The sequence below is a fragment of the Fopius arisanus genome, unplaced genomic scaffold, assembly GCF_000806365.1.
Source record: "Fopius arisanus strain USDA-PBARC FA_bdor unplaced genomic scaffold, ASM80636v1 scaffold00001, whole genome shotgun sequence".
Lineage (NCBI taxonomy): Eukaryota > Metazoa > Arthropoda > Insecta > Hymenoptera > Braconidae > Fopius > Fopius arisanus.
In genome coordinates this window covers 1588194-1876551 of record NW_011887740.1, presented here as the reverse complement: position 1 = coordinate 1876551, position 288358 = coordinate 1588194, and the positions used below count along the sequence as shown (strand labels likewise).

At 39.9% G+C, this 288358-nt stretch overlaps 20 protein-coding genes and 1 long non-coding RNA gene across 39 annotated transcripts; 11 read left to right on the top strand and 10 right to left on the bottom strand.

Moving 5' to 3' along the window:
- The first annotated feature begins 23968 nt into the window (after positions 1 to 23968).
- Positions 23969 to 30412, top strand: slou (slouch). The gene is made up of 2 exons (XM_011302662.1): positions 23969 to 24881; positions 29551 to 30412. Exons 1-2 carry the CDS (start codon positions 23969 to 23971, stop codon positions 30384 to 30386), a joined length of 1749 nt encoding a protein of 582 aa, XP_011300964.1. The 3' UTR covers positions 30387 to 30412.
- Positions 30413 to 55836: 25424 nt separating this feature from the next.
- LOC105273146 (homeobox protein Hmx) lies at positions 55837 to 66285 on the top strand. Its single transcript, XM_011315408.1, has 3 exons — positions 55837 to 56879; positions 63777 to 64048; positions 65205 to 66285. The coding sequence occupies exons 1-3, from the start codon at positions 56338 to 56340 to the stop codon at positions 65993 to 65995; spliced, it is 1605 nt and encodes a 534-aa protein (XP_011313710.1). The 5' UTR covers positions 55837 to 56337; the 3' UTR covers positions 65996 to 66285.
- Positions 66286 to 77224: 10939 nt separating this feature from the next.
- On the bottom strand, positions 77225 to 78671 carry LOC105273138 (peroxiredoxin 1). Its single transcript, XM_011315395.1, has 3 exons — positions 78234 to 78671; positions 77927 to 78141; positions 77225 to 77739 (listed from the first exon to the last, which is right to left on the bottom strand). The coding sequence occupies exons 1-3, from the start codon at positions 78276 to 78278 to the stop codon at positions 77280 to 77282; spliced, it is 720 nt and encodes a 239-aa protein (XP_011313697.1). The 5' UTR covers positions 78279 to 78671; the 3' UTR covers positions 77225 to 77279.
- A 91-nt stretch (positions 78672 to 78762) lies between these two features.
- On the top strand, positions 78763 to 80618 carry LOC105273129 (nuclear speckle splicing regulatory protein 1). Its single transcript, XM_011315383.1, has 2 exons — positions 78763 to 78909; positions 79034 to 80618. The coding sequence occupies exons 1-2, from the start codon at positions 78890 to 78892 to the stop codon at positions 80193 to 80195; spliced, it is 1182 nt and encodes a 393-aa protein (XP_011313685.1). The 5' UTR covers positions 78763 to 78889; the 3' UTR covers positions 80196 to 80618.
- A 264-nt stretch (positions 80619 to 80882) lies between these two features.
- Positions 80883 to 90220, top strand: LOC105273111 (carboxypeptidase D-like). Its single transcript, XM_011315360.1, has 8 exons — positions 80883 to 81796; positions 82462 to 82706; positions 82795 to 82950; positions 83170 to 83345; positions 83446 to 83593; positions 83680 to 83777; positions 85196 to 85701; positions 85806 to 90220. The coding sequence occupies exons 1-8, from the start codon at positions 81347 to 81349 to the stop codon at positions 89019 to 89021; spliced, it is 4995 nt and encodes a 1664-aa protein (XP_011313662.1). The 5' UTR covers positions 80883 to 81346; the 3' UTR covers positions 89022 to 90220.
- A 257-nt stretch (positions 90221 to 90477) lies between these two features.
- Positions 90478 to 92549, bottom strand: LOC105273121 (rhomboid-related protein 2-like). The gene is made up of 4 exons (XM_011315371.1): positions 92102 to 92549; positions 91685 to 91873; positions 91185 to 91525; positions 90478 to 91007 (listed from the first exon to the last, which is right to left on the bottom strand). Exons 1-4 carry the CDS (start codon positions 92162 to 92164, stop codon positions 90494 to 90496), a joined length of 1107 nt encoding a protein of 368 aa, XP_011313673.1. The 5' UTR covers positions 92165 to 92549; the 3' UTR covers positions 90478 to 90493.
- Positions 92550 to 92923: 374 nt separating this feature from the next.
- On the bottom strand, positions 92924 to 98384 carry LOC105272889 (rhomboid-related protein 3). 4 transcript variants are annotated; one of them, XM_011315147.1, is made up of 5 exons: positions 98061 to 98384; positions 94821 to 94899; positions 94554 to 94742; positions 93955 to 94292; positions 92924 to 93847 (listed from the first exon to the last, which is right to left on the bottom strand). In XM_011315147.1, exons 1-5 carry the CDS (start codon positions 98108 to 98110, stop codon positions 93346 to 93348), a joined length of 1158 nt encoding a protein of 385 aa, XP_011313449.1. In that variant the 5' UTR covers positions 98111 to 98384; the 3' UTR covers positions 92924 to 93345. The 4 variants fall into 4 exon arrangements, with proteins under 4 accessions (XP_011313449.1, XP_011313612.1, XP_011313498.1 ...); XM_011315310.1 differs by lacking the exon at positions 98061 to 98384 and adding an exon at positions 95575 to 95648; XM_011315196.1 differs by lacking the exon at positions 98061 to 98384 and adding an exon at positions 95426 to 95622.
- Positions 96517 to 99751, top strand: LOC105273104 (Meckel syndrome, type 1). Its single transcript, XM_011315347.1, has 4 exons — positions 96517 to 96602; positions 97016 to 97706; positions 98928 to 99283; positions 99346 to 99751. The coding sequence occupies exons 1-4, from the start codon at positions 96523 to 96525 to the stop codon at positions 99749 to 99751; spliced, it is 1533 nt and encodes a 510-aa protein (XP_011313649.1). The 5' UTR covers positions 96517 to 96522.
- A 382-nt stretch (positions 99752 to 100133) lies between these two features.
- Smr (Smrter) lies at positions 100134 to 159534 on the bottom strand. 8 transcript variants are annotated; one of them, XM_011314712.1, is made up of 14 exons: positions 159061 to 159534; positions 148033 to 148161; positions 143684 to 144239; positions 137222 to 137477; positions 127056 to 127380; positions 124332 to 124730; positions 123351 to 123650; positions 122453 to 122872; positions 120755 to 121111; positions 119678 to 120129; positions 117925 to 118133; positions 107465 to 108408; positions 106088 to 106544; positions 100134 to 105825 (listed from the first exon to the last, which is right to left on the bottom strand). In XM_011314712.1, the coding sequence occupies exons 4-14, from the start codon at positions 137455 to 137457 to the stop codon at positions 102959 to 102961; spliced, it is 6966 nt and encodes a 2321-aa protein (XP_011313014.1). In that variant the 5' UTR covers positions 137458 to 137477; positions 143684 to 144239; positions 148033 to 148161; positions 159061 to 159534; the 3' UTR covers positions 100134 to 102958. The 8 variants fall into 8 exon arrangements, with proteins under 8 accessions (XP_011313014.1, XP_011313207.1, XP_011312947.1 ...); XM_011314905.1 differs by lacking the exons at positions 148033 to 148161; positions 159061 to 159534 and adding exons at positions 155919 to 156264; positions 157629 to 158538; XM_011314645.1 differs by lacking the exon at positions 148033 to 148161.
- Positions 159535 to 165162: 5628 nt separating this feature from the next.
- On the top strand, positions 165163 to 169824 carry LOC105272336 (uncharacterized). The gene is made up of 3 exons (XR_892747.1): positions 165163 to 166099; positions 166188 to 166804; positions 169256 to 169824. It is a non-coding gene; the product is annotated as an uncharacterized lncRNA (long non-coding RNA).
- On the bottom strand, positions 169676 to 171524 carry mRpL44 (mitochondrial ribosomal protein L44). The gene is made up of 5 exons (XM_011314543.1): positions 171297 to 171524; positions 170664 to 171030; positions 170478 to 170562; positions 170042 to 170345; positions 169676 to 169955 (listed from the first exon to the last, which is right to left on the bottom strand). Exons 1-5 carry the CDS (start codon positions 171364 to 171366, stop codon positions 169762 to 169764), a joined length of 1020 nt encoding a protein of 339 aa, XP_011312845.1. The 5' UTR covers positions 171367 to 171524; the 3' UTR covers positions 169676 to 169761.
- Positions 171525 to 171602: 78 nt separating this feature from the next.
- On the top strand, positions 171603 to 173419 carry LOC105272156 (E3 ubiquitin-protein ligase RNF149-like). Its single transcript, XM_011314141.1, has 3 exons — positions 171603 to 172100; positions 172175 to 172334; positions 172453 to 173419. Exons 1-3 carry the CDS (start codon positions 171931 to 171933, stop codon positions 172504 to 172506), a joined length of 384 nt encoding a protein of 127 aa, XP_011312443.1. The 5' UTR covers positions 171603 to 171930; the 3' UTR covers positions 172507 to 173419.
- A 97-nt stretch (positions 173420 to 173516) lies between these two features.
- On the top strand, positions 173517 to 177087 carry LOC105272222 (uncharacterized). Of its 2 annotated transcripts, none has more exons than XM_011314277.1 (4): positions 173517 to 174512; positions 175456 to 175590; positions 175916 to 176391; positions 176478 to 177087. In XM_011314277.1, exons 1-4 carry the CDS (start codon positions 174437 to 174439, stop codon positions 176946 to 176948), a joined length of 1158 nt encoding a protein of 385 aa, XP_011312579.1. In that variant the 5' UTR covers positions 173517 to 174436; the 3' UTR covers positions 176949 to 177087. The 2 variants fall into 2 exon arrangements, with proteins under 2 accessions (XP_011312579.1, XP_011312656.1); XM_011314354.1 differs by lacking the exon at positions 173517 to 174512 and adding an exon at positions 174532 to 174806.
- Positions 177088 to 177253: 166 nt separating this feature from the next.
- LOC105272045 (uncharacterized) lies at positions 177254 to 179313 on the bottom strand. Of its 2 annotated transcripts, none has more exons than XM_011314034.1 (4): positions 179024 to 179313; positions 178344 to 178458; positions 177918 to 178055; positions 177254 to 177840 (listed from the first exon to the last, which is right to left on the bottom strand). In XM_011314034.1, exons 1-4 carry the CDS (start codon positions 179034 to 179036, stop codon positions 177645 to 177647), a joined length of 462 nt encoding a protein of 153 aa, XP_011312336.1. In that variant the 5' UTR covers positions 179037 to 179313; the 3' UTR covers positions 177254 to 177644. The 2 variants fall into 2 exon arrangements, with proteins under 2 accessions (XP_011312336.1, XP_011312261.1); XM_011313959.1 differs by lacking the exon at positions 179024 to 179313 and adding an exon at positions 178556 to 178865.
- Positions 179314 to 179979: 666 nt separating this feature from the next.
- On the bottom strand, positions 179980 to 180899 carry LOC105271969 (general odorant-binding protein 72). The gene is made up of 5 exons (XM_011313846.1): positions 180789 to 180899; positions 180549 to 180713; positions 180288 to 180396; positions 180173 to 180231; positions 179980 to 180105 (listed from the first exon to the last, which is right to left on the bottom strand). The coding sequence occupies exons 1-5, from the start codon at positions 180837 to 180839 to the stop codon at positions 180082 to 180084; spliced, it is 408 nt and encodes a 135-aa protein (XP_011312148.1). The 5' UTR covers positions 180840 to 180899; the 3' UTR covers positions 179980 to 180081.
- A 372-nt stretch (positions 180900 to 181271) lies between these two features.
- Positions 181272 to 182788, bottom strand: LOC105271884 (uncharacterized). Its single transcript, XM_011313733.1, has 5 exons — positions 182525 to 182788; positions 182281 to 182454; positions 181761 to 181869; positions 181525 to 181663; positions 181272 to 181460 (listed from the first exon to the last, which is right to left on the bottom strand). The coding sequence occupies exons 1-4, from the start codon at positions 182570 to 182572 to the stop codon at positions 181536 to 181538; spliced, it is 459 nt and encodes a 152-aa protein (XP_011312035.1). The 5' UTR covers positions 182573 to 182788; the 3' UTR covers positions 181272 to 181460; positions 181525 to 181535.
- A 421-nt stretch (positions 182789 to 183209) lies between these two features.
- Positions 183210 to 184536, bottom strand: LOC105271810 (general odorant-binding protein 56d). The gene is made up of 5 exons (XM_011313609.1): positions 184423 to 184536; positions 184085 to 184252; positions 183904 to 184012; positions 183551 to 183609; positions 183210 to 183467 (listed from the first exon to the last, which is right to left on the bottom strand). The coding sequence occupies exons 1-5, from the start codon at positions 184468 to 184470 to the stop codon at positions 183453 to 183455; spliced, it is 399 nt and encodes a 132-aa protein (XP_011311911.1). The 5' UTR covers positions 184471 to 184536; the 3' UTR covers positions 183210 to 183452.
- Positions 184537 to 185771: 1235 nt separating this feature from the next.
- Positions 185772 to 186948, top strand: LOC105271732 (general odorant-binding protein 99a). The gene is made up of 5 exons (XM_011313486.1): positions 185772 to 186034; positions 186108 to 186189; positions 186459 to 186550; positions 186614 to 186722; positions 186798 to 186948. The coding sequence occupies exons 1-5, from the start codon at positions 185987 to 185989 to the stop codon at positions 186881 to 186883; spliced, it is 417 nt and encodes a 138-aa protein (XP_011311788.1). The 5' UTR covers positions 185772 to 185986; the 3' UTR covers positions 186884 to 186948.
- Positions 186949 to 187175: 227 nt separating this feature from the next.
- On the top strand, positions 187176 to 188480 carry LOC105271654 (uncharacterized). The gene is made up of 5 exons (XM_011313381.1): positions 187176 to 187292; positions 187447 to 187507; positions 187899 to 187990; positions 188058 to 188163; positions 188238 to 188480. Exons 1-5 carry the CDS (start codon positions 187245 to 187247, stop codon positions 188321 to 188323), a joined length of 393 nt encoding a protein of 130 aa, XP_011311683.1. The 5' UTR covers positions 187176 to 187244; the 3' UTR covers positions 188324 to 188480.
- Positions 188481 to 189675: 1195 nt separating this feature from the next.
- On the top strand, positions 189676 to 190617 carry LOC105271583 (general odorant-binding protein 56a). Its single transcript, XM_011313264.1, has 5 exons — positions 189676 to 189802; positions 189914 to 189995; positions 190062 to 190150; positions 190236 to 190341; positions 190432 to 190617. Exons 1-5 carry the CDS (start codon positions 189755 to 189757, stop codon positions 190506 to 190508), a joined length of 402 nt encoding a protein of 133 aa, XP_011311566.1. The 5' UTR covers positions 189676 to 189754; the 3' UTR covers positions 190509 to 190617.
- Positions 190618 to 190948: 331 nt separating this feature from the next.
- On the bottom strand, positions 190949 to 245188 carry LOC105271217 (potassium voltage-gated channel subfamily KQT member 1). 7 transcript variants are annotated; one of them, XM_011312981.1, is made up of 16 exons: positions 244766 to 245188; positions 238349 to 238730; positions 235387 to 235563; positions 232326 to 232503; positions 206223 to 206313; positions 204948 to 205074; positions 203664 to 203839; positions 203396 to 203536; positions 203064 to 203174; positions 202228 to 202434; positions 200653 to 200673; positions 198434 to 198648; positions 198116 to 198208; positions 197400 to 197556; positions 196472 to 196594; positions 190949 to 195849 (listed from the first exon to the last, which is right to left on the bottom strand). In XM_011312981.1, the coding sequence occupies exons 2-16, from the start codon at positions 238434 to 238436 to the stop codon at positions 195748 to 195750; spliced, it is 2007 nt and encodes a 668-aa protein (XP_011311283.1). In that variant the 5' UTR covers positions 238437 to 238730; positions 244766 to 245188; the 3' UTR covers positions 190949 to 195747. The 7 variants fall into 7 exon arrangements, with proteins under 7 accessions (XP_011311283.1, XP_011311359.1, XP_011311436.1 ...); XM_011313057.1 differs by lacking the exon at positions 244766 to 245188 and adding an exon at positions 242466 to 242543; XM_011313134.1 differs by lacking the exon at positions 200653 to 200673 and having other exon boundaries at positions 198434 to 198663.
- Between the last annotated feature and the right edge of the window lie 43170 nt (positions 245189 to 288358).

Here is a 288358-nt window from a genome sequence, read left to right as displayed (position 1 = left end):
CATGAATGATTCATGAATTCTAGACAAATTTATAGAATTTTTCGGAAATTTCTCATTAATTCGGGCATACAATTTTGTTAAGATTACGAAATTGATTTGCACAAGATGAAAAAATAGGCAATACACTCTAGAATTGATCCAAATCATTGGTTCAATTCCTCTTCAGTGGTAGTAATTACCCAAAAGTTTCGCGATACCCAGCGCTATCTGAAAAATTCACTGATGATGATTTCATTCATTCCTGGCCTCTCCTCCCCCCCCAGAAAACCCCCCCTCCCCGTAAAATGCGAACACAAAACTGCTGAGTCCCTCTGTAAACTCGATAAGAGGTTGAAATTACCGATGAACGAGACGAGTCATTATCACGGCAGTTCCTTTCTCAATCCTCCTCCAGTTTAAACCTCAGTAGCATCAACCCTCCGGGGCAATCAGCCGTACGCAAAGCGGACAACTTTGAAACGAACCTCCAAGCCCTCCTTGAATCAGCGATCGTCAGCCCTACCCCCAGCCCCTCCTCAGCTATTTCAGTACCGAAACCATCGGAAAAGCCTGTGGGTTGAGTTAATTGACTCTGGGGTAATTATTTTATTAAGTGAGAAGATGGCGGATGGAATTCTCAAGCGGAGTCCGAACCCCTCAAAAACGCACGAAAACCACTCGATGTTATAAACGAATAATAAAGTGCAGAGTTTTCACGACTGTCGACATTATACACCGCAAACGTTTTCCTACAAATTCACATGCCTTCACTTTACAAATGTGCAAATGTCTGCGTGTAAGTTTCACGGTAACTGGGTGGATGAGAGTGTGAAACACGCCAGCGCAATGAAACTCGCTCACCGTCGCCAAGGAGGAACATCTATTACCCCCCCCCTCACCCTCAGTACCAAGTGCGGGTACATAGAGGAAAAGCGTTGTGAGAGGGAGATGCTGAATGATAAGAGAGAGATAGAGTGATAGTTGAGGTAGTGTAGAGGGTGCGGTGCGGGTAAGAGTAGTCGAGCGGCAAATTGTCCGCCATCTTACCCACCTTATACCTTATAACCTTACACCATCATCCCGAAAAGCGTCCCCTCTTCTCTTAACTTTACGGTATTTTCTCCCACTTTAACTCCTCACCTCCCTCTGCCACGAGGATCCCCATCTCTTTTGGTGTTTTTCACTCGTTCATCACCGGAGGGACGTGGGGGACGTGGGGGACGTGGGGGACGGGGCTGTCGGGGGGACCAAGTCCCTCTTCTTAACGTCCCGCGTCATAACGCCAACCTTCAAAGCTTTAGATTACCTTGTCCCCCTTGATCAGTTTGTCTGCTACTTATGAGCCTCTGGGATGCTCATTTATTGATAGAAGGGGCCTTTCGCTCTTGGAAAAATCTCGAGTACCGGGTGTTGATTTCATTTGGTGTTGAGATTATTGGAGAGTCTTTCATGGGAATTTGTCACATTGTCAGATTTAAAGATGTTAGTTTATATCTATCTATCGTGCTAATGTCCATGTCAGTTTAATATGAATGATTTTTTTTCAGTATCCAGGAATTTGTAAAAGTGAAATAAACTCTTGATCCAGTCTTTTTCTTAAAAATAAATAAAGTCTTATTTGAGTCATATGGAGAATTTGGAAGAACATTATCATTCGTATATTCGTTAGTCTTAAAAAGAAACCCCAGCGCAGTGATCCCAATTTAAAATCACCACCCGTTAATCTCAATCCTAAAACAAAACACCAGAATAAACGAACAGACCAACAACTCGAGATTGGATAATAAAACCCCTCCCTCACTCCCACCCAATTCCCATTCATTGCCGCACTCGCAAATATCAAGACAAACTCACCAAACAAATCCTCCAATTTACCATTATCAGCAATACCATTATCGTCAACTCTCCAATCTTCATTCTCCATAAACCATAATTTGCATTCCCATGTACACTCAACTCAAAACAAAAAAGGTAAATCCGCCTTACCACCCCCAGATCCACCCTTATTTTCTCAGGCTCGCCGAGGGCGATTTCCAGCTCTGTTTGGTCCCCATCACTTGACGAGTTTCCAGAGGAAAAGGGATCGAAAAAAAAAAATATGGGGTTCACTAAGAAGAGAAAAAGAGTGATAGAAAAAAACCGAGGAAGCAGAAAAAAGAAACTTTTTGATAAACGAAGAGAGACTTCTCCTGGAAGTGGATGGTCGATGAGAAACGTTACCTCGGGGAAGCTATACACACCGAGATCATCCCTGACGGTGTAAAAAATAAAATAAAAAATCCCGCGATACGGCATTAGTCGTAAACTTTGCTGGAGTATAAAAATGGTTGGCGAGGGGAGTACAAGGGAATGAGTGAGGTAAAGATAAAGGGAACAAACCGAGAAGCGTCGACATTGTCGTATTTTTTCCACCCTCTCGTAGCGTATGAAGAAAGAAGGCCGGGATTTTATACCACCTTTCGGGGACAAGGAGATTTGTCCGGAGACGAAGGGGTAGATGCGTTGACGGCAACGGTTTAGACTCCATTCCATTCTTGCTCGTTTTCTCCCAATTTCTCTGGTGAGAGGGTGGTAGAGGGTGAATTACAGAGATGAAGTGGAGACGAGTGGATGAGCTAAAACGATATGGGGGGGTGAGAAAGGGAGGAAGAGAGGAAAGGAGATGAGGAGTCAGTGTACGAAAGGAGGGTGGCAAATAATAACAATAATCATATTTCCCGGCAACATGGCCGCTGCTAAAGGGCGGTAAAAGGATGAGTGGGTGGGTGGGGAGGGGAGTTGCGGCAGGCGTAAGTGGGTAGTTTTGGTGGGGCGATGGGACGATGGGATGATGGGGTGTGCAGGTGGAAGGAGGGTTATCATAATATTACAAACCGCTGTGGCAGCCTCCTATCTATATACACTCGGTGTATATATGTGCATGTAAGTTCTCACACTGGCAATTCGAAATATCATCGCGTCCGGGCAATTGTCGCTTTGGCTCTCTCATTCCCCTCTTGGCCCTCCGGAGGGTTCTGTCTCTCTTCAGGTTCGTTGGGGTATGGAGCCACTGTTCCGGGATGTACACCCGGCATATTGGACGTGTGTACTATCATATCTGGTGGGTAACCCCCTTCCAACGGATTCCGGGGGCTATGTGGCTTTTACACCACGCCCTCAACTCGTTTTCAGGATACTTCGCTTTACTACAGAGAGGGACAGCCTCCCTTGCCCATTTTTTTTTCCCCCTCGTTTTCCGAGGTTTTCCAGCTTGTCGGAGGTTTTTTTTAAGGTGCTGTCTTCTGCGAGGAATTCGGGACAAGGGGGTTGAGCTGTGGAAAAATAATTAGCGATGAGCTTTCAGGCGGATCGACGCCAATTCAACACACGCCGATGAGCGAAAATAAAATCCCAAGCTGGATGTTTTTGTTCTGTGTGTGCGGTTGGTCGAGGATAATTGACGGGGATTTTTCCAAAAGGTCGAGGTAGTTCGTGACATTTTTTGTGGGGAATTTTCGAGAAGATTACGGGCTTTGCCATTAGGTAACATTAATTGGGATCCTCGGGTTATTCAGGAGGAATTGTTTTTATTTTGGAGAATTTATTGTTAGGTCTCATTTTGGGGTAAGTCTGATATATATATATTTTTTTTTTGTGGAATGAGATGGAATATATTTGTGTAGTCAATTTATTCATGGGTGTGTCACTGTTGACGGGGAGAATCAGGTTTTAGTGAACGTTTAGTCAACATTCTTGGTGCAATGACGAATTAATTTTCATCTCGATATAACGTTTAGAAATAATTTACTCAGGACCTTTTTACTTGAGTAAACGATTTTATTTTTCCCCTCTACTTCTGGAAAAATGAGAGACAAGTGGTTGGAAGCGGTGGAAAAATAATTAGCAATAAATTTCGAGTTGAGTACACGCCGATGCCCGAGAATAAAAATAAAAGGTGGACGGTTATTCAGCAGTGGATATAAAAGCCCTATTATGGGACTGGATATGGTGAAAAAGTTTTTCTCTTTAGAATGCGGTCGGCAGGGTTAGGGTACACAGGAGGATGGTAGAAACGTGGATAATTGACGGGGATTTTTGCATGCCCAGGCTCATTTGTTATTTTTTATTAAAACGATGGATTTTTGTTGGGGACTTTGTTGCGCTTCGCCTGCCAGGACGGGGACAAAAGAGACGAGAGCTTTTGGCTCGCGCCGAGAGTGAGAAATGAGAAATATAATCTTTGGTGGTATGCTTGGAAAGGGGAGTTAAGAAGTTGCGGTTAATTTTCTCCAGATGTTTGACTCCTCGTTTCTAACGATCCTTATCTGCTGGGAGGCGTCTCTCCTCCGAGGATATTTAATTCTAGACTTGTAGAGTTATTTTCTCAGTTAAAAATTGAGAATATCATTTTTTCAGCAATTCAAATTTATTTAACTCAGCTACACTATTATGAGTTTGACGTCAATTATGGAGTATTATTTATAATATGTCAATCTCATCATCGAAAATACCGATGAATAATTGGGAATTATTCCAGAAATTATTCCTGCATGAATTTCATTCATGACACACCTAAATTAATAATCAACTTTTTTTTCAATTTTCTCGGTCCAGTAGTTATTCATAATTAATCATAGAAATATGGTTACCACTCTGAATAACACACAATAATGATGTTACAGTGATGAAAGGCTCAAAAAACATTGCCCAAGAGCTCCATAAAATATTTCGTAACAGCGACTGTTTCTAATCTCGATTAATCGATTTAAAATCGAATTCATAAGGTACATTTTCTCCTTACAATTCACCAGTCTGAATAAAAAATCACAATGCCGAAATGTCTCCGTAACAACGAGAACTCCGCCATTACCCCCCACCCCCTGGCCGAAACTCCTTCGGCGATGGGACCCGACGGAGAAGCGTTCCTCCACCTGTATGTACTAAAATCCCCAGAAAGCCCGTCGTCCAAATTCTCACCCCTCCAAGGTATTCCTTCAAAGAAAAAAAAAAAATATAGACAACTCCTCCCCCGTCCTGCGACCAACAGCACCAGTGGTGGTATAGATCGACAAAGACAGCATCAAAGACAGAGAGCAGAAGATAAAGGATGCTGGAGTGCCTGGAGTGACACCGCGAGCACATCGTTTGGTCCTGGGCACAAGAAGAGGGCGGATTGAGAGAAGTCCCCGACGAGTGGTAGTTGGGGTGTGAGGGTGTGAGGACCCTCGACCTCGAATCGAGCCCGCGGATGGGTACGGCAACCGAAAGGAAGCACTTAAAGAATTATCCAAACTCGCTGAAGGGATGGGCTCCTCGCTCTCACTCGGCACGTGCATTCATTCCCAGGCCAACACCTAATACCTACTAATACCATAGCCCGTGTATCTATCTACCCTTTTACCCAACCGACGTTACGTCCTTACGACCACGTACTGTGAAACATAGGGATCAACGATATATATCGAAGTGGTATAAGTCGATGGATAACGATCATCACCACCCCTGCTCTCCCTACCCCACCTACTCCCCCTGCTCCCATCACTGCTCCTTACTGTCCCTCAATGCCCCCTCCCACCCCATCATCCTGTTCACCCCTATTTCACGCTGATGTTGACCTCGTTCTCAATTGGTTTTACTAAATCTTTTCATCTAATTAATTGGATGAAATCGTACTTGCATTAGTTTTGTTAAATTGACATTAATTACCGAAAGGTTTGTCCATTTATTATGGAATTAAATCGGCTTGTTCTGTTTATGTAGCAAAATGACGTTCAATTCGTTTATTGGATAAAAGTCAATATTGAGGATAACGCGGTATTTGGTGATCGGTAATTCAATGAATCTTTCCACATGTTTAAGGCAATTACGTCGCAATTTTCATTATATTCAGGGGAACTCCAGCAATTACAAGGTTGTATTAACGGTATCATCATATTTAATGAGGCTTTCAGATGATAGGCTCACCTTTATACGAATTATACGAATGATGTCTTAGTAATTCATGGCTGACACGAGTGCGTAAACTGTAAATCATAATTAGGAGTATGTGAATTGTAACAACAATTCTAAATTGAGTTGTTTGGGTTATCGTGATTGTTCTCGAGGGCGACGAGGTTTTGTTCGCAGATGGTGGAGAGGCATTTGGGGGAGACGGTGATGAATTCGACGAGCGGAAAACAATTTGTGACTCGATCAAACTAATTAAGCGTTGGCTCGTTACGTACCGGCTGCATTAGGTAACTGATTAACGAATTTTCCGACGCGAATGAGGTGCGGTGGGAGTTGTGTCGAGTGACGGTTATAGTAGTGAACATGCGCCCCGGGTTAACCGTAATTTTGCAAATATTGTAGATGAACATAAATTAAATGAGGATTCGAGATTATTTTGGATTATCAGTTATGTATGTAATGATGCACTGGGCAAAAACATGGAATTTTCTGACCAGTTGATTTTTTTACAAAATCAAATTAAATTCCATTTTCGTTAATTACTACCCCGAAAATGACCTCTTGAATCCCGAAGAGATAGCCAAATTATTTGTCAGTTGATGAATGTAGGATGGATGAGGGTCGCGCCCGAGGTCGTTGCTGCATGATTACTTGACAGGAGGACTTGAGGAAGTGAGCATGACTGGAGACCAAATGTCTGAGTCCCCCATCGGAAAACATTAACGATTCTGGCAGACTGCGAGTCTCCTCCCTTTAACTTCTCGGAATGTTTTTTTTCAATTCGAGAGACGACTCGAATGATGAACCTCGTTATATCGGTGCGTCGCAAGCTGCCTCTCGAGGAACGACCACACGAGAAGATGAAGACGTGGTACATACACCCGAGTAATAATGATGCTATGAGTTGATGCTGGTCCAAAACATTCACGCACGTGTTACTCACGCATTCCCCGACAAATTGACTTCAGGCCTTTTGCATCTTTGTACTCACCCCTCACACTCTTTTACATCCTTTTTCCTCGAGAAAGTGATCTTCAGGGATGAACCCACCACGATCCCTTCATTATTAGTCACCCAGTCGCAGCTAGTTAACAGAGTTTGTTAAGTGAGAATTATTATTTAGCTTGTTTGGGACTCCCATTCACGCTTGTCTCATCTAACGCCTTGGTTTAATCCATCCCTCGAATTCCCTCTTCGTTAGTTGGTTGGCCAAGTTTGCAGAGAGAAATTTTATAAAAGGAAAATAAAAAGCCGGAGAAGGAACGCCAGCATATCGCAAGTGATGAAACTGAAAACCACTTGGAATTACACAATTATTATCTCGTTGAAAATACGGACGTTCATAATCTAGTGTGAATGAATGGATTGTAATTCGAATTAATCATTTGTGATAACTCAATTCATCAGCGGAGTGATGACCGATACAAATCGACCTGATTCTTGAGTATTTCAGAGATATCCTAGAAACTATGACACATGGCACGATTTTTGGAATAACTCTTTTTCTAGCGATTATCTAGTTTTGCAATAATGGTTATGACAAAAATTTTGCGGTCTTTCATATTTCGAGATTTTCATGACAACGGATAGAGTTCGGATCGACTTCAGCGGAAATCGACAATAAATGCTATTGGAATACACTAGATTCTGGTTTAAAAAATACTAGAATTAATTATTTCTTCCCCTGTGCATTATTAAATTTGCGATGTAGGTCGCAGGTTTATTCAATCCGGAATTCATTGAACTCTTTAACCCTGGAATAAAACAACACATTGGCGCCAAATTATTTAATTTTAATAAACTTCTGTTCCGTAAATTTTAAATTAAAAATGATCTAATTAAAGTCCAGCAGTTAGCAGATATTATTTTGCAGTGTTTTTTACAATTAAAAATATTTCAGTATTCCAATTTAAAATTAATTACTTGATTTATAGTCATTACGAGGGCATCGCTTGTTATTTTATTTTTGTTTTTACTTGGGGAAAAATGATATCCAGGGTGAGACAAAGTATAAACGGAAGATGCGCCCACCCGCTGGTGACTTTTATTTGTCCAGGACGTGTGAGGTGTCGAGGTCTTTACGATTTCCGACTTGAATTTGTTGGATATTCACTCGTGTGGAGATGACGGTGCGACATATTTGTGGAAGTGTAACTGTTCAGTGTGTGAGATTGAGTTGGAAATGTTATGAATTGCCTAGTAAATAATCCAGTGGCAAGCCTCTCACTCGTTGTATTCGTATATGCAAACACGAGAGCCTCTGAGGCTTCTTCGTGGCAATATCACATTAGCGTATGAAAACTTTGGAAGAAACCGACCCCAGGACCAAATTGGATAAAAAAATCCACCTACACAATTTTTTTTCCTATTGCTGTGACTCGCACTGTGCCAAAACAATATCACTAAACACTGCCCCACGTCCGGAGAAAAAAGTAGAAGAGACATCATTATAATAATTAATTAAATGTGCACTTAAGTAAGAATCACAGCACGTTAATTAAAAACTGCCATTATTTCACAAAATTTTCAGTCGATATGATGTAATTTTTACACGAAAGAACGGATATTTTTCGGTTGAAAATTCCTGAATTGATAGTAAGAAGCGAGAGAAATGAATAATATTAAAATTTTTTAATCCGTTTTGCCTCACAATCTGCTTTGCCCGAGTCTTCTTTATAGATATGTAAATGTGACGTGTAACAGAGAGGGATAAAATTTATGCGGCAAGAGTGGGATAACCTCTGCTTGTCTTGGATATCCCTTACGTTTATCAATTCCTCGTTAAATTATGTCTCACTTGCTCTTTTGCTTGCGATAAATGCTCTGAAGCAACATCGTAACTTCAGCACCCACCGACGTCAGACTTAATTGCCTCTCGTAAACTTATAATTAACGACCCGATGAGTATTATATTTTGCTTCATTAACGGTGACTGCGGCGGGTGGTTTCAATTCTTTAATGTAGCATGTGTTTGGGTTGAGTTTGGCACAACTCTGTTGGCTTTCTCGAGACATCAAAAGAATTTTAACATGTTTGCAATGAGATTTTTTCACGGTGCCAATATTATTTCCATTTAATTTTTCCTGCGTCACGATTGAATTTATCTCAACGGCGCTCTTCGGGAATTTCGATTCAAACGTGAATTACACTAAGAAAAAAATGTTCTTTAGTCAAGAATATTTACTAACCGCAAGAAAATATATTTGGCATTAGTAAGTCTTATGGGAGTATTTATACAGTGATCGCCAGATTTACTAGTGGGAAGAAAATATACTTGGCAAAAATAATTTTTTTTTTCAGTATAATCTCTCGTAGACTCATCGAAAAGGCCGAAATAAATCGCAGCAACAGTTCACTCGAACGACATCAATAAGAAATCATCAAAAGCTGCGAAATGGAATTTTCATTCAATGCTACGGATATTTCATCTGCATTACTCAAGGATCGACGTAAAAAATCCAGGAAATGGAAATTCTATCAGTTGATGGTGTCTATGCGATCATCTCCTTTGCATTTGCATTCCAGTAAAAAAAATGCGATAAAAGGCACTTGAGAAAGGGGAGCTTGGCCTTCATTCGTCCATAATCAGTGATTCCCACCCTGAAGAGGCTACAGAAGCCTTTTGGATTTCGGGTTAAATCGCTGTGATTATTCATGTCAGAGTGAGTCTCTTAACAGTTCGCTGTTAAAACATCTCTTTGTAGATGCAGAGACTCAACACTGAGGTGGAACGGGAGAGAACTCACTCGAGGAAAGAAAAGGTGTCTCTTATACACCTGGATATAAATAGGTATTCATAACGTAAAGTGCATCCTCCCCTCCACCCACCGAGTACAACAAGAAGAACAACGAAATTGCAGGAAACGCCTGTTAATCATGAGAATTCAACAACTTGTCCGTTTACTTTGGAGTCGCAGTGCACTTTTAATATCTACCTCCATAATTACGACAACCCCAGAACACTTAACCGAAGTGCACGCGCAATATTCTACAGACAATTTCCACAAATATGGTAAGTCTTTCTCCAAAGGCATTATGAGAAGAAATAAATTCATTCCACGATACACCCTGCGTCCATCAATTCGAATTACCCCAAAAATAAATTCTGAATCCACGAGCTGTTGAATTTCTCCACCACAAATGTACTGACACATCCATCTCGAATAGCATTGAGTTAACTAAACAAATTACCCCTGAATAATAAACGAAACATTGCCAACAGTCCGACCTCATACCCTCAACCACTCTCCATCATCTCCACCGCCATCAGCATCATCAGCATCCCCCTGTACCTCATAACCACCTCAACCCCGGTGATATCCCACGCGGCAAATCTAGAGAGTTGGCAGTCTCATCCCCAAGAACATATAAAGCAGAATCAAGTGAGTGCAACAAGATTGGTGTGAGTTTCACGATTGGACAGAGACTGGTATTCCAAGTGGATGACAAACAGAGTGAGACAGCGAGGAAAACCGCGGGGCAAAGCATATGAGGTAAAATTCCGAGTGATGCAGCAGAGGGGGTGGGAAATAGGGATTCCATTATTTAACCAAGGTAGTTTAGGCGAGTATTAGGGGTTTGAGTTTATGACACCCCTCGGTTGCCCGGATTGCCTATTAATACGATATGAGCTTGGCCGCACCTCTCTCCTGGCTCTTTCCACGAGGCAACGAGTGGAAAAAACCAACCGGGCTCCATCGTTCGTTGCCACCTCGTCGCTTTTCCGCAGCGTTTGAATTTTTTTACCACCCCCCGCACTTTCTTCTTTTTCCACTTTTTTTCCCACTCCCGCGTCGTATATAAAATACATATACCGACACAGTGGGTATCAGGGTGCTTGGTTATACCGGTTATATACAGATATATAAATGCACAGAGCCTTCCATGGAAACTGGACCGTCGAGGATCGTAGGTACAGAGTCGAATTAAACCGCGAGAACGTTCTACGTCGGTATCGTTACCCCCCTTCTCATCCCCTTCTATTTCACCCGACCTTCGTATTCATTCGTCCCTCCTCTCATCTACCTCTCAACGCCAGTTATGTACACCTATATACACAACTTGAGGGGGTATATCCCTCCTTGCCCCTCTTGAAACACACGAAAACCACACAGCCATCATCATCCCCACCGACTTTGCCCGGGGGAGATTCCCTTTGCCCACCATTCATTCTGTATAACTCCTATTTCTATCTCCCTTCCAGTTTGGCCAACGAGGAGAGTATTCCGTTGAGTCTACCACCGATCGTTTTCTAATTTGGCGAGCAAACACACTCCACCGTCGAAGGCACACTAGTCAACCCCACCTCACTACGGTGCTTTCTCCAAACGCTCCATGTAACAAACGGCTCTGACCGTTTCGCACTCGTACGATTTCTCGTATACATCTCCATGGACCACCACTCTATTCACCGTAGTCGAGTACATGTCTCTGTGAATTACCGAGACTAAATACCCATTTTTTTTACGCATTTGGCGGATCTTCCAACGGCATCGCAATCGCGACAACCAAATCATCGTGGTACATTCTTTTCTTCCAGAACTTTGGGTTTTCGAGTGCTCATGATATTTTTTTATAAACTCGCATATATTAATATGTCCAATATTTGTAATATTAAGAACTAGTAAAGAAAAAATGATTAACTTCAAAAAATATCCATAAAAGACATCGAGATGATCGACTCTCCCCTAATGCCCCGAAAATGATTTGTTATCTCAACAGAGCCAAGATAATTCCACTTATCTGCCCCCCTCCCTAATGCAATCAAATAAACTCCATTACCGGGTCCAACACATGTACAAATAAAGCCGCGAAAAAAAAAACAATTGGATGGAATAAAAAAGGTGAAAATCGAAATCATCGAAGCGGGGGTGAGTAACGTGTAGCAGCCCCAGTGGTTAAAATGGGCTTTTAGTGGGATGATCGGAAAGAGGCCTTGCGGGGGTATAAATGACAAGCGTGTAAACTCAGCCGTTAGTACATACAGACTGTGAAGAGGGTTCATTTTCTCTGAATGAGGTGACGTGCCCTACCCAGCCGCAGGTTTGTCTGTCCCATTTGTCCCGTTGTGAATATAAACGCACCACCACTATCATCCCCCTCCAACCCCCCGACAATCTAACAGTCTAACAACGCATATAACATTTGTAGTTGTACGTCTCTCTCGTGAAATCCAAACGAAATTGCTCAATGTTAAAGTTATATATATGCATGTACATGTGTATGTATGTATTCGCCCTAGTGCACGCGGCCAACAGAAGGCAGATCTCTCCCGGGAGACTCGACGCGCTTGTTTGCGCTGCTTATCATCAGTTTCCATTAATATTAAACCGCATTCAACGAACGTACCAACTATCCACACCGGGGCCAAACCCCTGTGGAATTGTTCCCCGCAGTCTCCTCCTGTCCCGTCTACCTCACCGCACTTTATAACCGTGTATTGTACCGGTAATGTGTGTATAAACCCGCATGAGGGCGCTCTAAACGTCGCACCACGTTATACACTCCATTTCATTGACTTCCTCCTTCATATGCCACTTTTTTTCCGGCCTCGTCCGGGTTTTCCCGATTTTCATGACCATTTTATGACTCCAACATCTTCAGAACCCCTCCGGTTCGATCAAGTCACTTTTCGTAAAAAATCACTATGTATCTTGAAAATTTATTAAAATTTCCAGTGTACAACTCAAGAACTGAAATTGTGTAAATTAAGAAAATTGGGAAAATCGACGAACGTCAACTTTTGATTAATCTGGAAAATTCTTTTTTTATGAATTTTTATGAATTTTGTTCTGAGTCTGAGAGAATAAATGTATTCATCTATGATTTATTAGTTTTTCCTCATAATTTTGATTCTACATTTCTGAAAAAGGATAATCCGTATATTAGAATAATGACGGGTATTCCCCCTGGAAAATGTGATATGGTTTAATTTAATTCTAATTGACAGGTTGTATTTAACTGCAGCGACCATGGATACCTCTTTATATACCCCGAGCTCAATTTTCACCCTTTGTTTAATCGCCGGTCCGGAGTCGACTACATTAATTTAATACCCTATGTACGCGTGCGCACAGAAGGCGCCACCGCAACCACTTTAACCAACTTGATAAAAACCAGGGGGGTGGCATCTTCGACGGGATTGACGGGCTTGTGTACGGTTAACCACCGATAATTTATTTCCTCCTACAGACTATTTATTCTCCTCCCTATTTCATCTCTTTTAATTCTCGATTTCCATTGGTTTTTTTGTTGACCGTTTCGAGTCCATGGAATACGCGGATCGATGGAGAAACGTATGGGCGATGATTAATGAGACAGTTTACGGATTGACATCGTTACGCGCGCCAATGGCAACACTGCTTTGCCACACGTAATATATTGTCAGCGATAATTACACGGTAATTACCTGGTCTATCCGTTGGATATGGAGTAATTGCATTAATCGGGTGTGCACCAACAGTGATTGCGTATCGATACACACACGCGTTTTGTCAAAATATTCACGCTTTAGGTGCAATTACCGCGTTGTACGCTACACGCATCACATTCTAATTGCTGAGTGGAAAAAATTGTTTTATTCGAACAATTAAATTCCTATTTTTCTCCACATCGATTGTTCGAGCGCAGAAAGCAACTTTTATATCAATCAAAAATATTGCTCTGGTTTTAAGACTAATTATCTGTATGTTTTTTTTATTTTTTTTAACACCGAGGATAATTAGCTCTGGAGAAAAATTATACTTGTGTTATTATACTTGTGATGTGAGATTTGGGGCGGGGAAGGGGAGATTCCAGGGGACGTCGTTCCGGTCCGTCGGCAGGGGTTGAAGGGTGGGCGGTAGCGGGTGACCGCTTTCGAGACTGAAAGACGATTGAATTGGAATCGAAACGGACTAATCCCGCAGCTCGACTCATGCCAATGATGCATCAGTAGATATCTAATGTTGATCCCACGTCGTTTGGTCATCTGTTCGACTTGAGTAAACGATTTGAGTACACAGTAAATTCATCGACGTTGACGGATTTCGGTGGATCACCGGTGATGTTATCAATATTTACGTTTTTCAGTGCTCCGGGCTCTGGCCTCCCTTCATAGGAGAAATATATATACACAACAATCCATCAATTACATCCCCATATATGTCTTCCCCAGAGAAAAAAAAAACTCCGAATTTTCAATATTTTTTTTTAATATTCAAAAATCTTGAGTTCATTCAATGTATATCCCGTGCGGAAAATATAATATGTATGTGAAATATATATTAATCGCCCGCACATATTCCGACCGAAAATTCCATTTATCTGATCTATGTCACATATAATTATTTTTAATTATTATTAACATATATATTTTTTCCGTAGGGAATGCGGGTAAGACGTAAAACAAAATATTAAAAAAAGTTTAATTTGATAGAATATTCATATATTCATTAATTACATTATTTATGCAGAGAAAAATATTCGATGAAAATTAATTAATTAAATTAATTTCCGTCGAGCTTTCTGTTTGCGATCTCATCGCGTTAATTTTAGTTCTCACATCCGTAATCGGCGAGCCAAGTTAAGCTGCATCATTTTTATTGAATATTTCTCTTCATGTGGAATTATATTTCAATTTTCAAAATCCAAACGTCAGTCAACAGATCATTTAAAAAAATAAAATGAAGTACTCTTCTTGAGATGCTGCAGGTGCATTTAAAAATCTAATACTGGATGCGGCGCATTAAAATCGTCAGCAATCCTTTCGATGATCCATGACATGCCGGTCTCCTCGAAATCACTCTCGATCCTCACATAGGTATTGTCTGTACCACACACACACACAATTCGTCTTACAGACTAGGCAGTGCCACGGACGGATGGGGTGACATCTCATTAGTGAGACAAATTGCTTCACCTCCACACCCCGATCCCCGCCATACACACCCTTACCTCTCCCGTATTCCCATAGCCGTTATATTGTCAGCGTAATGTACGACATGTGTGTATGCCGCACATATCCCATCATAATACGTGCATATCACTATGCGCCTTTTCGCTATCTATAGAAATATGCCCGAAGACAATTAAAACTCGTTCATAGGAGAAAATGATATATCACATGAGCATACTGCAAATTTAATGGGAATTTTCAATTTTCCTTTTTTCCAGGTTTGGGAAAACTTCTGTAACAATTTCTGGTAAAACCAATACTTAAATTTTTTTTCTAAACAAGTATTTTTGTGATTATTGCTATATCCATGGAATATTTTTTACAGGTTTTATTTCAATCTCCCATGAAAAATTAGTTCTGCAATTTTCATTGAAAATTATTGTCTGTGTAATATTTAATGCTGAGACGTTTACGATGGATTTTCCTGTAGGAATTTAGATTCAGTTTGACGTATGCAATTTTGTCGGTGTGGGAATAGCGAAAAGAGATGTCGAGCCGATGTCGTCGCGATTACATTCATCCCGCGTACTTTCTCGTTGACGATATTTTCCAGTCGTCGTCAATTGCCATATGCCACCTCTTTGTTCCACAACCCTGTCCCCCATCCACTTCTACATGACGTGGAAGCTAATATCGTCGTTGCACGTCGTTGGCCTCGCGGGCAAATGTATTAGAGGGTCTCGCATAGCTAAACTAATTGGTTAAATCTGTTGGGCCGCATAACTGGAAGGCTAATTGGGTGATTTCCTGACAAATTATATCCACCCCGACGACTACGCCGCCTACTCGCCTAGCGGGACCGTTTGTCACTTGACACTTTTGAGACACCGCAAACTGTATACCGCTTCATACTCCTTTTACACATTTTTTTTTTCGTAACAATTTGTTTTTTTAAAGGTCTTGCTGCTGCGTTTTCACATATGACACGTCGTGTCTGCAACACCCAGAGTGCAGAGTATTTGGGGCTTTCATCTCGTTAATTTCTTCATCTATTTTTGGCAGGGGGTGATGCCAAGGGGTTTCGGGATTTATTGGAATTAAAGAGCTCATTATCCTTTTTAGTTATTTTGGATGATTGATGGGACTCGAGGTTTTATTCGTTTTTTTTTGTCGCGTATGTTTGAGAACTTCAGCATTTATTTTTTCGATAATGGGTTAGTACGGAAGGTTCGGTGATTTTGTTTGAAATGAAGAGGTCGTTATTTTTTTTCAATTTTGAGATCAACGAGTTCACGTTTTTTATTTTCGTTTTGGGGGTTTCATTGTGAGCTTGTAAATACGGCTGACCATGCCGCTGAGATTAAAAAGGGTATCCTTTGTTTTTCTCACGTCAATGGATTAATTGTTTGTAATTCAAATTCGATTCGATGAAATTCGATTTTTTCCCATCGAATTCTCATGGGTTATCGATGTTTAATTCTACCAGCAGGAAGGAATTATTATAAATTAAAACTATTGAAGAATTGTCATTTTCATCTCTAGATTTTTCAAATTTCATTCCGTATTATTCGGAGTTTGAAAAATCCAGTAATCCCTCAGATAATTTAAAACATTAAAAAACCGAATTGCAAATTTACTGGACACTTTATTGACACGTTTTTAATTCGTAAAATCACTTACCACTATTTAAACTCAGTTATGTAAACAAAGTGTGCTGTAAAAGGGGGCAGAGAGATTGGCTCAGAGCATCAAAGTCAGTTGCAAAAGGAGAAGACTTTGTGAAGGAGAAAGTAACACAAGATAGAGAGAGATGAGAAGACTTGTGAGACAGCTCATACGGTCTCGTTAACGGATCCTCCAGCGACCTTTTGGTGGATTTCGAGACGCCGCAAAATCACAGTCATTTACGTATGAATTAGTAGATAGGGAAACGAGTCGAGCAATTACAGTCTTCCTCTCGGTTCATCCACTCTGGATTCTCTTCATCTGGGGTTGGGGATTCCGTCCTTTTTCTGTGGAAAACACACTCTCTATATAAATTCAGACATTCATATAAACCCCGGGAAACCCCTCTTTACTCATCGCTAAATTGAAGGAATAATTATATCCTCTATTTTTTTTTTTGGCTGAAGGCAAAAAATAAAATGATCATCAAAAATTCTAGTATTGCACTGTAATTACTATGTTTACTATGAATTTATTTACTCTAATTTTACCTCATTCTACGCATTCCGTTTTAACGTTCACAATGAATTACCTGGAAAAATTTATTTACTCTTGCCAACGGCTCGAGTGATGAATAACACTTCTCGTTGGCTACATTTAATGCATATTTAATTTATTTTGGATGTTTGCTATTTTCTGTAAATTATCGTGGTAATTCTCAATTGCCAATATTAATCATGCTGTTCCGTTTTTTTTTATTGTAGGAGATCTTGATATTTTTGTTTCAGAAATAAGGGTACCCAGAAATATTCCTGACTTCTATTCACTTTATAATGGACGTGATTGAGTGAAAATTTAATGATAATATATATATTTATAAATATATATTCACCCACGAATTTATTTTAAAAAATTCTTGATTTTAATCAACTTTAATGAGAAATTTTCAATTATTTATCAATATACTAGCCACTATTTATTCAGACCCATACATTTGTGTATTAATAAAAAAAATTCTGTTTTCCATGGAGCTGTCACACTGCAACCTGTGAATTGTCACCTGCCAAATTCCAAAAATCCTATTCAAAAGTACCAACGAACGGTTAAATCGTCTGACCGAATGATATAAAGTCCTGACTACCTAATCGTCCGTAATAATGAGGTAATGGTAGCAATTCAAATAGCTGTAATAATTCACGCATCATTAGTCGTCAAGTACAGACGGAGAATCGTGAAATTCCGAATGCCAAATATTGCCCAGTGAAAAAAATCCCATAAAGACATGGGGGAACTGCATCTCCCCCTGCCCACCTCATGGGTGCCATCATCTCGGGTGGATCGGATCGCAGTTAGGGATGAGGTAAAGTAGGGAATCTTTTAATTTGACGGGCCATAAAGCACGCCTGGAGTGTTATATCTGCTATCTCATTTCCATCGATTCATTCTCTCACTTTCCCCACGTCCAACTGCAGATGCGACAGTTGGTGCGTACATTGTATATGTGATATCGTCGTATAGTGTACCCCCATGGGAGGTCACGGCTGACACCATGGCGTGTCGTATCGCTGTAATAATAACGCGTAAGCGATACCCGCTCGTTCGGGATCAACATTCACGCACTGTAGCCCTTCCCTCGCCCTTCGTCTTCATGTATGAAGCAACATTACGCGTTATGTTGCGCTTGAGGGACCACAGGGGGGACTTGCCAGTGGGGGAGGCCGATCTTTTCGTGTAATCACCTCCTTGGGGTCCCATTCACTCGTTCACAGACGTTTATCCTCTTTTTAGAAATTAATCCAATCTTTTTTTACAGCAATTATCAAAAATCCGGCATTTCAAATTATCAATAATCCAACGATTTTTATTTACAGCCTATTGATTAATAGTGGTTTTCCAACCGAGCGAAATACGGACCTTAATCACGTGGTTATAATACCGTTTTCCGTTTCGGTGTAAGAGGAAAGATGAAAAATCTTTTCCGGAAATATATGACATGGATAGAAAAAAAATACAATTTCTAAATCCCTGACGTTTAATTTGAAGTAATTAAGTTTGATTGAGATGTTTTAAAAAAGTCGGACTGGTTTTTTCACCGGAGATTGAATGGACTTGAAATGGAAAAATATTGAAACACGTGTTGTTTTGGATATGAACTGGTTGCCGGGAGAAGTGTCGCTTCCACTTCCAAAATACACTTATAAATATCCTAACGCTACTAACTGGCCCTCTATTTCACTCTATCCGGCTGTCAGGCTTGTTGACAAACTCAATTTCCTCTAGTCACGCGTAATTTATATCGATTTTTCACCCAGCAATGGAAGACCAGCAAATTAACCCCGAAATTTCTTGTCGATAGGGCCATTTTTTCAAACTCAAGGGGAATTAGTTGTCACTCTGGAGAAGAATTATTCTTTCAGCGGCTTAACTCATTTCGTGTTCATCCAAGTTCTATTAACAACATCCATTGAAAATAAGTGGACCGGTTTTTTTTTATGCAATTAAAACGTCAGAATTAAATATTTTCATTGACAGTGAAAGGCAGGTATGACCTCCTCAGTGTACAGCAACAAATGGTCGGAACTTTCAATAGTCAGACCTCATGACGCCCTCGGATTGGGACTTAAACATGAAACCTACCGCAGTTGAGGCAACGAATTTACCGACTGTGTTACTTTCAAGATAAAAATTCTACTTAATTCCAATTATTTTTGAAAAATAATTTTTTTTTGTTTTTTTATATTAGGACTTTAAATGGTTGGAGTCCATTACATTCCACCCAGGACCTGAACTCGAAACCTGTCGTACGTCAGACAACGAGCTAGATCCATCGCCAATTGATTCGCCGAAAATTATGGAAGTGAAAATGGCTGGAGAATTTCTACCCATGGAGAGATGGAAGTCGCGTAATCGGAATAGTCGATTCGACGCGGGCGCGGTCCCCAGCCATCCCCTCGCCGCGCCCTCCTACACGGTGGCCACTTTTTTCCACCTATCTCCATTTCCCTCAGACCCCCACCCACCTTGATCCTCATCCTCGGTTTCTCTTCCATCCATATCGTTTCTCGTCGCGTGGATACGTGGGCGAACCACCGACGATACCGTATAATTATCGGATGGCAGGTAACTCGAGCGAGACAGCCGCTGCGCGTTTTAATTGGCCAATTATCGTACCCACGGAATAGGTGTACGCGTTCAGATAGCCATGAAACACCCGAGGGTGACCGTTGATATCATTGAGAGCTAGAGAGAGAGTGACATAACGCAATACTTCAGGTTAACAAATATCCTTTGGCCTTCTCCATCGGAAAACATAGATGGAGATGGAGTCAGGTGATGGAGAGGATGGGGAAGGATCGGGCTAGTTCAACCATGGGTTTTCTGATCCCATGGAATGGAGAAACTCGAGCGAGTGGAGAAACGGGCGCAAATTGGTCACGGCTGGTACACTCTCATCCCTCCTTTCACCCACCCCAATCACACCCACCCACCCTTTCCCCCTCTTATCCACTATTGTAATGCATTGGTCGACAACTATTAGGACCCCTCTTTCGGTCATGTGCCCTTCTATCTTACGTTCAAGTCGTTGAACCGTGAAGTACGGACAGGTTATGCTGGACTCAGGGTATAATCCCTCATTGCTGAATCTTTGTGTCCGCCGGGTTGGGGGTTCACCTGTTTTTGATGCTCGTTTGCTCGGATTTTCATTCTCGTAAGGCTATCCATGGATGTTTATCAATTTTTCTTTCAGATCTTTACCTCAAGGATTCCCTATAATTAATAAAGTTGTATTTTTCCCTTTGGAAATATTATAAATTCACGATAGAAGACCTCGCATATTTTCTTAGTTAATTTAATAATTCAATTTTTATCTATAATGTCCTGATTATTCATTATTGTGAAATGATTGAACTGAAATTCAGGCAGTAGAGGCTTTGGAATAATTAACAAACTATGGAATATTCAACCATTAGATTAACGCTAATTTGATGTGTTCTCCGATTTCACATCATCCCTAAATATTAATCAAAATTTGTTGGTCGGATCCCCAAACTCACCCCCTCTTCAAACATCCCATCCAATCTGCTTAAAAATTAATTGCAGGAGTTTAATTGAATTTCTTTAATTAGCGCCATTGATTGATATATTACCTAACGAAAAAAAAAAATAAATCTCGACAACGAGTAAATTATTTTTTCCACTCGTGCGTAATAAAAATTTTCATCAATATGGAATAAATAACACGATCGACCACATTCACTCGATTTTTTTTTTGTTGACTTTATATCGCTGATAATTGATGAATGATTGCCGCACAGTTGCGTGTTTGTTTGGGCCAACCGATACATAAAAAAACAGTGAACACAGTGGGGTGCACTCTGTTTCATTTTCAAACGAGATACGTTAAAAGTTTAATAAACCCGCGGTTATTTGGCTGTTCACGTCGACTAAACTCCAATTAAATGGTCTATCGATTAGATAATCCAACGGGTATACGCAAGGATAGAGATTCCAGGGGGGTGGTGGGTGGTGAGGGGGGGTGAACGGGGGGGTACATGAATCTATAGGATGGAAATGGAGTTAGCACGCGAGAGAGAGCACAACCGAGAAGTAGTTCATATAACAGATGGGGCACGGTGTATGCGCACGCGGGCACACGGCGTCGCTTAGAGTGTAATGAGGCGAAAAATAAATGCCCCCCGGTGGGGGAGGGGGAGGGGCCAGAGGGCTTATTGTCCAAAATTGGTACACGCGATTCACCTTTTGAGAATGAAAATTTAGGGCTGAATTATGACACGTGACGTAAATATTTTTGTTGCCAATTTAAATCCTTTGGGAGTTACCAAATCAAAATTATTATTATAATATTTTTAGTTTATTATATAAACTACCGTTTAGTGGATTATTAAAATTGAAATATTATTACTTAGTGAATAATTGAGAAATGCGAGATTGGAAATTTTTATGGAAAAATTTTATAATTATAATGGAAAATAAAAATTATATTTAGTTTATTCATTAGACTTGAAGCGCTGAAATTAACCGGAATAGTAATCAGGATTAACATTCATAGCGTTTTTTTTATTTCTACCAGGAAATAGTCATATTTAACCTTCTCCATAGTCAAATTAATGTAGCATTTGAAATTCCAAAGTTTAAACGTTTCAAAATTGGCGAACAAGAAGGCGCAAAGTGGGACACAATGAGTGAGAATAAATTGTGGAGTTAGTGTGAGAAGGATTTCCGTAGCTGTTGCCAACAGGGCTCCCCCTTTCTCTCCCAAGTTATTATATAATTACCTCATTAGTTTAAATCTCAGAGCGTTTAATACGGTGAATCACTCAAAATTCTAATATTCAAGCCAAACGTTAATTTGAACACCTGTACCTATCAATTTCTGGATAAAATATATCTACCCTGCGCTGCAAACTTTCCCAAAAATTGAAGATAAATCCCAAAGTAAAATCCACAACTCAAACAATTAAACGGCATCCCTTAATTGTAGTTAAACTCGTGCATTCATTCCCGTTCACTTGAGAGGATTTCTTTACAGTGTTGAAGAATTTCCGCGGAATTTCCACGACTTCCGACATACCAGCAAAAGTAATAATTAGGAACAATATAATAAGAATGAAAAAATTAATTTACCAGTCACATTTTTCATGATTTTTTCAATCAGAAAATCCGAAGTATTCAACAGTCAAAAGCTGTCGTTATTTCTGTTTAGATTTGAAGCAATTCAAGGATTTCAGTCTGTGTACCGAACAAATAGAAGCAAATGGATAACAAAAGCCGCCCTCTGATTCTGCCGAAAATGCGAAACCCCTTGCATCCCCCGAAAGCATCATAATCGAACCAAGATAATTGATATTAAACACTGTTTGATTTAATCCCACCGAGATAATGCCTCCCGCCTCCTGCCCTTCATCATCAACGAGCTGGTTGCCCGGCAATTACCTAAATGGTGAGGTAAACAATATCCACAGAGTTGAGAGTAAAATGTGCTGGTATCCGAGCCCCTCCTCACTTTGCCAAGCAATAGAGTAACCACGAGATTTTCGTCGTATATAGACATTCACAATGGAGCGCAACTTATCGGTAAAATCTCGTCTCCGTTAAATTTCGTGTACGTCACAAAATCGGTTGGGTTATTCCCATGGTAGTACACCAACTCAAAGGTGGGAGAACGATGGAGGGATGATAGGGTGGTGGTAACGGCACGTTGGCTAAATCAAAGACAAACCACTTTAGCCGAAGTCCAATCGCTGGTAACGTAAGAGAGAGAGAGAGAGAGTGACTCCGGTTGGTGGATGGAGGGTGATGATGATGAGAGGGACTGTGAAAGGGAATTTTGTGTACACACTCCAGTGTATCCCACACACGTCTCGAGAAAATCGGTGGGTGGTGGGTGGTGGTGGATAGGGCGGGGGAGTAGGTATGAGATGTTATGTATGTAGTGCGATTTTAAACCTCGCCCGGTTGTATTTGTACACATGGAGTAGCTCGTGTGCGTACAAACTCCACGAGGTTACTCCCTTTTTCCTCCACATCTTTCACATCTTCCACATCCTCCACTTCCTCCACTTCCTCCTCCTCCTCCCCCGCTTCATCACCGGAAGTGGAAGAGGTATTAAGCATTTCGTTGTGTTGTTGGGTAATAGGTTCGGAGGAAAACGTGTGTGCGAGGGAAGTGCGCGGGCGCACCTCTGTCTCGTCATCCCTTCGCATTTACCCGGTATTTTCCTCTCTCCCTTAACCGATGCAAACAGCTATTTCACGAGTGTGTTGGAGAGGTGGTTGCTTTGACTGTGTTGAAATGCTCTTTGCCGAGGGGATGGGTGGGAGGGTGAGACGAGGGGGCAAGTGGGAGTCAGCCATTGGTCGAACGTTTAACGTGCTTTTCCCTCGGTAACAGAGGCTCCGCCACAACTACCAACTCCGCCCACAATTCTCGAGATCCGACGAACCCTCTCCGTCGGCTTCTCCCTCCTCTGTTTGTTGGACAAACCCCATGCTCAAACGTATCGTAGATAGCCACGGGGAGAGTATCTCGGGTGTCTAATAATACTGACGTTTATATCTCGTATGGCTGTATCTTCGGTAGTATCATGCTAGTCTATACAATTCGAGGAATCGCGGTGTCTTGATGCAAAGACACAAATCAGTTGAGCTAAAGAGTGGATGAAATATACTCCAGTGGATTTTGTTTGTGATTTGGATTTGTTTATCAGTGTCATTGTCACATGTGACGGCAATAAGGAATCATTATTGGCAACTTTATTTACTTGCCGCTGGAGGAAACTGGAAGTATTTGTGTCCACGAATGTAACCAGTGGAGAGATAGTTGTGTGATTAGTGTATTGTTTTCGTAATTGTTTCGTCAGCATCGGTGATTGTGTTATTGGATCGGCCGGATGTGAGTCAAAACAGCAGCCAAAGATAACAAACAGTACCAAGTGTTATTCTTGGCGGCTGGAGGGTTGGGGAGAGAGGGGGGGAGGGTGGAGGGAAGTGGGGTAAGTGATGTGGAGGATGCAGGAGGGTAGGACACTGTCACCCCTCGCTGAAATAGGACCGGTAGCGTGTTTGGGTGAGGAAGTGAATCTGCGGGCGGTGGTGCCACATCAGGAGAGGAGACGTGTGTTGTTGCACGTGAGAACTGGTGAGACATTTGTGAGTTACGATAAACAACAAATGCGTTCGTCTGGTGTTGCTGCTGCCACACCGATTGACGAGACAATTGGTGTGATGGATGAGGATATCGAGGGGGTCAGGGATAAACACTGTGAGGAGAGTGTTTCGGTTAATGAGAGGAGTGAGGATGACGAGTCGGAGGACGATGAGGATGGTGATTTGGATAATGTTGAGGATGTGGTGAATCGTAATGGAAGTACGAGAATTGGAAGGGGTGAGAATGGGGATGATGAGGATGATCATGGTGAACAGAATGGCAACTATCCGGACGATGAGGAGATCGAGGTCGATGTCTGTCGTGAACCTGATAGTAATCCAAGCAGTCCGGTTGACCTCACTGCCTCCTCCAGGAGCTCAACCGATCAGTATCATCCTTTTGTCAGTCGCACTGTCAATGTTCATGCACTCGCGTGTTTACAGACTGCTGGGGGAATTCATGGTGATCTTGTTAATGGTGCTAGTGTTATTGGTAATTCAGCGACGGCCGGTGGGGGCTTCATGGGTGGACATGCAACTGGTTCCATGGCGCCGTCCATTTGCAATGTGGGGGGGCACTTGTCGAGGAGTAATAATGGGGGTAATTGTATCAGTAATACGTCCGGTGCTGTTACGGGGAGCAAGAGGGGGCTTGCATTTTCCGTTGAAAATATTCTCGATCCTAATAAGTTCACCGGCGGACGGGTTATTCATGATAGGATTCAGCACAGGAGAAGGAGGAGGAGAACTGGTAGTCTTCATGAAGGTAATTTTTACTCACTCCTGTTCATTATTTATTTATCATGTCTCAATAATTATCATCGCCCAGAAATCAAGTGACTTGACGGCGAGAATCCACTTTTCACAAAAATAATGTCAAGATAATGATTCAGCGACGTTTAATTTAATTTGTTTTTCAACGAGTCAATTTTTAGTGACTTATGGGTTGTCCTAATAAATTCACTGTGAACTCTTAATTAATCCGTAATGATGATACATATTGCCGGGATTTTTTTTTGTTAATGCTGTATGATTTATCATCGCTTAATTAGCGATAGAATCAGGCGAATGATTTTTTAATGACATCATCGAGAGCTCGCACATGCCTCTAACCGTTTATTCTCAATTAACTCGCTCTGAATGACCTCGTGTGATTCCACAAATGTCTCAATAGTTTTTGCAGTGGTCCGACGGTTGGGGAAATAACACTCAGGCCGTTTACTAATTATTTCACTCCAACCCGGGGCTCCACAACTGCGGTCGTCAGCGTCGTCATTCTTGTTACTAAGTTTAGAACTATGGTTTCAGAAAGAGAGCTCTCACATCCATTCGTTTGCCGGTTGTTTTTTTTTTTCTGTGGTTTTGCGGTGTGAGAAAGAGAACGAGCGCACAGTTATTCGTGTGGAATGAAATCCGTGAAAATATAGGGTCGAGAGGGGGGCAAGCACCCTAATATCAGTATCGTTTGTGGGTGAGGGAAGGGGATGGTGTGAGCATCATAAAAATACAATGAATCGATTCCCGAAGATTAACGACCCGTTCGTGAGATCGACTAGACGAGTTGAATAAAAAAAATGGGCGAAATAGAGGGCAGATACGCTCGTTTTACTGCCATTATTTAACACGCAGAATATAACCGTGAAATTCACCAATCCGGATATTTTTTTCATGCTGAATACCAACGCGAAATATGTCATGAAGAAATAAAAAATGGGTAGAAATTGGAGAACAGTCGGGTGAATATTTTTTAGTGCTTTTTTTACCGTACAGTCAATCAGTTGATGATTGAGTCATTAATTCCCATTCATTGATCGAGTAAAGGAGATTTTTATTGCGTATCAATGAAAATGATTATTATTGACCAATTACTTCCACTTTGATTCTGATCCACTGATAAATTAGACGACAATTTTTCGAATTGCGGAAAGGATTAATGAGGATTTTTTTTTTTGAATATTTAATTCCGTGTACTTGGAAGCATAATTTCAAGTTCATTGTCCGGAATAAGTGCTCAATCAATTCCGGAGAGTTACAATGTGATATTTGTGGTTCAAAAATACTTCAAAGAAATATTTAAATAATTTAGTCGGTATAATATTTCGTCGACGCGAGACAGAATGATGAGAGGGCCGGAGGACTCAACGCGGTGTGCGCGTGGCTAAACCTGAAGAGGAGAAATAATGGTGGTGGGGAATACCGAGGTCGGTGGAAAGGGGGTGAGATGGGGGTAAACTGTCGGAGCGTGACAAATTGCTCTGCTAATCTGCGTTAACCAGTCTTTGAGCTTCGGCATCATCATCGGCCCTATTCCGGTACGGGACATCGAGGAGTCACTCGAAATATACTCTTCAAATTTCAATCAAACCCTTTTCAAAATCACCCCTCCATTGCCTGAGACATTAATAACCCCCCAAAAACATGAATCTACATAAAATAATTTCATGTGAATGTATTTTCATGTTCTCCCTCCAACAGTATTAATATCCCCCTCCCCCGCCACCCACTTCCCCCCCAAATGTTTGCCACCAGTACCAAATAGCTGCACTAAGACAATATTTCTAATTAAATTAATAATTATCAAATGTAATATTTAAACCTAATCTTCTCTCCCGCAATTTGAATTGAATGAAAATGACAAGAAATTCCCAAATTAGGGGAATATGTATTTTCCCCCCACAGGAGATATAGAATTCCTTCCCCCGAAAATCCGGAAGATTGATTGGTCATTGCGGAGGATGAGAGCTGAAGATTACAAATCGATTTGATCATCAATCTTTTGTGTCTGGTCGATGTGTTGTCGCTCTCCTCATTAAAACTACATTCTGGGGTAGTGACGCCCGAACAAATCCATTTCCACTTATTTTCCCTTTTTTATCCGATCCACACACTTCTCGCTTGCTGCCAAAGTTATCCCTCTCCTGTCACCCCCATTTCCATCCCCCCCCGGGAGTTACGGCCGAGGGAATAATATCGTCGGTTGTTATGATAATCGCGCAGCATCGCGTCGCATCGCGCCAAGCCGCCCAGAAAATTGGCTCTTCTGCATCACAATGACACCCTCGCGCACACACTCTACGTTTCCTCCAGGTCTTTCTCTCTCAGTCAATCGACCCTCTCCACATCCCTTCCCAACCAGCTGAGACGGCCCTCTCTTCTGCACAAACGTCGATTGGACTCGGATTTGCCGAACGCGCGAAAACCGCCGTTTCGCTTTCCAGGGGGCGGACGAAAAGAACCGAGGAAGTGAGAGAGAGAAAAAAAAAAGAAGCTTTAACCAACGTTTTTCGCTTCAGCCCCTCCATCTTACACATATACTGAAGCAATAAAAATCTCTAATTACCGTCGACGACCCCAACCCGGGAAACCCGGGGGTTGAGCGCCTGGAATGGGGGGGAAAAAAGGTGAAGCGAGTCGATGAGAGGAAATCAATTATGTCTTCGGCTTTCTTGCTAATTTACCCGGCTAATTTTTTTGTTTGTGTGTTTCACCTCACCTTGTCGGGGACAATTCATTAGTGAGGCCAATTAAAATGATTTTATGAATTAGAAAAGAATTATTTGAAGGCGAGCACATCAAAGGAATGGATATTCCAGGTCAGGTTTTTTTGCCGTAATGATTAACCTCTATTTGGTGCTAGATTTTATTCGTATTTTTTTAATTAACGAAACCGGGGTCGAAACTTCCATGTCCTGAATATTTTTTGTATTAAAGTTAGTCAAGGCGGAAACCAAATTTTCATGCATCTCTTTATAAAATACCTAACCGTGGATTACGCAAATGACGAAGAATGTTGAACAGTAAAACAGTTAAAAAATCTCTACAGAAAAGTATTTCGAAAATACTTAAATAGAATTAATTATTGTTCTAATTGACACATTGGCCTGAAATATAACAGCATTCAATAAATGGTTTTCGTCGCGTCGCATTATGACCCTCAAATCACGTCTTGTGGCGTTTACGAGGAAGACAAATCGCTTCTGTGACACGAGCGAACGATTTGCGCGTGCAGAGAAAAATGGGATGGGATAGAAGGCGTTCTAGGGTCAGAGAGATAGTCCCGGGTGTGTCCTTAAATTTAGAGGACCCGTAAAAAGCTCATATCACGGCCAGTGCTCCACATCGAAGCTTTTCCTCGCGTGACTGCCATTCCAGACATCCAGAAAACTGAAGAGAATATTCCGTGAATTTTCCTTTCTCTTCCTCTCCAGGGACATTTTTGAGTGACAATGCTAACGATCCCTTTGGAAAAGTAGCACCAAAAACATATTTCATTCCTCTTTCATTTAATCGAAGAGCCTTTTAAACGATTACAACCATAAATTGTTTATATATCTCTATTTTATCTCTCCATTTAATCCCAAAAAGGAAGAAAACATCTCCCTCCACCCTCAAATATTCACAGGTTTCTCGGAAATCGCGTGAAATAGACCTTACCCAACACCCGTGAATTACGCGTACGAATTACGACAAAAGGCGCACCGACCGATACGAATCAATTACACCCCACTCCCCCACACAGTCAGCTTCATTTTTATTTTTTCTCACAACCGACTTTACTCCCTTATATTTATTCTATCCACCAGTGTGGGATACGTGAAAACCGATATACAGTATAACCCGCCCCGAGAGCCACTGATTCGCGAGGAGAAAAATCGTGGTAAAAAGAAGAATCCAGAGGAATTACGGAGAAGAGCGAGTGAGTTAGAATTACGTATATAGAATATCATGGGGTCCTGCAAGAACGATCGCGCGTTAACGAGATACAAATCCCATTACGGGGTAAACCTTCTCGATCCGTCGCCCCCTACGGACTCCCAGCCGTATCCCCTCACACTCCTCTTCAGGATGCACATGCCAGAGCCAGGGACTATGGGCCACGAGCCGCGCCAATTCGGATTTTCTCTCTGTCTCCCTTGCTATCGCACATTGAAACCCATGGTCCCATACCCAGTACATTCATCTCACTCTGTCTGTCGCACAATCCATCGTCCCGAATGTCGCTTTGGACTATCCACCACCCCACCAAACCCTGGCACGATTCAGAGCCAGGGAATATCTGTCCCCGGGACATCTGCGCGCTGATTGAATCTCCAATCTCCTCACTCTCATTGAGCCAAACGATTGGCCGAAAAACGAGTGAGTGAGAGAGAGAGAGGGAGACACCAGAATTAGAGAGTGAGTAGATTGGAGAGTGTGTGGACTGAGCAGTCGGTTGGTCGGCTAGCCGCCGGCTCTTCGTCCAGAACAACGCTCTACTTTTCGTCTATTTCGGTCAAACTCACTCCAGCGCAACTGCCCCCGTGCCACACCATTATTTTTCAGTCGGGATTTAAAAAAAAAATTGTCGTGGAACGCTTGCATGATGCAGCTTTGCAAGTTGAGGAGGAATGGATTAATTGATTTGGTTCTAACGTTTTTATCTATTGTGTTGACAGATAGTGACTCGAGAGGAGAATTCGCCAGTGGGAGTGGTCAGGAGGACGACGTGCAGGATCAGGTGGAGGATATGGAGGAAGAGGCGGATGAGGATGACGAGGATGATGACGATGTCGACATGCAAGTTGATCAGGGACGTGAGACACCGATCGCGGCTAGGGATACCACGTCGAATGGCTCGGCGAGTAGCAAAAAGCGTTCGTCATCGTCGACGTCCTCCAGCAATGGCCAGGGCCAATCCTGTGGGCAGAGCTCGCAGAATGGTGGAGGTGGCTCGGGAAATTCGGGGAACACTGGTGGCAAGCCGAGGAGAGCACGAACAGCATTTACCTATGAGCAGTTGGTAGCACTGGAGAACAAGTTCAAGACAACGAGGTACCTGTCAGTCTGCGAACGACTGAACCTAGCACTGTCCCTATCCCTGACGGAGACCCAAGTGAAGATATGGTTCCAGAATCGCAGGACCAAGTGGAAGAAGCAGAACCCTGGCTTGGATGTGAACAGTCCAACAGTGCCGACAACACCACCTCATCCCTCACCCTACGGACCAGCCTTCCTCTTCGCTACGCATCCTCACAGCCATCCACACGCTCATCACCCACATCAACATCCTCACAGTCACGTACATCATCCACCCCCACCGCCACCTCCACCTCCTGGGTATTATCATCATCCAGGGGCTTATCCACCCACTGGTCCAACTTTCTTTGGCCATCACCTGACAACACCTGTATCAGCACCCAACGCCGTTACCTCATCCACACCTACCTCCACAGGTCTCTCATTATCAGCACACGTCGCCCACGCACACGCACACGCACATCCGCACGCGTAGCGCCCTCCGTAGATCATAATAATGTAAAAAGTCGCTCAACAAGTTCACCAACGATGAGTTGAGTGCAACTGTTTGATTCACATGCGAAAGGTCTCGACTTCGTGACAACTGAAGTCTTCATCCACCTGGACAATTTCTCATAACTTCAGCGGGAGGTAAGCAAAAAATGTGTGCAAAAACACGAGGGGATGCATCTGTGCTGTGTGAGCTAATTCCAGGGCGTGCAAATGAAATTTGCGGGGAATTGTGCAATTCGAGAGGTCAAGTGGTTTCTGCATCATGGGAGATTGCCGTCAATCCTAGTCCCGTGGAGTTTGTCAAATTGACAAAAGACAGACATCTGGTACCTGGCTTTCTGCCCGTTACACCCGGCAATCCAGAGGCTGTTCCCTGTTTACTACCTGATTACTCACTCGAAATCAACGTCCGTGATCCCTCTGTGCAAGCACGAGAGGTTCCTCGGACCTTGTTTGGACGTTCAACATCGATCGCTCCATCGGACAGTGATTGGAAAGCCCGGAGAGCAATAATACTAAACGTCTGAGTGAATAGTTATGTGAAGGTTTCTTGTTTCGATTTTCACTTTTCTAATTTCACTGTCAATCGGAATAAATTGTCAAGGTTTATCAAATTATGTTGTGAAACGGTGGAATTTCAAGTGGGAAGAACAATGTGTGATAAGAGATATAAAAGTAGTTGAGATATTTGAGGATGAATGTTTTTAGGTAGTGATGACTAATCGTTTCATTACCTGGAAACTTGTAAAATAAATGCCAATACGTTATGCTTGTAAATATTTATGCAAAATCAGCGGAGTTGGTGATTTTTTTACCCAATCCTCATGTCCAAATGATTTTAATTAATCACTATTTATGATATTGTTTTTAGCCCGAGAGAACATGTTATCTCTTATTTGATAGACTCCTTCCTTTTTCCTCCCACTATTCCACTATTTTTTCAAAGAGGTACAGTTGAGAACAAATGAGCTATCCTAAACCGTCGCCCAGTAATTACTAGGCCGGATGGTAATGAATATTTTTCGCTTTGAGGTCACGCTCTACCCGACATCAGCACCCGAGGTTTTACACGCTTGGCTCACGACGTACAACGAAAACACAGTGTTCTCCGTGCCCAAAGCGTTCTCCGACAAATTGACGGAAAATCATCCGCAACTCACTTTGATGACCAAATTAGCTCACGTCCTCGCATGCATTAACTCCGCACTTACCACATACCTGTCACTCCCACGCTTCCACCAAAAACGCAATCCGATATTGTTAATTCTTTGATATGAAATTTTTCATCTGATACGCGGACAGAATTTTTTTACAAGTTATACCAAAATGACGGAGCGCTCGGAAAAAGTTTCGTACCAGACCCGTTACATTTTTCTTGGCGACCTTTGGCTCTGGCTGTAAAGAATTTCTTGTAGACTTCCTGGGACATCGATTGGTGTTGAATTAAAAGAAATTGAAAAGATACGTAATTTTGATTGAATATGTAGATAATATGTAGTAAATGTAGATTTCAGCTATAGTAATTTGCAACTGCCCTCCTCCCAAAAACGATACTTCCAGAAAGTCATACCTTTCCATTTGGCCGGTAACCAGATCCCCATCATCACACCCTCGTGTAAGACACCTCAGCGTTCCCCGAGGGTTTCCACAAATAAATGAGTGCCATTGAATCCGTCATGGATACCGCAAGATTAATCCACAACATGAAATTCGCAAAAACCGGGAGAAGCCCAGATGGGTAACTTCAGCCAGACAGTATCAAATCTCAAAACCTGATTACCCCGGAGCGTTGAAACAACCATCACTCAAATTCCCGTTACCCTCAACAAAGACACAGAAGTTGCGTCCAAGGAAAATCACCGAGTGACAAGCCCTCCCCCACTCAATCTCAAGTCCTTGCAACCCCGAAGGCAATCCGAGACCTTTTCTTCCTCTCCATTCTTTCTTTCCCTTAAAAAAACCCCTCAGATTCGCGCAATGATCCACCTTTTTACGTTCCTTCTGTTCTTTCCTCCCAAGAATCCCACCGTCAAGGAGATTAGCCCCTCTAACTTGGCCTCTGCTTTATCAGCTTCACCCCTCCCTCTGAAACCCCCCTCCAACCCTCATTTTTATATACACCAGCCAAACCGAGCGCGTTATCGGAGCAAGAGTCACGAGAAGTTGAATTGACAGAGGCTTGGAAGATAAAAAAAAAGAGACAATGGGAAGGTATAAAAGAAGAGGATCATGGAGTAGGTGGGCTGTGTCGGTTGGTCGCTGGACGATTCTCTCGAATTAATTCTTAGGGATGGATTTGAGAGGGGAACGGGGCGAATGTCGCCTAACCGGTAGGGGTGGTGTGAGTAGAACAAGTGGACCGTGAAATAACCAAGCTCGTGGTGCTCTCGCACACATCCCTTCTCTCTTACCGTGACTATTTCAGTGGCGTAACTTTCCCGCTACCATTCCTTCATTTTCTTCTTTTTAATTTTTAAATTTTTTCCCTTAACCCCTGCCAATTAAATCACTCTGATTCCTAATTTAAAAAATCGAGAAAGCCAACCACACAGAGAAAAATATTCGATAAAAATGAGGGAACTCAATTTGACTTGTCCATTGCAGAAGTGATTAAGAAAATTAAACTGGCAAAGTGGCATCTTCCAGCAATTCAAATTTCCTCTACGGTCTGCCAATGAACCAGCCAGACCTATAACAAAAATCGCGAAGAAGTCACGGGTCCCTGAATTCAATAACAATTCGATCTATCGCGACTCACTCATTCAATTCGTCCGGGAATCCCCGATTTAAGAACCTAGATTATGTTCCACACAGAGTGCGCCACTGTACCCAACCCACTTGAGCATGTAATGGCTCAATAGCTGTCGCACTCTTGTCCTTTTAGATCGACCCCCCCACAGCCTAAAAAACCCCCCCAAGAGGGGGATGAGAACGCCAAATACCCGAGAATGTAGCACACACGTACGTGACACCCACACGCATATTCACGTGGGACAGGCGCAAGCCTCGCACTGCACTTTAGCTTAAACCAAAGGATAAAGCCACCTCTTACTAAAAAGGAGCCGATAGACCCCGGGAGAATGAATCCCCGTTCAGTCTCCTAGACATCCCCCTCGTCCCCCGCCCACCTGATAAAAGGGACCTGTAGTTAAATCGGATATCGCAAATACATATAGACTACCAGAACAAAAGGACAATCGATCGATCGACTACCCCATAGTCCTCATCGTTATCTCAATTCCACCGCCTCTTCACTCCATCTTCGTTTCACTTGGAGCAACCCCCTTCCACCCCTAACTAATATCAGTCAACTCGATGAGACCACTCGATACGGCAAACTCGGCTAATCCCCGAAGAATACCACCATCACGTGGCCATTCACTTCCAATCGAGAAGATAACAGTTATAATATCAATATATAAAACAGCCTGTTTACGCTGTGTGGATATCCGATTCGATTATAATTGAGGGGTTGGTGTTTTGATTGGAGGGAGTAAAAAAAAAGGCCCACCCTAAGGTATTATTATCGACATACATACACGCACGTGTGGACACACCCGCGGGAAAGAATGAGAAAGGGTGGGGGTTTACGTAGCGCCGGGGAGCAGGAATTTGGTTCAACCTCAACAGTGCAAACAGTGGCATTGATTTCACTGCTTTCAACCCCCCCTCATCCCCCCCGGGCCCCACTCTCCTCATCGCCTGGACCAACTGGTTGGAGGTTCAATCGTTCAGGAGGAACGAGGGGCTCACTCCCACCCTCTCTTCATCCCTCTCGTTCGCTGCATATCCTTCTGTGCCCTCTTGTCTCCCTCTCACCAGTGGGACAGTGTTGCACACCACTTTACTATGAATTTCAGAGTTCTATACCTGCACAATATTTATGGACATGTACCTGCGCGCGCGTGTGTGACGGTTGTCAAGACCTGCGCGGTTTTGGTGGGGCTCGGGGGGGGCGATGGGGGGCAATGGCGGGTGGAGTTGGGAGGACTTGGGAGGGAGTTTCATGGGATGAATTTTGCTGTGTGGGTGACAACGACCACGACGACGTACCGCGAATCAGTGGTGGTCTCTAATAATAATGCTAATCGCCGTTGTGTAGAATCCCACACTAACTCTCTCTCTCTCTCTCTCTGTGAAATACTCTCCCACTATTCTCTGGACACTCTCGGTGCTCTCTCAACGGACGATTGGGTTAAAACCGGGATGATTGAATGAGAGTTTATGTACGTTCAACTAGACCCAATTACCGATTCCGATGTGAGGGTTTTATGGGGTTTTTTTTTATTGATTGGGAATCGAATGTCATGATTGAAGTAGTCATTTATTGTGGACGTTTGACATTTTTACGGGTTATTGGGGCAGTGCCAGGGGATTTCACCAGTTTCAGATTAATTTTTCTTTTCTTATGGTTAACAAAATATCGAATTTCAACTTCTTCCTGAATTATTCTCTGAGGGCACTACATAAATTCAAAATGTATGAAACAACTTGAAGTGATTGGGGGGTTTATCGACAACTCCGATAATCTCATTCCCATCCCAATGAACAATCTTAACTCGCCAGATGCCAATGTTGAAGAAGACCTCACAACCCCGGATGTTCATCGAAAAAGTGAGCAGTCATTCAGCTTCAAGATTGTTATACATATGAACGGTTATAACGAAAAACACAGAAGAAAATGGAAAAATTCGCCTTGGCAAACCACCCCAGGTTGGAGCTTTTGCGGAAGAGGCAAACTTTTTTCCAAGCGTGTACGAGAGGCAATGGAGGTAGCGAAGCGGACGTTTAATAAAAGATGCGCAGAGATAGCGCCATTACCCCGGCTTGCATTATTTACCAGGGCAAAAGCAACCTCTGGCCGAGGTAACGCCGCAGCGTTGGGTAGGCGTGTCATACCACCCACCCATTCCTATACATCTTCATGTACATCTACTATCTCTTACCCAGCGCAAAATTTTCCATCCTCATGATCTTCTCACTGTCCTTATTCCTCATTCCTTGCCTCCACCTCCACTACTATCATCGTATTTCCCATGTAAATCCGCGTCTTTCCGTGTTCTACTCGCGCCATCGCGTTGTCTGGGATGCGAATAATACCCAAGAAAATGCAAATTGACGACACTCCATGTTATGTACAAGGTATTCCATAGAATGTGACCAAAGTAAATACCCCCGGTACTATTGGAGGTAAGTAGTCGCTTTTTATGTACGTGTCGGCTATGGAATAGTGGAAAGAGAAACAATACTTTATTTAATCACTGCAAAATAAATGTCTTACATTTTCTCTCAGGGATAATCCCGTAATTCTAGGAACTCTCGGTTCTAATCATTTTCTTTTCCGGGAAAGTAAGCGAGGGTTTCACTTCGAGTTTTCATTTTACTGAGGTGTCGGTATTCTTTGGGTGGAAATACTCGTGGAAATAACTTGAGTTCTGAAACGTTTTCGGAATTCTCAGTGCTAAGACATACCTTGAAGTTCAATATTACTGGTTATATTATTGAGAAGTAATTGACTGAGTAATTAGTAGTAATCCTTTTCGAGAAAGCAAGTACTCCTAAGTTGATTGGAGAATCGAATAATACCATTGACTAATTGTTGATTTAATATCACAAAACAAAATAAAAATTTCCACCCACACCGCAGGGACCGATCGAGCATATTTCGAGAAAAAATTGATTTTTTTTTAATCCCATTTTTTCAGTAACCAACAGATAATCCCATATGTATTCAACCCCCAGATGATAATAGAATTCTTAGAAACTGAAAAATAATAATCGCGCAGTCGCGAAGAACGATAGTAAAAAAGTTTAAATAATTTTTTTTGAAAACCCCATCGTGGACGGCTGTAAACCATACGATAAGGAGTGACAATGAGAGATTTGATGTTTGCATTTGAGAATTTTGAATGGAGCGTTTAATTTCCTAGAGAAGGGTAGATAGTACTCAGCTCGCACTCAAGTTACGTAAAAGGGTGTTCCGCGATAGTCGAGGAGTGTAGGCGATTGTTACCTCTCTGATCCCCCGATGTCTCGAATTAATCGACCCTCGGTGGAAAAACAGGGTGGAAGGAAGTGCTCTGAGGAGGGATACAGACTGGAGAGAATTTCTCGGGACTCGTAGTCTATGAGCACCAGACCTCCTTAACGAGCGGCATCACTCCCGAGGTGGAAAACGCCGTTAATTACCCAACGGTGGTACTTCGTTATCTGGACCTTGCGATTGTGTTTCTTGTTTCGGAGAGACCTCCCTCTACTTTTCCAAATTGCCTTCTTGGGTTTCAGGTTGGGACTGATCGCTCACTATTAACGTGCAAGAAGGGCTTCCTCAGCTTTTGTTGACATTTTGTTGGTTTCTGGGGGATCCACGGAGTAAGGAGAAGATTCTCGAAATGGAAAAGTGGATCTCAGTTCTCGGGGAGGATTGAGAGAGTAGGGAGTGGTTGATCTCTCCATGTGGTGAAAAATGAGGTGGAGGGATTCAGGATTGACTTAAACTACTGAACGCCCACATTTCAGAGGAAATTCACGGATTTACAGTATTCACTCTTTTTTTTAAAACTGTATACTTATCATTTTAATCATTGTGTAAACAATCCCGAAATTTATCTGAATTAAATTTAATATGAAGAAATCGAATCACGAATGGGGATGTCATTATAAAATCCTAACAGAACTTTTTCACTTTTCCATCAAGCTGATCACTCAATTCGCGGTTTATTCATTCCAATTGTTTATAATTGATGGTTGAATAATTTTTATAAAATTGCGCTGATGTTATATTGTATCAATTTTACAGCATTTTACAGCTTCTTTATAAAATTGAATATGGAGACATCTATGATGGGTGAGACAGATTTCGGGGAACCCCGAGATTTTTCCTGCGCCTTAGGAGAGAATTCTGTTGTCACCCTTCGCCCTAACCGGCCCTTCTCTCCGGTCGGTAAGTCAAATTGCGCCAGATAACAAGATTATTGATTATATTATTAATACACTGCGTACCACACGTCGATGAGCTGCTTCTCTGTGAATTCTAATATACCCGAGCAATTTGAGTTCAGATATAGCTATCATCACACGCCGGTAAATACTGTGGACTCCCGTTAACTATCCGCACTCGGGAATATAGTGTCAAATGTAAATTCAGCTATGAGTAACTACTGAGACATCAATTATCATTCTCGTAAAACATTCGCAAATGCCTTTGAAAAATTTTTACGAAAGACCAGAAGAGAAAAATTAACATGCGTCCATTCTTTCTATGATTTATTTCTTCAGGAATTCCCCTCGGCTCTCCCTTATTGACAGGTACGCTCTTCAATTCAATGCTGACGGTTTTATACAGTTGTTAACAATCTCCCTTTTTCCGAATTTCTCGCAGTCGGCAACTTCTCTCCTCCTGAGGTTCATAATACCTGCAGGTAAATCCCTCATCCTACCTTATCACTTCATTCAAATTTACGCAATACGTTTACCTATACAATGAGTAATCCCATCAATTAATTATTGCGTAATTAATCCAATTGGGTCGATTACACATTTTTATTCGTGAATTTCTACACAGAAAAATCCACCAAAAACCAATGGCAGCAATTACTAACGTGACACAATTTCAGTTCTCCAAAACTGTCTTCCAATGTCGCGCAAAATTGTTAAAAAACGACCTATCATTTTTTAGTACCCTTGAAATCAGAATAATTCAGGTGAGTGCGGAATTCTTCCATTAAAAAATTCATATACTTCAATCCATGATATTTTTCCTCCCAAAATTGTCAGCTTACTCAACAATTGCGAAATTAAAATATTTTTCATACGCATAGAAGTATTGGTTCTCAACCATTCAATTATTATATAGTCTGCACTGTTAATATAACACGGAAACATATATCAGGATTGAATTGAAATGAATCTTTTAACTCGACGGAAAACGGCCAACTGTACTTTCCAGAGACATCACCCATAGAATGCACAGCGAACAAGGCAGATCTGCATCAGATTCCAATTCCACAGTGGCCCTTTGATTCAAATCGATCTTCACAGGAGCGAGGAAACATACAACAAAGCCTTTGAAGGAATCACGAGCCCACGAAGGGCCCACCCCACACAGAAAGCCAATACCCTCGAGCCTTTGCCGGACACCATATCGATTTCCCCTTTCAACTGGTCGAACGAGTTATCATCGACTCGTGAACCTTTTTAAAATATGAAAAATATTGGAGGTAAAGAAAGCGTGCCATTGATAACAGGAAAAAAACGGGCCATTCACAAAGGGATAACAGTATACTGATGGAAGTTCTTGATTGCTGTATTTTTTCCCTTTGCCTGGTGGACTCCTGGGGACTGGGAAATAAAGCCAATGGAGAAGACGAGGGGAATTGAAAAAAAAAAATCACACAAATAAGACAGCCAGAGCGTAATGAGCCGCGTCATCAACGCGAAATCGTTAATGAGAAACAACTGATACCATTTTGTGGTATTCCTCTAATGAGAGCGATCAGGAGAGCACTGATGACTCTTTATGCCACTCGGTTTTGTGTGCACTCTCTCTCTGTCCCTCTTGGGAACTGGTATTATAATGAATCGGAGCCACCGGTGGAATTGCCACGAGCGCATAAGCTCACTGTAAAGTGCAATATGCGTCCGTGTGCTTTTGCCAATCCAAACCGACTGGCATTGTAAATACATTCATATGCCAACAATTGCACCCTCGGCTTCAATCCCTGGAATCCTACTGATTACAACCGTTTCATATTTTATACCCATCATTTTACATTCAAGCCAGCCGAATATCGAATTTTCCCGGGTTATTTTTCGATGATTGAAGCTCGGCCACGAATTGAGTTCCATGATTTCCCGAATCATGACAATTTATCGCGCATTCATTCAGCCTTTTTCAGTATTTGAGGGCGGAATTGTTACGTGAATGCAATCGTTTTATTTGATCATCAATTGTAATTGATGGACGTGAAAAATATATTTTTGTCGCGAATGATATAGACAGAGAGGAGCCCTGAGGGAAATTCTGATAACAATTTCACTGGCATATTTTTAGTTTTGCTGTATGAATTTTTTCCCTTTGAATATTTATGAAACTGTACCGAACATTTTTTTCTCAAAATATTCTCCACCCCAATTACTGAGAGACGATTCTGATTACGTTTTAATTATCATCGTCATGTCGCTCTCGAGGATAATTATACTGAGTATGACCTTGGGTGAACTCCTTCGATAATTATTATTTTTAAAGAGTTTTATTCGAAAAAATTCAAAGATCTTTTCAATCTTACTAATTACAAACACAATCCACCTGAATCTATAATTAACGTCACAATTAAAAACTAATGGGACTGTCTTCATGCATTCGACGATTAAATACTTCCCTGGAGTAAGCAGACATTTGGCAAAGATAAATTTTTATCTCACCTCCACCCAGTGCAATCATAAAAAAAATCCACATGACATTTGATGTTGTTAATTTCATGTTTTCTCACTTAAAATTTCATCCCCCAACAGTGTGAAAAAAAAAAATCGCGTATTCGCATTCCCCCAATAAAATCCGTTACCCGCAATGCCGAGCTTCTCATATACACAAAGATGGTACAGTAGGCGGAAACTTGGCTAGCGGTTGGATCACGAAACTTTGTCTTCGCCCTCCCTCCTGGAAACCCTCTTATTCCACGACGTGAAACTTCGTATGACATTACGGTTATAGGATCCCCACACAGTCGTGGCTAGAATCAGCCGAGGAGTGGTTATAAGAGGCAAAGAAGAGGAAGAAGAATAAGAGAGGGTGTTTCCCAAGGAGAATAGTGGGTGGGGGATTGGGTGTCGGGGTGCTTTGGAAAATCCGCGACAGAGCCATCGACGGTAACCAACAGATTGGAGCTTGCCGCCTTAATGCGTAGCTGACAAGCCAAACAAATTTATAGGTCTCTTATCCGAAAGATACACGGGATTATCCCTCCCCCTTTCCTCCCCATCTCCACACCCCGCCTCCACATTTATTTCCTCCATCTACCTAAGGTTCTACGTCACATGGGACTACGTCTTTCCGAGGAATAACCTCATACCTTGAGCCGACTCCTCGCCAAGCTCACAGAAATCGTAAAAACTTTATGTAACTTTTCCAAGGAGATATTCCACATTAAGGTTCGCCAAAGGAGAACGAAAGAAAAAAGTGCCGAGAATACTCAGGGGATATAGAAACTCAGCTTGAGAATGACAATAGCATAATCGGATAACAAAAATGTATTACTCATATTTTTTTTTCAGAATTAAGAGAATCATCGAGAGAGAATTCAATAAAAATTACGCGGATGCCAAATGTCGATCGGCGAAGAAACCGAAGGTATTTATATTTTGACGCGAACTCTGCGTCATTTTTGGACAGTGAGAAAATAGAGATTACTATTGTTTTGGTGACAACAGGTTATCGAGAATGCAGCTCGATTTATCGTAATTTACGGCTGAAGTCTACAACGTGTCGGACAGCTCGTCGCACTGTGAGCCCTAGCCTTAAATCCAGGCTTCACCTTTTTCAACTACCTTCACCCTCATTCTACTCTGCTCTGTCCTGTCCCTCTTACTCTGCTACCCGACCCTAAACAAAAATTGCCCCCACGACTTGACAAGTAGTCTTACCGTAAATACCATGAATGTCTGCACCATTTTTCGCTCACCCTCTCGCCCACACCGCCATTTTTTTATCCCTCCGGTCACCACGTCCTTTCGAAATCTTTCGGAATTTTTCGGAATCTTATGTTATCATTTCTTTCGTATCTCTTCTTATTACGTGAATATACGTCAAATCGATGATTATTGACGAAAAAAATCGATTAAAAAAAAATTGATCATTGCGATAATCTTGGAAGGGGCGCAGAAAAGATCGATGATCCATCATTGCGCACCGTTTTCAGGGGGAAAAAAACTTCTTACATATGTTTATGTAGGTGTTAGAATATTTTTTGATGGCGTAAAAGCAGTCGAAAATCGGCGCGCGCACCTACTCTGCACAACCTTGATAGCCCATTTCCTCTGACTCCGGCGCATTCATCCCCCTCTCGCAAATTAACGTGGGCGATATTAGCCTCATGTCGCCAGAGAGTGCCCCCTGGATATGTGCACATGTGTGGTATTGTGTGAGGGGTTGGGTGTATGTGGGTGGTTGTGTTTTACGAAGGGATTGCACGGGATTTGTATTTGCCAGTGGATAGAGTCGTTCTCCAGTGCTAACCCCCCGAGAATAATTCTCGGCGCTCGAAATACTTTGACTAACCTCGATACAAAAACCCCTTGATAGCTGGTGGTACGACTGGGTAGTCTCTTTGACTGGTTTATACGGTTCTTCCTCAGGTTTATTCTTTTTTGCGGTGATGCACAGGTGTTGAGTTATCCAGCTGGAGGGGTTTTTTCGTTTGTCGGTGGCGCTTTGTCCTTTTACTTCGAGTTTTCTGGGGAATTAGATGCTGGAGTATTGTTTTACGGGTCTTTGAATGCTGACGGGATTCATTATACTGATTTTTGTGGTAATATTTTGGTACTTTCCCCGAGGTAATGACCCGCAGGACTCGCACCGAGCGGAATATTCAATGAAAATCACGAAACTCCAGATTGCTCACCGATTACGGAAGTGATAAAGAAAATTTATGGAACGATATCACCATTTTTCGTTATCAATGCACATAAAAATGGCGGATCACTGGTCTCGTTAAAAAAATATTGATGCGAATGATCATATATATGACACAATATTTTTGGCCGAGCCTATATCTCATGTGCACATATTTATATGATCGATATATACCGAATATCTGTGGGTAATATATATGTGCTCATTTATATTCAGCGTATATGATATACCAAATGACTGGCCGAAATATACGCCCATATAATTGATGTATATTTTGCACATAAACCGCTTTCCATACGAGTCCGGAAAAATTTCAACAGTAAATAATAGTAATAACTACGTAAAATTTTCGTTAATCACATTTCGCTTCGAAATTACAGACACCATACCTAATTTTTTATTATTCTCATAATTCTTGCTTTTGGATTTCGAAAAAAAAGAAAACAACTTCATGATTTACAATAAACAGGGGAATCACCCCTTTTTGAAGAGTGGGATTTCCCTAAAATTCAATTCAATCCTCATCAATTTTCCGAGTCGCTTTCGTATACCGATTCCAATTGAATATTTTCGTGCAATTGCCAATTTGGCATGATGACAGAATTGATGACAAAAATCATGTCGACGTGGAATAGGAAAAAGAGGAAAAGTTATGAGCAATATGGCATCGAGTCGGGTCCATCCTGGGGTAGGAAATTCCCAGTGGCTTTTGAGTGCAGTGGTGATTCTGAAGTTTCGCCAAGCGCAGCCACTCTCGTCTCCATCGGTGACTTTCTGGTGTATGGGTGTGGAAAACGAGAACGATCCACTGCATATAACCAAGTATATGCTCTTGTATGTGGTTAGATGTGTGGACCCAAGGCGCCTGAGTATCGCTGGGTAACGATTATCCGCACTCCGAGATTGCGGAACTACTGCGATCACCTCTCATCCTCCTTTTCCCGCTGCACAAAACTCCCTCTGCGATCCTATTCGGCGGCCATTTGCCGTCCCTAGTTCAATCTAACGTTGCTTTACAAAGTTTCAACGGGAAACGTGAATCGTCCCTGAAACTTCAACAAATGTTGGCGAAATAGTCAATTACGGGAGTTGGAAGAAATTATGTAGATATAAACTTCTGCAGAGATAAAATGAGGTTCCTCATTGAGGTTACGGTACTTTAAAGGATACCCGGCGAATTATAATTAACGAAGTAATTATTCTCCAGCAACGGCAGATAAGTCGGTAATTCCCCTCTTTATGCATTTGCGCAATTCAATTTCAATTAAGTAGAGTCGCTATATTTCGGGATTATTTTGAAAATTCAAAGGAATTCGGATTTTTCGTGTTTAATGATAATTAATTTTCCAACGTAAGCTTGAAATTTAAATAGACTAAAAATTCAGGTAAATTACCTTCGGAATTTTTAAATTAAAAAAAATTAAAATTTCCCCAAATCTCCCCTCAGTTGAGTAATTCGAGATTTCAATTCTAATTTTATTACAGTGTATATAAATCCTGTACTTCAATTTGAACTAAAAAATTCTTGAGAGATGTAGGCATCAGTGGTCACCCGTGGACCCCTGAGAAAGAAAAAAAAATCTCGAATCGATGATTCTCGTGAGCCAACGGAATATAGGCAAGAGCGGAGTAGAAAATCCAGAAATAATCTGAGCAACAAATCTCAACAAATCCACTCTCCTCAATCACGACCATGAAATAAGAAAAGATTCGTCCTTTGTAGAATCGACGGGGCGTTATATGGGCAATTCCCAAGTTTACCAACATGGCTACACACACCAGTGGTGAATATAATCGATGATAAATGCCGAAGGATATATCCAAGAGGCACTCGTTCCCGTTGGCTGGGCCCACTGGGAAACCACTTGCCTCCTGCTCTTATTAGGGTGCAACCATACATAACCCAGTATGGTCCATTTGGGGTGGCTGAGTGGATACCAACTACTCACCAAACTACCGAGCATCTCTCTCACTCCTTCGTCGCGATATTAAGGATACAACCTGATGGGACATGTGGAGTCAACCAAGCAGCACCACAAAAGTCGTCCAAACGCGAATCCATCTATCCATCCATCCCAATTCTCGAGACAATATCCCAACTGGGACTCCTTCTGCTGACTTTTAATGGAGGGTAGGGTGCATCGCACGTTTCAGTTTAACCAGTGATCAACGCCTACCCTCGAGCCCTATCCACACATTTTTACCCCCTCGTATCTCAATCGATCAATTTTCTTATCACCCTGGGTACATTATTATTGTAATACGCCAAAACATTGACGGTGGGGGGCTAATCCTGGGGGAGTCGGCCATTTCTTTTGACGGCAAATGGGTAAGTTATTCTTCATATCGTGTCCACGCGCTGATTTGCCAGTTGGGATTTATCGAAGTGATTGATCAAGTATTGAAGTTGTAGGAAGAGATATGGCTGCGAGTTGGGGATAGCATCAACCGGCGTTAATTATTTTCAGACTGAATCAATCAGATCAAGGTCTATAATTGGTCATTCCGGTTTATGGAGATGATTTTCTTATTGTTAATCGTATCCCGATTCAAATTCATCGCTTCACACATTAAAAATCAGTTTGCATTAAATTTTCTTTCGACAGTAATTAATTTCATCGACTGCGTACTCGTTCACCTGAAGCAAATTTTTCGCGGATTTATGAAGTTCATTTCGCTTGAAGCGTCATAATAATTGAGTATTTCAGTTCATTCGGTTTTATATAAATTATTCATGATCCCGAGTAATTTTCTACAATAACGAATATATCGTGTCTCATTAATTTAAATGATGGTAATTAGCATTTTTCAAGGGGATCGTAAAAAATATTGTCAAAGTATGTCCACAAAAACCAGTCGTATTCTAAGTGCATCATTTGATGAGATTTTTTAGCAATCAACCGAAAAGTGTTGGAATAAACCATGCATTGGAAAACGAAGTATCTCCGAAACTAACGGAGATCGTGAAATTATCATCATAAACTTTTTTATAGCTCTCAATCCGCTCTACAAAAAAGGATTGAACAAAAAATCAATTATTTTCCTTAGTTGAGGAGATATCTCCGAGAAACTCACCAATTCTCAAAATACTAAGAATAAACTAAGGAACAAGTACCCCACAGTGAAATAATAATTTTTCCTCGTAATAGGGCAAGTTAGTTGAAAGTGTCGAGACGCAAAAAAGGACAAATTTTGCAGTGAAGTATCTCTCCAATTACCCAGGTTGTATTCAACAAAAATACAGGAGTATCCGAGAGGGTAGAAAAGAAAAATAACTTGGGAGTTTGAGAGGTGAGACGTCGAGAGTTTTAGCTGGGAGCGAACTGGTCGTTTCACGGACAAGTAGCCGATGGAGTGGATGGATAACTTGGCCATTGTGATGAGCGATGGCCTCCAGCAAGAGCAAATGATTGTCGGTGGGAAACGGATACCGGGGGTGCCGACGGGGCTTTGTGTTGTTTAGAATAAAACCCAAGGGCTCATCGAGAGGCGCCCCCCGATGCCACTCCAATTCAGATCTTGTTTCTCTCTTCCTTCGGTACAGACGAGAGTGAACCATCAACTGCCCAATGGATTCTGAGGGCTCACTGCCCAACCCCTCTCTCCTCTCTTTCAGCAGCTATTATCAGTAATTACAAGTACCCTCGTCAGCCACGCGACCATTCTCCAGTATGTTATGGCCCTTTTACCGATGGATAAACATGTCTCTATCCCATCATTACATTTTACAACTTTATTTTTTCATAACCAATCCCTTAATGTCTCACGATTCAGACTTAACATAGTTTTATCGCCCCAAATATCAGCCTCCAGCATCAGTAGAATTTCCACCGATTTTTCTTGAAAAAACATTTTTTTATTTTGTGTAAAGAATTTTCGAGGAAATACAGAATTAGCTTCACTGTGTCCAGAATCATCTCAAACGTCGCTGTCCATTCATCCTCTTATCTCGTACGAATGGAGATTATGTAAAACGTTTTCATATTGTAGAACATACTCCACTTATTACGTAAGAAACTTGAAAGGGGATTCCTCCTGACATATCCGTAATTGTAGTCTTCGACGATGTGTAAACTGAGACGTTCCGGTTTCGTCGATTCGAGAAGTCGCACAAGTATTCCCCAGGTGTTTCCGTACAGTCCACTGTCCCCACAATTGAGGCAAAATTGTTTGTTTCAACTGCAGACAATATTCGTTAATTTGACGAACTCACCGAGATCAATTTAAAAATCATCTGCAACAGAAAAGAAAAACGTCAAATTTATTTCAAAAGCTCATCAATACCTCACTCTGAACTTTCAAACTTCTTTCCAACCAATTTTTCTAGTTTAAACAATTGATTAAAACAAAAAATTGGAATTACACTATTATCGAGCTACAGTTTTTTTTTCCAGTTCTATCACAACGCGTGCTGCAAAGATGCAAAATGAGGGAATAAATTCATGACCCCAGCCTCATTACAAAACATGACGTCGTCCATAACTCTGACAATATCATCGGGAAGACAGAAGAAAAGCCGTTGAAAATATCCAACTGAGAAATAATGGCAAAGAGAAAAGACACAACGCGAGGGAGGCGCGTGTCTGCAATCCCTTGGTTGGCCGCAATGTCGGGTAAGAATCGAAACCCGAGACTTTGAGTTACAGTCGATAAAGCTATTAGCATTTAGACGAGCTGTCGCCACTGTACACCAGCAAATGTAACTCACCCTCATGATTTTTTTCACCTTTCCTCTTTTCCACTTCCTCTCCACTCTGCTTATTCCACCCACTTCCCCCATCTGTCCACCTTCTGCCCCAGAGCTTCGTCACTGAAATGCATACCAATGTATCTCCATTCAACCAACAACGACACTGCGTTATCCCATCATATATACTCTTTGCCCTGTCGCCTCTCAACAGAAATGTGAAAACGCTCTCTATCCAACTCCAGACCCCATGCAAAAAGAAAACTAACAAGAAAAAAAAAGCCACGAGATAGCATCATTAACAATCAACGTGCATCTAATATAAATGGATGAATTCATTTTGAAAGTCGAGACACGAAAGTAATGCCGAAATAAAAACTATACAAATGCTCTGCAAAATTAAACTAAAGGACTGTTGAAGAAAATTAATACGTGACAAGAGATAACTACAGGGAGGAATCAAATGGATAATTCTGGCGAATACGAAAAATTGGCATATGCCATTGGCGGGGAGAATGAATTAATCAATGAACATCGTACTCGCAAAATTTTTCAACCAAACACCAGACAATTTTCATGCCAAACAACGACCAATATTTTCCACTCCCACCGACATTCAACGATACTCCAATAATCGAGCAATAAAAACCACATCATTGAGCACGACTAAAATTTCGGAAATTCCGCGCAATCCCTGCATTGCTTCCCCTAAATTAATCAATCAGTCCCGCATAATCGACTAATTCCCCCACCCAATTTTTCGCCTCACCCCGGCAATCCGCATAAACAAGCTAATTAATACCGGCTGTCACGGAGCCCCATAAATTAACCACCCAATTCCCCAGGGAAAATGCGCGAAGTTTTGTACCCCCTCCAAAAAAAAAAAATTCCCATCGAATTCAAATAAGTCCTCTCTCCGCCTCCCAAACAACTCTCAGCAGCTCTCGTCAACCTGGCGAGTTACCTCTCACACATGGTGCCTCCACCACCAGAGAAACCGTCGGAAGCCCATCTAGCTAACCAAAGAGAGGAGATACCTATTAAAGGCATCTCCTGCGAGCGCAACCGTTGCCAGGGCAACCCGTCGCTAAATTCCCTCTCCCTCCCACAGCCCATCAAACACGAATCCCTCCCTGCCGCCCCCAAAACGCACATGTACGATTACCCAGAGCCCTGGGATGGTAGAGCAACAGAGACAACTCTCCACCACCAATAGATTCCAAATACAGACGACAGTACAACAAGCCCAAAAGCGACTGTATCGCGTCATCTCACTCCAACCCCCCCCACACCCACACACCCACACAAATCCAGGGAGTAATATTCACCGTTAGTTTCACGCAGGATATATACAACCAGGCGAGAGAAATGCGGCAGAAGTGGAGTAAGGGAGCAAAATGAAACAACCCTCTATAATAGCTTGGGCGGCGCCTACATCCAGCCCTAATAGCCCTATCTCACCCCTCCCCACACTCGTCATCTCCCTTCAACTCTCCGCCCCTCCATCACCCCTCTCCACTCCACAATGCCCTTTCACTTCCTCTCATCTCGGAAAAACCGCGCTTGGCCTACCCCTTCGCCCCCTCCCTTGTCACCCCAACCCTATCCCAACTCCACCCCACCTCAACGGGTACCGCGGACGTTCAACACCAAAACTCGTTTCCACCGTGTTTTTTCCTCTCCCCACTCTATTTATATCTTTCTCCCTCTACCCTCCGTTACCTCCCTCACTCTCTGACATGCCTTGCCTTTTCTACCAACCCCTCAATCCCCCAACACCACCTTCCCCCTAACAACCCCATGGTGTAACCTCGGCGTTGAGCACCGTCTCCTCCTCTCCTCTCCTCTAACCCCTGAGTTCTCTTCCTCTTCCTCCTCTTCCTCCTCATCCACCATCAAGCCACCAGCAACGCCACTGCCGCGTCCGCTGTTTGTTTATTTGATGCCTTTTCACTCTCTATTAGTCTACCCGCGCTCCTACATTTTCTGATTAGCTCGATGTCGCACCCGGGGTACACAACCATATTGCCACTATTCCAACCATCACCCCCCGGTACACATTGGTTTTTTCTTTCTTTATTTTTTTTCCTCTTTTTTGGAATGAGGGAGTCGAGGAAGAATGCACGGGGGGATGAGATCGGGGCGGGGGGCTGGCGGTCTGAGGGGGGTTGCGGGGGAAAAGGTATATAACGCTTGATTTTTTCTTTGAAGCCAGGCGACACGATCGATCGGCTTCTGTCACCGATTCCAGCCAACGGCTCTTGAAAAAAAAATGGAAAGCCACTCTCGTCGCAGCGGCATTGTCCCGGCCACTCCTATGTGTATTCCCACCCCTTGGAATTTTATTCAACGTTATCTCATATACTTTGGGAGTCGGTGTATTCAACAATGCACTCGGTGAGCGCTTCCTGAAATCGAGTCGCAAGTTGCTTCATGCTTATTAGCCTTCTCCAGTTGAAATCGCTCGGTTACGTTTATTCAATGGGGGATGGTTTATTTTCGATTTTTTTTCCCGCGAGGGGTTTTCGTTGGTTGTTGGATAATGGGAGGGGGGTAATGCACAGTGAATTGTTGGATAATTATTTCCTCCCGGTTGAATTAGCTGAGGTGATATTATACCGGTTGGTGTTTTGGGGAATAGTTGGGCGGTTGTTGTTATGGTAATAGTTGAAGGGACTGAGGGCTTGAGAGAGCGCAGGTCGATTTGCCTCTGTCGATTATAATTAGATGATTACTGATTAGCATGGGAAATATTTTTATTGTTGCAGTGAATTAATCATTGGATTATAATTCATTATTATATCTTATTTTTCGTAGCCGTTATTTTTTTTCTCAAGGAACTCAAAATCTGCACATGCACATTCAGCCATTTTTCCTACACTCTCCGTCTGCCATTCCGTAACGGAGAGAGTGTTTGGGTATGTTTCCAGAAGAGGGGCAAATAAGAAAAGGAGTCGAGTGGGTTCAGAGTCTCCAAGAGCATCAGATTCGCTCGAGCATCAGTGGAATCTTCGTCCCCTCTTCCTTCCTCACTATTTTCACGTGCGGTTTCATTTCAGGTATGGAGAAAAAGGCGAACTACTTATGCTTCCTTTCTCATTTGCATATCTCTCATTTCCACCTTTTTTTGTATGCTTTTTTCGTTAAGGTCTCTCTTCCTCCTCGCTTGACGCTCACACCCCTATACACTTTCATTTCTCTAGTGAAAGAAATCCCTTTCTTTTTATTCAGTATGGGCTTTTTCTGCCACCTACACCCAAAGTAATGACTACGGGCGTGGACTCCATTTTCCACGACCATAACGGATACTCGTTCTCGTTATTCGCTCGGTTTCTTCAGGTACAAGCTCCAAAACGCAAATCCAGGGTTGATGGAGATGAAAAAGTTGAAAATAGTAGATATTTTTCTTCTTTCCAGAATGGAAATTAATGGAATTATCAAATTAATCACAACTATTTATTAATCAACTCTCAAAATTATTCTCAAAGGTGTTGCAATACAATAAAGCATGAAAAGAGATAATTTAATTCCCAACGAATCGATGATTGATCGACAACAACAAATTCACTGATTTATAAAAACTAACTATTCGCTTGTTTTGAAACGTACACTCGACAGGTTTCGAATTTCTGCAGTCGAAATTACGAAATATAGTCCAACGTTATATCTACAACAGTTTGCTCATTTTTTTACTCTTCCCTGAATTTCTGAATTTCCCAAATATTTAATAAAATGCTTTCACTCTACCGAACTGAAACTCAAATTAGAATCAATACGTTCTGACCAACGCAGACTTAAATCCTCGAACTCACGACAATATTTGACATTTTAATTACTCCCCGACAATTGTAATAATATTTTTTACCCCAGTATGCTTTCAACCACAGTAAACTACATAAACCTCTTACCTTAATTTTTTTATCATTTTAAATGTAAAAAAAATACAACAAGAGGGTCGTAACAGGCGGAGCTGCTTCCGTGATTGCAATAATGGGGTAAAATAAATTAAAGAGCCCTCGAGATTGAGAAGTTTTACGGGACAAGTGCTGGTTTACTTTAATTAACGAGAAATGAGAGCTCTTCATATTTAATGCTTTTTTTTCTCTCTCCCACTCCATTTTTATTTCGACGCTGGATAAGTCACCGTGAAAGAGATTTCCTCCAAGGTGCCGAGGAAAATGTCGAGGTTGGGGCAGATAAGTCAGGCACTGGGATAAAAAGGGGAATTAGAAAGGCAAAAAGAGGATGAGATATACTTTTATATTCTTTATTACCCGGTGGCTAACAGCAAGAGAGGATGAGAAACATTACGCGACAAATTCAGACAGAGACCCCCTTTTAATTCTCGCTTACTCTCAACGGCGCGTCGAGTAATTAGTCGCTCTCAGTACTGTAGCTTATATAATGTAAGGTACAGTGCCGAAGGACTGAAGCTATTTTCCACCTCTTTCTACCTCTTTTTAGCTTCTGTCTCGCTTGTTCTTTCCCTGTTTACGTGGTTTTCTCTTATCCTTACTCCCCTTTAACTTTACCCATCGTCCATTGTACCTTGGGAATCCCTCCTGGCTTCCCTGTCGTTAATCGTTTGTTGTCTAAACGTTCCAACGCAATCCCTAGTATATTCTCAGGGCTCACTATGCCTGCATTGTTCACCTTGTTTGCCATCCTCAACGTCACATTTTTACTCGCATTTTTTTTTTTCGCTTTCTTACTTTACCCAAGATTATGTTAGACACGGGAGTACACGTGTCATCCGTCATCGTTATCGATGGTAAATTGACGTTCGTGTGATGAATATTTTCCTTCAGGTGGTTTTTCATTCCTGGTGATAAAAAAGCGGTAAATCTTACAGCGGTTTCTTAGGTCATGATGCTCTAGGCTCATGGTCTGGTCGGGGCTTTGAAATATTTTTTTTTATCTCAAATTGTAGTAATAATTCCCCCGAGTTTTTCATCTAATGAAAATTCAATCGTCTTTGATGTTCATTGAGAAATCAATTATTATTCAAAATGCACAATAAAATTCTCAGGAATTTTCAAGATAAATGAGAAATTTAATAATTGTGTTTAATTAATATTCAACTTGAACTCATATTATTAAACATTCCGATGATTTAGCAACTGAAATCTTGAGGAATTGTTAATTGATTGAATTATTAATGAATTACAGATAGATTGTCCATCAATTTTGGGGTAAAACTAGTGCAATTCCCAGAAATTCCTGTGATATCACGTTTCCATTAAAAATTCAAAGAGAAAAACTCGCAATTCAGAACAAATCAATGTCTACTCCCAAATCTCATTAAACGTCGCTCCCCGAAAAATCCTGCTTTAGGTGCCAATAAATTTCAATCCCTCCCCAACAATACATTGATCCACTATTATTCTCAACAATGCTAAAATAAATATCATGACTCCTTCATCAGGGTCAAAATATTTACTAGAAAGTTATTCCCTCGTTTACTCCCAACTCCCCCATTTGTTCCAATAATTTTCCACGATCGATTGGTCTATGCGGCTAGAGCCTCCTGCACTCATCCATCCTCTCACGCTACCATGCAAATCCCCCAAAACCCGCGGCTTTCTCCTTGTTCCATCGACGATAAAGAAACAAGAAAAGCATTTCTATATTTTTTTATCCCGATCCCAGTTTCCCCCCACTGGCCGATTATTCCCAGTTGGCGTCCACTGGGCGGTATTTTTGAACTGAGAAAACTGAGAATGAAGAATCGTAAGATCACCCCATTGTTCTCCCCATTCACTGTTTACTGCCACACGTTTAAGAGTAACATAAAAAAAAAAGTAAATTGTACACTACCATCGAGAGTTGCGGCATAATGGGGGACCCCCTGTGGTAGCTTTACCTGCATCATCGACTAATCACATCGGATAATAGGTAACAATACTAGGTCCTGTGAAAAGTGAAGCATATACCCACCACTTACCTCTTGGATAGAGGTATAATCCTCTTAACGCACCGCGCGCCAAGCACAAAGTAAATCGCTCCCGTTTCTCATTTTTCTTTTCCCATTATTATGGAAAAGTAGAGGCACTCTCTCTTGGTTGTCCACTCGTCCGTGACCTTCACGATGGTCAAGTATTACGGCACACAGCGGTGCCAATAAACAGAAATATCGGTGAAAACCGATCGAGCATTCATTTCCCTCGAATGGTACTTGAAAATCTTTTAAGCGGTGGGGGAGAGTGCTAAATTGTGGAAAATCTCGAGGCAAATGTATTTTACTTGTGGATTTGTTGGCCTCACTCTTCAGACATTTTTTAAATCGAACGATGCTCTTGGAATAACCTCATTATAGTCAACCGAAGTGGAGTTTTTATATTCTCGTTCACGGGGGGCTTCCGCAGTTGCCTGGAAGTGCCTTCAGGCGTCCATGTTTTCTCGTTACCTTTTCACCCTTGATATTCACCCCCTTGATCTATTATCTCTCTTCATGGGCTCATGTGGTCCCTCAGTTTCTCTTCTTTCTCGTAACTGCACGTACATTTCGTTCATTCGGTGGGGTATCACTGAAAAAAACATATTCACAAGTTGAATTTAATCCACCCTCCGGGTTTTTCCGCGTGCCCCAAGAAACTTTTTCCTGCCATCGCACGCTTTTCCGATTTTTCCCTCGTTGACGACCACCGATTCAGTGGATGGTGGTATCATCGAACACCATAGAGCAAGTTATCTCGCTTTATTAAATTTATCAGTGGGAAGCACATTTAATTGAGAATTAAACGAATATTGATTAAATACTGAACCCTCTGCCGAGGGAGAGTAATTTATTAATAATTCGTCTGCGTGTGGCTGTTTCTCTCTGTAAATAACTTCAAGTGCAGATAAACTATAAGAGAGCTTTGAAAACCGCAGTAAAATCGGGCCGCGGTTGGTTGTTGAATTCCCACAGGGGCTATTAAGTCAGCCGCATGTGTAAGCATCTACTTAGAGAAACGAGAGAGGAAGAACCATCCCCCATTCCCCAATAGCCGTGGAAAGTGATGAGCGAGGGGGAGAGTAAAACGAGTTGATGTTGGTGTACCAGTAATGTGGCAATGCGCGCTTTTCTCGTGAGTGACTCGATATACCACTCTGGTGTAGTAAAGAGAGTCCTAGAGAGGATGAAAAACCAGAGGAGAGTGAGGAATTGAGAATGGAGAAGGAGAAGATTGGATGCGAGTGAGGATAGAGAGGATAAGTACGTTGAAACAGGTCGGGCGTAAGTACCCGGACGTTAGAAAATACGTGTATACTCACGAGGCATAGTGGCCTCGAGAGGAGAGTACGAAATGCTAGATTAGGTGGGTATATCGCGCGTTGGGATAAAAGACAGAGAGCCAAAGCAAGAAGATAGGATGATGATGAAGGTGGGGGAGGAAGGGGGTGAATTCCTAGAGTTGGTCTTGTACTGACTAGCAGTGACTAGTAGCAGTGCTGACTACGCGGCTAGGACTGACTAGCGTTGACTAAGGCTGACGTAGGGTGAGAGATAAGGAGAGAAAGGCCAGTGGGGAAAAAGAGAGACGACACAGACGAGGAAAGGAAGTAAAGAGAGAGAGTGAGAGAGGGGATAGAGAGGGGCAATAGTGGGGTGGTGGGCTATAAAGGCTAATTGGTTAAAAGCTCACCGCCGCTGCAGGCTTAAATCAAGATCTTGGAGTGTTATAATGGATAAGTAACACGGCGTGGCACGGGACGGGCCCGCGGCCTTCTCCCCTCCTTTTAATTCACCCCCTAACCTCCCTCTCTGCATCCCTAACTCTCACCTAGTGTTATATCTTTCGAGTTAAGGACCGGTGGCATCCCATTGGTCGACACTGTAAGCTACCCCTGAGCGCACCGACTCGGTACAGGCCATCGATCGCAACCACCACCCTATGAGAAATCGAGGGTGTCCCTCCCCTTCAATACCAAAGCTCCGCCCCACACCTAGTCAATCCTCCCCACCAACCCCAAACCTCACTTCACCAACACTCACAGCCATCTAATACACTCCATTCGAAAAACCAACTTCCAGGCACACTCATGCATACACCACTCGCAACAACAGTTACCCCCTCTGAATACTCCCGTGTCTATTTCGTTCTCATTCTTTTGCCTCTCCAGTTTTCGTCACGTATCTCACTCGGACCGTTATAAAACACCCCGTTTTAGATTCTCACAGTTATGTACGCGGTACCCTATCGCACTTGAAAAATAAACGAAACGAAAAAAAAAAAAGAAAAGAGGGAAAAAAAAAAAACGTTGTGCACATATTTAGACGACAGTGTTGGTGAACCAGTTGCGGATGATGTGGATGTTGTTGATGATGTGAATGTTGTGTGCTTGCACCCAACAGTCCTCAGACTAAAAAAAAAATATATATGCAGGGTGCTATCACTCACGTACCGAGGATGTACTCACTCTGATGGTGTATTTGTGCGTGCAACCTATGGCTACGTGTGACCTGCGGTTTTCTCCAGTGTTTGCCAGGCCCTTAGTTGCAGTTATCAGCCACTGATCGGTGGGTGTAAGATCAACGAGACTGTTGGGTGCACTTATACTTCACTGGGTGGTGATTGAGTGAATGAGGTATACTGAGGTGTCTTCAACTGTCACTCCTGGTGGAGCAGCAATGAGAGAGGGATTGTCTGGTTATGAGAGAGTTTGGAAAACCTCGTGGGGCTGATGCGCACAACGCCATCGGGATTTGTCGGTGATTGTGGATATTTTTGGGGGTAATGCCGCAGCCATCGATGATGTTTTATCAAAACTCGTGGTTGGATTGATTTTAGGGACTTAACTATCAATTATGAGATGAAATTGGCAATCAATTGATAATGGATACGGAGATATGATCATTAAGTGGGTAAGAAGCTATCTTGTGCGCACTGATAGCCAATAAGTACAAAGTGACACGAAATAGTGAAAACGGAATCGTTTACACGCTCACATCGTCATCGGGCCATTTGGTGTATGTGGAGTAGCTGGTGGTGGGGTTTTTCGTTGGTGAATCCACCAACGGTAGGAGCAAACAGGCGATATAGAGGGCTAAGAGCTGTGAGAGGGGTGGAGATAGAGCCACCAACGAGTGAAGTGTGGTGGGGATAGTGAGTATGTATCCGGCATAGGGGTTGGGCCAACCTCAAGTGTCTTGTCTCCTATCATCTTCTTGTTCCGAGTATCGTTTACGAATGAACCGCGATCGAGCGATCGGCCACTTCAATTGGCGACCCACCACCACCTTTGGCATCCTTATTTTTACAGTATCAAGCTGTTTACCTGGAAAGTCAGTTTTCCTTCATCGGGGGTTGAGTAGCAATAGTGAGGAGGTGACGATGAGACTGTTGGTTGATTGTTTGAGAGAGATGTGTTATTTCAGTACGTGTTTATCATAAAATTCTAGACAAATGTTGAGGTGTTGAGTGTGATTGGCAACAATTGGACATCCGTCAGAGGACAATTTACGATTTTTTGATTTTTTTTATTGTTTGTGTGTTAATAAAAGAAACGAAGATTGTTCGACGCGTGTTGTTCCCGACGGCGGGAGCCGGGAGGGTCGTGGAAGTGAAGGACAAGGAGATTGACCACCACCCGACGGAGGAGCGGGTGGTGATTAACGTCACTGAGGAGGAGGACATGTCGGCTGAGACTGATATAGAGGTGGTATCAGCTGAGGATATTGACGCATCTAGGAGTAGCTCAACACCAGCGGACATGTTGCTGCAGGAGAGAAATGGTAAAGGTGGATGTGGTATTGGCAGTCATCCCTTCAGCTTCGATGTTGGTAAAGCCGCGTTAAGACCCGTCTGCAATCCCCAGTATACGTCATTCAGTATATCGAGTATACTTGGTAGACCGGAATCACCGACAGCTGATGCCACTGCCGCTGTCTCGATAGAGCGACAGTCAGATGGTGACAGGGCATCACCACCACCAGCCACTACCTCTCAGAGGCTTGGCATGTCCCATAGTTCGTCGCCGTCGGAGAGTAGGATGATATCACCGACGTCGTTATTAATGCCCGGAGAACAGAGATCACCTATCAGTCGGGCCAACGAGGCTAGGGGTAATCCTGGTGCAATTCCTTGGGCAACGAGTGCTGCTAGTCCTCCAGCTGGCTTTCCACAGGCTGGAGATCCTGTTAATTCCTTGATGGGGCATCAAGCGTTGTTAGCTAGGTAAGACTTGTACTATTTAGTCTTTTAAGAAAGAGAAGGCTGAATTAATTCTCTGACTAATTCGTTGCCGATTCGCGGTCTTTCGCCATATTTCGCTGATTATTTCCACCTCCCCAAAATTTGACGACTTTGTCAACAACATACACCCCGTATCTCACAATTATTAAATAATTTTTCGGAGTCTTCAATATTACAGATATTTATTATACAGGCGATTTTTCGTAATTACTTAGTAATTGACCGGCACACCCGTCCCCCTTTGTCAGCCGATTCCTCAATAATTAGTACACCAGCGTGTTGACGAATCGATCACATTAATCATCATTGATAATTACCTATTTCCAAATCAGTCATTCCTGTTGAGAGGTCTTTCAACATCAAATTCGAAAACAGATGCCTCATTTAATTCAGACACATTCAAATAATTGATAAATGTTGCAAAAAAAAAAAATTGCAAATCCTAAATCTGGCACCTACAGCCATCCTAATTGAAAACTTCAAATCATAAATGACTCCCAAATTTTCCAAAATTCAAACCCAAGTTTTTACTGCACAATTGCACGTGTTTGTAATCCCAAAAACCCACAAATATTTCCAAACATGCCTAGCCAGCCAAAATTCCGGGATCCGTCGAAAAGGACTCGGAACAATACCCCGGGCCTTTTACCGCCCTCAAACAGGAATTTAACATCATTAGGTTTAACCCAGTAGACATTATCTCCCACGTGATCTCGTAGGTGGGCGCGTGTGCAAGATGTATCTTGATACATCTATCCAAACTTGTATGGACTGCATTAGTTACTCGATGAGGAGAAAAAAAAGGTTTAAGAGGGGGCGTGCAGGGATGGCGCGTGCGGTAAAGATTATATTATAGTGGAATGGACCAAGGGGAGAGCTGAGAGTACTGGTAATGGGCCTATTAGGCTGTCTCATTTAATAACAACCTTGGTCACCACCCTCTTCTTTTACTTAACGGGAGAAAATGGGTGATTGGGGATATTTATCCTGCGTGAGGACACAAGATGTCCTGGATGATGCCAGCCACAGGATGTCAGCGGGATAACGCCCCTGAAACGAGGGTTGCAGATGATTTTATCAGATTTGTCATTTCGTTCACCCCAGTGTGACACACCCCACGCTGATGGCTCGCCAAATTGCTTGTTTTCCACTCGTTTACCGTTTTATTAAGTTCCAACGGAGTTACTAATATTTATCATTTCAATCCTAATATCTGCAATGCAAATTGGTGATTGAAGAATTTGGAGGGCGAAAAAATTCAGGTGTCTCTCTCAATTTGAAAAAATCTATTCTCCTCGAAATAAATGAATTCTCAGACAATCAAGACTATATCCTAATCCAACTTTCTGATGCTCAACCCCCGAAACCCGAGTCCTGCAATTTTCTCCAATCACTTCCTCATGTTACAGTCTCCCCCAAAAATCATGGGATTATCTTTCAATGCCTCCCCGACGTCTTTGAAGAACTCGAGATTTTCTAAAAAATAGGGGATGAACTGAGTCGGTTACCGAGCGAGTACGAGGGGTTAAAAGAGAGAATCAATTAGGAGTGGACGTGCATAATGGATGGTAAACCGAGTGGGGGTTCATATGGTGTAGGTTAAGGAGCCATAGGATTCCCCCGAGGACTCAAACTACTACACCCTAGTGCTCAGCAACAATATTCCTTATGTGCAGGGCGTTCCCTAACTCATCCACAGCAAGATCTGTCCATTTGTTTCAGCGCAGCCCCTTACATCCTCTCCGCAAGGAAGGAAGTATGCAACTTCTTGGTCTGATTTATTATTAAATTTTCCGGTTGCTTCTCAAAGTTGATTTCATATACATCATCATCTACCCCGAGCAGCAACCTGATGGGAATAAGTGAGTTCAATCGTGTATTTTTCGGTCTCCGGAGTTATTCAACGGAAATATTGAGCATTTGAGTGGCCATCCAACGTGTAATTATTAATTTATTTTTATCTTTACTCCTTGAGCATTTTTTTCCGGGAGATTTGTGATTTTTTATGAGGGGATTTTCTCTGGAGATTTTTGTTTGGGGAATAACCCCTAGATCCTATTTTTCAATGATTTTAACTCGACTGAGTGGGATTTGAATTTATTGTCAAGTAGCGCAGCAATCACGAGAATATTTTCATCGAAATAATTCAATGATTGATGCAATTTCCAATCAGCGTTTTGTGGATGCTGATCGGGAGGTTGGAACGGGATGGATTATTGAACATCGATTCAGTGGAATCCATTATTGCCAGCGCATTCAGCCGCGGTGTATGTCACCGAGATCGGTGAAAGAGAGATTCACTCGCTAATCCTAGCGATAGAGATTCGCTTGCGTTAATTACAACCCAGCCCAAATGAATGATTCGTTAATTAGTGTTGGATTGAGTCGCGCAGCGGCTCATGAAAAGGAGAGAAACCGCAGAGAGGCCGCATGATAAAGCCCATTGTGGATGATCGTTCGGCCGATGAACTGAAATGTTTCGATGAGCCATGAGAGGAAGTATCGAAATAGAATTTCCAATGTCGCATTGAGAGTATTGAATCCGCGGTTAGGAATGAGCCTCACTATTCTGACTAGCTAATCCCGCTGACGATTGCTCAAAATTTTTAAAAAGTTTTGGATCTCATTCATCGGGACTGAATTAGCTTTCGCCAATAGTAAATTGCGATATTTCATTCTGATTCGAACTAGGGGAAGATAAATAGTATCAACTACCGAGTCAAGTACGCGTAATGGAGACAAACGCAGTAGAACGAGCTTCATAAAAATTCCAGAAGTCCCAGAAATTGTAAAGCGAGGATAAAGGAGTGAGTTATACGCCACTCAGCGCATTGTTTATAATTCAGAGGGTTTTGGATTGAAGCTCTATCGTCTAGTAAGTCCCGTTTCGCTCGGATATCTCCTTTTTCTGACCTCCTCCCATCCTCTAAAATGCAATGGAATACTAGCGTAATGGCTGGGTAGAACTCGCTGGTCTTTGTCGAAGTGCTTTCACGATTAAGGAAGAAATTACAAGAAAAAAGGAATGATAAAAAATCGAAAGCAGAGAGAAAACGCAAGAAAACGTTCGTTGAAGATCAAAGTGGCCCCCAACCAGCGGAAAAGAGCTCGACAAACGGCCGAGCTAATAATTGATCAAACCCTTCTCCTTGGACAACGTGAAATCATTGTTTATTGCAGTAGCAAATAATTTTCCCTCCCCTTCTCTCTTTCACTGGAAATTTTTCCTCCCTCTCATTTCGAGCAGAGATCAAAAGCTGGCTTGAAAGGAAAACCACTCAGGCAATATTACCGATGAGTCTTGAAAGCGCTGTGGGATCCCGGATGAAACGGGCCGTAATGGATGTAATTGGTCGGATCACAGAGATGTATCTCTCTCCTAAACGCCAAGCTTTCTCAAGTTGACTGCCACTCGCGTTAACAATGAAGACACTGTTGAAAATTATTCTGCACTTAAAACGTCAGACGACCAAATCATTCCATTACATCAATCACCTAAAAAGTTTATCCAACTAGGATGACGGCAAATGAAAAAACAAATTACAGCTGAGTGGATAAATTTAGAATCGCCTCTGTCGTAACCAACCCGGCCCAAGATTGCCAACTTCATTCGTCCGTGCAAGTACAACAAGAAAATCTACCTCCATCGCTCCGCCCTCGATTATGTACGCCAAACTTGTCTACATCTCTCCACCAACTCATCCCCTGCACCATCCATCTAGTTCGCTGATTCAACTACCCCTGCAAGTAAACACTTTTTGCCCCCCTCGGCTAAACTATCCTACATATTATTTAGTACTTGCGCTTCTTCTGGCATATCGGATTGCAGTCGTTAACAACCAGTGCTGTGATACGATGAGTAAACGAGCGCATCGGAGAGGAAGATTGTTGGCTTATGTATCACTTGTGCAGTTGGTTAACAATTAATGGGTGTAGAGTAACCGGAGTTTGATATTCCATCGTAGTTTTAAATTGCACTGCATCAGCCAAATCGGCGTGATTTTGCGGTTAGCGTCAAGAGTCAGAAGCACCACTCTGCATTATTCCAAGTGCATGCGGAATAACGCATGAGTGGAAATAAAAAAAAAAACCCATAGCAAGTAAGGATCGATTGAGCACTTTGGCCCTTGAAAAGCCCTAGAAGGGCTCTCCTCAGTGGCACGAAATCCCTGAAGAGCTCCATGTTTTAAACTCAGACACTTGAGCCACAACTCAAAATACCATTTCATCATATTTCAAGCATTTCCCAGAAGCAAGCTCTCAATACCCTCCCCAAATAATCACCTCGATTTTGTAACCTGATCAAGAGATACGCCTAATTGATCTCCCTGAGTGGATGAATTTACCCCGAGAGAAGGAAGATGAGAAAATCTGAAATCTTGTGACGTATGATGATCTGGGGATTGCGACAGAATCCGTCGAAACCCTCTTGACGAAAAGAAAAAGCCTTAGAAAGACGTCGAAGAAGGGAGAAGACGACAGGGTGTGGAATTAGGGCTGGCAAAGGAGCACACCAACAGAATAAGAAGTATATATACCTTCGTGTACCTGCTCTGGATCTCTTGGCTGCTTACAAACAGACGGTTGTCAGATTTCCTTTATCTCACCCGGGGCATCTGCACACAAGTATACAGAGCCATCTCACTTCAAACCAACCTATCCACCATCCTCTAAACCATCTCAGCCTACCCCTCAACCCCCTGGTATTTATCTCCCTCTCACTTATTTCACCGTCTCCATCCGTCCCAAGAATGAATCCTTAAAGCTCTTAATTTGTCTCCCCCCGGTGTTTGCTTGTCGTAATTCCTGATCGTTTCCATTCCACTCTGCGCCTCGAAGAAAGGAAAAAAAAAAACTGTCGTCTCCTTTTCTCCAGCGGCGTCAGAGCCCACCCTCGGTGAGAAGCCGATAATCATCGGACAAACAGCAGGGAAAACCGTGGGGCGACGAAATGAGATCAAATCACACTGAGCATTAGACGTATCCCCAGCAGGTAGCGGGACAAATGCATTTCTAAGGAGAATTCGTTACCGATCATTCTACAGTCTAAAACAGTGTACAACTGATTCACCGTTACACGAGCAGAGGTAGGGGAAAAAAAATGGGAAAATTTTTGTACGGCTTCGCGAAGCCTCAATACAACTCCATGCAAGCCTCGGAGATCCTATCCTACTTACCTAATACCCACATTTTCCTGGCAATCGTTGCGTCCAATCGTCGGATTTGCTGAGTTTAAAAAAATACACTATTTCCGATCTACGATACCGTACACCACTTAAAACCCCCGAAGCCTACTTTCCATAATTAGGACATTGTATCTTTCAAGAGGCCATTTTAAAACTATTTATTTATTCATTTATGTACATCAATTTTAATTACCGCTTAAACTGCTTTCATGGTATTCAGTCAGAGTCATAACAAGTGGAAGAAGTAAATGCAGTAGCTCTTGAAAATGTTGCAATAGTACAAAAGTTTAAAGTACACGAAGAAGAATCTGCGGAGAAATCTCCTTTGAAGTCTCGCTGAAAATCATCAAGCTTCTCCGTAATTCTGGGGTAATTTATAATGTAATCGAGTTTTTGAAGGGGTGAAGCATAAAAAAGTCGTAAGAGTACATCCGAGAAAAATTGTCGGACCACGTTCATCAGAAGTTCATTGTAAATCCATAAATGTTTCGTCAATCTTGAGAAATTTCCCATTAGCCCGGATTAATTTATCTATCAAGAGATGAATCGTGAATTTTTTCATCCATTTCATTCCGTAGGAAACACATTTTTCAATACGCCTTCATGTGAACATGATGAAAGCAGAATATAGACAGCAGTTGAATGGAGAACGAGATTGAGTGAAGACTTTATATTCCACTAAACATCTTGTTAAACTGATTGAACGAAAACTGTATGTCATCTTTTGGAAAAAATCTTGACAATCTTCATTCTTCTAGTTTGATTTTCCTTTAGCATTCTGAGATGCTTAAGGGATTGAATTTAATTATGAAAATTGTTCTCATCCACAATTTCGGGGCTACGGCGCTGAGTCGAATGATGAAATTTGCCGAGTTGACATCAATAATGACTCGTATTTTCGACTTGCAGTCTCTGGAGCGGATTTTGGAAAATTAGGGCAGGGCACCTCGAAAAAGGCCATTTAGCCAAACTAACAGTATGCTTTGCACATGGGTCAAACTTTGGTGAACCCAAGTTGATGGTAGAGTTTGGCCCGGGTGGATTGTTGGATGTTGGATGAAGTGGCCACAACGGTGATATAGAAGGTTGACGTATAAACACTGTGTTACCAAAGATAATAGCCTATGGTTGGGTCAATGGCGATACACGATAGCACGGAGCGTCCATGTTTGGCTTTTTGGATCGATCCCTGCTCTCTGGTTTATCACGAATGTCTATATACAATGTATGTACAATATCGATGTATGACCATACCTGGAGCGGAGAGGATTTCATCGTTTCACCTGAAATTGTACGCTAGTTTACCCTTCGTAAAACGGGATTTGGCGGGAGGATGGAGAGGGATGAGGCTCGAAACAACTATGGGTTATATGGACGTTGGAAAATATAACTGGATACTCTGTTAACGATTCGTTGCATGCTCTATTGAGTATTGACCAGACGTGGGTTGGATATTTAATCGAACACAACTCGATGCTTCATTACAAATTAACGGTTTATATATTCGAGTGTGTGTCGTTTTTGATGGTAGGACGATTGAGAATGAAAGGATTTTTGACGGATAATTTCATGCACATCATATCCTCTTTTCTGTCTGATGTATCATCAATGAGAGTGGGAGGATACGAGAGGATGGCTATCATATATTGATCGGTTAACTGAGTGAATTTGACATTTGACTTTTGATTTTTAGATTGGCCCAGTTGTATCCAATACCTGGTAGTTTCTTTTCATCGTCGGCCCAGCTGCAGTATCATCTTCAGCAGCAGTCGCATCATGGAAGGCTGCCGACGGTGGGATGTCAGTCGGAGGCTGCAAAGGCCGACGGCATTCGGGGGCTCCTGGGCAATGGAGGCTGGCCGTTTCCATGGACGCACAGCTTACAAAGCCTCGAGCATCACACCCAGAGTGATGTTGGGGCACTCAATCGTGGCAGTCCACCCACTGGATCCTATCTCAAACGAGGTTGGTAGACACCTAATCAGCATTCGCTTTCACAACATCAACCAGCATCACTCGTAATAACGTTTCATTTGGGGTACACCGAGTGATGAGCCACTGAACTAATCAATGTACGCCAATATTGTGGTTAACCCCGTATCCTCTAATGTCATTATCATCATCTGATTGTCATCGGTGAACAGAACCTGGTAATTAAGGGCTTGACGGGATGAGTAAAGCTGAGTTGTGTCAGTTGAATTATCGTGATATCTTCAGAATCATAATTGTTGAAGGCAATGATATTACACCCCCTAATAACATCTGGTGTCTCAACGGTGGATTTGAGTCATGGCACTCCTCCCACAAGTCATTCACAGATAAAGATCAAATTAATACCATCAAACGTTGCGTTGAAAGCCCCAAAGTCTGTCTCTTTATAAAACGTCTGGTGTAATTCGTGTGGCTCTCGGAGTCGAAAAACCGAGGAGTCTGTTGAAATGTGAATCTCGTGTTTTTGATGGAGTGAGAAATGAGTAAAGGGATATGCCAGCAAGTTCATGGGATTTCTCGAGTCAGACACTGGGTATTCTCGGTTTTCTATGGGTTATAGATATAGGAGGTAAAGAGGTTGGTTTCCTGGCAAACCACCAGTGTGGCTGGTACAGGGGTGTGATTAAAATTTTTAGGGGTCGCCATCCACCAACTCACTGTCCCTTGGGTTCTTTCTTTTTTTGGTGTGTCCGCGGTTAACGTGCGTGATACAAGCCAAAATGGTTAGAATGGGGTAGAATTTAGGAGGGACAGTGTTGTAAAAAGGGCCACTGTGGAACATAAATGGGTGGATGTAAGCGAGACGAATGATGAGGGACAGCATTATATGGGAGAGTTGAGGGGTATTCACAGATACAAGCGTGGAATAGTCGATGGTATGGCTTCATCGGGGGCTTCTGTCAACGACAAACCAACGTCGATCGCCTTACCCGATCGTTTTGCCCACTACCACTTTTACTGTTAATACTTGGCCTTACGATACCACACAATTTTCCCCCGATTTTCATCCTCTGTCAATACCTACTTTGATTGCGCACTTCTCCATTGAAAACGTGTATCAAAACAATATCGTATGGCTTCCGAATCCACAGGAAAATTGTTCTCATTCGGTAAAATGTTGTGTTGACAGAGGAATTGGAAGACGACAATCCGGCTGACGATCGTCTTCACAGCGGTGGCAGGAGTCCGTCAAGTGGTGACGAGGGTCACGACGATCTTGGGGACGTGGAGGATGGACCGGAGGGTGATGGTGATGGAGAATCACCGGGTGGTGGTCACTCGTCAACCGGTGGTAGCGGTAGTGGTAGTCAGAGCGTCCAGGTCAATGTCAATGACAACAACAATGTCAAGAGGAAAAAAAAGACAAGAACTGTATTCTCGAGATCTCAGGTATATCAGCTTGAGCACACATTCGAGTGTAAACGTTACTTGTCATCATCAGAGCGCGCCTCTTTGGCAGGACAATTGAGATTAACAGAGACCCAAGTGAAAATTTGGTTTCAAAATCGGCGGAACAAGTGGAAACGTCAATTGGCAGCTGAATTGGAAGCTGCCAATATGGCGCATGCGGCACAGCGGCTGGTACGCGTGCCCATTATATATCACGAGCCAAGTTCAACGAATTCTGGTAGCACCGGTGGTGGAATATCGATACAATCGACAACCTCAAGTAATCAATTACCAGTGGCAACTGCTGGCACTCATTCGGTTGGTGTTGCCGTCGGTGTTGGCACATCATGCGCACCCTGTACAACAGCACCACCCATATTCTACTCACCTCATCACTCTCATCATCATCACCATCATCATCCACCCCATGTGCAACCTCACTCCTTATTACCCCACCAAGTACATCCACAACCACCACCACCTCCACCACCACCACCCAATTCCGCCCAATCCGCTCAGTCATCCCAATAACCCTTTCCATCACTTTATCGTCCTGATGCACTGAGTCAGCGTGAGCTCGACGCACGATATTCGAGATTTCTCGCTGCCCCGTGAACTCCCACGATGGAGTCGATGATCGTGCCGATGATGAACAAAACAATTCCATTATGTCGCTAATTGTGTTAATAAAGATTAATATTGTAATTATAATATAAATATGATGATTTAAAGGAATGGAGGATTATTCGCGCGATATTCAACGCACCGCTTTTAAGGAGACAAGAGTAAATTGATGAAAAAGATAAGAAATAACGATTCGTACTCGCCCGATTGTCCTAATATTATTGATATTGACGAATAAAAGACGATGCTACGTGTCAATATACGCGAATGCAAGTAAATTTATTCATTTATCTTTATCCCGAATCCTCAATATATGGCAAATTCATGCGCAAAATTTCGAAAGTGAGAAAGACTAAAAGGATGAATCATCACCAGCCTTTCACTGAAAATTCTTTAACATATTTTTGCTCTTCATCTGGAAGTACATCAGGCATTACCATCACTGCACTTCTCTTTACCACATAAACCACGAGGGAGCATCTCATCCACAATAGAACAGAGGATCTCTGTGCACAACGCTAAGGCCATCCCAGGGTATTTGAAAATCCGTTGAGTAAGTAACACCGAGAGGACAAACATAAGTACATGCACTTCAATCATTGCTCTTCACTTCTCACACTGTGTCGCACGCCATCGCTTTTTCCCGTTCATACGTACATTTCTACCTCTTTTTCATCCTCAACCTCCTTCACCTCTCTTTTTATCCTGATCTAACGGCGAACGACACAGGCTCTTTCATCCGTCGATATTGTCTTTTTCACGTAGGCAATGCACCTCTTTTCCGTCACACCCACCCACATTTTCTATTTATCTTTTTCTCTCTCCTCTTCTTCCATATACTCCATATGTACCTCTTTCTGGCCGAATGGTGTCGCGTAACCTCTCAAAAAGCCGTCGGGAGTTGTCGGTCGACGGTGGAATCAGAATCACCTTTTTACTTTTTATATCTCTCCCTCTTTTTCCTCATGTACACAACTCAGTGTGCCTCGCTGAAAATTGCTCTTGAAGGGTTGATATTGTCACGGCTCTACCCACCCCATACTTAATCCAAGAACACTTTCCCTCCTCTGCATTTAGTTATTTCACTAAAATTGATGAAACGAGAAGAGCACGATTGCTTCACCCCTTTGCCCCGTCTCTGCATCTCTGCTCTTTCATCGTCTCGGCTTTTTTTCTCAGTCTCCTATTCTCAATCATTTCGTTTCAAAGTCCTTCCCATGTGTTGTGAAAAACCAATGATCTCATCCCCTTTCTCTTCAATTATCAATCCTCTCATGTTCAATTTGCCTTTAACTTTTCTTTCTATTTTTACCTGTCTTTCTTTTTCAAGCTAAACAATTATCCTACTCAATGTACAAACATTAAAAAATCAATCGTCAGACGATCCGAAATAAATTATAGATTAAAATCCTCGAGAACTCCTTGAATCCCGATTTTTTTCACTCAAATAGATAAAATACTGGGAACCACCTCAAAAACTACTCAAAACACGAATTTTCCATTTGAGTTCATCGGGACCAAAAATGATAGTGCGACTTCCCCATTGTCAAAAACTCTGCCATTTTTATCACAACGCGATTCCAAGCATCCAATAGTTTGAAATGCATCAACGATGACTCGAGCATCGATAAGATCGAGGAATCGTCTGAAAAGCACTTGGAATCACGAATTTTTCATTGGAGTGTAGTGTAGTGGAAAGAAAATAGCCGTATTGAGCGGTGTAATCGATGGCTTCTGGGAATTGGGAGTGGTGAAAAACTGAGAATGTGTGAGACGAAGTGAAATGGGGGGGTGGGGGGTGGGAGGGGGGTCTCAGGTATCGAGTTTGTCAACGGATCGAAAGTTTGCCTCAGCGCATTGTCGCCCTGGCAATCTGGAGTCGAATTGCGGGGCTCTCCTCTGTACTTCATTCTCATTCCCCCCCATTACCCCCCACCATCACCCTCATGTGCTCTGGTGTTTGCCGTGTGCTCGTCACCGCCCTCTTCCTAACGCATGTATCGTGCCCCGGAGTAATTTAACGCGTAAAGGGGATGACAATAGACTCGAGAGTGCGCCATGTGCCCCCGCGTTAAGGCTATCCCCAACCCCCCTACCTCTCCTACCCCCCTAACTCCCCGATCCTACTATCCCTTTTCACTGCACTCTGCTTTCCACTGGATGTATACACTACGGGTAATGATCGTGTTACTGGCGTGTTTGTCAAATCCCTGGGAGTAAAGAAAAATCACCTAATAACGTGACGCCTACAATTTTTGTGGATCAGCCCAACGTTTTTCAAGAGACTTTTGAGAAAAATGTCCTTTTCACGGGTTTTTATGGTGCTTGGGTGGGGCACGGAATTAATTCTCCATTTGGGGGAAATTCGAATGAATCGCTTCAGGATATCTCAGTGGAACTGCTCTACCAGTGAAAAAATCATGAAATTCAAGGATTAGGAATGGACACGGTGATGACGTCATGTATAGACATTCTGAGGTGGCCAGGACAAAAATTATACTTGAATTTTTTCATGTTATTCTCGTAATTCTCAATTTTCAAGTCCTTATGATACTTAAAATCCCTGGGATTGTGGGAAATTTAAACGATAATTCCCGAGGGTGTTCGATTTATTGAAGATTTAATCGTCATTCAAGCAATCGTTTTAAAATCATGAAAAACCCAAGGTTCTTGAAATTTCCAAAAAAATTCGACGTTCTTTATCTCATGTTATTTAAATATTTTAACAATGATGTAACGGATAATACAATAACAACTTTAATGCTTATATTACTGATCGATAATTATTTGATTAATTTTCACTTGACGATGAGCACTTCGACGACGAGTACATTTTATTTACTAAAGACATTTTATCGGTCGGAGGGAGTGAAATTAAATCACTATCACTCATCTAAACAAGCCCAAATATTGACAACAAGAAAACAACTAATTTACCCCCAACTTCGCCCCGAATTAATCGGTTAATTGACATTACCATGGTGGGTACTACACCCCGCCATCTGTACAGCCTGATTCTGATCCTAAAAGGCAATGTTAACTGAGGGTGAAGATCACCGCAGTCAGACAGATGACGCTGGAAGGGCTGATGTGCCCCATAACACTCTTTTCCATGTAATTTATCGCAACAGTCCATTATCGCTCTTCACAATCATTTTCGTCACTGATTAAAGCTGTCGTAAGCTCAAGGTGAGTCCGAGGGGTTCATTACGCCCCCCAGAAAAAAAAATTTCTCGCCCCTGCACTCGCCGCGGTGTCAAAATTAATTACGAGCTCCATTAGAGTAATTATTTAACGAGTAAGTGCCGATTTACTTATCTGGATGGGTTTTTAAAATTCGTCAGAGACATCGAACATCATCAAATATTTATTTTACACCCAGAATAAGCAGATGATCAACTGAAAAAAATATTGAATCTCTTATCACTATTCATCTTCAACACCAACGACTTCGACAACAAAAAAAAACTCCCCTCCATCATCACTCGACCATTTCCCAACCACCAATGACAATCCCCTCCCCCTCAAAATCCATATCCTTTCGAGTGGTTTCCCTCGATCGCCAACATCACGCACCAGATCCGAGTGACAACTTCAACGAAAATACACACACGTCTATAGCCATTTAATATCCCTCCATTGGATCCCGGGCGATTCACGATGTGTGGCACTCCCCGGGCTTTTTCGTACAAAAACCTATAAAGTGAAAAAGGGAAAATAAAAATGGAAAGGGGGAGGGAATAGATCACGAAGGGACCAAAGGGGCCGAAGGAGAGAAAGAGAACATGAAAAACGGGAATAAAAAAAAAAACGAGTCAATGGGTATAAGCACTAACTATGAAAAGGAGAAAGGGCGGGGGGTGGGTGCGGGGAATTCGCGAATCGTCGCTAGATTAAAAAGAGGCTCTCCCTTTTCACTTGCTCTTTTATACCGCGCCTCGAATCACTCCTCTATCCTGTGCTACATGCCACCCCCCACGCACCATGTGTACGAAAAAAAGAAAAAAAAATGCGTACATGTACAGGCGTATGGGTGGGCATGGTGAAAAGGGTGAACGTAAAGTTCTGCTATTTTTTTTCCCTGGCGATAACGCATACGGACATTGAATGTATACCAACATCATTCGATATTCCTCACGACCGTATGTTGAAAAAAGCAATTCGATACCCTATGGTGCTGAGTTGAGAATGAGTACGCTCTGCAAGTACTAAGCCTCCCCCTTAACGTACAGTGTAAAAAAAGGTATATTTCGTATTTTGTATACACACGTTGTTGGGGCGATGTACCCCGGTTGGTCGAGGTTCAGTTTAGGATATGGATGGAATGAAGATTCTATTCATAAGCGGATTTTCACGATTCGAAGTGGATGCTGCCGTTCCTTCTCGATTATTCTTGTAGTAGTTACGAGATTTTTTTTCCAACTCCAGAGCATTAGTTCGAGTACCTTGACAAGCGGTTTTTTTCTTCCTAGCGACCGTAATTGCCAGATCCTCAGGTTGGTTAATTTTGTAAGTGATTCTATGAAAATTTAGAATGGGATTAAGGAGAAGGGAAAAATAGTGATAAAGTAATGGAAAGATTAAAAAAATTGAAAAATCTTTATAAATTGAAAATAAGAAAAAAATTCTCCATAAAAAGCAAGGTAAATCCTAATAAGCAACTACCCCCTAGTATCTACAGATTTCTTACACAAAATCCCGTAAGTTCTTTCTTCCCCTAATTATCCATTCATTAACAGAAAAATTTCCACGATTCCCCTACAAACTCTCAATCCACCTGTAAAATTGAAATGTCACAACGAAATTGTACGAATAAAAAATGCGAGACCCCGAAGGAAATGGAAAACTAACATTTGAAGGAAATTCAATTACTAAATTAATTATCCCTCAGATGTTACCGCGAGAGTAGCATTAAAATTTCTGAACGTACGCAAAACCGTATCCCCCATGTTCCATTTTTTTTTCTCAAAAAAACGAGTGAAATAACTAAATGAATGGACCGAAGCGTGGAGCATGTGGCAAGAAGGGGTTCCTTTGAGCCCACCCATGCTCCATTCCTCCTGGATTAATTAATGAACCTCTCTCACTCCCATGCTCTATTGCAGAGCCATGCAGCAAAGGGATCACCGATATTGAACACGTTGCATAACGCTTGTTTCATTCTCCCCTCTCCCCTATCGTCTCCTTCACCCCTTGTACCCCACAATTGAGGGTTCATCACCGGAATTTCGGTCATTGAATGACGATTTATTCATTCCAACCGACGATATCACCGCCAATCCCACGCCCCACCGGCTTTAAAAAAAAGGCCAAAAAAGTAAATTGCATCATTGAAAACACCTTCATAAATCTCTATCAAAAAATCATAAAATGAAAAATAATAAAAAAATTGTCTATCTCATATCCCATCGAAATTGCTGCCTCTGCTTCTCGTTATTTTTCCCTTTTTTTAATGAAAATCCTGTTTTTATTTTAACCCAATCAGCGTTAAAAGAAACAGAGAGCCCACAGTGGAAAATCTCGTTCTGTGTTCCCTCCATGGTAATTTTTTTTTCCACCCCGAGAATTACAAAAACGTTGAGTGAGTGTGAGAGACGAAGATATAGAGAGGAAACGAGAGAGGCAGATGAAAATTCAGGGAGGAGACAGGAGAATACGGCCAGGGATTTTTTTTTTCCTATATATCTCACTGCCACTGGGAATTCGTCGAATCCAATCGACGCTTATCCATTGCTCGTTGGTGAAAGCCATGAATGTGCATAGAGGAGAAAAAATACTCGTCTAATGGCATACGAAACGAGAAAACGTAAACGCGTTCAACCGATCCCACACACACATACACAGGCTGATTCCCCCCTTTTCATATATGCATTCACTGAGCATTTTTTCTTCTACCAGAAGCTGTGCACAGAGTCCGGTATGTCCCGCTGGAGTGGAGAATCAGGGGGTACACCGCACTCTTCATTGACCCCATCATTTAGCGGATAATCGACTGAAAATAACCCCCAGAGACGAGAGCTGCCCCCTTTCTCTTGATGGTCTTCCACTTCTTGCTCATGGTTACAGCAAGAGTCGAATGGTAAATTCTCCACTGCATCTGTGCCCCCTTGTAATTCCCCGGAATTATTTTTTCCGATTAGAGAGTGAAGACTTATGTACACAATCAAAGGCGAACCAAGTGACAGCATGGGGTGATGAGGATGTTTCCGGTAAGAGGATTTTCTTTGGATCGCCACTTTTAATCAACTATTACATTCTTATTAACACTTTTTTGAGCAAGTGACGAAATCGCTGTTTTTATTATTTTTCAGTAATATTTATTGGTAGATTTATCTGCATTACGATAAAATCGGGAAATTTTTAATGTATCATGTTAATCGAACGCTATGCCACTTGTAAATTGATAAATTGCAGTTTATCTCATTATTGAACAATGGGCTCGCCAATGTAAAACCCGTGGGATAATGATGAAAATATCGGAAAATTGTGCAATTTTCATCAATTATTCTTCTGAACTTTCACTTTACTGAAAATCCAAATAAATTTGTCATTGTCTCATTATTCATTTTGCACAATCAGTTGAAGAATGGGAGGTATTATTAAAATATTAATCACTAACAATCAATTGCTGATATTCACCAGCCACAATGATCTTCATTATAAAAATGCAATTAATACAGCGATCAGATTCCCAAAATACTGAAAAATCGATTGTAAAATGGCGAGCTCCGAGAACCGGTGTAATTCATCTTCCAAATTAATCAAAATAAACGAGTGGCAAACCCAACCTACCACCGCCATTAAACCGCCATTATCACCCAAGAAATGTCCTTCGAAAATCGTTCCGCCGTTTCATCCAATAATGGAACTACCAGAACAAGAGAAAAAAAAAAACTTGATTAAAACAAAACGCAATTCACTCAAATAATTATTTCAACTCTATCCCACCACTACTTAGGGTAAATGTATGGGGGATAGAGTGTCGTGTTGGGAATCTCGTCTCATCTATCTCATGACCCGATGTAGTTGCCGCAGTTGTTTCCGCATTCGATCTAAGTGCCAGGAAAGAGCGGCTCGGTTAATTACACCCACTTCGCTCCTTCAAACCCCTTCCATCCCTGGGTTTGTTGAAAACTCCCTCTTTCCCTTGTTCAATCAACTGTTCGCCTCTCTGGCGATTGCGCGAGCGAGATGCGTGAGACGATAACGATCTGAAAAAGAAAAAAAAAAAAGAGATCCAACGAGAACAGTTCATCCACTCTATTTTTCTGAATACGACCAAAGGTAATTCCCGTGGCGAACGCTATCTGCTGGGACACGAATACGCTAAAGCGACCAATAAGGAGGTAATAGCAGTCACCCAGACGAATATAAACCCTGAAAGACATGAAAACGCGGTGTACGTGGGGGGAGGGGTGTGCAATTACGTATTTCGAGTGACAGATGCTCGCCCGCCAGTCGGAAGATTAAAACAAGTAATCAAAGCCAGGGTGGATAGTCACCCTGGGATGGATATGGATGGATGCACGACCACTACCCCATCACATTTCTCTCCTCTCGTTCCTCTCACTCACACCGTTTTATGTTTGAGGAGAACTCACTTGTGTCTCGTCGACTCATCTTGGCCCTCAGAAAAAAAAATTCTTTTGCAGGGCTACATCCGCTTCCACCCTCCGTCAGTTTCTACTCCCGTCGTTTTGCGAATACCATCAACTGTCCAGCCGCTTAAAAATCGGCTTTGAGTACCTGGAATTGTGACTTCCCAACGTTGGGGTGGAAATTGATACACTCTTGGAAAATTACACTTGAAATTACGAATAAAAAAATTGAAATTTTTCATGATTTTTCATTGACGAAAATTTTGGAAGTGCGGGCAATAATTTCCTTAAGATTTCAATCGGATGTTTCATTTTTGAGGATAAGCATGAAAAGTTGAACATTCATAGAGATTAAATTAAAACAGATGTTATTGCGAATTCAGATAATGTAATGGCTGAAATTTTAAAGAAATTTTAATATTCATTTTGGAAAATTCCATAATCCCTCTACATTTTTTAATTCTTATATTTAATAATTCATTCGATTAAAACCCTGGACTTAAGTTTGTAAATTAAGTTCCCGAATAAATATTTCAGAGTTAGTATTTTCAGCGTGATAACATCCCAAAACGTATATTCTTGATTATACCGTCGGCATTTTTTCAAACCGAGTGAAGAAGAGAAAATGGTCGCTGGTGGGTTGTTAAGGTGATAGCAATGTCGGCCAAGTTACCCCTGAAGATCAAATATTTTCTACCCAATGTCTCCTCTCCCCCTTCCACTGCTTCCTTACATCTTATACATTTCCCCGCCCCGCGCCGGTCTTTTTTCAAAACTTTTTATTTTTCTTGCTTCCACTTCGTGTCTTTCAAGCCAAGAGGAGCGTCACGGAGTTGCGAGCTTTCACATCAGCGTGATATACCGCGAAAACCCTACTTTTCTCAAATGGGAGGTGCGGACAGAAAGTACATTTTGAGACGGCTCCCACCGGCTTCGAGGAAAAGTATATATGCTTAAACAAAAAGAACTGAAAAAAAAAATGGATAAAAAGTGTAAGGAGAAGAAATGTTAGAGAAAGACAGGCTCGACCGTTCGCTGGGACCAGGTTATAACATGAATATATTTCTCATTCGGAAAATGAGAAAAGTTTGATACTCTTTCATGGAGAGCTAAGAATCCCCGTTTGATGTCACTTGGGAAATTCCACCCGTCATTTTTTTCAGCCTCAAAACTTTCCCAAAGAGGAAAATCCGACGTCGAAGAATTCACCACAGAATAAGTTTCTGCAGCTAATAACATTGTTGTCAATTGGAAAATTATCGTCATTACATGAATTATAATTCTTTATCGAAATGACTAATTACCTCATCAAACCACTTCACCTAGTGAAGATTATCACGACATAAATTTCCGAAAACGCAAAACAATAATTCAAACCCAAAAATTTATCTGTGAATCAAGTCATCCCCACTAAAATACACGCCGAAAGCTCGCCTCGAATAAATATTAACTGAAAGTCTATTACCCAAGAAAATCTTGGCTCAAAAATATCATAAAACCATGATGCCGAGGGCGGGGGGTGGCTTGAGAATATTATTAGTCCTGAGAGACTTTCATACTCGGGGACAGGATTGGATTTGGTAGGATATAAGAGAGGATGAGCCGTTTATCTCTGGCGTCGCTTTTCAGTTTTTCCCTCCCTCCCGCCACCTTCTTATATTCAATGCTCCTGTTTTCCCTCTCTCTCTCTCTTTCAACCCGCTTGAAAAAAACCCCACTCTCTTTACTGCCATCGCTCATCTCCGGTTACTTTATCCCTTCCTTTGGGGCGTTACCATCAGCGGTCCCCCAGCCTCCCTCTCTCACATCAGTCTTTCTCTTACCTTCTCCACGAAATAATAAGCTCCCTCGTTTTTACTTACCCCCCCATCGTCCTCCGGCCCATCTTGTTCAACCCCTTGGGGTCTGCTCATCTCCCTCTCACCACCCACTAAAATCCGCTTCTTTCCTCGCTTCCACAGACTCTACTCCACTCGCGCAAATTTATCACGAGACCTTTGAAGACGTGAGCCTCTTTCAACGTGATCTCTCTTTCCTACCTTATGTAGAGAACCACGAAAGAGGTAACTTTCCGACTTCTCTCGGAGGGGTGAGGGTTGTTCTCTGTCCTTTTCTTTTTTCCAACCATTTTCCGTATCAACGAGGTGTACTTCTCATTGATTTCAAGTAGCACTCTATTCATACAACCTCTCGAGTCTTAGCACCGAATTACTTTTCAAGCGGCTGCCATTCAATATCCTTGTGAAACCGATTAGAGATTAATCATACGACATTTTAATTATCTCCGAGAGTAATTATTTTTTTTTAACGAATCATATCTCAGTCAATTTGTTAACAACTGAGTAATTTCATGTCAATTAAAAATACAATATAATAAAATACTTCTGTGTCAGGAAAAAAATTGAATTTTCAGGCAATACGAAAACTAGGTTTCCGTTATTGTTGCGTGCATGGGGCTGTAGGGGAAATTCAGAGAATCGGACTGTATGCAACTGCTCTGATCACGCGCTAGCTGCGATCGTAAACTGAATTTTTGGTAATTCTTTAGTAGATTCGCACCAGCACGTTGGTCCCATTCTCCTGTATCGGAGATTTAATTTTTCGATTTTTAATTGGAACTATAGGACGGTTAAAATTTCAATCGATTTATTTAGAAATTTCTGGCATAAGTTTTGAGTGGTGTAATACGCGGCGGTCGGCCATGAATAACAATATTCACATCTTTAATTCTTCGCGACCGATAAAGGATCTTTTTTGTATGACTTCTGGCATAAAAAATAGAATACAGTGGGTTGGACACAAATTGAGAGAAGCGAGAGATAAAGGGAACAGTAAGGATAATCCAGAGCGGTCTTTTCAGTTGGTCCCTGATCCCAGCTATTGCTCTCCATCGCTACAAAGAATCAAATCAACCAGCACGAGATTGCTCTCTCTTCATCGTCATCATGTGTCTCTCTTCACTGTGGCAGGCCCTCATCCACTTCATTCAGTATCCGCGTGCCCTCGGTGCCCTTTGCGTCTGATTGAACCTCCACCATACCAGGCAAAATGGCTCAACCAATACAACACATTACGGGGGAGAAAAAAAAATTGTTGTGTTGGGATTTTTTCCCCCGAGGCACGTGCCCGCTCCTGCTACCATGTACAGATCACAGTTACGACTGCAAATTGACGATTCCACACGCTCCAGCACGCGTGCCGACTCGTGAGTTTAGGTGTTTCGTTAAGAAAATTGGAAACAAGAGTTCTCAACAATAGCCCTTATTTAATCGGGTTTGAGAGAACCTTATAATCTGTTGTTCTCTCAAGTGGTTTTGTGTTTTTAGTAATTCGTAATATTCTATTCACCGTGCCTTTTAGGACTTGAGACAATTATGGTTCATGCCTTTGTGTCAATCCAGTTCAGTGTTCAGATTTTTTTTTCAAATAAAGTTTTTATTGAGTTCCTAGATCCATAAAAGATTTACAAATGTCAGTGATAAGCGAAGGGAATTAATTCTAGTTAGTTGTACAATAAATCTACTCAATTTTTCGAAGATTAAATTTTCGAAATTTTATTGAATACCACAACTCGACCCCTCTCCCCTGCACACTTAGTTAACAGATTCGAAGTACTCTTTACTACCCTTAGGATTCGGCTTTATCGTTTTGGAATCTGGCTGCCAATTGGCTGGACACACCTCTCCATGTTTCTCGACAAACTGGAAGGCCTTAATGAGCCTCAAAGTCTCATCAACGCTCCTGCCCACTGGTAAATCATTAACACTGAGTTGACGTAAAACTCCTTCCTTGTCAATGATGAAGAGTCCTCGGAGGGCAACACCAGGTTCGTCCAAGAGGACTCCGTAGCTTGCAGCTATTTGTTTATTGAAGTCACTAAGCAGTGGGTACCCAAGATCACCACCCAATCCTCCTTGCTTCCTTGGGGTATTTATCCAGGCCAGATGACTGAAATGGGAGTCTGTGGAGACACCAATCACCTCAGCATTTAATCCCTTGAATTCTGACATTTTTTCACTGAAGGCAAGTAATTCAGTCGGACATACGAAAGTGCTGGAATAAAAATGCATTATTCCTACCAAATACTATTATTGGAATTTTATCATGATTGTTACTAATTAAGACCTAAATTAATTCATTTAGTTTTTTGGTGGGAATAGATATAGAAAAATATGGGAACTTAAATTTCAACAGTTATAACACCACCAAAAAAATGGAAAGGATGTAGAGGAGTACTTACAAGTCTAATGGATAGAAAAATAATACAACGTATTTTCCTCTGTAATCAGAGAGCTTGATATCCTTGAAATCACCATTGACAACAGCAGTACCAGCAAAATCAGGTGCAGGTTTCTGGATCTGAGGCCAACCTGCTAATAATCTGGAGCTAATCGAGAAGCTGCGAATATTTGACAAGGACACCAGAGACTTTGACTCTTTAATTGAGAGGGCCACCTATGAATGAATTATAATTATTAATCAATGATTTTGACAATATGACAATAATTGGGTTATCAATGCCCTTGGATATTTAATTCGGAACTCACCAGCTTCCTCACTTGTGGGCACAAATTTGTCAACAATCTCGACATTTTTTGTTATAAACACTGCTCAACAAAATTGATAAAACGAGATAATGACACTGATAGGTTCTAAGATTCTAATAACCTGCTCGAAATTTCGTTCCCTGCACTTTGCACTACTTATTAAATATTCAATTTATCCGTCGTCATATGAAATTACAATCTCGATCAGGTTATGTAATTCACACGAAAAACTATCTGCATTCGACAATTCTCCACAAATAAGGAATAGAATCCACACGTTCTTGATTGTTGTATTATTTTTTAAGAACAAGCGATTGTTAATTGTTGTATCATAGGCAGATGAGAGGAATGTATAGAGCCGGTTTTGCAAAACTCAACAAGCTTTAGTCCATTCCACACTATATTTTACTATCCACTGGAAAATTTTGCAATTGTGGCTGGAGCTTTAAAAACAAATGGATAATATGGAACTCCATCTCATCGGCCGTTGCTTTCTCATGATAAAACTGAAATCTGTTTTATCAAAGTGAAGTTGAAGGTAAATGTCAGCTGACATCAACAAAAAATAATTAAAAGTCAAGTTAATAGAATAATCTGTTAGATAACATCGATAATTGCAAATTTTGCATCATTAACTGAAGGATACCTTGAAAAAAATGAATAAAAATACAAAGCAGTAAGTACTCCACTTTATTCTACGATTGAAGTAATTTCGAGGTTATATTTACATTATTCTATGGATATGCAATTTTTTTAATTCAATTTCATTGAGTTTTCCGATGTTTTCGTTTCTACTTCAGATATGGTTTGACAATGCCGAAGAAGGCTGTCCTGTCAGCTCCAAAAGCTGGCAACATATTCGGCGATGATAATGACTCCGATGCAGATGATGGAGCAGATTGGGTGAAAAAAGCCCTGAAGGCTGAGGGAGAGAAGCACAGAATAAAAAAACAGACTCGTCTCAACATGGAAAAAGCTCTGAACGAGGATCCAACAATTTACCAGTATGACGAGGTATACGATGAGATAGAGAAGGTCAAGGAGCAGAGTAAGCCAGTTAAGAAAGAGCTGAAGCAACCCAAGTACATCCACAACCTACTGAAAGCAGCTGAGAGGAGGAAAATAGAGCAGGAGCACAGGATGGAGAGGATGGTGCAGAAAGAGCGAGAGGCTGAAGGTGAGAAATTCGCTGATAAGGAGAGCTTTGTCACATCTGCGTACAGAGAGAAGCTAGAACAATTCAAAAAAATTGAGGAGGAGGAAGAGCGGATGGACAGGCTGGAGGCGATTGCCGATGTTACAAAGCAGCCTGATATGTCAGGCTTCCATCGACATCTATTCGCCCAGACTTTTGATCCAAAATCAAATGAATCACATGAGGAAGGGAATTCGAAGAAACCGAAAGAAGCTAGTCCATTACAATCTCCAAATATCGATAGAGACGATGATTTATCGATTGATTCGTCTTCCGAAGGATCAGGCAGTGATGATCGAGAGGATGGTAAACACAGGAGAGGGGAAAAATCTAATGTGAACTTTAAGGGAAAAAACAAGAGGCAGTACAGGAAGAGAGTCATGGAAGAGTCTGAGTCAGAGTCTGAGGAAGATCATGGTGAGAAATCTGAGGACGAAGGGGCTAGGCAAATCGTTACTGATATTTCTGAGAAAATTGAAAAAAATGAAGAGTGTCAGTCACCCATCAAGAAACCTCGATTGTCAACTAAAGAAGAAAAAGAAGAAAAGAATGGATCGGTCACGAGTGTTGAAGTTAATGAAACGTTCAAGGCACCGGAGTTGAAATCTGGGAGATCAGACAAAGAGAAAAATTCGAAGGATGAAGCTGAGAAGGAAAAGCCAGAGGAGAAACCTTCCATCTGGGAGAAACGCACGGTAGGCCCCGTCTTTGAAGCAGCTCTCCAAAGATACCTTGCCCGGAAAGCTCTGAGATTATCTGGCGCATAAAAACATGATTCGTAATGAATGAGTGAAATAGACACGTTTCATTTATTAGTGACATTTTTAACTAGGGAATAATATAATAGAAATTATGGCTAGTTTATATGATTGAATTGTTTTAATCCGAAAAAGTTGTACGATATTAATTTGTAATAATGATAATACCATCAGGCTGACTTTTACCGATTATCACCGGCTCAATCCATCGTTGAGATAAGAAACAGCTAAACGTATCCACACTCTCCTTTAAATTATGTCAATATGTACCTCTAGTGCCTCGAAAGACTTGAAAAGATGTGTTTCCACTTTGTAAAAAAAACTGTCTATCATTCTTTTCATGGAAAGCCAATGGATAAGAATGAAGATAACGTCTATGTAAATTTATCTAAGATCAATATTTCATGAATAATTCAATATGTTGCCCCGTGAGAGGTGGGCTCAAGGTCATTTTTTTAGGTGGAAAAACCCCAAGAGCATCCTTTAATTCATTTGGTCTAAAAAAAATCCTGAATTCTATTCATTATTATTCTATATAAAAAATCATATAACACACTCGAACCCCATCTGACATCCAAATAGAAGCTATTATTACCCGGTTGGCACAAAAAACCGATGAAAGTGATTTATCAGTGAATGAGGTAGACCACAAGCAAAAGCCTGTAATTTCCCTCACGGTTATCAGTGATGAATGGAAGCTCAAATCAATATCACGTCACAGCGAGGTCATGGGTGGGCGTTTTACTTGTAAAAGAAGAGGGAGGGACAAGAGTATGAGGAAACTCAGATGAAAAAAAGGGCATAGGGGTGAGTGTTTATCGCGTGGGTGAAGGCTCCGATTGAGTTGAGAGGAAACCAGTGAGAAAACGAGAGAGAGAGCTAGAGGAAATAACACAGGACAGGTAATATGTTGAGGTTTGGTTGGGCTTTTCCCCTACCATATTGAAATCCTTGTAGACGTCATCACTGTTGTTAGTGTTGTGTCTTGTTCTGTGAATCTGTGATGATGTCCTCTGTTGGTTGTGGACAGTTGACATACGTGTGAGGGCCTCCAGAGGATTATTTCGTGGGATGCCCCTGTAGTGTTTATCGAGTACGTGAATTTTTTTGGGCTTTGCTGAATTCAAAGTCATTCATTTTGGTTGTGATCTCCAGCGAGGATGGCTGTATTGAGTTATATTCTCGTTGTGTGTGCAATTTTCAAAATCACCAGTGGATACAGTCTGCGTTCCACAGCGGAAATTGACGACGATTTTATTACTCCTAATTACACACATTATGAAGACCTCAAGAAACTTTTCAATAAATTGGAGCAGGACTATCCGAATCTCGCCAAGGTTCATTCCATTGGAAAATCTGTGAATCAACGGGATCTTCTTGTTCTGGAGATAACCAAAAATGTCAGGGAACCCAGGGAACTGGGAAAACCCATGGTCAAATATGTCGCTAATATGCATGGAGATGAGTCTGTTGGGAGACAACTCATGATATACTTGGCTCAGTATCTTCTAGCTCATTATCATAATGACGAACGAATCGGCAAACTCGTTAATACAACTGACATCTTTCTGATGCCCTCGTTGAACCCAGATGGCTTTGAAAATTCACAGGTATGAGGGTGTTAATTCTTCCTCTGCATGTCAATCGGAATTGTTAATTGGGGGAGATAATTACATTCGGTATTTATGTCAAGAGATTAATTTGTCAGAAGACGTGGGGCCAGCTGACTTTCATCATGATCTCGAGGAATATGTGGAACATATTGCAATTGATTCAATATTGTGTGTTTCTTTGGATTTGCATTAAATTTTTTTTAGAGAGAAGATCTTTTACATGGAGAAGCCCCGCAAAAGAATTTCACCATTTCCTTTAGGCTTAGAGATACCCAAGAAAATTGAATGTTCAAGATTGCCATGGACTCATTCAATACTATCACTTTTCTATTGCACTCTCTGCCGCAGACTCTCCCACTTGAATATTGAAAGTTGTCATAGATATTTTGAAATTCAGTAAAGGCTATAGGATTCTTATTGTTTTCACAGCCGCTCTAATATTTGGCTACAACGTAAATGTAAAGCAGAATTTTATGTCTCTCTTCAACACTCTCAATATTCTTTCATTTATCGACATTTGCAACGTTGTATACTTGTTATCGGGACACTTTTATGACTACTAAACAAAAAAATGCTATTTCTATGTACTGAATGGATTTAATTTTTATTTTTGAAATGGTGTTTGAATTTTCATTTTGGCATTTCATATGATTTTTCTGCAGGAAGGACTCTGCGAGTCGAAGAGCGATTACTCAGGACGGGAGAATGCCAATCATGTGGACCTGAATCGAGACTTTCCGGATCAATTCGATAGATCTGCCAGTGAGTATATCCGAGGTGGTAATATCGTCGCTGGCAGACAGAATGAGACCATTGCCATGATGACATGGATCAACACGATGCCATTCGTACTCTCTGGAAATTTTCACGGAGGAGCTGTCGTCGCGAGTTATCCTTATGATTCTGGGTAAATTTATTATTCTGTTCAAACAAAATTAATTCACATTGTCCCGAAGATATATGATTAATTTTGCATTTTTTATTGTTAAATTCAGTATTTTCCAGTCCTGCTGCATTGAGAGTAAATCTCCAGATGACAATCTCTTCAAATATCTAGCTCATATTTACGCCGATCATCATCCAGTCATGCACAACGGGGAATCTTGCCCTCCTGATCGATTCCCTGGAGGTGTAACGAACGGAGCCTACTGGTAAAGTCCTTAATCTATTAATTCGTTCCTCCAATTTCCCTCTAGCAACAACGAATTTCACAATCTTAAATAGGAAGTTATTGCAACGATAATAATTTTAGGATTATTTTTACGAAACTATCCAATAACAGATGCGAGAAAATTTCTCGACAGTCCTTTCCAAATTGAATTATTTTATGATGCTTGATCCTTAATACAAATTACTCTGACAATCACCAGGTATGAAGTTGTGGGTGGCATGCAAGACTACAATTATGCTCGATCAAATGCCCTCGAGATAACATTTGAGGTCAGTTGCTGCAAATATCCACCAGCGAACCTCATGCCCGAACATTGGAGATTGAATAAAGAGTCCCTGATTAAGTATCTAGAACAGGCTAACATCGGATTCAAAGGTACAATCAAACATATCGAATTCTTCACTACTCTTAAACCCCAAGAAATTAAATTCCAATGTATCCTACCCCTTTATCCCATGAATTTTATCTGACGTAGGAGTGGTTATGGACACTGAAGGAGAACCAATAGAAGGCGCCCAGGTTGGGGTATACGGGATAAATCGCAATGTAACAACAACAAATCGTGGAGAATACTGGCGACTACTTCTCCCAGGAAATTACGTGGTTTACGCCAGTGCATGGGGGTAATTAAAATTGCTAATCTCGTCCGGAAACTCGGGGATATCTACTTCTGAATAATTTTAATTATTTCGTTTTTGTGTCATTGCAGATACAAACGAAGTGAACCGATAAACATAACTGTAGAGGATGGCACACCAATAATAGTAAACTTCTCCCTGATGGCTTTGTCTTCCGAGGAGCAAGAAGGTAAAACCGGGCTGGATTATCCACCAGTGATACCAATAATCTCGAAACTGTCGCCACTCGAGAGAATGATTGCTTCCCTAAGAATTCGTGACTATGACTACTAGCCTCTCATAAAATACCTCGACACTATTCCTAATTTGCACAACTTCTACTAACAAACAAGATCACAAGTCTTTTTCACTGACTGACGAAAACTCACTTATTCTTTTTATTTACAATTTTCAATTTTTTTGTTTACAGCTCACAATCCCTAATCGGTTCAGTGCACCTCGTTATTGTATTAATCCAACATTCTCTCGACGAATGTTGCAATTTAAAAAAAATATGTTTGTCATGACAAACTAACTTGTCGATATTATTATTATTTCCCTGTTAATTCCACAATAATTCCAATTTAGAGTTTTAACGTATGACCGACTTACCGCCAAAATTGACCCCCTATTTTGTGGAAAAGCGCGTACACAAGGTATGGAATAAAAAAGGAAATTAATGAATGTTTAAATTATGTTAATAGAACTTGAGTGTTGAAGAATTAAGAGCAAATTCATGAGCAGATGAGCGAAAATTTGAAGATGAAATTGAAATGTCTATTGTATACGTCTAATTCAATTACAATCAACGCGGTTCAAGCCACATGCAACATATGCACCGCGATCCACGTAACTCTAGACTAATAATGACACTAATAACGATCATAAACATATCTCATTAGTAAGAGAATTATATTATATCGGTAAAATGATTAATAGCTCTTTTGTTCAAGAAAGAAATCTCATATTTTTGTGCTATTTTTAAGAATGAAGAAAATCGTCGTACATGCCACACGTGTAATTCTACATAATACTGAAAACATAATTAGTACTGGATCAGGAATTTGCGATAAGGATAATTAAATCGAATCCATGACAAAGTTCCCAGTGAGATGTTTTATTTTTCCGGTGCCTCCTTATCAATCTAAAATTATTTTATCCCAACTAAAATGCTGAGTGCGATGGGTGCCAACACTTGACGCTTAAAATTCCTTTATTTTCCAATAAAACAGCATATATTTTTCAAAAAATTTAACAATACGAATAAACAATGTGAAAGAAAAGTGAATGTAAACCACTAGCTATATGCATTTTACCACTCGTAATTTCATGTCCTTCGTGGAGTTAAATAAAATTGGATAATCAATTAAACGACAAATGTGTACAATGTATAAAGCGGTGTCAACAAAACAAAAGGAATAAAGTATTATATTTGCTGCGATTGAATATGCAACTTGTCTCACTTGAGCCACTTCCTCTTCCTCTCTTTATTTAACAAATAATTACACTTTTCCACGTTTCTATTATGATTTCGCCTAAACCCGTACCTTGTGTTGCGTTATTTCCCAAATTCACTGCTATTTATTTATTTTCTCCCTTTTATCACAGCCCAAATGTCCCAGAATGTGGAGGAGTACACGAGACCCCGCGATAAATACGGATTTTACGAAGATGTAAAGTTCGTACACCACAATTACACTGAGATGGTGAAATTCCTGAACCATCTCCATGGTAATTATCCCCAGATAACACGTCTGTACAGTGTTGGTCGTTCCGTCGAGAATCGAGAGCTGTATGTCCTTGAGATAACGATGAATCCTGGACAACACGATGTAAACAAGCCAGAGGTCAAGTACGTGGGGAATATGCATGGCAACGAGGTGGTTGGCCGCGAAGTTCTCCTCCTTCTCGCCAAGTACCTCTGTGAAAATTATGGCACTGATCCAAGGGCAACTCGTATCGTCAAAACAATTAGACTGCACGTGATGCCGAGCATGAATCCAGATGGTTATGAAATATCAAACGTGGGGAGCGTTGACAGTGTTGTTGGCAGAACCAATGCGCATCACGTGGACTTGAATCGCAATTTTCCAGATCAATACGGCACAGATGAGGTAAACATCAACGACATTAACTCATCACCCTTGACCATGACCCAAATTCTACTCCTCTGCATAACGATCTAATAACCATTCAATCAACACTAATTTGTTTTCAGCTGAATATACACCAGGAGCCAGAGACTAAAGCCATAATTAAATGGATGTCTGAACTTCCCTTCGTCCTCTCGGCTAATCTCCATGGAGGGGCACTGGTAGCTAATTACCCCTGGGACGATGGTCCAGCGCAGGAGGAGCCTCGAGAAAGTATGTCCCCGGATGATGCAGTCTTCCGGGCTCTTGCTCTGTCATATTCCATGGCACATCCCAGGATGCACCTCGGAAAACCCTGTCCCTCACCCTCAGGATTTCCTAGTGTCCTTGATAAACCTTTTCCAGACGGCATCACCAATGGAGCTGCGTGGTACCCCGTGACAGGTGGAATGCAGGATTACAATTACGTTCACGGTAATGCCTTCGAACTTACTCTGGAACTGGGTTGCACCAAGTTCCCTCGCGCTGAGGAACTTCCTCGGTACTGGCTGGAGAACCGAGAAGCCCTGATGACGTACGTAGAGATGGCTCGAAAGGGTGTCCATGGAGTCGTTCGCTCTTCCATCGGTGGACCTATCTCTAAGGCGAAGATTACGATAGAGGGTATCAATCATGTGATATACACTGCTAAGGACGGCGATTACTGGAGGTTGCTCACTCCAGGAAGTTATAATATCACCGCCAGTGCTTATGGGTATGAATCCTATACGCAGGAGGTGGTCATTAGATCTGAGAGAGAGTCCAGACAGGGAGAGGTCATCGTCGACTTCACCCTGATGAAGGATGACGACCAGCACTGGTCTTCAGCTTATGATTTCGCGATACTTAAAAACTTGAAGAAAGGCTACTTGAGCAATGGCGACTTGAATACTGCAATGGGTACTCTGGAATCGCAGAGGGCTGATAGCATCGTTGAGTTCGAGGCTGGGGAGTCGTTGAACAGTATGGCAGTGCATTCGTTGAAGATAACGAGGAACCTGGGGGCTCCAGAGGAGCGTAAAATCCATGTAGCTCTGGTGGGCGGTCTCTTCGCATCGCAGCCTGTTGGAAGGGAGATATTCCTCCGCTTGGCAAATCACCTGGTGAAGGGAGATCTCATTGGAGATCCTCCCATAGTTAAACTACTTGATAACGCCGTCTTCCACATTATTCCAGGGCTCGATAAGAAATTCGATCAAGTCACGGATAACTGCAATCCACAGGTCGCCAATGAAACTGCAGGGCTGTTGCTAGCTGGGGAGGATAAGGATCCTGTCACCAGTGCTTTCAGGCGAATGCTGGCCTCAGAAGAATATGATGCTGTTATCACTGTCATTGGGGGGAGCATTGGGGTTAGTTACACTGAGGATTATCTCAATGTCTACAAGACCCTGGCTGAGAATTACGATGCAGCCATGCATAAGAAGAGCTGCGATGCCGATAATAACTCAAGTGCTGTTGGAGACTATATCATGAAAAATTATAAAATTCCAGTCTTGGCTCTATCGTTATCCTGCTGCAAATATGCTGCCCCTGAATCACTTCCAGTAATCTGGAGAGATAATCTGGCACCCTTGAAGGAATTGCTCTTCGGGTTGACCACTGGAATTCGAGCTGAGATTCAAAATGACAAAGGAGAACCACTTCGAAATACTAAGGTTCACATTGGCACTGAGACATATTCAGTTACTAAAAACATGGCGTACTTCATCAGGGTTTTAATTCCGGGAAAATATTCCCTAGTATTCTCGTGTGATAATTACATCACGAAAACTGTCAATGTCGAGATAAAGAGCCATGAGATAACGGATATCAAGGTACACCTGGAGAGATTGAATGCCACCGGCTCTATCGAACCAATTTCGAAGGGATCTCTTGACAATTTTCACGAGGAGAATGAGTCGAATCGTTCCCTGGACGAATTGAATAAAAAATACCCGAAGATAACTGAATTGAAAACTGTTGGGACAACCACAAAAGGCACTAGAGTACTCGCGATACAACTAGCAGCCAGGAATTCCAAGCGTCAAGTCATCAGTCGTCCAACTATTGTCTACTCAGCAGGGGTTGGACGAGGGGCTCCAACGACTTCACAACTACTCATCTACTTTGCTGATTATCTCGTCAGGAATTATCAGAAAGACAAAAGTGTGACCGATTTTCTAGAAAACTTCAATATCCTCGTGGCACCCGATTTATTCCCCGATAATGACGGAGCCCTAACATGTTCCGCTTCTTCATCGAGCCTCAAATTCCCTATCGACAGTCCAATGACTCCAGATGCCAAAATGATAGCGGACTGGTTCCAGAAGACGAAGGCAGTAGTTGCGATAAACTTGAATAGCGGATCGAGGCACGTTGAGATTCCTTATGGATTTAATTCAAATAATCCTGGGCATTTTAGCACGAATGACGATGAGATCTTCAGTTATCTGGCATCGACGTACACCGAGAACCATCCCTCCATGATTCTGCCCAATCAGAAGTGCCAGGATGATGTTAATATCGGGAAATATGGAGTTACTCACAGCGGTGAAGCTCTCCCAGGAGGCAGAAGTGATTCCCTGATTGATTATGCTTACTTGAACACGAGTACTCTCATGCTCGATGTTTATGTCACTTGTTGCAATACCGATCATGTCATGGACGTGTGGGAGGCCAATAAGAATAGTCTCCTGGCGATTATGGGAGCTGTCGACAAAGGAGTGACTGGATATGTCCTGAACGAAGGAAGCGAGCCCATTGGGGCTCTCCTGTCGTACGACGATTCTGTCCACAGAGTGAGGAATATCCAGACTGGAGCCTTCTGGGTTTTACTGCCAGCTGGCAATCACGTTATTAAAGCTGAAGCTGATGGCTATATCTCGGATACCAAAATCCTCATAACTCCAGACATCAAGAGATTCTCGAATCTCGTGTTCAAGCTTAAGAGAGATGAGAATATTTTTGGAATGCCTAGACTAGTGTTCGTGATCATGTCTGGGGTCGTCTCCGTGGGGATCATATTATTGGGGATCTGCTGCTTCATGAGGTGCAAGGGCATTAGTCCTGAGGAGAAGAACAGCAGGAGGGCTTATGCTTTTAGTCTGTTGAAGGATGGAAACAGCTTTTTCGATGATGATGAGAAGGAAGTTGAGGTGTTTAAGAGACCTTTGAACAGAAGCATTGTCGTGGGTGAAGAATTGAATAATACTAGGCCGTATTTTGATGAGGATGATGAGTCTGAGGGGGAGGGCAGCGATTTGGAATTCGTCCGACCTGATACCGAGTGGCTAGAAAAAGTTCCAATTATTCAGAATTAAGGGAGTGAGGGAGATGTATTTATCAGTCCTTTCCGTCCCTTTCCTGCATATCTTTCAGTGGTGAGAAATGATGGGGTTTGCAAAGCAGGGGATTGGCAAAATATTAATATTATTTTCATAAGAATTCATTACTTCAATCGTTCCCAATAATTCAGATTTCATTTTTATTATTTCCATACTGAGTAATGAAAAAAATTATTTTTTTCGTGCTCAGTAATTAGATAATGATAAATTCTACTGATTTGATAATTCAGTTATAAGTATTCAGTAATCATAAGCGAGGAGGACTTAATTATTATTTCAAAGAATAGTAATAGATTGCAACATTTATATTATTTGATCAATGAATCATGAAAGAATTTAGAATGGTCATTATCTATTGGTGAATCACGATGATGAAATAGCGGAAGCGTGTGATTAATCATTAATCAAACAATCGAGAATGAACGTGATAAATATTCCTGGAAGTAATATCAGTGCCGATCTCTGCTAGTGATTATCTTTGAATTTGGTTGAGATGAAAATGCTTATCATGAAATGTTCGATATCTTTTTTTAATGCCTAAATATTTCGACGATCTTCATCTTGAAATGAAATTCAGTTATCAAAGGCTGAAATAATATCTTTTAAGTTAATTACAATTTAGTTCTACAAAGTACACAAAAAAATGGTCTTCAAGAAATTTTTTATTTTCCTAGAATTTCAAGATATTCCATAAAACCTATTTTTCACACGAAAATCGGTTATATATTTGCAATGGATGGGAATGGTGAATGTATCCACCGGTGAATCAGAGTCTTATTTGAATAATTCCCAAAAATTTTGAGCAATTCGAATGGATTTTATAATTTTATTGTTCTTACTCGTTCGTATTATGAATTGTTAGAGATCACGTGGGAGAAATTGTATTTTATATTCGTGTATATACTAGAGTTTTATACCTAACTGGTGGGGAATGAGTTCCAGTGTAAATGGATGCGATGATGAAACTTTATGAATTGTGAATAAATCCGCCTTTACATTGATGATTTGTACTTAAATGCTGAAAGTACTTCTTTTTACAAACGATATTTATCAGTGCAATTGTTTACTGCTCATGAATTTTTTAATTCTATTGTCAATATTCAACATTCCTACGACGAATTCATACGACGACTATTTTTAATAAATAAATAAAAGAAATCGAGGATTTTCCATTTTATGACGATTATTTTATCTTAACATTATAATATGAAATATATACCTTTTTTGTAATTGGCACACGCAAGTTAAGAATATAATGGCAGCGCAATTTTTATAATGCCTAGTCAATACAGATCATGATGAAATTCCAAATAATTTTAATTTTTGAAGTACAGAAAATTTTCGCGAGTTGCTGTACCTATTTTCTTCTCAGTTTAATTTATAATTTTGAAAAACTTAATGTAATTAGCCAGTAATTTGTACTAAACCGGTATAAATTGTAGAATAACTCAAGTAAATGGAACATTTATGCAAAAAATATTCCAGAGTATTCCAGCTACCATGAGAGCAGTATACGTCAATATACTGAGCCACCAAACGACTTTTTCCCACTTCTTCACTTTAAGATTACGAAGAACATTAATTCCAACTAATAATCCAGCAGCCGCGCCTGCTAAATGCGCATCGTACCCTACCCCATCTTGTTTATTTAGGACATAACGATTATAAAAATTCAGGCCAACATCCAGGATCGTTATAAAACCGAATACACACAACTGTAGCACAGCAAACTTCATTTGTTGCCAGTTCATGATAATAGTGGCAATGTGAGCTGTCATGAGTGCGTACACACCGCCAGATGCACCTGCAAGGAATAGTTTCGGATTTGCAACCGAGAACCCAATCGAGCCAGCCAACACTCCCGCAAGGTAGACCGTCAGCACACGCCACCACTTGTGGACCATCTCCAAGGGTATTCCCCATAAAATTTGAACAACCAAATTACTCACTAAATGGATTACTCTGAAACATATGAAAAGGGAGAATTCAATCCTCAATTCGGAATCGATCCGAAGATGCCGAAGAAGACAGTCTATGATTTCATGCCGGCTATGAATTCAATGTTTAAATATAAATATGCAATATAAATTTGCAATATAAAGATTATCTCCTTAATCATGGTAGAAACAATAAACTTACCCAGCATGAACAAACATATAAGTCACATATCTCCATGCCTCGTATCTTCTTTGAGGATTGTAAATTAAAAGCTGAGCTGCCGGTCCCTGAAACGATGATGGTTTCTTCGTCGGCGCCAATACGATGTCGTAAAGAAACAGGACAATTTCCATAATCGATATGATGAGCATACCTATTGCAGGTGGTCTACAATTGTACTCTTTTTCATACCGACCCTCAGAGGCAGCCACCGAAGTTCTTGGACTGTAAGGATCAGAGGGTATTGGTCTCTCGGGCACCAGTGTATAAACGTAACCACTTATGAGACGACCGAAAAACCCCTGCATATCCTTCCTCTGGATCTGTAGTTAATGTCACTTTTCTCACGGATTTTTCGGTATTTACAGATTATCACAAACTCGCTTTAACGAATTGCAAGTAATTTTTTTTCGAAAATAGGTTCGCACTGGAAAAAACTTGCCTACTACTGAAAACTGAAATTTTGAAACCGGTTATCTCACCATAGCTAAAAATTCTGGATACACCAAATATCCTGAGCGATCCGGGTCAGCCTTCTGCAGTATCATTTTCACCACTGAAGGTGGGATGTCGTTTTCGTAGCTGGACTCTTTGAGCATTTCCTTCAGCTCGTTATACGAGATTTTCCCGTCTCCATCGAGATCGTACTTGTCAAAAATCCCTTTCCAGTGCTATGAGGGATAAGATTCATCAACTATTCATTTGGTTTTCTGCGAGTTTCCTCCTTAAGTCACGGAAAAGTCACTTATACTACGCGCCATGGCCCCTGGAGGATTGGACTGTTCGAAAAGTTTAAGAAATTTATCCCCATTTACTACCGATTCTCCCCGAAAAATAATATACAATTAAATTTTGAGCCCACCGAAAATTAAAGTTCATGAAAGTTCATGAATACCTACCAAATGATCATCGAACTGCACGGAGATGTTCACGGACTCCTGTCTGTTCCGTTGACTCGCCATCCCGATGAGTTTCAATTGAATTGAAATCCAAGAAGAATCAGACTTGGAAAAATATTTCTACCAATAATTGCAAGATATTATCCTGCCGATATCATTTCATTTATTAACAAAAAATCTGAAGAGAGAAATTGAGACAGAAATAATGAATTTGGAGCAGCCGTTATTTGACATGTGTCAAAACTGTTCAACAGGTGAAGTCCGACTGGAATTTTTATCATAAGAGTTAATGCCGCGTTAAATTATATTCACATCAGTTCTACTTAACTGGAAACAAGGGCCTTCTCAGTCGAAATCACTGTAACATTTACAGATAACAGTAGATAGGAGACGAATTATTGTTCCCCATGTCAATAAACGGCCAGAACGTGCCTAGCCCATCACCACATACGGATGAACAAGTCTAATCGCTGGGCTTGAATATAAGATAATGATATTGCAATGAAATATATAAGAAAAACAATAAATTCGATGCAAACGTTTTTAATTCAACTTTGTATCATAAAAAACAATATATTTCCGTGATAAAATAAATACATAACTTACCTAATGAGAGCATTACTAATACAAAATGAATGGACAGAGGACATCGGGCAATAGGATGGCAGTAGAATTTCATTATGGACTTGTAATACAAATGAATAAAAAACTGGACGATACTACCAAAAAAGCCCAACTCTCTGTGCATAATTTCTATCAAATTAATACAATAACAATAATTGTACTCTTTCACGGTGAAAACACCACTCTCGATGTCTATTCAAGCCGTAAATACAGCGCACTAAATTGTAGTCTGAGAATAAATGCATATGCTCTTTCACATGTTGCGTACAAAAGTATATTTATCGAAAAAATAATTGACACTCTAGTCTACCTGATGCTCACAGTCCTTTGTTTTAAACATAATAATTCGTTTGAGTGAACTCGTGGTATGACTTCATGTCAAAATTTTCGTACTAAACTAGACTGAAATATAAAATACCTATATAGCACTCGGTTCATTGAATCGAGAATTTGTTCGTAGCTGCCAACAATGAAATACTGGGCGAAATAGGATTACTATCGTTTCATATAAATACAATATAGATATTAAAAAATTATTGTTTACTAAATTGAATGGCATTTTCACTCAGTTCCTTGATAAGCTCTTACTCTTTCATCACACACTCTTTTAAGGAGAGAAACTATTCCATTCCGAAGATATTCCAGAGAATGGCAGCAGTCATGAGAGCAGTGTACGTAAATATACTAGCCCACCAAACAGCCTTTTCCCACGTTTGTACTTCGAGATTACGGAGAACATTAATTCCAACTAATAATCCAGCAACAGCACCTGTCAAATGTGCCACATACCCTATTTGATCCTGTGTACCGAGTACGTAACGATTATAAACAGCCTGGCCGACGTCAACAGTCGTTATAACGACGAATACGCATAATTGAAGGACAGCAAACTCCATTTGATGCCAATTCATTACGATCGTTGCAACGTGGGCTGTTATGAGCGCGTAAACACCGCCAGATGCACCCGCGAGGTAGACGTTCGGATCTGATACTGATGTCCCCAGGGAACCCGCTACTACTCCAGCGAGATAAATAATTAGCACCCGCCACCATTTGTGCACCATCTCCAAAGGTATTCCCAGCATTATTTGGACTAACAAGTTCACCACTAAATGGAATACTCTGTAAAAAAAAATAAGTGTTATTGCCCTCACTTTTTCTCCTTTTGATATTGAATTGGTTGCTCTACTTTCGAACTCTAAAATAATAAAATAAAGTAATACTCTTACCCAACATGTACAAACATGTAAGTCAGATATCTCCATGCCTCGTATCTCTGATGTGGATTGTAAATAAATAATCCGGCAGCTGATCTTTCAATGAGTGATGCACCCTTCGGTGCTGTTACGATGTCGTAAACATACAAAATTATTTCGATAATTGATATGATGATCATAGCTACTGGAGGTGGCCTACAACTGTATTCCTCCTCGTATTGTCCATCGGGAAGGTCCGCTGACAGTCTTGCACTCAATTGAGTTGAGAGAATGGGTCTGCCTGGCACCATTTTGTGGACATACCGACTTATGTAGTGCCCAAATACACCCTGCATGTCTTTTCTATGGATCTGTAATTTGAATCAGCATTTCAGTAACAATGCAATGACTACTGTATGGGTTTCAATTATTCAGGAGATTTCTGCTTGTCTTGCAAATATCAGGAGAAAAATTGGAGCGGGGTTTGTGACAATCATAATCAGTACCTAAATCTACAGGGTAATTTCTCATTTCACGGATATCTAAAATAAGTAAATCGACAAAAAAATTCCCTCACTATTGATTATTAAAGTAATATATTATTATAACTATGAAACCTTGGCTTATCTCACCATAGCTATAAATTCTGGATACTCCAGATATCCTGATTCATCCAGATCAGCTTTGTGCATTATGAGTCTCACCACCCTAGGTGGTAGATCGTCAGTATAACTGGAGCCTCTGACCATAGCCTTCAGCTCATTATACGAGATCTTGCCGTCACCATCGAGATCGTACTTCTCGAAGATCCCCTTCCAGTGCTGTAAAAAACAAGATAACAATCAATAAAAATAGCCCAACAACCAAGAATCAATATTCAAAAATTCACAAACACTCACTGAATCATTGTACTGAAGGGGGATGGTGACATGTCCCTCCCTGTCCTGTCCACTGGCCATCCTGATGAGTTTGAAGCCCCTAAAATCCACAAAAAAGAAAAAAAAATTGTCAAAAGTCCCCACAACGGATGAAATCTGTCAACTCCCGCTTGGCTTGCACCGCCAGGAAAAAAATACCTCTGGGAACGTTCGCAGGGTATTAACCCGTAGCTGTGACCTTATTAATCCAAAAATATTCTCAACAAACGATCACAGAATCCCGAGAAATTGGTGAATGAATTATTTATCCTGAAAAAACCGCGAAATAGCGCATTCGAGGCAGCGGACGTGCGACAGGTGTCAAAACAGTCCAACAGGTGAGGCGCGACTGGAATCCCCGTTACTCATCAACAAAACCTCAATCCTTCTTTTTTATTCCGTCATCACTAACTCAGATAACAATAGATAAGCGAAGAAATAATATCCTCTTGCCGCAATGAGCTTAACTACCGCGAAAAACGAGAGAATGCAACTGTGTACCGTTATCATGTGCACCAAGGTTCAGGTTAAGGTTAGACGTGCATAACGATTCATTGTTATGGATGATAACAAAACCCTGGGAATACCTGTGTGAACTCGTGAAATTCCAGGAAATAAATGCAGGGTGAGATCACTTGATGATCGGGACGTGTGTCATTATAAATTAGTCGACAGCGATGGTAAAGGAAAAATTGTACACTTCCCCGTTGCTTCCAACAGACTCGGTGCAATTTACCTTTACTCTTGTGCGTCCTTGTTCAATTCATTTCTCACGTTCAGATGCAAAGAGGATTGACTAAAGTAGCGGCTTAGTTCTGGGGGTTTGAGTGACCCCAGAGGCATCGTAGTACTGCACCCCAAGAGAGGGAGGGCGCTACACTATTTTCTGCGTTATGAAATTGGTATTCACTAAAATTTAAAAATTTTATGGAGTCATTTAAATTTTTTGCCCCCATGTGATCGTTAGCCAAAGCCAATTAATCCTTTAAAAAAATGAGAACAACTCAGGAATTATACGAGATGGTTTTGGATTTTTTGGGCATTTCGCGAACGTAACTTTCATTATATTCATGAGGAGAAATTAGTTGAGGAATTCCGATTGCGGAAGCGATCCAAAGAGGGTAGGGCTTTTTTGTGTGGATGGAATTTACAAGTGATTGAGTGATCGGAGATGAATTTAATTTTTATCATTATAATTTATGGGGGGAATTAAATCGTTTTTTAGTGTGAAATTCTATTAACGCTCAACCTCTCAGCGACTTGATATTAACTTCGTTCTTTTTGCTAGTATCTAAAAATATATTTATTATTTTGAATTTATTTATTACCTTGAAAAATTATTTGAAGTAAAAAAAATAAGAACATGTTTCGAACAATAAAAATATTGGAAATCTCCATTTCTCAGATTTTATTTCAAGATTGTGCAATTATTCAGACGTAATAATTAACTTTCCGAGCTTAATTAATGACTTTAAGATGATCGTCTTTAAAATCCAATACAGAATTAAAAAAATTCATAGTATCGAATTATTATTCAAAGATTGTAATTTTCCAAAGATATTTCTTTCTCGCTCTGATGACATGCGCTTGACAGAAACGTGTTGCTAAGCAACGTTTCATATAAACACAACCGATCTGTCATTTTGACTTCTCTAGTGTTGTACAACAGTAAATAGCAACAATTATGCTGGTGAGAAATCCAGGAAGGCTGAAGATCGCGGGGAATTATCGAGTTAATCAACCGATAGAGAATTTCAAATTGAGGTAATTTTTCCTCATTCCTCGTTTTTCCGTTTCCTCGTCCGATCCGATTGCCACCAATATTAACTATCAAACAACAATCGCTGCGACTAAATGATAATATTAGAAATTCACCATCCGATTCCTCCTGATTCACGTCCTATTATTACCGCGAATAAAAATACTTGATAGACTTTTCCAGGAAGAGTGGGTGTGCTACAACCACAAATATTTAATTTTAAAATCCCCAAAACAGTGAGTTTACATTAATTAACTCCCCTGAGCCATGTGTTCTCACTGTACATTAGTCATCCTCCAGCATCAGTTTATTTTGATCCCCTTTTTTAAATAGAGAAAAAAAATCTTAAATTTCTCAATCTATAGTAGTTGAATTCAATCGGAAGAATTCTATTTCTTAAACTTCACTTTTTTTTAAGAGTGAGGATCGTGCAACAGAAGTCTCTTCTGGCTGAATTATTCGAGTCGGAAGCCGAGACTAGGGACTCGAATTTTTTGGAATCCGAGGGGAGAACGTTCTCCTGGCAGGAAAAAGTCCTGAGTCCCTTCGAAGTAAATCTGTACAAGGAGGAGAGGAACTGCATAATTGAAATTCACAAGAAGTATCGAGAGAAAATCCAGAAAGATGAGATCGAAAGCTCAAGATTGTTCTCCTACACAGAGGATGACTCCTATTTTCGACAGGCAACTCCAGTTACGAAGGAGGGATACAAATCTTATCTATCCTTGAAGAATGAGACTGCTCTTCCAGCGATAAGAAATCGAAAGCCATTCAGCGAGCGCTACAACAAGAAGATCATCGAGTCGACCCCTTCAACGAACACCATCAGGTCGAATCATTATCTGTACAGAGATAAAAGGACGATGTACATCATGGCAGACCTCACCTCCAAGGATGAAGCCCTTGGCTCCTCAGAGGACTCGGAAACTCTCTTATGCACGATAACTTACAACGAGGCTGGAAAAATTCTGACTATCGATCCTGACTTCAACGACGACGAGTGCTACAAAGCTCATGCCACTGGTATGAGCTATGACTTCTGGATCGAACATGCATCCGAAGGGCAGACCGAGGACGAGGTTCAGATGCAGAGAGAACTACTGCATCACGTGAGTAATCCAATAATCTTAATCGCGATAAGATAGGGTCGAGTACTGATAACTCAGCAATAACACGTAATTGTGGGTCACTATGAAGGAAATGGCGCAAGACCCGGTTTTCAGAACTTTGATTTTTTTACGAATTACTTTGATTAGGAATTAAAGCTTTAGAAAAATGCGGAATTTACCGAGAAAAATTCCCATCAAAACCGCTGCTAATAATTTCGATTTAAAATACGTCAATTATTCATATTTTGCGCTCATTATTGAGAGACAGTAATTATCACCATTTGCAGTGGATAAATGGCAGTAATGATAGTGGTAGTAGTAAGTCTACTCGGATAAATTTTATAGACAACTTACCCCACGTAAGAAATTTCTGAAATTTGTCGCATCATCTTCACGTGAAACATGACAGCAATTTGAATTCCTCACTGATCCTTTTTAATACCCTCAATTAATTAATCCACTGATTGACGGTTTTTTCATCACAATTTAAAACAGAGGATTATAAATATTATTTACGCTGCACACGAATAAATTTCCAAACTTTTCTTGGGAGCAAAATTGAAACGTGTGACTAGCACAAGAAGGAATGCCGCTGATAAACTTCCATTGCGCACATGTTAACTTGCGTATGAAGTACTTATTATTTCTACTTGTGGTGTACGCTCACTTCACAACTGCGGTCTGTAGGTAACTGAAATCAACTTTTCTTCCCACACAGAATTGAACACAACCAGAGATATGAGAAAGTTAAACGCGTGGCGCGCACGCCTATCACGAGCCGCTTTATTATAATTATCCCCTGTTGCATGATTTGTCGTGTACAGGAAAAACAATGCATAAATAACCCTGATAATGTTGTGCCTCCGTTATGCGCATTTGTTTTCGGTATTGATTGTATAATTACGCACGTGGGTATCATTGTCGTCGCGTTTGAAATATTTATGCGGAATTCAAGTGTCACCTTTTACATTTCCCCGACAATTGATTTTTACCAGCTTAAAATAATATTGGCAGATTAAAAATAAATGAATGAACTTTCATTGACCATTTTCCCTCCTTCAAATGACACGATTTTACTGGCGCAATAGTAATTTTAAAACTGGTACCTTCAAAACTTTAGAAGCAATTATATAGATCATGCGATATTTACAAAAGAAAAGAATTTTATCTCAAGGCTTGAGTGATATTAATCTGAGACATTTGATTTGAACTTATTGACAGGAATTCCACGAGAAATTACTATATAAAGAAGCTGAAATGTTCTCCGAAATGCACTTACCACCCCCTCACGTACTCCGAGTGTATCTGACGTTGGATATTACAAAAGCCAAAGGGTTTCCCTACGACGCCCTGTTCCTCACTTATTTGATTGATCTGCCCAAATATTGGAGCACAAATGACGGAGATAAATTATCAGGGAGAACCCAGAGGTGCAGAATGATGAACGGTAGTGCTAATTTTAGCTTTGTTGTCGAAATGACACTTGATTTCGATTTGAACTGCTTGGATGATGAAAATGTGAGGCCTGCATGGCCGCAGGTACTCATTGCTGCTGCATCACTCGATAAATGGACCAGGTAAATACTAAAACTAGTCTTTCATTTTGTCCCATACTAAATTTTCAATTTACCTGTTTCAGATACAGAATCGAAGGATATGCATCTCAACCCTTGCCTCCGTCTCCAGGCAAATTCACCTACGAATTGACGACCTGGCGCCCTGTGGCTGGTTTTATAAATACCCTGCGGCGTTTTTTCACCGGAGGAACAGCAGAATTGGAGGATCTCACCTACTCCGGAATTCCTCAAGGTGAAAACGGTCCGATCATCAATAAATCACAGTTAAAAGTCGTTCCAGGGGGATTCATCGATTTGCAGATGAATATCGTGCAGCAATGCCGTGATTTCTCTAAGAATCCTAGAATTTCAAGGGTTACCCTGGACAGATTATCAGCTGGGACGTTAATAAATAATGTTAATAATGTTCTTGAGCAGTTCAAAGCCGCCAGGGAACGAATGATTCGCGCAAGAGCCATGTGCTCGTGATCTCAGTGATTACCACAATTATCAAATGATTTTTGTATTTTTTTGTAAATAAAAAAAATGTCTTATAGAAAACGTGTAAATTCCAGTTACTCAACGAACGCTGTCATAACGGAGGTGATTTTATTTCAACAAAAATAACAATTTACATTGAATTGTTTTTTTTTATCGATAATAGTATTATCGTGTATGCTACACTTGTATTTTTTTTTATTTACTGTAGGCATGGTATGCGCTCGCTCGCTATTAGTTGTAATTTATTTTATCCATTCGTTTAATCAGTAGTGTAATTCATCCGTTATAATTATCGTTTCCCAGCTTCGTCATTTATTCATCATTCAATTTTGTCTATAATACAATTCAATTGATTTACTTTTTTCCATTATTTTCAAGTGAGGGGACGAGTGCCTCGGTATTATTTTATCTCAGTTTTATTCAATTAGTGTTTATTCATTTTCTTTATGTATAATACAGCCTTTGTTTTCCACGGTTTCATGATTGAGCATTGACTCAATCTTTCGTTCAGGCTTGATTTTTATCAGAATAGGTACATTTGTTTTACAATCACGTCTCTCTAGTCTAGGTTCTTGTTCTTAATTTGCAGCTTTTTTTCGTTTATCTCGTTTGGAGCAGTAGCAGTGATAGCATTTTCTTTTCTTGTCCTCTTATTATATGTTATCTGAGGTGATTGAAAGGACCACGATGACGGGAGATGGATATCTGGGCTTATTCATGCAGAGAAAAATTATTTCGTTTTTCAAAACTTGTCGGTTTTCTCTTACCGAATCGCTCAATCAATTTATGAAGTGGTGAAACTATGGAGTTATCGTTAAAGCTCTTTGAATCAGGGGAGAATAGATTAAATTTTTGAAGAATTACCTGTTGAGAATTAATTAAGGAAACCGTTTTCTAAAATACTTTTCTATTCACTGAATCGTCTAACAATAAGTAATGTGTGTTCATGCACGGCCCGTACGTCATCGGCTTATTGTTCAATTCAGCGATGTTTTCCAAGGCCTAATCTCCAGTGAAATTAACTGATTCTATTTTATCACTTCATGTGCATGAATTTTTTATGAACTCAAGTATTGAATTTGTTACTGAGTAATGAATATTTTCGAGAAGCACGGTTTATCCTTTTTCAGGCCAGATTACATCAATCAAAGAGGAAATTGTTAGAATAAGATGACCAAAGATCGAAGAAATAATAAATTGTTGAAAGATCATCAATCTCCATTCTGCCCCACCCCCACAAAATTTATTCCTGCCAGATTGAAGACAATACTTTTAACCGAACATTGAGAATGTTTTATCATTCAGGTTTCGGGGCTATTGAATTGTGGAGTCGTAAGCTCGTCAGTTCGTAAAAATGATTAAATACACGTATTGATAATTTTATCCATAATTAATAATGAGGGCGGGCAATTGTCAGGTGAAAAAACGTAAATATCGATACGCGCATTAAAAATTACTGAGTGAATTCGAGCAGGAAGAAGAATTGGTTTTCACGATACACATATTATTTATTCGAGGATAATACATCTTGAAAGGCACCGGTCTCCTTGTGTTCGAATTCGAAATGATCCAGCGATTGACACAATTCGTAATTACAAAAGGAAATAAGCTAAAGAGGTGAAAAAACGACAATTGGATTATTGAAAAAATGATCTTTACAATTTCCCTCGTTCTATCGTATCCCATTCGGATGATTTAAAGCCGATAATAACGACGACTTGAGGCGCATGTCTTCAGCAATTCAAGTTCACGTACAAATATAAAATTAGGCTGTATAAAAAAGTGAGTGCTTTCATAATCCATTTGTTAAACTAATGTGAGTACACATGAGCATAGAAAAAAATGTATATTTTATCATCTGAAAATAAAAGAGGAAAATCAGAAGTTTCTAATTAATTTAATGAGTCAAATAAAATCCACATCCATTCTTTCATTGATAATTCATATTATTATTATTAATCTTTTCATAATTGGTTGTATCTGCAATTTGTCGTTTTTCATTATTTATTTTCATCATGAAGAGAACGTAGTCTTGAGAGAAGTTCCCTAGTCAGTTCGTGAATTACTTTGTTATTTTTATTTGTTTTTTTAATTTCTACCTTCTATAATGCTACCTAAATTTTTTTCATTTTATATACTAAAAACTTCTAGTCACTTATCGTTATTAATATAATCTAGTAATCATATAATTACTTGCTCGTCTTAAAATGTAAATATTATGTACTATATACAACGCTTACATGTTACAAATTCATCAATCACTTTTACCCGACAAAAAAGGAAAAATAATTGAACAGGAAAGGGATGATTTTCTTTTCATAGACGTTAATTCACCATACGATAGTACGAGGTCTCTCTTTTTCTTTCTCTCTTTCTATCTCAGAAGCGTGTTGCAAACCGTTTTATTTTTCTCTTCCCACCGAAGTGTCTTTCAGATGGACTCGAAAACACGGTATTTATTTTAATATCTCACACCGGTACTCATCACAGACTCATTCTAAATAAAAACACACACACCTTTAACGTCGTACCATTCTTTCGTCGTCTTAACGATTATCCATTTATAATATATACAAAAGAAAAAATGATTACCATTCATTTTGCACAAAACACGAAAAATCAAATATATCATCATCAACCCCCACTGTTGATCAATAATTCATGAATTCAAGTTGTCCATCGGGCAATTGCAAATAAGCGTCGATGCCATGCACTAGAAAGCCGGCATTTTTGTTAATTTCATTAAATCTCTTTATCCACATCAATGTTCATCCTCCCATTGGACTTGTCCATCCTACAATCTTCCTCAATACAAAACAAAAAATATATAAGGAATGACTCTGATTTTTAATAATTCACGCACTTTATCATTCCCAACGAAATTTTCACAAAAAAAATGTTACAATTTCCATAAAATTCATAGTAAAAAAAAGTGCAGAGTCAACTGGAATGACGTCTCGAAACTGAGATAAAAACCATGTACAGGTTAAATTTCTAAAATCATAAATTTTTCTAAAGTTCGTTAGCATTGCAATTCACGCAAAAATGATGATAAAAAAGAGCGAGGCAGAATTGTCTTCATGAACAATTCCCTCCTTAATAAAGAGACACGTGAAAGATTAATAAAAAAAAATATTCCGAAGCAAGTCACTAGACAGCGAGACATCAGGGATGCGGATGACTCCAGGTGGTCGATCAATCCTCATCGGAGAGTGGTTCGTACTGAGCTGAGAGATGTGGTGCTGGCTCGAGCTGTTCAGATTTTGTTACAGTTGTTGAGCCCGAAGTGGGTGGAGGTGGTGCTGGAGGTGGTCCTGTGTGAACTCCCAGTGCACTGAATGGATAGAATGTTGTAGGTGCTGGTGGTGGTTGTTGAGTGGGTGGATTTGGACTCTCGTCGATGACCATCTCACCAGAGGGGCTCTCAGCAGGTTTGTCATCCTTATCAGCTGTTCCATTGCCACTGTTTCTCTCCCCACTGCCAGTTGTTTTGTCGTCCTCAGAGGTCCTCATAACCTCAACTATTTTATTCTTTACGTAATCTAAAGGGGACAAGTGAGGCTTGGGTGGTGTAGCTGATGTCGTTGTGGCTGTGGCGGACTCATAGAATCGTCTGGCATAATGATTCTGCGTTGCCTCTGGCGGCGAAACTGGTTCAACACTATGAAACTGTTTGGCAACTGATGTTGGTGGTTGTTGAGCCTGTTGAGGGACCTGAGACTGCTGTTGTCCCTGGGATACACGAATTATTTGACGCTCATCGCCAGGTTTGCCAGACTCTGCCTCGGGATCACGACGCTTCCATTGATCGTCTGCCAGGGGATAACCTGGGTACGAACGGTAAGACGCATGTGGTGGGCAAAAATCCTTCGTGACGATGTGCTCCACGTGTTCACCAAGAGTAATTGATTTTCCATCCCTTAGTGGTTCACTGGGTGGTCCACTATTACCACCAGAACTCTCAGCAGCTGGACTGTGGGCAACACCATTGGGCTCTGCTGGATTATCTCGATGGAATCCCTGGAATAACCTATCACCCGGTCTCGTAGGTTGATTATTAGCAGTAGGTGCTCCACTAGTGCTCTTAAAACTCTGGTTAATTTGATGAGTGATAATGGCATCGATCAAACTGGCAGCGGTGAGTGTTGAATTCTCCCCAGATTGTGAGTTCGAAGAAGCAGGACTAGGCCTCGACGAGGCTGACGTTTGCTGGGGAGGAGGTGGCGGAGGTGGCTGCTGAGGTCTCGATGACTGTGAGAACCCACTGCTGAGAAGTCTTCCCGACTCCCTATCAATATGTTGATGCTGCTGATCTCTAAAGATCTGTGCCATGTGCCTCCTCTCAGCCTCCATCCTCTGTCCCAGAATGTGCTGTTGCATCTGCTGTTGTTCCTGCATCCTCTGCTGTTGATGAAGATGCGCTATTTCTCTTTCTCTGTGAACCGCCATCCTGTGCTCCTGTTTTTCGCGCATATCCTTCTCCCTCTGATGCACAGCAAGCTGTTCTCTCTGATGTTGAATCTCCTTCTCTCTCTGCTGTGCCATCCTGTGTTCCTGATGCTCCTTCTCCCTCTGATGTGCAGCAATCTGTTCCCTCTGGTGTTGCATCTCCTGCTCTCTTAGCCTCTCCTCTTTCTCCCTCTGCTGCATCATGTGCTCATGCTGCAATTGCTTCTCCCTGTCTATCCTCTCTTGTTGCATATCCTTCTCCCTCTGATGATGCTGCACAGCCAATCTGTGCTCCAACAGTTGCAGCTCCTCCCTCTCCTTCTGCATTCTGTATTCCTTTTCCTGACGATGAAAATCCCTCTCCCTATCCAATTGCCGCTGATGACAAGCTGCCATTTCCATCGCCAACCTCTGTCTCCTCAAGTCTTGCTCTCGATAGGCCCGATTATTATCCACATACCTGTCAGCGAGCAATCGATCAGCCATCGTCTTACCAAGACCCTCGTGACTACTCCCTGAGGGTGGATGTCCATGTGGATGAGGTACAGGCAAACTGGGCTGCTGTACAGCAACGTCAACTAAACTTGAGAAAGCCTCGAGCCCCGCTGGTGGCGGATGATAATGAATCTGCTTCTGGGGATTGTGCCTATGGATAACACCCTGCCGTTGCTGGGTGTGAGATTGAGGTGGCGTAGGAGGTGGTGGAGTACTCGTGTAGTAGAGAGTACCTGGTGGTGGTTCGGTTTTACTGGAGCTCTCGTTGCTGGCTGTTGTGCCTTTTCGCTGGTGCATCTGCTGACTCGTTATGTAGTCATTCATGATGATCTGACGGGAGGAGAGCTGCTGCTCCATAGTATAACTCGGTGGTGGTCTCGCAGAGTAGGAATTGTAATTGCTGTGGGTGACAACAACTCCCTGGTTAGGGCTCTGGGGTGGGGCAATCGTTGTCGCTGGTGAATGTCTGATAGGACGATGGGAATCGTACAGTGAGCGTTTTTCAACGGTGAATGGATGAACTGGGGTTCCCTGGGTGATGGAGCCAGACTCTTTGGGGGCCGGAGTATTTGCCGATGCTGATGCTGTGCCTGGAGGTGTCATCTGACGAAGAAGCCCTTCGTATCTGGCACCGGAGACTGGAGTTCCATGGGTTATGGAACCACCTTTGTGGGGGGTACTCATGTTTGCCAGTTTTGGAGATAGCTTGGGGTGAGGTGAGGGCACTGTAACCTTGTTCATCTTGGGAGTAATTGGGGCCTGAGGGCGCGGGGATGAGGTGTATACGAGAGGGCTCTTCGCACCTCGACCTTGCTCATGAGCGTGTGGGTGATAGTAAGCACCTGGAGGAGGTTCCGGACGATACATCGTCATTTGTGGCGCCTTGTGAGGAGGTTGCAGGGTGTGATTGTACTCTTGGGGTTGGGGCTGAGATTGGAGAGGGAGTGACGGCTGTTGGCGGGGCTTCTTTATGCTGAGATCTAGGGTACCCTCGGTCTCTCGGAGGGCCTGCTGGACCTGCATCACCACCAGACCTTCCTTCGGCAGGAGATCCGCTGAAGGGGGCTGATTCGGTGCTGGAACTGGGGGCATTGGTGTTATTGTCGCCTGCATTTGACCTGGAGAACAAAAGAATTTTTCCATCGGGTTTCAGGAATACTCGTCATTATTTTTCGTTCACCTAATCTATCATTCTACCCAATCTAGGAATTCATAGTAGTCCGTTCTTGTGAATAATTTATTGAAATTGTTGTGAGAATTATTAAATTGAGAATTTTTTGAGTTGAAAAAATAATACCACAGGCCCGAAATAGAAATTTTAATATTTAATTGAAACTTTTAGTGTTTTTTTGTAATGAAAGTAGGGAATATATTGCTTACCAATTTGTTGAGGACTCGGGGCTGATCTGTGAGTATGATGAGGTACAGAAACGACTGACAGTGTTGCCAAATTCGAGTCCCTATTGGACATGGCAGTAGAGGGTAAACTCGACGATGGCTTATATTCACGAACAAATGTGATATCGTTTCTGTGATCTGTCTTTAGAATACTGGATATCGTGGGTGTTACTGAGCTCGTCGACGTACTGTTGGGATTCCGTTTGAGCTGCATCTCAATAACATCGAACATGAGATCCTTGACAGTGAGGGGATTGGCATTGCTCGTTGAGGGTGGTGAGTGTCCTGGTGGTGGTTGTTCGCGTTGCGTCGATTGTTGCAATTGTGAGGCCGTTTGTGATTGTAATATCGTACTTGTGCTTGTTGTTGTTGTTGTCGATGGTGCTGTTGAATTTGCATTTTCCACGTCTGCCCCACCCTGACCCTCGTCCGCCGTCTCCTGGAACAATTACCAATAGAAATATCTATCAAGGTAAGGCCGAAAATAAAAGTCAAACTTCGAAAAAGAAAAATTGTGAAATGTTCGCGAAAAAACCCGATTCCTAATGAGCATATCGATGAATTGTACAATTGATAATAACTTAGTGTGTTGTGTTTTAAAATTGGTAGATTAATAATATGAAAATTAGGTATTTATAGGTTTGATCATTCGTTATCAAAAATAAATAATCAATGTTGTGTTTGAGTGTTTCAAAATAAGCAGATGAATTATTCATAGCGTTCTAATGAATAAAAAATATTTTTTGAAGAGGATATGGGAATTCTAGAGGCCAACGGCCAGAATAGGCAGATTAAATGATGAGTAGTCAGTTTGGAAAATACTAGACAAGGGTGTAGGAGCCTCAATATTTGAGTAAAAAATTCATTTTCATCAAATTTTTCCAAGTTCTGCTACAAATAAAATCATCATGAATATTTCAATATTCTAGTTTTTTATCAATAAATGCATTCCAAGAAACAAATATTCACCCATTCGTAATCTATTATTTGTCTTCAGCGATTGTTCTTAAAAAGAAATTAGATTGCAACATTGTTGTGAAAAACTGACAAGTTGCTGCATAAATATGCTGGTCACGATATTTAAAAAGATAATTCGACTACTAATTTGACCAATCCAACCCCGAATGCTTTATTCCTTTATTGCTGGATATCCCGAAAATCAAGACGGACGATTTTTCATGAACCCAAAAATTCTACATCGGCTCCTGAATTTGAATAGAATTTTTTTTTTTGTCTAAGGCTGCATTTATCTGAGTTGACGAATTCAACTCGAGAGTTTAGAAAGCATAAAAATTCAATGAACCAATCCAAGAGGGACAGAGAGTGAGATATGAGATATGAGATATGAACGATACTTACCGTAGCAGAACTGTCATAATCCTCTCGATTATTGGTAGTGTGGCCACCAGCAGTGGTGGGTTGCTGTGGGCCAGAGGTTGCAGGCGTAGGTGGAACAAGTGAAATTCTGATATCCGCAGTATTTTCCTGTGGGAATGAACTGCTTTTGATAGTTCCAGTGGCGGTGGATGGTCCCATGGAACCAGGTGTGCTGCTCGATATTGTATTAGCAGGACTACCCGCACTAGCAGTATCACTCGAATCATGCACAGCCATTTCGTCACAGCTACTTGTACTACTACCGCTCTCCTCCTCGTCCGTCAAACACGGCCTCCTCTCCTCACCCAATGACTGATAGTACTCAGCCACCACTTGATCCAATCCCAATTTCTTACGATACGTCAGGTAATAATTCTTGCACTGGTGATTCGATTTGCCAGCTATTTGTTCGGATACTTTTGGCCAATTAGTGCCGTGCTCACGAAGGGCACGCCTGAATAGCTTCAGCTCGTCATCTGTCCATTGTCGTGCTATCGATTCAGATGCTTCATCAGTAGCATCAGCCCCACCAGACAGGTGAGGGGCCAAACGGCGAGATATTCGATTGAAACAGGCTGAACAGCATTTAGTGGCATTGTTTGGTATTTGAAATTCTTGAATAACGGGATCTCGTATCTCCGGGGGTAATTCCATCCATTTAGGTGGCAGTGCCCTGAGTCTTTTAACTCTCGTCTTGTTATTGGCATTATTGACATTTGGACAGCCCGGAAGTGGACAGGCAGTGTAACGACCACGCACAGCTTTGCACCTGCATGTGTTGCATACACGTGCACCAGGCTGTACCTGATCCTCCCTCAGACCATATTGGGACGCCTGACTGCGTGACAACGCACGCGACTGGCTGCCACCCTCTACCACATTTTGGCATATTGCACAAGCATGAGGACCCAGTTGTCTCCCACTCTCTAAAACACAATTAAAACACTGTTTAAACAACTCCATCCTTATATTCTCTCATAAATAGTATCTACTATTTCTTGGTGTTACTTTGTCTTATTTCTCGGAGTTCCTTGCCGTAGGGTTTATTCAAGTTTCAATCAATAATTAATCAGGTCTTAGTAGAGGTCACGAATCTTATCAGATAATACTATTTTCACCATCTTGTAACTTCATTAATAAGACATTCAAAGATTTCTAATTTTGGTTCAGATGATTATGAAGCCCTCAATATTCTGATACTCTCATTTTTTTTATTAACTCTTCTTTTCATAAATGAAAACTCAGTGGTTATAATACCCATGGAATGCCAAATGAAACAAAAATAATACAAATCCTCAGCAATGCCTACTGTAACAAAGTCGCAATTTAATAAAGTGCCATAGCCCCATATGCACAGGCATCATATACCTGTCGCACGTTGGCTTCTGCACTTTAAAATGCAATCGCTGTTCGCCGACCATCCCACCCATATGGATAAATATCCATTAAATTGTTTTCATTTCCTTTATAAAAATGATAGTTTTTTTCACATGTGCAGAAGAGTGCTCGACGTCACGCAATAGAGCTCTCCGTGCAGTGATAAAAATCAAATTGACATATGAAAAACGCGGGGGACTCTCTTAACTGCCGCGATGATCTTGAAACGCCTCGTGGATATGACACCAAACATTTTTTTTTCATCCATCAATGGAGATTGTCCATTTAAATATGTCCCATAATAATTTTTCAATACTACAAAATGTGAGTCCAGCCTCAATGGATTCAATGGATCCTCAATTTTTTTGGATATTTTGAAATAATTGTAAAATTTCGTTGCAGGAGTGATAATTACACTGACTTGATTTTTTAATTAATTTTAATAAATTTAAATTAACGAATTCGTTCGAAAATTTGTTCGATTCTAAACTAGCAGTGGAGAATTTTTTTAGAAGTAACGAATTGTACTGTTAGAATTTTCGGGCCCTAGGGTAAGCCCCGGTGCAAAAGCGTGATACCAGTGACAAATACCCGGTATTATCAAATTAAAAGAGATAACTCAGAATAATAAAATAAAAATAAAAAGAGTCGAGGGGTTGGGAATTTGTATAAAACGAGCGTAGAAACAGAATAATTATGGAGATACTCGTTGGCTAACTAATTAAGGGTAGCCAATTAAAAAGTTCGCTAACTGTACTGGTTTTTGTGCATGAACCTGAGGGAAAAATGAGTAGAGAGAGAATACGAAATATTCACTTTTCCACAGAATAATTTCGCCTCAATCGTTTAAGTCCCTTCTTGCAATCAGTAATTACCGTTGTAATTAAATTCCTCAAGTTTTTGAATTGCAAATTGCCTTCACAAAAGTCAAATACGTCAATGAAGAATGAAATAACGGCGCAGCTATAGTCTAAAATTTTTTTTTGTTCTTTCTAGTCGGGCAGATTGACGGTTGAATAATCGACATTTGTAAGTCGGTAGTTGTAATTGAATGACACGTATGGGGCCACGGGTGCATGGACCACAGTGGATAAGGGAAAAACGTGAAAATCCCATCGTGGGACAGTGAAATGAGTAAACGAGTGTGATACCAGGATCAAACAATAATTGACAGTTTGGTTCGACTCACCCCTGGGATCACGATATCCATTTACAATCAAAAAACATTTATTCTATCTGCATTTATCGATTTCCCGGAAATTGGCCAGTTTTAGAGAAAATAAATGTCATGAATATTAATGAGTTAACAAATGAGATTCGACGACTCATATCCGAATAATTCATTGATTCCCTAATTTTCAGGAAACCAGAACCAACAGTTCAGTTAATTTTGAAGCTGTTGCCGGAATATTATTCTCAATTTTGAAATTTTCCAATTAAAATTTAATGGTAAATTTCTAATGATTCACAACTTCACAAACGGAATGTTATCGAATCCTCGGTATTTCAAGCGATCTATCTATTGAAGAATTTTTATGTCATCAATTACGTATTGAAAAAAATTTTTGACTACTGAAATTCAGGTGTGATAATTCCTTGAGGAATTGCCGCGGGAATAAGCTAGTTTGATACCCTGAAACAGTCTCCTTGAGTTGAAAATCTCCAATATGCCGCCAACGATGAAACAAAGAAGGTTTTTTTGTAAAAAAATGAAGGTTGTTAAGGGCCTAAATGGATGAAGCGAAATGCACTGGGAGATTGTACTAATTAAGCTAGCACCGTTGAGTGCGCGTAGAGGTAAAAAGCAGGTCCTAAAAGAGGGAAATCGGAGGGGGAAATGATGGTAGAAAACCCACCACTGCTCTGAATGTTTTATAAAGTAGGAGTGGAGAATTTAACCAGCCTTTGAGTATACTGTATCGTCGAAACATCGACTTTACGCCAAGAGCCCTTCGTTAATTAATCAACAAAATTTGCCCCATCAGAGGGAAAAATTTAATGACTGAGTTTTTTTAAATTGTGCAAGCTCCACCACCAAATAAACGTGTTTTCTTATTTTTTTTTTCATTCAGCGCTACCAATCGTCCGTTATTTTCAATTCACGAATATGAATGATATCCAAACAAAATCCACCAGCATAACAAGACTCTGCAGAAAATTCAACAGAAGTGAAAATTTTCACTAATTACCAGTGGTAAAAGCGTGAGGATTAGTCGTTGGTAATTGGCGATTCCAGTTGGGTGGAGAGTTTGGCGAGTGGGACTCCACTCCCTCCGCCCATTTTCCAATAAAATATTCCCTTTGATTCTCTTGTATGATGTGAAACAAGTGGGGTTTCGCGAAACATAATGCAACAGCGGAGTCGCAAATAAGGCAATGCTGAGTTGTTAAGTGAATTGAGCGTTTGCCTGCGAGGGACTCCCCTCCATTTTTTTTTTGTATTTCTCTCGGAAAACAGTGGAACCGTAAATTTGATGTATGAGAATCGATCCCTTTTTTGGTATTTATATATTTATGAGATTTGCACTCCGTCAGCGCACGGGGAAAATGATTAAATGTAAATATGCGTTTTCAGGCTTTTTCGAGGTAATTTCAGTGAGACAGGGTAAATAAATGATTTTTCGCAATCTCTGATGTTGTAGATTTTAATTAAAGTGACGGATATGGGAACTGAAATGAAAAAATGGAAATGTGAAGTATTGATATTAATTGGTTATCATCACCGGATTAAAAATGATAAATCAAAGAGTATCACGATAAATAAATATGCGAAATTTCAAACATCGACTGAAAACCACGTTATGCCTGTCAATTAACGTTCTGGCACAATTAGTAATGGGTTTGAGTTAATAAAAGTTAACTCCCAACTCAATTTTGAATGAGCATCGCCCTGTAAATCCTCGGTCCATGTTCCACTCCAAAGGCAGAAATAATTGATTCATTCATAACGATGAATATTGAGATTGAAAATGAGTTTGGAGTGTCACAAGCCGTCCATGTGTAGGCGAGATTGGACATTGCATAGTTTGATGATCGTTGGACAATGCTCTAACGTTTGATTGCCTACGCTTTCCCATCATACACGTGTTCGGTTAATACTCAAATAACATCTGTCAATTAGCGAGGTAAATTCCCGCAACCGTTTATTTTTAATTAACATTAATTCAGTTGAGCTATTCGTTCCATCAATAGCAAAATCAAATCGATAAATTACCTATTTCGATCATTTCTGATAATCGAATCGAAATTACCTATTTGTTCTACATTTTTCAAATGCCAGACATCAATAAATTTTTTGGTAGTGTAGGGAGAGTACAATTGTGAATGTAGAGGACAATGCCACAATGCATGGTCAATATTCGGCAATTTCGACTATAAGTGCAATTTGAATCAGAAATTGTACTCATTCTATCGCACAGAAATTAATGATTTTATTTGATATTCAATTTTATCGAATGATTCTCCATCGAATGCCAATTAACTCCACAATCTTCGCCTTTACAACATAAATTTTCCAGAAATTCCACTTTTCAATTGAGACAATAAAAATAAAAAAAAATCCACTGTACCCAAATAAAACGACTTCAATTTCCCCAAACGCTAGCACCAGGATTTACCCTGGTTTATGACGTACCAACACGTGTATACCTGGTATTTACGCCCTGAAACACTGTAGACGAATCCAGAGGTACATGAAATGCACCCAGAACAGCAAAACGAGAGATAGAACGAGAGACTCGGCTTTTTGAGGGGTTGATATTCGTGGTGCTAGAGTGAGTCGAAGCATTGCAAGTTGGAGGGCTCACGAGGGAGACTGGTGTGGGCTCTAGCCCGGGCTTTAATTGGGATTAAGTAAATCAAGACGCTAATTAGCTCGTCCGTTTCCCAGTCTACACCTCCCCCTCACGCCAAAACCATCTCTCCTACACCGTCCACTGCTCCATTTAATCTTCCCACCAATTTGCCACGTTTCCTCTTCCCTCCCGAAATTCCCATATTTATCCCTACCAAATGCCCATGCTAAATACTGCACCAGAGTACACTATGAAGCTCCCCATGAGCCTCTCAAACAGACTAAAAATTCATTTCACCATTTCGCTAATTCTCTAACGAACCAACAAACCAACAAACCAACAAATCGACCGACCAACCAACCAACCAACATTAGACCAAATTCTAACTATTCCAATTCCCTCAGCCCCCAATAAATTACGCAGGAGCATGATTGAACGTAATTCATAAGGAGAAAAAATGATCTACAAAGAAAAAAAAACACCAAACAGAACATTTTCATCGAGGAAAATCTGATGGAAGGCCAGCACCACTCTCTCTTTGGTAATATCGTGAAAAGTGTTTGCTCAGCTTGTCTCAACGCTGGGGCATTAAACCGAGCGTTCTGTACCCCAGTGCTGGATAACCCCCGGGCACTTTATCCCTGTGTGTGCTCTCTCTCCAGAATCTCCTCTCTCCTCATCCCTCGATTGTTCCACCAGTTGTTATACCCCCCTGACTATGGAGAAACTATGAAACGAGTTAAAAAGAAGAAAAAAAATAAAGACATTTGTACGTGATGTTGTGAAGAAAGAGTCTTGGAGAGGTTTATTTGTAAATCTGTCCTGGCGCTCTGTAAATCCATTGATCAGAATTGTCCCTTTGTTTTGGAATGGGGGAATAACAATTGAGCGACTTGAGGCTGTCATTGGTAATAGCTATGGGCTATCTGGAAAGGGCGACAGTGTATTTATGCTGGTATTATTGGCGGGAGAGGAGAGGAAGGTGCATGTTTGAAGCACTGGATCGTCCCCAGGGAAATGTGCGTAATCGCTGGGTTCTATTCAGCTTCCTCACTGGCGTTTGTTTATTGGCTAATGCACAAGCGTATATAAACCCGAGGACAATTCGTGGAATACAAATACATATACTATGATAAATCACTCGTCTCTGACGACGCGGGTGTACCTGTCCGATTGGATGTCCCTCATTACCGTTTCTACACGCTAGATTGAATGTCTAAATACGAGGTCTTATGTGAGGGATTATTGATAATTCAATGGAGATGAATTTTATTATTCACTGAGGGAATTTTATGGAGGCGAGTGGAGATCGCTGAGTGGAAAAATATTGAGGATTCGAGTTGGTATAATGGAGGGGGACAAGGGGACGGAGAAAATGGGAAGAAGGTGAGAGAGAAATTGTGGGAAGAGGTATGTACGTATGAAGTGAAAATATTCTTATGTTTGCTGAGGAGTCGAGCTGGAAAGAGCAAGAAGGGGCATCGCTCAATTTCCCTTTCAAGTTGGAAAATTGGGTGGAGGTGCAAGGAGGGGTCTACACCAGGAAAAGTTGAAATCCTGGGAGGAGGAATGCTATAACTGGGTGTAACCGTCATAACGAGGAATAAAGAGGCAATGAGTTGAGCGAGAGTTGAATTATAAACGATATTATGCAAATACCATACGAAAGATGGGGAATGATGATGAGGGGTTTCGAGAGAACGTCAGGAAATGTTGAGTTAATTTGATGAAAAAATATGGGGAGGTGTAAGAGACGGCAGGACGGGAGAAGATGGATTTTTTAAGGTTTCTTCCTCCCTTTTCCTCAGCACTCAAGATTTTTTTTTTCTGTGCGTTTATGTTGGAGTTAATGGAGGGGTGTTTGTTCAGGTGAAATTCATTCGCTGGGGATTTTATTCGCTTACATGTGTCGATATTTTTTGGCATCCTATGGTTCTTTGGATTGCAAATTTCATTTTTTTTTGTTTTGGGAGTCAAATGCTCTTGGAAGGGAGGATCGAGGGAGAACCATATCACGTGACCATAGATCATAAGGATGAACAATGTTAAATATCTATCGCGTCGTCAAGTACGAGCAAGTCAGAGGGGCACGTGTCACACCAACGGGCCAATCTGCTATCATCGGGGGCGGAGTTCTCACCCGCAAAACCACCGCGCGGCTTTTGCGGCCAACTGGTGCGCAACGGTGGGGTTGAAAATTTTCTATATCGCGAATATCTACCCCCGTTGGTGCACCTCCAACTACCGGCGTTCAAATCACAAACGTCAAAGTATCGCGACACTCCTAAGCACATTCGCAAGTTCTAAAACCCTTTCTAAAATTCGATAGATCACCTTAATTTTCCAACAACAGAACGGAGAATTTTTCCTCCAACAAATTGGTTAGAACCCCTCAACGTGCAGTTCCACGAATGAAATTCTCCAGTAATGACTGGTGATAATGAACTTATTACCGAAAAACGAAGAAGAAGACAAACCAAGTGTGGGTGATAGTAGTGAATAGTCACCTGTAGTGAAGAAGAGATCGTGAAGACAGGAATAAAATAGTGTAAAATCTGTTTTGAATTAAAATCGCGAGGAAAATGTACAGTTTGTACAGAGCCTGGTTTGGGGAAGAGAGTTATCCTCGTTTGGAGAGTCTGTCACCTCCAGACACTGTGGTACGTGTGGGTAACGAGGGTGAACATCAATTTGTAGCGCACCGAGGTGTTCTGGCAGCTCACAGTGGTTACCTAAAAGCCCTCCTTGCTACGAGCGGAAGTTCATCCTCATCTGGAGAGGGTCCAGGAAGTGTGACATCAGTGTCAGTCTCCTCAGTCGGTAAATACCCGCAGGTTCAAGCCCCTCGAATGCCTGACGCCCCAGGTAAATACCCCCTTAACGATATCATAATTTTCAATCAGGTGGTGAGGCCTTTGCTCCCCTCCTCAATTACATGTACACCGGACGTCTTGAGGTTACCCTGGACAATATCTACAGCGTCCTGTTGGCCACCCACTTGCTGCACATGCCGGGTGCCCTTGAGCAGTGTCGAGCAGCCCTCCTGAGACTCCGTGGCCCTCCTCCACCTCCTCCACACTTATCCACATCAGCTCATTCTAGTACAACTGTCCTCAGACCAGTTCCCAATAGACTAGTTGGACCACCAATTTGCTGGCCTCAACCTACCCTCTACTCATCAACCGTCGGTCTCACTCATCTCCCTAATCTACAGTTAACACCTGGATTACCAGTTATACAGGCTCCCAGTGTCCTTCACGAACCAACGACTTCAGCTGCTGCCACCAGGTTTGTTGGATAATTTTTGTATTCATGTGAATACTAGTCAATGGGGATTTTCAGATGTTTAGATAATTTAACGAAGTATTCTTTGAAAAGATTGAATCGAAATAAATCAATAACAGTAAGAGGACGTATTTGATAACTAAAAATACAAATCAAACAGTAAATAAGAAGAAAGAGATACGTGAATTGCTCCCTAAAATGAAATCCGGTTTACTGCGTCACAATTAATTTTGAACTGCCCGGGGCAATTTTTTTTTTGAGTCGTGTATTCTAGAATTCATCAATCGATACATGACTCGACTTTATTTCTCCAGACGAAATTCACCGTCACCGCGAGCCACGACGTCTCCACCGAGAAGACATTCAAAGAGGTCCCATCCAAGATCAAAAAGTCCTCCATCAAAGAGAGAGAAGAAAGAACCGACGAAATCAGCAGAGAGCCACAAAGAAGAAACCGATAAAAATGAAAATGAACCATCAAAAACGATTCAGCAACTGCAAGAACCTGATGGAATGACCTCAGCCCTGATCGAGTCGCTTCACCAGAGGCCCAGTGGCCGAACCTCTCGATCGAGCGCAGAGCAAAGTTCAACGAGTGCCTCAGGGGTTGTCCTGGACATTGCCTGCTGCGATGGGCCCGTCAAGTTTCACCGGGTCCTAAATGAAAACTACACAACTCCAGGGGAGGATCCTCCTAGCTACCCCCCGCCACCTCCAACGCAACCAGAGAGGCCCGAATCAGCGAGTGAAAATGACGAGAACGGAAGACCTGACAGGAGTTCGGATTCGGTGGGTGAATCCAGTGGTCACGGCTGCTACACCTGTGAATACTGTCAGCACACCTTCAAGTCCCACTACTGCTACAAAAAGCACGCGAGAAGACACCTTCTACCCACTGACAACGACGCAAACACGAGGGCAGACGGTAAACGCAGGGAAGTGCGTCTTTTGGATCTCAATGTGCAGTATTATCCTTGCAAAATATGTGGCAGTAAATTTCCCAGTTATTACTTCGTTCACAAGCACAAAAAAATGTGTCACCCCAACGAATCGGAGCGGAACTCGGAGGGGGAGAATAGCCAGAGCATTCCGACAACGAGTAACACGGGGCAAGCGTGAATTACACAGTGCTTTAGTTGAATTTTTCAATCAAAAATCAAATTCCGATAGTGAACTATGTAACGGAGAGATGGACGTTTTGATTTTTACGGTTCAAGATTTAAACGAAAGAGAAGAGATTCTATTCTATTTGCACAAGAATAAAGGCTGTGCCTAAATGGACATCAACCATTTCCAGCATCATATCACCGCTTCGTTACTGAAGTGACTAAGTAACCGAAACTCGATAAATCTTCAATTAGAGCAAGGATGCGCTATTTCCGGCGAAAATATCATATATTTTCCCCGGAAGGTATTTATTCTGGTTTTGATTACAGCTCAGTATTGAACTGTGTTATTATTGAGTAAAAAAATGTTATAGTGCCAAAATATCTTGTCGTTAGTGAAGGACACCAATTATTACTTAGAATAATCAATAAAGTGAACCAGTGCGACAACGTACAATTTGTTAAATTGAATTGAATGGAGATTTGATTAACGTTTAATAATTTCCATTTACTCTACTGTTCCTCTATTGTATCAACATTTTGAAATCAATATCCTATGGCAAGTACTTTCTCGTTACTCGGCAATTATTGTTGATTGAATGTTGTGAAAATCCACAGAAAACACAAGCTATGTATTGCACATGCGGCCAGGCTTGCAATGAACGTATTCGTGGGATAACCTGATGATTTCAATTGTATCACGCGGGACAACCGATATTGACGTTTGCTTGTTCTGATAAATATTACACCGAATCCCAGGGAACGATTACGTGAAACGTGAAATATTTTTTTCTGGACGGTGGAAATTTCATTTCCACATTTGATATTTCAGCGATGGCAAGTGAATTGGAGTAATTGATGGAAGCAATGAATGACTTACCGATTGGGTCGAGCGTCTGAGCCTCTTCGTCACTCGTTTCCATGGGTGTTGCATGATTTTCCTTCTTTTTGTCCTTTGTTCTGCTAGTCGTGACATTCGACGCTGCTACAGCTGCTTGCTTCTTCTTCTCCTTCGGTTCTGATGTTTGCATCACTGTTTCGTTTGCACCCACAACACTCACGCATGAATTACCACCTGAACTTTCCGTTCTGTAATGAAATAAATATATTTTTTATCTAAAAGTTCAAATTTGGAGAAAAAAAACGCTTTGTTCAGTGAATAGAGCATTCGATTTGTTAACTCAAAAGTTCAAAAACTATTGGTAGAATATTTAACTCTTTTAATTGCTAAATTTGCAACAGTTTATCGGAAATTCAATGTGGCTGAATTCAATGGGATTGGATGAACCCGTTTGCGTGTGCGATTACTAATAGAATTGGGCCGAATAAAATTGCCCCAGCGGCATTAAATCTAGGAAATTAATTTTTTTTTTCAATATTTAATCCGTATAAATAAAGGTTTGAAATTGATGGAACTCTTGTGCTTGGAAATGAATTTGATTTCTCGTTGAAGTCGTTCTGTTTTTCGAATTTTTTGTCAGTGTTTTATAATCGTTTAAAATCAGAAATGAATTTTCGAAGCTCCAAGGTTTAAACAAACAATGCACCTATTTTCTCTTAATGCCATACAAAATGGAGAGATATTGAAATTTATTTATAGAAATTGTTTGAGTCAGCAAGATATTTGGCAATGATTCCCTTAAATTTATTCACAACACTGGGGTTCAAATATTGATAAATGAGTGAAATTAGAGTAACGACTGATGACAATGAGATTGTAGAACCTAAGGTTAATCAAGATGATGAACGACGAGTGGATAACTGAGCAAACACGAATTCCACCCTTCAGCAACTATCCATCGATTCCCATTACAATCATCCTGACGACCGATCATCTTAAATTCATATATTTTCCATCAATTTCTATGCGATCCACTTGAATCTCATCCACGTTCCTGGATTTAACTGCATCGATTGGAATACTAAAGTGATTTTTTCCCTCATTTCATTACAATGTACCCACGGGTTTGAGTAATGCAATCGTTAAATGGATAACCGAAATGAAAGAGGGAATATGTGTGTTCCTGGGGGTCTGTGACTGTGAAAACGATGAGGGGGAGAGACTGAAGGGAGATAGAGGAATTGAGCGGGTTGTTTGAACAATGATTATCTTCCGGTGGTTGGTCACGCGGTTCAACCAATCTCGACGCACTTTTGTGCCAATTAAAATGGAACCAGTCAATCGATGTATGATTTCTCAACTTCCATGAGGAAAATTGGATTGCTATACAGACATAATTCTATTAAGGATATTAATCGGCGGAATATATATTTTGAATATTACCAAATCCGTTCTCAAATATGATGATTGCAAATCAAGCTGGGACCGAGATTTCACGTAAACGCAAATCGTAATGCATTTACCGATGAATTAAACATTTGTAAGTGCAAAGTTTATGTGAAAATCGTTGAGACGTGCAATGATGATTAATCTAATTTTAATGTAATTCCCAGCTGATTTTTAACTGAATAAAATGCAAAATTATACTGCTGCCCTTTCGAAATTAAAAATGAATAGTCATGGTAAAAGCATTTCATCAGAGTTAATAAGGAAAATCTAATTTTTCGTCGTTTAAACCATCTGCTTTTAGTGGAGCTCTGATAAATTATCTGTAAAAAATAAATAAACTTACGATTTAGTGTCCTTCCCCGTGGTTGAGTCCCCACTGGGCTCCTCCTTGAGGTCCTTAACAACAGATTCCTTGGTATCATTCTTATTCTCTTTATTCTCCTTGTTAGCTTCTCTCGCCTCTTTGGCGCTCGACGTTGACGTTGTTAATACATTTGTTGTCGATGTCGTCGTACTCTGGACGGAGGCAGCGGTTGTCACTATTCCCGAATCACTCGCTGTACTACTACTACTTGTTGGTACCGATGTACTCGTTTGTGAGGAACTAGGTGTGCTGGATGTTGTTGTTGTTGTTGTCAGTGTATTCGTCGTAGTTGTTGTGGACGAGGTAGTTGTTGATGTTGAATTATTTTGGGGATTCTCTTGGGTCTTTTGTTGCTGCTCACGCTGCAGTCTCGTCGTTACACCTGTCGTTAATATATCTATCGGTCCGATGCTAGAATTACTATTATTTACCTGTAACAAAAAAAAGAAAATTGATTAAATCATTAAATTTCCACAAAAAATGAGAATGTATGACGTTTTCTAAGTTTTGTTTAGTATTTTATTTTGTTAGAGAGTGTCATCATGAAATTCATCGAATCGATCGAATTTCATCGATTACATAAATATTAATTGTTATTTGTTGACGTAGTGAGATATTACGAAATGTTCGTTTTGAACCAGTTTGATCGAATTATTTGCATAGCTGTGTATGCAGACATTGTTTTCCGGTATAATAGTATTCGCATTGGTCTGAATACATTCTGGGTTTATTTTACTGGTATTTGATGTGTTGGAGAATTGCTGTAATAACTGCTCCACTTTGAGTCTCCTATTGTTTTTTTATTTTTATTGTTTGATTTGCATATCATTATTTCGGCATGACGTCAGAGGCTTACAAAGGAATAGTTAGAATTTTTTTTAATGTTTTAATTCGTTGGAATATCTCAGAGCCAATGGAATAGACATACATCAAACAACCCTCTAGAATCTTTTGTCATTCAATCCGTAGTCTCACTCACGGACTGAGTGACAAGAATTTTTTAAAATAACTTGTTCTTATATTTCTAATAAACTGACAGATGAATAGATACATTACCTTATTGTTAGGATTGTTTCGAGAGCTACGCGTTCTTTGTCGTGACTTTCGCAACAATTGTTTATAATTTTCAGCTTTTTTAGTGAGGTAGTAATGATGCACGCAGTCAGGAACTGATTTGTGTTCTAAGTTTTGAGCTATGGCTCCAAAATTCTTGGGATGCTGTAGATATTTCTCTTTGAACAATTCATGCTCAACAGCACTCCAAACATTTATCAATTTTCTCTCGCTGTGAAGTGCCTCCAGCTCCTCAGGTTGTAGTAAACCATTTCTATTTTGAAATGCAATTCTCCTCAGCTTGGCATCGAGCAGCAAGGGTGGAATAACGGCATACGAGCGCATCTTCTTATCTTCCATCTGTAAAAATATCATTGAGCAAATTTATAACTCGAGAGATTATTCATTAATCAGGCTCTCTTTTATTTCTCTCGACCATTGCCTCATACACTAATCCTTCGATTGTCATTCTCTCATGATAGAACCATTTTTATTCCTTTTATAATAAAAAATGTGAAAGAAGAAAATAGCACGTTACTAACCTGACGAATGGCAATAGCTTTTTTTAACTCTGCCGATACTTCTTCCTGGGAAATCAGTTAAGGTAGCAAAAGAATCTTCCAGTGAAGCATTCGCAAAGTGGTATTACGGTAAGTGTTGAAATAAAACATAACTATTATGTGTAGAGAACCGACAAACGTGAAAAGAATACATTGTGTCAGCACTTATGAATTTTCTCACTCCTCATCTTCTAAATATTACAAGTAGTTGTGATAGATTTTTCATTCTTAATATGTGATCAATCACGAATTTCTTTTCAATTTTCTTGGTTTATCATTCCAGCTGAAGCTCTATCCCCACTCTGGCTTCATCCAGTGGAAATATAATCAATGCACTAAAACTCCCGAACATTCGCCAAAAAATATTGATTAAAAATATTAATGCAATGAACCAACACAGGTCTAAAATGTCGTGATCTCATTATTTTTAGTTTCTCTACAAACGTCACTCCACACACTTTAAATATGTTAATTTTCATGAGGGCAATCGCGATTTCAGTGTAAAGCATAAGCGAGGGGTGTTAATTGTAAATTGGACAATTATTAAAGCGACCTAGTTCTGTATTAAAAGCGTTTATGGATTAGGATTAAGGTAGAAGGATGAAAGGACAGTAAAGAGGATAAAAATACTCTGAAGAGTGTCATCGGCAGTCTAGTAACGTGCTTGTTTCTCTTCACTTTTCCAAAAACTCACTTAAAACCAATTGCGTTGACTCCAGTAACTCGATCGGCTCAATAATTTGAAAGCCTGAATTTTTAGTGTATCTTAGGAAATTTTTATATTCAATTTACGTCTTCCTTTCCCACCCATTTTCAATTTTTAAACCGAAAAGAAAAAGAATTCTAATTATTGTCAATATATTTGAATAATTTTACCATATTCTAGTCTTAACTACATAGCTTTCAAAATATTTCCATCAAGCAGCCGATCGAGCCACCTAAAACTCTGAAGCGCATCTTCTCGATTATTAATTTCATTGCAATTAAATGAATGTTTCAGAGATCCTTTCAGCCTGACTCAATAAACTCTTCTCAGGTCTTCTCAGGTTGTTCAAAAAATTTTCACCCCCATAGAAACAATTGTTATTGAAGAATAGTGAGTCCGAGAGACGTAAATTGATGATATTTCTAATAAGCATACCTCCTGTTCCTGAAGCCCATCCATAATCTCCTCAAGATCGGCTTCGCTCTTTATACGAGCACCAACCCTGTTGAATCGCTCCTTGTCCTCCCGTTGTTTCCTCAACTCGGGGAAGACCTTCTCGAAGAATTCCCGATTTTTCGTTTCCTTTGATTTTCTCTTCTGCGCTGACTCTAGCCTCTCAACTTTGCGATGCCACTCTTGAACGAGTATCGCATAAGTCTGAGATTGTTGTCGATGGAGTGAGGCACGTTCTGAATGTTCCCCACGTAATCTAGCAATAAGTCGTGTTCTCATGCACGTCTGATGCCTCGTTTTGTTCTCCTGATAGACATTTGTATCTGACGGTTGATTGTACAACGGCAGCTCTACCTTTTGTCCTAGCCTATCTAATAGCCGATGCGCCTCTTCCGCTTTTTTCTGTGGACCCAACGAAAAAAAAAAAACACCCATCAAATTCTTTGTGCCCTTCAATCTCGGCAGAGAAGCTTTTTTACCAAGGTGACAATTAATTTCACGGCCGAGTGAAGAACAGATTAACTTTTTTGTTACATTTTGCCCGAATATCCTGGAAATGAGTGGCGAAAATTACTCCTTCGAAGTAATATAATTAAGCTTCTTTGCCTTAGCTGTTACTAATTTTCCTCTCTCTCTCTACCCCAAGATTGTCTCTTATCACTTAATTTCCTTTCGCTTGGATACCTATGTAACTCCATTCCTTGAACGTCTTAATCAATTTAAGAGGAGACTATCAAGCGTTTTAAATATTTTTAATAATTATGAAAGTGTGAGAGTTCGTATATTTTTGCACTATGCAGCTTCTTCCAGCCATACCTCTTCACTAGTGATATTTAAAACTTATGGCAGTCTTCCCTTACAAGACAAGTCATGAACTTACTCTATTTTCAGCATAAATTTTCTGTGCCGGTGACTGGTGCTTTGGTTGCGATTGCTCCTCAACCGGTCGTTTCAATCCACTTGGCTCAAGGGGTTTATTCGCTGTTTCTTCCAAGGTCTTGAGCTTTTTCCTACGTGTCGTAATCTCACCCTCTCGTTTAGCAATTTCTCGATCAACTCTGCCAATTTGCTGAAGCAATTCATCCTTGGTAACACGAAATGCAGCATCCTCTTGAATCGTTGGCTCGGGTAGGGTAGGTGATATTGCCTCTGTCTGTGGTGTGTAGGCACCTGCTGTCGGCTGCACTTGGCAAGGAAGAATTTTTCATTAATCAGTTGGTTTTATCAACAACCGAGGGAGGATCGACTACCAGAAACTAGGCAGATGATAAAACAGAGATCTGAGGGAGTTCTGAAGGGTTGAAAATCAATAGACACAGGGTAGCCAGCGAGAGATTATGGGGCAAACTGTTCTACCGACTGCTGTGTTAGCTACCCCCGAATTCCACCCCCAAATTACCCTGAATCCGTAAAAAAAACTTTCTGGATTGGAAATGGTTACGGAATAAATTCCAAATTGTTATGAAATTTTCGAAGAATTAACTTCGAGTAAAATAAAGAAAAAAAAGTAGAGGAAAAATTTCCAGCCGAGAACAAAGCCAACATCATAAAGAAAATAGTGCAATGTGAAAAAAAAAATTAAACTCCTCAAAGAAGCTTTTGGAAAGGAGTTTCCAAAGGACTGAAATCCCCAGCTCATTTTGCTATTACAAATGGGAATTTCCCAGTATTCCTGAGTGTCACGGACACACTCTCCCCTTTAAGCTGGAGTAAGTAGATTTTTCATTGCTCGAAAAGCTCGAGGATAAAAGATGGAGGGAATATGAATAGATTTAGCTTTTCTTGGTAGACAAGTGAATGTTGTTTGCCATTGATGGATGGATAAATGAGATAGGAATATTGAATGTATGTTGATACCCACCCGTGTATCTATCCTGAGTGGTTGAGGCAGCTGTACACGATCCTGTTTAATGCACACATCAGCCGGGGAAATAGTCTGACAGGATGGTTGTTGCTGGGACTGACCAAGACGTATCTTCTTGAAGGGCGGTGCCTCCTGTAACGTTGCCATTTCCACTTGCCTACCATACTGGTCAACAGCAAGTATTGGCATTAGTACCCGTTGATTCCTATTACTCGTAACATGATAATCAGCGCTTGTTGGTGATGGCGATGGTGCTACTGATGCAGGTGGTAACAGGGATATTCGTGGACGGTCACCCCGGCTATTCGGAGGATATTCATTAGCGCTAACACCAACACCAACACCCACTTGAGTTACTGGACTACTGCTAACACTTATCGCCACCCTCTCCGATACCTGAATAAGATACAAATTCATTATTGATTTTATGCTCCGGAGTATTTAGTCGGGGGGTGGCTCGAGGGGTAGTTTAAAATTGTTCCACTGTATGTTGTTAGGCTTTATTGAATGTCGATACTTGCAGACACATGTCTCAGTCATTTGAATGGAGAAACTGTAAAGAGACGAAATAACGATCAAACCGTCATAATCGTTGGTGAGACTCAGAACACGCCCACGGCATTTTCGGGGGCTTTACCCCAACTCACTGCTCACAATCACGCAAATTCACCTGATATTTTCCCTTTATTTTTACTCCTTTTCTCGTCGTTATTTAAATTTTATTCAAGAATACACACTGTTCAACAATATTCTGAGAGTGAGGCAGAGTTGTTGCAATTATAAGTCAATGGGGTTATTTGATTTTATCTTTTCGGCGGAATTTGCATGTTGAATTCACGACTTTGTGTACCATTTTTTGATTCTAGAGTGTCGTTCTGGTAATGCATGAAATACTCCTCTATCAAACAAATTTTGCATTACCAAAGCATGAGCAAAATAAGGGGAATTTTATTAGTGCATTTGTTGTAATAATATTGAAATAGGAAATCCTCTATGATTTTTTCATCAACAATGAGATGGAGTAAAGCGTCATTATCCGAACAAAAACGTCCATTTATAATTTTCATCGTGGAGTCTCAGGTATTTTTTTAGAGAGTCCATTAACTCAACATAAAATGAAATGTGAATAGCCATAGGAGTAGACAAAACGGAGATGCGGAAAGGTAAAATTGAGCGTGTTCCAGATATAGGGGGTAAAAAATAGCAGTACAACGACTGGAGATTCCTCGGGGGTTGAAAGTTTGTGCGGGAGATGCTCTAACGAGCGCCACTGCGACGATGGAGTGTCATGAGGGATGGGAGGGAATTGAAGGGTGGAGAGGTAAAGTGAAGCGAACAACGTGAATGCACGATGGAAGAGACGTAAGGGGGTGAACCACACGGGGAAAGACAACTTTCACCCACCCACGCCAACGTCCTGCACGTTGTAAACGCCAGGTCTATTAGTAGTGTAGTCTTACCGCCCACTTTCGTAATGGGTCACAGTTTTACTCCGGCGCTTGCTCTGAATCTCAATTTCAAACCGGCCAATAAATTTATGAGTAAGAAAATTATGTTCAATTCTTTACTGATGATATCTTAAGTCTCTGTATCAATTATTTCTATGTGGGTATACCTCACATATTCATTCAACTCCCAATATTATTCATTAATTGAAAGTGACCGCTCTAAATTTTATATACCAATGATGAGAATTTATTGTTTTTTTTCCTTGTTCTTGTAATGCCTCGAAATAATGTGTGTTCTGATAGAATATTTTTAGCTGGAATATTTTGAAGCAATAATTTTTTCAGCTGTAATATTTTTTGTTGTGATTTTTTGAGGTACTATTTCGAATTGTGTTTTTTGATAGGTAAGCTAATTGAAGGGTGAATGGAATGGCAGTGCTCCCATGAGATTCCGAGTGAATGAATGGAATGAACGAGTTCCTGCAGTCGAGTGAATTTTCGAAAAATTACACTTCTGGGAGTCAGCAAATTCAATTAACGCAACTGGCATTAATTGATCTGATTCAGTCATTGGCGTCCAATACACAATAGCCATGGAAATTCAGTACATGCACGGTTGAATCTTTGAAGAATTTTTAGGTTGTTGTTAGGTAGTTGTGTTTCTGTCGGAGTGATTTTGCACGGTGAAGTCCATGAAGCTTTAATAAACGATCGTAAAAGTTTCAAATAAACGTTCACTTGCGGGAACCGTAAAAGGCATGCTGGTACTTTTAATTTTCTTGAAAGATCCGGGGTAGTGTTAACGTTTTATTTTGTTCCGCGGCTTTTCAATTTTTAAGGGTTTTATTATTATCTACAGGGCGAATATAACTGAAATCAACCGTTAGTTGATGGCAAAAAAAGCAATTTTGCGAAAAACCACGTTCACTGGGATTTTTGACCAGGGAAAGTGACTACTCCACGCGCAGTCAAGCGCTAGTTGATGGAAAAATTCGATTTAGGAGAAAAAGTACTTTCTCGAAATTCCTACATTTAACCCTTGGGGCTATGGCAAAAGTCTGTCAATAGCTGACTGATTAAAAGATCGATTGTAAAGAACATAAAAAGCTTCAGAAGAAACTAATGAAAAGACAAAATGAAAGAAGATATCTGTCAACTAGAATCTAGGTCAGCGTCATCAGCAGAAAGAATTTCACCGATAAATAACAATGCGCGGTACTTGGATGGATTGATTGATTGCTTGGAGGTATTGACTTGAGTGTGATATACGTACATTAGACGTGGCATTTCTGTATGGATCCCTGGTGTAAGCGGCAGCTGCACCTGGTGGCGGTGGTGTCTGATTGACGGGGGCGGATGGTGCTGGCGGTGGTTGATAAGAATGTACATATCTGAGACCACTTGGCACTGGTACTGTGACGTAATTACCACCGGCAGAGCCAGTAACACCAGCAGTTGATCCAGCTCCACTGTTACCTGGTGGTCCTACACCACTGGCTGATGGTGTACCAGTTCCACCCTGTACATAACTACTAACAGCTACAGTACGGGCTGGTATCGGACTGTTGCTTTTGATGTTTATGTAGTTCTGAGTTGGACTGAAATGATAAACAAATTCAATACCATTAAAATTTCCATTTCAATTAGGAAAAGTTTAAAATAATATTTACACTGTCTCTTTTCTGTCATTCCCCTCTACCATTGCCTTCCACAAATTCTTATTCATCAGCACGATCGTAATGACTCTATTATACTTCAAATCTTCATCCAACTCATCAATTTCCTCTCCTCTTAATTTCATGAGAATAAAATACTGCAGAAATATCCGATAATCCCCAGAGTGACGGAGAGTTAATTAACAAATTTCAGTGGTAGTTTTGCAGTGAAAATTAATTCGCGGAATTAAAAGAAATAATACTTGTGCCTCTCCCTGCATTCCCGTCTATTGTTCTGTAATTCTTTTTAATAAGTCTTTATCAATTAAAATGATAAGTAGAAATTATATTAACTTCCAAGCCTTCAGGTAATTAATTAAATTCCTCTGCTCTCAATTTTCTAGGAAATAAACAACTTCGGAAAATGTATTTACTAAATAACCGGAAGGCAAAGAGTTAATCGATAAATTTCATAAATACTCTATTGAAAATTTTCTGCACGACAAAAAAAACCAACTAATTAAATTCCTGTCAATCTCTCATTTAACGAAAACTGTAAAAAAAGGTCAATACCAGGCGAACAATATTCACGAATTTTCCTCTCAAAATCCTCCCCACAACGAAAAATTCACCCGCATTGGAAAATAAAAAATAATTCAACATGTACACATTCTCCCCATCAACAACCTAATGAGCGAAAAAATCACAAATACCCGCTCATCCCGGTCTTTTCACCGTAGAAATAATTTGCATGACCCACATACCGAATAGAACAAAAGCCTGAACATGAAAAGAGAAAAATAACATACGATTCCAGTGGGTGCCTGTGCCCTGGAACCAAACAAAAAATTCCGACCCGGGAAATGAGCATCAAAGAACTAGAAATGTAAATGTCTGGCTCCCCGGGTGCCGGTGGATTCCGGTGTCAACGATTCCACGATCCACTTCCTACCCGAAGCGAAAAATTCACGAAAAATTACGTGAAAGTTCCGTAATTCTGGAGCGGAATGCCGGATAATTACAGAACCACCCTCAACATTTACGTGCCTAGAGCGTAATACCGTTTTTTAAATTCCGCGACGAGGAAAACGCATCCAGACTAACTAAAGCAAATAATCCTAAAATAATACGAAAAACTTTAAATGAATCGGTGATAAAGAAATGGGCCAATTAACTCCAACTGAAAAAAAAAATGGGTGGAATTTTATAGAGCAACTGCCAGCGTCTAAGAGAAATAACCGATTATTTTGGAGCAGTTGAGCTGTTACTACTGAACATTTCTCTCCGTGCAGCAAATAATTTTTCACGTGGCCCGTGACCTTTATTGTCTATGAAGGTCGCGCCACACCCCGAATATTGTTCCGCGAAGGCGCACAACCGGTGTTTGTATATATACTTGCAGTATATACAACAAGCGGCACCTGCGTCTGGCCAGGCAAAGGTCAATGATCGTGATGAGCAGATGGAGGGGAGGTTGAGGCAGTAAAGTGACGTGATGAGAAAAACTCGAGAGGGGAAGGTGTACAGATCATGATTGAGGTTGGGGGTGAGAGGGAAAACGAATACGAGGAGAAAAAAAAGTCCGAGGAAAAAAGTAAAAAGTTAATCGCATAGCCTGGAAGAGTCCGATGACTTCTCCACGCATTCACATTGGGGAGTGACTCGGCAATTATCTCGGGAACAGATAATTTCATGATAATCAGCCTCAGCCAGTTGCGGATATATCGTGACGATGAAAGGGCGGCATTTTCATTTTCTCTTTTGATGATCGGTGTTGATTTCATCGAATAGCAATGAGATTTGAGAAAAAAATTCTTCCAGGTCCTCTGAAAAGGGATTATCCAAGAACTGTACGTTATGGCGATGGTTTGGCTCCCGCGGGTCAAATGTTGATTAACGTTCGAGTCACGCTCAACTGTACTGCCATCGATCGGCTTTTCTCCAGCAAAATTCAACCCTCCCAAGGGCCCACAGGCAACTTTGGAAAAACAAACATTGTGAAACAATTTCTCATCCTCATGCTCTCTCCTTCTCTGTTGCACAGTATAACACGCGCGCCGAGATGTCTCGCTGATGCGCAAATATATTCGGTTGACCCGACCCGATAAACTTTGCACCCAGTTCTCGCGCAAACGCCCAACACGTGAGAAGAATGTATGAAGGTATATATATACCCTGGAAATCGTCTCGTGTTGCCAAACGACTTTTTTGGTAAATTTCACAATGCCTCCCTCCTACCCTCGCCCTTATTTTCATCCATGAAAAATGTATTTCAATCGTCAAAATAATAATGAAGGAAAAAATGCCGGTTACCGTGGGGATTGGAAAAATATTCAAATTACTCTGCATATAGAGTACAATCCAATTCAAATAGCTTGAATTACGTATCCCTGGGAGATACCCGGGGGGCAAGAGTTTGACGATGGCAGCAGTTTTCATTTCACCCTTGTATATCTCCGGGTGGATGGGGAGACCATCATTGAAATCTGCAACAACAATCGAGTCTGGAGTTAACCGAGCACGCGACCAAGATAACGTTAAATTCGGTGGTGGAGTGGCGTAAGGATGAGCCCTTCTGTTTCGAAATGGCAATTCACCACTGAAATGCCTGAGACAGCCAACCCCAGAGGCTATCCCCGTACTTTATGGGGCAAAATGGTGATGCCGTGGAAATGCAGAACGTGCAAATAGAGAGATAGAGAAAGAGTAAGAGCAAGAGAGTAACCGACCGAGATGAGCCGAAAGTCTTAGGAGCGGTTTGGAAATTAGATCTGTGGAGTTGGTGCGGCGGCTGTGGTAGTGGTTTCTCTCCTTCGCGTGGGAAGTTGGTAAAAATAAAAATAAATGTAAAACGAAATAAGATAAAAAAATAAAAAATAAAAAGGGAGCCCGGAGGAACCGGGAATGACCCAGGCTGTAGTTTAGCGCGCTCCGCCAATCCGGCATAAAATGAGAATTGGGGAGTGGGAGATTAAATAGTAACAACAGACCGAGTGAGGATGCGCACCGGTTCTCAAATCCAATTGGTCGAGGGTTAACTTGAACGGCATAATGGCGGTGAGGTGGTGCGCGCGCACATGCTGTGGGCAAAGTAGCGCGAGTTTGAGGCACGTGGCTTGCCATAGGTTTTGAGATGCGCGAGATCGGAGTACGAGCTACAACCCAACTACAACTACCAGTCGTGTCAGTTGTGAGAGACCGGATCCCTCCACAGGGATTTTTTAATGCAGTGTTGCCGGATTGTATGGCAACGACGCTGGGAGGGGGTCCTCTCCAGTTCATGTAATGGCAAAAATCATTCTCCATGGGTGATGGATTTCAACAATGAAGAAGAGGAGGCCAACACTTTCCTTTCAGCTGACGATTGCTTTATTTTTTTTTTTTTCATATGAGGGAGGAAATGTTTTAGTGAGAAATTCGCGGAAAAAGGGAGATTTCTGGGTCAAAATCACTTTTGTCGCATGGAAATGGCCAGCTTTATGCACATAATTTTTTTGTTCGGTGAATAATGGTGGAAATTGGTTGAAAGGGACAGATGGAAATTTTCAGGGCAGAGTTTTTGTTAATTCAATGTGTGATTGATGGTTATTGAATTATGCAGAATTTTACAATTTGTCATTTTACCGAAAGAGAATCACTTAAATTTCCAGTGAAACCGGCAGTTGTTGGAGATTTCAACGGCGTACCACTTTTTAAAATTTATTTGGCAGGGATGCTTGGATTATGTCCTGCAGCTGAAACGCCTGGGCACTAATTTTTTTATGGAAATTTGACCCTGTTGAAAACAACCTATAGGTTGAGCCTTAATTTTCACGCAGTTCACGACTGAATGATAAGATTACGTTTTTTCATTTAAACATCCCAGATGAATAATGCAATTTTTATGATTTGTTTCAATTGGATTCTCAATGGATTTGCATGACTCCATGCACTGATGTATAAAACAGAGTTAATACGATGTATAGGCTTGAAGTGAAGCCCATTGAGGTCATTATCGACGTCCGGCATTTCAAGAGATTCGAAAATAGAAATTTACTGCGGTGGAGGAATCTATTTCTATTACTCAAGTTATCCACAATCAATAGAAGTCTGGAGCGTTCAGAAATTGAGTCGGAATGCCCTTAAAAAACTCTCAGTTCTTTATTATTTGCCGTATGTTTTTCGATCGAGAAGTTGTGAAATTGCCGGGACAAAGGAGTGGTACACGGACTTGGTTATATTCGCCTGAGTGAGAGTATGTCCGGTTTCACCGTTGGCAAGGAAAATAAAGTTTGTTATCGAAGGTAAACGAAGGATAGACATTTCCTTTTCACGTGTTATCACGGTAACTGAGGTACCAATTCGATTGTATTTCATATTTTCAATCAATTTTTATGTAGGCATAACCCAGTTCTATTTGTCTCCATCAACCAAAACTAACTTGACACAATCGATTAGAATGACAGTTTAAGCTCGGCACATTGTTAAACAAAAGGGTGATCGATATAACCTGAATATAACAGAACAGTAATTCTTATCAAAACCAATTCAAACCAGGCAAAACTGGACGAAATTCCATTATTGTAGAAAATTAAAAAAAAAAAAAGATTTCAAAGGAATCAAATCTTGAGTTCCAAATTCATTGACAATTCAATTTCCACAAACTGAAAGATTCCTTTCATTATTGCTCTTCCTCCACTGGAATCACGGGAATTTCCAAAAACTTTCTACCACTAATACTGTGCAAAGCAGATTGCCTTCAAAGAAGTATCTTTTTATCCGCGGAAACTCATCGTCAGCACCTGGCTGATTATCCAACCCGGAATAAGCCACAAACTGCCCCATCCAATCCCGCGCAACCCCCAGTCATTCGTCTAAACCCTAAAAAACCCCAGGATTTTCATGCAGATTTTGGCCTCGTGAAGGTTCTCCACCATTGACGCTCTAGCCCGCACCTGCCTTGACACGTTCGTTGAAAAAAAAAAGTGCCCACTGAAGTCGGAGAGGAAAAAAAATGAGGTAATGCGATATAGGCGTCGCGGCTCTCCCGCACCTGTCATCGGAGACGTAATCGATAATCGAACCTCGTCTTCAAACGTGCCAGAGTGAAGGAAGGGGAGGGCAAAAGTATGTAGAAGCGTTATCCGGGAAATTCCACGGGTGAGAGAAAGGTCGACGTACCCGATCACGAAAGCAACGGATGATGGATTAGTCGTGGCGTTGCTATCCAATTTCGCATTATTGCTCCGTTACGATTTCCCTCCACCCCCACCCATTCACGACCGCGTCTTTTCATTCTTATGCTCCAATTAACCCACAACACTCCATGAAAGTGAAGAAAAAAAAAACGAGACAATGAAGAAATTAAAAAGACCGAATGGATAAAAGAGAGATTGAAAAAACAATTGCCAGAGGACTGCTCGTTAAAACAAATTTTCGTCGATTTTCAAATGAGGCGGAGGAGATAAAGTGAGAGAGGATGAGAGACAGAGTGAGAGAAGTAAAAGGACGATTCAGTGAGCAATGTCGGGGTTTAACTTGTCGCTGGCTCTAGCCCGACGCCACGAGACCGCCTGCTTGTCGTCGATGACGTAACGGTCGCTGACCCCCTCCCACTTGGCTTGCAAAAGCCCTAGTTTCCCCACCCTCTTCCCCACAACCCCTTCCCTCTCGGCCCCTCATCACCCCCTCAACCATCCTCCTCCATTCGCCTCCATCCTCCTCCATCCTCCTCCACCCGCCTCCACCCCCTCGTGTCACCTCGCCGACCCTTAACTCACATACATGTGTTCATGGACGTTGTAACGAGACAGCGGAAGATGAGGCAATGAGAGAACGCACATGCGACACATGAAAAACAAAATATCACGAGAAAAAAAAAACGACAAAGAATGAAAAATACTCCTGATCAACTCAGATGTACTCCATTGATGCTTCCACATGTGAGAATGTAACTCATATTGGTAAGCAGAAATAATGACTCGTCGGGAGGTGTGACAATGATAGCAATTGCCGATGGACAGAGGGAGAGAGGGATCGATGATGTTGTGGGGGCTGTTACTTTGACGTTTGTGTGTGGCTCGTTGAGACGTGGCTGAGGCTGTGGCCACGACGAGGGCTGTTGCACGTCGAGAAGGGCCAATTGTAAATTACGAGTGCTCTTATGGAGAACTACTTCTTGTTTACACGTGTACATGCACGCCGCAGAGTAACCAACTAACTCCGACGGACTAACTGAAATTTCGCTCGACTCTTTTTCCCGAAATACTCAAAATTGGTGGTTCAAGGGTGGGAGGGGTAGAGGCATGTGAACAAGGTTCATTCCATTCGCGATATGATCTGTGTTTAGCACATGGCCCTAATATAATGAGGGAAGAAAGCTATTTGGAATATGTCGAAAATGTTTCAGCATCCAACAACAACGAGGAAAATATGAATTAATTGGGTGCAAACAACGGACTCCTCGGAGATGTCTCCGTGTCGCGTCTCATTAATATGACTCACGGCAGGAGGAAAATTATCTCATTTGGGCGTAATGATTGGTATTGAACTTTGCATTTGCACGGGAGGGCTCGCATCCAGCTGTGCGCCAATAAAGTTGATTCAACGAAGGATTGGGATTAAAATAGTCAATGGAACTGAGAGAAAGGTGAAATGGACGAAACGAATGATTGAGGAGAGTGAAAAGTATCGGAAAGTACTCGGAGTCGAGGGATTTTCGGGTTTGTTCGTTGAATTGATTGAAAGCAGTTGTAGTTCAACTCGGGGAAACCGTTATTCCGGTCCCATTGAATTTTCGGCGATTGTTACAACAATATAAACTATAATAAACTTTACAGACGAAATTTGGAAGGGAAACTCGTTGATGAGTTCTGTCAACGTTCGAATAGCAATGATTAATTTAACGATGAACTTACTCCATGATTTGAATACAGGTGTTTAAACCACAATGCGATGACTACGGTTGGCTCTCGCGGAGATAATTCCATGCCAATTGAAATGCTAAGGTAAATCCAATCAGCAATACATGAAAACGCACTTGGAGATCCTTCGGCGGCGCACAGTAATTGGTTCCATTGGGAGGCAATTGAGATGATATATTTTTTTTCACAGCGAATTGAGAGAAGCGGAATGGGATAAACTCACACTAATGAATTTGGCCACGCGATAGACTAGAAAAACATGCGCACTGACGTTTGAGGTTAGAATCGACAGGTAGCAGTAGTCTTAGAGTATTCTTATGGCGGTTCAATGCGCATGCGCGAATATAAGGAAAAAATCAAGAGATAAAAGGGAGAAAGAGGGAAGAAATGATCTCTTATACTTGTTGAGAAACGCGATTCGAAAGACACGCTGATTGCCCACAAGCCTCAGGGCTTTCCAACACAAATTTACTAGTCCTTTTTTCTCTTCACTTTATTTTTATTTACTGTTTCCTCTGTGAAGAGGTTTCCTCTAACACGAGAGAATTTTATTTGGCCAGACGAGAAGACCGCGATTATGATTCGACGCGAATTCAAGGTAAACAATGATTCCCTGGGAGCACAGGAGATTTTTCGATAAATAGAGGTGAGACTGAATTTCTCACTGAGGTGTAAATAGTTGGTGCTAAAATCCTTGATAATGTCAATAATCAACAAATAGAAAATTCCAGGGGGTCTGGTGCCCTTGAGAGAGTTCTCTGACCAAGGAATTCATCTGTCCATTTAAATTCATGTTAATCAGCGGAGGATGTCCTGTGTTATCGACGATTGATAAAGACGTTGGAACAAATCGACGACTGCAAATTAATGGAAGATGACCTTGGGTTCCAAAGGAATCTGTACTCGAGGTCTGGGAATTCGATTTTCGACGGATGAGTGTTGGAGAATATGAATTGAAATTTCAATTAAAAATATATTTCAATTTCGAACAACTAGTGACCATGAATATTGATCTATCTCAATTAGCTCTACAGTACTTGAAAAAAACTGGGCACATTGCTTGGATTTTATAAAAAATTGGAGTAGTGAAATTTAATTCCCAAGTGTAGATAATATCTTATTCGATTCCTTTCACCTGTCGCCTCCATCTTTTCATTCAGAAGTTCAATCAATAAGTAATCGACAATCGTCGAGCGTCGAAGATAATCAAGCTACTTTTTTGTTCTATAGAAAAAAAGCTCTCCAGATTACAGATAAAGTGGTAAAAATTCCATTGGAATTTACGTAATTGATGATTCATTGTGCCAACGACGTGGCAACACCGTTGGTGGATCGATAATAGCAATGATCATGATAAAAAAGTCTACATGAACCCAGAGGAGAGGGCGATTGCCACGATGACCCCTGACAATTCAGCCCATGAATTCAGGTAGGCCATGATCCAGACTATCAGTCGAGTGAGGGAAGAGGAGAGATTGAGAATCATGATAAGATGGAAAAAATAAAATTTAAAAAAAAAACGGAAAAAGGGAGGCGTCTCGTGTTTCGCTTCGTGCCCAGAAATTCACACACACGAGTATTATTTTGCCATTGGTGTGATGTACACAGATGGCGTGCGCGAGGAACCGCGAATATTTCGCAACCGGTGGCCGTTACAAAGTTGGTCTGTTTTTCCCCACCTCTTGAAATACGAAATCAGTGGAAGTGGGATACACATATGCCCATGGCCGTGACCACCATGGCACAATTTCTGATGGCACACGGTCATCGACTTTTTCAGTATTTTTATGAGAATCGATATAAAAAACTTGAGAACTTTCAACTTCGTTAAAACGTCGTTATTTCGGATTTCGCGGTTACAACCTCTTAGGGGCTTTTCTTCTTATGATTGAGAATCTAAAAATAGTTCGACGGTGTATTACCCTTTTTTAATCAATTTTACCGTCTCAGTTAATTTTTTATTAACTTTTGATTGATGTGACACAAGATAATGCAAAATTTCTGCGTTTTTTTTTACTTTTTGTGGCTAACGGAGTTCCATAACTGTAAAATCCTTTTTCCGTCTCATTTTCATGATATTCCAACAATTTGGTGGACAATTTTAATTACAGTTGAAATTTCCCCGTGTATGTTAATATTAATGAAATTCCGTTTCTCTAGAATTGAAGAGAATCCTTTGTTCCTCGGGAGGAAATCATAAATCCTAATTTATTTTCAAGATTTGCAAGATACTAACAACAACCTTAACATTCAGGCATTAGGCATAAACCGTTCGTTGTAATGGGCAATAAAGGCATTTACGGAAATGAGGGATTGTTCAAAAGATGTCCAATTACAAGTTTATCTCGAGGCAAAAAATAATTCAAGGGAATTTTTGGTTTTAATCTCTCAAGTGACAAGTGAATTTCCTCCCGAGGCAAGGATAATGGGAGACTTGGACGAATGTAATTAGGAGGATTGATGCTCCGAGGGTAATTTTCACACACATTCCATTGTGAATTCACAGAGAATAATAAATCCCGAAAAACTTCACAAAGAAAAATCTGTCAAGAGAATTGCTCTGGGTCTCCTCAAGTGTTGGGCTAAATTGTACTGAATGTAAGTGAAAAAAAAATTCTTCACATCACAGTGATTTCATGAGTGTGACGCAATGGCATTTGCTACTCGCAGGAAATCCTAACGAGGCAACGGGAAACCCGCGGGGCAATTACGTCGCGGAAGTGAAATTGAAGATATAATTGAAGACATGACGAAGTTCTTATTGAATTGAGCCGCGAATGATGATTTTGCTTATTTTCAGCGGCAGTTGGTAGTTGGTAATTCATGGAGGATGCGATAATGCTTTCTTGGGGGTTGAAAGTAAGAATTATTATCGGACTTACCGGTGCAGCTGTACGGGTGTGGATCTCGCTGGTAGATGCTGATTGTGCGAGGGCGGTGGCGGTTGGGCCTGATGTGTTTGGGGCTGAACGCGGGCGGGGGTGGACGCACCGCCAACTAGGGAGTGTCCGTGCCCCCCGTGGGGGTGGGGGTGGTGATGATGGTGAAGATCTCCCCCCACCGGACCCCCCACCCCCAGTCCACTCACTACCTGGACTTGCTTGCCCACTGTCTCCATCACCCTTGGAGCATTATGTACTGAAACAATTAAAAAAACAATTCACAATTAAATAACAATTAAACAAACAATAATGGTTTTAATATCCAAAAATATGTATGAACTTTTGATTACTACTGAAATTTGACGAAAACCCGTCATTCGAAGTCAACAATATGATGAGTTCATCACTGGAATCGTATATCAGTTAATTCAGTTATATCAGAATATTTCGTGAAATGGAGAAAAAAAATGCAAATACGGATTAAATTTTATATAAAAATTACGCGAAGCTGTGCTTTCTCCATTTCATGAATTTTTAATTAATGATAAATTCACGTGCACGTGGAATCCTTTTCAAATACTTAAACCAAATTTACGAAAATGTCAACGGACTTTTTCACTTTGAATAATTTTTGTAACCACCAGGTCAACTCCAGCTACACTCCCCCATCCACAAATTCCCCCTGCAGTATTCCCAACATTTTGCAAACGAAGATTGATTTAATAAGCCCATAACGAGTGGCGATATAAACCAAGCTATTCAGTCCTGAGGCACGTTTTTCATATTACAACTGCTAATAAACAGCATCTAGACCAGATTGTTTCATTTTTTTTTCTTTTTTCCATGTGGCTGAGCATCACGTGAAACACTCTTAGAGTGGCGTGCAGTCACTAACTCTTAGATCTAAAGGATGATTGGCCAATGTAGGTTAATGATACGAGCGTTAGATGTTGCACACTAGGGATCCATCGTGGATGACTGTTATTATTATTACATACGATCATAACCAACAGCTGAGAGTGTTCTCGCTCCAATCATTTTCACCAGCACCACGAGATTTATAGATAAAAAATAACCACAAATTTTCCCATCCTTCCATCCCCAGACATCCGAGTGAATCAGAATAAATAAATGAAACCATGGAAAAATGAGTAATAGTAACAGGAAAATTCTTATCACCTGAAGGACGCCTGAGATAAGTTCGTTGTGACTTACATCGGGAAGTGATAAGCCATGTGATTATGACTGTACATTGACTTCCAACAAATACCAAATCCAATATTAATATCTCTTGAATGTTTATTTATAAATCTTACATACTACTTCGGTATTTTTATGCATCGTTTTTCAATGAGTGTTGTGATACAATGATTGCAATATCCTATCGAGTACGAGAAACGAAAGCCAAATGCGTAGCAATGAGCATTGCAGTGGGGAAATACATCGTTACACAAAATGGAAGTTCGATATCTGAATATGCCCTGGGGACAGAACAGCAAATCGAAAATATTTCGTGCGTGGGCGATGATTTACGTGCATGACACGCATTCATTTTTAATCCATTTTTGCATGCACGATTGGTACTTTTATCCTTTCATTCCAGGCGGTAGATATCGGAGTGATATTTTTCATTGATCATTTAATATCTGATCAGTCGATTCGCCGCTATTTGTATTTTTTAGGAAAATATTCTGCCATTCAAACTTGAATTGAAAATTTATTCAATCCGTAATGACTCAAATTTATTTCAACCCGTGGACGGAGCTCTTTCTTATATTTTATTGAATAAAATAGTATTTCCCGTTTAGTGGAAGATAACGGTTTTATTTATTGGAATGTCCTTCTAATTCGTCTTTGCCGTTTCCTGTCACGTTTTGTGTCGTCAACCTTGATATTCTCGTTCGACCGGTTAACGACAAATACTCGAATATTCTTGCATAGATTTCAGGTGTTTGGAAATAACGCGGAGTTGCAAGAAATTTGTGTGGTGTCTTCATTTGTAAACAAAAAAAATTGTGATGATTGCGGACTCTTAGGGCAAACGGATAAATAGAATATAGAGAGAATAATCGCAATAATCGATTAGTGTAGGTCTACTATGCACTAAATGACGGAGTCAATTTACCGGTGAAATTTATTTTATAGTGAGGGTTTCTCATTTTCGAGGTTATCTAAAGACACCAGGAGAACTCGATCGTGCTGAATAATTTGTCGTTACCCTAGACCAATGCAAGGTGCACATAAGACTCTATGGTCTATACCTTATGCACTACTATTTGAGTCTCCAGAGGAGAATGGTGGAGAAAAAAATTTAATAGAAATGGAAATTATTCCTGAGTGCTGAGCTAGATATTGGAGTGGATCAATGCGACAGATAATTGGGTCAGGAACATTGCAGAAGAAAGAGAAAAGGAAAATCGAGGGGTGGAGAAAAACCCTATCAAATACCGGGTCTGAAAAAAAAATTGAAATTTCACGGACAGTTGACTAGTAAATTTCAGGAGTGTGCTTATGAGCAGCCGGGGGATGAGAGTTCCCCAAATTATATGAATTTTTAATAAAGCCATGAATATTTAATACGAAATTACGCAGAATTTTTAATTAATCCCCGCCGATTGCGTGCTACACGGAGAGAAATTCTTTCGAAAAATTCTAGTGCTGACACGGAAAAAGGGGCTAGAGAAAAATTCCAGTGGCGGTTATTTTACTGGGTAACACGCGAGTTTTTGTGATCTAATAATGATAAATTATGATAAATTATGATGAATTTGGATCATGGTTGATCATCTATTGATGGGAAAAATATATTTTTTAGAGTGGTTCATTGATTCAGAGTAGGAGGGCAACTGAGGAAAGTCCACCCTTAAATCCACCAGCGAACACTGTGGGAGGGCTGGTTAAAGCTGAACTACTAACGGAGTTCCTGCCCCATTGATTCGTATTCTCGCATACCACAGATCGAATATTAGGGATTATCGGGTGTTTCAAATTGGCATTATTGTGTAGACGTTATCCGAAATATGTGTGTTAATCTATTCTCGATGATTCGACTTCAGCCCAGGGAAATGGGAGGGGCAACCGATCGATTCTTCTCGCGACATTTTTTATTGACGTGGAGGAAAATAGAATGACGATAGGTATTTTTTATTTCAGACGGTAACGGCCAAGAAATAAGTCTCAGGTGAATGAGAGATGGATTGTGACGTCATACTGCAATAGCTATTTGTAATTTGCCCGGTGCCATAGAATGCATTTCCTACGTGGAATAATGGAGAGATTGTTTTATGATTGGCTTTAGGTCTTTCACAACTTATCGTTTGTTTTGATAAAAAATTGAATGTAATACCTCGGTTTTTGTAACAATGTGCTTTGGAAAGTGATGGGGGCATCTGTTGGTGAACGTTTCACTGTCCCTCACAGAGAATTTGCTGATAAGCCAATTCCATCGATTTATAATTTGACAAAATAAACTAGTTTTTTCAATCAATAATATTCACTCGGGTGAATGATATTATTGACGAAGAAGTTTTTAATTTATGAAATATTATGGCCAAGTCAATACGAACGTGACGAATGTCGGAGAAATTTGAATGAATGTTGCAGATAATTTTAAGAATTAAATAGTAAGATTTAATAATTGAAATGCAATGCGGTAGCGCAATATCAATGACAAATTTATTGATTGAAACTCTTAAAGTCCGATAGCATGACTCGTATCGAAATGTAAACACTACAAGGAGATCCCCGGATTGAATCAAAGAAGACAATATTGACGATTCATTGAAAGTCCGAATAAAGTCAAGGGATTTTTATTTCAAGAATACAATATTTTTCATTCGAGGATATCTCCCTGAAATCCTTGACTCAAGAACATTTCCCTCTTGAATCCTTCCAGACTATTTACTATCGTCTCGATAAGTAGTAGAGTATTATGTCACAAGCCCCACAAAAATATCATTCAACGAATGACTTTGTAATCGTCTCCTGCGGTTCGGATTACAATGATATGACTCAAAAAATAATCTCATTACCACAGGATTCACAATATTCACAACTGACAACCGAAAAATAAACCTCCTAAACTAACCCTCCGTTTTATCGAGAAAAAGTCGAAAAAAAAAAAATTCTCCACTTGAAAATTGAAACAAAAATAAAAGGGAGATGACAGAATCTGCGTTCTCACATAACATTTCCTCCTCTCGTTAGCTGACTCAAAAGTCACATTACCCCCATAAAGAAAAAAAAATCACCAAGAGAAAATCATCGTGACTAGTAACACGAGTTCTCCCCATCGACGTTGCATTAAAATATCGCAACGTCAAGAAGAACCGGATTTTCAAGGATAAGAAACACTCAAGTCGAAGCCCAATGCATCATAAATATCTTGACAATTTCCGTGTCTCTTCCCTCGGAAACTATCCGACAACTGGGTATTTTCGAAAGCCCCATGAATTATCATGGTAACCGAGAATGCAGAAAGATGCCCACAAGGAATATATTCATACCCCAGCTATATTCGACAGAGAGTGGAATACCGACACCGGGATTATCTCGTCAGCGATAAATTTCAGTTTGAAACGCCATCATCATCCTCCTCAATCACCTCTGTGCCCTCCCTCTTCACCCCTTCCCCACCCCCTCAGCCACCCCCGTGTTTTCCACTCCACGATTTCTCCCTTCGCGACCTCAATTCTCGAAAAGAACTGTAAGAAAAAAAATCACTCCACCCATTATTAGCAGTGAGAGAAGACCCGGAAGTACCGAAGAGAGAAAAAAAAAAATCAACAGAAAAATGGCGTGAGTTATTGTGGAGGCGATTATATATAACCATAACACCGTTGCTGCAGTTTGCGTATACAAAAGTTCACAACCCCCTCCCTCTCGACCCCTTAGTATATATATACTCCACAGCTATCGATCTCCACATGGGGTGAAACATTCGAGCTATACATTTACACCGAAGAAGACAGACAACAACACGCCGGAGAGACGTAGCTGTCTGAAGGTATTGGAAAAGGTGAGAGACGTTGACGCGGTACAAAGAGATGTGCAGGAAAAATACTGAATAAGGGATGAAAAAAGGGAATAGCACGGAGAGAAGATGCAAAAAGGGTAAAAATCAACAGCCCCTTTCCGCATTGGAAGCGCAGAAAATCGTTTGCACACTTTGCCGTTTTGCGTTCGTTAATATATATTTTTTTTCAAGCTATTGTGTCCCTCTTGGACTGACAACACTTCTCAGACGTAATGGGGAAGAGGCAATGGGTATCGATGAGAGCCGGTAATTGAGACGAAAATATTGAGGATAAAAAAGTTTAATTGCACCGGGATCACATTAATTCGAGAGAGGATAATGGAGGAGTTGAGGGTTGATTGCTGGAGATGAAAAGGGGTTGAAGAGGGGTTGAAGAAGAGACCCTCGTACTAGTCTACTGAACTTTAGTGTCAGGGAGACACCAAATATATTACGTCATCCTGAGTTTTCATTCTCTACTTGCACCGCACCGTTACATCATCCGGGAAGATCCTCGACCTCGGTTTATCCTACAGCGAAAGGAAGTCCCCCATAAATATGCTAATTACCGAGTCCATTCATTTATATCGATAATTCGGTTTAAATCGTCAGGCTGCCTCTTCCACCATAACAATCTTAATTGAAATCTTGGAAAAACAAATTGCAACCCTGGACTCGCTTTTTGCGAGTGAGACATTCAAGTTTTTTTTTTCCTGCGCAAAACTCTGAGGTGATGGGAGACTGATTCTCGGTGGATGCTTCTTGGGTTTCCTTTGCACTTGTTTTTATGAATTTAATGACCCTTGTTTTTGTCATTGGTATTTTTAACGTGGGTGATGTGGGATGGATGATTCATTCGTAATAATCGAATACCTACATCAATTACACTAATACATGAGTGTGTGACGTGAGAGCACATTGTGAACTGAGTTGACTAAGTCACGATTTGTATGAGTCATATTCGAGGATTAAAAGAATACGAGAATAGTTGGACGAGGAGGAAATGAACAAAAAAAAGTGGAAAATTTCGAGGAATGAGAAATCCGTGCGTAACTTAGTGAAGATTACATTGAAATTGACGTTTTTAAATCATTAATTTAAAAAATTTAATGATTAAAATTTTTTAAATCATTGCTTTCGATTAATTCAATAAAAAAAATACGAATTTCATTGATTTTTAGATAGAATATTCCATATTTCAATGTCAAGATTTCCACAAATTTCAGAGTAGTTTCCCTCGTGGGAATGGAAAATATCCACGGGGGTGAAGGTGATAAAAATGTCTGGGACTGAGGCGCGAGTATGTAGGCCAGAGTTATATATTTATATATTTTTCGAGGGGCAGCTATTTTTCATGGACGTAAATTCGTCAAGGGTGGTCCATTTGTTTCAAAATACGACACCCCTTGATAAGTGAAAATTAATATTCTCCCAAATGGTCAACTCACCGGTAATGACGTCATCCGCTGCAGGAAGAACACGAATTTCCCGCGTTAAATCCTCCCAAGTCACGAGGATTCACAGACACAAATAAATACGCACACTGACGCACCTTGTAAAGTCACGCGTTTGCACACGCGTCCGTGCATCCGCACGAATTTTCTCGTGATTACTTTCAGTTGAGTAATGAACCACCTTATGTCACAAATAAATCCAGTTCAAGATAAATTAGAGTTGAGAACACTTTGATATATACACCAGGGGAGTAACAAGAGGGAGGAAGTTGCACTTTTCTCGAGCACGAAAATTCACTTATTTATCATCCCTCCGTGTTATCTCTCTACACTTGACACTTTTCCTCAACTTCCTATGCATTCACGCTGTATATATTTATCATCTATCCTTATAACTCTCGGATCGCCATTTGCCCGTGATTTTTTTACAATTACACTCCTCTCACTTGGATATTTTTTTACACACGCGCACCAATAAACTCAGGCATGATCCGCTGTCGTTTTTCTCCCACGTTCGTGATGCTCTACCACTCCTCGTTCCTCAGGGTCTCTGTAAAGAAAATAGATAAATTGAAAGTTTCGTTAATAATGTCAGAGGTGGAGATGATAATGGGGGAATCGACCGCACCTATATGACCAAAATTTCTTTGTTGAATTTAATGTTAGAATTCTTCGAATACAATTTCGGTTCAACGCAATTTTGCCGATAAATCATTCGACATTCAATATTCGAGGAGCAAATCACGGGACAGGTGAAATATTGGTTCAATTATTTTATGACAATTTAGTGCACTATATCATGATATCGATAACGATATAAGTCACATAATTAAATTTTTGGTTTTTTCAATCCTTTATGTGAGGTATTTTTTTTATAGAGAGTGAGAAAGAGGAGGTAAAATGGAGGGGAATGATGAGAGTGAGGGAAAGGGGGTGGCGGTGGGCGAAGAGGGAAGGTCAGTGGCTCGGCCATAGCCGTCCTCTACTCAACTTCAAACACCCAGGGATATTCCTAAACTATACCAACATACTTTCCCCACTCGATCTTATAGACCACTAATTGCCACTACGTGACTCCAACATTACACCGTTTTATTTAATACACAGTTGCGGATACATACACCAGAGTAAAACGCGTGTCTGCAGAAATGATTTTCCCTCAACTGCGCCGATTTACATCAGAGAAGTTATTTTTAAGAATGAGAAATAAAAGGCATGGAAAATTTGAAAAAAAAGACTTTTTTTTCGATTGTCATGTCTTCAGGTGGTATGTCGCCAGGTGGTTTGTAAAAGAACTCTTTTTCGTATTAGTTCGTCTTTTCGCCTTTTTGTTACGCTCATGTGTGCCTGCCAGGGAATACGTAATTATCTGCGCGCAGATGCGAGTTGAACCGCGGTCGCAGGGACAAAGGCGAAATAACGGGTACAAGGTGTGAAAGCATGTGAACGTGATTTTTTTTCGCCCATCCTCTGGTTATTTATCGAGTGGTGAGAATTACCGAGTTAATTGAGAAAAATCATGGAGTAAAATAATACGTGACCCAGAGAGAGGTGATGTGTTTCTCACCGATGACGTTGACACACGTGATTTTAGAAACGCAATTTCAACTTTTCGTTTTACCTATTTTTATTTCATTAGCAATCTTTCACTTGTCGCCACTCGCTCTTTCAAACAGAGATCTCATTACCTTCTTACGACTCATTTTTCACCTCGTATTTCCTCACTCTCGATCATCCCCGTGACTCTCGGAAAAACTTTCATCTCGTTATTATTATTCCCTTTAATAAAACTTATTACTTTTTTCTCATCGCCCCCTCTTGAAACTCCTTGACCCCGTCCCTCGAACTCGATAAATTCATTCTTTCTCCCAACTCGGTAGAGTCACTTCTTATCATCAAGAAGAGTAGCGCACCAGGATACTCGTTGAACTTTATAATCCCAAGGAACATTAACGAATCGAAAAGAAAATCAAAAACTCCGCGGTAACTCGGCCCTCTAAAAAGCCCGCGAATTCAAACGACATAGAAACTTTCCAAAGCCAAAGAAATAAAAATCCACCTTCATTTTCATCCATTCACCCGCAAAAAAGGAGAAAAAAAAAATAGTTGTAGCCACCGACGAGGCGGAGAGAGATACATAGAGAGTAAAAAAAGAAAGGAAGCGGCGAGAGAAAGTGAAAAGATGAGAGGAAATTGGTGCAAGCATATGGCTTCTCATCATGAGTTTTGGCACTGCCAGCAGCATGACCTCGCCATTGCCAGACACGCAGCTCAGATAAAAAACTAAATAATCTTTCCTCCCATAAAAATACTTCCTCCCACTGGGCGACAGCGATTATCGCCATAAAAAAAAAATTCGCAAAAATACTTGAGAGAATTTGCAAATGCATCCGCAGTTTTCATTCAAAGCAATTCATTCTTTTCTCCTCTTTATTTTCTTCAAGATCCCCGAGAATAAGGAGAAAGGGCAAGACAAACGTACTAAGTAAACGAGAGAGAGAGAGCGAGAGGGGAAAAATTTCTTTTCGCACATTGAGTATTATGATGGGGCTATTCAGTCTTATTTTCTGCATTGCATATATATCTATCCATAGTGGAGCGACCTACTATCCTTCTGGGCAACTTTGCACACTTTTTTTTTATTTGTTTCATCCGTTCTCTCTCTCTCACTCACACCCCACACATGGACACACGTTGGTTGGCATTCACACGTACATTAAACGCTCCCGAGCGCAATGTCTTTAAACGGTTGTGTGTGAAGTTACATTGAGGGATCTCAACTCGCTATCGACAGAGCCGGAGTGCACCATTGGAATATTAAAGTTAGAATTTTCAACAATTCTTCAATGGTGAAATTTTCGGTTTCTTAAATATTTTGAAAATTTATGAAAATATTGAAAATTTGAGCGATCATTTCCCTGCCCTTCCAATCTACTGCAATTTATGAAATTTTTAACCTGGACGCAGATGGTTACCAACTAATTAATCCATTCATTAATTTCTACATTCAATCGCGCGGCACGCAAACAATTAAAATCCACCCAGTATAATTTTTTCATTGGGATGTTATTTTCACTTAAAAAGAGGAGATAAAAAAGAGACAAAAAGGGGACAATCAGAATTGGAGAACGGAGAACTCGCCTCATCCACCTCTTCCGCGGTCTTCGAGGGCAATTCTCTTGTTACTCCACCCAACTGTTTTTTCATTCATTGTTATCATCCTCTCTTCATTCCGGGGCGATTAACGAAGAAAGGGCTCACGATTCGGGGAGCTCAGAGGCACTGAGGAAATGGGCCGACGTGAAATGAAAATAAACAAAGAGACGGTGGTATTTGCGCATGTGTGCGTTGGGTACTAGGTGTCTCCCACCCAAATCGCCACCCACTTTTTGTTGACTCGGACTGACGCTTTGGTTTTCTTTGCTCCTTCTGCTCCACCCGCAATGAGGTTTGCCCAGTCGTGCGCAATTAAAGTTTTTTGTTTCAAAAGAGGTAAAAAAAATGGCGAAGTAATAAAATGTCAGTGAGTGACATATGTGATAGTTTTCCCGTTTGAGTAATTCCAGGGAATTGAAATGATGGGGTTTTTGCCGGTAATGGCTTCCCGAATCGTCGCAGTGTGCGGTCCATATGGCTGACGCTTTGTAAACAATGATTTTATTAAAAAAAAATTTTTTTTCCTTTGGCTCTTGCTGGCGAATTGAGGGGGAGGGAATGAGTACCACTGCGCGTCCAGTTAGGCGATCTGTACGAAAAGTAGAGCGCTGGGATGAAGTGACGCGTACGTTTCACGACTAATTAGAAGCGCTAGGATTGACGCTAATGAGTGAAAAAAAAAAAGAGTTTGGAGGCTGAGTTATCTGAGTCACGTATGCATGGGGTGTTCTGTTGTTGCGCGGGTCAATGTGCTCGGAATTTTTATTGGAGCTATTGGGTATTGGGAATTTTTTGTTTGAATGGGGGTGATCATTAAGATGGTAACGGTAGGCCCTGGGTATTGCGGCTTTATCTCTGGAATAGCGAATTCTGATGGTCGGAAGCGTGGGTAAATACGTAGGTGAACTCCCACGAGCGGGAGGAGGTAGTTGGATACGTCCGTCCAACAACGCGGATACGTATCTCCATGGATTGTTGCGAAACTCACTGGTATATGAACACAAACACCAGCTGCGCCCCCTATCCCCCTGTCGCAGTTTGTCGTTTTTGTTTCGCAATAATGTTAATGCTAGGAAAATACACCCAGCTGGGAGGCCAGCCTGGGTTTTCCACGGGACGTTGTTGACGATTGTTTCTTAATGATTGTTGGAAAAATGGGCTTAGCCTGGATTTTAATGAGAACTCACTTGACGAGAAATTTGTGGACAATGATCAATTGTGTAAACTGGAAAAATCCACTGGAGCCTTGCAAATTCCATTTTCAGCCAAGATTTTGGGCAACTCGCGAAATTTTCTATCCGACTCTTCAGGCATATCTGGAATTACATGAATATTCAAGAAGATTAAGCGAGCGAGTTTGATTTATAAATGGAATGTCAAAATGCACAATGAATTACGAAACTGCAAAAGCGGTGGGATGTGCCTGACACCAAAGACAGCCATTTTGTGTTGGTTGTTGGCACGAAAGAGGAGGACATAAAAATGCGAAAGGAAAAAATCTTGGTGAACGAAGACGGCACAAAGACGCGAGTCGAATAATTTGGTCTCCTCGTTTCCGGTGGATGGAGTGGCAGAAAGAACGGGAAGACTGGGCTTTTGATGGCCGAATGAGACGTGTCTATTGACACGACACGTTGCGGCAAAACGGCCTAAAACCCTTGTCACGATCACCTCCATATCGAGCCAATAGTTGGGCCTCGGTGACAAAATTGTTTGGCACCCAAGGCCTCGGGGAGATATTGAAAAATGCGAAGCTATTGCATCAGAACTTATCATCAATATTGATAGTATTTTATCTTGATATTTCTGGACGAGTGAGTTCCCAGTATGATGATCGTTTGAAGTTTTACGAGCGTTGGTGATGTGTGCCTTGGAGATTCTTACGGGTTTTGCCCACGGGCGAGGCCACGGGTTATCGATTCGCCAACGGCGATGCCACCACCGGAAAGCCGGAAGCGTCTGAATCTGGCCGACATTATACGTCGGCCTTATTGCCACGTCGCACACATTCCAACGGGTTGGATATTTATGACGTTACTGCCTCATTTTGACTATCGTTTGTCTAACTACTGTGGACATTGTCAAATAAACTGCCCTCGTCGAAAAAAAGTGCAGATAGACAATTACGTTACATATTCGATTTTTGACTGAACATGTACATGCACTCACGTACATTCAGCATACATCTGATGTATTGCATTTTTGGTTGAAATATATGTGCATATGATTGATAGTTATTGTAGAAGCCAGAAAGAGTCAGGTCCACGAATTTTTAACAATTTTCCACAGAAATTTCACTGTCAATTTCTCATTTTCATTCCGTCTCGACCGGTCGGAGGGAAGTAAATGAGATGCAAATTGTTAGAATTAAGGCCTCCAGCTCCCACTGATGTATGAGTGAAAATTAATCACCGAAATTTAAATTTCTGCTGTTAAAAAACAGGGTTATTCTTCCCCTTAGATAATATTCGATGAATTCATATCCAAAATACACTGGAAAAAAAAATGAATTGATTTTTCCCAGATTCCTGCTTGCATGGCAACTGTTAATTCCGTTCGCAGGAGTAAATATCCCGGCAAATTTGGAATTTTCGTCTGACCTAGATTAATGTATTTATAAGAATGAAATGGGTGCGGAAAACTCGGTCAATTTTCGCGAGAGTCAGAGAGAGGTGAAACTGAATGGTTCCATCGAAGTGGTGGTTTGAGTGTGTCAAACTGGTCGATATCTGCGACGGGACGTGGAAAATCGCGGGAGTCTGCGAGTCTTGGAAGTCAACTCCTCTGCCAAAGGTGGTTGTGAGACCGGTTGTTGTTGTCCCCGAAGAGGGGAAGGATGAGAGACTGGTCGAGGAGGCACGTGAAGTAACCGAGTCGGTTTTCGTGCCCTCCTTACTCCTTTATTTCTCTTCACCTCGGTTTATTCTTTGCGTCTCCTTCTTCCCCGTGATGCCATCTTATTTTCCTTCCACGTTTCATCCAACCACGACGCGAACACAAGATGGCGGTCTAGAGGGGAATAAAGGGGATTTTATAAGGAAAGAAACCGATGGCCAGCGGCCAACGTCGAGACCCAGCGATTTTCCACGTTTCGAATCGAGTCCGCTGCTTCCCTCGAATTCTACCCACGATATATCGTCGAGCACGATCGATCCGGCTGGCGCGCCCTGCGGCCTTTTGTCCTTCTGTTCTATTTTCCCTTTTTCTCTCTTCATTTCACTGGGCTTCTACCTTTCTTTTTCCTCTTTATTCGTCCTCCAAGGCTTTTTAACCTTCCTAGGACCATCGCCATCACGAGAACCCGGACAAACACCCGAGCCGATATTGCGGAAAATGAGGGTAAATATTTTTCATCTGGCTTTCCAATATATCAATTTGTCTATGAAAATACAGAATATTTTCCAAAGATTAGATATATTTGATTGCGAGAGGGAGTGGAACCGAGTGGAACTGAAGATATTATACATGTTCCAGGGAATTCGATACCAAATGCAATAGGAAGAAGCGAATTTTCAACGTGATACGTTCATTCCCAACATCTTCACGTATTCGATATAAAATAGCACTCCAATTTTCCAAAACTGCAATTTCATAAAATGGAAATCCTCGTGGTGATCATCAATGATGCACGCGTAGGAATTCCCTCGAGAATTTTACATCGGGGGAATCCCCAGAGAATTCAAACATTTTCCTCACCAATCCGCCGGAAAAATCTTTTAGGCATGAAAAACCGGAAGAAAAATGAAAGGATGGAAATTTTAGCCTGAACTTTTCGCGATAACGAAGGAAATATAAACCCTCGAGAGAAAATTGAAGATCTTTTAATGAAACAAATTCCAATCACATATTACGTCTGTGAGAAATACATGCCCAGAGGAACCAATGATCAATTCCCGATTGACCATTGGAGAATTCAACGAGTAAAATTGAATTTATGATGTCTCCCCCTTACGTTTCATCTGATTCCTCTTTTTTTCATCGGAGTGAAGCAAAAATAAATGCGAAGGAGAAACATGAAAACTTAAAGTCGTTAAATCGAACTCCAGTTGAGATAAGTGTAAGAAAAAGAATAAATTCAAAATACGCAGAAATATAGTGATTCATAATTGAGGTATCATAAACAGACATATATCACGATTTCGAAGATTATAAGAAATTAGCTCATTAAATTTTTTTCCTCTGAGATTTGACCAATACAACAATATAAATTATTCACCGTAAAAGTATCAATTAAATTTTGAATTTTATCAATGTTTGGTGAATACCTCTGAATTTAAGAAAGATAATAAAATTTATCTGATGATTCTGCCTGTAACCGACAATTGGCTCTAAAAAAATAGTTCCTAATAAAAAATTTCTATCTCTGTGAAATTCTGAGATATTGCCCAAAACTGGTGAATGATTAAAAAGAACTTGACCCGATTTATGGTTTCGCGAGCGCATTTCGGATTTGAGTCTTGAAAATCATTTAAATAACTTTAAAGCATCGAAACTGCAGCCATTGGGGCTTTTGCCTGCATCTCAAGTGTGCCACTTCAGAGATACGACTTCAACTTTTACAATTTCAATTCCTGTGATTACGATGCTTCAGAAGCTGTTACCGGTTTTTGTAGATGAATGGATGTTTGCAGTATTCGGTCACTAGGGTAAGTGTGAAAAAATTATTCAAGTTAAAACGGGTGAGGCTGAAGTGTTGGTATGATATCATCGAGTGAAGAGAAGTTTAAACTTTTCGCGTAGCAACCGACGCGAATCCGGGGCGAATTTTCGTATGCGCCGTTTTTTTCTTTTTCGTAGGATTTTTCTTTTTGTAACCACGATACGTCTCCGGGATTAACTTTTCTCGTAAATTATTTCAGGGAGTGCTCCACTTTTGCGCAGAATAGAGAAAAAAACCGTTATGAAGAAGTAGAAGGGGGTGGTAAAAAAAAAGTCAATATTCCAGCGGCAACCGATAATAACTGGGGATAATCTCAGGAGATGGAAATACTCCATGAAGATTGAATTTTGACGTCTGATTCAGGCCGGATGCTATCAAGACGCCATTGGGTGATAAAGAATTATAGAGAAACGAATTGCGTGATGTATTCGGAGTGACAAGGAGATTCACCCAATTTTTCAATTAACCTGCCACAGAATAACAACTTTATGTCGGTTGATATGAGCTTCCTGTGGTATTACTCCAAGAATTTTTGTTCAAGTGCACGTGCATGAACACCAATTTACATTTCTTCTATTGAAAATTGAATTTCAGTCGGTTACATTTTCAGAACGCAACGGAATAATGGATTACAAAGGGAATTGAATTTCGAGAGATGAAATTTCCAGCTCGCGGAAATTGTTGGAATGATAATAAAATGGATATCTCTACTGGAGAAGTTTGATATTAATTTCAGGGAAAATGAAATGGGGAAAATAACGAATCTGAGAGGAATAACTCTGGAGATATTTGTGGCCCAATTTTTAGGCCCTAACGAACAAGAGATTTTCGTGACAAAAGAGCTTAGCCAAAAATTGAAAATTCTTACAGTCAGTATCGGCGTTTCAACAAACATTCACTCCAAATAGGTTTCAGAGTCTAAATAGAAAATAGAGAGTATTCCAGTTCTGGGGAATGAAGTTTTCTGTTAAATTCAACGCGAATTGCCACTTGAGAAAATTGAAATAGCTTTCTCATAACTTCTAGGAAAAAACTCTCAAAATAGTAATACAGATGGACGTGGAATTATCGTCGCGAGGTAGATGAGGCCAAACTATTACAAAAATTTTCAGGAAGTGATAACCGGAAATTTCATTAAAAAATCTTCAAGACCGATGACGCAGAGACTTAAATGAAAACATACGCAAGTGGAACACTCAATTGAGTGGATTTTAAAGGATGTAGTGAAGTGTGGAATCATTCCTGGAGCTTCTATATGGAAATAGAAAGTATCCCGTCAGTTTCAAAATTAATAACATTCCCATTATTATTGAAATATTATCCACAAAGATTGAATAACTCATGATACTTGACGTGCATCCTATGAAATTCAATATAAAATTTGATTCACAACTACCGAAGTTTCCCCAGTTTTCGTTCACTGCCGCGGATAAAATTTCCCATTTTCCAATACAATATATGAGGCGAAGTTGAATTCTCTGGAACAAAAGCCCTTCACAGTAATTACGAACAATGTACCACCAGAAATGCTTCGAAAATTTTTCCGAAAAATGCTAACTATTTCATTCGAGTATAACAAAGCTCACCTAAAAATAAAACCCATCGAAAAATTCGAAAAATTTTATAAACATCCGAGCCATTCAAATTCCGTGAAAACAGTGGGGTATTACTCAGCAGCCGGTTTTACACGAGTTCACATGATCAAGTGCAAATACGTGTGGCCCACCCAACAGAATAGACAAGACAATTTTGGATAGCGAACACGAGAACAAGTGAGACAGAAGATAAAGTGAACCGTACATCATACCAGTAATGCCAGTAGGTATTTGGTACCTCATGTATTCAGTAAGTACGAACCCAGAGGAGACGTTTATCCTGGTGACCCACGTGCCAACGAATTTTTCGCCCCAAAAGTCTCCCCACAAAATGGCTGACGAAATAGCTTTCAAAATTTAACACTGAAAATTATCCAACAAAAAGAAGAAAAACCTATTCGTACCTGAAGAATTAATTCGTGATATACGGTAGTAAAAAAATAAAACGCATGGTATGGGAAAAAAAGTGATGTACGGCTTCGCATCGTAGCGTCGGCATCGGGGGTGAAATAAAAAAAATGTTCCCTCAGACTCCACCAGCACACATTCACATTTTATGTTCATGAAGGGCTGGTGAAAGTGCACACTTATTCCCTGGAATTACACTGCATGTATCGTGCAACGTGTTTACCAGGAGAATACAGTATGTACATGAAGAAGAAGAAGAAGAAAAAAGATGTAAAGAGAAGGGGACAGAGTCGAATGAGAACCCACATATATGCTGTGGGGTACGGGTGAAAGAGAGGGAGAAATGGAGAGAAAAGGGGAGATAAAGGGAGAGAAAGGGAGAGCCCCCCAACAAAGCCCTGTGCTCGCTTTCACGTTTGAGGCACATGGCAACGTATATCCACGGATGCGCGCAAAAATTTTTCGGCACGTCCATTACTCTAGCCGTTGGTGAGTGCCAAGGTACTACTCTCCACCTCTCCATCCCCTTTTCCTTTCTGCCCACTCCTTTCAGTATGAGTTTGCATGTATTTTTGATCGTCTCGTGGCCTGGATGCAGCTCCAAGCCAAAGGGGTAGGAGTGCACAATGTGAAATGTTTTCAAGATGACACTTATGACTATGAAGAGGGAACTGAAAATCATTTTTAGACGTCAATCATTTTCCCCTGGCTTCACTCTTCCCATTCTCCTCTGAATTCGGGACAAAAGTTGACGGAATCGATGGAAGAATACATTCAGAGAACGACACTTTCGCAAATTTCAAATTTTATCGTAGAGATCCGCCATTATCGAAAGAAAAAAATTTTTCTTAAATAAATTCAACGACGCCTTCTTTTTTTCAGTTCTAAAATAAATGAGATTTATCAAAGTAATTTTCTTTTGAAAATTTACTATTAAAAAAAATTCTGTTGATTCGGAGCGACATGATACGGGGATGAGTTTTGTAAATTTGTCTGAGCGAGCGCCATTTCTAGATTCCCTATGGAATATTCCCAGATTTGTAAAGACAATCCGAAGAGTTAGAACTGTAACTTTGTGAGTTGGAGTGAATTGATTCAGGAAATTCTCTCTGCTGAATCAATTGAGAATTAAAGCAGCTTCAGACACTTTCAAGGATTACAACACGTATTTTCAACACTAGCCGAGCCTGAATAAATCCGGAATATTTTTGCGATGACAATTGCAAAAGTGAAGAGGGAACTAAAAATCATTCCTAGACATTAATCATTTTCCTCATTTCCTCAAACTCTTGGACGAGAGCTGAAGTGAATTGATGGACAGATAAATCAAGAGAAGAGTTTGCAGAGAATTGCCGATCTAAATGTGGTGACGAGGTTTTTGTAAAACTTCTTAAAGAACCTGACATAAAAAGGTCTACCATGAGGACGAGAGGAGCAGCTTTACTAACTCTGATAATGGCAAATAGTTTTAATAGGAGTTTAAACTATTGATACGGCACGATAGGAGAATGTCGTCTAATCGAACGCCATTTTGATATCAAACGCAGTTACGCCATATTTACAATAGTCTTTCCTCTGGCTTGCTGATAAATATTATATTTTTTTCACCCACTCGTTTCACACACTCCCGATCAAAGTACTCTCCTGATAACCGACACTAATGATGATTGTTTTATGCGCACATATTTCCAGCGAAAATTTATCTGAATTTTCAATTTTTCTCAATGATTACAGTTTCAAGGAACGAGTACTAAAGAATGTTGAATTCAATCTCTGGGAGATAGTTCGTTAAGTCAATTGATGAATTTGATTTTCAAATCGTTCCACGAGTCTGCCCAGACAATTTAAATTCCAAAGCATTTTTTTTTCTCAATTTTCCATTTCACTAATGAATTTCACGAGACGAGTCTTCGGTGACGTGGCATCGTTGCTTTCAAATTAAATTCATAAATAAAATATTTCACAAAAGAACGAGAAGTTGCTTTTCAATTGCGAGATGAGTATTCTCAAAATATATTCAACAAACACGGCAACGATGATAATGATTGCTAAGCACTGAGAAGGTCGGAAAAAAATTCCAGTAAACGTTGAATTGTAAATTGCGCCATTATTTAATGTGAATTCAATGGTTTTTTTAGGCATGTCTGTTGCACTCAATGCGACACTCTAACGAACACATAGAAACACATTGACTGGTAATATTCGAAAGTAACTTGGTTTAATTGACACTGGTGACAGACAATCGATGTCACTGAAATGAGAAAATTCCATAGAAAAATGTTAACCGCAGGAAAACCAGCCCACCGCGATTCAGAAAATCACCTCCCATGAATGTAAAAATAGCGCAAACACGTCTGTGGAAATCAACAGTGGAGGATGGAGATATAAAAAAATGAATTTTTATTCTAACCCGTATTCCCAAGGCACTGCTGCTGAATTGCATCACCTTTCTAACGCTTCCACGTCATCGTGCAAAGGCCTGTAGCACGTTAAATATATCACTAATGCTTTCAATCACTCCAAGAGCCCAGACTAACCACTGAATCCCCATGAATTCCATTTCTTAATCCACTATTTCATGACTCATCCACAAAAACCTCGGATTTCGCTCAACCGTCGGCGAAACCACGTCATCAAGAATTCGCTAATCGCAAATGTTCGAACTCACCATGAAGAAAAAAAAAACCCCTCCCACGTCATTACGATTGCATTTTTCCTCCGGCAATTCACCGAGAGACGAATAAAAACTCTATCCACTGAACAAAGCAAAAAGAAACGATCCGAATTACTTGCGTTTCACGTCGAAAATCCGCGCACTGATATAACATTCATAATCACCACAAAAATTCCCTAAATACTCTCCACGTGCATTCCCATCACTTCTGTGACACTTCCCAACAAACCATCCCACAAAGCTGAGACAAAAATCACTGATGAACAAATAAATTCTCGTCCCATATTATCGACAATCCAATGATAATAACATCATTTATCCACCACTATTTTCCCCAAGACTTTTTTCAACTGATTGTGTCACGAGAGGCCCATACTAGCAGAACATAAATTGCGCGACAACTAATTGAAGTGCATAAATGAATGAAATCAATAAAAATAATACAGTGGGCATGTGGAGCGATACGACGCATCTATTGCAACGATCGAGTCATGGATTCTGAAAAAAACCTATCCCCGGATGGACTCCTCCATCTAGCCCCATAAAACCAAAACTCATCACTTTGACTTTCAAATTCAGCCAACTCGAAAAATACCACGTACACCAACGCATTGGTAACGCACCCAGAGTCTACAAAAGCCTCTGCGAATATCAATTCAAATGCAACACTGCATCGTCGCACCCGCGTCACGCTCCACCGAGGACGCAACATTTCGATGCATTATCACCATCCCCAACGTGAGACGCACACCCACACTCCCACAATTATTCCAAAAAACTGTTGAAAAAATCCCTAAAACCTGCGAGGCGAGCCCCATCAATTCCATCCTCAGCCAAAAAATTCCCGGCGTCGCTTTAAATCGACCCACAAAAAATCCTCCAAAAAGCCCTCAAATCCCCTAGCACTACCCTCACAACACAAACCCCTAATTTCGCAAAAAGCATCCGTAAGATTTCCACAACATAAAACTCCTAGACTCGTATCATCATCACTCGGATTACGAGAAAATTATCTCTCACATTATGCATCGTTGCACGTCTCCAGATAAAACATTCACAGACATATTCCATCACGGACAATATCACACTCGTTAGGCCTCGCATCACGCCCCCCCTCCCCCCCAGGCCCAACAAACTTCCCTAGAAAATGAATAAAAAATAAATAAAAAATAACGAGACAAAACTCCACCTCACATTACGTTTGCTTCGACAAAAAAGAATATGCGCCACGAACCCAAGCCACCGTTGGCGTATTTTTAACCAAGAGCAGATTTAGATGCAACTTTAATACGTACAACTCGCGCCTATTAATGCCCCGTCGGCTGCAGGGTGACCCCAAGTTCAAATAAAAGTCCCACAAATAAGAGTTAAACCCGAAAAAGTGGATTGCCTCCCCGAAAAAGGCCCAAAACTCAGCAATATAATCGCTATTTTCACTCAACTCACTGTTTCACTCGTCCCTCCACTGTTCCACACCAACTAATTCTCCTCTATCTTGCCAGCACGAAGATTCAACCTCGTATCATCACAACCATCAAAACCAAACTCAAACACACTGAAAATTCAGTTCACTGAGATACGAAACAGGGACGCAAAGGTGAACACCATCGAAACGTTTTGAAATTCAACGTCACATGAAAAAATCCACTCCCCAAAATTCACCGGAGTGCACTGAGAAATATTCAAACTAAAGAATACTCCACTCTGTTTTTGTTTCTAACCCCCTTTTCCCCACAGTGCGGGTGTCGGGGTGTAAAAACATGGGGCGTTACACAGAGAAAACGTAACCATTTTGCCTCATCTCGATCCACACTCGACAAACACCATTCTCTCACTCAGTCGGTAAACACGTACACCATTCCGTGGCACACAAAAACATTAAACCGAACTCCGATACATCATAATAAAGAATGATTAAAATAACTGGAATAAATGGTGATGTAGAGTAATAGTGAACCTGAGAAATCCAGTAGAACGTCGAATGATTCGTTGAAAATGTCCCGAAAATGTCCAATAACCGATTACTTTATAGCTATTGTTTAAACAAAAAGGAATACGTTGTTGCCCAAGCGTTCTCGCCGGGTCAACGTGCACTACTGGAGACAGAAACACCGTTTTCTGTTGGAAGAGAGCTAGCTCGCGCACAAGGAGACGGCGTAGTCGCCGCGTTCCACAATATAAAAGAAATTTTCCAATTTAAATTGTCATAGCCACTGTTACCCATTCATTCGCTCCTTCTCGTGTTTACAAACACACAAGAGAGTCCAGACCACTGATTTTTATATTTTTAATCACTCAAATTTATTAAACATACTGTTGATAGCACTGTTCAGACGTTGCATCGTCATTCACTCCGATTTTATTCTTTCTTCTATCAATTTCGCCCTTCCCGTCCCGACACACACGCACCGACTAACGAAAACAAAACACGATCGTGACAATCACAATATTTACACGAATATCGAACTATGAATTCCAAAAAGGAAAGGAGATTGACGTAGAATAAGCGGCAGGTGTGGAGTTTCATGCCATGAAGCCCATGTTCGTCACCAGAGAATAATTAAAAATAGATAATTGTAGACGTAATGAACGGGGAAGCTCTGAGAATTATCAGACACGAAATAAATTCGGAATAGGATACCTCTGGGATTTGAGAGTCAGAATCATGTGTGCAATGACTTTGCATGTGTTAGTGGTGGAACTGAAATGATACATCCATCACTCCTAAACTCTGGCCTAATGGTAGAAGAACAAATAATTCTCGGAAGGCACGTCGAAAAGCCCTACACACTCGCCCGACACATCGGCAATTCCCCCCAAAAATTCACACATTAAATAAAAAAAAAGAATGACGCGGCCAGGGCGTTGGAATCCTTACCACGTTATCTCTCCCGTCGGTTACACTCCGTATTCCACATGCCTCGAAAACTCCTTAACCCAACACCCCAACAATCACGTTCCCATAAAACTAAATAAATTCCAATAACATATCGAACGAGGATAAAGTGGAAGGCATTAAACGATCACCGGGGCATTCAGCACAGATATACAACACGTTGAATTGGACATTGTAACACAAAAAAACCACACACGCTGTACACGAAATAATAGCCTCGACTCCAAGTGCTCGTGAGAGCTGTACTCCCGTTTAATATATACTTTTTATAATAATCTAGTCACTAGTTAGATTTATATTATTCTTTAAAAAGTGTCCGTACGTGTATTTCTAGTTGATGGTGGCCGAATTGGGTGCGTAAACGGTCCCGTGGCGTTTTCAGGGCCGCCAGGTTAACGTCACGGAGGGAGAACACACACCGACACAACCATAGATCGAAACACGGTGGACGGACGGACGTAAGGACGGACGGTTGGCCGGGCGCAGAGCGAGGCGCGGTACAACAGAGACGAAAGAGGGGAAAACGGAGGGGGGAGCCCACAGTTCAGCTTGCGGCGGTAGGGGGGGTTCGTACTAGGAGCGCGAATGGAAGGTACCAGAAGGGAAGGGGGATTTAGGATGGAACGACGCCGGGTAGGGGGGGATGTACCGCTATAGCGAACGAGCACGAGAAAGAGGCATATCGCCATGGAGGGCGGGCGAAAACGTTCGAGTTGGCGAGAAGGGGAGTTGCGGCAGGACAGGGATGCATCACCCTGGGGCCCGCAATGGCGCTATTATTTGAGTATTTTACCATTTTACCATTTCATCTTTTCATTTTTTCATCATTTTTGTGTTTTTGTCATTTAATATTTTACCATCTTATTGCTCTCCACTCATTTATGGTATTAATTTAGTTATTTGGATCATGATCATAAAAGTTGGTCGGATGGATTTTGATGATTATTTAAAATTTAAATAATCTGGGCATTTTTCGATGATCTCGGAGGATTTTTATGGGATAATTTTGGGAGGAATCGAGGATTCGGATTGATTCATGTTTTGGAGGACGTTTCAGGGCTTTGTACTTGGAATCCACAGCGGTACATGGCGAAAAGGGGAACGAGAGAAGAGTATGTGCACCTGTTTTGAATTCCCGATGAAAGGATTTTTTTGTTCTCTTCCTTCTGGTTGAGTGTTTTGATGACGATTTTCAAAGCCCCGGTGCATCCGATGAACGGCGAAGGGAATTTGTCCTGGGTCTTCGGTTTTAGACAGGTATTCCACGTTTTTCTTGTTTTTCCATTCTGAGAATTACACGTAGCCAGGTTTTAAACAGGTACGAACGGGGACGAAGATTGTTTTTTTTTTTCACGGAATACCACTCGACAGAGGATGCATATGCATGCCAATTTTAAGGGAGATTGAACACTAACACGTAGTACTGAAAATTTCGTAGTTCTAGTTGGATTCAGTGGAATTTAAAGGGGATTGATAGGTGGATTGAGTTTTGGAAGCACTTTCTATTTGTTGAGGTCGAATTGATCTAATGGGTTGTGACTGGATATATTCGCCGCGATGAAAATTTATCGATGCAACACTGGTGAAATCATAAGGCAACACACACGCGTTGTTTTACGAAGGAGAGAAGTTTTGCACGAGAACGGGTCGCAAGGAACGTTATAGCCAAGTACGTACGGCCCGAGCCGTTTGGAGCGAACGAACGCCCGTACTGTATGTGGCTCTCCCCGACTTAAAGGGGATGGATCACTCCAGGGATACTTCATGTCCAACCTCTTTCCCAGAAATTCCACATTGTCGCTTGTAAAATTTTAAAATCCAACGCAACTCAGGCATTGCGCTTTATAGCTTCTCCCTCTAGCCACAAGCAATTTTACTCTGGGACCACTCAAAAGAATTTTTTTACAACAATTATTATGGCTTTCAGCATATGCATTGAGTCACCAATCGAAAGGCTTTATCAAAGGCAATCGACATCAAACATGACCGTTTCCTTTGGATTCTCAAGACTTGCATTTTTATCCCTCTTTCATTGATCCATGAATTTTTCGTAATACTCCGTACACTCAACTTGGACGCGTACGAACTGTTTATTAGATTTATGCTCGGCTACAGGCCATTTTGCGGGTCCAAGCAAAAATAACCCGTCACGACCTCGAAATTCGAGTGTGTTTCTCTGCGTCTAGAGCATCCGGATCCCTTGGTTGTGAAAATTTTTCGATTAAGTGGATTTTATCGTTTTTTATTTATAATACAAAATGCTTTATTAATAGCTCGACGCAGACATGTGCTAGCCGAGTTATTCATCGTAATTTCCGAGACACTCTTATCTCGCGACGTGACAGTCCTGTGCCAAAATGAAAGAGAAAAAATAGTAGTGGCCAGAGGGGAAAGCCATTTTAACTCAGACCAATGAAGCAAAACGAAGCCCCCGACTTCACGCGATTTTCTTTATCCCCATTCGTCTATCATTTTCATGTTTTTTCTCTCTACTTCATTTCTTTTTTCTTCATTCAAGAATGGAATTTTTTTTGCCACGTACTCTCGCAATACGAGAGTACGCGTAGAACGCCAATGGATACCCGGATATAACTTCATCGATCCAACTGCTCGTGTCTGCTGGATATAAAGTCGCGGGATCGTGGCCACACATACACATCCCCCCAAACACATACAACTCTCCTCTTCTCTACCCCAGTAACCATCCTCCATCCTCCTCCATTCGCTCTATATCTATCCATCCCCATTCCATCATCAACTTTCAGCGAAAGTTTTCAAACTCAGTCGAAAACCTCCATACCACCATTCATTGGATGATTTCAAAATTCCTGAAAAATTCCACTCCCCAATAACTCCATTCTTATCATCCTGAATTAACCGAGTTAACAATGCATAGCAACTGGAAAAAGCGGCTCGCCAGGGAAACTCGGATGGATGTTGAAATTTCATCGAAAAAGCAAACTTTCAAAAATGGGGAAATCGTTGTATGGAGTCGCTGGTGAGTTGAGGCTTTTTGTTATAAAAGTTGTGGATTAAAAACATTTCAAGTAGCCATGGATGGAGTGTGTACGGTCCTGGAGCAGTCGGGGTCTTGTACAGCGGAGCTGGTGGTGCGGGGTGTGCAGTGGGGTGAAGAGAGGTGAAACGGGCTGATCCCAGTTCGCGATCGCGGTTTTCACGAGTGCGAGGAAGAGGCTGCGAGGGAACATGCCCTCCGAGGGAGCGAGAGGGATTACGTACGCCTTGGCAGTTTGTATGTACGCGAGGGGTGCATGAGGGGAGGAATGGGGTGGGAGGGAGACAGCGAAAAGTGACGCGAGTAGTTGTGAGGAGAGGCCCCGGGGGGTGGTTGAGGTGGAGGGATCGGAGGTGAGGGAGGATGGAGAGGATGGTGAGGAAGAAGGGGTGAGAAGGGTGAGGAGGAAGAAGTTGGATTGTGTTGGATTGTGTTGGTACGTGGGGGTGGGAGGGGTGAGGGGTGGTGCGAGAGAAGTCCAAGAGAGAGAGAGGAAGCGACGCGCGCAAGCAACGTGGAGAGGCTGTGACTTGGCAACCCTGGGGCTCTCCACGGAAAATTGACAACCCTGTCGAGAGACTCGAAACTACCGTCGGCGATGCTGGCTGGCTGATGCTTGGCTGCGGGTTGCCTGTGCTAGCTTCATGGACGCCAGGCAATCGACCAACACAGAAAACATACAGCGCCGCAGTGAACGGCCAAATGGAGGAGGAAAGAATCCCGTTTCTGACGGTGGGACAGGGACAATTCCATGGTTTTACCCACTGACAGAGAGAGACAGCTCCGCGAATGGGGCCGGGGGGCAGTGGGCAGGGGGTTTCTCGGTGGAGATGGAATGAGAGAACGCGAACCGCGAAGATGTACGGTGAAGAAGTATAGGTACGCGAGCCCGAGTTCTTCATCGACCCAGTTGAATTTTTGAGGATACAGTTTAGGGAAAAACGGGATTTGAGAGATTTCGCCTCGAGATCTCGCTGATCTCACAGGTCTCGCTGTTCTCGCAGGTCTCGAAGCATCTGAACGGAGTTATGACGATTATGTGTAAAATGGATAATTTTTTTTTTAGCATTGTTTTGTTGGGTGGAAATCGGGGTGGGGGATGAAAAGTGCTGTCACACGAGTTTGAAGGACATGGGAGTGTGATGATAATTACTGCTACGCACGGCTATTGTATTACGATCATTCTCAGGTTCGCGGCAGCCTCCTTCAATTTTATAGCTTGGTTTTTTTTTTCGGCATCGTTTTCCTCAGTGTGCCGATGTAGGCAGAGATCGAGATTAGGCCGTGTTGGCACTTTTGGAGGTGTCTGATGGGGGGCGTAGTAACAGCTACAGTACTCCCAGTTGAATAGTCGATAAACTCCGGGGACCGATGCATTATATCTGGTAACTGAGGAAAATAACGACGCCTCCAGAGAGAACCCCGAATTCCGCTCTCTATGCTAAATTCTGATACATTTCGCTAAAAAAACAATCCGAAAATCCAGACTCCAACGTGAAAAAATGCATTGAATCCGTCGAGCAAATATACAAAAGCCCCTATATATTTTTGGGATGCGAGTGGTTGCGCAGTTGGAATAACAATAAAATGGAATGATGTATTCGAGTAAAAAAGAGCTGAAAATTCTCTCTAAATAATTCAAAAGAATTCGAGACGTCCCACAATATTGAGTTTTAAGTCAAACTCAGAAAAGAGTTGTGTATTCAAAAACTGCGGAAGTTACAGAGTCGAATTCCAAAGTTCGTTCTGGCAATTTAATAACATATGAATTTCGTATTGAATAAATTAGCTATTTCCAAAATACTCATTTGCTTTTCCATAATTTTTGGAGCGTCGCCATCATTATTGATAATGGAAATATAGATGGGGGGAATCAAATAACCGAATTATAGTGAATTAATTACATCCTAAATATGTAACAAGGCTATTGAATCACTCAACTCATTTATCAATCAAGATGTGAGGAAATCAACTATTGATTATTGATTATTGAAGCGAGTAATTCATCCAATAAAAGTAGCCGTTATATTTTCATTTATTTATCCACCTCCAAATTGAGATTAATAATTACCTCATTAGTTTACGCCATTCAACGGAAATGAGCAAGAAGTCGATTATTTCTTACCATTTTTTATTAAAAAAAAATATTAGAAATCGATCCCCAGTCATTAAATTACAAGTAAATAGTAATTTTCATTGAATTCTCGTGAACTGGAATTTTTCTACATATCCTACAACCATAACTTAACGGTAATATCATTCCGTGGATATAAAACAAAAATAAAAAAAAGTATATGGATTACCCTATAATACTCTACTGTGAAATGGAGATTAACAAGCTGCTATTGATTGGGTAATACCATGAAGCATGAAAATCATACGATTATTACAACTCTGAAAAATCTAACCGAAAAGAAATTGAATTTTTAGGGGAAAAAATTTCTTAGTGGAAAATATCTATTCCTGCTGGGAGCGAAATAACGAATAAGCCAAATGCCCAAACATCTAAATCGAGAGCATTAGCACATTGAGCATAAAAATAAATTCAATAATCAATATAACAAGCGCACGTTGCACATCGTTGATATAATTACCACGGCCCTCGTAGTGCTAGGCTGTCATTATTATTATGATTTATTCGTTTGGGAAATTGGCGTTGCTCTTTAGACGCAGTGACGAGAGCAGAGAGGATTTCCACGGAGAAGAGGATAATGCAGAAATAGCGTGCCAGAGGAGGCCGCACCTTAGAAAAGCGATGATCCGCTGCATCAACTTCATAAATGCATCAGAAAGGTGGTCTGAGAATAAAAGGGCGTGTCCTTCCTTTTATCTAGGAAACAAGGAAGAACTGGAATTAATTGGCAACTCCATTATTGGCAACTGGTTTTCAGTGCACGCCACCAGCATTCATTAGTCACTGAAGAAACCAACATTTTTTTTTTTGCAGGTCAGAGGAGAGGGCTCCTGACAAAACAGCTGTCTATACCCACATACTTTCCCTCAATTCATTGACGGCATTTGTTTCTCTTTCGTCCGACATATTCGCTATAAATTTTATCTTGGCCGGGCGTCCTTGACAGAGCAAACAGAGCCAAATGCTTGTGCGCCGACACAACCCCCACTATCACTACTCTATTTTCTTGAACCTGAAGGGTTCGTATTTTTTGTGCACCTACGCATCCCCTCGACCGGAAACTACCACTTCAATGCGAATTATTGACCACTTTTTCAGGACATTTCTCACTCATTCTTTTCTACTTTTTATCATCACTCTGTACTACATACATACACAAGTTAATTCGCGTATATTTAAATGTGGTATATGGTTTTAGGGGCGTCCTCTGACTTAGTCTGTACTTCTCGTCGTGGGAGAAGAGTAATTAAACGTGCTGGAGCAGAGAGAACTTCCCAGAACAGAGATAGCGAGACTTTTGTTTTTTTTTGCAGAGAGAGTAAACGAGAGAGACCGAGGAGATGGGGTTTTAGGATGGACAAAGCGATGATGATGCTTTCTTCAGAGGAACATGGTCAAGTCTCTGGAAGGATTCTCCTGTGTATTGAGAGATGCTGACGCTGAGGGATTAGCTGCAATTCAATTGGCAACTCCACTTTTTTTATTCTTTGTATTTTTCTGCAGTTGAGGGAATACACCGGCGAACAGTACAATTACAGTCACTTGCGTGGGCAGAGGTGGATCTAATTGGAAAAATTGTGTTCGAGGAAAAATGGAAATAATATATACAGGGGATATCCATTCAATTGACAGATGCAGATATGTACGTCTCATTCATTCCAGTGATGCGTCTCTCTCACTCTGGCATCATTAATATCGATTCGCGTCTCGTGGAATCAAAAATAGCGTTTCTATCTATCACCGAGGAGGGAAGACCAATCTCGCACTCCAATTGGTCAGCACCATTGTGCTTGGCCGATCGACCTGTGACCCCTTGTACGCGAGTTCCACTAAAAATGGAATTGAAGTGAAAAATTTGCAACAAAAAATTGGTACGGTATTTCAGTTGGTATTACGATCCGGTATATGCCAATTCCTTGGAGATTCGATGTATGATATAAGATTTGTGACTGTTGGTAGAAAACGCAGGGCAATTGTAATGCACTGGAGTTGGTGTAAATTGAAGGTGATGCTGGACTACACCACGAACTTGAAAGTCAAACAGAGTTATACAATCGTTATCTGTCAGACGCATGGTAATTTCATATTTAATTCGTTATCACACGAATTTACGTGATTTAATACTCAGTGATTCATGGAATACGGAAAATAAATTCAATGAATTCCCAATGAGTTTTCTCATTATAAATTTGTCAATTGGAGAACGAAGAGTGATAGGGATATAAATGTAATGAGCGGTGAGTAGCGTTCGCCATTTTGTCGCCGCTGAGGTCAACTGCGAAATGGATGCTGCGGACGATCCGCAAAAGTTTGACGTGGAATTCCTCGGTGCAATTTGACTTTAACGTTGACCCTGCTTCGGATATATACGACTCCAGTCACTGGGTAAGACGTAGAAGTGCCCTTGCCAGTCTCGGGTGCTTCCCTATCTGCTTCCACGTCCTATCCTAACTGCGCACTACAGAACTTCAGACTCAAGGGCGAGGGAAAGAGAAAGAGAGAACCAGAGAGAGTGCACCAGTGATAAAGGCAAGGAGATTAAGGGAGAGAGAGATTGAAAGAGAAAAGTGAAGAAGGTAAATGCATATTTTTCGTCTTGGTATTTCGTGCAAAACCAGAGGGTAAAGTGGACGGTAATACGGGAACTGAGAAAACGGATTGCAACTTCTGTTATCTATCGTACTTGTGGTGAAAGAGAAAAAAAATTTGTCCTTCCGGGCAGAATTCTCAACGAAGACCAAGCTTGGATCGGTACTTTTTATTACCCCATCCTATAACAAAACACCTGCACGCTGTAAGGAAAAATGGGACATAAAACATTTCCATTTTTCTCCATGAATGTTATTTTTATTTGTTCCTCCCCCCTTCTTCGATTCTCGTATAAATTTTTTCACCACGAGATCAAACTGCTACCATCCAGCGTGTCAACAATACTCATATTCTTTTTTCCTGTAATCTCCCTGAAATTATAACCGTCATAATATTCGTTTATAGGAATGTTGAAAAACGAGTTTGTTCGTTGATATATTATCGGAGACACTAACTTCCTATCCTACGTACTCGTGTATTTACAGCTGTATGAGTGCGTCATGTATCTCTGGTGGTTTTTCACATGCATTTACTTCGTACGCATCTTCAATTCGTGGTCTTCAACGTGACTGAAGCACATTCAGCGTTTGTACTTATGTTTTATGTTTTGTCTGGGGTAGTCGTTAAAATAAAAGGAATTGTGGATATTAAGATGTCGGGTTTATGAACAATTACGATGGAGAAATGAAGTTGAAAGGATGGAAGAGAATTCATGGGATTGAGGGGCAATTCTGGAGCATCTTCCTCGTAGGGATGAATTCTGTCGTGACTTAGCACTGTCCGAGCCTCTCATTTAAACTCCAACACATTAAATAATTAATTCAAATCTCCTCACCGGTCGTATAATAATCTTCTAAATTGGCACCTTAAACTGGACCCAATTATTTACGGGATCGAATTATTCAGAGATTAAGATGTCGGGTTTATGAACAATTAAGATGAAGAAATGTAGTTGAGAGAATGAGAGAGTATTCACCGGACTTGAGGGGCATTTCTGGAGCATTTCTGGAGCATTTCCGAAGGATATTGCTCGTAGGGATGAATTTGGTAGTTACTCGGCACTGTCCGAGCTTCTTCATCGTTGATCTCATGGACAACAACCAGAACTCCACCAAGAGTTGGAACAACAATAGCGCTGATTACTGGACGGTGAAAGGGTGTGGCAGCGCCATTGAGTCGTTACATGCAGGAACTGAGGAGAGAAGAGAGATGTATAGGAGAAGCCAGAGGGTGGAGGTGGAAAAGAGGGATTGATATCCGACGAGTTTGAAAGACGAAGACGAGAGGATGCCAGGAGGTGGGGAGGATGGGGAGGTTGGGGAGGTTGAGGAGGTTGGGGAGGTTGGGGAGACGGGAGGCTGGGGAGGTGGGTGGAGAGAAGAGAAGAGGAAGAGGGAAAATGAGAGGAGTGAGGCTGGATGGTGGGGAGGGTTTTGCACCCATGGGCGAGACGCCAGAGGGGTGGACAAGGATGAACTCAACCTTAAAGGTGATAGATTCAGCCGTAAATAATCAATATATCTATGGCTTGATTTGCGCTGCTTTCTATATCCTTCGAATTGAATGGATTGAATTGGCATCTGCATCGGTGGCTCCAATTTTCACGCATTGGAAATTGGGAAACTGTTGGAAATTCTAGGTGAATTTCTGTTCTCAATTGCAGGGATGTTTCGAGTGCTGAAAGGCTGAGGTTTTTTGAATGGAAATGCAGCAGAAGATTCACACGAAATGATTCAGCATGAATGCTTTGTTAACCTTGGGCATTCGTGTGGGTGAACTTGTATGGGATAAAGAGAGGAGAGTATTTTGGGGAGAAATGGATAAAAAAAAGGATGAGGTAATAGCTTGGTTGGGCATATGCTGATTATTTTTTATGGGAGTATTGTGAGGATAGAAGAGATATCTGGCTAATCAGTTTGTTGTGGGAGAATCGGTGGATTGTGAAATTTTTAAAACAGTACGAGAGTTGGTAATTCTTGAGGATCGAAAGAGTGAAGCTGATGCTCTATGAGCCCACGTGATGATAAGCTTAGAGACGTCTCAGATAAGCAACGATATACCTGGAATGAGACTGAAGGGGGACTAACTCACCAGAGGTTGTTTTTATCTCGAGTCGTGAGGATTATAAAGAGAGAATAATAAGAGATAGAATGAAGACGATGACTAATGCGGCTATTCAACTGTAATTTAACTCCGATTTTAATGTTGATGGGAGTGTTCGCGTGATAAGAGCTGTGATGCATTGTCATTTTGTGATCCATAGTAAATATTTGTATCTGACGATTGTCGGTTGTAGTCAAATCATTGGGTGTAATAACCCAGACGATGTACACTTGGGGAAAAAACAATAACAAAAATAGGGAGATGGAGGAGCAGTTCGATTTCGTCGGGGTGATGGATACGAGTGGTATATTACCTTTAAGCATTTTTTTTTGCAGGTTTTATGTTCGGAGGGAGAGGGCAGTGAGAGGATGAATAGAAAGAGGCACTTGGGGCCGGATATGGGGTTTTGGAGTTAAATGGTGTGCGGTGTTGAGGTTTGAAGTTTTCTTCTGACGGCCCTGCCGCCTAAAGTCACAAGGACTGCAGTGAATGAAGTTGAAGTGGAAAGAGACGGTTCACTGGGTGAATTCCACGGGGCGATTGGCGCGACGTCTTCAGGGAAGAGGAAAGGTAAAGCCGATTAGAGTGACACCGGAACCCGGTGGTGGAGATGACGGAAGTGTGTGACAGCGGGAGTTTTTGAATAAATTCGGAGAAATGAAAATGTCGGAGATTGTTTCGGAAAATATTCCAGGGCGTGTTTATTTGTTTTACACGTCAAATGATGAAAATAGTGGAGGAAAATAATCAGAATATTACCTTGATAAGGGAAGATGCAACTAATATATTTTTTTCAATGATTTACATTGTCTCCACTCCATCGTCAATTCAATACGACGTATTAATTTCTATGTATGAGTTTGTGAACATTCTCTGTGCACCATTTGTGGAGTGGTAAATTATTCATTTGTTGGGTGGATGGATCGACAGTAAGATTGAATTGCATTGGTTTTCTCGACTGAGATAGATCGAACATATCGTTGAGGGCATTTAATGCTGCTATTTTTACTGCCCCCTCGACATTATCCTCGGTGCCTGCAACGAACCGATATTGTTTTTATACGGTGAAAAATAATATTAAACTTTGCTATTTTCACATGGAATGCTGAATGGAAAATTACCTGCCGCTAAAAATTCCTTTTTCGAATATAATCCAACTTGGTAAACGGGTAATACAGAATTTACCCCACTCTGGGCAATTAGCCGAGGCTCTGCGGGTTCTCCTCCATCTCTCGTTAAAATTCCGTTTAAAATTTTAAGAGGCTCCTCTGGATGCCACAGTTCAGTGAGATCTCGTTCGGCCAGTGTGGCAATTAAAAAATCCCGAATGAATTTACCAGTGTGAATTTCATCTACACTTTGCGCTAGAGCACTGACCAGAGCTAGAAATGTGTTGGCTAGAGTCTCAGATGATGGTGGATATTCCTAATGAAAAAATTAATAATTCATGAATGCAAAAGTCTTTGTGACTCTATTAATTCTATTTATTTCGATCCACTATTTCCGAATGGAAGGAATTTTTATGCTCTTTATGGTCTCCATTAAAATTATATTCACCTCGCTCAGAATTAAGTCTTTAGTGCCAATCAGAGATGCACTGTTAGCTAGCATTTCCTCTGATAGTAGGTGATCATGGAGAGCTCTGAAAGAATTCCAGCAGTTAACAATACAGTTAGTCCTCTGAATCGTTCAAAGCCAATCGGCGAGATATAATTGGTTAATTATTTTTAAGTTTCTGCTCACAGTATACATTCCTCTGGAGCTTTTGGTAACGCCAAACTCAGGTAAATTTCCACAATTTTGGATGTGAGATTTCTTCCAGTCTCGATTAACTCCTTATTATCCTCGATAGTGAAGCTCATATCATCGATCCCTACCTTCTTCCTCTCCATTTCCTCTTTGATAACATAGGATCTGTGTGTCAGAGCTCGTGTAAGGATATCTATATCAAAGTTCTCTTTGAGCCTTTGATTGAATGCCCATATCTCAGCTTCTCTGTTCCACTCGAGAAATGCACGTCTAGCTTCCACTGGCTGTGGTGTTTGTTTCCTTTTACGACGAGTTATTTCCTTTAAGACAGGAGAAACCCATCTTTTTATGCCTCTCCTGCCTGTTCCACGCAAACCGTCAAATAATCAAAATTAATCAATTCCGCTGTCAGGTGAATCTTAGTATCGGATAATTACACCGATTATACTGTGACTATAATTTTTTAATTCTGTCTCCGTAATTATCACGTCGAAATCAAAATTCCTATCGTTTATCGTAAGAATATACATTATCTGTTAAAACTGTCGACTAAGCCGAGAGAAATAAATAGAGAACAATATCTAAAGTAGTATGCAGTACGGAGTAATTAACTGTAATATTTCTTACCCACAGAATTGATTGAATTCACTGAATGTATGTAGATAACAGTACGAGAGCTTGACCTCAAAACATTCATTCTATTTTTTCCACTTGTCAACAGATTGATCAATAGCTAATTCGAGAAATCAAATTTCGGTGTTTCGCACTGAATGAAAATTAATTATATTAGACTGTAAAGAGTGAGGTTAAGTGTTGACCTAAAGGCAGGCATGGAATATGCGTTTGCAGCTGAAAATTTTCACGTGCGCGACAACAAAATTTCTGCCATTTCTCCTATTGGCTGCGATTATCCCTACTTCTAGGAGAATAATTTGTCAATGCCAATGGTTGCGGGACATTGCTATTTATTGTGTTTTTTTTTATCTCTCTCGCAGAAGGTACGTCTGCGACGAAAATAAAAGGAAAAAAGTTATATATCGAGACGTTGTAATAATAACGATTCTGTATGTTTGGGATTTCCTCGATTCGGTCGATCGTTTCAAACGCCATTGCGAAAAGTAGCTCATATCTACGCTACATCAGAGGTTACATTTTGTTTCAAGAAGTCAATGGTAAGACGACACGTGCAACTGTGATTGAAAGCAAATAAAATTTGTGGAACTTTGGTGGTGAAGAGAAGAACATTTTTAACTCCTTGAAGATGACCCATCCGGGCATGGCTTTTGTCCTGGTTGTTGGGGTTGGTTTAGCAACAATATTGTATTACATGTTTGCTGATTCTGATAATTCACATAATTCACAAAATTCTCATCGTGCTGATGGTGGTATACCCCCGGAGCCTCCTAACAACTCCTGGAAGCCTGATGACAGGTGATTCCTGAGATAAATATAAATACATTTTTATTTTCGCCCGGTGCGCAATTATTTTTTTGGGTTTTTTTTAGATCGAGATATAGGAGGAAGGCGTCTAGTACTACCAGTGAATTATCTAGCTGCACCATTTGTCTGAATGATATTACCCGGCGAGAGATTGTTCATATTAATCCATGCAGGCATTATTTTCATGCGTATTGCATCCGGGAGTGGAGAGATCAGAGCGAACAGGTAATGGATATCAAGTTGAGATACAATATTTTCTGAGAAAACCGATAATAAACTGATTAAGGGATGTTGCAAGCGCAGCGAAATTAGGAGTAAATGATGGTGTATTTTGTGTTCACAGGAAAGCCACAATTTATGTCCAAACTGTCGGAAAAAAATTGAATCTCTAGATTGAATTCAACGGGATAACAATGCTATCAATATCTTTTTTTACATAAGGAATAAAACCCGTATGATTAGGTCGAGCACATTTTTTAAATGTTTTCCATTGACGTTGCAATTATTTTTGAATTGTCACCCCGTCAGGGAGATTCACTCGCGCGTTAATAATCCGATCGGTTTGTACCTTAGGATTTTATTTTAATTGGAAGAAAAAACTTGTCTTCACGAGGGAATCCCAATGGCAAGAATTGATCAAATCGAAAGCAATTGTTCTTCCCTTATTATTTCATCGTGTATCCCTGTGGGATATGATTGTTGGAAGTTTAAACGTTTGGCTCCGTAGAATTAATCTTTTTTAGAACACATGAAAGAGCGTTGCATAATTAAAAAACGAGAAAAATAATTCAAGTATTTCTCAATCGTACAAAGTTATTGTCGATAATGCGAGGGAAACGTCATGATCATCATATCATTCATCGAATCCAAATTCAATGTTTACTCTCCATTGACTCAATGGTCGATGAGTTACTCACTCTCATTAAGTAGTAGCTTATGCTTCGAAATAAATCAAGAAACATTGAACGGCATTTCATAGTGAAATGACGAAATTTGCGTAATTATGACAAGTGAGAAAGAATTAACCAAGAGACTGATGTGTTTTGTGACAAAAAAATTACTGAATGATAACAAACAATCACGCCGATATAACTTTGTCACATTTAGTGGTTTTGATTTTTCAAACTAGAGAGTAAAATATTTTGCTTGTTAGCCACGAATGTTGATCGAGCATCGAAGACGACCACAGAGACTGTACTTTTTACTATTCAAGCGAAAAAAAAAGAATGGTCGTGTTGTTAGATATTTATGTTGTCAAGAACAAAAATTATTAAACTGCTCATTGAAATCACTCTCGAAGTGGAAAAAAATGAATATACCGCGGTGATATAGCGTCGACAATTTCTGCCCCGATTTTTAATTCCAAAAATCGTGTTCATTGAAAACTAAATATTTCAGGTGGAACGATAAAGAATAAAGCAAATAAAAATCAATTCTAATTACTGTAGTTATACAGATTGTGATTTGTCAAGTAAACAGTATCAGAATCATCCTAAAATATATATTCTATGTGACCTCCAGTTTCTAATATAAAGTCTATAAAGGAACAAGAAAAAACTTTTAAATAAAAATTCAACTAAATAATCATTGATTAAAGCTGTTACAAAAAATGTTTGGGTGGTAAAAAATCGAAAAATAAAATGAATACCAATCTCGAAGGAATCAAGCACTGATTATTACCTCAATCAATATTCCCTGGGCCTCACCAAGTGCTTCGTACATCGGAAGTCTCGTAACACTGGCGACTCCAGGTAGCCATTTAGCGCTAAATATCTTTGGCAATCACCGGTCCTATTACGGTCCTGTTACGTTTTCACTATTTCTCCCACGAGTGCCTACATTGAGACATTAGAATATCCTCCAGTTCTTTCGCATGTACGTGCCACATTCTGCAAAAAAAAAGCTACATACTCGACTTGAAGAACTCGTTCATGTTGACATCAACACATACACAACAATCTAGTATGCCTAGTGGGGGGTTTTATTTTTTTTTCACGTACACGTGCGATTCCTCTTGCATCGTGTTTGTATCATACACGACCCTAATGCGCGTTCTGCCGGTGAACGGCGTGTGGGAATGTTTGGATACATACGGTCAGTCACTCGTAGACGTTTCACCCAGAGGATCACTTGGCTCATTGTTCATGTGCTCCTTGGACCGGAGGAACCAACTCAGCCTCTCGCCCCTCGCGGTGCCACATTTTTTTCAAATCCCTCCAATCATTCTAATCCACCAGAATAGTGAACTGAAAATGTGTCCTCACCATGTCAGATTATTGTGAATTATTTGAATTTGTGTAAAACGAGCAAAATGCATCTACGGAAATATGATACGTCTGCTGGTGATGATTCTGTTGATGATTCTGGTGATTGCACAGAGGGTGACCAGCGATGGAAGCAGGGGTAAGAATAATTGCCTCAATTCCCTTAGATCGTATCTATTAATTATAATTCGGCAGTTTGCATGTCAATGCGGAACTTCAGTACCCTTCGGGCAGTGTAACAAGCATCTGACAGCACCGGAATTATCCGGGTCATTGGGTTATCCGAGAAATCGATTTTTTTTTTCGCCAAGATATTTTTTTAAACGTGAGAGAGAGAGAGGACTTAATCCGCCAACTCGTCCTCTTTCACGGCACTGGTCTAATGAAACCTGTACAATTGTTAACAGTCAACTGTGGATCGAATAATTCTCAAGTGCGCCACTTAAGTCTTGTCCTATGCTCTCTCAGAATGTCTTGCCACGGTCAATATCATCGAATACTGTATCGATGAACTCATTTCATTCAGCCGGAAGCTCATCATTTACCGATTTCTTCAATACGTAATGGGGTTACAGTGTAGAAGAGAAAGATTAAACTGTGCGTGGATAATTGCCGGCAGAATTGGTTGAAGCTGACGTTGACAAGGTCACAAAGTATAAGAATCAATCGATGTAATTGGGAAAAGTACCAGCCACATAATCATTTCAATTCCGCAATTAGAGAAAAATGTAACAAATGGTCGGAAGTAAAGATGTAGATGCAGTCCGGCACTTTCATTCCTTTTATAAACTCCTAGTCTTATTATTTACGTAATGCCCGTAATTGAAGTGAGGTAGAAAGTATAGTGGCAATGAATCGCGTGCTCATGAGATACGATGATTCTTTATCTTTTCTCAGTAAATCTTGCAAATCTTGTATTTCGGTGAATGTACGAAAGTAAATCGCATGTACAAAGGCGCCAATTCACTTGGAAGATACATCAGACGAGGGAATTATCCACGGTGCATGCAGACACCTGTCTTCCTGCTTCTACTCCCCATCAATCATGATGAATACATATTGGCTTTTTGATTGTCCTGCAGTGAGAGGGCTTGTAAAATCATGGGCACCATTAGTCTGGCTAGCACCTGGGGAAAGATTCATGCCCCTTGGAGTTCCCGAGTTCCTCGAGCACGTGCAGGCCGGTGACAATTACCTCCGCACGCGTACTGATGTTGGTGAGCAATTTTCATTCTTCCTTCCTTCTTATATTTCACCTTTCCAACTTTCATTCGATGAAGACACGCACTCCAGGCTCGTTTATGATGGATATGATGGATATCCTCATGTCATTTATTAATTCAAACGATCTGATAAAAAAAAAGTTATTTGAAAATAACTACATTCCTCCGAGTAATTTGAAATGTTCAATCATGATTTCACTGAGATTTTGAAAATCATTGTGCAAACTGTCATATTTTCACCTAGGAGGTAGTAGTTCTCTCCTTCATGTCAAGGGAAACTTATTCAACGTGTAAATAAAGTTCTGAAATTTAAAATCAGCGACATTGCTGAGGAATGAATCGTCGTTTCTGTATGGCAAGCAGCCCGCTGGCAAGGTTCCAATCTACGCACTAGTGAAGAATTGTGGCGAAACAGACGCATCATCCAACTCCATCGAGCGAACAAAACGAAGACGAGAGATCTTGTCGGCAGAGCTCTATCAATCACTGCAGACCAATGAGTTGCCATCGAGCATTAAGAAAACCATCAGTAAAATGACAACAGCAATGCCAGAGCCGAATAATGACGATGGAAAACTCATTAATGATGATAGCAGATTGAGGAAGAAGCGAGTGCACTTTCACGTGACCTATTGGATGTTTTATCCTTTCAGCGAGGGAAAGGCCGTTTGCGTTCTGGATCTTGGATTTTTAGGTACGTGGCCTATTCCAACAGTAGGAGGAGTCTGCCTGGGCAGACTCAAGGAGTATGGCAGTCACGTGGGTGATTGGGAACACATGAGTCTCTACTTCAAGGTAATAATCATCTTGTGATTTTCACTCTTTGAGGTACGATTTTCACGATTGATCTTATGATGATTGATGTTCCTGGGGTAAAAAAGGGAGATGATCATCCAGTCGCTATGTACGTGTCAGCTCATGATGCTGGTGCATTTTACCGGTACGACCTGAGGACTGGAACTTTCGTTTACGAGAGCCAAGAGACGCGCAAGGGGATTTTCCAAAAGCCCATCTTCCCAGAGCACGTCTTCACCTCCGCTGGATCTCATCCCGTGTTGTTCAGCGCTAAGGGCTCCCATGGGCTGTGGACAGCACCGGGAAAACATAAATTCGTCAGATTACCGAGATTGTACGACGAGAGTGGCTTCGGGATTGCTTGGCCCACGTGGAAGAAGCTGGAGATGCTCCCCGATGACGAGGTGGGTGGCACTCCTGCCTGGATGAGCTTCAGGGGAAAGTGGGGCAATCCTAGGAGCAATTGCCACCCTCTCGTTAGGCTTGGGTTCAATATTTGTGCGTTTGTCGATGGACCCACTGGTATACCTACCAAAAAAGGACGATTCCAGTGTTGACGAGAATTCTGGAGAATTTTTGGAATTCTCTTGGGAACTTTAACTCCTGTATTGTTGACTCGTTTTATTATCCTTTATTATTTGTTATGGTTAGTCATGTTTTTTTAGTGATGAGTAATAAATTAGAGGATATATTTTGTTGCTGAAAGATTTCTTTTATTGTTTATTCTATTATGGAGTGGTTTTATTTTTTTTTATTTTTTATTTTTTTTATCTGAATCTTTGTGATGAATATTGAGTAATTAATTCGAGGGTAAAATTTCGTTGCTAAAGGAGGTGGGACGATGATAATGATAAAGGTCGTCTCTCGATCACTTTTTTATTCATATTTCTTTATTTTTTGTTATAAATAGTGATTTTCTGGCGATGGTAAGTCGAGCAGGGTGTATTGTGTTATTATAAAAGGAAATATTTAATGGGATGAGGAAAAAATGTTAGATTACGATTTTTGTCAATTATAAAATTGATGATGATGATGAGGATGTTGTATGGTCACATCGCCGGAAGTAATCGAGACTTATATCTAGGATGCGATTATATCGTGAAAGTGTTCCACTCACTGAATGCATCCGAATGAAGTCTCTACGATAAGGGAAAATGCATTTGTATGAAGGCCTCTGCACTCTCTTTCTACTCGGTTCATAGCCACAGCCTGTTTTCAATTGAATCACTTTTGATGAGTTTAAACGTTAAAATTCAGTCGGATAGATCGTCGTCGTCGTCTGCCTCAATGGCAATACTCCGAACGCCGTTCTTGAGAACTGGCGTTCCTTTATCTTTTCCCAAAACTCTTGCTTTCAGAGTGACAGTCAATGGTGCTCCAGATTCACAGCATTTCACTCGAACAGCTTCTTTGAGGAACTCTTGATAGGCCAGCAATTCCACCTTCAATCTGAATAAATAGAATTCTATTAAGGACGTCGCTTTACTCAAGAAATTGTCAATTTCGTTCCAATGAAATGCCATTACTTTAGGTCATCTTTTTCCACAGTGAAATCAATAATTTTACAGTTTGGATTTCCAGTGTCCTCTATAACTGCCGCTGGCTTTGTCTTATTTTCATTATGAATACACGTGTTCCAAGGTATTGAAAATTCCATATGATATCTGAAAATCAAGAAAAATTACAGTAAAAATTACAGTAAAAAAAGAAATGAATTGCAGTGAGGAATGCCTTACGAGAAATACATTATCCTGAATTTCAATTAGGAAAAGGGCAATTTTTTTTGTACCGAATCTGTAGTGATATCCAACTCGAATTGTGAAATCGGTTCAGTCTCAAAAACACATACCCCTCAGAGATATTTATTTCTAGTAATTTCCTACGTGGATCTATCCCTATTAACGAACCCAACTGCTCGGGTCCATTATATTTTTATTGGTTTATCATCTCACCTGTGATGGAGTTGAAGAAATCCCAGATGAGCGTCTAAAAATCCATGACGCTGTGGCTGTATCATAATATTGTTGAAAGTGAGGCCACTGCCACCGCTGAAATGCACGTGGTGCTCTGAAAGATGAAAATTTCGCCTCGAGTAATGCCATATAATTGAGTTTTAAATAAACCGCTGGATTGTTGCGTTGTCCGAAGCCCTTGATGAGCGCACCATTATAATCATTTGAATAGGCAACACGTGGACTCCTCATTACATCTAACTATTCTCAGGTGTATGTCTACTCTATTGATCGTGCCATGTGAATTAGACAGTCATGCCCTCAATGAAGCCCCTAATTGCAATAACGAATTCCCGGAAACATCACTCAACTTAATCTTAAACATGGTTTAGGCAATCTGAATGCCGTAGGCTCGAAATTAGCGTGCGTTGTGCTGTGAATTAAATGAAGTTTCTAAAAAGCTCAACTTCCGGAATACGCAAGTACTGGAACCAAGTACTTTCCCCCTCTTCATATTGGATCAGATTGTTGGGTGGGTGTTGATGGTTGGACGGTATGACAAACAGTTGGATAATTATACTCGGATGGTATACTAGTGGCATGACACTTATCTTATCAAAATTGCTTCGGAGAGCAATTACCTATGAGTAATAATGAATTCATGACTGAAGTGGACTTACCTTTATCCCCCATTTTTTAGTGCTGTGGTCTCACGAGCTTTTCTTGTATCATTTTTCCACTTGTGTTACTTGGGAAAACGAGGATTGCGTGCTATGAGCGTAGTTCTGATCGTTGGGCTTTATTACTGAGTACTGTTACCCTGGTCTTACAGGATGCTGTTCTAGCTGTTGAAAAGTTGGAGTCGTGCTAGTTCGGTGTGTCAGTGGCGCATGGCGCTACTCGCACAGTTGCCGATGTCGATAATGAAGAAGTTCCTTAAAATTACTTGTTCAAAAATTATATGAAGATGTACGGCCCTTGGAAAGCCACTTTTTTTTATTAAAATATTTTAATCCAATATTTATGAGAACAATAATTTTATCGACATGATTTTCAAAAAGTGTAAAAGTTGATCTCATGAGAAAATTATACATTCTCCCGATTTATTTTTCGGTAGTTAGAATTTTTTATACCTCATGGGTCCCTATTTTTGTTTGATCAGAGAAATGTTCATATAAATGAATATTTAATATGGTTTTTTTCATCCTTGAACAGTACTTGAAGTAACGAAATTATTTATCCGAATTTAATTTGAATAATCGTATTAAATGCGACTTGTCGCCTGCGTCATTCATTAAATAAAAAATTCTGTAACAGATTTAGTCGTCAGGTAACTTGACCAGAAAAAAAAATCGCTGAAGATAATCCGATTCAGAACCGGAAAGTGGGCAGCCTCGAAGAATGTTCTGGTCGAATGCGTTTGCGTTATTAAAGAGGCGTTCAAATGGATTTATCGGCACGACTAGTGTTACTGCATAATTAAAGCATTCTAATAAACATTGCCCATATTACGTCTCGAGCACATTGTCTATTCTCTTTTTCTCTTCATCAAGTGTTCCCAATGGCTATTGACGCTAATAAAATTAGATAGCTCGAGTGATAACGAGAATGAAATGTAGGGTAGCAAACAAACTGGTCAGAATTTATGCGTAACTTTATATTCCCTGAAATTATAACAAAATAAATTTGCAAACTAAAAATCTACCGACACCGAATTGTCCTTCAGTTATTTTTGTCTTCATCCGAAGAGAAGATCCGGGATCTGAAAAGATGAAAGGACATTTATTGACTTGTCAACTGCTGATCAGAGATTCCATTTAGTTACTTACTTTATTCTCGTGCATGCAAGCAAATAATAATTGAGCTGTTTTGCATTTATCGGGGTCTCCTGAAATTTACATGGTCATTTTACAGGCTGTTGTTGGTTTTCCAGTATTAACTTACTTCTAGTACTGCAAGTGTTGAAAGCATGTGTCAATGGTTGTGCGAAATCCGCATCCTGGGGAATTAAACTCATCGCCACTGGGACGTTTAATGAACCATCTTCTGTTAACTATAATTAATAATAATATTAAATTTCTCCGAATTGAGAGAAAAAAAAATTTATATAAGTCGCAAACCCCAGGTATTCTATAATTAATGACGTACGTTCTTTTTTTAAAATGAATACATTGGTAAAAAATATTAGAGCAGACAATTATTCACCAGGTTGTGTCCTTCAAGAAGACAAGAAACAAAGCAGTTGAAATTTGGATCGTCGACGATTTCCCTATCCACCACACGTTCGAGTATTTCATCTCTAACGTTGTGCCTATTTCTACATTTTTCCAGTGTTCTTTGGAATCGCACGAGGTCTGCACCCGTGAAGGCCTAGGCCAAGAGTTTAATATAAAAAGTGACAAGAGGGTGAAAGGGTACATAAATTTTCTGATAATTTTAACTTACAGCAGATGCGAACCCCACATGAAGGACTAGCAACGCGACGAGAAGTTTCATCGTCTATGTTTACGACCAAAAACTAACTTTTCTTGTTGTTAGATTCTCCTTATATATCCGACAGGTTTTTCCTATACATATTATCCACCTGTTGGTCAGAAAGTTGATTGGAGAAGAATTCGCAATTACAGGGATCATTTTCTTTCAAACTATTTGCTATTTATCTTCGTGTATAAACGCGTACGATAATCGAGCCTATAATTCCAGAACTGAGCTGTGTTTTATATACACTGATAAAAGTTAATTCGTATAGGATAATTTCCGGAATATTTCGACTCCATTGGATATGCATAACAACATGTAGCTGTTAAAATAATTATTTCCAGGATCAAAATTCTTCGTAGTATAATCCCCCTTGGGGGAGTGAAAATTAATGAAAATTTATTGATAAGTTAAATGTATGGAAATATAATCAATAAACAAGTCAGGCAATTAGGTTTGTAGTATAAGCGAGAGTTCTCTCAATAGTTTATTGAAAATTATAACAGTATCATGGGTAAAGTCAAAAATGCGCTTCTTATGTTGCTGCAGTAGTCGATTCTTTCGATACACAATCATCTGCAGTTAGATACTATATGGTCTGATGCTAGGCGATGGTCTTCTCATTGTTATCAGTGCATCCTGCAAGGAGATTACCAGTGGTCGTAAAAAGTTGTAAGCAGATTACTTGAATACAGGTACTCACTATTTTTGCCTTCAAGCGCCCGTTACAGTAAATAGAATACTCAAAATGCAATCGTTTCTGTTCGGACAATCAATCTTCTGCTTCAAACAGTCGAGTAAACGCTTTGTAGATTTGCAGTCGTCAACCCCTTCGGCATTTCCTGAATTCGTCAATATATTGATGAAGTGCCACAGAGGTATTCGAATAATACTAGATCAATAAAGGCGTATTAAAATTATCGGATCAATCATACTAACGATCTTTTGTGCAGGAAATCACTGCCGATTTGAGGTGACTATCAGCAGAAGACACTTTGGAAATCCTTTCAGCTACTTCCTTCTGAGTAAAGACTTCGCTTTTTGTTAGCTACGCAATTAATTAAAATTATGAAATAAGTTCCAATAAAAAAAATTGTTTTAAATGACATTCCGGAAATTCTGAGGAACCTTTTCTTCAGTGATATCTAATCCTACATTCCTCTCGAAATTGACTATGACAATTGACTTATTGCTGAATGTGACCTTTTGAGTGTCGCTGAATGCGACAATTGATGAAATAATTTACAATAAAAAATTGTCATCTTTTATTGTGTTATAGATATGTGGGATTTTTCACGTATAAATATCTCCATGGAGCTATCACGGAAGATCTTAAAGGGTTAATATTTTATTTCACGTGGAACGATTGAATTAATATTATTATCGCACTTGCGCTCTGGTCTGTAATGCATATAATGACAGTACATAGTATATCCATAAAAATTCTCAGTGCACTTACATTTTCTCGTAATTCTTTGAAGCACGACTCGAGACAATTCGATCGCCCTTCGAGGGGTTTATGATCACTTTTTTTCGCTTCCAATTGATGCGCAGTTGCGTTGTAATTCTGTACGCAATTAATTAAGGTCTCCAGTATGTCGATATTGTCTTTCGGTAACTCAGTGGGCTGAGCCTGAAAAATCAAAGTGACAGGGGAGTATTCAGTGAGTTGAAAAAAATATTGAATAATTTGCGGTACTCACGAAGGCAGTTAGGAGGCCGAGTCCAATGGTGAAGGCCTGAAGATACATAATTGTTTAACTTATGATGATTGTCTGTTGATGATGTATTGGAAGAAAATTTTAACTGACTCCACTTCAATTGCAGACGGGATAAATAGAATCACCGGAGATGATTCTTGCGTTCCAGGAAGTGTTCCCACTTGTAATTTGACGAGAGATGCGTTGTGATGAGCTGGACGGTATGAGAGAAGTGACCCTGTGGAATATTTGTACTGACACTTTGCAGAGAAACGCATCCCCACATGATGTGGGCGTATGGAAATTGGTAATTGTCGTTTGACCATGTCAGTCAATGTTCAATTCAAACCGGTGAAGTGAAAAATTATCTCGTCTCTACAGCAGTTATATTTTCTTCTCTACTCCACTTCCCTACTATCATCAATAATCCATCAAAATTTTTCATCTAATTGCGCAGCATCTATTGCATTAAGAAGAAAAATAATAACTAGAATGAACTCATAATCCATCCAAATATTCAAATATTGTCATCCTTCGGAATTTTTTTATTTAAGAATATCAATCTCTTTTATTTTATCACGTGGGCCTGTTTCAGAATGAAATTGAATGTCATCACAATTTCAATTATTACAATTGCTCTGAAGAATTTCTGCATTTGAAGACAGTGTTACATCGATAGAGACCAGTGGAAGATAGAATAATTACTATATTATTTCAATTAACAATTATTCAAAGAATAAAATGAATTACAACACTTTGGAAAATGAATCCAAGTGCTCAGAAGGAGCTCTTTTAAAACTGACTTTTCAGGGTATTCATATTTTGAAAAATGATTTAACTGGAGAAAATTGAGTAGATTTTATAATACGATGATGCATTATGTCCAAGCCTTCAAAGAGATTCCATAAGTTGTCGTTTTTGTTTACATCCCTTAGTCTTCAAATACCTGGAGAGAAGCAAGTCGAATAATTAGAAATAATTTTTCAAGACAAGTATTTAGTAAACTTTTCTGATTATTAATATTCATACACGATTCTTGTGCATGCACATTCCAATGGCATGGGCTGTCTCACACTCATTGGCTCCTTCTAGAATTTGCAACCACATTTCAATTATTAAGACACTCAATTGGCAATTTCACAGAAAAAATTGAATAGATTCTGAATTTTTCTGCTGAAATATTTTTGAATATTCTTGTAATACGCCTTTTTCACTCTGATTTTGGCATGCAAAATGAAACGCCATTTTGTCGGCTAGAATTTTAAAAATAAAAAATCTCAGCAAAGAAATTGAAATGGGAATTCGAAATCTTGTGTTCTCAGTCTTCGTTTGAAATTTAAATGAGTTTCTCATTGAATTTTTGAAAAAAAAATAATACAAACTCTCAGCATGACATGTTTCAATAAATTCCACAATCCTGTCATGATTTGGCATGTCACTCGGAACGAGTGACTTCGCAGCCTCTACATCCACGGAACCGTCTTCAGCCATCTAGTAAAAATTCGAAGTTGTTTATAATATTCAAATTCGACGTCACGAATTGATTTAATTTCAATAACTCACTACTCCAATCTGTTTCAAGAGGCAAGCACCAAAACATTTGACTTTGTCATCGGCATTTTCCATTCCGGTCTCATGGAGAGATTTCAAAACATCTGGATCTAGACCAGTTATCTCGATACATTTTGCAGTTCCTGCGCGTATCTCCTCCGGAATTTCCTTTCCCCAGGCCTATTAATATTTATCCATTTACGAATTTAATCGAATTTAAAAATTCGATTGATCGATTTTTTGTGTGTTTTAGTGGAAATAATTTTTTCGTATTTTCGGGACACAGTAATGGATTATTGTGGGCAGTTATTTAATAATTATACGGGTTAATTATTGTAAAAATTACTTACTGCAGCTGCTAGAGCGCAGAGTACCAAGACGACGATTGAAGTGTTCATGTTTACTTTTGGAATTGCAAAATGTGTAACGAGAAATCGCAAAATCCGGATGTTTATATACCTAACCGGAGTAATTTTGTCTCAGTTCTTCCTTTTTTTGCGATATGAAACAATTAGAAGGAGGGGAACATATAATTTTAGGTTTAAGTGTAATTGGGCAATGATTCTCACAATCTAACAGCCAGCTGAATCACAGGTATTCTTGTAGGTAATTGCTTCCTTCCTCCAAACATTTATTTACAATATATTACGAATACGGGGGAGTCCACGAGGGGCGAGGTTTATGACAATGCAGTTGATGGAGTTATAGCCAGAATGACCTTCAATAGTATTGAAGAAGAAACCCATTGTCAGTGATGTGAAACTTTTTACAATTCGACATTCATTCTTACTCATATAAAATTTACATTTACATTGCGAATCTCCTTATTTTTGGACAGGATCTATTATATTTATTATACTATTATGATTACGGATGATAATGAACATGAAATTCCCGATGCGTAATGGTTCCGCAGAAACAGCTAAATTACCCTCATTGTTCTATTTTTTTTTTGCAACTTACCGAAGCGAATGACCGGTCAATCTGACCTTGGAGTGGGCATTTATTCGCGCGAATACGGAAGACTTTCGAAAATCAAACTAATGGTCCATACATACATGCATTTAATAATTAGTTTCATTATTTGCAGAGGTGGGAGGGATTTTCTGCTCCAGAGTACTGGAGTAAGCGCCTTCATGGCATAAATTAATAGGTTTTTTTGCTCGCTCTTACGTAGCTTGGACAATCGCTTAATTGATCTTTCCGTGGCCAATAGATAATCGTGGAAAACTCATCAAGGATTCAAATTAAAGTCTGCACTTCACATTATTCATGGAAGTGCGAATGCGTTTAAGACTGGATGCATATTATGTAATAAATTTTTCTGAATATACGGAGTTGAATTGTTTATTTTCTTGTTTACATCTTTTCCAGTCATATTCGCCGCACATTTTTAATCCTCATTTTTTCAAGGCGATTCGAGGAAAGGGAAAAGCCTAGAATAGTCAAAATGAGGAATACTGTGCGTCAGTCATTCTCAATAAATTAACTAATCGATTGATTAGTAAAAACTGTTTTTGATAAATTATTTTATTTACATGATTTGTATGGAGTGTATTATCCACAAAGACTTCTTAAAAACTCTTTTTAAAAATTAAAAATATTAAATATTTATGAATGTTTAAGCGCTATTCAGTTGAAGTTGTATTAATTGATTACGTCAATCAATTGCGTCATATGGCGATGAGTCGGTTTACAAACGATGAAGGATGGCCATCAAACTGGTTTTTGGGTTTTTATTTTTGTAGACGAAATCTTGTTTTCATGTTTGCTGTGATTGGATTGGATCTGATCATGGAGCAAAAGTCATGACTACTATATCATGCGTTTCGGAGTATAAATAGGTGAAAAACTTTTGAGAGACTAGTAGCTGCTCGTGTCAATTGCCTCTGGTAAGCATCTAAAAGTCTGAAAATGAGGATCTGTATCGTTTTACTGAGTGTTTGCATCGCAACATCTTTTGTAAGTCTTAATCACATCATCAATATTGTAATTCGCATCAAGAGTTTATAATTATCGTTTTTTTTAAATTAAGGGCCTTCCTTCTGCGCAAGTGGTGGAGAACAAAGGCCCAGCTTACCAGACGGTTTGTTTTGCTGAAACCGGAGTTAACCCAGGTAAAATTGTTTAAACAGAATAATAACTTTGACATCTACAATTCAAAAATTCAGTTTCATGGCAAAATGGCAAAAAGGGGATATGTTGATATAGTTCAGCGAGTTTTTTACAATTATTTCCAAATCTAAAAAAGATTATGAAAATGTCGTTAAGATCTTTATTATAGAGTTAGTTAAAAGCCACAAGAGATGTTATTTCAAAAATTTCGCTGTCTCGTTTTGCTTCGGAGATATTTTCGTGATTAGTCAGTCCAACTTGAATATTCCAGAGTTGGTGAAAAAGGCTTACGAGAGAAATGAATGGGAGAATGACAATAATCTGCACTGCTATGCCCTGTGCTTAATGAACAAATGGGGATGGGTAAGTCTGCGTCATTTTTAATTCGTAGAGACCTATTGTGAATTGAAATATTCCTTTCATTAGGTGGACGCGGCCCAGGGCATTTGGATTCCCGATGCAATTCGTGCATCAATTAATAAGGCATTTCCCAATGGCAATGCAGATGCAGTTCTAGCCAAGTGTCACAGCGGATGTAAGTAGAATGCACTAGTACATTTCATCTTTCATTTATAGGATATTTATTCGGTAATTTTTCCGTCTGTTTCAGCTCCATTGGCCACTTGCGATAACGCATATTTAATAGCCAAATGTTGGAATGATCTCAGAATTGCCAACGCTGCAGCTAAAGTATAGATTTAAATACATCGAAAGTCAAACTGTTACCTCTTTCTAATAAACACATGTAATAACGGCCATCATTGTTTCTCGTCGAAATTATTGAAAAATCCTTTACATCATTCTCTTCAGCATTGTTTTCCTCTTGGTGTTATGCGATGCTATCATATCTGCTTAATTATAGGATCATCTTATGGAGATGAAGTGTCTTATTATCACAAGGAAGGAATGAAAATTAGAATGCTTTTTTTATTCCTTTCGTATGCTCTCCTATAAGATGGCATCCAGGGGTATATATTGATGAGAAATTTAATTAAGCCTAGTAACTCCCTGGCAATAATTTCAATCAGTTCCCCTGAGTTTTCCGTAAGATTGAAAAATGAAGACCATTATTATTCTATGGACGATCTGCATTGTTGCAGTTTTCGTAAGTGTAAAATAGATCAGCACAGGATAAAAAAAAAATCGTGGTTTTGTCGTTCAAAATTTTTCTTTTTCTCGATTTTAGCGTGGAAAATTTTCATTGATTTTTGGGAACTTGGTGAATTTTATTATTGATGTATCGTCGTTTTTTATTGTAGGGCATTACACTTGATAAAGAACTAAAGAACGCCTGCATGAAGGAAGAGGATGCGAATCTCGGTAAGATGATGTGAATGCGACGAGTTGCTTCCACACGAAGATACATTGTAGACTTTGTTAACTGCGTTTGTTTATAGTGAGGAATACTAATAATAAACTTTAGATAATGCCTCTGCTCTCATTTGCTAATCACCCGTGTCGCTTCTGACTCATTAGCGCACTGAATAAAAGGAAAATTATATTTTTCAAAATTACAATTGTAGCAGTGATTTTACGCGATTGTTAAGTTCAGTGAGTAGTTTGCATTAGTACATGTCATCTGAAAAAAGTAAATTAATGGTGCATTTCTACAAACACTAATCACTCATTCATCCGAAAGCAGATATAATTACCGACTTGTTGATTAATGCCAGTAAAGATAATTGTCTCGATTTTTATTTGAATAATACAGATGCAATTGAAAAGGCTTACCACCAAAACGAATGGGATGACGACAGTAAGCTTCGTTGTTTCAGTGTCTGTATGATGAGGAAATGGAAATTAGTACGTATTGAATGACAAACAAGATTAGAATGAAAGATATTCATGCGATGTGTTGATTTTTTGATAGATTGATGAGCGCGATGGTAGCTGGATCCCGAATGCGATACGAGAATACATTACTAAAACATATCCTTCTGCCAATGTGGATCAAGTTATGACTAAATGCCCACTGAGTATGTGTAATTCATTTTATTTTCTTTAAAATCTGAGACTTGAGTCGTCTCGCTATCTATCATGATGTTTTCAGGGTTCGACGCTACTTGCACCACCTCATATCTTCTGCAGAAATGCTGGGGTGATCTCAAACTATCGGATGCTGCTGTGGTAGCATAAATTGGAATCTTATCATATCGATGAACACTGGCTCTCTCCGTGCCTAGAAAACCCCATTAGACGGCCTCGCTCGATTAATATTATGTAATTTTATATCATATTCTTTTATAATTCAGTAAACCCATGATAGAAAGTACAAAGTACTACTTTACTTCAATTGACTTCACTTTCTTCAATTATTTCGATACCACAACATTCCACAGACATATCAATCATTGAAATACACTACTTCATGGGAATCATAGGATACGAGTGAATACCCTCAGTCTTCCCACAAAAAGAGTCATGATGAATGTAAACGAATGGAAAACGACCCAAATAATTTCATACTCAGTCAAGATTCGGCAAAAAATTCGGCTGAAATAATGATAAATGATTCTGAATAAATTTCCGTGAGAGCAGGAGTAATTGTTTTTCCCCGTGGATATGATTCCGCCAAATGCCCAGGTACACAGCCATGGAATAAATTTACGATGTACATTTTTATTTCAAAACAAGGACAACAATGCATAGTAACAATGTTTAAACCGCGCCTACCGCTGCTCACTTGAGTTGGATTCACTTCGCGATTCACTGCCCCGCTGATGAATAATGAATAAACAGGGATAACACAGCTGCGATAATGAATAAACAGGGTAATATGAATAATGGGTGGATTTTTTGAAATTCAATTGCTCGGTTGAGCAAGTGACATTGAAAAGATTATCTTGACTCAGCCTAGGCTATGCTTCGAGATATTTCAATTGATTTGCCGTGGATAATATGAATAGACAATGCCAAATGATTCATAGGACATTTGAATGATGCTAGTCAACATTAAAACACATTTGCATTACAACAAATAAGTTGGATAAGTCATCAGCATTTTATTCAATCGATGGTTGATTCGGGTTAGCGTTATGGAAAGGGTTATCGATTTTTTAAATTATCTGCTGATAAATGAGTGAAATAATCTCATAGTTATGCAAACACATTTTAAAGCTTCAGTGCTGGCAAACTTCACCGAAAATGTGCTCTAAACTTATTTGATTGTAATTATTAACTGAACGGGGATTCCCTGAAAATGTATCGAGTGAAAAAAAAGGGTCAATGGATTTTTGACAGGAGCCAATAATTTCTCATTGTTCGAATTAGTGAAGATGATAAAGATTATGAATTTCGGATGTCTTATTATTCCTCATTAATTGTTCTGTCTTTGCTTCTCCGGAAAAAATAAAAATGTTTGCTAATCAGACATTGCACGACCCCACTGTGTTGGCATCTTTGACACGACCTTCATAAAATAAGAAGTCATCATGTTGTGCAGAGAGAAGGAGATCAGTACAGCAAGCATATATAAAGACTGAGTACTCTGAAGACAATAATCAGTAATCAGTACGCACTCGTTACATATTCCATTGTCCGGAAGCTACATCAATCCTAAAATTCAAAATGAAGGTCTTTTTGGTTCTGTTCTCAGTCTGCCTGGCTGCTGTTATGGTAAATCATTATTGTTAATTTTCAGAGTGACAAGCTTTGTGATCGTATGAGCTAATGAGCACTGATTTACATAAGATTGTGTAATTAATAATTTCGTAATGATTTTTAAAGGCCCAACAGATATCTGATATTCAGAAGGAGACTCTCAGGGAGAACAGAGATGCCTGTATTACAGAGACAGGCGCTGATAGGGGTAAGACCCCAGGATGGAATATCATCCGTTAATGATTAATAATAATGATTATCTTGGTAATTGCAGCTGAGGTGGACAATGCCTACAAGAACGAATGGGTTGACAATGAGAAGCTCCGCTGTTTCGCTTTATGTCTGCTGAAAAAGTGGAAGATGGTCTGTAATTTTATTGATAGATATTTTATAATTATTTGGATTTGGAAGGGGCTGCTGTTTTACTTGGCTCATTAATTGACTGCAGATGGACGATCAAGGCAAATTAGATGAGACTATGGCCCGCGAGAGGATGGGTAAAGTGATGCCGCCTGCCAAAGTAGACGAACTTATGACGAAGTGCAAGGATCTGAGTGAGTTATTGTGAAAGCTATTGTCATATTAATGTGATGGGGCTTGCTTTACATTATGTATACTATTATTATTTTCTTCTGTGATTACAGAGGGCTCCAATCCTTGTGAGACTGGATACATGATGATGAAGTGCTACACTGGTAATATCGCTCCTGCTGCTGTCTAAATTTCAAATGATTTTTTTATTACAGTACAAACAACTATGGTGTAATTGTACTTTCTCAGTGATCGGTGGACCGATTTGTCAATAAATTATCGAGATATCTTTGAGCAATTATACGTTTTTATTATTTAAATCCTCGGTTTGTGGAAGTATATTATTCATGAGATGATCAATAGGGGTTCAGGCTTACAAGTTTTTAAATATTTCGATTTTCTTTATTATATATTTTTCCCAATTCAATGGTTTCATTATTTTCCATTGAATATTCATCAACCGTGCACAGCAGAAAGACGAGGCAGTTTTCGCTATTACTCACCGTTTTTGTGTAATTATTACCAAAGAGGATTGACTAAAGTAGAGGCTCAGTTCTGCCGACAGTCAGCCGACTCGGTAACTGCCTCAGTAGCAGTCCCACTGTCAGAGGGACCAGTCGGTGGGGTAAATGTTATTTTCTGCGTTACGAAATCGGTATTCACTGAAATTTTAAAATTTTAATGACTCCATGAAATGTCTGTCTGAACTGTCGGCTTGATAATGTATCGACAACTTGCCCGAATTTTCCTGTGCGATGTACCAGCAAATGCTAATGCAGGTGGAAAATATTATGGACCATATTAATTAATGACGGAAAAATTATTCCATTGATTGAATGCAATCTAACGAATATGATTACTTTAGTAAAAGATAATGCTGAAAAAAGAACTAGTAATTTAGAAATCGTGCAAGACTCACACACTTATGAAGAATAATAAAAAAATATCTCGAGATATTTGATATGATTTATTCAACTGTAGATAGCTGTTTATTGTTATTAATAATAATCGTGTTTCGTTATGTATAACAGGGAACGATGTTCACAAATGTACAACGTCATCAGGCGTAAATTACTCGGTATGTATAATTCATTAAAATAATAGTAGCATTTTTTATATTAATTATCACCTATATTTATAAATTATTTATACAATTGGTCCATCCACGGTACTTACATCGATATCTAAACATGATTCTTATCTATCGTGAAACTCTCACCTTTAATTTTAATTTCTGTCGTGGAAACCTAAATTTCTTTCTCCATACGGATGGACCACTCATTTTCATTTATCTGCGTGTTTATTATCTTATGATTTTTGAAATAATTATTCTCACCGTCGTTAAATCTAAGAGTATCGTAGACCCTTCAGAGCGCGCTATCACGTTTACAATATTTGGAAGGACACTTGCAAAATATATTTGCTTTCGGAAAATTGTTAATATCATTATTGGACAAGTTTCACGTGATACACTATATTTATTATCAATAAGTGACCTTTACCTTCGATTTATCGAATAATGAAAATTGATAAAATTCATAATTAGTTAACAATGGAGACTAAAATTGGCATCTATTCTCTACACTCATCAGTTCGTAAAGAATAACTCTGTGAAATTCCAAGCCCAATGGGTTGAATCAAAGTTTGAACGAACAATTGATTCGTTTAAATATCAGAGCTCTTCCTCATGACGAAATAAATTTTTAAAATGAATGATTTTCCCCTTAAATTGGTTACAATTTATGAAATTATTAACGCGCCTTATGAGCGGCTCAACAGTTCAGTTGATATACTACTAGGTGGATAGTAATATAGGCAACTACGGTGATATGATTGATTTTTTCATCGCATTCTATTATCGATTCTTTCAGTGCACTGAACATGCCCGATTGCTTCAGCTTTGAGAGTTTCGTGGGCAAAGACTGCATGCTCTTCGCACTTTGACATTCTGCTCTTCTTTCCACTCTCCGATATCCATCAGTCTCACAGCTGTCGTTGCAATTTACATATTATCACTAAAGATTGTCATCGTTGCGACACGTACGAGATTTGACATTTTATTCGTTACAGAGTGGAGTATTACAATGTTGACTTTAACATTCTCGTTAATCTCGGTTCCTAAATAAATGGGATTCTCTCGAAGCCAGAGCAGTCGTAGATGCACAACTAGCATCACTCGGCGATGCACACCGTATTATTTATTGTTACTGATTTTTGAATACAGTCTAGATATTGTGAGATGAATGAAGGAATCATTTCGGTGTTTGGAATTAATTTGGTCAGATAGAATTTTAGAAAATTCCCAAGGTTAATGAGTTGTTCCACTGTGGAAAAAGGTCATTTATTTGGTCACGGGTATTGTACGAATATTTCGGAAAAAACAGATTTGTCATCACGTATACAGTTAACTTCGATGTCTCATCCACAACAGTATTTCTCGAAAAAATTTTCCCCTCGAACTGCATTCCCTCAAAGACCGATAAATAGGCTCGATTATATTGACTTCATCCAATGTATAATTTAATTAAAATTTTGAAGATATAACGTTGGTCCAAATTATCGAATTTACAGTTTTTCAATTTAAAGACATTGTATTATCAAACTTTTAAAGATTTGAGTGTCGAAGGACTAGTGATATATTATAATTTGGGGACCGATCAACAGTAACAAGAAAAATAGGTACACAAGAAGCAGCGATAAAATACTCTGATTCTATTGATAATAGAAAATCATGTACAATGGTAACAGTTCTTCATCAAATTGCTTCATGAAATATAGATATTTATGATTTTTGGTACTTAATATTGGTAATAATATTTGTGCCCGAGTTGAGAACCAAATTCGAAGGACTATCAATTCATCAGTTTGATCAATTCACATTTCGTACCCTCATGCTTATTTTCAAGAGGAAATATACACTAAGCACCTAGTTAAAATGTGATAGATATATCACTGCATCAACTCGGAATGTGATCACTTGATTTATCAATCATTATTAGAAACGATTGGACTAAAACTTACGGATGAAACTTACGGATAACAGCCACGTTTTGCGTAGAAAAAGCTTAAGTAGTTTTCCGAAGCAGCTTGGATAATAAAAAATGAGTAATGCATCTTTTTATGCAACAGGCGAGTGAGTGCATTGACTTTTTTTCCGATCAAAGTTGTTATACTCATTTCAATATGTCCAAGCATTTTCAGGTTCGCATGTAATTTACCCGCTTTGTTCCATTCCCTGCGCGACAATTACATAGTTGTGTTCAGTTCAAATTATTCTGGTAATTCTCTTCTCAACAATGCAGAAATATATGGGGATATGAATAAGAGAGGCAAACACGTGGTTGAGTAAAACCTATTCACATTTTTGATAACTAGGTTGCGTAATATCACATTCTAAGCTGCGAATAGCTGATTTTTATTCTTTTCACTGCGAATTCTACGTTTACTCGAGTTGACTTATGAATTTATTTATATGCCATTGTTGTTTCACTACTCGGTATTATCGTATAATTTCTCATCTCTACGAATATAGATTTAACTTGTTCACTTGAATACAATCGAATTACGCAAATATCTAATTGTGTGATTATATTTTTCGATTCGTACGTCGTAATTCCGTGGTTTTTCATAATTTTCATAATAAAAATTGTAGTTTACGCGTAATTCTAGAGATTTTTTCGGCCGATTCACGAACACTACTTGCCACTCGTAGATTAGTTTTAACGAACGAGATGTACTTAATTCCTGGGGTGCAAATTTACAATAGTGAAAATTAGATGAGACGAGTTGTCAACTATGTCAGTCTACCTACTGATTATCCAAATTTTATTCCGAGAAATTTCAAGTACAATTAAAAATTCCGTATCAATAATCCTCCACTGACGAATGTCTGCATATTATCAATGAACTTTACAACTCTACTAGTCTTACGCAAATTGAAAAATTGACTAATCAACATAAGCGAGTTAGTATAAAAAAATTCTGAACATTCAAATTGTGAAGCCTCTTAAATTATGAAATATTCCCCTTACAATATAAAACCGACAATTACCTAGAATCAGTAATTACTGTTGTAATCGGTGCTGCGCAAATTCACAAGCAGAAGTTGTGAGAAATTGTCAAAAAACCATTACTTATTATTATTATCAAGATAATTGCAACTCTCAGCGATTTATTTATTGTAACTCGTTCAATGTCTATCTAATTGAAATATCTCATAGTGAAGTAGATTCAGTGAGAGGCACCATAGAATGTGCAAAATATGCACTTGTAGACTCGAAGCAGTTTCATTTATTTCACACAGTACGATTCCTGTTCCCACAATTGACAAAAAAAAAACAAATTTACACGCTCCCGCCAGTATCTTTACCATGTGCTCACTCAATCGTTCGCCCATCCATGCGGAACATGCACCAAAATGAATTTGCATTGATGCATTATACGATAGCGTTATCCATATTATGGAGCATGCACAGCTATCAAATCCACTCTTTTGTCCATTCAATCGAGAAACGTACTAATTTCACTGAATGACTTCGATAATTCATTTTCCGAAGCACTTGTAAATCCTCTCATACTCATTGATAATAACTTTTCCACAGTTTTCATTCATTTTGGACCCTACAAACTGCAATTTTACCGTCTACTGATTACTGTACCGTTGAAAATACCGTCGATAGCCTCTTTCTACGAAGCTCATTCTACCATTATCATTAATTCACCGATACCTTCTTATCCAATTAATGTATTTACAAGGTCTATCCAAGTTGTTTTCAATTAAAATTATTAACTAGATGTACATGAGCTGGGAGAATCCCAGGAGAGATAGGGATGTCGCGTTTGTTCCTCACAAAAGGCTACAGATTCTCTGGATTCCGTTGAATCGACGTTTCCCGATAGTATTACAGGGTGAATTGAAAAAATTTATTGGTAAAATATTTCCTCTATAACTCCCACTCTCTGCTGTGCGATAGGGTCATATAATTCGAATTGTATTGATTCATTGATATCGAGTGAAAGCTGAATGATCAAGCTAAAGTGGAACCAGTCCATCGTATTTTTCATGGAGAAAATCGGCGTGGCTTGTACGTGAATTATTCTCCCCTACTTGGTTATTTGTTGTAGCATCTTGTTGTGTGCGTATCAGCCATTCCATGGAAATAAAATTAATTTGTCCTCACGTTTAAAAAATCAGATGAATTCATCAACGATTTTACAGTTAACGCATTTATCGGAATTTCGCGCTGGCGTTGAGAGTTTTATGACATTTTTGTTAATTACACCACAAAATTCGAACATACCGATGTATTTGGGTTGCTGGAGGGCTCTTAATGAGCTCTGCTGAGCATTTCTGGTACAACTGTGGTTATCGTTAATCGAGGCTGAGTACGATGACATATTGCATGCACTAATTCATTGGGGGCGATCTGTTACACATCGTCCTCGATGCTTCTCAGTGGTATTTGCTGCTTCTGGGCTACTGCGTTCAATACGTACACTAGTTGATCGAGTTTTTTATCCATTACGGAGAGCTACACATAAAAAGTTAGAACTAGTCGTTTGTGATTTTATGTCTCTCGTCGAAGAAAATTTCAGTGTTTTTATTGTTCATGTCTGAGGCTCACTAACTTTGAGACGACATCAGTGATTTCAGTTAATGTATTAACTTCACGATGGCCTCATTCGCCCAGATTTTATGCCCGCAAAGTGGCGTAAATTAATTACTTTTGTTTAGAAATTTCTTTCATTCACTCCATTAAAAATTCGTGGCGTTATGCGCCGAAATTCTCAATAATTTCATTTGGTTGAGAAATTATTTAATTTCATTGCAACTGCGCGTACACGTGGTCTCATTATTTTTAATGGATTCCTTCTTTAAATGTGGTTTTTCAGTTATTTTCGGATCGTGTGGGTGTTCTGCTTTGCTTATAGAAAATGTAAGAGTTTAAATGAGATGTGACTAGGGTATGAAAAAGGTGAATGGTAAAATGGGGGAAGAAATGAATGGGAGATGATGCGATGGACGGGAAAAAAGGGGACATGTACCAGTGGAAAATGAGGTACAGCTTTTCGCGGAGAGACAAGAAATGGGAGAGTGCTAAATGAGATGAGATGGAGAGGAAAAATTTATCATGATCAGATGGAGTCTCTTACCTGCTGTTCGACTCGATACAGACGAGCACCAATCGTCATGGGTTTTATGTTGCCAGCCCGGTCAATTCCTGCTAGGTAGCTTCCCGGCTTACCAAGGGTTTGATCCAATCTCCTCTGCAGCTCCTGCAAAATAACAGAGCCAATATTAGGATCGAGACAGTTTCCTTCCTTTCCCTTTTTTTTTTCACGGAGACAGATATACCACAGTCGCCTCTTCACTTCTTCTTCTTTTGTATCTCTATTTATACCCCTTTTTCAGTCTTTGTTCCACCCGCAACGCCCACAACATGATGTGTCAATTGAAATGAAAGGGAGAAACAAAGAAACGCGGAGAATTGTTAGGAATAGAAGTTTCAATTGACGAATTGCTGTGAATTGAATGGCAGAATGTTTTTGTCCAGTGAATGCCTCTATGACGTTGGGGAACCAAATGTCAAGTGTTGCGCAACGGTTTGTCAAATATCATCTGTAATTCCTCCAAGTCCTTTGAAAATGCCGGCATGACGGGCTTGTTCTTTTTCAATTATATACTCACTATTAAAGTTCAAATGACAAGGATCTCTCTTTTTTTTTCTTTCAAGTTCTGCAATCTATCAACTCTTCTTCACCCAAATATGATTTTTTTTAAATAAAAAATATACTGATTCCACGTCGGAGTACTTCCCAATTAATGTTTAAACCGTAGAAATTTTATAATCCAATTAACTGAGCCCGACGGTCTCTTATAAAACATTCGTGTTGGTCTAATCCATGTGGTTTAAAGCTCCGGGTCGCGCCGTTGAATGCCCATCAGCGGTGGAGCGGAAAGGTAAATAAATGATAAAGAAAACGAAAAATACCGAGCAACTCGTTTACCTCGGAAATTGCGATTTATTTCAGGGTGTTTAAACATAATTAATTCAGTTCATTAAGAAGGCGCACGGCTTACCTTAATTCTAACCATCATATTTAAGTGGCCCTGGCTATATTGCTCGATTACATCTCGCACGTCGTAGGGTTTTCTCGCTTGCTGAAATTTCCGCCTAGCGACAAAATATTTTATCTTTCTGATAGCCCTTATCGCATTCCTGTGTGCCTCTGTCAGCCTGCAATACAAGAGAAAAGTAACGTATTAGATGTATTCACTGCGACCGGTGAACAGAATGACGTTATATTTCTTTTTATCACGAGACAAAGTTTCCCCCCGTATTGCCACAATACGTCAAGATGAGGGGATGAAAAATATGAAGAAAAAAAAAACCGACGTCTGGCGTTCTTCGCACTTCTATTCAATCTCCACAGACTGAAGAATTGTCTATTCTGTTCTTGACAGCGGCCGAGGGTCAAAGGATCTTTTTGTATAGCTCGAAAACTGACCAACCATTCGGTAAAAAGACGAGCACAAGTGGGAAATATTGAGAGGCGTCAGGACAGGAGAGTCGAAAAGAAAAGGCCTCTTAATACGCTTGAGTGAATTCCTCGTGAATAGTTTTTGAAACACGGGAAATCTAGGGCAGTGTACATGAAATGACTTTGTGAAAATGCATGCGGGGGTATTCCAGCGATAAATAGGGACCAATTCTCTCGGAAAACAACACAACTGTCTAACACCAATAATTCCGGATTTCGTTAATTGCCAATTTTTTTTTTTTGGTTGATACTCACGTCGTAACTCGTTGTGGCTCATCAATGTCGATGTCAATTTCGTCGCTCGCCGCCTCTGTCACAGAGCTCGTCTGTGATGTGAATAAACTACCCCTGAAAATAGCAATACCTCCCCAATTTTATTGACATGAAATTTATTGGGCGAAATTATTAGCGATTGAGAGAAAATTTAATGTTTTTGGAAGAAAACAAAATATTTTTATTCATTGTATTCATTTTATTCATTTTATTCATTGTCATTGTTATCAATTATATGAATATGAATTATTGTTATACATAATGATTGTTCATAATAACTCAGTGTAGATGGGTACTCACCGGTTATCTCGTCTGACTCGATTGGGTGTGCCTGATTTAGGCTCCTCCATGTAAAAAACAACATCTCCCTCATTATCAATCCTACTGTCAGTCTGTGGTGCTGTGGTGGCACCTGATAGAGTGACTGGTGGTTGTGATGGTGCTGGCTGTTGGTTCTGCATCTCCATTCGATTTCTCGATTTCCGCCTCTTCAGGACACTCGCCTTTTTAGCCACCTGGATCATCAGAGACTGAACCCCCGGTGCCCTCCCATTACAACACGTCGAACACAACATGCACTAATACTACTGTCCCATTTGTTTATCTCCATTTTCTCGACGGAGAAGGAATTTAACGGTTTCCTGGTATTGGTGGCTAAGCGTGATGCTGACACTTCATCCAATCTCGTTCACATTTGTTCCCCACGAGGAATAAAATATGCCCTTCGGCAGTTTGCAATGAAATATCCCAATCGAGTGATGAATTTGTTTGAATTTTTAGCAAGTCAAATGGTTTTGCTTTTCGCGGGGAGAATTTTCAGAGAAACTCTTGGCTAAATATTTCTACTCTTTGGTTAAATTCACTCACGCGAATGTTGAAAACAATTTGCATCCGTGGGTCAGTGCATCGAGAATTCCACAGAATGCCAGAGATTTCCATTGCAATCTCTCGAATGCCAATATTTTTTTTGCACCACACTACGAAGCATCTAAAATGGCTTGCAAAAAGCAACGAATTCCCGGACGTTTTTTAAAATCCCTTGGCTATTCAAGTATGTGAAATCGACAATTCTGGCGCTGTCCATCTTCACAAGTGAATACGGATCGTGGTGATAAGGCATGCGCATGCAGCAATTACAAGAAGCGGATAATTGAAACATGAGTGAACGCTGAGGGTACTCGAGCACTGTGATAGGTATTGAATATCACAGTTCGGATATAATGAGTAAACATGAGTTTGTGGTTTTCTCGGAAGTATTTGACAAGCCATACAGCTGTACTTGACGCTGTAATTAACTAGATACTTCTAATAGTAAAGGTATTGGCGATCGATAGTATTTCGATAATCGAATCCCACACAGACTGTCTGTTGTCGGTGGATTGTCCCAACGAATGCCCAATTACTTTTGGTAGTACAGAAATTGATCATGTTGGTGATGAGTTTTCATGATTGAATTGGGTTGATTAAGGGAGACCGGGACAAAATGACATTACAGGGACAGCGAGCTCTAAATGAGACAGCTATAAAATTCGAGGTTTCACGCAAACAATAATAATAATATAATAACCAAAAAAGTTGAATAAAAAATGTGCCTTTGAATTGTTTTACAATAATTGGATGGTGAATTTTGATTTTTTATTTTTTGATTTTTTGAGAGAAATTCATTTTTCGTTTTTATTTTGCCCGGAATTCATTTTCTTACCGGTCGGAATAATCGATGGTTTACATCTTGCAGCTCAGAAGTAGTAAAACGGAGTAACCAAAAAATACGCGAAAAAAAGATATTGAGGTGAGGTGCGACTATAATGCAATTCTACTGTACTGAATTCACTTATCTCATTGGCAATCAGAAAAAGGAAAGGAGTCTCATTTAGTTGTACTGTTTATTTTGTCCCATAGTGCCATTTTGCAATGGCCTCTCTTATCTATGCCTCCCGTTTTCTATCAATTACTTCAAAGCCAGGCACGACGTATTTTAATGCGATTCACTGCTCTGATGATATGCGGGTGAGGCTGTATTGCGAGGAAGTTTCAAAGTGACGTTTTATCGTGGTCTGCATTGATTCAATTGTACAATTGGTCTCATTTACGCGGAAAGAGTGATTTTCAGAAATCGATAGCAAATTAATTGATTTTTTCATTGAAAAATATTTGTTTTTTCCAGATTTCCTCTAAATTGTGCTGAAATATTTTGAAATATTCCCAAAAGTTTCTATATTGGATTTTGTTTTGTGAAATTATTCTTTTGGATAACAGGAGAATTAAGTGAAATAATTTTACTTCATGTCCAGTTACTGAGAAATTTTGAAGTGTCCTATAATTTTGTAAGGAAATGCAGAGGGCTAATATTAAAGTGTAAGATTTTGAGTCAGAGGATTATGAGTAAATTTGCAAAAAACGCGTCTCAGCAATGTGGTAATATTAAGTAAATAATGATATTCAGAGATATAATAAAAATGAAATAAAACATGCATAAATATTTTGAATAAATTTAAATAAATCCAAAACCATTTACATACCATCTTCTTTACACAAATCAACTGAAATACAGTAGGGTTCATTGTATAAATACTGTTCTACCACAAAGTAAACGTACTTAACAAATTTATGATGATAATGGAGGGAACGATAACCGTTAAATGATACTGACAAAAAATAAATGTTGGTTGCTATTTCTAAAACTGGAGTTTGAAAAATAAATAGTGATCAAACTAGGGGAGTTATGCTGGAGCGGTTGACGTCTGCTGTGGGTTTTAAGCCCCAGCATTGCGAATTCCTATTCAACTCAGATGTCTATTTGCGGATGAGAGGAATAATAGAAGAGGATGGAATTATGGGAAATCATTTTAGGAGGCTTAAATAATTCACTGTGGTCTATGCGTTATCCGGACCCACACAATTTTCGCGGAAAACGAATTTCGAGATTTTACTGATGAAAAATTGTAATTTTTATGTAGTAAAAGGGATAAATCCAATGAGGGATTCCGTCGTGATTGACATTTAAGCAGTTCAAGAAGTTATTGCATAACTGAGACCGGAAAGGTCATTGAGAAAAATATCATATGTTGTTGAAGTTTTCATGTATGAAAAATGATCAGTTAATTTTAATATTCTATATTATTCGAGGTATTTCTCAATATTCTTCTTTAGTCATCACGAAAATTTCATCAAATCCGATATGTTTCGTATATAAATAATTCTCATCAGCAAATCGGAACAAATGAATATGAAATATGCGCATATTGATACATATTAATATAAAAACAACCAATGCTCCAGACACTCATTCAGAGCCTCGAGCCAGAGTAACACAAATCAATAATCCCTGTGGGATTCAAACTAGCAAACTCGAAAACCACATCGATACCCATCGAGAACGAAACGATTCAATGAGTGCATCAGCTGCCAAATTACTAACAAAGCACACGAGAGTTTACTAAAAAAGAAAAACAAACGCGGAATTTACCGACGAAAATGATTTTTCGCATCGCACATGGAAAAACCTCGTAATTGAATTTCCAATAATTTCGATTTCATAGAAAAAGGAAGAGAAAAAAATAGTGAAAATAGTGGGCACTATTCTCGATCTTTCACCCTTTTTTCCCGAATAGAATATTAGTGCTCGGCCACTGTGGACGAATCTGTACTGACGTGAATTTTTTTTTCATGGTTATTGGGTATTTACCCTGACTATGTCCCTAACGATTGTTCTCCGCACGAAATGTAACTCGAACGTTCGCCAATTGCTGTTTGTTCCTTTTTTAAAACTCGTTCAATTTCGAAGGAAAGACCAGAGGCAAGAGCGGATAGAAATTGATATTGGTCACAGATGTTCCAATATCGATAAACGAAGTGAAAATTTTCAATTTTTATCAAGTTTGAATAAACCACTGTCGAGGAAGTACACACCTCCATCAAACTCTAATGATCTCGTTCCGTCAGAATGAACGTTGAATTTACGCCTTTTTAAAACAATTTTACCCTTATCATAATTTCATCGTTCAGAATAACATTGGAAGCAACTAAGTACATTGACAGTCAACAACTAACGTCTACATTGACGAGCGTCATCGACGCAGCGTATTGTGGCTCACCTTTCCAAGTGGAGTGGATGGTTGACCTGGTGGTGCTGGGTCCTTTATGTAAATATTCCATGTAGCAACGCTGTTGATGGCCTTGTCCGCCGCATAACATCGCCAAAGACATTGGATCAACATTGCCGCTGCTGGTATCTGGCGGTTGAAGTGTTTCTGACGTTGTTTTTGTTGGACTTTGAGGGCAAAACCAGAGCCAAGGATGCCCTGCGGTATGTTTTCAGGTTGGTAAGAATAATTGGGTGGAACATTTTTTTATAAGCGTAATGGGCAAAGATGAAAGATATATATTTTACTATTACAAATCATTCATCCCCCGAGATTTTCCAATGAGATCAAAGAACACCCCCCATTTGAGGAAACATTGCAGATTTTACTTTCTTTATTACTCTGTAATGTTACCGCACTGATTTCAGGTTTGAAACTCGAAATCAACGGTTGACAATGGTTGATGGACTGATTTTAAGTTTCAAACATGAAATAAGCGCGGTAATATCGAAACCCAAACTTGACGAAAATTTTCCTACGTCATGTCTTGGGATGATTAGTTTGATTGAGTTAATGGGGACGTCGCTTCCAATCGTTGAAGCATCTGCTTTCATTGCTTCTACATTTACCTATGTTTACCCCTATCATACAGTTCTCAAAAGTTTTCATCCTTCTGATATACTCAGCAACAACTTTCCCCGGCATTTCAAATTTTAGGCCAGATACACAGGCGTTAGAACTATCTTAGACGCTTGGGCAAGTGGTGGGAAGTTTCAGACAGGTATGATGTATGAGTGGAATCAGGTATATTGAACACGAGTGTATGGATCGGTGTCATGAAAACTTACCGCTGGAAGTGCGAAGAATGATATGGCGAATACACTGAAACAGGAGGCAACGATTTTTCCCATCCATGTTTGAGGTACTGTGTCGCCATACCCTATGGTTGTTACTGTTATCTGAAACATTTTCAGATCATCCGATCAGATCATTCGATCCGATTTTTTTCAATAATCAAAGTTTCTTTGAATTTTAATTATTAAATTGGATTTTTCCCCTTTCAATAATTATTATGTATAATTAATATGTAACTAGTTTTCTGAAGGATCGTGAATGTCCAAGGGTGCATAAATGGGTAAGACTGATATATTAATTGTTTTCATGAAATCGAGTCACTCACCACACCCCACCACAACGCATCGGCATAACTGGAGAAATCGGTTTTGCCATCAGGTCCAACAGCATCTTTCTCAGCAAGATATACAAAGTAACTGCTGAAAATGAGACCGAGGAAGCCGATATAGAGAGTTGTTATCAATTCCTGCAACACAAACAGCAATTGAGAAAAAAATGCGCTACAAATTTTGAGGAGATAAATCTAAAAATGGTCATCCCATTTATTCAATTCTGGTTCTATTTTTCAATATCGTTATCTACTTATCGCTTACCTGTCGATGAATAAAAACAACAGATCCGAGCAGTCGCCAAGTGCCACCCTGACGATCGACATGGAGCATCCGCAGAATTTGTAGAAATCGAATACCACGAATTGCCGACGTGGCAAATACTTGTCCATTGCTCCCCACTGACAGCACCACCATGGATGCAACGACTACGATTAAATCTGAAATGATAATGTTTCATTGGATGTGACGAATATTGAAACCCAATCGTAACTAGTTTCAATTCCATAGATATTCGAGCGGATATGATTTGCATAGAGTCAGATGTTGCCACAGGGGAGGGATCTTTTCTTCACTCTATCCAAAATGTACTTCAACTGGAATGAGAAAGTTGTGAAACTTGAAATCTCGGTAAAGAGCAGTGAGATAACTTTTGGTTGTCGTCGTGCTGAGGTTTCCCTTCATTTTCACGGGCTCCAACTGCTCCCCAGAGATGAACAGAATCACGGTATTTTCCCTTGGCTAGCACTTTGTTCTATATCGAGAGACTCGGTGCGAATTTACAATGGATTAAGGAGTTCCGACGATATAATTTTTTGAAAGAAGCCTCGCCCATATGTTTCCATTATGTGAATATTTTATATTTATACGAAAAATTTCCACGGTTGTCTAAATATTATATCATCATCAATTATCAATTTTCACCCCCAGGTCCATTCAACAATGAAAATTATTCCCCGCGATTCCTGTTCTGCGTTCATAATCCGCTGAAAATTCAATTGAATGCAATGTGGAAATTATTTCAATGGAATTACCACAATAGATTCGGCAGGAATAATTTAATTTAATCTTCAATTTTTTTTTTGAATTTTCAATTCAACTTAATTTTTGTTTCAGTTTTTTTATTCAGGAGTTGTGGAGGGTGTAATCTTTCGAAAAAAGCCTCACACGTAATGCTTCATTATTATATTGTATAAGTGCATGGTATAAATAAATTCTCGAAATATTGTTACAGGGAAAAAAAAAATCTCGAGGTAATTTTCAAATTTCATACGATCCATGTGAATATTTGATATTTAATTGAGAAATTTCTGCGGTAGATACTAAATACCATATCGTCATCAATTATCAATGGAATTTCATTTTCTGAGCCATCCGAGACTATTTGAAATTATTCCAGCAATATCTGTTCTGGGTTGATAATCCGAGGAGAATTTAATTGGATGTAATGCAGAAATTATGACAATGAAGTTATTGCAATTGATATTGAATTTATCTGAAATTTACGGACGATACAATTATTGAGAAATATTGATACTATATAAATACCTATAATACAAATTGGTTTGCGTATGAATCTGAGACGACCGCAGCATCCCATGTACTTCGACCTGCAGCCGGCGCTCCATAATCTCACCAAGTACTCGAATCCAAAAAAAAATACCAAACATATTTCCTGGAAAATAGAAGGATTAAGAACAATTTAATGTCCGATCCATCGATTGATCCAATCAATTATGAAAGCATTAGACCCTAAATATTAAATGAGGTTTTATTTTTAAGATGTAAAGGTCGGAGTGGTACGTCAGAACGACGGAAAAATGGAAAATTCCCCGCGACGTCTCAACTTTTCACAAGACTGACGTAAACCCCAGACACCGGGTAGACCAATACCACGAAATATCTCATTACGCCACCGATATATAATTTTTTTCCTAGTTCTCTAATTTCCTCCGATTGCCATTCTTCCGTTTCTCTCTGCCTTTTTTGTGCCCTCATATCCCGAATGGACTCCACGTTAATGTTTTCTCTCGGTGGTGAGTTGGGATCGATCGACGAATCAAATCTCCACTGAACACAAATCGCAGTGGAAAAAAAAATGAAACGATGAGACTCCGGGGGCCATTCGGCTATCTCCCTTGTTCTCGTGCCATTCTCTTCTACAACTGCAGAACTGGCAGTATTACCCTTCAAGAAAAATCTCTCCTTTACTTTTTGCTTTTACCATTGGATTCACGTGATTAGGTCGTCCGACGCCATCGGGGAATAACCGACGAGGGATTTGCCGAGTGGCCATCAGGCCGGTCTTATGTTTTTCATTTTATCTCAAGCGTTATAATGACAAGAGTAGAAAGATTACTTTCTTAATCTTCTCAAACAGAGAAGAATTTATCCAAACTATTAATTTTTCACTGTTAACACTCCACTTTGTGAGGAAAATGCATAATTATTTTGTTCTAGTTCATTAGATGGATTAAATGAGTGCAAATACTGCTCCGAATACAAGCGTACAATGTACCAATCAATCAATCACGTCTAAATAACCTATAATTACTCAGTAAATAATAATCAACTGTTAGCACCTGCCCATCGTAACGCGTGAACTCCATCTCTGATCCATTGATAATTATCAATTAATCGAGAATCAACGGGGGCGTATGACTGATGGTTCGTTACTCTAGTTACGATTGTAAGGGGAATTATTTGCGTAATTCACTGCATTTTTATGAATTTATTCGTATGAATTTTTACGTACAGCGAAGTACATTCAATAAAATAATACATTCGATAGTAGTGGGAAAAGTGAATTGTTTATTTACTTACCATCCAAAACAATGTTTCATTTGCAAAATTACTGTATTGTTCTATCGTCGATAAAACGCTAAATATGAGGCACACCAATACCACCATGAACCTGTGAACAATGAACAAAGGATTATATAAACAAACGAAACAAATTAATTGATTCAGTTAATATTAATTTATCATATGCGATATCCCTGTGGTACTGGAAGAGGTTACATTTATGTCAATCATTTATATCAATCAATTAATTACCTCGAAGGTAATTAATCATTTCAGTCTATTATCATGGCATCGCTGAATACGAATCGTCGGAATACAGATAAAAAATGTCAGTACTGGAAATGATGAGGTCGTTGGTAATAACAATTTTTATTCGCACTGTCACTAATATGATAAACCAATTTTCAGAGAAACAGTGTCACTTCATCATCACTGTCTGGAAAAACTCAGCTAATTCGGGTCGACTGTTGCTGACAACCTCAAGAGGATGGAGTTGTATTGAATGTGACCATTGAGTTATCGATTCCATCACCGGAAAGGTTAAAAATTGAAGAACTTTTGAGACTCGATAACTCATTTCTTTGGGGTTTTTTGTGGTGCAATTGAAACCATGAGAACAATTAAAATTAAATAAGAAGAAACGATAATTGCACTGACAGTTCATCAGTAATTTTCAAGAAAGATATTCCAATTCCATTTAGGATTCAAAATGGACGTGAAATAGATACAAAATTGCGACCACGACTGGAAATATATGTCATCGGTTGCTGACAGCCTCGAGGGGACAAAACTAGATCAAATGTGAGAGTCAGATAATCGATTCAATCATCAAATTGTGATGCTTATCCCTGAAGGAGTACTTGAAACCTCTCTCTCATCCGCATCTAATCCTCTCGTTCGTTCAATATTTTGTCTCTGCAGATGGAAGTCTTAGGAATACCCCAGAGAACGGAATCGACTTGTGATGTCAGAATGTCCCAAAAGAATTTCGCATTACTCACATATCCGCACTATTTGTCGCTGTCACTACTCCACCCCTCAACAGTATGACATATATAGGGAAAGTTATCGTTAACGTGAGGGGTAATTTATAGCTATATACCACAAAGCCATCGAACCGTGATTGGTTGACCGATGTATATAGAGAATTCACTGTCTGACCATTGCCTACACGTACTACTGGTATTGAAGTAAAATTCGTTCACTCACAAAATATATGTTATTTTGATTTCCTCGCGTCGTAGAGTGAATAAATATTCCATTGGTTTTATATTGATTGTATAAAAATTTGTTTAATACAGTTTTAAAATTTCCTATGAGCGGAAAATTTCACGAGAAATTTCAACCAGAAAAACTTGAAATTTTTAAGAATTCTTTATTGAGTTTTAATTCAATTGAATTTTTGAAATATTCTAGAAATTCTTTATTTTCTTAAACAACAATTTGCTTGAATTTTCGATTTATTGAAAATTGAATTGTTTTTAAATTAAATTTTTACGATGATTTATTTCGATTTTCAAGATAAACAAAAAATTTCGAGACTGTTTTTTTTCGGTGCTATTGAGTGTGTCTGAAAGCTGCAATTCTCTTATCCTGTAGAGTTGAAATGAGAGGGTGAGGAAAAGCGTAGGAAAAGGGTATATACGTCCTGCACTACAAAGCTATACAGATTACATTTCAATCACGTGGTGATTCGAGAGAGAAAATCCGCTTTCGGGATGTTATTTATTGAGACAGCCTGCTTTTCCTTTTACGGGGCGAAAGTATGGCCCGGCGCTAACGAAGGTACAGGCACAATTATAAAGCCTTGCGGATAGCGTGTCGAGGTACCATAATTCGAGTCTCTCCAGTGTAACCAAAGTACGAGGATTAACCACGGAAGGGTCACCTTCACCGACCTGCTGTCACGATAACTGTCTTCTCAATTTTTTTCCCTTCAAGAAGTACCAGCCGGCCCTTCCTGCTTCTTTATACACTCTGAATTTGTTTTCGTGTGCACGCTTTTGTGTACGAAATGTTGGGGGCACGCTAGATGTCTTTGGATATTTTGGATAAATTCTCCGAGAGGAAGAAGTTCACTGAAGTTAAAAAACATTTCAATTTTATAGACAATTTGGGTTATGATAATTGAAAGCATAGTAATATATTTGATGAAACATTTTAATTGAATCCACGTTGTTCCATTATCCATGGAATTTGTCAGGAAACGTGAAATCTCAATAGAATGATTATTATTATAAAATTTCAAAATTTCCCAGAAGGGGATTATAAACTTAAATGATGAATCTTCAAGAGTGCAGAAGTTTCCACCAGTTCTTACCCGAGTAATCACCTCCCGCCGAATACCAGTTCTTTTGAAAAATGTTATTTTATTTAGCCTTGGATTTTTAGAAGCTTTTATCAGAAATTCAATTTGTGAATTTTGTTAAGTGTATGATGTTCTTACGGCCGGATCGCGTGGCAAAGGGCTCCATCCAGATGATCCAATTATCTTATGAAGAATTCAATTAAACTGATAAACTCGGTTGCTGAGCACAACGAATTCTCCGTAGGAAAGCTCGATGAATAAAACCATCGAGAGATGGAAGTTAGCCGAACACTTCACTCTGATCCCCTGGTGTACAGATATTTGCAGTATTCATTCGTCTAATATTTTAGTCTCTATATCCCATCTGTTTGCCATGGGCGATGGGTTTTCCAGTAGGGTACAGAAAAATCTACACCGCGAAAATCCTCTCGACATTCGACTTGGGTTCTCCTGTTTACCAAGTCGACATTTCGCTGGCCTCTAATCTTCTCTAATTTCCTCGGGTTTAGTATTTGATGGCAATACAAATCCTGGACCTGAATCCGACCGTTGCATACCAATGAATTCGCACGCGGTTCGAAATTGAGGTAGAAATATCGTGGATAGAGTTGTTGACGCCATATATATACCACGGACCAATCTCATTGACACATCCCCGCCATTTATTATTAATTGAACATGAAATTAATTGGTATATTCGCTGTTCCCGCTGAATGACGCATTTTTGATTTTGCCGAAAACGGAAAGTCATCACAGAAAATTTTTTTCAATTAATGAAACATTCTGGAAACAACTGATAATTTTATCACGAATACGAAAAAAAATGTTATCAATTTCTCACGGTAAATTAAATGGACTTGTCTCGTCGTTTTCAATTATTCACGACTCTCCAAAATTTCTCTGACATTTGGGAAAGCTCCACCATGACTTTTTCGTTATTAATGCTAACACACCGGTGCAGGCCTTGAAGTTCAGATAAATTCAGGATAATTTAAAAGGTTATAAAATACTCACCAGGAGTCAGAGATAGCGCACACGTGATTTCGGGTTGAGAGAATATACTTGGGTTTTTCTGGAGGCCGAGGAGATCGCGCTGGATTGATAAATGCAATACGTGATTTTTCAGTGGTGTACAATACATAAAACCACCCGAAGATGTTCCAACTGCCACAGCTTTTATTACCCAATGAGGGCACGTTTGATGGTTAAAACACCCCATTGTTTACTCGGATGGGGATGGATTACACGGGACTTATACGATCGTCAGGTGAAAATTTACTGGCGGATTAAATGCGGTGGATTTGACGGCCTAAGTGAATACATTAAACAGTATAAACGTAAGTGAAGAATTCCGGGGGTAGATACAATTCTTCATCGGACGAAACAATGGATTGTTTAAATCTTGTAGCCCACAGGTAGTAGAATGGGGAACCTGAACCTGAAAGATTCGCGAAACAATAAATTGAGGTGAGGTCTGACTATAATTAGAACTATTCCACTGGATTTGGGTTTGAAATTTAGTTTCAATCGAAAATTCAGAGAAATTATTACAATGAATTGCTTGAAATTAATTAATCCGTAAATGAAAAATTCCACCGAAATTTACTCGGAAATTTGCCGTTATTTAATTATTTTAAAAAGTTTTACGCGTGAAACTTTTGAGGTAAATGAGGGAATCAAGGCCAAGCAAATGCAGTTTTATAAAATTAATGATTAGAGTCAAATAAAGAACATTTTCATTACAATTTCGAGTGTATCTGCTGAGTGTGCTGAAAACTCGCGAATTGACATCAAAAGGCGCGCTTTGAGATGTCGCAGGGCAAATAACAGATATTCTCGGCGTGCTTCGCTGTATATTTACTAGTATTTAGTTTTGTCAAAGGAAAAGTCAAATTAAATAGGATGGGTAGGGCATCTTCTAGGTTTTAATGTCTCCATTGAAGAAACATGAGTGGGTTTTATGATTTTGATGTTTGTGGGTAAGTTTGTACCTCCGATGGTGCTGAGTTGATACGTTCCGGGGAATAAACAGCAACCATCGGGTTTTCAAGGAAATTTCCAACATAAAGTGTTATGATTTTACAATGGCCTCGTTATGGACGACAAGAACGATGAATGTTAAGAGTGCGGGTTTCTCTGGAGGGAACTCAAGTATGTTATGATGTTCATTATAGCAGGATGAGGGCTGGAATTATTTGGATTTTCCGGAAAACCCTTTATCAGTCATGACAGGCAGAACTTTGTGTTGCATATTGCATTTTATCAAAAATAATTCACGTTGCGGATTATATTCCGGGGAGAAATTTTTAATGAACCGAAGCCTTCTTGTCGTCATTGTTACAATGCACCTTTTAAGGTTTCTGTTTGAAAATTTTATTGAATAAAACATCAAATATAAAGAGGCACGCTTACGAAAAAAATGCTGCGCAGTTCAGCTTTATCTGCAGTTGACAAAATTTGTTTTGTGCTTTTTACGGGTTTTAGTAATTACTCGTAATATACAGAGGAGAGTATGCTGAGTCAGTGGGAGATCAAACAAACAATAGCCTCACAGGCAAATATTAGCCAATTGCGGAAACTAGTGATTCTGGTACAGAGAGCCATTGGCCACTGTCGGTTTGTGTTTGTTTTCACTCCATCATACAAAGAATTAGATCCTTCGGGGGACTTGTTCGAATGTATGTGCTGATTGATTTTGTGGTTGGTGAGAAAATTTACCCTCCGGTATTTCGTGTGGAATTTAAACGTACTGCGCATGCCTTCAAAATTCAATATTCATTGAAAAAACCTCGGCCGTTTTAATTGAGGCTTCTAAATTGAAACTGCTGTGAAAGAGAATTTACTATCCCGAAGATAAATATTTTTTAGGAATAGTTGCTAGGGGACACAAGGACTGAATGAGACTCGGTCTGTCACAGGATTTCCGCCAGAATGTTTCATAAGTTGACAGAAATTATCGAGAACTTTCCAAGTAAAATCGTGGGAATTTCCCGTGCTAAAGTAAAGTGGAAAAAATTTATGGAAATTACTAATTAAGAGATACACTTGAAATATCGGATGTACTCCACGTAAGAATAATTTTTTGATAAATAACTCATTGAAGTGAGTACAATTAATCAGTGCGTGAGGTAGATTAATCGATGTTATATGGAATGCACATAATGATTGGAATAGTGACATGAACACAAACGTCGATATCTATCTCTTGGCAGCAGGCTTCCCTAGTGAGGATTCACCACATCACAAGGGGATTCATGAAATTCGACAGGTGTACAAAGACGCAAGATCTATCCCTAGGTACCGCCGCAATCTGTTATGGTACAATTTTCGGCCTCCGATGCACCTTGCAAAATCACCTGATCTGAATAATCATAAATAATTGATGATTCGAATTGATTTCTAGAGTGGTTTTTTCATCGATCATTGTCACAATCCGTAACTCGTGATAAATTGAATTTTCTCTGTGGACTTTCGATGACGTAGGAAAATTAATTATGGGGTCACAAGTGGCATGTTGGCGGTTCAGTAATGGTTCGATGAAAACAGAGTTGTGTTTGGCTCCCCTGGGGCTACATCATTGTTAATGCATAAATGCAAACGGGTTTAAGCCCAATAAGTTTAAAATTCATTACACTCGCCTCGCTGATTTGGTACAAATACAATTGCAAACTTGGAGTTTTCGGAATGTTTAGATGAATATGACAGCGGATATCGCAGTATATTATGGTATATTGACACACCACAATTGGAATTTGTTTTCCTCTAAATTCTTATGTTTCTTCTTGATTCATAAGTAATCGTCTGATTTACTAGGATTTTCAATGAATGCTTTCATATTCAGTGCCGAATGTTATCGAATTTTTTTATTTTGAGTAAATGATTTTTATAGGTTTTCCAATTTTTCAGCTCTGCTGAAGGGTTAATGAATTTTGTAATGAGACTTTCGCAGAAAATTAATAAAAACTCTGGACAATTCATGAGTTTATTTTTAAACGGGGTAAAAACCCTCGGGCATATTCATCGCAATTCAAATATGATAAAATATTTTTTTTTCTCCATTCAATTAAGTTTCCCTTTTCGATCTATCTAATACACTGAGATTGCAAGATTCAATTTCATAAAGTTTAACAATAAATTTTCCATAATTTCCTGAAAACAGGAACGCATAGAATAAATTTCATGATTTCAGAGGAAAAAAATCAGTTTTTTCAATGCGAAAAAACACGAGGATACTTTTATTCGAATAACAAAAAAATCTTCTCGAATTACAAAAAATGTTGACTGAAGTAATCGAAGATTGAGGAAATGACTGCTATAATAATGTAACTTGAGAATAAATTTTTGAGCCGCAGAAAAATACTTACACACTGCAATGATAAACGAAGCACAGCCACCCCCCAGGATGTTCAAGAAAAACATAGAGTCTCTCCTGAAAAGTCTTTCCTTTCTTGTGATGAAACACATATTTAGCTTTAAATGCCTGATCAATGGGCAAATAGATGGGATAATAGGGGTCTGGTACGCCAGTCTGTACGGGAATTGCCGGCTCCTCCTCCACCTCATCATCATTAACATCATCATCAATAATGTCACTCTGACTCTTCTTTCTCCTATGTTTTCTCTTCATGGGTGTTGGTACTCTCTTATGATGCGCCTCGCCAAATCTTGGGGATCGAAAACGTCGTAGAAACGTGAACTTAGTCGGTGTTTCAGCCACAGTGCCGTTATCAGTGTCTTCGGTCTCACTTCCTGGTGTTTTCAACGTCAAATCCTCAGATTCACCGCCAACAAGTTCATCCTCACTCCCTTGAAGTGCAGCATAAGCTGCAGCAGCACTGTACCGCTTTTCCGATAGCCTTGAACATTGGTCCTTACCCCTTGGAAGACTTTCGTTGTACGCGTGACCTAAATACCCAATTAACCATCTAAATTGCTTTCTTTCCACCCCCTCTTCATCCCACCACAATAATTCTTCGTGTAATTACATTCGCTTGGATGAATGATGATTTAATGCTATGATTCGCCAATCTTGGCGAATCAACACAAATCATCTCCTTCGACAGGACTACCTTTCATTAAAATTATTATTCCTTGTATTTCTTGCCCCATGGCAATATTGTATTTCCGATTAATTCCAGATTTAATCTCACACATCAAAATCCCTAACATACCGTTTATGATAAACGGTAATAAAAATCATAAACGGTATCAGAAACATCTTTTCTTTCTTCTTTCATAGAGTCGTTCCGTATCATCATAAAATAAAAATGATAAAAATTATGTCAGCAATAAACTGAAAAAATTCTAGTTCACTAGATTTTTATTCCGTGTAGTCATTAAAATAAACTGCGAGGGGACGAAATAATTTGTGAAAATCCCATAAAGTTGGCGGAAATTACCTAATGCTGAACGGAGATTTCTCCTTCAATATTTTTAAATAGATAATTAGTCGTGCTAGTTGCAATGAATATATTTTTTTGGTATGACGTAAATTTTATTGAGACTGTAACATTTGTGCATTACGTGGATAGTAAACTGAAGGAAGATGAATTTAATGGTAGTCGGAGATGCAGTGTCTTTCAGATCAGGATGCAGGTGGAGAAAATTACTGAGAGCAGTCGTAATTTTTGTTGGAAAGTCTCGGGAAATTCGTGATAAAAAAGTGCTCTTCCTTCAACGATACTTCGCTTTACGAGGGCATTTAGAGGAATTTTACGTGCATTTCCATGTAATTTTAATCGCATTGTTGCCTCCGTGGATATTCTCTGTATTTGCCTTATACCTCCTTTCCTTCAAGTTCTGACCCAATTTGAACAATTAATCATCATTCAATTGCCCTGTCTACCCGAATGACTAACGAAATGACTTTGTAACTCCGGATAAATGAAAAATCAGAAAATTAACGACTACTTTACCATTATCAATTTATCATCGAGGCTTTATAGTATCGTTTCCTCAGGAATTTTATTCTCGTTCTCCTATTTCACACCATCTCATAATTTACCAAATCATCCGATTTTTTACTGCGAGCCTTCTCCTAGATTATAAAACCGATATCGAACGATTTAACTATTCGTATCCCCCGAGGAACGTGTGGATTTCACGGAGTACCTTTCGTGCCTTGAGAATTCCATATGCCGGAATGATAAAGAAATAAAAATTTTTCATCTAAATAATAGATCAGCACATGCTACCTCCAAGCATTGGATTGGCGCTCATGAGAATTATAAATATGAAGGGCCATTGAATTCTATGAATGCGACTACGAAATCGGGGGAAATTTATAAATGTATTCATGTGCGTCATAATTGCCATTCGATCTAGTCGCAATGGTAAAAAAAAATGTTGTGTAAAGTAGCATAACATGGTATACAGTTGAAATATGGTTTGACAGGTGTTGAGGAGAATTCGGCTGTTCTTGGTTGGAGTCGATGGTGGAAATTAATGTAATCACGATAGCAACGGTAATAACTTGTTGAGAAAACTTGATTCTGTACAGGGTATTGTGAAGTTTAGGGTCACTGTTGAAACTTGGGTAAGCTCGGCTAAGATTGGCTAAGACGTTATCTCAAATGTGGTGTCTTTGAGATGAAGCCTCCCCTAGCGATTGCCAGAACTGTAGCTCAACTCTTTGGGAAAGTTTCCACCGGATCTTCCCATGGTAACAGCTAACAGTGATGTCTTATTGTCCTCCATGAAGTTAGATTTCAACATATAACGAATCGCCCACTACGACATTTGGGAAAGACTCGTGAAATCTCGTTGACAATGACCTCAGCTATTCTCGGAGAAATTTTCCTGACTTTTCTCCGTTGGCTCGTGCATTTTTTAGGGACGCTCAGAGACACTGCGGATTAAAATGTCGAGGATTTTCTTGGAAGAGTGAAGATTTTTTTTTTTTACTAATGGTTCAACGGGAAATACTTCACGGACACGAGTATTGAAAATACATCGGGGAACTTCAAAGAGGTACGACGAGGTGAATATTTCGAGAGGATGGAAGGTCCTTCGAGGGTTGTAGAGCAAAATTTCATGTTTTCATAGGAAATCAATGGTTGGTCAGCCGGAAAGGCCCAATTTTCAGCGAAATTCAATCTAAATTTCGAAAAATTTACACCAGCACTGGGGAAGACTTCATCGCAAAAGGTCAAAGTACGTAGAAATCATTTCAGAATGATATTCTTAGTGGAGGAAATATTGTCCTTGATCCAGAGAGAAACATTTTCGCAATATATGCTGATCCTGCGATAAGTTTGGAATTCGGTGTTCCCCATCATGGATGCGGAATTTGGAGATAATATCGAGCGACTCATGCCAAGGCACATACAATCTGCATAAAATGTCGGAAGGACCGGAATCGATTTCACTGTATTTGACGCTCACAGGAGTATGTATGGGATTTTGAATTTGGAATAATGGAAATTGTCACGCTATTGTTTGAATATCAATATCAAATATTACGATGTATTGAAAAAGAATATGGATCCCATCACTGTGGGAAATAGAGCATGACTCAGAGGATTAAAAAGTGCATGGAAAAAAATGGATTTCATATTGGAGAAAAAGATTCTGCTTTTGAAAATGAAAGTCCCGCGATTTACGTGGAAATTTTTTTGGGTGAATAATTATTTTAGATTACTAACAGATTAAACCCTGACTGAGAGGACGCGAAGTTACTATGAACATCGACAGGAAATAAATGAATGGAAATTGTTGTCGTCTGACGGTGATTTCGGTAATTGCCGGATCACGAGAGAAAGAAAATTGCCAGGAGGATGAGCGGTGGGGCAAGTGTCGTTCAAGTTTTCTAATTGCGAAGAAACTTGGGGTAACTACGAAAACGAGATGGACTTGTGCCACGAGGTTAAACCATTCCGTAAATATTTAAAACGACAAGTACCAGTCGGTTTGATGCATATGATGAGACTTATGCACATTCAATAGCAACTCCAGACGAGGGAAAATTCTCTGATGAGAATTATTCTCACACCTTCCATGAATTATACTTGGAATTTTCAGCAACGTACCCTGTCAAATATTCAATATTTTGAATATTGCAGGGATTTAATCTTGTATCGTGGGGAGATGCATTTAGGATCATAAGGTTTTTTTTACACGTCGTTTTTGCCGTCCGCATTTGTTCTTTCAAAACATCTATTTTGTAAGTACTCGAAGGGGAGAGGGTATACAATGGAAGCTTTCAAATGCAACTTGTGCCGCATGATGTGCACTTGAAACTCCGTAGCTTTATATTTGTTGCAAGTTACATGGAAAAGAAGTTCGAGCGGTAGAGAATGAGGTGGAAAAAGTGATGAGTGTTACGGGGTGCAGTAGTTTGAGTGGTGTTCGGGATTATGAACCTGCGAGTAATATTCTCAAAGTAAAACAAAATATTTCACCGTAAAAAGGATTTTTTTTTTTGGGAAGAAAAATAAGAAAGATCCGCGAATCATACTCTTCAGCATTGTGAATCATCCTGTTTGTTGACAAGGGTAATGCGACACACGGTTAATCACTTCAAAAATAATTACCTCGTTAAATTTCAAGCCCCATTAATAAAAGAACTATCTTCTCGCCATGGACCAGTGGCATCTCACGTTCGTAATAACGCGCACACTTTATATCATGTGCTCATTGAATTATTATCCGTAATGCTGAGAACAAAGACGTGCCTTCTGGCGTGGAATTCATGTGGGTAACCACGTGTCAACGGTACATTTACCTTTGATCATAGTGCGATCTCTATCCCATCCTCGTTTAAATATGTCGGAAATGCTGAATTATGGGTGTTAAACGGTAGGAGATATTCAATAAAAATTTCGGAACCCATAATTTGGCTACGCGGAGTCAAAAATTCACACGTGACACTTTCGTGTGATTCAGCAAAAATTCCGAACCGAATCCGAATTTTGACGAGAACGTCCCGTAATTTTTCTGTATTCACGGTCACAGAACCGTGAGGATATTTTTCGTAATTTTAACTGAATATTTTTCGGGTGTAAGTAGTACGAGTCAGCCTGAGTAGATCCCTCGTTCAGTGGACATCCAATGTGATCTAAAGTTTTCCCCTCGGAGAGTTTTCACGATTACACATTAGCCACAACGATCGACAATTGAAACACGGTATGCAGGCTTAATTGAGCTACATATAGTTTAGTCGTCTGTGAGGGTCATACTTGGGGGCTGAAAGAACAATGCGAAACTCCTCACTCTAATTAATGAATGAATTCAATTTTTTAGCATGCTCTCCTTCACCTTTTTCCCCCACGTAACAAAGGAGTGAGTAGGTTTTTTCTCGTGAAACATCAACAAAAGTTTCAGCCCTCTGATTAACTCCGACCTATTCCTAGTTTCAACATGGCTGCCGTCCCAAAGTGAAGGAAAAAATGCCAGTTTGAATATTTGATCTAGACCACTGATAGATTCAATCTACCACCCAAATTTCCACCCTTCCTCCATAATACTCAATTAAAATTGAAAAAAATGCAGTTGATGAAAAAATGTAAAAAAATCGATAATCACAATGAGTCTCATAATAATCCCTGTAAAAAAAAACTGATGAAAAAATGTACTGCAAAAAAAAAATGATGAAGCGACGGGATGAAATCCTGGTCGTACGTTTCGTAATTTTTTTTTGTTGGAAAACAATTTTAATGTTGTTCATGATTTCTAATGTCTTATTGAATTAATTCCCTCAGTTCAAGGTTACAATTTTGTGCAGGAGAAGCCCCTGACCACAAATGACAGGATTCGTTACACCCATCCATAAAAAAAAAAGTCGAATGTAATTACACGCTGAATTGATCGATTCATCGATCGCAGATAGGCTTGGTTTATACCTGGTTGATTGATGCATCTTTTATGTGTTTGATGTGCCTGACAATTGACGTGATGCTCCGGTGGACTGTGTGGATAATGGGAATGTTGAAATTGTGTCTGTTGTTGGTTAATCGGTGCCTTAAGTACGCTCAAAACTAAATCCTCACGTGACGGTACTATTCTCGTCAGCTGTCGGCTCTGCCTGAACAGTGTTTCTTGTTCACCCCGGTTCATCCTGAATCGTGAACGGCGATGTAAATAAAAACCGGGATAACGTTCACGTCTCCCACCACCCGGTCCACTCCCTAGCATAACAGCCTGCAACATAACGATTTCGGCTGTCCCGTTTGCATTGTTACACCGAAATTACTACAACGGTGAACAATCGGGATAAACATGACCCGGGTCATGGTTCTAATCCTTGGCAACGGAGGTACGATGATTGTCCCTCAAAAGATTACTCAGCGTTTATTCAACGCTAATTACCACCAGGTGCTCGTAACAATTACGATAATGAATTTTCAAATTCCTCGAGAAATTTATTCGGCCATCTGAGCTAGGTCGGAGCGATTGATCAACATTGCGAAAGAGAATCCCTCATGGGGAATGCAAAATGACAGCTGGAGAATATTCATTGGCAGTTGTGAGTTAAACATTTGAGCGGAGATAACAATCATCCAAAATTATCCCTTCATCAGAACTCACCCACCAGCAGCTCATCACAATTTTACATTTAATTTTCACGAATGACGACACGTACCGCGCTGTATTTCGTTGATGATTTAACAATTTGTTGATTTAGGACTGATGTCAATTAAGTTATGGATACTCCTACTTCCTAATTATGCAGAGAGCACCCTCCCTATTCAATTCACCCGATCCTTGTTAACTATTTATTTCACCGTCTATCTGGAACACGAGACTATCCGAATATGCAATTTACCATTGACCCATCAAATCACATTGATGTAAACTTGAAACACCGTCAGCACAATTTTACTCTGTCATCACTTCACTTTTGTAACTTCAGTCTCATCACTCATACGTATTTCCACTTGGTAACTAAAATCACAACCGATAGTATCCACTTTGTAGACAATCGTTGATGTGAAAGACAGTCCAATTCTCACCTGAGAACTTTCTTGAATAGCTCGGACCCGACAATGAACCGGGCATGTATCATTCTAGTTATTGGCATTCTCAGTGCGTACGGATTTTTCAAGTACACGTAATCACCACTGGATAACATCCACTCAACCACTCTATTCACCCACTCAACTCTTTTCTCCCTAATTTCACCTCATTAATCAGCGACTCCATCGGCGGATAAGCGGATAAAAACTTTTGCTCCTAATGCCACTAACTTTACAATTATCTATTCACAGAACTATCAAGTTTGCCGTTGTTTATTACCCCCTTCAATTACTCCACTCTGTTAAAGGGGTTGCATTACGTAAACCTCGTTGTCTTTGTTCGCGGTTTTTCCCACTCGCCGGCTATTTATGAAGTCCTATTGGAATTTAATGTTCTTAAAGTACCCCAAGGTAATTACATTAGCCAACAGTAGGCCTCCGATATATCCGGATTCACCGTGTTATTATGGATTTTTGTCGAGTCTTTCATGTTCTTTAAAGTGACGATCCGAGTGTTTATCATCTGCTTTGACTTTAGTGTCAACGAACTGAATATCTCGCTCTTGATAATATTATCGACAGAATAATGGAGTGGATTCAATCGATTGTGAAAATATTTGAATCACAGAAATTGATGAGCGTCTCGAATCATCTTGCGTCATGCTTATCACAAATATTTTTCACTCCATCTCCTGGAAACGGTGCACTGATGTCAGGGTAATTGAAGCCAGCGGAGGGAATCGGTGTCACCCCTGCACTCGGAGAGGTTTAAGTGCAAAGGTGAAATCCACATACGGGATGCCTCTATCCGGGTTACTCAGTGCTTCATGAACTCCAATATATTAACTGGTGAGTTCCCGTGTCTATCCTCTGACCTTTCGTATGGGCACATCATTGAGCCTCACATTCTCCGCTGATTTTAAACTTCACTGGTTTTTATACAAGTGGCATTGGAATTTTTGAGTGATTCAGTGGCTCAGGAGGATTTCGGCGTTAATTACAAAAGCAAAAGAAATTTGTGGCGATCGAATGACTACTGGTGACGAGGGGCGATCCACACAGGGCGACAGCTCGCAACCAACTGTGGCTCCTAGCCCTCTCTGTAGTTCCTCACTTTACCACGATATGGGGGGGAGGGGGTAGGTATCCGTTATATATATTGGCTATATACACTTTGCGGTGGCTCTATGATTTTTTCACATTTTCCATTTCAGCAGGAAAACCCCCGAAAAATTAGGCGAGTCCTAATCCTAGGTCAGGATTACAGAATTTTCATTCAATTAGGATGAGTTTTTACTGATCGATTTTATTAGGAATTGATTTGATTGATTGTATGGAGGGATGGATTTGTTCGAGGCTGATAGTTGTATGTCATTGCAGGGGTTTTTTGAAGAATCGTTGAGTCATTTGGTGGGCATAAAACCCCAATGCTGAGTAACCGAATGGATGAGTGATTGAGGGAGGATCGGTGAGTGAAGAGGGTACCCCAAAACAGTACACGCGCAAGTAATCCTTGGAGGAGGATCGATGGCAAATGTGCCGGAGGGGATTTCGCGTTGGGAGGTAAAAAATGCTGGAATAAAAGGACCTCTTTTCAATTTATACTCGTTCTTCGCCGCATCCTTCTTAATTCAGAGCCATTGAAGGGGCTCGGGAAAAATTCTGTCGGGATTTTATTTTCTTTTTCTTTACATTATCATGTGACGATCCGAGATTTTAAATAGAGGATTTTAGGAGGATTTTCTATTTTTTATTTTTGGTCTTGGACTTGGCTGGTTAATTGAACCGCGCCGGGGATTTCGGGACGATGGATTTTCCGGTAACCCGGTAAAGCCGAGTCATGGAGAATTATTATCGCGTTGCGGTAATGAGTGCTGAGTACGGGAACTTTTGAATTTTAAGGGCTTACGCTTTTGCCTCGTCCTGTTTAATGCCCATGTGTGGAGTTAGCGCTACTGGTGGCATTGTAATCGTGAAAATGTGGATTTATATAATTTTTAACTTTTCAGGTAAATTGTTTCTGACGTGAACACTGAACAGCTGTTATCCATCTTTTTTTTTGAAAGGTTGTAAAAGGGAGCTTTTGTATGCGAACCATTTTACCTTTATCCCTCTTTCATTCTCTCAACAGGGGTAATGCATTCTCTCCAAGTGATCGCAAAAACACTAAAGTGTTACGATCGTGAGGCAATTCTTTCTCACCCCAAGTTGTTACTCTTGTTATTGCGTCAATGCTCAACATTTTTCGTCACACGACCAAATCGAGTGAGGTGGGTTAGAGCTGCTAGTTTGTTCTTTCACTTTGCATAGTTTTGTGTGGAGACCAAATGGGGGCCGGTTTATATGTACCTTTTAAAGTACAACGGGGACAAAAGGACGTGAGTGCCGGGGGTAAGGCGTACAAAGGATGAAATAATATGTGGGCTCTTCCTAAAAGTTTTACCACTTTTCGAAGCGACTTCTTCTGCTCTCGTACAGAGCGCCTATCCACAAATGCAGTCACATTTTCTTCTGTTCTATTTTCAGGAACACGCATTACTCAGTCTCTTTACGGACTCAGGTGCCTCTCGTCTGTTCTATTTTTTACTCCTCTTTATTCAGAAAATTTTTTCTGTATCCAACATTTTTGTGGACATTGCGTCATTACGGTGTGCCATTTCATTCATTCTTTGTATATATATATCACATGCATTGACGTTGCAGGAAAGTGCAATATATTCATGAAATTGAAAATACACCGGGGAATAATTGAAAATAATTGACAATACGAGTATCTTTTTTCGTTTTGTTGAAGTTTTGATAATTGAATTTCATCGGTAAAGGGTTTGCATTGTTGGCATCAATATTTCCAATGATTCTGGGGGAACGTGGGGTGGATTTTTTTTTTTGTAAGGGTGTAGCAGGGGATGATTGATGGTTACGGGGCTTGATTGATGTCCAAAATAATGTGGCAAAAAGGGGCGATAAGAATCGTTCTTGGAATATTACTGTTGCATGAAGTTTCCGAATCTCTAAGCACAACGTTACGATAATTCACAGTGGATTGTTCGGCTGTGTCGACGACACCCATCGGGGCGTATTTCATCTACGTGATAATACCATTTCAGTTTCTATACAACTTGACACCAAGTTTACGCCATTTTCGGGAGATGAGCTGTTTACACACGAGTGCTCATGGTACGGGTGCGAGATCGTTGGAGCTATCTAACCACAGGAGTTGTTATACAAAAGAAATCCTCAAATCGGATTTATTCGATTGTGAAATCAAACGGCGACAAAAAACATAAATTCAATCTAGTGTCAAATCCTCAAACTGAAAATAATGATCTCCGAAATCCAGAGGCTCTCGTACACAATGTATCCCTTGAAAACTATCACAGTATTAACGTACTTGATAACCCAGGGGAGTTGAATATTGATGGTGATATTTTCGTGGATAAAATCTAATGAAAAATCCCTGGAGAATTTGAAAGCACCCGGAGGGAACATGGGGGACGTGTGTTGTTGCTTTGACTTTAAGGTTTCAGCAACACAAATTCCCTAGTGAGTTAGCGAGTTTTGTGGGCTGGGGGCAATTTCAGTACTCCATCTTACAACTCACTCACGAGCCTTGACACCCACCCCCTGGTACATGGAAAGGAGTGAAGTTTGTCATGAAATGCTAACTAGTTCTCTAACCCTGATCCAGGCTGGCTGACGAAAAATTTCACCTCCACCCCTGGTTTTTACTATCCGTAGTTTGCCTGGCGGCTCTATTTATAGTCACGAACGGTCGATAGCGCATGGCAAAGTGGTGGCCCCCGCTTATGCATCGCTGCTCGCGTCAATTTCATCTTGCCATTTAAACTACTCAACTTGCCGTAAAAGGCCTGTTTACCCGTCCTTATCGCACGCTTCGAGAGAACGGAATCGGGGGAACGACTGGTCAAACGTGTCTAGTTACACGCGATAATCGGGCATGAAAAATCATCGTAAAGGCTACGGAGATGGAAAATATACCCGCAGTATTATGAGATCACCGCGATTATTGTCTGACATTTATACACCATTAGTGTTACACTCCTGATAAAAATTTATTCTCATTTCAATTACATAATTTGGAATTGAATTTCAATTAAAAACGCTCACTAAATAATTCATTTATCCTGATTATTCAAGAAAATTGGGTTTTTTATGCTGAATGATGATTTGTTTAGAAAATGAAAACTTGAATCAAAAACTTTTCAATTTTAGTGTTTGACGCATCGTAGGGAAAACCCGAACTTTTCCTGATCGAGACCTCTCGCCGGAATTTCTAAAGAAATTCTGAATTCCTCCATCATCTCTTTTTCGAAGTGAACCTCAAGGAATAAAAAAACGTAATCGATTCACCCGGGTTCAAGTGCGTGACTGATGATGAAATTCGCTCGGTCAATATCATCCGTTTTTATGTATATATTATGTACGTGTGCCAGACAATATGTCAGTGCGCCGTCTGATCGTGTACATGATTTTTCCACTGCGACTCGACCACTGGAGTGTACAGACAGTGATCTTGAACGTACTTTTGTACAGCCAAGGGAATCATAGAGGTTCCATTGTTCCTATTGCGAATTGTCTGTTCTCTCCTGGGGAATGAAAAGGGGAAAAAAAAAAGAGGGAAGAGAGCCAGGGGCTTTGAACCCCAGAATCGAAAGCACACGTGGAACAAAGGAGACTGACGTGTATCCGACGAGAGAGAATGGCATAAAACAAATAGAAAAATTCATACGAGTTTGGTTGTTCGAGAATGAGAAACTATTCAGCGGTCAGTCCAAAAATTGACGAAATTCGTTCATGATTGATTCATAATTTAATTACCATGTCATCAGGCATTCCGTGAATTGTCAATTAGCGGGAAGTGCATTGCGTCGAGTGCGTTTTATTTCCCGAAGGTAATCGGAGCTTTGCCATTTTTTTATCAATCCATTTCACGCCCAGTCTATTTTCCGTTGTGATTGTTTTTTTATGCCCCGGATAATCCAATTCAAATATGCAACATGAATAATGTTATATTTTTGTTTCGCACTTTGGTATAGAGCGTGACGTTTTTCATATTGCACGTGTGGGTAATGGCTTGACCGAGGGTTGGAGAAGTACAAGTGAATGACGTTGAATTGTCTTGAAGAAGGAAGCGGTTAGAAGAGGATGAGGGGGATGAAGGGGAGGAAAGGGACTAAGGGAAGGAAGGGAGGAATATTCTACGTATGGGAAAATAGAAGAAAAAGCAATTATCATGGTCGGTCTTCCAACTCTATAAAGTTGCACTCAAGTGCCCTTGACCGCTTCGAGTATTGTCCAGTCTTGGTGGAATATTTTTATACCCACCGAGTTTGTTTCTCTTTCTGGTCTGTGTGTATCGCGGTTATTATTGATTTGTGTATACATGGGGGTTGTGGCAAGGGTAGCAGTCAATGTCATCGATAATGCGCTGTTCTTTCTTGTCGCAAATAACGTTAATTTGGGTTCAATACTCGCGCAGTGTCTATCACGTGTTGAATTTATAGGCGTTATTTGCAGACAAATAGAGAAGCGCGTCCAAGGGCTGGGGGGAGGAACTTGGCAAGGAGTTTATGAAGCCCTGAAGTGATTGACGATTAGAGAAATGTGGGGAGAAGTCTAAACAATAAAGGCTGCGCAATGGAAATGTATTGTTGGCCAAAGGACCGACTATTAATTCGGTCATTCAATTCAATCCAATTTTTATAGATTTTAGATCTATTTGGTAATGCAACATTTTTTTCAGGGGATCAGTTGTCGAGCATTATTCAATATTGTCGGAATGTGGATATTGATTTACTTTTTTTAAAACAATTGTTAGTTTTAAGCAAAGGATTTTTCAATTATAGGGTATTTGTTGGGGGTTTTGGGAAAAGAAAAATGTGTGGAATATTATTCATGGATTGTATCGTATGCCCAAAGATCGGGAAACTTCATCATCAATTAAGAGTGAAAATTGTTTTCCAAGTTCTAGAGAGCACCATCGACTGCACTTTTTACTCTTGAAGACCACTCAATCTTGCAGGAACTCATCGGATTCAAGGAGCATCTTTATTGTTTTCGGGGAGTTTCAATCCTGAGGAAAATTGCCGAGAGCCCTTCAATACAAATTTATATACGACACAAACAATTGAAAGTTGGCGGATTGTCTTCATGAAATTCAAAGGACGCCATCAGAGCACCAAATTTGGAGGAGAGTCAAATAATTTGGGATTCAAAAGCCATTAGGATTCTACGGCGCTTCTTCAACCCAACGTTTACCTTTGAGATGTTCAAAATTTTCAGACGACGAGAGTCTACTCCTCAAATACATATATCAATAATTCGCTGTGATCAAGAGGCAACTCAAACGAAAACATGATTTCTTTTCGTTTTTCCATCGATTGCGTTCACATCTTGGGAAAGTTTCTCTCGAAAGTTTTCAGCAGAATGGGGCACTTCATCATTTCTACGAAAAATCGCAAATGGGATTTTGGCTTTCATGCACTAGTAAGAATTTGTTGAAATTTGAGTCATAATATCAACTGAATTTTCCAATTATTTTGATTGGATTTTCGACATTTGCGCGTTTTTTTCGGAATCATACGCACTTTAAAATAGGAAATTACGAGATCATTCAAAAAATTAAATGATTCGCAGTTCTACATAAATTCCATTTCACTTTTTCGTCATTAAAAATTCGAAATGTAATTCTCCAAAAGTGTTTTTTTTTAAATAAAAATGATGTAATTTAATGTAAAAAGAATTTGGTTTTGAATAATTGATTTTATACTAAGTTCTCTCTTCAGATAAAGTATGCGAAACCTATAAAATGTGTGAATTTCGGTAAGAAAGAATGCTTAACCCGTCGGGATAATCTTTCATAATTTTTTAATGCGCCATGGGAGCGTCATTGTCACGAACTCTCGTGACTGTCGGCCAACAATGAAAGTCATTCCGTGGCTCATTAAAGTTTCGGACAGTGGATCTTCTTGGATTAAAGGGAATCAAAAAACTTGGATGGCCCATATTTATGACACTTCCCCCCAGACTATGAGTGAAAGACGCGTGGGTTAAGAGGAAGTAAAAGCGCCCGTTTTCTTACCGTGTGAAATACATTGTTGCCTACCGAATAACCTACTAGACTAATCGATATTCACCGAGGAATCGATATTACCCCAGCAAGGCCACCGTCCGACCCTTTTGCATTATTTATGTCGAAATGGATGGCTTTATATGAAATGAAATATTCTATCCTCGCACTAATGTACAAAAATTCCAACCCATCGGTATCGAGATCTTACGGATATTTTTTATCATGGTGCAATCATCATTTGCATCTGACTAATCACTGGCCGTTGACGTGCCATGTAATTCTACATTTTTTCTTCTCGTATATACGTCTACAAGTTTTATGATCCTCTAGGGGCGAATAAAATAGATGTACAGTAGAATCCCGAATCCCAGAAGAAATAAACCACAGAAAAAATACACACACGTTAATTTTCCTATGGTCTATTAAGTTGAATGGGTTTTAACACGTTTTGGAAATCTCGGCTATTTCTTTTCCCTACCGACAATCAAGCGGAAAAATAAATTTCTCTCGTATTTTTCTAATCAATCGGCTGGTGAACTCGGTAATTTCCGAAGCTCGTGTGGAAATTTTCATTGTATATGGAAATTTGAAAGATATTTCAAGTCATGCGAAAAGTTTGAATGAGACGATGCATGAAGGAATGTGGCATTACAAACTCCATTGGACTGTTAAGGGCAATGGAGAGAAGGTGGTGTAGAGAATTTTTTACAGCATTGAAGCATTTACACTTGAATGCTTCAGAGGACTTTGTCGTAAAACGATATATCGGTTTTTATAAGGGTTTCCACGAGTTGCAATTTGCGAGGGCACCTGAGACGGTTTCTTTATCGCTTGGAGTTTGAGTAGTTCTCCCTTCTGGTCGATGTGTTTTCCCATGAAAGGGCCGGAATAGTCATTCAAATTGGACCTCAACTTTTGATTCAGCAAGCTTTAAGGCGAAGGATCTGCGTATCCGTAACTTGGGCAAGAAATTTAATAACATGAAATGTTCTTATCATTATTCGATGAATTAAATAGTTCATCCCGAAGAATGCTGAGGCGAGGATCATGGGCGAGCCTCGAGAATGGAATGCTTTCATTATTCAGTTTTTTCAACAATATAAAATTTTTTAGTGAAATAATTCATTAAAGTGGAAAAATTTAATTTTATTCCAGCAGGATTCCTTGGAACAACGGATTTAAATTCGATGCATGTTTGACGATGGGAATATTTCAGAATTATTCTATATTTCCGAAAGATACACCGGAAATTTCAGACGAAAATTTGGAATAGAGCCGAATTTAGATGAGAATATAGATGAGATAGAAGCCAAATGGATTTCAATTAAGATCCAATAAACTTTTTATAATGCTGTTCTGTTATGACTCTAGGATATTCTCCATCAATTTCTTTCGTCATTCAAACCGAATGAGTTTTGATGAATCCACTTGGAGAAATGAAATGGAGAACAGTTCGACTGCACCCTAGTTCTCCCTTCAAGAATAAAGCCGTACGGCTGAATATATAGGTTTTTCCCTAGAGTATTGTTGAGTAAAGTAAAAGGCCAGAAAAAAACCGATTGAATTGAGAATCTGTTCAGTAAATTTGCGAGATTTGCACAGTCCTATATATGTGGCTTTCATTGGTCATTGTTTTTTGATTCCAAAAAAATCCTTTCTATTCAAGTTCTGAACACCTCAATTTCGTTCCTCGACTTCAATCATATTGAAATTTACGAGCAAACTGTTGAATTAATTGGCTCATTAATTACGCGGAGGAATGAATATGGAAATGACATTAGTGATTCATTCCCAGTCCCGACAAATTATCATGTTGACAAGATTTATTGCTGTTACGAGTGTCACGTCATCGTATCGTTAAATCACCGGGTATTATAACTAAATGAAAAAATTGTTCTCTCGCCGGTTTTTTTTATTCGGAACATCAAATTTTATTCCAGTCATCCATAGGGATGTGGGTCACGATAGTACACAATCAGGAAATAAGGGGAGAAAAAAAAACCATCACTGTAAACTTCAGAAATGGTCATACATTATGCAAGCCATTATAAAAGTGAGAAAATCAATAGTGTGGTCATGATGATAGTGTTCTTTTTTCCTCTGTTCCACTATTATTCACTCCATCTCAATGTGTACGTCCAAAATGCTTTTTGCCAGTAGTATAAAAACGTCCTTGAACTTTTGCGAAGTCATTAAACTAACACTCCGTTATGAGTTTAGGACGAAACTCTAAGACGAAGAAAAATCACGCGCAAAAGGCGACACGCCGTGAGATAAGATTAAATAAACTATTTAAAGATAATTAAAAAATATTTTTGTTTATCTTATCTGTCTGCTCAGCTCGAAGGGTGCATTAATGTTGATGCCAATCAACGATTTTTTTTAAGCTCGAAATTTTATTACGAGCAGTTTTTCACTGTTGTTGATTGACAGGCATCAATTCAGTTGAATCAATTGTCATTATTTTATTTATTGAATCCAAATATAAAGAAGTTTAATTTCAAAGAGTATTGTAAAATAAAACTTTTTCTAGTGCGTTTTGTCCGAAGGCGAGTTAAATTGCAGATTTCAGAATCTAGATAAAAATTGTTGAATTTATATTTTTTTAGCAGTGGATGTATGACCCCTGAATTACTTGAAATATAATGTACCCCTCGCACATAGACTTGGCGTTTTAATGGAAGGGGAGGTGATAAAACTTGGCGTGGTGAGATATTCAAATTCCTTCAATGGGATTATGCAAAGAATTAAAAATAATCGTACTCCTTGTTTTTCACCCCTGAATTTCATGGGGATCCTTTATTTTTTAAATGGACGAATAAACGGAGAATATTCGGTATTGTAAATTGGCAGTAGGCAAACGAATTGACTGAAAAGCAATGAGGGACGCCTACGGCTGTTTTTTTTTATTTATGGAAGCGTGAGTGCGTTAGATAGCGTGAAGTATTAGCTTTATTTTTCTTGATGATAAGAATTTTCGTGTTTTAACACGAAAATTGGATATATCGGTGGAGACTTCCAACAGGAACCACCGGTGGTTTCGGAAACCGGAGGAGACCAAAGTCGATAGAAGTTGAGAAGGTGTCGATATATCCGTTTCACGCCGTGTCCTCTTTCGGATTTTATCAATGTTTGGATTATGAAATTTTTGCGTTTTAGGAATGAACTCTCAATGAAACTCGATGGAATATGCCGAGTATTTTCAACAAGTCATTTCATACTAATAGTGGCGAGAGAGAAATGTGTAGGGATGATGGTTTTCGACGTTTTCATCCGCTAATTAAATTAATGCAGAATGGAAATACGAGATACGATGGAATGGATGAAAATATCAAGTATTATTGGAACTAATTGCCGGAACTAATTTGTTCATCATAATACGGATTGACCTAAATTTTCCAATCATTAAAATTTAATAAGTTGATTATTCTGGAAGTGAAAAAATGGGGCACATCATTCATTTCGAATTTATTAAAATATTGTGAGGCTTTTGGCATTTGAAGAATGACAGGATTTATTAATCCGGAATGTTGATCCGGAATCTTCGTTTTCTCTACGAATTTTTCATGGGGAAAATCAGATGATTTTGGTTTAATTCTTTTGCTTCCGCATGGAAGATTTTTTAAACATTAAAATGTGAACTGGAGAGGAGCAACTAATTGTGGGATTCATACACAGTAAACTCTCGTTATAGTGGATTGGGTTGGATTATTTACATTTTGTGGCCCAGAGGTAGTAGAGCGGGTGAACCGAAAAATACGCCAAAACAGAAATTGAGGAGAGGTGCACCTCTACGGGGATTTTAATGTATTTAATTTCAATAGTTACTGAAAACTCAAAGTATCTGTTTAAATATGATATTTGAAATTTACGGTTGATGGTTGATCTTTTGAGGTGTGTTCATCCAGTGGATGGGTTACCCTATAAATCAATCGACCTATCACCGACTGATCCGCAGTAGAAGTTATCATCACATCATCGAACCCTCAACTACGCTCGATAAGTGGAAAAAGGAGAATACCGACAACCAGGAAGGGGAAATAGGCATACAGACTGCCATCTGTTCGTCTCACTCCAAGACTAGTCAATTGGCAAGTGCACAAGCCCGCAATAGAGATTGAAAAATTATTCAAAAAAGTCTAGTGCTGACCAGGAAAAATTGACAGCCAGGAAATACCGTGATGGGTCGTGAAGAACATTTCATTTAAATAAGAGAAAAATTGGTGTTTGTATTAAAATTTTCTTTCGGCCGTCACTTTGCGTCTCTTTTGTAACGCGCGACTATAATTTTTTTTTTATTTTTCTCTGTGCTTATCCCAGTTATCATAGAATGCAATTGATGTTTGAGGCGACGTGCGCACGTGGTGTCAATCGATAAACGACTCGGAACATACGTAACTGTCGATTAGGCGTTTCGAACCCCTAATTGGGGATGGATTCCACCCGCGTGGATGCATGCAACTACCCATTACACAAACTAACAAGAATAAAGTGCCCCCGCAAAAAAATCTAAACGTCAATTACTATTTCAAACCCATACGTCAGCCCGTTACTTGTCGTTTTTAATCTGGTAATTAACGAAATTGAAATAATAATTGACGTTTCACTGTTGGAAAATTATACTGGAATTTTCAACAATTCTTCATTGATGAATAATTTAATGCCTTGAATGTTCTGGTAGTTCTCAATTTCAATCATTTTTCAATAATTCAAGATTTTATTGAAAAAAAATTATTTCTTGGAATGACTTCGCGGTTGAAATAAAAAAAAAATCGCGATCAGTACAGAACGCGTATTTCACGGTTAGCTGTCTCCATAAAGTCGCTTATCAATCAGTGAATAATTAGGCAGCATGCGAAAAACTCAACGGATATCCGTAAAAAATCGAAAACCCATGTTTTTCAGGTCAGCATGATCCATCGAGGTGGCGAATGACAGCGATAGTATCACGTTTAATGGATGTTTTATCGTTATCCGGGAATATCGGTATCGCGTGATTCAGAGAACCAGATGGAGTGACCTGCGGGCCTATGTACAAACGTGCACAGAGATATTCTCCATTGATGGCAACCGCAACACGCGTCAACGATTGATCAATGTATTTTATCGTGATGTTATGCAGACGACAACAGACCATGTACATTATGCAGTAATGATGACATTACATTTTGATGGATAAAAAATGGAGGCGCTTTAATGTTCGCATTGTGACGTTTTGTTGCTCCTTCAGAATACCCGTCTCAATCGCTGCATAAAAGCCACCGGGCTAGTAACTGTTGGGTTGGGGATGATAAACTACAGAGAAAGGCGATTATAATACCTTTCCAAGTATAAACTCATGAATTGTGCATTGTATGGAAAATTCCAGCGAGTTTTCTCGAATAAGTTTTCCACCGGGCCAAGGTACATTTCGCCATCAATCTTTTCATGATGTTGACAATTACTTCTATTATTAAAGACGGGATGAAGATTGATGGAGGTGGATGACGGTAATCAAGTAGGATTTTATGATGAGACTCGTGAGTGGCGGTTTTGATGGAAAAATTGTGGACGGAGGTATGGAAGATGTATTGGGGAAGGCACAGATTGAGAAAGATTCGCCAGGGACCATTTCGAGCTCAAAGATGACGTTTATCTCGTTTTGCTGGCGATAATAGCCTCATCATTTCATATTATCTGGAGATTGCGAGGTTGTGGCTCCCTTTGGGAAACGTTTGGACGCATCGAGCAACATTGGACGACAAAGGTAGAATATGTTGGGTACTCACACAGAGAAGTGGTAAAGGAAGCACTTCCAGCCAGTTGGTCGCTCGAGGAAGTTGTACACTTGACCTTGAAAAGTTGCCTTTCCAGCACGACGATGCTCTTTGACGTAGTAACGACCCTCCCAACCGCTACGATCTCCTGCACCACCCACTGCTCCCAGGAGAAGGCGAGGATCAACTCCTGAGTGGGATCGTAAAATTTTTTATTATTTTACCATAACTTTCTAATTCTATACTCTATATTCGGGGATAGTGCATTCCAAAACTCAATTGCAGCAGACTTGTCGGAAAAATAAATTTATCAAGTATCAATAGAATGGGGTGTGCGTGTATGAGCTTTTGTGATGGACACGACGGAATCTCCGAAGGCTGCTCCGAGGATACATCAACCGAGACTTTAGGTGTTTCATTGAAAGTAAAAAAAAAAAGATACTGAAGCCACAGAAGTATAATGGTCAAGATACTTGCATATTCATTTGTATCATTGACCCTGCACATTGAGTGTTGGGTATTGCACTAATCCCTTTAGCAATCGATAATCGAAGATTGGCGTGGTTAGCGCCTGAAAGACAATGGCAGCAGCTTCCGAATAATTCAAAGGACCTTAATCAAAATTATCCTCTGAATTCTCTCGATTATTATCGATAATTTTCGTTACCATTGCTGCGCTGTTTCTTCCAATGTTCATCCGACAAGCGAAAGCGATTCTGCAGTTGCTTATTCCGTATACTCGAGTTTCGCTGAAATGTCGATGGCTTTCCCCCCGGAACATTATTATTACCATCACTATCACAATTCACAACGAACACTTGAGATTGTTGTAAAATTTTTCGAGGCCGCCACGTTCTACCTGATCTCATTTGCGAGTCGGGGTCACGTTGCACGGACATGTCAAATTTATTTCACTTTCACGAGATGCCCCTCATATTCGCATTTCAGAAATCAACACCACTGAGCCCCTCCCCTCCTCCCGTCCCTCCTCCTTCTTCGATTTTCGGTAACTCAAGTTTAATACGTCATATTCATGAAACCATGTGGTACTTGGATGGTTATTTACCTGGTTATTCCCCAAAATAGCATTGAATACATTTTAAAATTAATCATCAACTCCACAATCTGACCACTCCAATTATCCACTGAATATCCATCTCAGGTATCTCTCGATAAATAGCCGATGAATAGCCGCCGAATAATTGAAGACTTGAACTTATTAGCGTACCTGGTGAATGATCTTACCGGACTTGAAGTAAATGCATAAACTGCGCATTTACTACCCCGAATAAACTCAATCCCTTATTTTATTGCTTTTCAAATGAATTCATCCAGGGACTGAATGTTAACCTATGCTGACCGAGAAAACAATACTTTATATCTGAAAGTAGCTGTGCACCCAGTCGTTCCACGAAACAAAACTATAACTGTACATTCGAAGACCCTGCAGCCAAGTTTGTCTCTAAAGGCACCGAGCCGCGCCTGTTAATCGGATTATCAGTTTACATATATATTTTGCGGTAGCCAGTTGCGGTTGCTTATTTCCAACCATTTGGAATATACCGACTATGAAATGTACCAGGATCATGTGCTATTGATATGTGAATAGGGGCATGTGACATACTGATTTGCTTATTGATCAGCGGAACTCAGCAACTGGCTAGACCAACGAGAAAATCACAACTGCAGGAACACACATTTACTACTTATTCTTCATTCACGTACTAAGAAAAAAACCGTTGATCAAATCATGATCATTTACACGATTGATCGTCACTCAATCTTTTTATCGCTTTATTCAAGTCCGAAGTGATTCGAGTCAATAGTGTCTCGTCCTTATCAAAGTATTTTCACACCTTCATATAGTTTTACATTCGTTTGTGAATATTGCCATGAATTGAGAATTACTAAACAAAAATAAATTCTTTGAAAATTTCAATTGACAACGTCCACGTTCAATCGACCCTTTTTTTTATCGCAGTGTGGATCATAACCGGGGTCTCCTAACTGTGTGTCATTTCTCCCTCGTTTCGTCTCGTTTTACATCCTGGGGTGTATGTTCATCAATATACCTTGAAATCCACACCCTGGAACTGTCTTTTCAGGCATTTCCGACAGCCGGATGTGATATATTGCGATGGCTTAAAGACGTGCAGAAAATATAGGGGCACATAGCCGATACGGAGCTTTCAGATTCCCTGAATGCCCTCGGGCATCGACTCCTCCTCGGAAAATCCTCATGCCATGTGGAACGCGCAATCGTTTGTTTCGGAAGATTAAAAAAAAAATTGATGTGTAATTAGAAGAGTTTGAAAGAAATTATAAAGAGTTCGGGAGAAATTTCACTTTATCAAAGGTAATTGTTCACTGAAATCTGCAGCGAAGGGGTAGGGGTCAAAGGGTTTTTTTAGTCGGTTTTTAGTGAAAATCTCGTGACCCCATATCGGATGAGTAATGTCGAAAAATTAGCCTCGGCTTGTGGTTGCATGGATCGTTCGGTAATTTTCCACCGATTTTTCAATCCTTGAAGGTATGCGGGTCAGAACTCAGGAGGAATGAACAATTGGAATTTCCAGGTTGATCGATATTCAATTTTCGGATAAGTAATCAAATAAATTACTTGGAATTGACTTATTGAAATAAAAACTACTGGGCGCAAATTCGTTCGATAATTTAATTAGTGTTGGTAAAAATAGATTGGGGATTTGAAAATCGAATTGCAACCGTTTGCGCTCGGCCTTATATGCCAAACTGCACACACATGCTGCTAAGTAGAGTAACTTTGTGGAAATATTAAATTAATTTTCAAGCACGAAGAGTATTCGGCGAATTATTCCGCCATTCAAATTTGGTTTAATGAACGTGTGGATTAGACATTTGATAATCGCCATTTTCTCCCCCTCATTTTCCCAAATCGCAGTGTCAGTGGCTTTTGAAATTAACGAGTGATTAAGTGTAATTGAGTATAATTGAGTGTAATTATATAATTTCAATTGTCTTGTATAAGACATTAAATTTTTTTTCTAATAAAAATAAATAAAGTGGAGGAAATGAAAAAAAAAAAATCACTCACCACCAGTGAAGGTGTCATTGTTGTCAGACGGCAGAGTAGTGCTGGTTTCAGAGAGAGGTGATGGAACAGGTTTTAATTCTGCCGTGTCCAGCCCAAGATACTCGTGTCCTCCGCCACTTCCATTGTTATTACCACCGCCCACTTGCACGATTGTAACATTCAACGGACCCCGGTTACCTATAAATAAAAAACCATTGTAATATGCGAACCTCGATGGTGTGTCCTGCCAGGAGGATCGAGAGGAATAACCCTGTTTGATTTGGGCGGGGATTTAAGGCTGTACAAAGGTAACTTTGCGTGACCCAAATACGGAAGTTCTCCAAGCTGTCAGCAGTGAATCGATGTGCCAATGCGCACCACCCTCATATTTCTCCATAAACCACTATGAAGTATTTTAATTTCAAGTGAACACGCGATATTATGTACACGCCCCGCAGCCATATTAAGGTGGACCGGAGCCAGAGAGAGCAGGAAACGACTTTATAATTTAGGAATTAGCCTAATTGGACCCTGAGCCACTGAACCAACGAAAAAATCTATTCTCAACTTCCATTCTTGTTGATATTGAAATGCTTTGAAAAAAATGTTTATTCCAAAGAGATTTCGGGAGTGTCACACGTTGTTGTTATTATTAATTAAATTTATCGCCAATACAGAATCAATTCGAACATTCGCCAACTGTTAAGTTCATCCTTAATGAACAAATTTAAGATTTACCTCGCTTGGTAATAATTTTATCATTTTTCTTTCACTTTACTAATTGACTGATGATATTTTCTACTTGGGTGTTGCTTTCGACATGTCCCCGGCCACTTTTTACTGCTTCGTTTTCCCCTACTGCAATCTTTCATCGTCCCGATGTGGATGTTTCAAACGAAACGATCACGTCAACCACAGATAAGTTTTTTTCAATCTCTTTTATACTCCCACAAAAACTCTGTTTCTCGAAGTAAGAAAATTCCTGCTATTAATTCTTTCTTGATTGATCGGGTCAGTTGAAGAACTTTAGTGGAAACTTTCATGCCGATTTCTATGCGACATTTCGAAAATTATCCATTGCGGTAAAAGAGAGAAATTTTGTAGGAAAAGCAGTTCATATCAATTATACCGAAAGATGTCAATTATATGCACGTACGTTTCGCCCAAAAATATGCTGAAGTATTAATGACAATTATTCTCCATGCAAGTAGGAGAAGAAATTATAGCAAGAATTTTTCTGATCCTAGGTCGTAGATTTTAACTCACTACACTCTAAGAAACATGACCGCCTCTGATCGTGATTGATTTCCATTGCTAAAACTTCGAAATCTCCTGAAAACAGAGTTGTACGCGGTGTTCCCCAACCCCATTCTCATTTTCCATCGGAAATCTCATCACTCATCTTGATGTTCTATCCCACAGATAAATCCTCTCAACTTTAATCCCGAAAAAATACATGGTAGTTCCCCAACTTCCCCAGCATTGAATTTCCATCGTCTTTTTTATATCTTTTTCAAGAACTGCATAATTATCCAAGATTTTGAAGTTAAGAAGTGTAAAATAGTTCCTGAATACCTGTCTGCGTTTATCAAATAACGGCAAGGGGAAATTACGTCGGCAATGGGGGGGGGGTGAGAGATTATGAGTGTAGCAACTTTTCCGGAGTTTACGAGTGATAACAGTATGAGTTACTCACATTTACAGGGCAGCTTCAATTTTTGTATCCACAATAAACAGTGGATTTAAAAAATCCCAGCCACTCAAACATTTGAAACGCTTTATATTTCTAACCGCTATAGGACGACATACTTCAATTTTTCTAATTGGGAAATTTTCCTGGTGACAATGAGGGATCTATCATTATGATACCAATGATTTCTTCATGCTCAATAGGATCGGAATGTTTTAATACCAGTTTAAATACATGCCGATATGCCACATGATAATGAAAAAATCGATAATCCATTGTCGCATCAATCATACACGTAATAACTCTTATTCACGCGTTCATTTACCAAGTGCAGTTTCCAATTAGCTTCTCGAGGATCTAGTACGACACTTTGCAGCTTCGTTCCTACTCGTTGGAGTTACTAATTGGTAATTAACCTCTTGTTAGTAGAATGGACACATTAAACTAATTGTGAGATTAATCTATTAAGAAGCATTTCTCATTATTCGTCCATGAGAAATAGCGCGGGGAGGGAAAAAACGAGAGTGTAACAGAGAATTACGTGTGTGCATCACGATTTATTTGGTATTTTCTGAAAAAGTGGAGTTCCTTTTAAAAAATAAAAAAGGACAATTTGCTCAAAAAGGAGTGAGGAACGTCAGACATGAACAGGGAAACGAGGAGTTATCGATTCGGTGGTCGGGGGATGCGCATAAGCTTATGGAATCACCAAAAGTAATTTATTCCGTTATCATCGACGTAACTTCGCGGATTATCATCTGTGCGAGTTGGGCGAGTGCATTTAATCGACATTGGACTTGTGAAAAGTGACAGGGACAGATAAATTATTCAAATGCATTCGTTTCAATTATTCACGCTTTGTCGGCGATAGACTGGCAATCCCTGAATTTTTTATTATCACGAGTAGCAATTGTGAGGGAGTAATTATCCGTCGACATCGGAGTTGATGTGAAATATTGGTGCTCAATTCAATCACCATTAGATCAGCGTCAGAATGTCGGCTCATCATTCATTAATTCATTTCCTTTTGGCACGTTCGATTATTCCTGTTTTCATTCCGAAATAGATTTTGCAGACTGAGAATAGATTAAGGAAGTATGCTCGCATAAAACCAACAAACTGCAAATCATTGCAAATTGCAAATTTTTCCTAACCATAATCGACTGACTCATCAATATAGGATTATTGACAATTTCAGTTTTTTAACTTGGATTTTTTTTTTGTAAAAATATTTTTTTATATGAATTAAATGATAATTGATTCAATGACTGGAAATGATATGATGGTGTCTACCTGTTCTGGAAGACGGCGGTAAGAGTCCCTGTATCTCTTCCAATGGCATCCCCTGATTGTGCTCGTGATGACGAGAGCGATCTTTCATACCTATTCGTCGTTGTTACTCGATGAGTTATACTGCTCGTACGATATCGCGAGTGACAGATATTTTTGTTGTGAATCAGGATCGGGAATGGGTATGGGATAAGGAAGTCGGTCGAGTCCTGGGGGACTCGTGGTGACGACGGCGGACGGTGATTGAGTGTCATCGCCCCGCCGTCACACCTACCACCATACCCCAATTCACAATATGATGCAACTGGCAAGTCACCCAAAGTCCTTGACACCTTGGTGGGGTGCTTGTAGTTTCCACAAAGTGTCTTGTCTGGGTTTGGTTCACCTGGAAGCAGATGACATTTCATTAGTGAGAATGGCGCATTGGAAAATGGAAGGGGAGAAACCCATCAACTCTAATGTTCACATCTATTGACATTGCGTCCACGGAGAGAAATCTCCAGGTAAAATAAACTATCTTTCCGCAATTTCTGAGAGCAATATCTTTCCCCGAAATGTTTACGGAACTGTCATCGAATTTTTCCAGCACTTTCCGCAATTTTTATTGAATATTCCTCTCTGTGTGCATAAATTTTTATGTTTCCGGGTGTATGGATGCATGTCGAGTTTCAACGTAAAGCGAATTTGCATTTTATGAAGATATAAAAATGCAGGGGTAGTAATTTTAAACGTCCTCATTCGTACTTCATTCTGAAAGATCGCGATAGAGAGATGAAAGCCTTAGGGACGTATTAAACCAGCAAAATATATATTTTATGTCTGCAATGTTCAACTGCTCGACGTACTAATGGAAAATTGTAGAAAGCGCCCCTCGGCATGTTTTCCCGGGAAAAATTCCCGATATTTACAAACCCAGATTGATAAGATAAATTAGTCAGTTAATTTGTTTTGTTTTCGATTGGTGTAAAATATTTTCTGTTAAAAATTTGAGAAATATTATTATTCTCATGCGACATCAACAAATGGCCACAGCTTATGGGCCATGAAAAATGCAAGAGACGGTATTTTCTTTTTTTTTTTATTCTATGGCTTTTCTATTTGTTGAGTGGACTGAGACCACATTCACGAAATCACATGAATAGTAGATTTTCCTTTCATATTGAATTTATACCAGAGTATGAGGCGCTTAAAGCCTGATGCGCTGTCACATGCCTTTTTATAAATGCATAGAAATCACAATTCTGAAATGTCTATTTTTAATTTCAAAATATTACCTATTTTTTTTCTCACCAAAAAAATGTGTAATTCAACTGGACTATTTCATGAATTTAAATATTCACAGTAATTTATTGGAATGAATGGTTTTCAGAGATTAAAAATGAACAGTTCATACTACTTGACTTAGAAAATGCAAATGAAGAAAAATAAGTAATGGGTTTTGAACCTCAATTTGAATTACATTCATAACTGGGCCTCGGGAGTTCATGCCATGGCGATTGTTATCAGCAATCATTCAATGTTTATCAACAATCGTAGTGAAATGAAGTCACGGACCCTGTTCATAATTTATGAGTTCATTAAACCATTCTTCACGGAATTTACTCGAAAAATTCTGAAACAATTGCGGATTGACAGATGCATAATTGAATAGTTTGAAATTACCTCGAGGCTAGTGGGAAAAAACATTTTTTTGAAAACGTGGCCCAAAGTTGAAATATATAAACCCCGATAATTACTTATCCCTACGTATGCATGACCGCAGTGATTTCAATCACGCAAATCCTCAAAAATGATCTCTCAATGACTCAATGAAATGATTTCAGCGTTTGTGCTGGGTAAATTGTATTTATGAGAATCTGGTGCCATCAATATTCTCTGTGGGTAAACACACGAATATATAATGAATGGAATCGATTTCGTCCGGTGGATTGTATTGGTGTATGCTGGTAGAATGGGTCATGGAAAATATCTTTTCTATTAGGAATTAATATCCCTAATATTGTACGAGGGTGGTAAGCAATCGAGTGCTTTCGTGACGAAGTCTGAAGTGTGGGTGGATAAATTTTTTGATAACATCGAGCATTTCAATATCTAATAACAGTGGGATTGAATGAGAATCGATATTTTTTCGTTCATGCACAGAGAATTATTTGATTCTCAAGGCATAATCAACATCATGAATTGATAACTGATTCACGTGCTGATAAGCCTGCTGTTTATTTACATGCAGATTGCTACGCAAGTAGACAAGAAATTCCACTCGATGGTAATATTCAAGGGGTCACAAAAGAAATGGGTAAAAAAAGAATTATTCTCCATTTGGGAAATTTTGTCACGAGGAATAAGATCTTACGAATTTCATTCATAATTCTCAAACGGTCATTGAGATCATTGAATTTATTTTAAGTAAAAAGACCTTCATATAAATACTTCCATAAAAAAAAATTGAAACATTTAATTTTATTGAGATTTAAATGGCAATAATCGGTGGAGGCTTGAGATAAAAATTTTCATTGTGAATATCTATTCCTTCCTTTGCATGGTGGGAAAACAAAATATATTCTCCTCTTCATGAATCAACTATGGACGATATCATTTGTGGTATCCAGAAGCACCTGATTTTAATGGCAAACGATAAAACAAAAGACTGAATCCCGTTGTTGCAAATACCCATTAAACTTTATTGACTAAATATCGTGAACATTAAATATTCAGTATCGTATTATTTCTTATGAGATCAGTGGGGTTATCACGTGGATCAGAATTTCAGCATGCAAGTAGTTACTGTCGGTGTAATGGGGGTCATGCTGAGCTATGTATTAGATGTAAGAAGATTATGGGACTAGCGGTTTTTTGCAACTGCGAGGATGTGTTGTTGGGTTTTTAATTTTTATTTTTTACTCCTCTCTTGGTAATCCGCAAAACAGCTGGGGAAAAATCCTCGGTTATTTCGCTTGTTAAACGGTGGATCGTTGAAAGTAAACAAGCAGAACTCCCGTTTTCCCCAATATATTGGAAAATAAGCAAAAAAAAAGAATTTTCTCGAATACGCTTTCTAAATACACCATACATGACGCTGACCGATTCTTAATTGAATACTTTGAGTATACTTCGAGGTACGGGGCCCTGAGTGATGACAATATTTTTTCAAAATAGATAAGTGTTATTGGAAACCATCGGTCATGAGTTTATTCTCTTGCTTGACCCTCTTAATTGGATTATCACCCCCTGCTGTTCCCGTGACCACAATAAATGCCTTTCGTTGAAGTATCCCGTAAGTTGTCGACAAGTATCAACAACTTTTATATTCTAAAAGGGGGATATTATTAACTGTTAACAACACACAAATAACTTGTTGACAAAATATAATTAAGCAAGCGGCGGTATCCTTATTTAGTCTTCAATTGTTCCTTTCAATTTTTCTGTTTTGATTGTTGAACTTTTTCGATGGATTTTTTTCATGGCTGAATTTATCAGTTGAGTTGTAAAAATTGAAATGAAATAATTTTACATGACTGGGTATTAAAACCTTGTATGATTCCATTTTGTTGCTATGGTAATGTTTTTTCGAGCGTAAATTGTGTGTTTATCCATGATATTGATAACCCCCAAAGCGAAGTGATTTCATCCCCAGGCAAGAATTGCGCTGAGGACTCTGTGCAGATGCACTCAGTGAAATTCCAGGCTCGAGATTTATCAAAGTGGGAAATTCTCAATTCGACCGAGAATGCTAATGTGATTAAATAATTTGTTATCAATTGGAGAGTGAAGGAATTATTTCCCCCAGATTTTTCCTTCCCTGCACAAGGGTGGCTCCGCACTCTAATTATATCCCAAAAATGAGGACGAAAATTTCAATTAACGAAGTGAAACGTCTGAAGAGTATTTTTTCCCTACAATATTGCATCAGAAATATTTTAGTTACCGAGGTTGATGGTGGGGTTCACCCTCTACCATAACCAGTCACTCTTTTAGGCTGATGAAAATTAATGATAAATGCGTTAGCCGAAGGGGAGAGAATTACCCTCGACTGTGAAACTCGCATCTGCCTATACGCATGTACTACAAATGATTCATTACCCAAAGTAATGGGCTGTTGAAATGGACACGAATATGTCACCTGCAATCGCTTCCGTAGATTCTTCGGATAAAGTATAGCAATATAATTTTTCCAACTGTCTGCAATAGCCACTTCGCTTATCGATTGGCGCCATTGGATTCTTCAGTATCCATAGATTTCAGATGCTTGTGAGTCCACCATCTGTTCCATGAAGACAGTATTCGACATGCCGTTTCGTCTTTACGAAAGCGACGACTCCAAACTAAATTCCTGAAGTATCGATCGCCCGTCATTACAATGGGAAGTATTTAGCATTTAAAATTTCTCTCAAAATATGAAAATAGCACTGATCGACACAGTGGCCGACAAGAAATAAATTCGATCCGAAAAAATACGTAAAATCAGACTGTCGACAATTATTTGAGAGAATATGGAAAAAGTCTTTTCGTCTTCCAACGAAATGGGATTTGGTATTGCTTGAATTACTCACCCACAAGTAAAGCGCAAGCTGCAAAGTGTCGGCAGGAGGATGACGAAGTTGTGTTGTTTGGAAACTTCATTTGAAATACACAAAGGAATATGATTCGCCCTAGGAGCAACTTGCCAAACAGCTTTTGCGTTTTATCCATTTGAGTATAAGCTTGAGTCAAAGTTGATTTCACCAAATGCATAAGGTGCGTTCGAAATTCGATAAGGTCGTTGAATCCTTTATACGCGCACATAAAAGACCTTCTCCATTTTTCATATCTCCTTTCATGTTAGCGTCTTCCACTTCAGTAGACGTGAATAATACCACAGCTATCTTTTCAGGACAAAATATTATAGAAAACATCGACCGCTGTGTGAATAATCTCAAATATATAAAGGGATAAGTTTTTAAAAAAGGATGAGTGGAAAAATGACAGCCGGAATTGATTTGCCATTTGGTTACGAATTCAAATATAACTTTGATTCACTCCATTAAAAAATTTCATTACGAGTGGTGGTGGTGGTTTCATTCGTCACTCATCCATTAAATCATGCCCGTCCCAAAACACATTTTTCAGTGGCATTGGTAATATTATGGCACTGATGTTCGCATTGTCATGGAATTTCGGCATTGTGAGGAATGGAATAATTCATGTCTTGTTTAGGGTGGACGGTTGCGACCAAGAATATCGCATCATGTGAACACGTAAAACTGTCACTACCCTAGCCTTTTACCATATTCACATAGATGTGGTCACGCAAATCGAAGCAGAAAAAGTGGGTCAGATCAAATATCCATCCTAACCTAGCTAAACCATTTGTCCGAACATTCCTACTTCAATTATTACACATTTGTTCACAATCCCAACTAAATGCCCTCCTTTGCGTTTGGAGAAACTACAGAGAATCGTCATTTCCTAAAATGGAAACAAACAGGCAATCTCGTGGCAATTTAGATAGCGCAAAGAACTTTAGATGAAGTCCTCAAACAAGAACAGTTATTGAATATATATTTTTGTGTAGGTCGTATTGATTTTTAATCTGCAAAGTGGTTTTTTTTAAATGAATTATGCGGATCTTGCATTTATCTTTGGGATTAGTTGATGACAAAGTACTTTGGAGCTGTAGATATTGATGTTATGAAAGCCCGAACAATGAGAGAAATGACAGAAAAGCATTTATGAACCGGGTATGTAGCATTATCTCTTCAAGCTGATTCTGAGTGAAGTCTGTATACGTCACAACTCGAGCGAAAACCGAAGCGAGGCGACATTTCAGGATGTGATAACGAGGAAACTGGACAATGTTGACGACAATGCATGAGCTATTATTACAACTTAATAGTCAGTGTTGGAACGTTTGCATTCATGTACCTTAAGTGGTTGAATAAATAGTCGCTATTTCAGGGTGATGAATGTACCAGTGGTAAATATTTCCTCTGTGATCAATAGAGTCTACAGACGATCTTCGCTATCAAGTACTTTTAGTCCTAATCGATATTATTGCTCTAGATATAACTTTGCATACGTGACGTCAGTTGCACCCAATTATCAGAGATGACAGTATATTCATATGCATTAACAATTTTTTTTTGTCTGAGCGAACCATGAAACATATACCTCACTAAGTTTCCTCCAAAAACAACAACCAACTGGTGATTAGCGAAATCCTATTACCAAACATGATTCATTCACATGCAAGAATTGAAAAGAAGGTCGTGACTGTATTTAACTGGCAATTAAAGTTTTTTCAAGATCGATACTATTGACGTGAACAGGCAATGGAATATGTTCCAGTAACCCCAGAGAAGCTAAAGCACAAGACAAGACGAACAACAATCGTAGAATTCCCGATAAATAAATACAATAAAACAATAAAATTATATCGCATACCTGTTGCAAGCAATCCGATGCATATGTCCCTCGTACGATTTTCGGAACTACAACACTCTGAATTCGCAGTGGGTCACGAATTTCAACCCTTTGCCAATTGCATTGAGCTGGGTAATAGCTAAAATGCTCATCACAGTGGACAGCACTTAATCCGACCAAAGTGTGAGGTGAAGATGCCAGTCCAAGTGGACCGGAATGTCCGTTGCAAACACGTGTCGTCGAATATTCTTTAGATGGACTAGTGCCGGTGGCGAGCGGTCTTCAAACTCACTAACAATCTATCCTTGAGCTTTCGTTATTTCTCAGAGTGGTGGTGTACGTACAATAAGCCTCTCTCGTTTTTTTGTTTCCGGGCTTTTTATGCCGACGAGGGGAACTGGACTGGTTGAGCCATTCGGCGGGGTTTTACAGTGAGGCCGAGGTCCTGCGGCGCTCCAACAGAGTCAGTCCGGCAAGACCTACCACACGCGAGGCCAATATTTACTGCGCAACCATTGCTGCGCCTTTATACACCCTCTAATGATACCAAAAACCTATTACCAACCTTTCAAAACAAAGTGTTCAAGTCATACCGGCAAACACTCCATCGCCAAACACCTCATTTCACGTTGTCTCTCCTCATCAGAAACTATATATGTAAAATACATATTAATTACACGTCCGTATATTTTGGCCGAAAATGCAATATGTCATATATATATCACATATAACTATTAACGTACATATTTTTTCTGTGAGGTATCAACCACTCAGCGGCGAGCAGCATGAAATTAAATTTCCAGCGCTATTTTCAAACACTGTGTTATGGGAAATATACTTAATATTTGATACATATAGTTCGATCCGAAATGCAGTATATCAGTATATCATGTAGACATTATGGATAGATGCTACAGATAGGGACATATGCATTTTTTTTGTGAGGCTCGTTGACCCTTTCACCCCCTCGCTCTCGTCATTTTTGTGTACCTGCACTGGTACACACAATGGTTTTCATTCGTATATCAATTGTCATATAGCCATTTCCACCTAATGCCCTTTTTAGATTTTTTACCTGCTTGATTTTATGACGTCATACCTTGTGATTATTGGAACCATGTCCGTGACGTAATGCATGCATATTCCGTTGAATACCCGCGATTTTGTGCCCTCACGGGGTCACGTCGCGTGCAGAGGGTTCATTTGAATATTTTTAGTCCCCCAGTTGGGTGCTTTACAATGCCCTGATTTTTCCAGGTTTGGACCTGCGGAGGGAATTCCGACTGGAGGGTTCATTGTTGTTTTCTGATGCATGGAGTTTTTATTGGGATATTCGATTATTAATTGTTTGAATTGATTGAAGGACTTCGTTTGGAATTCAATGAAATTAGTGGGGTCGCTTTGTTCTCTTGGAATGAGGGATTGATTTTTGTTGGAAGGGGAAAATTGGCCAGCCTTGAGCTTGGTAGGAATGACGACCATAATTTTGGGTACTAGTTTGGGAGCTCAATAGTGTGAAAGACCAGGGAGTTGGGAATTTTTTATGGCTCGAGGGAGTGAAAAATTACTGAGACCTCAAGTGCCTCAATTTTACGTATCGCCTACATCGAAATTCGTATCAGGGAAATTATATTGGATATTTCATAATAACAGAAGAATTTGTTGCCATGAGCAATCGATTTTACGGTGAAATTTCCCTCAATTTCACTGGAACAATACAGTCATAATGTTTGGAATATTAATTTTATGGAGCAGATTATAGGATTAGGAAAGAAACAGAATTTTAAAAAGCTTTTCAGGATTTTTACTCTTCTTACATGGATTTTTCAGTTTTAATGGGTTGAAATGTGCCCTTGGGTACAGTTGAACTGGGCTGTGATCAATATGTGGGATGGGCTTGCAACTATTGACAATGTCTGATGAACTTATGGCAACAAGTATATCCATGTGTCGATTGTCATAGTATAGAGGTTTGACCTCACCCCACTGGTGCCCCTCGTTGGTCTTATTTTCGAGGGACTTCCTGTCTAAAATTCATCTATTTCCAGGTGGAGTCGCCTATTAATAATTAAACCATCTATCTAACGAAAATAGATGACAAGCCTTGGGTGAATTTCAAGGGAAATGTCATTTTTATTTCAGCCAGTTGATAACATTCCGGGTAGAGTGCGATCAATCGACAGTCCCATTGTGATTTTACGAACTGAATTATGTGGGGACAATGCAGAGGGAATTGAGTGCAGGCGAACTGCATTACCTCTTGTATTAGGAATAATTTGTAAATTCCCCCTCCTGAAATTGATCAGGGAATGACTAGTCATCCCTCTTTGGTGTTTGAGCAGTGGCGTTTGATTTGCTGCGATATGACTTATTCAGTTCTTCGGGATTGTGTTGGACAACAACGTTGAATTTCTAGGATGTTTCTCATCGATCGCTGACTGAAATGTAATTCCGACGGCACTGACCGTCAATTCGTGTGAGCCACGTCACCTGATGGCTCGTTACTCTGTCTAGTTGACGGTCTTTAGTAACGAAATTAATGAATATTAAATCATGACAGCACGATGACACACCTGCTCAAGAAATTCATTAATTCGAGTTGCATATTACTCTTGTTATCCGTCTCTTAAAGAGACTCTATATCACAGCATTTTCGCATTATCATTAATAATAATCACTAAAATATCATTAAAAAATCATCCATAATATCATCAATTGACGTTTCATTTTTATTTTTATTGATAGTGGGTGTAAGAGGTTTGCAAATTGATTATCAAATTTTTATCTGAAATATTTTTTGGGGGGTATATTCAACGTTGAGACGCATGGAAATGATACACTCTGGAAGGCTTTTCTTATTCTGTCAATATTTTGAAATCAACCACAAGATGACTCACGACGGAGGCCCCTTATTTCCATCATCTTGTCGACCCGTTTTCACCATCAAATTGAGAAATATTGACAGTGAAGTGTTGATCTTTTTGACATCCCTTCCAGTCCGGTGAACCTAGTGCTCCGTCCACCGAATGCCACCCATTAAACCCAAACTCTCATCCCCACCTTTATTTACCTCGTCAATAAAGAATGAAAAAACAGTCACGTTTGTACGGTATGATTTAAGATGCTTGAAAATACAATGACGTGTCGAGTTTGAATTCAGGTCAATAGTATTCGTGCGGAGATTCCCGTGTTCGAGAAAATACGGCAGCAATTTGATTTTATTGCCGAAATTTCTCCACGATTGTTGAAACGCTTGATTTCTTTTTAGGACAGACAATTCATGAATTTCCAGAGTATTGATATTTTTTCTAATTGTACATCATGAAATATAATAGTTGGAGACAAATTCGATTATGTGATTATTTTTTTGACTCAAATGTTTATATTTTTCAACTATTAGCGTTGAAATGAGCATTGAGCCAAGACATTCTTTAACTATTAAAATAGAAAATTCGCATTACAATATTGTAATTCGCTCGGTAGACACCAGTTCTCGAAACTTGAAATTGTCAACGCGAAAGTACACCGACATCTTTTAGCGGTTGTGAGCATTTTCAAGGAAATTTCACGGGTAAAATAGACGGTTATTCTGATCAATAGTTGTATGTAGCGAGTTTCATGATCAATAGTTGAGAATCCATTTACCGGATGTTATGAGCAGCCGTTGGTAAAGCATCCCCTGTTTTCCAACCCCTGTAGCTTATTGGCCGAGCTGACAGGGGGCAGTTCGCCCTACCATCAATTTCCGGTTGAAATCAAGCTCCCTGATCCGGAGAACCAGTAAAGCCGAATGAATAATAATTTCCATTAAATTACACCTTCTGTAAACATTAAAACCCCGATAAATTTTGTTAATCCCAAATATTTTCCATTTTTCCCCGGAAAAGAGAAAACCCATTAGCAATATCCATTAAAATTGAACAATGAATAATTCGGAATAGCACAGGGGTCACAAATTGATCTCGGTACTTTCGAATCATCAATAAGTAATAAAACCGCTCGAATACACCGCAACCAATGTCCACAGTTAATATTACAAACGCGTGTATCCATAATTATTGTACATTATGACGCGCATAAATGCGAATGCAGTACTGTTATTCGCCCTGTAGGCGATGCAATCAATTTTCAATTTTTATTTAATTGCTCGGGTAGGTATACTGTATGACTAGCATTCTGTCACAATATATAACGAGTATGGTAACCGCAACTCGCCCGGTTGAATGTTGAAACGACGGTGAAATGTTTCACTTGTGACCACTTGAGCGGTTAATTCAAATGCATTTCTATACGCAGCTGTTCAACTTCCACCATTTGTCATATACTTCCACCTTAAATTAACGTTAATGGATTACTAGTTTCAATACAAAAGAGAGATTTCCAAAGCATTGATGAGTCCTGGAGCTCACTGAAGTGTAGAATTTAGGATTATGAAGACACGAGAATCATTTCAAGATGTAAAATATCATTTTCAATCATTGAAAAATCGAAACAGAATTGCGCATGACATGATGGAGTATGTAGTTCAATAATAATATTGAATATTTAAAGTCAGTACACTTTCAATATTGTGAATAAATAATCGATCTCCATATTGTGCATATGGTAGGTAAACATTCATGGAATTGTCGAAAAACACTTGGAAGTGCTGTGGCGAAGGGATCAAACTATGAGCCTTACGAAATGATGATAATTGTATGATTACAGTTGGTGCAGTGGTAGCATTTCCGTGTTTACATTCAGGATGATCAATTGATGACATAAATATAGCCAACACCGATAAAAGCCAGAAGCGGAAGTACATGCGTGCAACATCGGGTTGCCTTATCGTTTATTACCAACAGCCATGGGATTAGTTATAGCGCACGAGAACCACGTCATATTTTCCTCCATGTCCGTATATTTTCAGCCAAAAAAAGAAGATTATTGGAAAAAAAAGTTATCCTCGGCTTGCATATTCTCCCGATCGTATCCGTACGGCCATCACCTAAATTGATGCCATTCTGATAATAATCAGTGGGTTATAGTATTAATATATTCCATTTCAGATTCAATGGATTTTAAATCAACTGAAAATTACACCAGAAAAAACCTCCACGTCTATATTTATTTAAAATTTTCCCGGAAGTCGAGATGATTGCCAATAAAAAAAGATAGAAAGGCTGTTAAATGAGTTGCAGTCATGAGCTGTTTGATAAGCTCTGGAACATATCTCATAAATTGATGGAGACGCGTGAGATGTAGAGGCTGGAGTGAAATCAACAGATCCACTTCATCATTTTTTCCTTCTTCAAGAGGTACTACAACTTCCCCACTTATCCCCGGACATCCCTTACGGTCTGTGCATAATCGAATTTTCCCCTTAGAGCACGGTAGTCGGCTTCCTGAATCTTATATCCGGTAGTATAATTTTTAGTCGCGTATTCTAAGCGACTCGGAGATGCTGCCTGGGGGAGGTTCCCTGGAAAAACTCGGCGCCAGAGTGAGGGTTCAGATGATTTGATGTTACGCTGATTTTATGACGCGCTTTTATACGAGAACATGCACTACTTTATGTTTCCTCTAGGCGTTGGAGGGAAAATCAAGCGTATACTGGGAATGAACTATTTGCCAAGCACTTTCATGGTGTATTACTGGCGAACGACATGAGGTGAACGTGGAGCCAACAACGCCGCCTGTCGTTGGCGTCTCAAAACTCATACCGATTGTTGAAAGATCGAAATCATATCGTCAAATCGGACTGCTCGACTCTTCGATCACCAAGATTATCTGCTCGGTGACATTGCAGTACTTCATCTCCGAATCATTTCCTGCATATGAGCCGAATTCCCCATCTCCGTCGACAATACCACCCACAGGAGCAGAACAAATTGAAATCCATCGTGCGTACAACGACCGCCAGCCAAAAACAATTTCACGGAGTAAATAAAAGGAAAAAAAACATGAATATACATGTACAGACTGGATATACACCATTATACCTGCAACGGCACGTTTGTCGTTGAATTCATGTAGCCCTGCGGCATCAATGTCTCGTTAAGGGCCCAAATGGATATAGAGGTCGAGCTTTTTTGTCCAAATAAGGGCCACAACCATATCGGATTTCCTTTGAATTATATTTTCGGCATCCGACTACCACGTTCCTAACAAAAACAAAACAAACAAAAATGACGGAAACAAAAAAATAGGGAGGGGCGGGAGATGAAATGAGAGTCAACTTGTCGTCCGGTGGTTTCATGTAGCAAATCGTCATCCAGAATTTTATGAAGGAAACACGTACAGTTCTGTGACCCCGGGCCTCTGTGTCTTTGGCGGTGTTGCAGGCACATAGAGACGCTCTCCCTGGATTGAGTTGAGAGATAATAATTCGATATTTCCCAAGGCAACGTGAGGGGTAACGTGATACGAATCGTGATGCTCGATTTCAAGTTTCGATTTATGGCTCCGTACCTTGGATTCCGAGGCGCATACCTCATTAAGGGGACGAATAGAGCACGAATGGGGGATACACAAAGTGGGGGGAGGAGAATTACGGTGGTAGTTTGATGATGCTACTATATACGCATTGACTGTACGGGGTAATACGCAAGGTTTGAGCAGGGGTTTGAACCATCGTCTTACCTGTTCATAACACAATTTCACATGCTGCGTTGAAATTTGATCGAAATTTAGTGCCTTTACGGCTCGGCACATGCCCGTAGGAAATTTCTCGTTAATAGGTGCATGGCGGCTGGTTGAATTTATACTACACATATATACTCCTGGAATATTATTCACTCGTATACGCGGTAGCGCAAACTCTACACACTCAAATCTCTCGCCACTCGTGCAGGTTGGCAACACTGCAGATGTTTTCTCGGGTATATATCATATCCCAATGGAAAATGCATTAAGAATGACCTGTAAACCCGACGACTCGCCGGCTCTTCGATTTATATTCTATTGATTGTTATAATTTCGGTTTCATTGAGGTCAGGGCGATTCTGCATTGGGGCGAGCTACGACAACGATTTTTCTCGGGTTTCTGGGGGGTGGTGGACCGGTAAGGTTCGGGTAATCGTAATATCATTCCTGATAATTATTTATTTATTCGGAATCGAAGTCTTTAATCAACCGATGGTTTATTCCACACGTTTCTGCGTCGTAGGTAATATATAACTCTGAGAAATGAAATAATATGAAGAGGAAAAAAACGGTTCACCTCCTGAACTGAATCATAACTAATGAATTAATCGGATTTCTGCTAGGGAATCCCGATTAACGATCGGTCTGAAATCTGGTAAAACGTTTGTGTTCTCATCCGAGAAAGGATAGTTTGCTATCATACACATGTCCCATCTGGTGAGGAGATTCTCGCTTGGGTACAAGAAGCAGTCGATACATATGTATACCTTGTTTACTTCAGTAACTATGGAGTCGCAGTACACGAGGTAAGGCTGAACACTGGTTATACTCTTCAGCAATCACTTTGTCACGCACTTTTTCAATTGATTCAGAATCCCGTAAAAATTTACTATTCTCCAAGGAAGTATTTTTCTTCATGTATTATTACTCTAGAAAAACTGGTTGCGATCGTAAAAGACCGTTAGGAAAACAGTAATTAAAATTTTAATACTCTAAAGGATGAGTAAAATTTTTTGTAGGTTTTTGAAATAGTTATTTAAAATCTTAAATGGTTAATTCACGTCTCTTTGCGTAACGATTCTTACGTCATTACGAGGGGTATATGAACTTTGAAGTGAGTGTTATTGCGCCTTTTACGTGAATCTGTAACGACCAGAATTGAACAAAAAATATTTCCACATATTTCACGCAAACGGATTTTACGTGCATCCGGGAGTGGAATTGTCACTCATTGTGCCCTTTCATCAGCCAGTAAACAAAATAAATAGAAAATTAAATTTTGGGGATTGATATTTTGAAAAATTTTGCATGCCAAAAGTGAACTGTAAAATGATCGATTCGTGATGCCCTTGCCTCTCCATTTATTCGAAAAAAAGTGCACGCGTTTCATTTGATTTCAGCGGCAGGATTTTCATCTCTTCGATCTTCTGGGAAAATTGTTAATTATAACGTTGATCGGGGTTTTGGGCCGCGTATACTGTGCATGCAGAGTACATGGATGAAGAGTTAAAACGATTGGAACTAGTGGAGGATCGGGGGCTGAGAGGGAGACTGAAAAATCCCAGGGAAAAGTAATTAAACGTTTGGAATAACCAATCTCTCCCGGATATAAAACTGATAGTTGAAAGTCGAATTTTATATCAATAAAAACATTCAATATACTACGCGGGAGATGTGTTATCGTTTCGCTTGCATGATAAAATTCATGGAGGGCTTTTAACACCGAGTACTTACAAAATTTTATTACAGCAAAACAAATAGATTTAAAAATTCACCATTTTTACTTTACATTTGTTACTTTTTTCGTCGAATCAATAATGAAATTAAATCATTCTTTTTTTTTGTGAGTTTGGATTCAATTTTGATTAAAAACTTCTGGTTTATCTTGAAATTTCAATGAAATTTCATATACTTTGTCGCTGTATTCAGTCTAGGTATTTATAATTTATTTATTTTAATAAATTTATCAGTAAACTCAACAATACAGGAGACGTCTGAATCATTTGGCAAGGACAAGTAAGTCCCCAAGTATTCTCTTATATGACTGCACTCACACTTACGCTAGGCTGGTGCACTGCCAAATTTCCTTCACTATTATCCGAGGATTAGCGTTAGCTGCACATTCACAGAGCACTGGTATGTAATTATGGTTTGCTACCCTTCGCACAACTTTATAACCGGTGTACTCGTGTATTCCAATCTTTATTGTCCAGCCTCAAATGCAAGTATGCACAGAAACATGGAGTATTTCATGCAGCAAACTATCTCTTCCACCTTGTCCTTGGGGGGGAGGAAGCCATTCTCGTGTGCTCCGTTGAGCCTCGTAAAGTTGACCATGGAATGGATCTGCCATGGGTTCACCATGTCCAAGGGTTGTGCGTGAGTATCAATATACTTCATTTGGCCCTGAAGCCAATGCACCAAACAGACTCAGTGAGTCAGACTATACGACCACTTTACCACTGTAATCAGCCAGAATGGATCTTTCAGGGATTTCAATTGTGTACTGATGGTACTCTCAATCCACAAACCCAACTGCGTCCGCACTTTCCCGGGTATTCCCCGGATTGGCTCTTTTTATTGTTTCCTTCACGGGAATTCACTGAGTTTCACTGTGGCGTCATCTGCAAGATAAAAATACCGACATCTTTGGATATCATGCACGAAGAGAAATTTTTTCAAAATAAAATTCACCCGGACAATCTCGGTAAAAGTCCTGTAAAGCTGAACCGAAATTGTGAGAAAAAATTGCATTTTTCATCAGTGTTGTGCAATTTTTGGTCCAATATTCGGTGAAATCTCAATATAGAAAACTCGTGGTAAGTCTAAAAGAAAACTAGAGATTTTTGCTAGTTTCTCGAGCGTCAGCGGAGAAAATCTGTGATATCAATTTTGTTCTGTATCTATTTTGGAATTATCAACTATTTTGGAATTATCAACTATTTTGGAACCATAAGTGAGTGACATCTATCCAGTGAACAATGGAACTATTGTAAGATATGAGAGCATTTTATATCCCTTTTCATCTTTGCTCTATAGGTGGATATGACCTGGAAAGGTTCAAGCCCATTATTTGTTTAGGGCCATATTCTGAGCTACTATTGATCAACAGGGATGTAGATCGAGCTAGGCAGTACCGGCATAAATGGAAAAGTGCAGTAAGAGGGGACTTGAAGGTATATCGAATGAACGATCACTATCGCATTTGGCGGTAAACCCTCACCTTGAGTTGATCCAAGTACCTCGTTTTCTCTTCTTCTTAAAAAAAAACAGGTTTACGCCGGAAGAATGGGTTACAGCAGTTGCCTTATCTAACTACACATGAAGAACTCCCGAAATGTTATCGGGGATTCATTGCATGTTCTTCGCAACAGCAGAAGACGTTCATTGTTATAGATGTAACAGAATTCACAAGGTGACGGAGAAGAGAGAAAAGAAGTGAAATAGTCAAGCTGACAAATGAACTCGTATTTTTACACGAACCATCTGCATTTGCATTTCAAGAGATAGCTTGGGGTTCTTACAGAACGTTCAGGGAACCATGTAATTACGTCCGGATTATTTTCACTGTCTTGGCTCATCAATCATCTGAGTATTTCCATGAATATCTAGATATCCCTTCGTATTACACGGAAACATAGCGCATTACAATGGGAGATTTCGCGAATATGATGACTCCAGTGTATGAGGATTTCTAATTACGGCAACTCCTGTTATTGTCTCGGCCAAAACGAATACGAGAGAAATTTATTTCGCTTTACTTTCACCGTAATTCAATTCCTCACCGGACGAAAGAATGGATTATTTACATCTTGTAGTCTGGAGGTAGTAGGGTAGGGGAATCGAAACATACGCCAAAACGAAAATTGAGGTGAGGTGCGAGTATAATTGGATTCTACTGGATCCTATTTTATCAATTCCGATATTTAAATATCCACACGTATTTAGCGGTAATTAATTGACAGGTGGACATACCTACATGTAATGAATAAACCTAATCTATAGTTAAAGTACAAGTCCTTCCATTGTGACCGGCAACAGGATATTTCAATGAAGTTAAAAATGTCCACAAGTACGGTGATATCTTAAAAAATTAATTTTCTTCGCTTTTCTCAAGCCTCGCAAGTTATATTCAGTATCGAATACAAGATAAAAATGGGAGAGATTGTAATAGCGTCTATCTCGGAAACAGAAGTTATTTCCGAATGAGTAATTGGTCAGAAATACATCAGGAATGGATATTGTATGAAATATGGCAATGGAAATATGGAATCGATGAAGGAGTTCAAATCTATATCGGAGCTCATTAGAGTTAAGTTTTATCCGAACAAAGTCTGACGATTCAGTTGAATTGAATAATTGATAACTACATGGGAGGTTGTGCATTTTTTCTTGTTCTCAATATAGAACGTAATTTATAGCGAACGTTACGATCTAGCAGGTATTGTCAAGTAATAACTTGTGGGGACAATGGGGGGAAAAGCTGGATTGCTGGGGTCTTGTGTATCTACAAATTGGGAAAGTTGCCATGGGACAATCTTCACCGTGTTGCTCCTATCCATACAGAATATGCACGCCTCTCTTTCCCTCCACGTTTCTCTGCATTATCATCAAAACTCCGTGACATCTTCCAAGTTTCCTAAAACTTTTGTTATGCGCACATTCAAAACTTGTCCCCACCACTCAAGATGTGCGGTCTGACGTCCCCAGTTGTCATTGAATACACTTCATACGTGTTACGATCATACACAGAAATTATGTTAATGTTTACCCAACCCTCTCTCTATTACAACCTCACTCGACATCCCTCCGTTGTGGAAAATATCGACAGAGCGCCATCGCCAGTTAGTCGAGCTCAAATTGAGTTGGAAACTTACTATTTTGATTAATTTCAATTAATTCGCATACATCGTTCCAGAATTAATGCACACACATGAAACAATCATAATGGGTTATACCTAGTTGGATAAGCTATTGGCGATGGTGAGATTGTTTCAAACGAAACGTTGCCGAATTTTAGTGGAAATTTTCAGATCAATGATACTGATTTATCCAGCCCATGGCGTTCGATAATTAATGTTGTGCATTGATAAAACGAGCCATTTATTTTAAACTGAATTCGTTGACTATTAACGAATGAACCGATAAACTGGGCGAATCATCCCCAGCCTTCACTGAATTCCCTTTGGTAAGAATAACTCATTGATTCTATTCATGAAATTAATTTAAATCAGAAACTCTGATTCTGGAAAAAAATGGCAAATAAAAATGGTCAGTTACTGAAATTTATCGATTTTTCATTGAATGCATCACCAAACGCGACATTCTGTCCTCTCAAAATTCATTGGATACCGATGGAATAATTCACCGATGCTGAAATCACCGAATTCGAATATTTCAATTATTCCAAACTGACATTAATACCACGACCCCCTAATCCAATTCCCTACTCACTGTCGAGTTTTATTGAAAATGTACAACTTTCAAGATTGGAGTTCATTTATTTAGTCAAGGTAGTTTGCTCACACCTTTCCCAACTTTCTACCACTCACCCACCATCATCCCCTCGCCAATTATTTATTTATCCAGACTGGAGTATCTCCATTGGCTGCGTTTGCCCGGTGATTCCAAGTTGCGCTTGGAAAATTGCAATGGGTCGAGATGTAGAAAGAAAAAGAGATATATTTCGCTATGTATACAGCTATCCCACGGTTAGTGCACGGATTTCACCTCATCCTTCGGTCCTTCTTAGCCCTTCTCCATCCCTCGTCAATTCTCGGTGCACGAGCCCAAGCCGATTACCTCCTCATCGCAATACCCCATTCCAGTTTATTATTTCCAGGCTGGGTCACACGGAATTATCGAATTTATGGATATTCTCTCAGCTATTGGTATGGAATGTATCCCATCGTCATCGAAGGGGCAGGGGTTAATGTAAACCCAGGGAGACGGGGAAGATGAGTCGAGAGCAGCATGAATGACAGGATAACGAAGACACGTATAACGAAAGCTCCACCGTGATACATCATGCATAGCAAGTACATCCACCCCCATTTCTCTCGTGCTCCGCCCACCATGCCCTTGGTCCATGTGAATTCATCTCCTCCTGGAAATATATATGTTTATAGATATGTTTACTACTGGGTACATACACGGGGATCATTACGGGACCACCAGCTTCTTCAGCTTATTGCCAAGAATGTTATAATAAGAGCGAGTGATCTATTATGATATTCTGAATGTACTCCTGAAAATATTTCGAAATTTCTCTCACAATTCCAAGTGAACTTTCAATTTTACGAGATCATTTATTTGAATACAATTTCAAGGGGAAACGGTTGTTAAATTTTTTTTATTCATGTTCTAAATTAAAAAAAGTTGAGACTTTCATATTGAACTATAATTGAAAGTTGTCATTGAAAAAATTGACATTTCAAACCGAGAGACATTTTACTATAAAGTGATTTTATGCAGTTTTAATTTTAAAAAATAGATGCGTCGAGTGAACGATATTTTTGCATAACGCTGAATATGCATGATTTTTCGGCAATTTATTTCTCAGAAAATGTCATTGAAAAATTCGATCAGTGAACGGTTAAATGTATTCGGGTGTCCGAATTGAAAATTGTAAAAATCACACGGTTTAAAAATGAAATTGGAGAAAAATGGACGAGATTGTAGGGAAACAGTTGAATTTTTATCCTAGAAATGTCCATTTAATCCGTAAAAATGGGTACAGCCCGGTAAATACACCTCGTGTGCCATCTTAAATCGAATCTCCGAGTAAATGCCACCAATAAATAAGATGCCGCGAGATACGTAAAAGCTCGAAGTCGACAACATTAATTTCCAGGTAAACTCCCGGAAAATTCGCAGACTCCATTTCATCCCATTTTTTTATATGATCCCAGTGTTCCTGTTTATTTCTTGTTTATCCGCTCGCTGTTTGTCTCCAATTTCGCTGGGGCATTCATCAGACCCGTCTGACCAGAGTGCAGCATTTCCACTTGTTAAATATAATTGATGCTCCGTTTCCTAGGTATTAACTTCTCCCGTCAAAGTTGGAGGATGGAACATTAACATTTGACAGAAGTTAATATCCTCGTTCGGGAGAGAGATAAAAGCCGATTTATCTGTCAATGGTGAAAAAAAATGTAATGAACGAATCTTCAGACAAATGGGGATGGAGTAAATGAGGCCAGAGTTCTTTAGATGCGCACACACGGATTTTCCCTCGTGGTAATCACTGCTGCACAGAAATACAAAAACAAAACTCGAAGATACAGACAGGGGGGTAAATCGAATAATTCCTAGTCGAGTCACGACACCACCACAAAGTACAATAATTGCTTTGGAAGACCGTAAATATCGATACTCAGTGTAATTAGGTACGGGGTGAAAACGTTTTGGAGGGAATTCCAGTATTTATTTTTTATCGGTTTTTTCCTTCTGTGATTATTTCAAAATTGGATCATTATGTCTATTGGGCTCAACAGTTTATTTAAATTAATGAATTTCTACCGGTTTCTGGGGATAATACAAGGGAACTTCCACATTGTTACGAAACCATAGAGTTTACAAATTAATTAGAAAACTTTGGTCTTGAAATTGAGAGTATTGTTTTCCATAATAATTGTATCGAGGTAATTTCTCCTCTCACATTCCTCGTCTATTCTTCGCTGCACATCAGAACTCATATTTTATAATTATATCAATATTACTTCAGACTTTTCAAGTCGTAAATTTCATTCTAGAAGAACACAATATTTTCCGTTGAATCATTTAAGAAGCACCAATTTTCCAGTTCATAATTATTTTCCAAAATGTATTTTTCCGTCCCGAGATAATGGTAGCTGTTATCTACATAAGTAGAATTTTCCAATGCCAGAAACCAGCTGTTTACAGAAAGAATTGCTATGTCGTATGTTGTCGGACTAAAAATAAATAGAGGATGTGTGGTTTAGTCTTTGAATGTAAATAAGATAAAAGAAGAGTCGGAGTTTAAGTCCCGTAAAATTGGTAGCCGTTGCCCTGTGTGAATGAAGGCGACAATTTCGATTTGAAAGAGGCGCCCGAAGCCTAATGTGACCATTAGTCGGACCGTGGCGTCTGCCAAAAAGCGGAGAGTCTCCCTTGATGATAATATTTTTCTCGGCGTAACCCATCGCGATATGACTCGGTTCATCACCCATCGTCATAACATGAATTTACTCAGGCACAGTCACCTATTTGTGTGTGTTATTTCCAGGGAATTTTGACCCCAAGCCATACAGTAAACATGGGGTGGGTAAAACATGCTTGCAAAGTACATAGAGCAAATGTACTTTTCCCCAGTAAGGTAGGAACGACGCCCGTGGGTAACTGCAGGCCGAAGCATATCCCTCCATATACGTTACAAAGAGAGAAAGAGAATATGGTTTGGTGGTGTAAATGGGAGTGAAGTAGAAGAGAGAAGGAAAGACAGTGCAAGGGATTACACCAGTGGGTGATCAATGTTTCAAGTATTTGACGGTAGGTAGGATGTTTTACTGGACAAAGGTCACTCCCGGGAGCATTTGGAACGGCTCATATTCAACGCTCATAGCGAAACTGGGAATTTCCACGTGTGCAATTAAGCAATTCATGAATTTTACATTGACATGAGAACTCACCAATTCTGATGATCTAATGGGAACTAGTTGAAACGCGTAGAATGATTCTGCTGGCACCAGCGTATTTGCACCGGTTTTCTGGTCTTCAACTCCCTGGATAACAATGGTAATATTCAACGATTTCAATATATGACTTTAGCTGGAGTGTGTGTACTGGTGAAATCTGTAACTACGTTGGGTGAGTGTACCGAGTAATTTAATATGGCATGTGATACTGCTGCATCGTTTGTGGTTGTGTTTCTATGGCTAATGTAGATAGCCGTGAAAATAGATCCGTCCGGTTAGGGATGCTGGTGGTTAAACATTATTTGCGCCTCATGTCTCACTTTACGAACGAGTAACCGTCCACTTCACTCACCGACTTCCTACCAATGAAACTCAAATATTTCAGAATAATTCATCGTTCTTTCTGGGTTATTACTCCGTTATTGTTAGTCCCATTGTGAGGCTTTTTCGGTCTATTCCGGCTTTTCTTTATGGAGTTTTATTCGTTTTTATTGGGCATTGTAACTGCTCCTGACTTCACTCGAGTGGTATTTTTTTTTTATCAGCCTCCTCTGTGTACTCACCGCCTTCTCTACACCTTCAGGCCAATGGAATTTTCGTATACATTTATTTGTTACTCTCGGGCCACACGGATTTCGGGATGCCTTAGGGAACTTTTCATTCCTTCCGCCCCGTCGAGTTGGCGGATTATTAAATAACTTTGCGAAAACCCCGTCTACAGCTGTACTCTTATTTACTTCTGCTACGGGTAACGTCGAGACGTTATATCCTTTTGTCTTGATCCCATCTGCATAGATTTTTTTTTCTTCCCCCAGCCTTTCTTCTCTATTTTTGGCTGGGTCAGACACGGGAGGTGGAGACACTGCGGCAAGTGGTGAAGAGCTATTTGGCTGAATTGTTCAAAATTCACAGGTCTTTTCGAGAGCTCAATTGATTTCATTGAAGATTTAAAATTTTTCAATTAATGTCAAGTGCAAATGAGTGCAATAATTTATTTAAAGTTTTTTCATACCATCCCAAATAAAAGATGAAATGGTGATAAAAGTGTAATATGAATTCACATCGGTGATTTAATCAGAAAAATCTTCGACTAACAGTTTAATCAGAAGCAGCATTCAATCAATATTCACGAACTCACGTTATATTTCGCTGAATGGCCAATAAATGTCACTCAATTTTCCACCTCGAACATCGAAAATTAATTTAAAATAACGACTCAACTTTCCCAATTGAATTCCCCGGGATTTGGTCTCGAGGCAGTCCAATAGTAATTTATCCTCCACAACCCCCTGAAAATCTTAACAAACCAAATTTCACCATTACCCGTCCATTCGCCATAAAAAAGACACGAAAAACGTGATAAAAAAGCGATTAATAGGAAAATGGTCAGCTCCGAGGATTTTTATCTGCCAGATCTGATTAGCTCCAGCGGTATTTTTACTAAGGGGTACGGATGAGATAGAAAAGTGAGTCGCCGGTCGCCGATTAATGGAGCCGGATTAGATTCATGCCATACCCCTACATAGATATACTCAGTACTCAATTTTCACCATCCTCGTGCCACCTCTCCCAAGGGGCGGTGCGGGGGCAACGTTTTCGTTTTCCTCGAATTTACCTTGGACCCATGGAGTTAATTTAATGGCGACTGGATTAGCTCCAGGAATATTCATTTCGTGGATAACGGGTGAGCTCAGCAAATCGAAGTCGCTTTTCCTTGACGACATTAAATAGCATCTATATACACTCTCATATAATCCATCTCAAGATTTTATAGTGCCACCACTTAAGTCCCAGCCAAGATATTCCTCTCAAAGAGCCCGAGGGGGAGAGAGGGCTAGGGGCAACTGGAAACGGAAAAATCCATTAAATTTATCCAGTGACAAATGGCAGGAAGTATCATTAATCCACGGCAAGCGCTAGAATTTTTAATTTCCCGAAAAACCGAGGATAGCACTCCGAACAATTGTCAGATGGTTAAAATAGTTCGTTAAAAAAAAAAAACGAGTCACGAGGTTGTGAACCATGTGACGTGGGGTAGAAACATCACGTGAGTACGAGAAAGTGCGTTGTGGATTGTGTTGCTCAGTCATATATACCTGGATCTCCACAGTGAAGAGGGACAAAAGTGAAATGGAGAAGCAATCGCAGCAAGGGTGGAAGCGAGAGATAAGGAGGTAGAGGGGATTCTGCATTTCCGTATACACCGGGGCTTTTTCGAGTGAGAGTGAGGGAGAGATAAACATAAAAGTGAGGAAGAGGGTGAAAGGCAGGAGAGAAGTGGAGAGAGTCGACGTTTTCCCCGGCGCGTTGGTGTGGCGCTTCTATATTTTATATCCGGTGGTACCAGGCAACTCTCACCAGGGCGCAGACTCGAGCATCACCAGAGTCCCTAGCCTAGGCAGTTACTTTTCGCGATCCGTCGTGAGCGCACTATCCCGCGTACTAGGCACGTCCTCGGAGCACAAACACATCAGATGGTTCAATGACAACGGAAAATTATCCACGACAACACTGTGAATTTTGCTATTATTGTTGTTAAATAAATTGAAGGATACTGTTCAATTGGCCATCGATAATTGCTCACTGTTGTCACAGCGTCTCATGACGTCATATGGCATCTTATAAAGTGAGGAGAGAAAAGAGGGAAAAGATAGAAAAGCGTTGAGCATTGACGTTCTCCTTTGTCAACAATAGGACTCGAGTCGTTGCGATAAGCGGAGAAAAATCAACAAACGGGGGAGCTTTTGCAAGGGAGCGTTGAGAAGATAGTGCGAGGGGAATTGAAAGAGTATCCCCACGTGAGTGTTGTACTCGCTTGACACCTGTCTTACAAAGCTGAACAATTCGCGTTTTGTTTTCATCCCTCTTCCAGTTTATGGTGAGAAGACACTTGACGAAGGATAGATTATTCGTCATTCACACTGGGTATTAAACTACAACTCCCAGGAGGCACTGTATTCCTCCAGGTCTGAGGGCTCTTTTTTACTCTCGTCTCTTTGCCCGTGAAGGAGCAGACAAAAAGACAAGTACAAAGAGGAAAAAAAAAGTACAGGAAACCTGGGGGATTCTTCAATTTTAGATCCTACCTAGAGAGAGATAGAGACAAATAGAGAGAGTGAGAGTGAGAATAAAATAAGCAGGACGCCTTGGAAAAGGATCAGGAGTACAACACGCGTTTCCACTCTCTTGTGAGGCCCTGTCAGTCCTCAAGGAGAAAGAGGGTACGAAATAAGGCAGTGGCAGTGGCATAAGCATCAGTGCACACGCCAGTCTGCTTCTGAGTTATCCTCGTGGTAGTTTTAACTTTTATCTCAGATAATTCGCTTTTTTCCTATCCCCTCCCTCTCACCTCATTCCACCTCTCGGTTTATTTTTTCCATTGTACTCTCAAGTGGGTACAAGAGGGCCAGTGTGAGAAGCCTTCAGTGGATTTGTTGGAAGTGGGTAAAGGGGTGGAGAGGACAAGGAGAGCAACATCCCGCCCACCTTGGCAGAGAGATTGATTAACGAGCCTTCGAAAGTCGTTCAAACGACAACACGATAAACCGTTGGAGATGCTACTTGGAAGTTAATCAAGAGCAGAGGATAAAGAAATAAGTTCAGCCGGTTCAAGTTTTTCAAGTCCAATATTGCCCTCCCACGACACGAGTCAAGGAGGGTCTTGTCGTGAGTAACGAGGGGACGTATAATAAAAATTAATAAATAAGTAAAGTACAGTTGGATATAAATTATCAGGGTAAACTCGTACAACTGCTGCCGTGGGCTGCTTTGTCATTTAGGAAAGCTGTGTACGTGAGTTTATTTTAGAAAAAAGCAAACGCCAAGAAGAGAGGATTTTTCAAAAAATATATAGACCCAATTTGGTGGAACAGAAGTGTTTGAGAGTAGATTGAAAATTACATATTGCTCCAGGATCGGTTTTTGGATAGAACACTAAACCCTAGTTGTCTATCTCTATACGATCCTCTAACAACTACCAATAACATCGAATAACGAGGCACGTCGTTTCGTGATTGTCACGGAATTACGGGTTGGAAGATCGATGCCGGGGGAAAACTATCGCATGGTGCGACGTTTGATGAATTCGTGAATTAATTGGATTTTATCCGGAGTTTGTTAATTATTGTGCGTTGACGAGATTTGATTTTTGACTTTACAAATACACGAAAGCAGAAAGCAAAATAGTAGAATACAAATAATAAATTGTATAAACAAACAATTAATCGTTGACTGAATAATATCAGATTGACGTACAACTTCATTGGACTTCTGGCTTTTGGTTTAACTGTGTTCAAACAGGAAGAGAATATCTTCAATTGGTGATTGTGATCAATGCAATATTGTTGCGCAATTGAGTGTTCGGCTATCAGTAATTCGTATGGTGATTAGTCAGCAGTGCGAGTTTATCGCGAAGTTTATTGGTTAAACAGTGAACATTACGCGGCAAAGTGAATTCGACAAAGTGCAACCCGGACAAAACGACTCAGCAGCAGTATCCCCGTGACGTAATCGTCAGCATCAATGATAAGGGAAGCCCCGCAATCGAGTTGAGGTTTGTAAAATCCTCATACCCCTCTCTTTATATATAAATCATTGAAAGTGGTAGTAACCCTTTCTGCAACTCTACATCTTCATTCCCCCTGGTTATGCCTGATTTGCGAAAGGCTCTCACGCGGCGATTAAAATCCGATTTGGGTTTGGTACGATTTGATTTACTGTTCGCTGTACCTCCGGGGGTCTTCTCGGATTGAATATCAATTGGGCTCGGGCTTTCCCCCCTTCATTCTCCTCATTGTCAGCAAAATTTGTGCTTGGAAAAGAGGATGAGCCTCTTCAACGGTTAGAATGAGTAATTAACGAGGGACTCGAGGAATTTCCGATGATTTTACCTATTCAGTTGATTTTATTCCCAATCTTTTGGTATTCATCATAATTCCGTACTTTAAATCAGGGCTATTCCAATGAATATTTTATTCCAATATTTTTATTGCATTCATCGGAGCCCCTGATCCCGGATGAATATCAAATTATAATCGGAATTGATTACAGTTTGATATTTATTCTCAAGTTTCTTATCAAATGCATTTATCGCTGAATACTTCTCCCTATCGAAGACGAGAGAATGGAGCCATTAAAAGGGGAGGGTCTCTCTGTAACCTCAAACTAAATCGGGAATTTGAATATCGCGTGAGGGAGCGGGGAAAACAAATAATAATTATGTTAAACTGTAATTGATCCAATTTATTCCCTTCACACCTGTTGGAGTATTACGGTATTTTCCTTCTTTTTATCATAAATTCTGCGTTTGTATTGTGTTCAATTGACTGTACGCGTGAAACCGTGGGAATTCCGAGAATTTTGTGGCACTAAATCACTCAGTTATCGTGAAGTGATTCATATGTACCCAGTGAAAGCCCAATTTCACTGGAAAATAAAAAAAAAAAATTGCGCTATTTATCGTAATGGCTGAATAATCTATCCATTCGCGATTCATTGGACATTTCGTTTCAATACAGTTGAACGATTTATACGCATTTGGAGTACCAACGGAAGAGAGCGATGCTCATGCTATAATTTTAGCACTATCTCGGTGAATGTAAATGATGGGGTGAAGGGTGAGGTGAGTCAAGGGGTAATAATGCATGTGTGTACGTTATGGACGTGGAAATAGGATGGAGTAGCTTTTCACCATCTGAATTCCATTGCGGCCTAGGAGCGATCAGATATGCCGGGAACATAGTTGCCCTCTAAGCGTCGACGGAGAGTTTTAAAGCGCATCCGATCGTCGGGCATTAGCCGCAGTATGCCACCCTGCAATCCACCCCCTGTAACATCCGTGTCTCTTCTTTCCTCTTGGACTCGTTACATGCTTCACTGGCTTCATGTTTTTTTTCTCCCGTTTTTTTTTTTTTTTCCAACCAGTCGCACCCCGTCAGAGGAGGGTTGGGAGCGGTTGGGAGGGCAAGAGTTGCGGGTGAATTGATTATCGAGCCGTCTTGGCCCCGTAGCGCCCTCATGATCGAGGCCCGTTCGATTATAAATGACCGAATGCTAATTCGCTAGGAATGGTACCCTATAAATTCACTCTGGCAGCTTTCTTCGGGGCTCTCGCCGTTTCTTTGGCCGATGTAATCTTCCGGAGGAGCAGATTTTACGGGGGGTTATAATTCAAGGGCTTTCGGCGATCATCAAGCATATTCGTGCAGTGGAATGAAAGATTATTTTATGATCTGTGTGGAGGTGAAATGGCGGAGAAAAATTTTCTTTGTCTTTTGTGGGGTTTTAATTGAATGACGGGGGAGATCATTTTTGGATTTAATTGGGGATGCATTTCAGGGCGAAAAATCAAGGGCTCAATTGAAATAGCGTTTGGTGTGGATTTTTACTTCCGCTGGTTCGGACGGAATTTTTTGAAATTCTTGATTTTGGAAATTTAGGGGAGACTAACTGAGACCCTCGGTGAACAAACTGAAAATTGATCATGTTTTTTTAGCACATCTATGAAACTTGAAATGAAACAAAAATTGAGGATAATGTGAAATTAATTGGTGAGATTAATTATTCGGCGAAACAATCGATATTTATTTTTTATTCTTGTATTTTTAGGCGAGGAGTAGACCAATTTCATAATTCGATGTATATTTCCTCTGAAGTTGCGAATACTTATAGGTCTATCGGCGTAAATTGCAATGGATTTTGTCATTCAAATTTGTATTTAATATAATTTGACACGTTTCATCGAACAAGTGGAATACAGCCTCTCGAAAATGAGATTCAAATTGAATTTTCGGAGACCGATTTACAATCATGCTTGAAAATGACTTGAATTCAATCCACTGACACATTTGAATCAACTTAGCATTCCATAGGATAAAATAAATTGAATACTGTTTCAATATGCCCAAAACTCCCATTAGTATTCACCTCTTTTTGTACTAAACCGTTGGAAAATTTTAATGATAACAGGTTCATGGAATTTCTTACAAATAATTCATATCAATAAAAACGTTCAAACCACAGGGAAGTTATTAATGAACATCGATGGATCCAGTTTCCAAATTAGTCAGAAATAGAATATTTCCTGGACATCTCGGGTTTCCGTAGTTTTTCCTTCATGCTTTCTAGTCCCTTCGTCAAATACACTCTATATTACATCACGAAGATGGCGTTCGAGTAACGTAATCCCTTCATCGATGTTTCAGTATTGAAGATGCTTGATAAGCTTGACACTCCTTGAACATCGGAAGATCCATTACTTTCTGTAATATCCGTCTGTCGATGCATACAAATTCGATTTAACGTGAATCGCGAGTCTAAGTACAATGACACTGACACTTTGAGTATTCACCATGTCCCCAAGTACGTGGTACTTGATACGTGTACTTCTTCTCCGGGTCCTTGTACTATATTCTAGCTGCCTCGACCCGTCATCTCTATCTCAACGGACCTTCTCCATTATTCAATACCCATTAATCTTAATGGGCTTCGCGGTCGCTTCAACACGTTTCGTGCCTCGGATCCTCGACAATGGAGGCTTTCGTCTCGACGATTTAGCGATAGTAAATGTTAAGCACATCACTTTGTTCTCGTATTATATATATTTCATAAACTAAATTTATGATATTTGTCAAGGATATATTTCACACCAATGAAAATTCATTATTAATTTATTGGGGCTTCAGGTCAGGCGAGAATATCCAGTATTTTATGGTGAGGACATTTGGGGGTGATTACTACATAAGCGATAGGCTTGATAACACCTTCAGTGATAGTTACATTGAGAAGAAAAAATACGTAATTAAATGAATAACTTTTCTTGCATAGATTGGGGCAAAATTGGGAAAAAAAAATTATTGGCAAGGATTCTTTTACTTGAGCATGTTTCTTCATAAAAATCATACTTCTCTCCTAGTGATGTTGAGATGTTTGAAAAATACTCTTGAGGATACGGATTTTTTCACTGGATGGAGAGTTATAAAATTTTTAACGATTTTTTATTTCATTTCAATTTTCAAATAATTTCCAATTTTTCATTTCGCGGAATGTAGGGCGAGTATTATCGAGGGTTGATCAGGGGAGTGTTCAATGCTTCAGGAATACCTTGAAGAGGTACGTCCTCCACTCGATCAGCACCAGACCGATAAAAGTTTCTCACTCTCATGTATCCTCGATATATCTGACCCGTGATAGCCTGACGTTGGCTTTTCCACTGGCTACGACTTCATGGCTTTTCCTCAATTCGCACTCTTCAGACTTTATTGTGAAAAAAAAAAATAGAATGGAGTAAGAAACCCCGGGAAAACTCGAGCAGTTAACTCGTGTTATCAAATTTCCATGGGGAAGTTACATTCCGCGTGTTTCAACGATTTTTCAAATTTCGCACGTGGTTTTTGCTATCAATTTTCACCCATCATTCCAATTCACCGTTATCATTTACCCAATATCCATTAATTTTCATGATGACTGCGGCCAGTTTAGTACGTTTTCTGTGTATATTCGGTTAGGCCATTGCAATGTTTTGAACGGGAGAGGATGGACGGTGGGTATTATATTTCGTGTTGACACTCGACTGAGTACATTCTCCATGCAAATCCGGGATTATATTATTACACCGTCCGGTTTTTCCTTTCTCTCCGTAATGAAGGAAAGAGCGGATGAATTATTCAATCAATTTTATCGTGTCGGGATTAATTATGAGATATTTCATAGCGGAAAATGGGGGAATTATCAATCATGTAAAGGCATATTTCATTAGCATATTGAGATTTTTCGGAAAGGGAAATGAAGAAATTGAATTCACAGACACTTATATTTTACGGTACAATAAATGGAATGAGTTTGGTTAACGGTAGGAGTTTTTTCAATACAGCTGTACTGCGATAATATTCGAATGGATATTCCGCTTTTTTTCAAATTCTTTAAATGTATATTTGATAGTAATTCCTTCATTGAATGCACACAGGATGTAATTCATAAATTTGGGAATTCAGCATTGCGCGAAAAAAACGATGAATTTCATGTATAAAATAGTACTTGATTAAACATTTGCATTTATTGACAATATTCCTCTCCCTCTGCAATGTGTCCATATAATATGATCGTTATGTTCAAACTGGTGTATTATTTTATTACACGCTTGATCTCGAGCAGGTTTATTTAGCATCGTATTTATTCATTATTTTATCACCCCAATGTTTACCAATTAGAAAACGGCTGGTATCACTGGTAGATAACACGAATAGATTAATTACTACAAATAATTAGAAGTAGAAGTTTTTCTTTCAATTACCCCGACAAAAGCGTTTCAATTCTCCAGAAATTTCCAGTCTCTTCGACTTGAAGTTTTAAATGGAATTTAAACCCAACAGTGTAGTGAAATCGAGCGTTAATAATGGCTACAGGACGAAAATTCGATTTCGATCCAATTAATTTTCCCTACAGTCCCATGTATGAGACTATAACGGGAGTCTAGTGTATTTTTAATCGGCAATTACGCAATCCGTCAAAGTTGCATCAATTAAGTTGCCGTAATCCAGACAATTCTTTTATCGTTGGACGATTAGCTGGATTTTCTCTGTACCAATGCCGCAGACCCCGGCAATTCTCCGGGAGTTATCTCCGTTGAAATTATGAAAAGGAAGGGCAGGTGGGATATGCCGGTAGAAACTATGGAAAACTATAAACTTTCGTTAGTGGAATTCGCGACTAGCGAGGGATTCTCGGCATGGCTCTGGCAGAAGACAAAGATAGGGGTGTAAGAAGGTGGAGATGGGTAATGGTGAAGGTATGAGGGGGAGTCTAGGCATCTTCTAAATTGATGAGAGCTCCACCGGTTGGCACGTGGGTGAAAATGTTACGTGAAACTGTACGCAAGCGCCAATACTCACATCGTGAAACTAATTCTATCATTATCAACCAAATTATGATTTTCCTCTGCCAATGGCAGGGAAATCTCCGTTCAATTATAACACCTGCAACTGACAGGCTGGTACTGTTGCATAATGAGATATATTTTGCGCAGACAAAAGATAATTGTCCGGAGAGGAATGAATAAATTCATCGCGACAGGATCAGGAATAGAGCCATTTCCACGGAAATCCCTTGAATTCACATCACTCATCGATTTAGATGTTGTAATTGATCTGATTAATCGATAATTCAACGGTACTCGTTATATTATTCACAATATTCATTACTCTCTGTCCCTGGAAGTTTCAGCTGAGGTAATTACAATTGATAATAATTATTACTCAATTGTATATTGTCAATTTGGATTGTTTTCAATTATTCACTGGATTTTCTCAATTTTTAATATTCTCACAGTTTGTCAGTGGAATATTGACCTGAGAACTGATTCAGAAACGAAGAACGATATTCAATTTTTATATCATCCTGCCGTCATTATACGAATTTCAAATTTTCTTACGGGAAATTTCAAGTTTTTATGGTTTAAATGACAAGTGCAATTCACAACAAGTCTCTAACAATGATCATTATTATTTTAACATGACAACTATTGACCATTACATGAGAATCATTCCCATGCAATACAGTAACTATTGCCATATATAGACCTAGTAATTTCGACCCTATTCCCTCACAATTATAACTGCATCGAACTTCATAAATTGTGCTACGTAGCACTCAGGTTTATTCAGGTACAGAACTATTTACGGTCCATCGAAAAGCGTTTTAGTATCATCCGTAGGACTCCTATGAGAATGTGCAATTTCAATTCTTCAACTCAGTGTGTGTGAGGGCGCGTAAAAACAAATGTGATTACTTTTTCTTCCATTGAAATCCTTTTTCTTTCAATTCAGAGAATCAACTGCTATCATGATAGAGCGAATGGGAGTGGGTAGCATAGATGGTGCCACTGATAGTTGTGCTGGGATAGGTGAAATTGAAGGCGCGAGGAGAGCCAAAAGTACATGTACGTTTCGTGCTATTGCTAGATTGGTGGTGAGTTTCTCCCATGGGGGTAAAAGAGGATGGGGGTGAGGAAGTAGCTGAAAGGAAGTCTCAACGTTGTCGTTGTTGTCGCTCTAAGCTGGCTATATATATTCTACCTCAGCGATGAGATCTTTAGTTTGTGTATCCAGTCCCACTGGTGAATTACGGCCAGTTTGATTACGACACGCTAGCTCCACTTTGAAAATGGCTGTAGATAGACACAGTAGCATTCGGAGTTGGGGGAATGAGGCTTTATACGCAAATTCATGGCGATTAGCGAGAGTGCCGTTAGAACACGACTACAATCAAGACGAATGCCTGTGACAATATTCTAATCTGCCTTTCTGTTTTATGGTATTAAAAATATCGTTACTTCGACGCAATTGTGCACCATTACACCATTATGGTGTTATTGTTCTGCGTGTTAATGAGTGGGGGCAATTGTCAAGGCGATAAACGACTAAGTCTGGGAAATTTTGGCCCATTTGATCCTAAATTGTTGAGTTGAAATTTGGGATTATGAAGAAAATCCGGTGAATATGTTCTTCATTGGTTCAATGCGATGGAAATTTAATTGTTTGTTATAATTGTTTATTTTTAGGGTGGAGGAAAAAATTATATTTTCGATGATTGAATTCAGTACTTTTACTGGAAAAATATTAACTTCTGGGGGATTATTTTGTTGGTGGGTTTTTTATTGATGAATCAACCCATTTTTTGGAGTCATATAAAAAAAATTGAAGGATTATTTTTTATCGCTTAAAAAATTCAGAAAAAAAGGAATAGGAAAGCTCTTCTCATTTGCTGCCGTTATCATCCGAAATTTAATGAATAAAATTAAAAAATTATTGAATTTCAACTTCGATTCGAATGCGGAAGATTAAACATTGGAGTTACTGACAATGGCTACTATAAAACATCCACCGGGATAAAAAAATAATGTGGAGGCTGAAACATTGCGATAAAATTAGCGAGTGGTATATTCCCCGGGTTGATTTTAAATAAACAACGAAATATTTTCGTATGCAACATTGATCCAACTGCTATTCACGATTCGCATTATCTTTCTCATGACAATGGTTTTCAAAAATAATGGAAATTCCCCAAATTCGGGAATCGAATGCTTTCGGCTATTTTCGATGTTTACAAGCCCTTTATGTGGCCATTATCTCTTTTACCATCCAAATAGTTTTCGGGTAGAGCAGTAATTACGGTAGTATAAAAAATTTCGAAACCCATGCGTATTCAAAGCCCATTCTTTACCTCTGATATTATCGTACTGTATTCATGAACGGGGAAAAAAAATGATTTGCGGGATGAATGTCTGACCCAACAGTATCCACGATTGTTAAAAATATTTTCCTGTCTCATTGTTCCAAGTCCATTGTATTCCCTGAAAAATAAAATGGCCAAACACGTCAATTTTCCGTTGAAAAGCCGGACAAACGACCAGCAAAATTTTTTATGCAGATCCACCATCAACCTCGATCCCCCGGGGAATGATTTCTAATGCTTCTAAATAATCGGCAATGATAAGACAAAAAGAGAACAGAATTAAGCCCTGGTATATGTCGAGCATGAGTATAACGAGATAGATACTCCCCGTGGCGATACTCGCGAGAAATCTACAGTAGGGGATTTAACGAGACTATGAAAATATACGACAGAATCGGGCCAGGGGTATCCCTGGTATATACACCAACCCCTCCGGCTATCGTCGGAATGCGAAAGTTTTCACTGCACCCTGTATCACGAGAGGACTTACCATTAATTTTGTTAGCCAATAAAAAAAAAGCTACCAATGCATCTGTTAATATCACTAATGCTCCAGTTGATGTATAAGAACCGGTGGTGCATAATTATGGTACCGATGAAAGGTGCTACTTGAATATTAACATAAACCTCCGGCGTATCAACTACCCGAGTAAAACTCCAAGAAAAAAAAAATAAACACAGAAGCCGCAAAAATGGAACAGCAGAGATTTTCACAAAAAACCAGAATAACTACGTCGCATGCTAATTATTACGTAATTATCTCTATATGGCGTTTTGCCATTAAAAAGTGTATCTATGAAGTTCACAGTAATCAACATAGAATAGACGAAGTAGACAATAAGTACATTATTTTTTATTCTTCATTTTAGTCCTTCATGAATGAAAAGGTGACATGTCACCGATGATTTAATTGAATTTTCTCCAGTTTTTAATAGAATCACAGGAGAATTACAGAGATGGCGAATTATTTTCGCCATTTTAATTCTTTGAAAGGCCGATTATTCAAGGCAAATCCATAATTGAAAAAAAATCGGGCATTGAAAAAACATCGACTGATCGAAATGGAAACAAATGGAAAACCCCATGCACATTTAATATAAAGAGATCTCTTTTCTTGCGGCTTTGATCCTACAAACATGCAAATACTAATATTTACGAAATTTCGGTAACATTTCCTGTGTGCAGAGTTCACCCGAGGATTTCTTACTACTTTACTTTCTCCGTGTACCTTCTTCATCCTTCCGCCCAGGCAGGTTAATTTTAGAAAGCTTCGTCTCCGGGATCAATAATTCCAGAGCATGGGATTCGTTAGAGGGTTTGAAGTAATGTGTTGCCTTGTGCACACACCTGAATTCATAAAACGCCAAGTAGAGACAGTCTTTTAGATCTTTTCACGAGCTAACACCGTTTATATTCGTTTCAGTGACGTTCTCACAGTGTGTCTCTTATTTTCAGTTGTTCCCCCAATTCCTCACCACTTCCTTCACACCCGCCCATCCAACCTCACTGACTTAACCGTCCGTTTCTACTGTAAACACGCACACCCGTGTATCGTTAAGACCACTATTCCGAGTTGTATATTTTTCTCCCGTTGTCACATGTCCACGTACAGAGATATACGTGCAAATGTGGGTGCTGGGCCGTTTGTGTTGGCGATACTTATGACACAGAAGCTCGTCCCCTCATAACTTCAATCCTTATGTAGGTCAGCGCTGTGGGTTAAGAAGGAGAAGGACAGATGGTAAACTGTCCATCCTCTCTGTTTCAACCCACCTCCAGGGTTAACACTACATCCGATTTCCTGAAGGATAGATCACCCTACATACACCTAGGCGATAAGCTTTACTCACATACACAAATCCCTCTCGCGTCTCTTTTATCCCCCCAAACCACTGGCTTTTTCGACTTACTACGGTGTTCATGCGTGAGGGAACGGCTGAGGTATCAAAAGTTTTAACGTCTTTTTGACCTGGATTATAATACCAGCACCGATCGATTTAACGGTAGTAATCCGAAGAAGAGTTTTACACCCGGCGATGTTCTCTTAGGAGTGATAAAACCATTCCCAATGATGACAGCGTGAGTTTCTTTGTGACACTGACACCCCGTTATGGATTTTACCTGTGCTAAAAAAAATCACGCGAAAGACATTCAAATAAGTTTTTCATTTCAATGGTTTTTTCAAAATGTTCATGCCACTCTCGCTTTGATTTTTCTTTCGTCGGATCATATATTGCGTTTTTTTGAAAGGGAGAAAGAAAGATGGTGGAATGGAATGAAGAATTTGAAGTACAAAGGGCTATTGTAAGGTGTTATATTGAAATTCGTTGATAATTTTATGAAATAGAAAAGGTACAATTGAGAGAGGAGCTGCCATGATTTTTCCGCATGAGTTTTTATCTCATGCATTGTGAAACCAGAATATCTCAAAGTGGAAAAAAAGAGACGAGTTGAAGAAGCGCATAGGGAGGAGAGATTTGGAGCAACATTTACGACGAATCAATACATATCTCTACATGCAAGCCGACTTTTTTCTGTTCCCTGGCGTAGCAGTGAGGAATCAAAGCTAACCGACACCAGTGTCTTTTTGTTTTCACACATTGCTCAGTGCACACAATCACCAACTCGCTGGTGAACTTCCTGGCAGGTGGTTTTTCCCGGACATATTCTGAAGGGGTTACAGAGGCGCACAATCATTCTACACTGACTCAACGAATAATGTAAGTGCTACAATTACACATGCAACACAATGACACGTATTCAGTTTGTGTGATGGAACTGTGACCTAGTGTAAAACCGTGACAAAGGAGAATAAACATTTCATCAAATACCGACCTCATTTTCCAATTCCATCCAGATTCAAATCACCATCATCCGACCAATCAAATACAAATTGTATTATTTCCATGAAATTCGGGAGCATGAAATATCCATTACGGTCGTTTTACAACTGACAAATTGTTCATCTATTCATCTGGATTACTGGACTTGGAAGGGCGGCTGAGTCCCAAACGGACGGCAAGTAATCGTAAAAGTTACATTATTTTGTAACAATCTTAATGGCTTTTATCTTCTGCTGAGTGAAAACACAAACTTTGTCTTCTTCCACGGGCTATATAGGCCATCACAATCATATAATATTGAAAATGTATCGTCTAGAGTTGGGAGAAGAAATAAGTGAAAAAAAAAGGAAGAGAGAAGCCAGGAGTTCAAATATTTGTTCTGGGGTTGACCCAAGGGATGGATACAATATTTCGACTGAGCATCAGCCGAAAGAGCCCCCGCCTTTTCACCCTAACCTCTCGGCAACTTTCTTCCCTTCCTCTCCTCGTCCCTTTGTATGTATAGAATTCACCAACTGACGAGAACTCTGATTTATGTTTTATTTTTGTTGTGGCGAGCTGAGACAGATGAATACGAGAGGCAAGATGGAATCCAGTGAGTAGAATCGTCTTGGGCATCAATCCCACCTTCGCCGTTGGAGGATGATTCAGTGTGTTATATCACTGACGTTTGATGTTGAAAGGTTTACACTCTGACAACTTTCATCCGTAACCTTATCTGTAGATCAATAGAGGAGACACCGCGATTTGCAAATTCCACATTTTTACGAATGGAGAACGAAGAGAAAGCCCAGTGAAATGAGTTATTCACTGATGCATCCATTAGTACTAAAAATTCATAATTAAAAAGTAATAGAAATGTCCATTCTTCCGCTCGTATTTCCATAATGTACTCTTTTTACCTTTAACTCCAACTCGATATTTTTCCACATTGGCCCATTCTCCCTCGAAATGAGATGGTTTTTCGCATCGCTTGTGAATTCGAATTACTCGCTTCGAAAAATTCAACTGACCTTCCTGAATTTACGTTTTCCCTGTATGTTACCACACGTACACGTCAGTTCTGTTTTTTTTTTTCATTCCATACAGAAGTACTATTGAACATGTGTACCATCAGGATTAAAATAAAGCTCCCTACAAAAGCCCTTGGATCCCCGGACACTGGTGTATTGAAAAAAACAGCTGGATCAATGTAAAACCAAAACCAGATGAAAGATTGATACAGCATTTGAAGCGCGCACAAGCCCCAAATATTCAATAGATGTTCCACCACCTGTTTATTCCAATCTTTTGTCAGTAATCCAAGCCACAATGCCACTTTCTATTACTTCTCACTGGCCCATCCGATGAATCTGAGCTTATCTCTTGGAGTATCGCATTTCTCAGAAATTCCCCAGTCGGTGGTACCGCATCGCTGGATTCTAGGATGCCTCGAGCACCTTCCTACACCCTCACTCGTCTAGCATCACTACCAACAACCACAAACAGATTGATTTTCACCCTCTTGATATCCTCGAGGAGATGAGGTAGGCACAGTCGAGTGACTGGCAAATACTCAAACTTGAAATTATTAATTTCTACAAAAACAACTTTAATTAACGAACAAGGAAGTTGGATCTATTATGCATGCGGCGTATCGATTACTGATGAATAATTCATCTGGGGTCCACCAGAACTGACCCAGTTCTGATGAACATTTCTAACCAAATATATTATTTATTACGTTATTAAAACAAAGTGACTAAATCTGCCTGGATAAATCAATAGCGTCGACGAAAATTTGATTAATAAAGCCAGCAATCTGTCAACATTATACGGAAATTCTCCTTCACCATTATATTTAGTCTAATTTATTAATTTTTATTAACAGAGGTCCGCAACCATAAATAATTCAAATCTCTCCGAGAATTTACTGAAGAATGAATAAAAATAAATTACCCCGACCATCTCTGTAATTAAGAATGAGTTATCAATATTTTAAAATAACTCGAGTAAATTTATTTGCAGTGCAATCGTATCGTGAATTCTTTGGTACACATAAAAAAAAAATCGTTTATCACCCGGGGATTAATCTTTCGGAGATTCATTGGTCATTCTGATCCCGTGACAAGGGGCAAATATTAAACAGATCCCGGGATGAATAAACCCAGCATTAGAATCGCCCCTTATCCCTGGAAAAACCTTTGGAGATCGATAATTGTTGTAGAACACGGAAGGAGAGAAAACGAATGTGTACAATCCAGGGGTGAGTTTGCTCCTGGGGAATGGAAGTAGGTTGGCAGAGGGATTGGAGCAGGTCTCAGGAATGCGCTGGGTTTGGAAATAAAAAGTTTGGCAAACGGCATTTGGAGCCAGGGACCACTGGGCTTGGTCGAAATGGTCCGGTGCAAAATAATGGTTGGAACGTTGGTAGCGTCCGGGAAGCTATAATGTATCCTGGGTAGGTCACAGGGTTTCTCTCGCTCGTTATTCGAGTCACATGCATTCGTTCCCCTCGTCTTCTCCATCCCCTTCATCCCACCATGAGAGCCAAGCAGTTCACAATCTGAAGCTGGAGTATGACTCGAAACGACAACTTACGACCAACGCAAAGAAGAAGGAGATGGCTGGATCAACGGAGACAGAGAGAGATTGAAAAAAATCCAACTTTGTAAATCCCTTTTTCGCAGAATGTGTCGAACACCCTGGAACGTTGGCACTAACCGTTGGCGTGCTCGATGCCAAGTTCCTCCAGATCTTTGGGACGAAAAGAGAAAAGGGGAAAAAAATGTAAACGTGTACCATTGCCTTTTCCGCAGGTCACATGGTCCTTTGGGAGATCGTAAAGTCCCTGATACCCATGACAAACCCATGACCCTATTCTTCCCCACTCACATTGCCTAACGTTTCCCATAGGAGCCGGACATCTACCAGTGCAAAGGTCACAGACTCATGTGATACATGATTTGAACTTCAGGTAACTGTTTGTTCATTTGCTCAAACATTTTCTGAGTAACGATTTAATATGACTAACAGCCTAAATGTTGGGCTTACTTTTTCATTTTTTTATATTCCAGGGTATTCTACACGGAAAATTCAGCTTTCTAATATAATTATCTCATGCATAAAATCAACTTGATTAAAGTTTTTTTCACGTGTCGTACTAGAGTGCGTTGAATATCTTGATGCACGATGAATGATAATTGCACGGGAATGAAGATAAACCGTTATAGAATAGCATAGAATGAAAATAATATATTTTTAAAATGAGGAATTCGCATTTTGGATAGATCAAAGAGCCGGCTTTCAGGATACTAATAACAATTAATATCGTCGAATAATGATAACAGTCGGGCCAACGTTGAATTAATCAGTACCCTGGCAACAGCACGTGAGGTTTCGTCGATTACAAATGTCGAATTTGGAAGCCAACGCACTGATCCAATTCTGTAATCCAGCCCATCCCTTATCAGAACAGAAGAGATGATCAGCTTGCCTACACAATCATCCTTTTGTAATGACAATCAGATTAGACTCATTGGCATGATCCCATTAGCTGCTCTACAATTCCCACCGCAGCTTCAGACTTGCAATGTAAAATAGTTCTGACTGCGAAATAGTACCCTCATTACGATATTTGCCCTAGTGGTACAATCCCAGTGCCGGTGGTTTTACCTCGCAAAACATTTACACTTACTCGACATCTGGTCCATTTTCCATTATGCACCAGTGAAATATACCATCCACCAACGTAAATAACAATCCTTTACAGATACAATTGTGTCGAGCAAACGCCGTACGCGGACTATACCGCACAACGGGTTATCGGACTCGAGAATTGATCGCTCACTCTCAGAGTTTTCCGCATTCAGAATCAGTTGACAATTTTCCACTGACACGTGAAACGACAAAAAAAAAATCACTGACCGGGTTAAGGAAAATAAATAGAAGGAGCGAAGTAACTGAAAAAAAAAAAAGAAAAATTGATGGACGCGACCAAGTGGAGGAAAAAAGTAAATAAAAATCAAGCGGACATGAAACTTCCTGGAATAAAAAAATGTGTTGAGATGCATGCGCTAATTTTTTAAGCGTGCACCAATGAGATTAAATTTTTCCACAATCGTGATAATGTGACTCCGTAACGACCGACGTATAATTACACAAAAGTCTCCGGTAGCACGAGCAACTCCCCTCTGACCCCACACGACAATCCTACAGGTGTAGATGTCCAAAAAGATTTTGTAATACTTATAACGTGACTGTTAAGCCGCGGTCATCACGCGAGCCAAGAGTTTCAATGTAACGTGAAAACCAAAACACGTTAACTCGTCGTGCCAAGTCATACAGATGATCAAAAGCCACCAGCTCGTGACCGCTGGCAACTCTCCATGGATATGACATTAATCTCTCTATGAGTGCTTTCATCGGCTTGTCACACGCTTCAGATTATCGAAAATGTTAATGGTGTTGATGATAACTCTTGAGATAACTTGAGAAATCCCGGCAGTAAAGTCGCCTATCCGTCCCTCTTTGAACTCCAGCTAATAGAGAAAGCGAATTATGAGTGCACGAATGTTTTGATGTTTTAAGCATATCTCAATGCTCCAGGCACTAAAACGCTTTCATTCCGAACTCCATACCTAATTCAACGGCCTTTGAAGTTGTGAATGATATGCAATGGTTGAATTAACTCCTAATTAGATAGAGCTGTATTAAGGGAAATCCGGAAGGTGTCCATGCGTCCAAGAGACGTCTTGGATGAGACAGCGCAGCGTATGAGGTTTCATCCCAGCCAAATGCTGAGGTCTATCCAAATCCCTCGCCTGTATCTCCATAATTTCAACTGATCTATGTGACGTTCACTGAGAAATACCGGGAGCTGAACAGAAATTCATCGTAAATTCGACGATTCATAGTGCCATCAGCCGCGTCATCTGTATATCTTACTGAGGCACAAACTCAGGAAGGTACTGGAGCCGTAAAGGCAATGGGATGACCATGCAAGCCGCTTAATTTAATCCAGTCAATTATCGTTCTAGGTAATTTAACAGTCGACAGTCCCTTGGAGCTTTCGAGTGCAGTTCACTCCAAAGGTTCTCCAACTGAAACTGGCCGCTCTCTCTCTCTCGCTGTGTGAATAGAGATTACAGCTCCTTCAGATGCAGAACTTTGACCCTTACGTTAAGGCAAGCGCTTTGCAATTAGCCGTTTTTGGGTATATCTGTTCCTCTGTTCGAATTTCTCAGCCCAAGTTCATGCAAAAGTGGTAGGGCAAAGGGAGAGAAGTGGCGAGAACACGTTTCTCGTTTCGCACATTGTTCGTGACATGCATATTTGTCGATGAGACTGGCTTTCATCTCCGAAAAAAGTCAACACACTCCGCCTTCTATTTTATTCAGACAACGATTCGACTGAAAAAAAAATAAGTATAAAGGACGTATTCGAATTTCGTTGGAGAGAAATTTCCATAATTATAGAGCCATTGCAGAGGGGAATTGACTGAGAATCAATCACGGACAATATTTCATGGAGTGTGCGCTGGGGTTTTTAGAAAAAATTGATAACTCATTTTGTCGGTAATTCTTGTGAGGGGTCATTTTCTCCCTCATGTTTTTTCTGATGACTCACTCTCTTCACATGATGTGATTTTTTCTTGTTAAATATAATTGAACTGTTGCTTCTGCGCTTGACTCACCGTCTGCGTGCGCCTTCTGGTGAAGCAGATGTTTTTTCGTTCTTTTCCACTCTCGTCACCATTTTTTCGCTCTTGTTGCATAGGCCAGTCGGAGTGTAGAATAGAATTTTCTTTTGACTGATCATTGATTAATTTTTTCTTCTCGGTTTGTGTCTGCTCGGATCCATTGTTCGACGTATAGACGGTGGTATGAGTTTTTTGTAATTATTCAGATACTCCAGATTTTATTTGCAAGTGGTCCTTGGAACTAGAACAAAAAGAGAATGTTTGAACAATTCCGAAATGAATGCCAATTACTCCATTCGTAATCCTTTCATTATGACCATTCGGATAGGAATGGACGCTTCAGTATCCGCCAGTTCTTTCATCTCCGCACTAAATTTTGGACTCTGAAATAATAATTAATTGCTACTACTAATCCTGAAATGAAAATTTGAAAAAACCCAAACAGATTGAAATGCCAACAGGTTTAGCCTGCGCGATGATGTTTCGATCGAGTGCGTCGGTGAAAGGAAAAATATTTTTAGCGCAAATTTTTAATGGGCAAACTCCGCCTAACAACTTCCGTTGGAAATATTTTTTAGCAAATAGAAGGCAGTGCGGCGAACATGAAAAAGCCCCTGGACAAAAGGTGGCACTGGTGGAGGAGGGGTTGATGGGGGAAAGCAAAGCCAGTTATGCATATCCCTTATTCTCGCATTCTGTTGGTGCTTACCAGTAAGACCCGTGAGAGCAGACGCATTGCACACCGGTGGGATTGTCCAACGATGGTATTCCATCCGGTGGTATATCCAAAGTCGAAGGGATATGAAGCCTACTATCGCCGGTGCTTTGTCTGCATCCAGTGGGTGATATGCATTCTCCACGGTATCCCCATACCCCTCGTCAGTTTCATCGCTGGGCTCATCCAAAAAGCCCACCCCCATACCCTTCACCCAGATATATACATTTTCGTCACGTCGCGAAAACGTCGTATTTCGACTGTACTTAACTCCACAGAGCACCAAGAGATTATACCCCTGTCTCGTGAACCTGCAGGAGTTATCGTCTGCTCATAGTTCCAATTTCTCGTTTTTATTTCATCTTCTCCGATGTCTCGAGCACTTCGAGTATTCATTTCCCGGATTATTGGATATTTCCTATTGTCTAGGTTGGGAGGTAGTTGCCCTTTCAGTTGGGGATTAAAATTTCCCGGGGATCATGGGGAGTGGTACGTATGCGACGATGGATGAAAAAATTTTCATACCGACAATTTACATTTTAATGCAATTTCATATGCATAAGTCTTTTCCTTTAATTAACGACCCGACGCGATAATTGATGCAGATCTGCCATTCGTTTTATTTAATTAATAACATTTACGCGATTTATCTCGGATTGAAATTTTAATGCTCGTCGGACTCGTTCTCCTTGTCATATTTATTCCTATGCTCGTATTTTTCCCTTGGTTTTCAATAAATTATGGGGCCTTTACGGGATGCAATCCGTTCGAGCTGAGTAATGAAAGTGATCGGATAGTGCGCGGAAATGGCGACACAGTTGGTGGGAGGGAAATTGTACAGGGGGTGAGGGGATATTTTATATATGCAGAGGATACGGTATAAAATACACGGGTTGCAGGTGGTTTTGTCTGACAGGATGCATAGCGGTTGTAGTCCGATGTCACGTTGGATTTCCACATTGACCCGGAATATAACCCGCGGGCTTTTGATCGCCCGTCACTATCATAGACGACACGATGCGGTCGCGGGTGATATGCTTTTTAAATGTCGTTTAAAAACGTTCTATCAACCGCTCCACGGTTCGTTCCCACGTTAATGCTATGTGCTGTTTTTTTTGTTCATTTTTTTTTCCTGTTGAAATTACCATTCCCGCGAATTCAGTGCGGGCGACGATTGACAACAATTATCACGGTCGTTGAGTAGAAATAAACATTGGAAAATTGAAATTCATAATCATGTTTATTAATGATATTTTCGAAAAACCATTGAGAATTTTACTTTACTCATTAATGGATTTATTATTAATTATCAAATTGGGGAATCGAGGAATTATATCGCTGATAAAATTATCAGATTACTTGGGAGAGGATAATCGCTGAGTGGAGCATTCCGATCTATGGGACAAATATTCGCGGTTAATGGATTCTTTTCTCATTGTTTTTCTTGGCAATTATTAGATTATTCCATTCAGGAATAACTTGAAGAATATCTTTCTCTGTCTAAGAATTGTTTCCTACTCGAGATTCGATACTCTCGAATCATACTTGATTATTTCAAGAAATTTCTATTGTCTATCCAACCGTTAATGAAGATAGACATAAAGCTCTATCGAAGTGCATCGATACGAAGAGATACGAATCGACGAATAGTCTTACACATCGAGAACTACCTTGACAAGACATAGCAAAAGATAAGATTAATAAATGAATTCATGAGTATTGATGATTTTTCCATCTTGATATTTAAATTTCAGCTGCAGTAAATGCGAGTAATTCAATTATTTAAAGATAAAATGGAATTAAAAATGTTGAATTAAATGACGTGGTCGATTTGATGAAATGCCTGAAACCAGAAAAAATCAGACCCTATAAATTGTTCAACCCAATTGAATGCAATACATTTTGAATTTTTGCATCAATTAATATTAATTTATAACGTTATGCACGTAATTTCTGAAAAATTCAGCGCCTAGTACAGATTTAATAAATTCCACAACCCTTTTAGCCGGGAGCGTTCGTCAAATATTCTGTTCATCTGACAGCGGAATAATTTTCATAAAAGTTTTCTCTCAGTCTGGCTCCATTGTATCACCCAATCATGTCGACAGTATTTTCCCACGAAATTTTCTCATCTGCCGTGTGCGCTTTTACCGTGATCCCTTTTCTTATTGGAAAATTGAGTTGATGAAATTCTTCAAGTTTCGTTGGGCCAAGATAGCAATCCTCGGATAGCGAAAAAATATGTGAAGGAATGTGGGACTGAGGGGTTGGGCAAATAGAATGGTAGTTTGGAGATTAGTTTACTGGTGCGGCAAAGTGTCACGGGTGGCAATAATTGTAAATTAAAGTCAATCACCCGGAACCATTCGTGCAAAGTAAATAGTGCGCTTGGGTATTGGATGAAAACCGGTTTGATACTCCCTCCACTCTCTTGAGAGGGTCTCGTGAATATCTCCGATCAAACTGAGGAAGATTCCAGGAGATGAGATAGAGAAGGTTGATGGGTGTGGGAGAGTAGGTGAGAAACGTGTATAGGAATTGGATACTCAGAGAGTTTGGAGAGTCCTCTTTTGCATTTAATCGTGCGGTGTCGCATTCGATAGAGGAGAGCAGTCAAGGATTGAAGAATTGCACACCTCCTCAATTTCTTCGCTTAGATCACCTCAGAATAGAACAGGAAATCCGGGGATGAACATCCGCAGTCATATTGCCGATAACTATTCTACCTCCTTCTGCGTAATGAAAATTCAATTCACTTATCATATCCCATTGGATGGCACTCAACCATGAGGAAAACTCATGAAATCGAAAAAAAAAATTCAAACCTTAAACATTAATTCAGCTTGAATTGTCACGAATGAATTTTTATCTTTCAAATCCCTTTAATCCTCAATTAATCGTTGAAAGCACAGGCGAGAGAGAGGTAAAAAGAGCCCGAGAAAAATGAAGAGTGGCGCCAGTTGCGACACTATTACAAACTAGTCTGTATGTGCAGTTGCCACATGTTCCATTCGCATCAGGAGTTTCAATAAAAAAGATATTTTTTTTTACTTTGTTCATTCCACTCGATCAACTCCACCGCGAGTACGATGTATGAGGAAAAAAGAAGGAAAATCGATGAATGCAGTGGAAAAAAACGAGTTTAATGGAATATCGAAGGGCAAATATTCTAAATGGTTAAAACTTTTGGATTTTTCACGACAACAAAGTTTGACGATCCCCTTACTTTTTTTAACGATATACTCATTCACATTCGCAAGGCCAAGTTTAAATTCACCATTTCAAATTCTATCGATTTGATCTTCTCAAAGAGTTATTTTCTCTTTCTATTATAAATTATTTATTTTTATTAAACTCAAAAAAAGTCAAAACGAGAGAGAAAAAATAATACATCAGTCGCAAAATTTTTCTGTTTGTGTTATTTCGACAATGTGATATCGTCATTATAATATATTACCAGAGATAATTTGTATCTGACGAGCCCCTGACGACCTCCCCCTGCCTGATGATAACTTCGTACGAAAGAGAAGGGTAGGATCACTTGCTCCTGAGGAATTCGAAATTCTGGTCTGAACATGTTGAAGGAGAACAAACAACAACAGCGAGTATATACTGCTGGCCTGGAGCAATCGTTTCCCTTCTAAAATACTTGGATATTACCGGAGAATGACATTTTGGAATAGTTTGTGAAGGAGATGATGCAAGTGGGATGGATAACTCATTGTCAAACTACCCGCGTACTTCGAGACCAACACCTTTGATGGCCAATATTACAAGCAGTCATTCGTGAATTTCTCAATTTCAGGGCGTCAAGTTTGGCTAACCAACGTCGGCACTCCTCAACACTCGTGTACATTGCCGATTTCAGAAGTGTAGAAGGAGTACTGGGTGCGGGATACCAAGGGGAGTGGGTGAAAAGGGTGGGTAGATGGAATGGGTAGGATCTTACCGTGAAACTACCGTGATAACTTTAGAGCCAAGCTGCAGCTACGTTTCACGAACATATTCCGTGTATGTACTCTGCACTTGCCCTAAGCCTCGATCTCCCTCAGCTGTATCTCGCGCATGATACCCACCAGCTAGTATCAAACTGGTGGAGTATTCCCCTGCCTCTAGGATAGATCCCTATCTATGGGAGTGACGCCAACTACCCCCATAACTCGATCGTCCCGTTGATCCCTCCATTAACTTAAAGCGCACACATGTAACCGAGTTAACCCACCACTCTGTGTAACTCATAGGTAGAATCGCATTATCTGTACTGGCCTCCGTACTATGTTTTTAAACATCGGAGCAAAGACTCAATAAATTTATTCAGGGCCTTTTGTGTATATAGGGGAGATAAGGGTAACACCCCACTCTCAGGAAAACAGACACTGTACCCGAGAATTCATCCTAAAGATTACGCCGGTTTAGAAAAATAAATAATCCTTTATTCATTGAAATTAAAGAAGTTCATTATAAGGCGTAATTAATTGACGATTCGTTGCAATATACTTTATCGAAATATAATGAAATATTTTTATCTTTTTATTTTTTTGTTTCATCAAAGAGGAAGTTCCGGTTCTAATCGATTTTCAATTTAATTCACAAAGAGAATAACCTAATGGAGAATGCAGTATTGGGGGGAGTTAATATACATTATGAATCTGTCAATAGGTGAACTTCCTAATTTGCTCCGATCTTTCGAAACTTTTCTATAACAGTTGCGAATAAAAATAGAGGTCAAACTTTGAGAAGTTGCAATAATAAAGTCGTTGCAAAGTGCCCAGTAACTCGGAGTGAAATGGAACTTGAATGGCGCTGATGTTCAGCTACAACTGTTGGAATGAATTTCAACGAGGAACAAGAATTCCGAAGGCTTCAAAATCCGCAATCCTCTTGGCTTCTGCCATACCAATTGAAGTGAAATTAGTGAATTCACCACTAGAAAACCGGAGAAAAAAGATCACGTAAATTCACGTAAATTCACTTGGCAAAAGAGTTTATATACTCAGTGAGCGTTTCATACACTGTCAATAAAAAAAGACAGAAGGAACCATTTCCGATCATAATTCCTAGAGAACGAATGAGGAATATCCCCGGAAGTTTCTGCATTCATTCTCCTCAACATTCAGAGCGTTCACGGACTCCAATGAAATCGACTGCATTTAACAATTGTTCGCTGATATACATTCAAAATCAAACGAACGTGAATTTATTCAAACGGAAAGCATATGACTCTCAAGAGAATATCCTCCGATCGCAAACTTTCTGCCTCTTGTGTGGATTTCACAAGACCCATGAATTAACTTCCCCTATCTATAAATATTCGACCCGAGCTGAAACAAACACGAAAAACTAGAGGAAACACGAAAACTGATAGACCGCTTGGCCGCTGTGAAAAATATAAACCTCGCACTTGGCTGAATAAAATTAAAAAATGCCAAACATTCCATCTTGCACAGTGCAGTCTGTATTGATACGACACAAAGAATACACGGAAAGTGCTCCTGAATTTGCGATTTCCGTAAAAGGATGCAAGAGCCCTCGGGCCATTACCAACTGTTCGTACATATTCAATGCATCAATAAAAAAGAAACTACGAAGAAGCTTTCTACTCAACAGATGTACACTAGAATGCACATATATGAACGGACGCCAACGACTTATTGCTGATGGGAGGATGGTTCAATGAGAAAAGAAAACTCGTACATTTTTCCCCCTCCATGATACACGTATAAATGGTCTTGGGACGAATTTTATCGAGTGTAAATTTTTGTACCGTCCCATATTCTCTGGCAACCATTAATCTTGCCCACCGGGCGGCAAGGTACCCAGAACCCGGGTTGGACTCGAAGTACTGAGATCCGGAATGAGAGAGAGTGCACCCAGGAGGGAGTGATAACGCGACATATACATGCCAGTAGGACAATGGAAAATACCGAGAAAGAAGAGGAGTAGTGGAAAGGAAGAAACATCACAGAAAAAGATCACTGACATCTTTGAGAGATATCTCAGAAACAAAAAAGCCTTCCTGCCTCTACTCTTCTTCACTCCTCACAAAGAATTCTAGAGTATATGGTGCTTTTACTCTCTTATCTCTGTATTCAATAAACCAACAGCAAATACTCGAATTATATCCACATATTGTGATGAAACGGTGATAGTCTATGCAAAGACAGAATAAATCGGTGAGGAGAGGGACTGCTCGGTGGAATGACATGATAATCTGAAAAAAATATTTTTCCGTGTTGACGTTTGCCTTTGGTTTCCATACTGGTTGGGTAGGTGGGTCGAGCGTGTGTTGTAAGGCTCTCACCGAGTTTTCCTGGTGAACTCAAATGCAATGCGACTGCCGTGAAGCACAGGAGAGGGTTTGGGTAAGCTCCAGTAAGCTCACTAGGCCCATCTCCACGCGTTCACCATGGATCTTTCATTCCGTTTCACTGCCCTCTTCCATTCCCCCACCCTATCCTGCTCTATCAGCATTCGGATAAGCTCTATCCCCAGTATTATGTTCTTCAACATCGCCAACATTGTGGTTTTCCACTGGGCCAAAAACTACAATTGTGGTGCAAAGGGAATTCATAAAGGGAAGAAAAAGAGGCAAAAGAAATAATAAAAAAAGTTTTCATTGCTTTTGTGTTGCATACGAATTGCCCAACTAGAAATAGAAATACCTGAAAGAGATCACAGAGGTGAAATGAGAGATAGAAATAGAGGGTAGATACTAACGTTGACTAGTGGCTTATACCTTCTAACCACTGTACTTTCACCAACTACTCTATTTCCTAGGCACCTTACTTCTACAGTTCGACGGGCAAATTAATTGGTCGTAGGGCAGAGATTAGTTGAGTTGGGACGAATCATTGGTTCCAATGGGAG

Bases quoted from the DNA above. Each gene is read 5' to 3' on its own strand.
- slou (XM_011302662.1), top strand. From the start codon at position 23,969: ATGTGGAGGATGCAGGAGGGTAGGACACTGTCACCCCTCGCTGAAATA. The intron at 24,882-29,550 runs GTAATTTTTACT...TTGTGTTGACAG, and splicing joins AACTGGTAGTCTTCATGAAG to ATAGTGACTCGAGAGGAGAA.
- LOC105273146 (XM_011315408.1), top strand. From the start codon at position 56,338: ATGTCGGCTGAGACTGATATAGAGGTGGTATCAGCTGAGGATATTGAC. The intron at 56,880-63,776 runs GTAAGACTTGTA...TTTGATTTTTAG, and splicing joins CATCAAGCGTTGTTAGCTAG to ATTGGCCCAGTTGTATCCAA. The intron at 64,049-65,204 runs GTTGGTAGACAC...TTGTGTTGACAG, and splicing joins TGGATCCTATCTCAAACGAG to AGGAATTGGAAGACGACAAT.
- LOC105273138 (XM_011315395.1), bottom strand. From the start codon at position 78,278: ATGTCGAGATTGTTGACAAATTTGTGCCCACAAGTGAGGAAGCTG. The intron at 78,142-78,233 runs GTGAGTTCCGAA...ATTCATTCATAG, and splicing joins GCCCACAAGTGAGGAAGCTG to GTGGCCCTCTCAATTAAAGA. The intron at 77,740-77,926 runs GTAAGTACTCCT...TTTTTATTCCAG, and splicing joins TTTTTCTATCCATTAGACTT to CACTTTCGTATGTCCGACTG.
- LOC105273129 (XM_011315383.1), top strand. From the start codon at position 78,890: ATGAATAAAAATACAAAGCA. The intron at 78,910-79,033 runs GTAAGTACTCCA...TTTCTACTTCAG, and splicing joins ATGAATAAAAATACAAAGCA to ATATGGTTTGACAATGCCGA.
- LOC105273111 (XM_011315360.1), top strand. From the start codon at position 81,347: ATGGCTGTATTGAGTTATATTCTCGTTGTGTGTGCAATTTTCAAAATC. The intron at 82,707-82,794 runs GTAAATTTATTA...TGTTAAATTCAG, and splicing joins AGTTATCCTTATGATTCTGG to TATTTTCCAGTCCTGCTGCA. The intron at 83,778-85,195 runs GTAAAACCGGGC...CTTTTATCACAG, and splicing joins GTCTTCCGAGGAGCAAGAAG to CCCAAATGTCCCAGAATGTG.
- LOC105273121 (XM_011315371.1), bottom strand. From the start codon at position 92,164: ATGGCGAGTCAACGGAACAGACAGGAGTCCGTGAACATCTCCGTGCAG. The intron at 91,874-92,101 runs GTAGGTATTCAT...TATCCCTCATAG, and splicing joins TGCAGTTCGATGATCATTTG to CACTGGAAAGGGATTTTTGA. The intron at 91,526-91,684 runs GTGAGATAACCG...CATTAACTACAG, and splicing joins ATCCAGAATTTTTAGCTATG to ATCCAGAGGAAGGATATGCA.
- LOC105273104 (XM_011315347.1), top strand. From the start codon at position 96,523: ATGCTGGTGAGAAATCCAGGAAGGCTGAAGATCGCGGGGAATTATCGA. The intron at 96,603-97,015 runs GTAATTTTTCCT...CTTTTTTTTAAG, and splicing joins ATAGAGAATTTCAAATTGAG to AGTGAGGATCGTGCAACAGA. The intron at 99,284-99,345 runs GTAAATACTAAA...TACCTGTTTCAG, and splicing joins TCACTCGATAAATGGACCAG to ATACAGAATCGAAGGATATG.
- LOC105272889 (XM_011315147.1), bottom strand. From the start codon at position 98,110: ATGTTTCACGTGAAGATGATGCGACAAATTTCAGAAATTTCTTACGTG. The intron at 94,900-98,060 runs GTAAGTTGTCTA...TGTGGATTTTAG, and splicing joins TCAGAAATTTCTTACGTGGG to GGGCTTCAAACTCATCAGGA. The intron at 94,743-94,820 runs GTGAGTGTTTGT...TGTTTTTTACAG, and splicing joins CCCTTCAGTACAATGATTCA to CACTGGAAGGGGATCTTCGA.
- Smr (XM_011314712.1), bottom strand. From the start codon at position 137,457: ATGGAGACAGTGGGCAAGCAAGTCCAGGTAGTGAGTGGACTGGGGGTG. The intron at 124,731-127,055 runs GTACGTATATCA...TATCTTATTCAG, and splicing joins ACAGAAATGCCACGTCTAAT to GTATCGGAGAGGGTGGCGAT. The intron at 105,826-106,087 runs GTAAGCAATATA...TTTGTTCTCCAG, and splicing joins CCCGAGTCCTCAACAAATTG to GTCAAATGCAGGCGACAATA.
- mRpL44 (XM_011314543.1), bottom strand. From the start codon at position 171,366: ATGAATGTTTTGAGGTCAAGCTCTCGTACTGTTATCTACATACATTCA. The intron at 170,563-170,663 runs GTGAGCAGAAAC...GAATTCTTTCAG, and splicing joins GCTCCAGAGGAATGTATACT to AGCTCTCCATGATCACCTAC. The intron at 169,956-170,041 runs GTAATTTTCCAT...GGTTCGTTGCAG, and splicing joins AAAGGAATTTTTAGCGGCAG to GCACCGAGGATAATGTCGAG.
- LOC105272156 (XM_011314141.1), top strand. From the start codon at position 171,931: ATGACCCATCCGGGCATGGCTTTTGTCCTGGTTGTTGGGGTTGGTTTA. The intron at 172,101-172,174 runs GTGATTCCTGAG...GGTTTTTTTTAG, and splicing joins TCCTGGAAGCCTGATGACAG to ATCGAGATATAGGAGGAAGG. The intron at 172,335-172,452 runs GTAATGGATATC...TTGTGTTCACAG, and splicing joins GGAGAGATCAGAGCGAACAG to GAAAGCCACAATTTATGTCC.
- LOC105272222 (XM_011314277.1), top strand. From the start codon at position 174,437: ATGATACGTCTGCTGGTGATGATTCTGTTGATGATTCTGGTGATTGCA. The intron at 174,513-175,455 runs GTAAGAATAATT...ATTGTCCTGCAG, and splicing joins GACCAGCGATGGAAGCAGGG to TGAGAGGGCTTGTAAAATCA. The intron at 176,392-176,477 runs GTAATAATCATC...GGGGTAAAAAAG, and splicing joins ACATGAGTCTCTACTTCAAG to GGAGATGATCATCCAGTCGC.
- LOC105272045 (XM_011313959.1), bottom strand. From the start codon at position 178,595: ATGAGGAGTCCACGTGTTGCCTATTCAAATGATTATAATG. The intron at 178,056-178,343 runs GTGAGATGATAA...CTTGATTTTCAG, and splicing joins TTTCTTCAACTCCATCACAG to ATATCATATGGAATTTTCAA. The intron at 177,841-177,917 runs GTAATGGCATTT...CTATTTATTCAG, and splicing joins GTGGAAAAAGATGACCTAAA to ATTGAAGGTGGAATTGCTGG.
- LOC105271969 (XM_011313846.1), bottom strand. From the start codon at position 180,839: ATGAAACTTCTCGTCGCGTTGCTAGTCCTTCATGTGGGGTTCGCATCT. The intron at 180,714-180,788 runs GTAAGTTAAAAT...CTCTTGGCCTAG, and splicing joins ATGTGGGGTTCGCATCTGCT to GCCTTCACGGGTGCAGACCT. The intron at 180,232-180,287 runs GTAAGTTAATAC...TGTAAATTTCAG, and splicing joins CAACACTTGCAGTACTAGAA to GAGACCCCGATAAATGCAAA.
- LOC105271884 (XM_011313733.1), bottom strand. From the start codon at position 182,572: ATGTATCTTCAGGCCTTCACCATTGGACTCGGCCTCCTAACTGCCTTC. The intron at 181,870-182,280 runs GTAAGTGCACTG...TTAATTGCGTAG, and splicing joins TCAAAGAATTACGAGAAAAT to CTAACAAAAAGCGAAGTCTT. The intron at 181,664-181,760 runs GTTAGTATGATT...TGACGAATTCAG, and splicing joins GATTTCCTGCACAAAAGATC to GAAATGCCGAAGGGGTTGAC.
- LOC105271810 (XM_011313609.1), bottom strand. From the start codon at position 184,470: ATGAACACTTCAATCGTCGTCTTGGTACTCTGCGCTCTAGCAGCTGCA. The intron at 184,253-184,422 runs GTAAGTAATTTT...AAATATTAATAG, and splicing joins TCTGCGCTCTAGCAGCTGCA to GCCTGGGGAAAGGAAATTCC. The intron at 183,610-183,903 runs GTTTGTATTATT...TGCAAATTCTAG, and splicing joins TGAAACATGTCATGCTGAGA to AAGGAGCCAATGAGTGTGAG.
- LOC105271732 (XM_011313486.1), top strand. From the start codon at position 185,987: ATGAGGATCTGTATCGTTTTACTGAGTGTTTGCATCGCAACATCTTTT. The intron at 186,190-186,458 runs GTAAAATTGTTT...TGAATATTCCAG, and splicing joins TGAAACCGGAGTTAACCCAG to AGTTGGTGAAAAAGGCTTAC. The intron at 186,723-186,797 runs GTAAGTAGAATG...CGTCTGTTTCAG, and splicing joins AGCCAAGTGTCACAGCGGAT to CTCCATTGGCCACTTGCGAT.
- LOC105271654 (XM_011313381.1), top strand. From the start codon at position 187,245: ATGAAGACCATTATTATTCTATGGACGATCTGCATTGTTGCAGTTTTC. The intron at 187,508-187,898 runs GTAAGATGATGT...TGAATAATACAG, and splicing joins GGAAGAGGATGCGAATCTCG to ATGCAATTGAAAAGGCTTAC. The intron at 188,164-188,237 runs GTATGTGTAATT...TGATGTTTTCAG, and splicing joins TATGACTAAATGCCCACTGA to GGTTCGACGCTACTTGCACC.
- LOC105271583 (XM_011313264.1), top strand. From the start codon at position 189,755: ATGAAGGTCTTTTTGGTTCTGTTCTCAGTCTGCCTGGCTGCTGTTATG. The intron at 189,803-189,913 runs GTAAATCATTAT...TGATTTTTAAAG, and splicing joins TCTGCCTGGCTGCTGTTATG to GCCCAACAGATATCTGATAT. The intron at 190,342-190,431 runs GTGAGTTATTGT...CTGTGATTACAG, and splicing joins GACGAAGTGCAAGGATCTGA to AGGGCTCCAATCCTTGTGAG.
- LOC105271217 (XM_011312649.1), bottom strand. From the start codon at position 218,658: ATGTTGCAGGCTGTTATGCTAGGGAGTGGACCGGGTGGTGGGAGACGT. The intron at 206,314-212,876 runs GTAAGTATTTTT...CATTGTTCACAG, and splicing joins TTCGTTTATCATTGCAGTGT to GTTCATGGTGGTATTGGTGT. The intron at 203,175-203,395 runs GTGAGTGACTCG...AAAATGTTTCAG, and splicing joins ATGCGTTGTGGTGGGGTGTG to ATAACAGTAACAACCATAGG.